At 42.2% G+C, this 251726-nt stretch overlaps 2 protein-coding genes and 2 long non-coding RNA genes across 8 annotated transcripts; all 4 read left to right on the forward strand.

Moving 5' to 3' along the window:
- The first annotated feature begins 80248 nt into the window (after positions 1-80248).
- On the forward strand, positions 80249-88497 carry LOC140251913 (uncharacterized). The gene is made up of 2 exons (XM_072336103.1): positions 80249-80420; positions 85518-88497. The coding sequence occupies exon 2, from the start codon at positions 86021-86023 to the stop codon at positions 87992-87994; it is 1974 nt and encodes a 657-aa protein (XP_072192204.1). The 5' UTR covers positions 80249-80420; positions 85518-86020; the 3' UTR covers positions 87995-88497.
- Positions 88498-88852: 355 nt separating this feature from the next.
- LOC140251683 (uncharacterized) lies at positions 88853-122381 on the forward strand. 2 transcript variants are annotated; one of them, XR_011903447.1, is made up of 5 exons: positions 88853-89007; positions 115897-115959; positions 118428-118608; positions 119679-119798; positions 121137-122381. It is a non-coding gene; the product is annotated as an uncharacterized lncRNA (long non-coding RNA). The 2 variants fall into 2 exon arrangements; XR_011903448.1 differs by having other exon boundaries at positions 121212-122381.
- Positions 122382-123499: 1118 nt separating this feature from the next.
- On the forward strand, positions 123500-222309 carry LOC140252191 (uncharacterized). 3 transcript variants are annotated; one of them, XM_072336561.1, is made up of 10 exons: positions 123500-124046; positions 124304-124399; positions 124961-125133; positions 160815-161070; positions 195038-197007; positions 208383-208551; positions 210629-210748; positions 213597-213785; positions 219130-219249; positions 222098-222309. In XM_072336561.1, the coding sequence occupies exons 5-10, from the start codon at positions 196926-196928 to the stop codon at positions 222288-222290; spliced, it is 873 nt and encodes a 290-aa protein (XP_072192662.1). In that variant the 5' UTR covers positions 123500-124046; positions 124304-124399; positions 124961-125133; positions 160815-161070; positions 195038-196925; the 3' UTR covers positions 222291-222309. The 3 variants fall into 3 exon arrangements, 1 of the variants encoding a protein (XP_072192662.1); XR_011903564.1 differs by lacking the exons at positions 123500-124046; positions 219130-219249; positions 222098-222309 and having other exon boundaries at positions 124270-125133; positions 208383-208590; positions 213671-213806; XR_011903563.1 differs by lacking the exons at positions 123500-124046; positions 219130-219249; positions 222098-222309 and having other exon boundaries at positions 124270-125133; positions 213671-213806.
- A 3200-nt stretch (positions 222310-225509) lies between these two features.
- On the forward strand, positions 225510-230402 carry LOC140250894 (uncharacterized). Of its 2 annotated transcripts, none has more exons than XR_011903319.1 (3): positions 225510-225601; positions 228216-228335; positions 230255-230402. It is a non-coding gene; the product is annotated as an uncharacterized lncRNA (long non-coding RNA). The 2 variants fall into 2 exon arrangements; XR_011903320.1 differs by having other exon boundaries at positions 225550-225640.
- Positions 230403-251726: the final 21324 nt, after the last annotated feature.

Consider the following 251726-nt stretch of genomic DNA (forward strand, 5'->3'; position numbering starts at 1 on the left):
ACATAAGTACTTATTTTATGGAGGGAAAAGTAGTGAAATAAAGGAAATTGTTTCTCTCCATGTTGGAAGAGTTAAAGTATTTGAAATAGCGTGGAAGCATTAAGTAATGTAAAGACAAAACTTATATTTTAATGGCAGAATGTAACTCATATCTCTTGTTTCTGTTGGAAAAAGATGACTGAAAAAAAGTTACTGATTCAGAAAGACAAATCTTACAGCATTTCTGAAGCCTTCTCATTTCTTGAAATTTCTTGTTAAAAAAAAAACAAAAAACAAAAACAAAAAACAAAAAAAACCCCACCAACAACAAAAAATACAACAACAAAAAAAAAAAAAAAACAGAAAAAACCAAGCAGGCAGAAGCAAGGTACAAAACCACCTTGGGGGAAAAAAAAAAAAAAAGTGATGAAACATTTGGAGGAAGATAAAATAAAAATGCCATATAGAAAATTCCATGTTGGCTGAGATTAGATATTGCTTTCAAAAGCTTCATGAAATTGAAGCCATTAGATTATATTTGCATTTAAGCAGTGGAATTGTGAAGCTAGACAGGTATAAAATTGTAAATTATCTCCTGACAGGTAACTACACGTTATAGGAAAATGGCTCAATTTGAACTGAATGTTTGAAGAAACCTTTAAAAAACAACAACAATAACAACAGAGAGTAATAAAGCTGCAGAGATATGTGGGCATTTGTTTCAGAGATTATGCTTGCAACTGGAAGGCAGCCATTTTTTCCTCAGAAATTTACCATCTGGGGTTTCGTAACTTTAGTTCCACTAACATATCGCTGCTTTTCTCTTCATAGAATCTGAGTTTCTTTCATTTGTTAGGTGTTTTTTCCCTGACTGCTTTTTACCGAGCAATCAAGATTACATGTAAATGGCTACTAGTGCATGCTCTGAGGAAAAGTCTCTTTTTTTTCTGAAGAAGTATTATTGTGAGAACAGTGGATAAATGAAAACTTTCAGCATGTGCTTCTTCTAATGTGATGGGGCTTTTAAATTAGCATTTAAGTGATGTGAACTGCTAGAGAACTGCTTTCAGGGACCGTAGGAATATCACTGCCAATGGCAGCAGCACTGCCAGCACTGATGAAGTGAGGGAGGACAGATCTGTGACAGCTGTAGGCTGAAGGATTTTTTGAAGTTGGATATACTTCTTTAGGTTGTCCAGAGTGGTTTAGGAGAGGGTTCGGTTTTTGCCATCTAAGTATGACGTGGGTACGGAATGCTTGCATTGGTATTCTACTGAACCTGCAAATATAATCATACGTTGCAATTTTCTTTCCTGCAGCGAGGGTCAGCAGGGACAAGTGCCAGATACAGGGAGAGAGGGAGTCATTTGGACAGGTAAGGGAAAAGAAGCACGTTTGAGCTTTATGAAGATAAGAATGATTGTAGTTTATTGCACTAAGAGAGCCTGAAAAAGTGTTTTATCCCTTCTGGTGCCAGAAAAATACTGATGAAATTATCTTGAAGTTCATCACAGTGAACAGTGAAACAGTCCTATATTAGCTACCATCAACTGAAATATCCTTTTTGCTAATGATTGGAGTAATATCACCCAAGATAACAAAGTAGTGAAAGAGTTATCATATTCCTATTGAAAAAACAGTGTTATAGTCTTCCACTTCTCAAAAGTTCACACTGAATACTGATCTCTGAACCACTACACTTGTTTTCAAATTAAAAAAATACTACACAAAGCCAGGAAGTACTAAAATATGAATCTTGAAGTCTTATTCTGATACGTTATACACTTTAGAACTGATGGGCCTATTAAACTGAAATATCAACACTTCAACAGCAAACATCAGTCAGAAGTTGAACTGTTACTGTTTCAGAAACTGTAAACATAATAAAAATCCTTGTGATGAAAAGTTAATTTGATGAAACTCATGCAACACGCACAGAATGGAAAAGCATGAATAATGCTACATTACTGATGAGAGAGAACTGATTTTATATATTTTCCCAAGCAAAGAGAGCAGGCCATGTTTTGCTATGGAAGCAACAACACAAAATAAAAACCCAGAAAAATATTAAGGTCACTGTAACTGAAGTTTCTTATAAGTCATAAAAATGCCTCTAAACTGGAAGTATTTTGAAGGGCGTTCTTTAAGACTGTATTTGTTCTTGTGGAAATACAAGAGGTGGGCCTGGGGTATTTTGGAAAAGGATCAGCTTATGACTTCAAGTTATCGGGATTTATGCTTCAGCCTGACAAGGAAGACACTTGGGACTTATGGATAGCTCCACAATCTCAGATGAGGAACAGGAATAATCTCAATGTTGCAATTTTAACCCAATTTGAATTGTTTTGGCTATAACAGATAAGCATTTTGACCTCTCTTAAAGGAAGAAAAATATGTAACCATTTCCCAAAAACATCAATGAAAAAAGGTGGCTATTTACTGAAGAAATACTGAAGTTGTGTTTGTAATTCAAAGAATAAAGCTTTCTTTCCCACTGTGGGGCACTTAAGTGTGGAAAAAATATAGTCATAGCAGAAGCATATGTTGGCACAAAGGTGCAAAATAGTTTCACTGCTTTGGATAATCCTCCATGCAAATGTGGATTTTGTGCAGTAAGTAGGAGTAATATAATAAAACCTTTTCTTAGCAACATAAGGTTAGTGAATGAAGCAGATTTATTGCAAACAATTCAGTTCTTCTTAACTACATTAGCATCAATTTTTGACGTACTGCTGCAGTCCACCCAGATGGCTGAAGCAGGCTTGATTTTCTTGTTGTTGTTGTTTAGAAGTTGTGCCAAGATTCTCATAAAGTAAATCCTGGAGAAGTTCCAGAGTGCAATCAAAGTTTGGCTATGTGACTGTCAGCAACTATGGTGGTGACTATAGAGTGAGTTAATTTACAGGGTGGGAAGGAAATGTTTACTTGAAAATAGTTCTAATCTTGTTCTGTAAAATCTAAAAACAAACACAAAAAACCCTCATAGTGGTTTAGTACACATCAGGTATATTCCTTGTACTCATCTTCTGGCTTCATTTCATCCAAATGGAATCTGGGTTAGATCATTTGCAGATGATACACTGCGATCATTTCAAGATGTAAACCATTGTGTATCCTGTAGTGGGAACGATCAAGGAGGCATGCTCCTTGTCATCGAGATGGAAACATGGACACAGTAGTAAACACAACACACTGATATCTGTGGTGCCCCAGACACCTCTTTCCGTGGTTAAAAGCATCTGTGGAAAATACAGTTGTTAAGTTATGCCAGTACAAATCTGTGTTAACAGTTTGGATAATTTAACACTGGATGTTAGCCAATTGTTCTAAAATGCTCAACCTGTTATGTTAGCAGTTTAAGTAAAAGCAATGCTTGTTCTGGATATGCTTGTTTTGATTTAGAAACAAATAATATTGACTTTTTTTCCAAAGTGATCTTGCCCAAATGAGCACAGTTTAATCCAGCTCTGCGTGGCAATCATGCCCAGATAACTCACATTTCTGAAAACATTCCAGTGAATTGATTCTCTGTGCTTGGGAGCTATTTTGTTAGTGTATTTAGCTTGTTATGAGGTTACTTGCTTTTTTGTTGGAAGAAGGTTACTTAATGGGTCCTGTGGAGCTCTATGGAGCTGATCTGGTCATAGATGCTTAATGACATTTTAGTACAAAAATAAATGCATTTTTTAAGCAACTGTTATTTGTTTGGTACAGTTTGTCCTTCTTGGGACAGTGTGGAGGTTTCTCAAACAGTCAGAGTTGTGCAATGATACCAGAGGAAGAACGTGCTCTCTGGTGATATGGATGCATTTCGTATTTCTGATACTCATTCAAGAATTTGCACTGGAGAAACCCTTGAGGAAAGTAATTTGTTCAATTAGAGCATATTGGACTAGTTTTAATAAGTATAAAATTTATTATTCACCTTATTTTCTGTTTATTATGTAGATGATAATTACTCCTTAGCTAGTCATTCTATCTATCTATCTATGTAAAAAAACAAACAAACAAAAAACCAACCTGACAAAGAAACAACTTGTCTTTGGATGGCATTGTTAGTCCTGTCTGCCACGCAGAATCCTGTATTGAAAACAAAGCTTGAAATGTTTATCTCTTGGAAACAGAAAATATTCTTTTGATGTGGTTATATTCTCATTAACATCTGCAATATATAGCATGATCATATTTTAGTGGTATTACTTTATACTCACATAATGCTGCGTATTCGACTCAGTGTTAATCTCTACTAGTCTATACCATAGTCAAATTATCATCTCTCTCCACCTCTTGACCTCTTTGGTTAGGTCGTTCATGTCTGACAACCTGGTTTGGTATTTCAAATAGTAAAACTGGACTTCTGTACAAAACTACAATGAAGTATCTGTTATTTAAACAGAATGAAATTAACAATTCAGATCTGTTTTTAGAAAAAAATTACGTTTAGTTTTATTGTTTTGAAGGAGAATGGTTATTGTTGTCTAAAAATAGTAGCATGACATCTGAAGATAAGTTGCTGCGTTTTTTGTATGAAAATGTATTTTATTTCAATACACTTAATGTGTTATGGCATGCACAGAAGGTAGAAACTGCTACTTTTTGATCTGCTTTTTACTAAGTCAATACTGAGGATGCAGAATCTGACTTTAAGAACTTATTTGCTTAGTAAACAAGATATTTTCACTCAAGAGCCTCAGCTTAGACTGCAAAGAACCTGTCAGTAATTATAGCAGTAAGAGATTTCTGCCCAAGGTAAACCTAACTGAAAATGAGGATGTGAGAGACTGTTGCCTCAGCAATGTGGGTTTTCTGTAGAAATTTCTTACATGATGGATTAGATTTAATTCTGAGGAGCTTGAAAAACTAGTAAGTTTGCTATTACTAGCAATCCTGTTGACAGCAAGCTGGGGTAGAACTGGATGAGCACTGACACTGTCATTAGGTGCCTGATAATGTAGTGGGGGACAGGGTCACAGGAACATGTGTGGTGCTGGGGGACAGGGATGGGTGCAAGTAAAGAAGTGAAAGTAATCAGGAGATGGAGCAGTTGCTTTGAGGACTCTGCAGATTTTAGCGCTATTTGCATACATTTGACTTCTTTCATTTCAGAATATGAACAGAATATGATTATAGAGATTTGTAGTGTGTTCCTACTGTGGGGCATGGAGCAAGGTCAAAAAGCAGAGTGATTTGAATTGTGCAAATTATACAATAATTTTGAGAAACGTACCATGACATAGAGCTATCAAAAAACAGTAATTGAAGAAAAGAGACCAGGGAAAAGGTCATAACTGTATTCTTAACTGTATGAAGTTGTCAAACAGTAGAATAACTTAATTTTAATGAAGCAATAGGACTTCACAGAGGGTGATGAACAGTTGAGTAAATAACATCAATGCAGTAAAGTTGGAAAGGATGCAGAGCTTGTTGTAAAGTTTGATTTTGCTTATCACTTTGTAGCACATAATGTGCATTAGTAATAATGTCGTTTCCCGAGTATACTAATGATGTAATGTAATTACAGAATAGGAATCCAATCCTACATGAAAGCAGCTGTGATACCTACATTTTGTATCTTTTGCCTACAATGTGATCTAGCAAAAACAAAGGCAAAATGTAAATTGAACTGTAAATTGAAGGAAGAACACACCACAGGTTTCTACTCAGTGGAAGGATGGGGTCCTCTATTCAGCATGTTTGTGGCACTGTCAGAATACTGTGTTGTTTAAGGTGAGGAGAGGCCTTCAGGATTTGAAGTTTTTTCGAAGTAGCATGATGATGTGACAGGAAAACTGCATGAAACATTAGTAAACGTGTATGTTTGTTTCCTCTTTAACTTATATTTTCTGCCAATGCTTGAATGTGTCTATGTATGCACTATGTTCCCATTCTAATATGTGTTCTGGCTTTGTTACTCTGTATAAAAATACAAACTCCTGTTAGAAGGTGGAAGAGCTTTAACTTCAAATTGTTCACATTTTTGGCATAGGCAGCACTTTAGAATCATAGAATCATAGAATTACCCAGGTTGGAAATGACCTTGAAGATCATCAAGTCCAACCGCAGCCTAACCTTTAGCCTAGAACTAGTATTGCCCTGTTGGTAGTTCGTGATACAGTTTCGTTCACTTCTTTCTTTCAAGTGATATTTCATTTCTAACTTGCTGTACCACCTCTAATGTTTTGGCTTCTTTTCCCTTGGAAAAGGGAATGTATTTGCTTAGTGTGACTTCAGAGATTCTACATAAAAGACCACAACAAACTCTCCAGTGTTGTCTTCATGTTTAAATGCAATTACATGTTTTGGGATTTAGTTAGCTCTTATCTGCTGTTGATAACATTTGTTCTTGCTGTGCCTTTAAGTACTACAGTGTACTTTCATATGAAAATGTTTTTTTTTTTTTTCTCTTGATGAGTAATTCAGGTGATTTCTATTTTCTGCATCATGGATGTCCTGCATTTGTTGTGCAGAAGGAAGGGAGGTGGTACGCGCTATATTTGCATGTTAGAGAGGAAAAAGACGAAAGACATAGTTTTATAGGAGCATACATTAGAACAGCTTCATAACGCGTTAGTCTGCAGTTTAATCAGATGTCATCTACCAGTTTGGAGGGGTGAGAATTGAAAAAGGAGACACAGGAAATATATTTTTGCTCCTAATTTTCCCCCTCGAAAGGAAAGGAAAAAAAAAAATCACCATCCATTTTACCTTGGAAAAATCAGTGTGATAGAGAAGTGTTGGATCTCCAATACCTTCTTTTTTAAAAAAAATCCAAATGGTTGCAGCTGTACTGAGAAGGAACAAATGTTTTGCTGTCTTTGCTGCCAGAGAGAAGGTTATATTTGGAACCAGAAGACTAATGTGAAAAAATAAAGCTCAGAAACTCAGTGATTGCAAACCTTCAGGCATAAGAAAGGAAACTTAGTTTGCTTTCCTTACAAGGCAGATTGGACTCTAAAAATATGTGTTTTTTTGTTTTTTGTTTGTTTCTTAATAGTGTGTTAATTAACATATTATACTGTTTCCTGACTATTCAATTTTTCACCATGGCGGCGATCCCAATATCCATGCTTTCTGCTGGCTGTAATTTATCTATTTAACAGTTGTAACCATCTGCTTAGAAAATCATTCCCTCAAACCGGGCAGTAGGGTAGTCAGTCAGGTTGGAGTACTGACCATGGTGGTAGGGATAGCAGGTGCAGTGCTTCTGACGCTGCTCTGTGTGTTTAATGCTGGTGAGCAACACTTATTTATTTATTTATTTTAATAGAGACATGAAAGTGAATGTTTACTGACGCACTGCCATGCAACTGACCCAGATAGGGCATGAGAGTCTGAAATACATCAGGATTCTGGTAGCTCAAATACCGTGTTCTTCATTAACAGTTTTTCTCCCTGCCGCAGCTTGCATGATTTTCAGCAAACCTATTTGGCTGAAATGGTAGGTTTTAACAAATTCCAAGATGAAACTTACTGAAGTTCACTATGACAGGGCAGAGGTATCAGTATTTAGTCTTTGTGAGGGCACTGACAGGCACACTGGTTTAGGTGAGAGTTCGGGTTTTAGAATCTTGCTGGAAATATCTAAAATAAAATTGAGGTCAGTTTCATGCAGTAGTTACCATATTAAGTGGACTTCACTCATGTGCTCTCAGCTGACTTAAATGTCACAGGATTTGCAGAAACCTGGAGCTGCAGAATTGGCTTTTTAGGTATATCTGTAAGAGGACTTGCCAGATGAATGCATAGACCTGGCATTTAGATGTACAGATGGTGTGGATTAAGAAAAGTTTGCAGAGCACATAGCACAGGCAGTGTGGGCAGCCGGAAGAGAAGAAAGATGGGTGTGGACTGCACAGAACAGAGTAATGCTGCCCTAGTCTGTCACCAAGGCGATTCCTGTAGATAAGAAGAAAACAATGAATATAAACAGAAAAAGCTTAGGAAAATGTGATTGTAAAAGCCTCTAGCTCAGGCACTGGTTTCACTGCCTGTGTTCTTTATGCACAGCTACCATGAGTCTGATTCTTCCGTTAATAAATGTAAAGAGTCTGGTAATAAATTTAATCATATTCTAAGTATATTTAGGGAAGACATTGGGGGACTTTTTTGAGGAGAAGTGAACATCAATAATTTCAAGTATATATTAAAATCTAGGGCTTTCTAACCACTAACCTACCTTATTTAATTGTCCAGTTGATTAGAATCATAGAATCATAGAATCATAGAATTACTCAGGTTGGAAAAGACCTTGAAGATCATCAAGTCCAACCGCAGCCTAACCAGTAGCCTATCTCTTAAAAAACAACCACAAAACAATACCACAACAACAAACCTCTGCTAAATCATATCCCTGAGTACCACATCCAAGCGGCTCTTAAACACATCCAGGGATGGTGATTCAACCACCTCCTTGGGGAGCCCATTCCAGTACCTAACCACCCTTTCTGTAAAGAAGTTCTTTCTAATATCCAACCTAAACTTGCCCTGGCGCAACTTGAGGCCATTTCCCCTCGTCCTGTCACATGTCACTAATGAGAAGAGACCTGCCCCACTCTCACTGTAAGAACCTTTCAGGTACTGGAAGACAGCAATAAGGTCTCCCCTCAGCCTCCTCTTCCTCATACTAAACAGCCCCAGCTTCCTTAGTCTCTCCTCGTAGGGCTGATTCTCCAAGCCCTTAACGAGCCTCGTTGCCCTTCTCTGGACCTGCTCCAGTACCTCCATGTCCTTCTTGTGCTGAGGTGCCCAAAACTGGACACAGTACTCGAGGTGAGGCCTCACCAATGCCGAGTACAGGGGCAGGATGACTTCCTTAGTCCTGCTCACCACACCATTCCTGATACAAGCCAGGATGCCATTGGCCTTCTTGGCCACCTGGGCACACTGCTGGCTCATATTCAGCCGACTGTCCATCAGCACACCAAGGTCCCTTTCCGTCTGGGAGCTTTCCAGCCACACCTCCCCAAGCCTGTAGGGTTGCCTGGGGTTGTTATGACCATGCCTGGGGTTGTTATGACCAACAATGATTAGTGTTTTGCTTCTGAAATGAGCATACCTGTATGCCTTCTCTGGAAATGTTATACTCTGCTACAGTCTTACTGGTAATAAATTTTATTCTATCTTCATTTTGATCTTTGTCTTCTGGCATTTCCTAATGTATTTCAGAATTTCTTTGAAATTATTTATATATCTTCCACATTGTCTTCACTTCTGGCTGCTTGGAGCTGATCATGCAGGTCCAGGTAACTTGTAATTTGTCAGTACTTTCCCTACGTGATTGCTTTTTCTCTCTTCTCCCTGTTTTTTACCTTGACTTCTGTTGAGTTATTTGGCTATCCAACCTGGGCTTACAATGCCATTGAAAAGGGACATTTAACTGATGATATCTTGGGTAGAGAGGACAGTTATTTCTGGTTTCTTTGACACTTAATCTGAAGTTGAAAAGAGGTTGGCATCACTCAAAAATGACGTTATCTGCAAGTGAACAGGTTGCGGCTCACCAGGTGATGTCAGCTCCTCTCCACTGCAGGGATTTCAGCCGGCTATTCCTTTGCAGTGTGGAACACACCTGGCTCTGGCTTAGCTGAGTACCAGCAACCCTTCTGTAACTGTGGTGATGATACCAAAGTTGATCACAAGGGCTCAGTAATCTGATTCCTATTTATGCTGTTGAGTGAATCATAAAATATCTGTGCAACAAGCAGAAACTGATTTTACGGTACGTGATCACCTGATGTGAATGTATAAATTAAAACTATATTACAAAATGGTTGAGTGACAGTTGTGCAAGCATTCTTCTGTATTCCTGGAAGCTGGTAAGATTTTGCTACGAACGCCCTGTAGTTTAGGATTGTGATCTGTTTTTTACACTTATTGGTGAGCAACGTAGGAATGAAAACCCTTCATAAGTAACCATCACACGGGGTTGTGATGGGGTTATCCCTAGACAGCAGTCCATGACCTGAGGGGGGGGTCGTGGGGAGGGGGACGAGCCCGGCAAAAAGAAAAATAAGGAGAGACCAAGGAGCGAGGAGAAAAGAATCAAAGAAGGTGCTTGTTGCGTGACCCGGCCGGGCAGAGAGCGAGCAGATCGCTTTAACAAAGAGAACACACAATGGCAACGGTTTAGGAACAGGAATTTACTAAACGAAACCAAATCAAACAAAAGCAGAGAGACGGGAGCACCCAAAGCAGGAGTCAGACCACGGCAGGGCGAGGGAAGCACGCGCTTTTCTCTGCAGCGACCTCAAACGGCCCGAGGCAGAGCGGCTGGGTCTGGTCCGAGCTCCCACCCCGCTTCCTCTTTGTGCCCTCCGGGGATGCCAGCCCTCCCCTCCGGGAACCCAAAATGCCCCAGATGGCGGTAACACGGAACCAGAACGTGGGCTCTGTAACTGCCGCTGTTCTGCATTGTGTTCTGAGGTGGAATGCTGACACCGCAGCACATTTGCAACGAGTAGACTGCTGATGCCTCCTGTAGTGGCTGCAACTTTCTGTTGGCTGTAAACCAAGAACAACACCATGCCAATGCAGTGTCTGCAGACAAGCTGAACCGTGTGTGACAGCATGCTTTTAGATGTTAGTTAAAACAAACTGTGCTTCCCTCTGTAGTAATGAAATCCTGTTTTATACCACGCGTTGGATATCAGGAATTGTTTGTTTCCCGACATAAAACTGGATTGCCCAAAAGAAAAATGGCGAATAGAATTTGGAGACCTTTTAAACTCTTCTGAGTTACAGGAATTGTGTTTGGTTTTCACTTGGGGCAGAACTTCATACAAGGTGATTCAGGTGTAGAAAACCTGCAGGTAGCAAAGAACTGATTTTATTCAGTGCTTATTCAGTAGGACATTTAGTAGTGAGTTGAATACCAGGTAATGCTCTATTATATGTTCACGCTGATTTGAACTTGCCGAATACTTTTTAATTCTCAACCTGTATCATTGGCCCTGCTACCACAGAGCCTTCAGGTAAACACAGCTGTAAAAATGCAGGTTGTTTAGTTGATGTAATAAAACTACCACAAAAGTGCAGGTGTGTGTAACAGGTTTGTGAGGTGACACTTGTATAGACTGAAACAAGCTATCTTTGTATGAGTTAAGAGGTAATCACTGGAGCTGAGCTTTCTGATTCCCCTTCCTCCATCATTTTCTCTCCAGCTCCAGTGTTTTACCAGAGCATGCGATGACTCACTTCCCCATTTTATTTTCTCTCACAGATGGCATCATTTCATCTCATGCTCTGAAAGTGACAAGTGACACTGTGCCACTGACTTTATTGCATTAGCCTGTGCTGGCTGTGCTGAATTTATAAACCATGTAGGAACTTTCTTTGGCTCTGCTTTGCACAAGGGAAGATGAAGTAAGAAAACACAAGAAAACTAATGTAGGACTTGAGATACTCCTGATGTAACTACTTTGAGTGTGAAGGCAGTGTTAGATCACTGATCACCATGTAGTAGCAGTAAAAACTGTTGTTGTTCTGTGTTTATTTTCTCCCTCCTAGCATGCCAGGGAACACAGAGGCCTATGGCTGACTCACTGGCTGATGTTGTCATATTGGCACACAGTAGGTACAATGCTGCCAGTTCTGTCTTACTGCGTAGGATCTGTTTGCCCGGAGCTTTTAAATCCTTTCCAGAGCTGACAATTTTAGTGCAAAGGTAACCTATACATCCCAAAACACTTGACTTTAAAACTGTGAAGCACAGATTATTTAATCTCTCAACAGAGAGAAAAATATTCCAAAAACCCCGTACAGAAGGTTTGTTCATCTTGGTTTTGTTAGAGTTTATTTTTCCCGTTATGATAGGCACTCAGTTTTGTCGAAGAGAAAAAATATGCTGTGAAGGACCTTCCAACACCCCCACGCCCAAACCACGCACACTTTATTTCTGTTTCATCTGTGTTTCTAGATGTGTGAGACATGGGCAGTGTGGTACAGGTTGTAAGGAGAGAAAGCAACATTAGGACTTGCAGTAGATGGCTGATTCAGAAGTGGTTTGATGGTGATGAAACAAATCCACACCTGTTGAGTAGGACCTCAAAATAAAGCTCACAAATGCACAGATATCACTTAGATTTGTTTTAATATCTAAGTGGATCTTTTTGATCCAGGCAAATTTTATTGGCCAATAGTCTCCAAATCTAGAGTAGCTTTTGCAGTATTTTACTGCTCTTTCTACCACTGTCACTTGCAAGTCCTGAGAGCAACGTACCTTTGAGTCAGTATGAGACATCCTGCAAATACAAAGCAATACTAGTATCACTTATTTTTCTAATATTTTTTGTAAAGACTTTACTAAAGCCAATTTCCCATCCCAAGCAGAGTGTTATTTTCATAGCTTATTTTAAGCTGAAGGGGAGATTCTGGAGGAATTCTCTGCAATGAAATGACTTTCCTTGCTGCATTAAGAATTAAGATTTTTTTCTTTTTTCAGTGGCTTTTCAAAAGAATCATCTCTTTAGGTTGATTTTGGAGTGTGTGTGTGGGGGGGGGGAGCCAGGATGACAAATCTCTATTTCAAGTCAATAAGTGTATGTTCTCGCCTGATGATTCCTGTAGTAACTTTTCCTGTACATATAAGTGAAAGACCTGGAGGATGGTTTTTCTCCCTGAAAATGTTAATAGATATTTTCAAGGAAATGACACAATTTTTTAAGCTTTCAGCACTCTATGGTGGTGAGTAATTTATTAAGCAGGTCTCATAGGTCTCATTTAGGGACTAATTTAACATAAAATACAGGGAAATGAGATGCCTTTGATGTCAAGGTCATGCGTATTGGTGAAAGCGTTCTTTCAGATGCCTTCAGCTCTGATGTCGGATTTTGCCGTTCTTTGTTCTCGCTGGTTGTGTCTCAGGATGCATTTCTTCATGCTTATTCCAAGACTGAGCCCTCGTTAACATTGAGACACTAATTGCTGCTGAGAGTGTCTTACTCCCAGTCATTGTTTTCTTTGAGGAATTTTAATTGGAGACCTAGAACAATTTCACATGGCTTTAGTGGAGATGAGAGTGAGAAAACAGAAAAGTATCACGTTTGTGTATCTCCAGGTAGGATCTAACAGCCTTTATTTACTAGTTACCTAGGAATAGTTGGATTTAAATATGCAAGTAGTTTCTTCATGTTGCATTGTTTACTACAGCAGTGGATCTTCCCTATGGCTTAATGCCAGCTTCCAAAATCGGTGGAGATTACTCTGTCATGCCAAAATAAATCTGACCACATCGAATCTTGATGTGCCCATAAAACTTGACTCTTAATACATGCTTGTTGTATACAGAATGAAGACTCAAGTGCAGCAATTCAATTTAATTTGCTTAAGCTTTTTCAGAAAAAAAAAAAAAACAAATACAAAAGTACACCAAAACCCACAAAAAAGGGCTATGTTGTCAGGTAAAATTTGCATGTAAACAGGAATGTTTCTTCAAAATCACAAAACACATTGGAAAATCGTGATTGAATGCATCAACAATTGTTTTCAGTTCTTACATCAGAAGGCTCACGTACATGAGAAGTCCAATTTGTCTGAATGAGCTTCTTTAGGAAAGGATTTTTGAAGTTTTTTAGCTTTTATCCATCTTGCAAGTTATAGGAGGTCTTTTAAAACTCAGTATTTAAATGTATCCTTCTGCAGGGTACATTTGGACGCTAGGACCTGGAATTATCTGTTTTATTCATAGGAACACAGCAAATCCAGAATTGCAGTGACAGGAAGATGCAGTTCAGGCTTTAGAAAGTGTAGATGGGCAAATCACAGTTAATCTTTCCTAGGAGTGTGTGCAAACTGTTGCAAGGCAAATAATCAAGCTTAAATTAGTTTAAGCGGTTGAAAGATGACTTCCATAATGTACTCCATTATCATGAATAATTCTGCCCCCTTTGATTGTAAGGTAGTAGTAAATAATGAAAGAATTTAGATCATGAAAATTAGGCAATACTTCACTTTGTTTAATAACAATGCCTTCGAATTTCATCCTGACCTTTAACAAAGGCTTTGTACGAACAAACAACAGGTTGCAAACGGTGGGAGGGCTGTTTTAAGGGGGAAAAAAAAGAATTGTGAAGAAATGCTGTGGAGAAAACGAGAACCTTTTTGTTACCTGATTATTGAGACTTCCCTGGAACCTTTAAAGTATTCTAAGAAACAGAAGGAAAATACAATTTTAGGGCAAATTTTATGAGAAGCTTTTTAGATAGCTAAATAATTAAATGGATTGGTACATGAATGCTTTTATATATGATTTGATGAGGCAAAAGGCATTGCACAGAGAATTAGAACAGATGTTTTTTGTTATCTTCCATTGATCTCTCAGCATTCTTTCAAAGATGCTTCTGGTTGTACAGTAGAAGAAGAGGCCTATTCCATGAAATCAAGTGCTTGTTACTCATCTGGAATGTGGGTCTGTAATATATGATGTTACTGCTGATGTAAAGGTTCAAGGCTTGTACAGATTAGGTGTATTCTTTTTATCATTAGTTTAACTCTTTGTCTCAGATTCTCCTTGACTAGAGCCTGTACGCATATAAAAATAATAGTCATGGAGATGGAGAAAAAGTAGTTAGGCATTTGGAACTGTGGAATAGACAGTTCCCAGGGGATTCTATGAGAAACGAGAGCTCTTCTTTCTGGAAACAAACCACTGTAGGGTAAATATGCTGACTAGAACATGCTACTGAGGACAGCAACAAACTCTAGTCTAATCAGGAGATTTGTCTCAAAAATGTGTTCCTCACACAAATGAAAATGATTGTCTAATAAACGCAGTTTAGATATGAACAATGTGCATTTTTACTACTGTAAGTTTTTTGTTTGCTTCCACTAATTTTTCAAATCTTTACTTTGCAACTTTGTTACCAATAGGTTCTGTAGGTGACTTCAGAAAATGGTCAGAAGATAAATCAGATCTCTCCTGTACTTTACAGGCAAATACAATTGTCTGCCTGGTCAACACTGAAACAGCCAGAATGTGGCAATAAGAACAACATGAAACAATTTTAGTTAATGTTACCTCGCCTATCAGTAGGTTTATTGTGTTGAATGTTGTGTTATGTGGTCTTAATCAATGTGGATTCTAGTTGATTTGTAGTAGAGACCGCTATAAATGCAGATAAACTACAAAATGCTTTTCAGACATATTCATTGACTTGCCAATAGCAGAGCCACAGGTAAATAATGTTCTTATTGAATGTAAATAGGAGGAGAAAAGGCAGCTGATAGAAGTTAGGAACTCTAGAGAAAAGAAAAAACAGATCCGAGAGGCAATTAGACAAATACTGTAAGAAGATAAGCAATTCCAACTTACATATGTTAAGATACTACATTGATGTATGCTATATCATATTTATATATGTTATTAGAATGCTATTAGTCTTACAGAAAAATGGGTAGATGAGTTCACCACTGAAAATTCTGGAACAGAGCAGTCCATTGTTTCTGAATTATCTTGATAATCAAGTTAGGATTTGTGGAGTATTTGTAATTTTATGGGGGAGGGGGAGTCTTTAAAACTGCATTTATTTGATTTTACTTTGATGTTTTAAACAGTGGTTCAGTACTATCACCAGGCATAGAACTGGTTATACCAGGAGCATCAACTCACCACAATAATCAAATCAAAACTTGTGCACAAAGCAAAGTCATATGGAAAGCTTTTTGAAACAGGAGTTCATGGTGTGCGTCTAGTTGATTCTACCTATGTAACATTTTACTGTTTCCACCATTTTTGAGAAACAAAGTATGTCACATAGATGTTGGCTTCCCAGCTGACATTTAAAGTGAGGAAACAGCAGTGATTCATGAGCTTGGCAGAGATTCTTTCAAGTACGAGATTATTAGAAAATGATACTACATTAGATACTTAATTTCATACTAATATTTTGGAAAACACTAAGAATTAACAGCTTTGTTGGTATAAATATACTGCAGGAAAAACTGAGTTTATTAACATATAAAATGTCCATGTAGAAAACATATTCTTTATGGTCCTCTTTTTTAATATATGTATTAAAAGTTCTTATTTCACTGTTTAATTGCTTTGAGCAATATGTGGAAGATGGTATTTTACATAGCCTAGGCAACTGATTTATGAGTAAGCATTCTCTTAACTGTGGGTATTAAGAAATAGTTAGATGAAAGGGGTAAAATGTGCAAGCCCAACCTTTCTGAGGGCAGAGACCAAACCTAAATGTTATAGATGACACTGATAAAATGTTCTGTTCAACGGGAGCAGTGACAAATGATGGCCGAATAGCAGTCATGGCAATAAATCCAGTAGGACAGCATTCAAAATACATTTTATCAAGTTCTTCAGACTTAGATATAACCCTGAAATAAAGCCAATCTAGATTTGTAAGCATGGATTAGAAACATGAAGATCCTGTTTATTGTCACCATTTAGACTGGGTTGTTTTGACACCGGCAGATGTTGTGTAATTTTGAGATGAACCTGTTCCAGTTATTTCCTTATAGTAAGTTCTTCAAAATCAAAAGTATTTTAAAACAAGAAAACCCAGAATATACACTGAATATCTGTTGAATCACCTAACACTTTAAACATGCTATGTAGGTAACATAGAGCACAACTGGAAAACATACATCTGTGTTCCCCCTGCCTCTTCCACATCCTTTAGGGGCAGGTCCTTTCTCCCAGTTGCAGCTTCACTCACTTATTCTTCATTTTGAACAGCAGCAAAGCACATAGCCAGGCCTAGCTACATTTTCTTATGTTGTTCCGAAAAAGGGGAAGGTAAAGTCCCTTTCTGAGCTGTAGATTCTCAGCGCTGTCCTGTGTCATTCTTTCTCCCTATATCATGTAGTTTTGAGCATTCTTACTGTTTCCCAAGCCTTTCCTCTTTTCATGGTGCACAGTGGAGGCATTCAGGACAAATCAGTGCATAACGGATGACAACAGTGAAATTTTGAAGGTGCATTTTAAATTTCAGAAATGAACTTGAAACCAACTATGGGATGTATTAGGAAAATTAAAAAATGAGATGAATCTGTTTCTCTTCTGCAAACAGAGATGAGATATTGTCTACAGGGAGACCTTGGTCTTGCTTCTTAGTAGATCTGAAACAGAAGGGAGACGAGACAGATTTGTCAGGGAGTGCTTTGGCAGAATCCTGAAATAAAAATAATGTATTGGGTGGGAGTACTTTTTGCATTGCAAATAGTTTGAAACAGTCTAAGTTTTTTGGCCAACTTCATACGTAATTGTGAAGCTAAGATGTTCTTGGCGAAGAACGTGTTTCAGCTTCTGTCTTGTTAGAAGATGCTAGCTCCCTCCAAGCTGCCTTATTTTAGTTTGGTTGCTGTGACAGACACAAGGCAAAACTCAGCTGTTCTGGGAAGAGGGTCAGGTGCTGGCCTGCTGCTATGGAAGTGGAAAGGGTGCGGGAAAATGGTCAAGTAAGATAGAGAGCAGCAGGGGAAAAGGAGAGAGGGAAAAATAGAACAACATAAAAGCTACAGAATGAAACTTCTGCTGTGAACAGAATGAGCACTTGTTGCTGCTTGTAGAGGAGTCTTCTTGCTTCCAGCAGAAGCATCTGCCCCTATGATACCTTGACCTGTCCCTATTAACAGCAGCAGCAGCAGCAGCCTGATACTGCGATGCTGTGATTGAGAAAAGGAGCTCTTTGCTCTTTTGCTATACAGCAGATGTCTATGACCCAGGCACTTAATTTCAGTGCTTTTAACGGAGATGTGTATGGCATAGTGTAGAGAGTACATCTTGGCCTACCAAAGGGTTTGGTTCTGTTTTACACTGTGGGCATTTGCTTTTAACTGCATTTCACCAGTTGTGTTTAAAACTTCAAGTCATTATCGTTAAGATATTAAAAGAAAAATGATAAACCTCTGAGATGAATGGATATAAGAAATTAAATGAGTTCTATGAATTCAGTTAATGAGTGTTTTATCTTTAAATGTAAAAGCTCTTACTGTACTTTTTTTCTAATACTTCATGTTATGTAAGGAAAATATTTGTCATTGGTGTATATTAGGACATATCTTCATTCAGAAGGGAAGATCATATTAACATGTATTGGAAAAATACTCTAAATGCAGACAAACAGAATGATTTCTAAGTTAGCCGTCAAACCCTAATTGAATGTACTTGGTTGTAAAGGAAACTTAAACAGCTTTGATCAATTTGATCAAAAAGTGGCGAGCTTAATTAGGGCCCAGCACATTCGGTACGATGATCTGTGCTTTACATGATGTTATGATGTGCAATACTGATAGCAACATTACAAAACCATGACATTGGGATCGTGTAGTTTCCATCCTGGGAGGCTTTCAAGATCCAAACAGGGAAAGCTCTCAGCTTTATTCATCTTTATCTTTTATGTGGCCAAGGTCAGGTTTTGTAGGTGACCTCACTTTGAGCAGTAGGTTAGACTACATAACCTGATGAGCTCTCTTCCAATCTGTTTTTGTTGTTGTTGTTGTTTTGTAAGGTCCTATGCTTCCTGTGTTAAATCTCTATTTACTAATTCCATGCTGAATAAACTTGCAGTTTACTCTAGGAAGGTTTTCCAAATGTCTGTATGAGCACTTTCTCTTGCAACAGCTTGTACTTGCCACAACCTTGAGTCTTTGTAATAAAGAGCTGACAAGTGTTGATAATGAACCAGGAAACCAGATGTATTTGGTTTAGTTGCTTAACAAGCTTGTGACTAAGGCCAAGACTGTCACTCATTATACAGTTTGTTTAGAAAAAAACACAAAAACAACAAACCCACAAACATTCAACGCTCAAACTTTTCATGTGAGTGAATGGTTTGGAGTGAAACTAAGCCCAGTTGAAAATTTCACATCAGTCCAAAAGAGCTGTTTACCAAGTGTTTTGTTTTGGTTGGTTTTGCAGAACTGTTAAGCATGATTGTTTTGGAAGTCTCTTTGCTTCAGGGCTGAGCTGCAAAGCTCAGGACTTGCAACACTAACTAGGAGAGCGAAATGCAATTACTACAGAGAGGAATCCTCTCTCTCTCCCCAAAAAACCTTGCAGCTTTGTCATTAAGTAGCATGGCAAGAAGAGAGATGCACAATTAAATGAGCAGGTAACCAATTAAAAGTTTTCTTACCATTTCCAGCCTGTTAGCACTACAAAGCTGGATGTTCTGCCTCCTCGGTTCTTCCTGTACTGGATGTCTGTGCACATCCCAGTGTGCCTAGGCATGCTACTGATGGGATGCAATGTGTTTTGCTCCACTGCAGGTGTGTGGTTGGCCACTTGGCATTTGTTTTGTGAGCAGGACAGCAAATACACTTGCACCTTGAGGGTGGTATAATTCAATCTCATAGTAGTTGTTGTTGCTTTTAACATTAAAGAGTGTTGTATATGATGCCTTATAATTGAACATAATAGTGTGAGAAATAACAGATTTGTAAATTAATAATAGTCATGTATTTATTAGCTTGTTAGTTACTAATAGTTGCATTCATTTTTTTTAGTAGCCTGTTGCTTAACAAATATTGTGATCTCTTAAGCTAATTTTGACTTGGGTCTGCAATTCAAGAGGTGAAATAGGGCCATATGTTGCTTGGACTTCAGCTAGGTCCCAGAGGGTGAATCTTTGCAGAGCAATGAAGATCGTAGGTCTCTGTAAGCAAATGGAAGTGTTAGTAAATAAGTAAGATTAAAAACAGCGTGTTTGTTTAACTCTCTGAAGAATTATAAATAATCACGAGCTTACAGTGGTCAGTGGGAACTTGCTTTGGAAAACAGATGTTCCAGTTTCAGAGAATACAGTGTCTCTATGCTGATGTTAACATAGCAACTGTTCCCAAATCACAATTATGAAGAACTGTATTTGCAGTGTATTCCAAGTTTTGCATCAGTATCTTGGCAAATATTTAATGCAAATGTTTTGTATAAAATTAGCTGGTTTCGTTCTGTTATATCTGAGAATAAATGATTTCCATTACCAACAATCCTTGTAAATATTTTGTTTCTAATCAGAAAAATACAGGGCTGAAGGAATCTTGGGAGGTCATCTAATCGGTTTAACTCCATGAATCTTCATCTCTTCTTGGTAGCTTTGGGTGAAATATTTTCAGAATTGCAAAGAGGAGCATGATCCAGACCTTCATTCCTCTCTTGTCTTCTGATTAATTTTGCTGGCAGCCTTGAGAAGTCGCCATTCTTGTTCTATTCAGTGGATGCAGGATTCATGTCTTCCTTTTATATATTTCCAGTATTTTCCAGATTTTCTTACTGTTTATTAACATGCATTTTCAATATCTGGATACCTACAGTAGACAAACAGTGGAGTTTTTGTTTCTTTGTTTTACATTGTCCTCAGCACCTGCTTTCTAAAGCTCTTTATTTTGTTGGTCTGCCTGTGAGGCTGTTACCTTATGCCAATTCTGGCACTGCTCAGAGCAGTGGAAGACTTGCCTGATGTTTTGCATATGGCATCCATATTTATATCTTCTGGAAAATGAATATTTTTCACACTTCATGTTGTCAATTTTGTGTATCTGCATCTCATCACCTTCAAGTTCTCATTTTGAATTAGTTTTTCTGATGATTCTTATTGATTTGTACTGCTCTACCCTGTTTTTTCAATCAGAGTCTACTCCTGCAGCACTTCTCCTGTCTGTGCGGTACAGTGCCAAGCCCTGCCCATCTCTTCCCCCCACCCCCCATTTTTTGTGAGATGGTGCAACATAATACTTGCCTGTTCAATGTAACCACTTCTTTGGAAGTGATGGAAGTAGAGATTGCATGTGTTGTGCCTGAACCAGGAGAAGATGAAAAAGTCTTAAATAGATATAAATACTGTCCACCTTCTTCAGTGAGGAAAGAAGTCTTTGTGAATTAGGCAAACATATTACATGATTATTATCTCATTCAAGGAAGGCTGAGGGACTAGATTAGGAAGCTGATTGACATGTATAAAGCTCCAAGATTTCTGTTTATTCTTTAAGATTGGTACAAGTGAAATTTTGCTGAGTAAGAATCTTTAGAAATAACAGCAATGGGACTGGCAGGAGTGTAACGAGCCTAAACAATAAAAGAACCATCTGTCTTTCTTTGTGGTGTGCGAAGCAATAACCTGTTGTTCAGATTGATTAATAATCGAAGCAGAGCTGAGGCATTTAATTGATCTCTAAAGCACTTTGTTGTGAGTATAATACAAAGTACTAGACATTGGGAATAATAATGATAGTGATATTAACAGAAAAAAAGGAGACTTTCCTTTATGTTGTGAAAAATTTTGAGCTGAGGGGGTTTTTTGTTGTGGTGGTTGTGGTGTTTTGGTCCAGCTTTCTGTTATATGCAGGAGTGTATTTTGTGTTAATTCTTCATGCAGAATTTGAATATGGAGCTGTGCTTCTGTGCATAAAGCATGATTGCAGCTAGTATAAAGGCCACTGGAGAATGTTGATGTTACTTCATCATAAAAGAACAATTTATCTGAATAGCTGTCTTCTAAAGGGGTCTGATTTGTGTATCAGATTGGACGGATTACCTATTCTGTCATAAATGGAACCCAGAGAAGTAAGAGGCAGAATTTCAAGCACTCCAGACATGTATTTATTGACCAGCACTAAGAGACTATTTGGTTCGTGTGCTGCCTTGATTACAGATCCTTACCACTTCATGATATATCGATTAAGTAGTCCGTGTGCTAAACATCAACTTCTGTATGCTACGCTACAGTCAGCCACCACAGGCTGAACAAGACTTGGGAAAAAAAAGAAACATATCTTGACATGTGAAAGCTGTGTTTCCTGTAGAAAGGTTTCTTAAAGCTGGAAGTGTCTTTGAATTAGGGCAATCAGTTCTTCAATAAAAGATCATAGTTCCTCTTTTGTTCTCTAGCATTGTAATTCATCCGAGGATTCTGTCAACACCCCCTTTCAGAAACTGCATAAACCTGCTAAGATTTATTGGATAAAAATCAATATGAGTTGCCTTTACTCATGACTTAAGGTTCACAGCTGAGGCTTCCTCCAAGAAAAGTTACAGTACTAAAAAAAACCACAAAACGTAGACGTCAGTTTCTTTATGGTTCCCAACTCACAGCAATCACTAGTACTGCGAGAAGGGATTATTTTTGGCCTAGATCTTTTGCTCTGGGATTGTTTTGGTTGCCCACTATTTGCAGTAACTGACCAGAATATAAGGATGTGTCCCAACTGGAACAGGACAATAAGACATCAAGGGAGTAAGTGTAGAACTTGAAATGTAGACTAGATGGGAAGCACGTTAAGGTTTCCCAAAAGAGATCTGTCAAGATTCATTGCAGGTTCTATACCTTACTTTACTTCTTTAATTTCCTGCATCATTTACCCAGTGCCTTCTGTGGCAGAACTGCTCTGCACATCAATGCTTCCCTTAATGTTTATTAATAAATTGTGGTTTCACCTGTACAGGATTATTTCCATGTAGTGGTGAATATAATCTATCTGGGTTGCAGATATAAACTCATGTCATCTCCTTCATCGTTTAATAAGAAACCAAAACCTGTGAATAATGCATAGGGAAAAAAAGCTTGTCGTTCAAATGACAGCTTTTCCCCATGGCTAAAATTTTGTTTAAGATTGAACTTTCCATTCTTTATGTTTACATTTTCTGGCTTCTCTCTGGAACTTTCTTTATGCATACCAAGCTTCATCATACCCAAAGTACTTTTGAGACGTGTAGGGTGGGGAAAATGTAAGAGAATATTACCTCAGTTATTCCAACTGCCAACGATTCCTTAATCTAACAGAGGTGATTTTATATTTCCTGTAATACTGAGATTGTTCCTTATTACTAGTTACTGTTTCTTTACTTTCAGGAAATGGGTTGGATTAGTCTTGTTCTGCCTCTCTCCACTCATCTAATGTGAGATTGCAGGCTGTTTTTGCTTCCCAGTGGCTGAGAAGGCTGTTTGACAGCTTTGCTGTTGAAAGTTTTTTTTCTAGAGTTTCTAAACACTCTACATCTAGAGAAGAAATATACCAAATAACTGCAGAAACAAAACAGAAATATCTGCTGCTCTGCAAATTAAGTAGCGCCAAGCATCATTCAAGTAAGGAGAAAGATCTAAATTACTTATCAGTCAGCAATTTGAGCCACCCAGGAACAGACCCTCTTCGAGTCTGTTAGCGAATAGATAAGATCCTAAACCGATTCTGAGCATCTTTGCATTTTTAAATAAAGAGGAGTGTGTTCAACTTTTCTTCTGGTCTTTATTGTCTTCTCTGATATATTCAGTTGTTGGATGTTTAAAACTTCAAGTAAATATAAAACTGCTGTGGGTACTGGCCAGTACATTCTCTTCTGGTATACTGATGAACATCCACCAGAATTGGGAGGAGGGAAGGAGCCCCAAAGAAGATAAAGTCAGAAAGACCGGTCCTCAAGTAACAGCCAAGTAGGAGAAAGTTATGGACTCGGTTTAGAATACAGAAAGAGGTTGTTTATGAACTGTTTGGAAGCTTATATCTATGTTAATGTATCAAAGCTATTTTGAAAGGCATTCACTGCTTAAATCCTGTCTCCCAGAAGAGAGGAAAGCAGAGCTCTGGAGCTGATTCATAAACGTTGCAGAGAGTATTGGACATACAAAAAAGAATTATATTCCACATCAAAATTCAGGAGCTTTGTATATTAAACCTAGGCGTAAAACATGAAATTTTATTATAAAGCTATGAACTGGAACAAGTTTACTGTCTAAATCAGAGGTAAGACGTTTTTTAGGGTGCTCATGAAAATGTATTTATATGCATTGAGCCAGAGAAACTTGTTTGTTGAATGGCTGAATTTCCTTCTTCTTCTGAAGTCCTCCTTATTCATCTAAGAGGAATGTTCAGTTGTTTTTCTTGTCCAATCCAGCTCAGTATCACAACTGTTAATATAATTATTTTAAACTCGGTGCATCATTTACAGAATGCAGCTGTTTGAAATCACTGTAAGCGTGTTGAAGAAAGTCAAATTATGAAAAGACGAGGAAGAAAACAGTTGTAAAATTTAGCAGATTCCTGTAAGACTATTATCGTACTTCAGTTGTGTTGGAAGATAAAATGCAGAATCTAAACGTCCAACTTCAAAAACATCACTTGAAGAAAATATGGGACTGTAGCATGGGTGGAAGAAGATGATGAATGTTACTGTATTAAGGAAAGAAAAAAAAAATCAATCCTTCTGCAGGAAGGACTCATCATTTTCTTTTTTGTTCTACAACCATCTTAATAAGCATTTGATAAATGTCCCTTCAGCAATAGCGGGAAAAAAATCATGCTTAAAGTATTGGTTTAAGGGTCATCTTTCAAAGCATTATATCTTAATAGTTAAAAACTTTATCGGGTTCTGTACAAGTGTTTATGTCTAAGGCATCAAGCAGTTCTCAAAAGAAAGCAGTGAGAAATTTCATTCTGAATGGTAACATGTTGCAAGGAAAGATTAATGCATGTGCATTCATTATCGGCACTGGACCCATTTTATACAAATGCCACTGGAGATGCTGGTCTCAGAGGAGAGAAGTGTTCCTCTGAATATGTGCATTCAGAATAACAATGATACTGTACTGTGAGGGTTTCTGTGATGCATGTACTTTGAAAGTTATTAGAAGTTGGGAAGCAAGGAGAAAATATGGTTAATGTTGAGTCAAGCAGGCTGTAGCCTGTGTATAAAGATGGTTCAGGTGGAGAAAGTAAAGAATGTAACTGCAAATAATAAATAGAGTCTTTTGCAAGTAGGTGCTGATTTCTTTAAAGTACCTTGGGTCCACTTGCAGAATGTTCTTCTGGTCTGTATCTCTTCTGTAATCTCTTCATTCTTTCTCTTCTATAAATCTATGTGTAAACATTATCCAGCAAAATTTCTACATGTTCTTAAGCTGAATTATCACAGCAGATTTCTGCATGCTGAAGGAAGGTGGCAGGAACAGCAGTTCTATTCTTGAGGCAGTTATTTTTTTTTATGAAAGATCTTCACCATTTATTGCATCTGTCCCTTGTGGACAGCAACACCCAGCAACTCTTTGCCTGAATCGTGACAGCTCTTAATTATGTGTGAAAGTAAAAGTTCTATCAGGTTAGTTTTGATCTCCTTTATCCCAGAGAGGCACTTCAGGCTGTTGTGTCAGTATTTTACTGCAGAGTCCACAGTTTCTTTGAAAGTTTGTTCTCAGTTGTATCAACATTGCCAGATAAACTGTTTTCCTTGAAAAACATCTTCCCTGAAGGAAACTTTTCATGTTTTCTAAGAATTATATTGCATTTATCACAGCTTCTCATTTCCTCCCAGTCTCTCCTCATTCAGGATTATTCAATTTTGAATGATCACTCTGATTTTTAATAAGCATTTCTTCATTCACATTTCAGCATGAGACCTGTGATGGGTAGAAATAAGTCTCACTTATTAAAGGTAACCCTGAGAGTACAAGGTAGGTTAAATTAAAAAATCCTATGAGTTTTGGGAAGGAGTTGATCATTAGGCATTGCAGTTGTAACTTGATTTTGTAGATTGACCATCCTTTAATCAATGTGCTACAGTAAACAGCAATATGTGCCACACTAATTTGTCTTTGTTTTCTGTTTCTGCATTTAAGCCATCAATATAACTGTCAATAAAAGAGCTGGCCACTTGTTGGAAAGCTTATATCCATAAATAGTAGAGAAAGTTCCTGTAAAAAGACATTAGTCTTCCAGCAGCTCTGAGAGTTGAGTTTCAGAAAGCCATGTAAGCACTTACGCAGTGCAGTTTTTCTGCTGTAGGGCTAAAAGGGACAAGGTCACACTGGTGACCTCAGTGGAAAGGAGTAGCCCAGCTGCTTGGGGGACTAGAATCATAGGGCTTTTTTTTCATTGCCTAATTAGCAATATTACTTTATATTTTGCATCCTTTTGCATGTGTTAGGAAGAAGTCTGCAGGGAGCTCATTATGTTACCAGCATTGCACTTATAGGCTTGCAAAGAAGTAGCTTGAGGGATGTCAGAGGTGCATTCGCTTGAAGAAATTCCATATCCAGACTGAAACTCTACTGAAAACTTGTAGTAACTCTGCAGGATGTCTCCCGTTGGTTATGCTTTATCCCTTCCTGCAAGTTCTTGCAGAGAAACTGGCCAGCTGAATCTTCCTTGGCATATTTTCACTTTGAACTAATGTCTAAGAGTAGATATTTTGTTCATTGTTAATAAGTCTCCATCCAATGAATGGACTTGTGAAAAAAAAAAGGAGACAGTGAAGCCTTGCGAGTCAGCTTGCAGTGCTTTTTCAGAACTTGTGCTAACTGGTATGACTGACGTATACCACAAGTACAAATTAATGGATGGGTTGGTTTGTTTGTTTATCCCTTTTTGTGTTGAAGGATGACAGAACCATATTCCCAGCACTGTGCTATTCTAACACACTCAAAACTGCGTTGCTGAAAGAAAGACGAGGAAAGACACAAGGGCAAGAATTTCTGACAGTGCTTTGAGGCTGCTAGCAGGAATGTGTCTGAATCCATACTCATTCACTCCTCTTTCAGCTTTCCTCTTTTGAAGAATAGATCCTTAGAAAATAATAATAATAGAAAAAAAAAAAAAAAGACACAACATACCTCATGTTATTATTTTGTATAACTGGCTTAAATAGTTAAAAGTGAAGAATGTCATCATTTTCTTGGTATCGTGTGAGTAGGCTGTCACTATTACCCAGTGAGGAACCTAATATGTGAACTCCCAAATGCTAAAACTGATCAGTATTTTGAGAAGTATTATTTGGATTTTCATTTGAAAAGGAAAAAGTAGGAACTGAATGGTCATGTATTTTCTCCACTTCGTGAGCTGTACCTTTCTTCTTCCTTTTATTCCCACCAGATAAATGATTTTAGATTGGCATAGTCATTTTGGGTCTCTACATCACTTCATTGTCTGCTGGAGAAAGTCAATTTCTAATTTAATTGATCACTAGATATTATGTAGATATAAAATGTTGTTGCCAGTTTACCTTTCATTGAAATACAAGTACACTGAACCCAAAATAACTTCTGTCAAAGGAGTTTCAATTTAATGGAAAATCATTTGAAAAGGGATTTGATTATAACCACATTATGGTGATTATACTTTTATATGTTTATATACTGTGTGCACATACATTATGTAATCTATCCAATTAGTAATGCAAAGCATTATTTGTTTTAACTATAAATAGTTGTGTTTTTTCTCAATTTAAGAGAAAAGTCACACAACAGAGATTGGAGTTGTATGGATAATATCATTTGTAACAGCTTAATAGCAGTAAAAAGAAAAGAAAAGAAAAGAAAAGAAAAGAAAAGAAAAGAAAAGAAAAGAAAAGAAAAGAAAAGAAAAGAAAAGAAAAGAAAAGAAAAGAAAAGAAAAGAAAAGAAAAGAAAAGAAAAGAAAAGAAAAGAAAAGAAAAGAAAAGAAAAGAAAAGAAAAACGTAGCTTTGCTGTCTGATCCTTTGAAAAAAAAAGCAACCAAGTAAAAGTCCATCCTCTTTCCCCAACATATTTGCTGTCACCTCTCTGGCCTTGATTGAATGTGAGTTTTGTCTTAAGACTGTAACTTCAGAGGCAAAATGAAGAAAAGGGAAAGTGTAGCAAAAGTAATATACTAAAGAATTATGACCTTCCGTGCCACCTGCATTTATTTTTACACAAGAAATACAATTCCTGTGCATAGGCACTGTCTGAGCTGTTGAGAATTGACATGTCAAGTGTTGCCAGCTCTCTTTATATTTCCAAAGCAAGTTGTCTCAAATGAGTACTAATGTCAGCGGCACAAATGTATGCATAGTCAATTAAATTGCTTTTTAGTTCTTTAAATATTGTGAATTCAACAGCGTTGTTCTTCAGCTTTTACCTTCTAAAGATGAAAAAGTTACTGAAGGTACCCTTGTGTCAGACAAAGTACAAAATGTCTTCCCATTGTATAGATCAGCTAGTGACACATTGTGGTGACAGCTTCAGTGGCAGCAAAATTTGGAAGAGCTTTAGTAGCAGCATTCACTGTCTGCTGTATGAGATGACTGGGGTCCAAATTACAGGTGTAGAGTGGGTAAATCTTGTTAGCAAAACCTGTGAGCTTCTTCCTGAGCACACTCACTTCATAAAGTGAGAAAGACATCAGACTTGAATTTGATAATGGCTATTTCAATATCATGGTCAGATAATAGCAGTAGATAATTTAATTGCAATCTTGATATTTAATAGAAGGAACAAAAATGTTTGTTTTCTTTGTTAATAACTGTTTGTGAATGGACAGTCTGTTAGTATGAAAATCTTTTGGAGAACTTGGCAGATGTTCTTTTGGAAGGAAGTTTCATCTTACAGCACAACTTAATATTTTCCATGTAGAAAGCAACACAGTACACTCCTGCAAAGTAAACCCCTGTTCTGAGGAATATATCCGATGATGGCGGAAGAGCAGTCTCAATGTCTACAGGTACTTCACTTGTTACCACAGAAGGGCTGGGGTTCTGATGTCATTTTCTCTTCTTTTAGGAGTATAACAACAGCAGAAATGTTGGCAGCCATTTAGTGTGAAACCACATGGTTGATAAGGAAAACATCTTCAGAAGTAGATTAGTGTACCAGTATTAGGGGATGAATATATTTATACTACCTCCATGCCTCATAGCTGAACGATTTACCAGTTAACAGACAATATCGCTCCTTATATAGCTAATTATTGTATTGTAGGAATAAAAAGTGAAAATTTGCTCATATAGAATCATAGAATGGCTTGGGTTGGAGAGGACTCCAAGGATTATCAAGTTCCAGCTCCCCTGCCAGGCAGGGCCACCAACCTCCAGACCTGGTACTAGACAGTGCTGCCCAGGGCTCCATCCATCCAGACCTTGGACACCTCCAGGGATGGAGAATCCACAGCCTCTCTGTGCAGCCTGTGACAGCACCTCACCGCACTCTGTAAAGAACTTCCCCCTGACATCCAATGTAAACCTTCCCTCCTCGAGCTTACAACCATTCCCCCTTGCCCTGTCACTATGTACCCGAGTAAAAAGTTGATTCCCCTCGTGTTTATAGTCACCTTTTAAATACTGGAAGGCTTCAATGAAGTTTCCTCACTTCTCCAGTCTGAAAAAATATAGGGGAAAGAAATGCTACAGCACTGTTTTGTTTGGCCTTACATCAAATTATTTATGATAGAATTTCTAGATTTATCACCAAGCCACCTTGGTATTATTAACCTTAGTATTTCTCGCATTATTCATATGATGGGTTTTTAACTGGTTCTGTGGGACATAGAACAGGTCGAGAAGCTGTTGAGCAATATGCTGTCACTCTCTGTCTGAATTAAGTGGATAAAATGTACCAACTTCCCTCCTCCACCTTTTTGTAAAGATGCATGGAAAATAAATGGCTTTTTCTAGTGAAAGCAAGTGCTACTTCATCTAGAATAAGCATTCTGTCTGGATACGATTTACAGCATTAAACATTCTCAGCTGCAGTTTACAGTTGCTGCGTCTGCTCAGTCCCTTTTGCTTCTTCTCTGCTCCATTTTCATTTTTTGAACTTCTCATTTGCCTTCCTGCTAGCTTTTGCTTTTTTTCAGATAATCTGGAAGTTGAAGAATGACCAGACTAAGCTCAAATGCCATTTTGCTATGCTTAGTAGCTGATGAAAAAGGAGTTGGCCCTTCTCTAGTGTTCATGTGCAAATGTGTGCTCTCAGGCTTTTTAAATTGAGTCATAATTGCCTATGCCAAAGGCTGTCAGTACAACGGGACAGAAATCAGTCAGCTCTTCTGAGTCTTTGTGTTACGTAAAGTTGTTATTTTGGAAGAATGAGCAATGATAAAGAATGATTGCAGTGCTTTTGGTTGATCTCGGTTCTCACAGTAATGGTGAAGTTCATGGTGCGTGTAGTACTGATTGTTTGTCCTGCACAGAAAAAAACTGAAACAACCCAATAGCAGTTTAAGCAAAATATACAGGAAAAACAGGGCAGTACGTAGAAACATTGCCATCAAATATGCCCATTTCTGCATGCAGCATAATAGTTATCAGAAGAGTCAAGATTTTCATGTAAAGCATGAAATGGAGTATATTGTTCACACTGTGGTGTGTGAGCTAGAAATGCCATTGTTTAAACCCACACTGGGAGAAAAATAAATAGAAAACTGTCTGAACTACCTGTTATGGCATAAGAGGCAACCTGCTGTAAGCATGCATCATTTCACGGGTCATTTGTTTGCCATGTTTGAATTCTTCTCAGAGAATGTTACCTCTCTATTTACCGTATTGTCCACTTTCATTGGACATCAGAATTCATGCTGAATTTTGAGACCTCACTTCGTTTCTTTCTTATTGTCATTCAAATGACTTTTAGGCTGCTTATTAGCAAGCTTAGGGGTTCTATCAACTAGCTTCGGAGCCTTTTATTTTTTCTTTCGTTTAAGTAATACTTTATTTTGGCTCTTTGAAAACTACAAGGTAACGCTTTTGAGGATCTGTATTTTGTAACTCTAACTAAAAATCAGCCCCGGGAGTTCCAGGGTCTGTAGTAATATGTGCTCGTGCATTCATTTGCTGAGTCAGAGCTCCACCTTTCTGTTTCACCTCCTTCGCTGAGGTGACAATGGCTTTTGTGAAGCCCTCCTGCAGCAGAACTGGTTTCCGGACTGATGACTCATTGTTTCTGTATATTCTGCTTTAAAACTTTCCAAAGCAATAACTCGTGCCCATGAATAGATGTAACTTCCCTTAGTTGTTCATAGTCTGCCCACATTATTACTTCTTTGTTATCTGAACGCAGCTATCAACTGTATGGACTCTATCAGGAGAAAATAGATCCAGCTGACACACAAGCAGAAATCCAGCTAACTGCAGGCTCTGTATATTTGCCTTATAAATGCTCCACTAGAAATAGTGAAATTATTCTGTGAAGCAAAAAAATGCTAGAGCACAAAAAAATTGTGCTTTAGAGGGAAAAGCACACATTTTCGTAAGCCGAGGCAGTGGTTAGTAACTGACGTAAGAACAGAAAGGCACATGTGTTCTTACACATTATGTAAAATCACAACGAGGAAATTTTATTATGATATGCATGTAATAGTTAGCTATTTATATAAAGCAAGCTGCAGCCAAAGAGACTGATTTGCTTACTGTCCAGCTGTAGGCTCTTTGTTTGTACTTCCCATGAATGTCTAGTAGCAGAAGTGTTATGTAAGTGGTTCAATTTATTCTTTTCCAGATAAGCAAGATGATGAGGTCTGGCAACTGCAACCTGTATATTTGTTTCCGCTTTGTAATATCCAGGTTATCTCCGATCATGGGAAATTTAGACTTGGTGTCTGGACAAGCCACGAGGTTGGAAGCATAAGAGAATGACTTGTGCATGTAATTAACCCTTTTAAATGTAATTAAGAATCCTTATTCACAGTTGGGTCAGACGTCTGTAATTAAGTGTCTCTGGCATTGCAGTTTTGATATACTTCAGTTTGGAAAATAAAATAATGAAAATTCAGAATATTGCTAGCATTGCTGGGCAGTATCTGAGAGAGGATGGATATTACATGATAGCATTAATATGTTTTTTTTATCATTACTTCTAAATATAATGAATTATCACTATGTAGTTTCCTGATGTCAGAATATTGCTGCAACTCAGCACCTGGAATTCTTAGCTCCATTCCTCAGGATTAGTTTTAAGGCAAAAACATTCTTTCTTTGCCCTAGATTTTTGCTGTTTCCTTCAGTAGCTGCCTATAGCCTATTTAATCTGAGACAAAGTTCCTACGGCACCACACTTATCACTCTAAACTTTTGTACCTCTGCAGGTTTCTTTTCTGCAGTCACCTCACAGTAAACTAAGCAAGCAACGCTGGAAGATGCATACATGAATAAATTGTGCACTTCAGCCTTGGCATTTTCCATTGTCTGCCAGCAGCTTTGTATATCACAAAATTCTGTGCTAATTTGCCTCCATTCATCATGGAAATCTTCCTATTTGGGCAAGCTGTCTCATGTCCTGATTCCCATCCTTGAGCTTTTAAAACATAATAAAACAAATAGTGCCACTGTGTCCTCGCCCAGCTTCTTCACTATCTCTTGCATTCACGACACAAGTACTGCTGTGTACATGGTGTCCACATCATCCATGAATATTCTAGGATTAAAGAGTTCAGCTTTGGTGGAAAAAAACGCAGTGAACTGGATGTCCTTTATCACGTGAGTCCTTTATCCTAAAATAGCAGACAAGCTTGAGATTTAAGTGAAATCATCCAAATGTTGCTCTTATCTAAATAAGAACTGCTTCTGAGCATCACACTTATCTACAGACCAATATTTTGTAATACTGTGTTTTGATACTGATTTTCTTGTATGCAAATGAAAGCATAAGGGTGAACACAGAAATAGGGGTAACTATTAGTCTTTGCTTTCGGAAAAGAATCTGAAAAGCTGTGTGTTATTTGTGGGAGAGCTGGGAACAGGCTTTTGGAAGGCCTTTGAACAGAAGTAAGTATTCAGCGTGGAAAGGCATCAGATCAGTTGATACCACAGACTATGTTGTCTTTAAGTATTGTTTTTTATCCCTGTTTGGGAGAGTGTTGTTCCCATATACTTTACATAACAGATAACAAAATAATTGATACCTATTAGAACTCATGACGCGAAATGACTGGAACTCAAAATTACTATAAAAGGTATTTTCTTTCACTCCTTGAGTTTTCAGTCTTTGTGAAGGTCCAATGCTCTGTGCAATACAACTGGCAGTAATAGGGGCTGAGTTGTGGAAAACTCCTTTTCATGTGTAGTATGCTCTTCTCTATTGTAAGGAGAATTACCAGGCAATCATGTAAAATTCCACTGAGTTCAAAGAAATTGGACTGGAGTAGCAAGCACTCAGACCTTCAGAGTGTCCTGACTCAGCGGGATTTCTTTTGGTTAGACAGTTCAGCTCCCAAGAGGCATCTCTGCAAATGTGGCCGTAGCACAGCAGTGTGCACAGGGCACCAGAACTCTTCAATCTATTATTTTGCAGCTCTCTCTTGACTTATAACATGTTCCCCCCTTGCCCATTTCATTCTTTTCTCTGAAGTAAGTTGGAAAAAAAAAGAAAAAAAGTTAACATTTTATTTGTAACTCTGTGTCCTTTGACTTTTGCATCAAAGTAATTTTCCTAATGATAGCATATCATGTGTGTTGAAATTGTTAGGAGACAGTTTTATATGATTTAAAGTGCGATGTTCTGTTAGCGTACCAATACTCAAGACTGCTTACATTTAACAAATATGTCAATCAAGTGCACATTTCCCTAGAAATGCAAATGTCTTTAATGAGAAAAGACAAAATAATTCAAAACAATCAAGAGAACAGAGTGTGGGAAATAGCTCACATGAGAGTGGGAATGAACTGTTGCTCAAGTAAGTGTACTGGAGATACTGGGCTGAAATCCTTTCCATGGGATTGTTTAATCAACTCATCTTGAAGCTGTGACGGATCTGTTATTTCATAGCAGGGAGAGACCTGGGGAAAAATGGCAACCAGACTAAGTTTTCCCTTTAGAAAACATGAAAACATCTGGTTTCCTCTGTGGGCAACCTACAGAGCTGACAGGATTAAGTTAATCTGGCTGAATTCATGGATTGTGGTAGCTTTCTGCTTCAACAAGCTGCCTGATTTCAGTGCATGAGCACAGGGTGGGAATAGCATCATAGTGAACTGAGTGTAAGTAGAGAATAACTTAAAATGTCCTTCAGAGAAGCAGTCAGCGAGGACTTCATGTCTCAGCAGTCCCCTGATTTAGTAAGGACAAGAAATGCCTTTGAGTCATAGTGCTGCAGTTTCTCGAGCTTTTGGTTTCTAGAATATGTGTGTAGTGGGAGTGTCTTTTATTATGGAGTGAATGTGCTGTACTTTATATTTTGCATCACTCAATGAGAACTTTATCTTCTGTTAAAAGCTGAATTCCATTCAGAAGCGCAATTACACAACATTTGCTCACTAAGGAAAGACATCATTTGTTTCAGAGTGGCTTCTGTTTTGAATTTCAATGGCTTGCTGCTAAATATACAAGCTTTCTTTTCTGTGAAATTATTTATGTAACTAAAAATCTGAATTGCTCCAGGATTTCATTTTGCATCGTAACTTCAGCCCCTGGAGTGCTAGCAGGCCTTCTATTTCTCAATGAGCAGACATCTTTTATAGTTTAAAATTGTTTTTAAAAAGATTAGTATAGTAAAAATTATTCTGAGTTCTCCAGACTCCAGGAATTCTTGTTACTGTCTTTGTAACAATGAAGTTAAAGTGTTTTAATCAGCATTCTTAATTAATCTTTTAATTGCATTTGTATGTAACTGCTACTTTCTTCTCTTTTCAGACTTTTAACTAAAGTTTCAGTTTGTGTCTGTTTCACTAAGTGTGTCAGTTTAGTTCCGTTCTGAGATTACACCGTACTCGTCAACTGTCTCATTTATCTCTGTCTTTATGTTATTTCTGACTTATCTCACTTTATCTCTTAATTCTGGCTAAGTTGATGGGTAAGGATCATAACTGGTACTGTGAAAATGTCTTGAGAAATGCAAACCTGATTTTCTCGTGCACTACTTCACTGTAATGCACAGACAGATACTGAAGTACCAGAGAACAAGTTTTCTATGCAAAATTATTTTCTGACAAATCTGTCCTGAGATAATACAGTATCTCCACATCCAAATGTTTATGGAGAGTCTAACAATGACTTATTAGTAGTTTGTGCGTGTGGTGGGAACCTGAGTGTGTGAGGGACTCATTTGGTAACTTTGATTTACGTTAACCCAGCTTCCATCATAAAGGAGAGAAGCCTTGCAGCAAAATTGGCTGACACAGAATCTATTTCTCATCCCATTGCAGTGTTACACTTCCAGCAGTTTTTTACCTTTCCTTCTTGTGGTGAACACCACGTAAGAGCTGCTAGCTTTTGTACTGCTTGAATTCTTAAACCTGGTCTCTGGGTGAGGGAGGGGGCTGTAATTCCTACAGACTTCTGCTACTGATGGTGAAATAAACCTTGATACTCACAAAAACTCTCGGTGGAGGCCGGACTACGCCTTTATTAAATGATACCTCTACTACCACTAATTGACACCTTGGTCTGCACCCAATGAAGCATGAGTTCAGTGGTTTTCTTTACAAGTACTTTCTCCAGATACACATGAAATTGACTGCTAAACAGTCCACAGCTGCTGACGGTTACCATGCCACCAAGAGTTCTGAACTGTCAGGTACCCCCCCGTGTTGTTGATTTGGATGAATGTTTTAAGTACTACCCGAAATTATATGTATGGTGTAGAAAAGTAATCTTTAAATGTAGCTGTAACCTAGAACATGATTTAGAAGCCTGAGACCTGACTTTAAAAAGATCAGTATACCATACTCTGAGTTTATAAGAAAATACAAGAGAAAGACTGCATGAAAAATAGCAGAATCATCAATAGTTTACTTTAGCAAACTTGTCAAAGGAAGAGAGAGCTTTAAGCCAATTGCTGGCTTTTCTTGAGATAGGCAACTTCTTTCAAGACAGTTTTCATGTCAGGAAGTTTTTATTTGTCATATTAAGAATGTTTTACCTTTTGTGTTCTCTTTGTGTTCAAGCTCATTGAAAATAGATGACCAAAATAGAAGATGTGGAATGAAGCATTCAATAAAGCACAGGGAACAGTACTTCATATTGCTTGAAAAATCCTGGCCAACACTTGGCTTTTATTACTTACCACTTAACTGATTTCTTTCTTTACCAGATAGCTGATGTCCTTTGTGCCAGAAGTCAAATGCGAAGTCACACCTTGATGTCCCTCATTCTAAAATACTGTCAGAGTGAGAAATAGATTTTAAAGCTGCTCTTTGCTGGGACTCAGCAGAAGTGATTACTGTGTTCTGTATTCCTGTCTGTTATTTCTGTTTCATCTATATAACATCATTTATTTCCCTTTATTTTAGAATAACTTTGCTTTACTGGCAACTTAAGAATTCCTGCCTTTTCTTTTTTCTTTTCTTTTTTTCTTTTTCTTCTTTTGAATCTCCATAGGCAGGTATTGGATGTGCAACATAATTTAATCCTTCTCAAGGGCAGTGGAAATGATGGACAGAAAAAAGAAGTGTTTTTGTTTTGCTCCCGAGTTTGACATTCTCTTTTTAAAACTAATCTTTTCAACATGGATTTTATTGGCCTTTCAGATTTATAAGTTTTCTGAAAGAGAGTGAAGAAATTTGAGTTAACATGCAATTCAATTTTGATTCCTTATGAAATAACTACGATTTCTTTTTTGAGATACGTTCTACCAAAAGGATTTGAACAGGTGCCTAACAGGGGCAAATGTAAACTCTTTGTGGATTTCATTTAAGGAGGCTTGAAATAAAGACATAAAAGCGACTGAATGAAAACTTGCACATGATGGTTACTTTGAAAATGATGCCAACAATAAGTGGTGAGACAGCTGAGAGACTGGATTTAAATATGTTATTCTGAATTATAATTTGAAGGTTAACGGCTTGCTTTTGCAGTTTAGTTTGTGGTTGTGGTTTGTTATGGTTATGGTATGTCTTTTTCTTTCTCTCCATGCAATGAAAGGATTTAGCTTCACCTCAGCATTTCCTTTCACCTTGACCTTCACTCAGAGTACTTAAGCTTACTGAAAAGTAATTCGTTTGCTAATATCCAAGGCTACTGTCAGGCTGGGTAAGGCAGCTTCACTACAGCTATTTGAATAAGAAGTTGCTGGCAATGTAGACAACAAACCTCTCGCTTGCCTGAGCATCAGTGAGCCAGCAAGTTAAGTAGGGCTGCAGATTTGATCATGGTTCTTTCTTTCCATACAATGAAAGGATTTAGCTTCGCCTCAGCATTTCCTTAAAAAAGGCTATAGCTGACTGTATTTCTTCTGAGCTCTGTAAACTTCCAATCTGTAATTTCTAATTGTAAAATTTCTAATTGTAAATGCTAATTGTAAAACAAAGCAAAACAAAGAAATTAAAAAGAAACCCTATGGCCTCACTTACTCAAAGCTGTATTAAAAGAGGACAAATTAATGCTCTTCTGTGAACAAATGGAAGAGGATGAGAAAACATTCGTTGATTCATTTTCCTTTGTGCCTTGTCCTGGATGTAAGTTTGGTCTCTGCCTATGGATTGTTGCAAATATTTAGAAGTTCCTGCTGTTGTTATCTGTGCATGAAATGTACCTCCTATGCCAGGAAGCATTTCTTCTGCAAAACATAATGCAAAACTTCAATTTTCCCTTTCATTTTCACATTATCTGTCAGTTTGCAGCAGTGCGTTCTGGACTGACAGAGAACTACAAGCAGAATGGTAATGTTCCAAGCAGTGCACAAAGAGACAAATCCTTGAGTTGTACGGGTTACTCATTATGTTGTATTCCAGAAGTTTTACATGACCGTAAAACGTAGTTCTTTTTCAAATAAGGGGTTTTAGGTTTGTAAGTCTGTTGAATTTGAAAGCTGAATTGTAAATCTTCCCAATGTTGAGATGTTTCCAAACTATGAACGTCTCTTTTTTCTTTTAAATGCTCTGTTATCAGTGGATTGTCTTCCACCAGTTAATATATGGATTTAGTTAAGGGATAGAGAACTGGATTATATTGCTGTATCTGACTGCCAGTATCGCTCCTGGTAATGACTGCAGTGCAGAGAAAAAGTGCTGTCCACAGCTTGAGCCCGATTGTATATTGTCTTAGAGAAAGCCAAAGGAAATACAAGCTTTCCTTTGTGAAGCAAACAAAACCAAAAACACTGTATGTATATTTCAGCTCTTCTGGTACAAGAGAAATCATCTCAGGAAATCAAAGAATCAACCTTGACCTCCTATTGTGTATCAGTTCATTTATGCTAGGAACAAGAGTACCATGTAAAGAGTGTGTTCTTTGAAAGATAATCACAACGTACTTATTCCAGCTTATTTCTTATCTTTTTTAATAATTTCATTTTCTTCTCAAAAGAATAAGCTGGTCTATTCCTCTGAGGCTTATGTCTTTAGGAATATTTAGGGTAGTCCCACTGATGAAGATTTTCATATTCATAGAGAATGGAATCATCGTGATATTGCAAAAAGAAAGACATCCTGCCATTCACTGGTTTTGCAGTGAAAATGCAGAATTTACAACTCAAATTTGATGTCTTCTGTCTCTCTGGAGTATATGATGGGTTAGGTTAATCATTCACGAAGCAACTGTTAGCTTACATGACTTACAGCTGAAGAGAAATGAGAAGATAAATACCATGCTGTTTCTTTCCTTTATTCAAAGACATTCCATGGTGTCTCTGTGCAGGAAATATTGGACAAGTGTTTAAGCTGAATGAGTTACTGCTCATTAAGGGTTTTGAGGAAGAACCAGAAAAGAACAGGTCACAAGGCTGAGTTCAGCCTTAATATCTGCTGAACTACTACAGGTTTGCCTAAAAATGCTGAACATAGGCTTTTAATTTTTAGTATATAAGTAAACTTTCTTTTGAGTCCCTTTTGTGATATGGTAACTACAGATCATAGAAAATTATGTCTGAACTTTTCAGAGGTCATTGAGTTTATTCCCCACTTATTAAAAAATAGTAGTAATAATAATAAAAAACAGGATCAGTGGAACCATTTCTAATTAATGCTTGCTCTCTTTTCTAAATATCTTGGATTTGCACTCTTGTGGTAGTTTTAACAGCTTTGTCATTAGGGGGAAAATGGACCAGTTCTACTTAACAGCTACTTTAAGTACTTGCCTGGAAAGGTCAAATTCTGACAAACTTTGCTGGTAGTCTTGGCAGTAAAATGAGGTGGGTTTAGTTTTATCAGTTTAAAATACTGATAGCAATGGTGTTGTAATGATTTCTGTTTATCAGAGGAATTAATCAGCTGGACTATGCAGCTGTAACAGCCATGAAGTCCCAGGTCACTGCAAGTTTGTTACAACATTAAGGAATCTCACGGTGGATACGTTTTTTATGTTGGAGAGAGTTGGTGAGTTAAGTAGGATAGCATGTTACTGTGCTGGGATAATGGAAAATAAATGTCTAACAGCTGTTATTAAGCAATATCAGTACAAAACAGATCCGTTCCCAAGGACACCCTTGTAGCTGAAAAAGGAGAGATTGCAATCCCTTGCTCCTAACTTGTAGCACAGTGGGCTAAGCTTCTCTGCACTTTCTTTCTGAAGAGTTTGGGGATTTTTTTTTCCCATACAAGCTCAGCACTCTGTTCAGACATTGTTACCTTGGTGAAAATTGCAGGTGTTCAATCTTGAATTTTCAGTGCGGATTCATTCAGTTTCTGGAAAATCTGTCCTTGTGGCAAAATCTGGGACTTTCAGGGAACTGGAAGAAAAGAAACCAACTTCTACTAATGAACTATTCTTCTATTTGTAATTCCTACTGCTTCTTAAATCAATGCCTGCATGTGTCAATTTTCAGATGCGGTACTGTTGTATCTGATCCGCTGCCTTTTTCCACTGGTTTCCAGAAGCCACTGCCTATGGACTTGCAGTAAACATTCCAGTGATTCAAGCCTCTTAAAGGACTGTGAATTACTTGTGAAAATTTCTTGTCTGAGTAAGTGGCAATAAGGTAGTAAATATCCAAAATAAGTCTTTCCGTGTAATGCATATGTATCTTTGGGTTTCCATTTCCCATGGGAATATGTCAGAATACAAGCTATGTTACTAAGTTAACCAAACACAAATTGCCTTACAATTTTTCCATGCATTCAAATGGGACATGAATATTTTGCTTTCCAAGCTGCACAATTACCCTGGAGCTGATGTTGCAATGTGTCAGTAAAGTGACAGCTTCCCCTGGATGACAGCTCATAGCTCTAGTGAAAAATTGACATGATCTGTAAAGCCAGGTATTTTAAAGAAAAGACTTGGGTCTGAGTGACTGTTTTGCAATGGCAACACACTTGATCATTACTGCTTTTTAAATGATGTGCAAATAATACTTTAGAAGAGCACACTTAAGTGGAATTGTAATGGTGTCTAACTTTTTATCACAAAACATTCTGTAGCAGCACCTTGGAACTTGGTGGCAATTAGAAATGCCCAAAGGTGGGGTACACATTCTATGTGACTTAGTAAAACAAGTCACTATAACGAGTCTCAGAACTCACCTTAGTGATGGGCTTTTTTATTTTGCCTTTTCTCATCTTTTGGGGGGTTACCATCATTATCCATTTTTCTAATGGCGACCTTATCATTCAGGTACCATAAGCCACTACTTGTCTCCCTGGATATTCACTTGTATTGAACTGTTCTATCTCCTATTTTATCTTACTTATCCTAAAGGTTCTTTAATGCCATCTTGCTTAACAAAAAAGGTGAGATAAGTATTTTACACTTGTTGAGCTGTTGAAACTTGAGTTTTAATCTGAAAGCTAACTAGGAGACTTTCACATGATTTTCATCCCGATGAACGAAGATAAAACTCTGAATATGAATCGCCATAAGCTTCGCAATATATTTTGAATATCAGTTTTGAAAGTTGAATTCATATTTAATGTTCAGTCATATTCTGTGATTCTGTACCTGTACTATGTGCTGACTGGATAGCTTCAGCTCTTGGGACATGGGACTGACTATATCACATGGCAGCTAGAAGGAGCCTCAATTTGTATTTACAGACTAAGGGAGCTGCAAACTGTGTGACTAATTCTACAAATAATGTGATCACTCACAAATGAAGGAAAATAACTCCAAACATTGAAAGCGCTTTCTGAACGCTTTTAAAATGTTTGGAAAGTCTGCAGAATTGTTTTAAGTTGAGGTACAGAGAAGGTAGAAGGTAAATACGCTGAAGATATTAAGAGAATAGTCCTGTTGCCTTGCTGATATCATTTTTCTTCTGCAGTGTAAAAATATAGGGATTATGTAGAAAATATTGGAGGCAATTTGAATTTTTGCATAAAACCTTCCTGATGTGCAGATCATTAGAATACTTTAGCTGCATTGCCCATTTCTGAGTGAGTGTCTACAAGCATCTTCCATTGTATTATACCTTGAAATTGCATCTGAACTTTCTAAAGATACTGTTTATGAAACTTGCTGTTTAAGATTGAAGAAACAGTGTAACTTTTATGGAAGATTTCTGGTGTGAAATTCAAGGACACAATAACACTATAAGACTATAATATATAATAACACTATAACACTATAATAACACTATTAGGTAGAGCCAATTCTCAGTTATAAAACACTGCTTTTCAATATAGTCAGTACCACGAGCTATGTATTTTCATCAAGAACCTTCATGCTGTACGCAAAAAAGCATGCACCAGTGGAGGTAACCCACTGTGGCCACTGCTGAAATGCACCACCCACTGCCTCGCTGTGCTCACATCCACTGTTTGGTTTCCATAAACATCCACTGTTTGGTTTCCATAAGCACTTGACACTCAAAGCGTCACTGATTGCCAATGGGTGCAGTTTTTTTGCATGGAGGAATCCCGTGGCACACTTTGCTCCATCTGCACTTTGCTGTCAGACTCCATGTTGTCAAACCACTCCTTGCTGCCATCTGTCACACAGCAACATGTCATGGAATGCTGGTGGGAAGGGTCAGCCTCTGCTGCCATACCACCAACATCTGCCTCTAATAGAATGGACCTTAATAACAATAAATAATAAAGTAGGAGGTGTGACTCTGTGCAGTCCTCATGTTGATAATGCCACCATTTGTCTGCACTTCCATAGACAAAACATATCTTAAATTCTAAGCTTTTTAGTTTCTCATATTTTTTGTGTTTATGGCTATACAAATTCTTGAGAAATTCCTGTAGTGCTTAAGAAATTATTTCCTAATTAAACATGCCATATATATTCAGTACCCATAAGTAGAGACTTGGCGGTGGTAAGCATTTGGTTTGTCAGTATTTGAAGAGGAAATCTCTGAAAAGGATGACTGTGTTATTTTAAAGCATTTTGAATTCCCAGTAATTAAATGATAGTCAAATCATTTCACAAATAATGAGTCACCCGAACGAATAAATAGGATGTATAATAACAAACAGTGAACAAATATGACAATTAGTTTTCAGCACTTTAATGGCACTTAAAAAAAATCAGTGTGTTACTGCTTTACTGGTTAGATAATATCAGTTAGTGTAGTAATAGGACTTTCTGCTGTACTGCTATTACTTACATGCCTAGATGATTCCTCACAGACATTTAGTGCCAGCCAGTACGGGACAGCTGACTTGACCCAACTGCCATTCTCATGATCAAGTTATTCAATTTACCTCACTTCTGTGTTTTATGTGATTTCCATGATACACTTTATGAAGGCTCTTATTCCAAGGACTCAGTAACCTATTTGGAATAGACCTCATTCAAAGCATCTGGTGGTCACAAAAAGAGTTGCCTGGGCTTTTTACTTAAAGCAAATCTGAATTTGTAATATGAAAAGAATGTACAATATATGGCAAATAATGGTAATGATTTTTCTGTTCTCAATTTTATTTTATTAGTATCATTTTAAACCAGAAACTGAAAATTTCATTTTGTTTCAGTTCGGCTTGTGATCACTGACTCTCATTTTCCCGGTGTCCCAAGATGGCTTGTCTCAAGTGAAAGTATCCACTTGTACTGAGCCTGGTCATTATTAGAACTAGTTTAAATCTGTTTTTTAGAGTTCATGACATGACTGGTATTAGATGATAAAGAACGTAATAAAATACTCTATCTTCTTAAGAAAAATGTAAAGTTAGAGTCATAGAACATTTATTTGATGATAAGTAATCTAATTTAATTGCATGAAATAATTGTCATTTCCTACATGAGGATGAATAGCTTTTCCTGAACTAGCAGTATTTTCCATAAAGAATTCTGCTGTTGCACTAGTTCTCCTTGAACTAGCCAACTGAATGCTCTAATGAGCAGAAATGAAAAGTGTGATATCTCTACTTAAGCATTAAGGCAATAAAGAATAGCACTTATTTTTTTATGTTTGTATTTGATTGAAATCAATGAGTGTTACTTGAAAAATTGTTTTGTAGCAATGTCACTTTAAAGAAATGCAGTTTCTTTCCATTTCTCCCACACGCTGAGAAGTCAGAATGCGTGGAATCAGACACGTGGGTTATCAGAATGTGTCTGACAGGGATTTTATGGCAATGATGCCACCTTTCAACATAAATATTTGAAACTGGGAATCTGCAGCCATTATGTTAGCAGGCTGAGACAAGAGGCCGTCACCTGGTGTGGCAATGTTTGAGTTTGCTTATTCTGCTCTGATAGCAGTGTTAGCAGACCACAAGGATTTGTTGGAAGTGCCCACAACACATTGTTGGTATGAAAGAATAGCCAAACAGTATTAGCTAAAATAATGCGTGCTCTAGAATCTTCATAACAACTTCAATTTTTTTTTTTTTTTTTTTTTTTTTTTTTTTTTTTTGTTACATGTTGGAAAATAACAAAGGACTAACTAATATAGCGAATATGGTTTAACAAGCAACTATTTCATATTATACTTAGTGTGTTTGCTATATAAATTTCTTGTTATTTTTCATAAGAGGCATAGTGGGTATCTGCCCATAACCTGACACTCAGATGCCCCAGTATAGTATATCAGTAAACTACTTTGATAGGCATTCACGCAAGGAATTAGATGACTTCCATGTTATCTATATGCTGCCTATCCAGAACACTGTGGATGTCATCTGGCTCTTGTTACTCCTGTTTTGTTGAGAAGCAGATCCTAACTTGCTTTTCATAGATAACCTTTTTTTCCCCCCTTTTTCTTTTTTTTCCGCTTTTCCTAGAGCAGAGCTCTTTAGTTGGAGCTCTTTCTCCTCAGCATTAGTAGAACTATCATGTTACCAGATTTGGTATCAGAAATATTTATGTTTCCAGAAACTCAGCAAGTGCTTCAATAGTAAGGCTGCTCCTGACATAGACACGTATGGTGTCCAGAGGGCTGGAGCACCTCCCCTACCAGGAGAGGCTGAGAGAGTTGAGAGAGTTGTGACTCTTCCACCTGGAGCAGAGAAGGCACTGAAGAGACCTTAAAGCAGCCTTCCAGTACCTGAAGGGGGCCTACAGGAAAGCTGGGGAGGGACTTTCTAGAAGGGCAGGCAGTGACAGCATGAAGGGAAATAGTTCTAACCTGGAAGAGGGGAGGTTTAGACTAGATATCAGGAAACAATTCTTTACTGTGAGAGTGGTGAGACACTGGAACAGGTTGCCCAGCAAGGTTGTGAATGCCTCATCTCTGGAAGCATTCAAGGCCAGGCTGGGTGGGACTTTGAGAGACCTGGTCTAGATGGAGGCGTCCCTGCTTATATCAGGTTGGATGGAACTAGATGATTTTAAAGGTCCCTTCCAGCCCGAAACATTCTGTGATTCTATGTTCTTCACTTTCCTATCTTTCTTTCTTCTTAGCTTTTGCTTTAACAAGCAGTCATCCTAAATAACATAAGAAGTCATACAAAATAAGTAGGAGTTCCCAGTTTACTGCTGATACTGAAAACTAATTATCTCCCCATGAACACCAGGAAAAACACATTAGCTTTCTTATTAGCATTGTAGTAAAGTAGAATCTGAATGTTTGGGTGTGGGACACCCTGTGTTCAGCAGTCACAGGAGTGGGCCCAGAACTAGGGGCAGCAAACATTCCTAACTTGTTTCATTAGAAGAAACAATGCAATTATTGTTGATACACTAACTAGAAAAATAACAGCTGCACGTTATTTGCTCCACGCTGTTATGTGTATTGTTCCATGTGGGTGTGGTAGAAAAGCTTCATTGGCAGTTGTTTAGGATGTCTTCAATAGCCAGGACTGGCAAGTCCTCAAGTCAGTTATGGAGGTCACTTCCAATGAGTTACTTGTATTTCTTCACATCGGCCTCTGCCAAAATCTCAAGTGGATAGATGGCATCTTCTGGGAAGCTTCCTCTTGCTGCATACCAGTGACTGTCTTGTATACAAGTCTGCAGTAAGTGCTGTGTCATGAAGACAATGTCATAGAATCAGAGAATCATAGAATTACCCAGGTTGGAAAAGACCTTGAAGATCATCAAGTTCAACCACAGCCTAACCAGTACCCTATCTCTAAAAACCCTCTGCTAAATCATATCCCTGAGCACCACATCCAAACGGCTCTTAAACACATCCAGGGATGGCAATTCAACCACCTCCCTGTTTATCCCATTCCAGTACCTAACCACCCTTTCTGTAAAGAAGTTCTTTCTAATATCCAACCTAAACTTGCCCTGGCGCAACTTGAGGCCATTTCCCCTCGTCCTGTCACTTGTCACTAGTGAGAAGAGACCTGCCCCACTCTCACTGTAAGAACCTTTCAGGTACTGGAAGACGGCAATAAGGTCTCCCCTCAGCCTCCTTTTCCTCAGACTAAACAGCCCCAGCTTCCTTAGCCTCTCCTCGTAGGGCTGATTCTCCAAGCCCTTCACGAGCCTCATTGCCCTTCTCTGGACCTGCTCAAGTTGCCCTCAGAATCCAACAGGGCATGGAGATTTTCCCTAGCCTTCCTCTTGCTGTTGATGTGTTTATAAAAATATTTACAATTAATTTGGCTGAAGCTGCACATGTATTTTAATTTTCTCCTAAGAAGATATACATGAATGTTTTTTCACTCATCTCATTGGATTATTGCTTGAATAGCATTTCAATACTTGTGTCAGTTTTGTCTGAAAGTGTCATCATCGAAGTACTGGCCTAGCAAGCACAATGGTTAATGACGCATAGCTTTCTGGCTTGACTGGAAAGAGATTTCTCTATTCCTGTGTGAGTACTGCTCAATTGAGTTTTTGCGACTGGTTGATACTAAGTAGAACACTGCCACCTCTTGGTGATAAAGAAGTATGGTTAAAGAAGCGGCATTATGCAAGTCGGGGATGCTGCAGCAAGACTGTTTAACAGTATATTCATTTGTAACGTAGCTGCTCGGTAATGGTAGCCCAGTTCTGTGGAGGTTGTAGGCATCGTTTGTTTTGATTGTGTGTATTTCATACCATGGTGATGTGTTTAGAGAGAATATATTATGCTACATACTAATTATGTTTTCCTGAGAACTGAATTACATATGGATTGTGAAGATAGTATGAAGGCTACCATGGTTACCATTGTGCACCCAGCAACTCATTTTACACAGTGCCAATTAATCTGAGGTAATGCTTGAGAGAGGAGAATGTTGAATAAGGAATGCTAATGTCTCAGCTGAAAGAGGGAAAATAGATAGAAAAGCACAACTTTTATTGAAGATTGTATGTCAGGGTCAGCATTTATAGATAAATCTAGCTAAGACTAAATCCAATACTTCTCTGTCGTACATTAAAAAAAAAATAAAAATAAAAAAAAATCATATTGCTATCTAGGCCTTACAAGCCTTACAAGTTAGCAAGGCATTGCTTATTTCATATAAGATACTCTCTGAACAGGAGGCTTTTCCCTTCACCAGCTTTTCATTCTGTATTCATGTGGTGCAGTTTGCAACTGGAGATTATTGCTATTTCAGAAAGAGGGGATGGTTTCTTGATGCAAAGACATCTAAGCTCAATGATGGCTGCAACCAATAGGGACGAATCTTACACTTCTAGCCAAAGGCTTCCAAATGGAGAAGACATTATAATACAGTTCCATCTCCATCCTGTTCCTCATAGCTTCTCATTTGTTTTGTTTTGGTTTGTTTGTTTTTCCACAGGACTTCTTAGTCAATGTATCACATCATCACGAGATCGATGTCAAAACTGATGTGCAAGCTGTGCATAAAGTATAGTTCTAATTCTTATGTTCCCATATCCGCTTGTCTGTTTTGCACTGGGATCCAAATTCTTCATCACTTCTGAATACAAAACAATTATGTTGCAGTTTCTAGGTGGAAGCTTTGAGGAAAGGTCAAGTGAAGACATAGAATAAGCTCCTGACAGAATTGTCGTTTTTCTGCTTGGACATTTTTGTTAGATTCTCCGTGCCTATTTCTATCAACACAGCATAAAAGCATTAATGATTAGCTGCAGAAAAATGCTGTGTAGTCTTATGGCCACTCCTGATGGTTTTTTTCTGCTGCCATGGGAGTCTTATCGAGTTTTGCTCTTGATTCTCACTGCTGCAGCTCATCATACCTGGCAACAAAGATCTAACTTAGCTCTAATTAAGCAAATCACTTAAAGACTGATAATACCAACATTTTGGGGCTGCTTCAGGACAGAAAGGTTCAGGCAAACATCAAGATGAGTTTAGAATTCCTACGGGCTTTGTGCTCAATTCTTAACATTTTGCAAAATATAATTAACACTGAAGTGAGTCTTCAGCCGAAATTCTACCACTCCATTCTACAAAATGCATGATGGGTAGAATTTCAATTAACAAGCTAACTTTGTACTGAAAGAGATGAGGCAGGGAATGCCCATGTGATCCATTCTGCTGGCTAAGCTACACCACCTGCTATGGGGATAGCAAGTTTTGGCAAAAGAGTAACGGTAACAAACAGTTGGGGGTCAGTAACTTCAGTTTACACAGTTGTTCCGACATTAAATAGTTGCCCAAAGAAGTTTCACTGTTTGTGTCATGGAATATTTATCTTAATATATATATATATATATATATATATATATATAAGTAAGCTACTAAAATGCAAAGACACATTTTGCAAGTCTTATTCACCAACAGCCTTCATTGGCTTCTGTGACTTGCAACTATAATATTTCTGTTTATCATTAAAATTGACTCTGCATAGTAAAGTACTTTTCTGAAATCTGAGGAATTTTCAGCAAGATTCCTGGGTAAAAGAAAGTAGCAAATTTCAGAACTATTGGCTCATTAGTGATAGGCATTCTTAAAACAAATCCATCATTTTCTTAGCATTCGGGTAGTTGGACTGAAAATGTTAACTATTTGCAGAATTAATCGTGGGATTCTTAACTCTGCTACATATCAAACTGTTCTCTTGCACTAATTGAAGAAGTAATACAGTGAGGAGTGCAGTTCTGCTAGATGGAAACCAGAAGTATTTTTTTCCTGATTACTTTGTATGTTAGCAGGACACAGTTTAGATTATTTAGATTCCTTTACTTCTAAAGCAGCTTCATGAAGATGTTTTTTCTAAGCTGGGCAGAGTTCCTGCTCTGTTTAGCATCGATACGTCAGCTTCTCATTCTGATGACATCTGCACACTGCCTGCACTTCGACCTTGGTGAAATGGTTTCTTTCTATGAGTTTTTATTATTAATGCTCCCACTTACTGATTTCATTTTCTCGGTTAAAAAAAAAAAAAAAAAAAAAGTCTTGAAAATGTTTTGCAGTTGAGAGCTCCAGATAGGTCAATAGCTGGCTTTGCTTGTAGGGCTGAAAACTGCAGTGATGGTAGCAACATATTTGAGATAGGGATACATCAGGAGAGGTGGACAAAGTGTTTTTCAGAGCATCTGGTTCTTTGGATGGATGGACGCACAGATGGAGAAGTTCTGATTGGCTGAACATTACGGAGGTTATTCAGCAAGCTGGCACAAATTAGTTTCTCCATCAGGAGGCCGCAGTAGTGCTGTGGGCCATTCCAAGTGAAAACCTGGAACTAAAAGGACAGAAGGTAACTGGAGAATACAAGGAAAACTACATTAATTAATATTATTTTTAGGTGATTAACTTTTGAATTAAAATTCCAGTTCAAGTAGTTATAGAGGAAGTTTAGGCATCAAGGAAAATTAGGAAGTAATATTAAAGCAACTCAGTCCATTTGCAATCCAAATGAAAATCTTTTATTTTATTTTCTTTTAGTGTTTTATTTGGTGGTGTATGATGTCTTTAGAAATTAGGGCTCTTATCCTACAAGCACAAAGCATTGCAGTGAGACCTAATTGCAGTTTTCTTGACAATAGTTTTTGGAAGCTAGTGCATGCTAAATGGTATTGAAATGAAAAATGTTGGATTATTTACCTGTTGAAAAACTCATTGATTATCTGTTTGAAGAAGGATGGCTGTTTTGAGTGATGTTAGCTTATCCCTCCCATTCCTTCTGCATTACCAATCCATTAATTCCCTTGCCTGTGGCAACATTTTTCCGTGTACTTGAGGCATAAAATTTTTTGTAGCAAAGAGCTGAGACTGGTAAGCAGTGTGTAGTTAATAATAATATATCCAGGAAAGCTTTGATATTTTATGCTTTGGAGTAAGTGTAAGCATGGAATAAAACGGATTGTTACAGCACACATTGCAGTAATCAAATCAGCTGGTTGAAACTCTAGGTTTTGTCTGTAGTTGTAGAGGATGGTACTCTGTACTGATTAATTGCTTGTGAGGATGGAAGGAGCCAAGACCTGCTGCAATTACAGCTGTAGAGGATTGCAGTTAATCTGGTCTGTAGCATACTGTGTGAGTACTGAAAAAAAGAACTGGATTTGTATGTTGCACACATGCTCATCACTTGACCGTTGAGTATTTTAGTCATCATTCTACGGTGACGATGTTTCTTGTCATATTTGATTGTTAGACTTCCTATTTTAAGGTGTAACTCCATTTGAAATAACTATAAGGTTATTCTGTCCTTAAGGCAGAAGTAGTAAGACACACTTCTGTTTTCACTGGAGCATATGTAATGTAGAGGCAGACAGTGTTTCCAGTGCACTGAATTCTTTAGTGTGGAAGAAAAAGAGTCCCAGTGAACAGACTTCTGCTCATTTACTCCCTGCAGAGAAATGACATTTGTTCTCAACAGCATTTTCTCTTGAGAGGACCAGTTATTGGGTTATGTCACAAGTAGTCTATCGTTCTTCAGTGATACATTCCTTAAGGCATACATGGATCACTTTCAATACTCAGTGATCCAAATTCAACTCTTATTGATTGTATGGATGTGCTGTGCTTATGAGAAAAGAAATGGTTCTTGTGTATGTGTTAAAGTTCACTTGGCATTCTGTCTGATGCGGTGTTGATATATGCTTCTCCCTATCTATCTAGTCTAGTGTGTGTGCATATACACAAACATGCATACATTCTGATATGTTTAAAAAAAAAAAAAAAAAAAGTTGATTGTCCTTTTCTATTTGGCTGGTTTTATTGTTTTATTTCTACCCCCAGCCATGAATATGGGTTTGCAGATCGTCTCTAGGGAATCAGAGTAGAAGCAGCTCCTGTTCTCCCATACCCATCATTGCTGGTTTGAGGGTAAGAAGTAGACATTATTACTATTTTTTGTAAGTCTAAGGATGATGAAAGCAATCAAATTCAAGATATGTGGAGGGGAGGAAAAATTACAGTGACAAAGGACAGTAAAATTATGAAAATGATACAAGTATCTCCCTGCATCTTTAGAAGGAACCATGGCAATATAATTAAATGTTCCAGTAAACTCTGGTGTGAACAGGCCTCATTAATTTGGCTCGATCTGTGCAGCTAAACATCAAGAATACACACAGTAGGATACAGTCAGCAAGAACTCAGCACTGACTGGAGCTAGCACTTTTGTTTTTCAGGTACTTCTGTACTGTAATGCAGTTGCACCAGGAATGAGGAGGAAAAAAACACTGTCTCTTCTCAAATAATTGGGGAAACAATCCACTTAAGAGCTTAGTGCAGCCTGGACTCGGGGTTTTTTTTAGCTTTCCTGGTTAAATATATTGAGCCAACTGTTCTGGTGGTTTACACAGTACATTAAACAACTTAATCATGCTGTTCTGTCTTGCATTAATAATTTAGCATTTGCATTCTTGAAGCAGATATGTTTTCTTCTTTTGCTCTGTTTTAGTTCTTCTTCAGAATGCAGATTCTGACTCATTTCCATTTTCTCCAGACCTGACACGATAAGATTTTTGTTTTCCTATTTATTTTATGAGATTCTAGTTGAAAACTTGAGTGTTTTGGGCATCATTGCTGTGTTTTTCCAGTGCATATTCCTCTCATTGAATATTTCCCACAATTCTAGAGCATCCTTCAGGACGGGGGATGTTCTGGAACAATATCTTTGAGGCAGAAGAACTTGCTCTTCTTTTTGAGTTTTCTCACAACTAGTTGCTTTCAAAAGCCATATTTTCCCAGGTAAGTATTAATTCTGGATGCACACATTAAAGGAATATAGCCTACAAGGATGTAGATGTAAGGTTTAAGATGGAAATGTAATGTAATTCAATTAAAATTGGATCTGTAAACAAATACTACTATTGAGTTAAAATTATTGGGCTGCCACTTTGCTGTGCTCACCAGCTGTATTAGGTCTTAGGAAACAGGAAACAAAAGCAGACCTGGGACTTCTCCATGTCTTGTTTTGTTCAGCTTCTTTATTAAGTATTTCAACAGCTGATGCAGGAGTTCCCTGGGTTGGAATTTCATGTAGTTCCTATAGATTTTCCCCAAGCGGCTTTTGCTGTACCCAGTTTGAATGAGTCGATTAATGTCTGGGTCATCTGGCCCATTCAGAGACTCTTTCAGATGGCTCCTGCCACAGAAATGGCCAAGTTGTACCTGAATAAAATAGCTGTAAATAAAAGAAATCCTTGCAGATACAGAAGTGGTGACAATAATGACATGATTTCAGTAGTTAGATGATGTAAATGGATGTACTACATTGGTCTGGGAAGGAACTGATTTTCTTTATGGCAGCCCATAAAGTGCTGGGCTATGAGTTTGTGACCAAGGAAATGCTGATAACAGACTAATGCTGATGATACAGCTCATGTTTCTAGCTGCTGCTGAGCAATGTTTACACAGATCTTTTCTGTTTGCATTCCCAAGTAACCATTAAGGCTCATGCTTTCCTGGAAGTGGCCAAACATCTGCCTGCTTGTAGGAATTAGTGAATTAATTCCTCGTTCTGCTTTGTGTGTACAGCTTTTGCTTTACCTATCAAACTGCTTTTATCTGTCAACCTCTGTCTTTTCTCACTTTCACCCTTCAAATTCTCTTTGCCATCCCTGTGGGGGAATGTGAGTGAGCAGAGTTGCCTACTGGGCCCCATCCACAACGATGGAATGTGAACTAATCAGTAGCAGTGGTTAATGTATGTGCTGGAGTGCTCTCATAGGGCTACTGGCCAACTGGATGTAAAAATTCAGTACAGTGGTATCTTGGGAAAGTGTTCTCTGATCCATCTGAAAATGCCATTGCAAGGATTCTTGTGAGAGAATGTCAAGATCTGCCAAGATAACGATCCTTATTATTATTTGTCTGTTTAAACAGCCTCTCTGTGCAGCAAGAAGTTAGCAGAAGATGAAGCTGGGAGCCAAGGAGAGCAGATTTGACGTTCATTTTGCTGTGCTGCTTTGCCGTAAGGTACTGTACATGTAGACTGCTGAGTATCTCTTACAATTATGCAGATCTTACATGCATACTAAACTGACTGTTATGTGGTAATGTTTGAAAGTGGTATCTCTTAAAACAGGAGGATTTCAAATTAGAAGGAGTTTCTTGTAGCTTTTTGTGTTTAATCACAACCTTCTTGGGAGCTTTGCATACTTTTGTCGGGCCAAAACATCAGGAAATTGCAAACATCATAGGAATTAATACAGCACGATCCACAAAGACGTAAGGAAACTGTCTGAAGTTCTAACATTAGAATTGCTTGAGAAAAACTTCTGCAAACACTGCAGGATACTGCAAATTGCAGCTCTGGAATCTATTATATTTTCCTTTAGCTGACAGTACTATCTAGTGCTCTACTGTTATTTTTCCTCAGATCCTGTCTTTGTGTGCTACACAAAGGAAAGCATATGTTTGTGTTTTATTGCCTTCACTGCGCCAGCAAACATGCAGAATAAGAATGACGAATGTTCTGTGAGATTTCCTATCTTTCAGGGTATAATTTCTTTAACAGCCATTCTTCTGCTAACAAGTTTTTGGTGCTTAATGCAATTCATCATTTCACATCTTCTTTTCTTATTGACATTCTCCATGTCTTTTACTTTTGCTGGCTTAAAGAACAGTGAAGTTGTAAAAATAGTTGTTAAGAAAAGGAAAAGAAAATCTTTAATTGTCGCTAATACAGAACTGTTTTATCACAGCATATAATAGCAAATAATAATAATTAAAAAAAGGTAATTTAAATCAATTTTCAGAAATCAAGAAAGCAACTTGTGTTAATTATACTGCTCTGAGGTTCTGCAGAGAACACCTGGAAGTTTTAGACAGAGTTGCAAGTGTCTCAGGTTTTGTAACTCAAAAATTACACAGGCTTACTAAAATAGCTTTAAAAACATCAGTTAAAAGTATTGTTACCTTTTACAAGTTACGGCACCTTGTCTAAAGCACAATAGATAGAAAAGCTTTCATCACATGCATTTACTTGGGGAAGAAGATCTGACAGACTGGATAGATTCATGCTCTAATACCAAATGTGGAAAAGCTTGTCTACATCTCATTAATGCCATCTTCTTACTTAGTCTCTATTCTTCCCTGAAGGCCGATCTGAAAGTATGTATGACTTGAAAGTAATTTGCAGCTGGCTGAGAGTCTATAGAGAATTGTCCCGTCCATCTGCAGTGTATATGGAACAAATGATTTTAACATCACTTGTTATACCGGCAAGGTCAAAGGACACTTCACGAACAGTCTTCAGGGTAATAATCAGAGCTTAGATTACTCAAAAATGATGTCTTTCTTAACTGACATTGAGTGGCATAATTTTGCATCACATGACCCATATATGAATCTTGTTTAAGAAAAAAAGCAACAACAAAAAAAAAAGAGCTTTCTGGGATTATAGTTTTGATGGGTACACTGGATAGATGGGATAATGCCCAACCCTCCCCCCCCCCCCCCCCATGAAGAAGCTTTTTCTAATACCCATCTGAACCCTCTCCTGATGCAGCTCCATGCTGTTCTCTTGGGTGACCAGTGACAAGAGACCGGTTTCTATTCCTCAGCTCTCCTCATGAGGAAGCTGTAGGCCACCATGAGGCCAGAACCCGCAGAGCTGACCACTGTCTCTGTGATGTCAGAGTACAGTAGGAGAGGATCATATTCAAAGACACTTCTTGCCACGTGAAAAGAAATTAAACAGACCAGAGGTCTGCCAAGTAACTGGTCAAGTAAATACACAGCAAGCAAGGCTGGGTTCAACTATTGTGAAGGCAAGGTGAAAGTAACATACGGCCTGTGGTTACTAGACTACAATGAACAGAGATGGCAAATTTTGTGTATCTGCTCTGAAAATTTGGATTGCCTACTAAGAGCAGAAAATGTACTAATATCTAATTAATGATGGTGAATGTTATTTCTTGCTTAGTGCTTGTTTTGTCTAGAGCTCCTAAATCATTTTGGTTAAAAAGGAGGCTCAGAAAAAAGCCTACTGCTGAAAATAAAACTAGGACTCCAGAAAAAGAAGGGTAGATCAGATGTGGGTGTGGAATCTTTCTTTCCTGTGCTCACCCTAAAACGAAAGTTAATGGCGAACCTTTGCAATTATAGTTGGCCAGGAATTTTTTACAAGGTGATTTTCATCAGATTGTGACAATTTATTAAAAGGCATCAAGAAAAGGTCAGGTTTTGATAGAGCTTCAGGAAGAAAGTTATTTCAAGGCTATCATGAAGAGCTGATAATGAGAGACCTAGCAGGGCCATTCTCATTCGTTAGGGGGTGAGAGGAGCAAGGTCTTGGGTACAGTTAAGTGGCTATTCCTGTCTTTTCCCTCAGGAAACATCAAGTTGGTAGCAGTGTAGAAAATTAGTAAGAAAAAGTTCTGCATAACGTTCAGCAGCAATATATCTAACTCCAGTTCTTTCATAAGCATAACCCCTCTGAACTGGATTGGATCACCCTCACTTTTCATTACTCCCTCAGTTATTGATGTTATAGCAGTTTTATTTTCAAAATTGATCATTATCAGTGAAAATGATCATTTTACGAATGAATAGGGAAGTACCAGTGAGGAGAAAGAGCACAGAAACCTGAAATGACCACACACATAAAGTCTACTTGTTGTAGTCTACTTTTATATTGACTGTAAAATGCATTCCCCTTCCGTAAACTCATTTCTCTCTCCAAGCAGATTTTCATGAACATTCCAAAGTTTTGATTTCTGAATGCTCTCAAGTTTTTCTTGTGGAATCAAAAGTCAATTCCATTACCTTTGTGTCTTACTATAAAACTCATATTTGTGACTGGGGAGAGCTCAACTCTTTCATTAAGAATGCAGTCAAAGTTGAGTGCCAGCACAGATTGGCTCATTAGACCACAGCAGCAATGAGCTTTTCTCTTGTTTTAGGCAAGAGACAAATAATAGATTCAGATATAGATTTTTCTCTTATTTCATCTTTCTTAGATATCTCTATTTTCAGAGGGAATTGTAATGCCTTTACACTGATAAAAGTCAAAGTAAAAAATTCTGGCAAAAGATCTTAGTTGTTGCTTGAAAGCACCTACGGTTCGCCAGCTTCTGGATTTTTGTCAGATGTCTCTATATATTTTATTTCTGCCTTTAGCAGCTGTTTTAAGTTGAAAGCCCGGCCTTCACATGTATAAATTAGTACCGATTCACTACTCAGTAGCTGGGATATGTTTGTGTTCAAATTAAAAAAAACCCAATTCGTATGTCATAATTACGCCGTGCTTAGCTTTTCAATTACAGAACTGCAACTCATTTGTATGCATTATGCTTAACGGTACTCCATCTATTTTTCTATAGACAACAAAATGTGTTCTTATGTATCTTAAAAAACAAACAAACAAAAACCAAGCAATAACAGAAATACCTTGCAAAAGAAGCAACAAATTAAACCATCCAGCTTTCCATCACAGCAATTAGATAGCCTTTCTGTTAAAAAGACAAAATGTTGATAGGAAACACTTTCAAAGAGCTCTTAGAATATTTCTAATTTAATAATAACAGAAAATCAAACGAGCAAAATAGATGCAGGTGGTGAAAAACATCAAGGTACACTGTAGTTACTAGAGAATGGAAATAGCATGGTGCCACGGGGGCCATAACAATGTATATTTCTTCTTCAATGAAGAGAGAAATAAATGCCATTGTAAAAGCAGACCCAGGAGCATGCATTATTGGCCCTTTTTTGCTATTTTCATAATTAGTTAATAAAATGCAGATCTATAACTAAAAAATATGTGCTGGAACAGCTATAAAACTCTGTGAAAGAAGGTATAAGAATTAAAACTCTGGCAGGTTCCTATCCATGGTGTGAATAAATAGGAATTTGTAACATTTTCTACCAGTGCTAAAGCTCCAATGTTGAATAGCTGTACATGTTTCTTGGCAAAGACAATCAAAACATGTTGGGTATCTCTCAGATTTTAAAGATGCCCACAGGCAATACAACTGATGGATTGATTTAACTGATTTTAAGATCAATTTAGAAACTTCTTTAATCCTCTGTTGATGCTTTTTCATCCTTTCTCTCTGTTATATACACTGTGGGAAGTCCCGTACAAAAAAACAGTGTATACGAAATAAAGTTTTATATCCATGTAGGTGAGCAGCTTTAAATGAGTTTACTGACCTAAAGCCTTTTTTGTGGCTCCAATCTTTACTCTTTGGAATATTCAGCTAACGAAGAAGACGTGATTAATTAAGTCAGACTTCATATCCTTTGTGAGGTTTTGCAAGTGTTCCTGGCTGCCACAACACATTTACTGCTAGAGACAGTGTAAGCTCTCTAAACATCCAAGCATAGCTGGGTTTTTCTTGATGTTTGTAAATTAATCTTGCTCCTCTCTCATAGAAATCCGTGTAGCAGAAACAAGTATTCAGCAGTTCTGTGACAGGAGAGACTATTGTTTCAGAAGCAGAATTTTTTTTTCTTCCAATGATCTTGTTGACAAGAGAAAAGCAGCGCTAGACTCACTCAGTGTTTACTGCTACACGCCACAAAATCCTTTATCCCCTGCAATTTTAATGCGCTATGTTTCCATAGAGGAAAAGAATTTCTAACCTGTCATCTCCATCCCAGCTTCTATTTTTAACTTCTCAAAAACGTTCAGCTCTGGGTCAGTCCTTGCAGGCAATTCTAGATCAGCTGAAAGGCTCAAAAAATTGATTTTGTCCTTACTTTGAGTATTCATTGGACTAACAACCATTCCTAGTTTAAAAGTTTAAAACTGTTGTTACAAGTTTTCCATTACAACAGAGGATAAAAATAAAGATCACCATATGTGTTGTTGGAAGATTTTAGCTGAATCCTTCTGACTTAGATTGCCCCCAAAATAGATTGACATTATTAATTTAAAGTATTCAGATCATGGAGTCATGTTATGAAGAATTACAATTTAAGACCAGAAAAGAACACTTCATCTGCTTTCAGAAAAAAAATTTAAAAAAAAATTAAAAAAAAAATTAAAAAAACAAACAACACAACAGTGGATTGAGAGCAGTAGAATGGTTTTAAGTTGAATTTGTACGACATGTTTAACCTTTATGCAAGTGTTTCACCGTTAGCACTGATCTAAAATAGCACTGGAAATGCAGGTAGTGATCTCACCCCTCTAGTCCTTCCCCAAGCACGTAGCCGGCAGTCCTACCAGCACGGAGCATAAAGAAATGCCTATGGTTCCAAAGATAGCAAAAACGTCCTCCAAGCAGGCTGCGGTGCCCACTCCCAGATCCCACATATCTACACAGTACAGCTCCAAACCCACAGCCCAGCTGCAACAATCACAGTCTCACAAAGATGTATGGAGAAGAGAGAGGGAGATGAAGTGCATCTTTATTTAGCTCTGAAGTGCAAGACCTTGGGTAAAAGGTTAGGCTTTCTGCAGTTCCCTTCTTTTTCGCATTATTTTAAATGTAGTGTTACTTACTGATGCTCAAAAGGAAAACCATTTTTTAAGCAATGCACTTTCCATGGAAAATACTGCAGTAATGCTCTCGAGTATGGATTCTGATTGCTTACAGAGCTGGGAGACTTGCTGTCAGTTGCCTGCTTGCTACCCTCTCTTCAAAGGCAAACAGGGATTCTGAATCTATACTTTCCTCTAAAAGCAGTTAGTGACAGATGAAGAGATTTGATTTGTAAATGTCTGAGGCAATAGACTTTATCTTTGAAGTGCACAGAGAAAGGAAGCATGAAGCAGTTAATGGCACGGCTGTCTAGAGAAGAACCACGTTCTTCTCCAAGATCACTTATCAGACAGATGAAACAGCAATACTTCTGTAAGAGCTGTCTCAAGAAGAGTATAGAATATACACTACTATGTGCTTTTCAGGCATGTGCAGTCTTAATGAGTTTTCACCTGCCAATGAAATGTAAAGCTTTGCAGACTCTCTTGCCACCTCCTCTGCCCCCTTTTATTTCCACATTTTAAAAATCTCCTATTCAAACAATCTGCTCTAAGTTTGTATGGTGGATCGAATATATAAAGAATCGGTAATTGCCTTTTGTTTTCAGTACCTGGACATCTCAAAATCTGAATATGTAAGGTTTTCTGTGTCAGGAAGTGAGTCATAAAGAATCGCCTTCAAGATAATAAATGTGCATATCTGGACGCAGGTAATGTGTAATGCTGTCACCAGAGTTACACAGCTATGAATTCTTAAATGCAATCTTTAGGTTGAATTTTTAAGGCATCAAGATGTTCTTCCAGCTCTCTACAAATGTCCAGCACAAAGCAATAAGGAAGTAGGCGCTATTCTTACAATGCTAAAAATTTGTTCACTTTGGGGTGAGTTGGAACTCTTTATAGAAAGGGCTTCAGAAGCAAAGGGCTTCAGTGTAAATTTCAAACCTCTCAGTTACTTTCATCTTGTACCAAAATCAGTTTTAAAAAATAGTAAAGGAAATAAAATTATAGACAAAGAGCTAATATTTGAAAACATTTTGTCAGTGAGTAATACTGAAAAATGGGTAAAGCTGTAACCAGATCTAGACAAAGTAGTCAACACTTTCCTTTAATAAATCCCTCTTAGCTATTGACTGCTATTTCTCTTAGAAGAATTTTGCAAGATATCTTCCAGAAAACGTCCTTTGAGCATAAAACCAGTAGAGACCAATTAAGACACGGAACGTTTTCCAGCAACTTACATTCAACAGTCGCAATTAAAATATTTTTAGTGCGTCTTCGGAAACCAGACCATTCTGCGAACTGCACAGTCTGTTTCATGGTTTCACACATAAGTGGGCAGAAGGCTGAGAAGAGCTAGCTTTTATTTGTTCAATTGCTTTTTATATCCAATAATAAAATATGCAAATATATAAATTTTTTCCTTTCCCATGTTTAAGCTATTTGAAAAAACCTCCCCACTTATTTTTTTAGATGTTAAGCCACTTTTAGTTAAGTCTGTTTCACTTATGAAATCAAGAGACCTCTCAAATCACCACTCAAGTATTTGAAAATAAATTTCATGGAAATACAGAAGTTAAACTTATGTAAGTTAATATTTCTTTTAACTAAATCAAAAGTACTTCAAATTACTCTGAATATGTAACAAGTGAACTTAGACTGTGACACCACACACACAACCAACATTCTTTTTCAGAGTCACCCGGTAAGGTGGTCAGAGTCAGGAGCATTTCTTTTTCAAAGCACCCTTCATATGTTTTGAAAAATTGCATTGAGGAAGAAAAATACCTTGTTTGAACAAAGATTGAAAAGAAGTTTTTAAAAAGCATATTGCACGTCCCACTGCAGCAGCAAAATGGTAAAACAGATCATAATCTCTTGGGTATGGACACAGTGAGCAGTCTGACACTTTGAACGGCTAATTTGTCTGCTGCATTTGTCTAGCCCTAAATCCACACTCTGGAAGAGAATGTGGATATATTCTTTTCCCGTTCCCTAAACTAGATGCCTTTTACTGCGTTCCTCGCTGAACTTTATTCTGTCCCTCCTAATCTTTATTCTGTCAATGCCAGCCCAAGTCTCTTGGGTCCCCCACTTCCCCTCCTAAAACTTCAGCCTCCTCTCAGCCCTTTTTACTCACCTGCGAATCTGCAGTCCTCTTGAATTCTCAACCTTTAACTTCCATTCCTAACATTTCTGCTGTTACTTTTTTCCACTCCACCCCATTTCTCAAGAGCACGGTCAACTGCCGGTGTTAAAAAAAGGAAGTGTGTTTTTTCTACACTGCTAAAAAGTCTGAAGCTATCTCTAACACAAAATACAAAGTGCTTTATCTCACCACGTCTGTTTTGTCAGCAAATGCCATAAAAGCAAAGCAATCTAAACAAGCTTTGTTTCTCCATTGGGCAACTGCTTCCTGTCCTTTTCTGCTACTCAGCCCCAAAACTAATGTTCCCAGACCAAGGCCACACCAGTGATTCCTTTGATACACTTATTTCCCTTCCACATAGATCCTGCATTATTCCCATTTTCATTTTAATGTATAAATTATTATTATTTTTTTCCCAGTATGTCAGCAGGAGATTACAGAGAGCATGAGCTCCCAGTTCTAACCAGGAGCCATTTTTTTGCACCCCTCCTTCTAGCTCTAAGCACCACAAAACAGCTGTTACGCTGCAGGATGGCATATTTCCAGTCCTTTCACTTTCCAAAGCTGTGGCCATTGGTGCATGCTCAGTTAGTCTGAAGAGATTGTTCATTAATAGTCTGAGCATGTAGATGCTGTGTGAGAACAGAAAATATAGAGCTAGCTCGGGGAAAAAAGTTGGTAAAGGCTTGATTGCAGTAACAGTGTGGCTTTCTGAGGACTGACCAAAATTCTGTCACCTGGATCGGTTTTCACAGAGGAAGCAAAAGCATAATAGTGCTAAAGACCATCACGTTAAGCTTCTGCACCAAAGTCTAATATTTTTTTAAAAGAAAAGGTTCAGGAGAATAAGAGAAAAATAAAACGCAGACTTAAAAAATAATAACAACAATCCAGAAATATACTGCTTCCCTAGGTTAACTCTGGGAGACATCTGCAACTGCTTTGGATGAAATTATGAATAAAACGATAAGGGGAATAGGAATGTATATCAGCCTAGGAAAGCCATTCAGAATGGAGAATTGCACATAGCTGCTTGGCAAAGCGAGGAGCTGCTGAGAACGGGACGTTACTAAAAAAGTGTCAGGAAGTCCTAATGATAGCGATGCTGACATCCCCACCTAAAATGTGCGCGCTATCACGGCAGCCAGCAAAAAATCTCTTCCTAATGGGATTTTCAGCTTTTGTAAAATGAAGTCTATTATCATTCCCATATGCTTTTTTACTGGGAGAAAAAAAAACAAACCCACAGACTACACCATCTCTTGTGTGTTTCCATGACAAGCAGCCTTTATTTGTATTACCTTTTCACAGTAGGCTTTCTTCAGCAGAATCATAATGACCCCCAGGGAAATGTATCAGTTATTCTGTCCCAATAGAATACATTTATGCCATATCATTCCTACTTTAAAAGAGGTTACTTATTGTCCTCAGGAGAACATTTCAGTTGCATTACCCTGACAGTGTCTCCTTCCAGATGGATTTTCATCCTCAGGAAAAGCTGATGACAGTGCACTGTTGACGAGAAAACCAGAATTGTTTCCACAAAACATTTAAATTCTGCTGTCCTGGAAATTACTCTGCATGTATCTGTTCAAGTGCCCGCAAAAAATAGAGCTACTTTCTGTGTTCAGAGATTTTAGTGGAAGGAGAAAAAACTGAAAGGTGCTCACAAAAGTTTTAGTTAAAAAGAGCAAGATCAAACTGGGCCTCCTAGAGCATTACTATATCCGTGCCACTCTGAAGTAAGAAATCCTAAGAATAATTTCAGCTTTAGTCTTTATTATTATTTTTTTAATCACTGCCAACTACTTCTGAGAGTGAGGTAACTCAGTAAATAGGGCAACCTGAATGTTTTGTATTGGAAGACCATTGGACAAGGAAGGATGGAAGTTGGATCCCTCACAGTTTCACTGCAGACTTTTAGGACTACATTCCTTTTTTTTTTTTTTTTTTTTTTTTTTTTACATTCACTGTTTTCATCAACTGTCAGAAAATTGGGATTAGCAACTTCAGAAAAGTCAGCGACCCCAAATGTTCTCATTTTAAAATGTTTGAGAAGTATTTAGAGGGAGATGGGCTCACATGCAAAGCACTGTATAAATCATTGCAGTAAAACAAAAATCTCTTTCCACTTTTGTTATTTTGGCAGAAAAGTAAAGCAAACGGGAACGGCTCAGTAACCATAGTAACATACGCCCGTATTTCTTCCCAACAATTTCCGAGGCACTGCAATTTGGATTCTGCATTCTGAGGATGGAGTTTGTGTCAAAGAAAGGAACAGAACAACAATTTTGTTGCACTGCCTTATGACAACTTTTTTAAAGGTGATTTTTTTTTCTATCAAATCACCGCTGATTTAATAACCATCGATCAGGTGCAGATGGCTGTACCAAAATACTAAGTTGTTAACTGACACGATTCACTACCAGTAGAAAAGCCACCTACAGTCCTTAGGTGACCTGCCATGAAATATGCAAACAGGGCTCTGCACTGACACGGCAGAACCTAAAGGAGGTAAGGAGGAATGATATACCAGGTAGCATGTTTCTAATGATGGAATACTGCAGTTTCTTTCTGAACCCGGCTGAAACATTAACGACTCTGTAACAAGTAGAGGCAACAAGCTATTAGGTCTCCTGAGCTGATCATCTGCTAATTTAAAGGCAATAGGCCCAAAGTAAGTCTCCATGCTCAAGTTGCTAAGACTTTCTCTGTCAATAGTTTGCATATAATGAAGTCTCCAATTACACCTCATTGCAAACTGTAATGACTACAAATTACAGCAGTAATTGTATTATACAGCAAAGTGATTTGAATCATTGCTTACAAGGCATATTTAATAAGCTGAAGTAAGATTATTTCTGTATTTCATCTCCAGAATCTATTTTTCTAAAGAAGAGCTTTCCGGGACATCTTCCACCCGACATCTCACTGCTCAGACTGACAAAGATATTTCATGTTTTTACTGTGGTAAGTCTGGGAAGGTAAGACTAAGGAAGCAGCACAACCATCAGGAGATAAAATGCGGGGACGAATAGAGATAAATAGACAGCCCTGTATAGCAGAGAGCTCTTTATATGTATCTGTTGATGAGCATGGGCAGGCAACTGACTAAACAGTTCACCTGAGTGTTTCTGTTAGGTTACAATTTATTTTAATAGCAGTTTATTTTAGCCATAAATGCTACATAATGAATTTATTGTCATCTTACAGTCAAAGGAAAGAAATCTATGAAATGCATTATTTGTTGGAAAGATAAGGCTCAGAGAAACCAAAAATGTCAGTTTTCTTCATTTACTGCTTTGCTTGCTGTTTGTGTATTAACAGAACAATCTTTTTAATCAAAATGCAGATTCCGCTTGTTCCTTAGTAGTTTATTATATCAAAGACTATGAAAATTAGGGAATAAGCCAAGACAGCAACTGACTGTTTTGGAATGAGCTGAAGAACACTTGAGAGCTTGACCAGGTTGTCCTTTGGCATGATCTAGAAAAACAGTGTTCAGCATCTACGGATGAGAATATTGACAGCCATAGTAGTCTACTTCTCTTTATCTTTAATGTGTGTTTTGATAATGTTAACAATACCATTTTAAAATGTTAATATGAATTCCCATTGAAAAGCCCGAATTGCTGAATGCCTCTGTTTTTCCTTAACCATCTCTGCAGTTGCAATTAAAGGGGGAGAATAATCTGGATGTCATACTTGACATTCTTGTTATACTTTGAAAAGAAGCACATAACTGTGCAGCCAGGAAGCATTTTGAATAATTGAAAGAACTTCATATTCATGTAAGTTGCACATAAGAAACATATATTTTAGAATGCTTTTCATCCCAAGAATGAGGTCAATAAATTCTTAATTTAAGAAGGATTCTTTTTTTTCCCCCTACACAATCATATTTAAAACATATTACAGCTTCAGGTCATATTTTTATGCAAATGAAAGTTGGGGCTTTATTTTAAAAATTATTTTAAATAAAAATATTTCATTTTTAGAGATGTGGCGCCATTAATTATGGCTTAATTGATCTGTCTGACTAGAGCGCCATATGCATCTGCAGTTCAGGAAAAAAATCTTTGCTTGTTGAATTTTGATTCTAGCCATGCATTAGCAGGAGAGATGCATGTTCTCATAGTAGTTGTTTGTTTATTTCAAAAATAATGACTAAAAAATTAGCTAGAGGATTTATTATTTAGAGCTATTGTTGCAAATCTCCTACTTGCATCCCAAGACACATAGCTTTTTCTTTCTAATCAGTACGTAAAAACATGACATGCACGTAACAAGAGAAGGTAAAGACAAAAATTCTCATTAAAAAAGCAGGCATTTGAAGCCATGAAAATCAGCATTACCATAGTAGTTGACATTAGAAGGCAGCATATGAGTCATTTCATATATATTCAAAACTCATTGAACCTAGGCTTTATTTTATCATGTATATGGAAAGAATACCCTTCAGTTTTTATACCTGAAAATCTACACCAAGCATTTGATATCACTGGGTTTGAAACTGTTCATTTATTTTTGCAAACACGCAAGTCCATGTTATCTTCCAGACCCAAATCACAAAAGATAGAAAATATGCAATTGCTTGAACATCTGACACATGTTGATGTTGAAGAGTAAGTCCCATAAATTTACAGTCACTTAGACACCATAAAAGAGCTTGTAAGGTCAGAAAACTTATGAATGTGAAATTGTTTTATGGCTTATTAAAATTATCAATAATACAAGTGTCAGGGAAATGGAACGCGCTCTTAGCATGAAAACCACACCACAAATGTCTGTTAGTACTAAGGCAATGCAAAACCATAAAGCAATACATCTGTAATCAGGGACAAGTAGTTCATCTCATTTGAACAATCCTAAACCTATTTATATGGAGACAGCAGTAAATACGTAGCCGTGCCTTGTCAGGGAATATATTTTGCTTACTCCAGAAAGCACAGATTTATTTATTTTTAATTCACTGCACGCAGTTTGCTTTTAGAACAAGGTATATCTCAAAATTTAAGTTGGTGGCACAGAAGAATTTTGTGTGCTGTCTATGCAGAGTTTTTATTCACTCACTTAAAAGCAGCAGCACCCTGGCTTTTGTAGGACTGCATTCAAATGTATAGGCTGAAATCAAGTGAAAAAGTTTCTTTTTTCTTCTATTCTGCTACATATTAATTTTGACAGCAATGTAAGAAAGTGTTTTCAGCAGTTGAAAGCATATAGATTTTGGCAATTTTCTACATGCTTTTGTACCGATCAGTATTATAATAATAACTATTGCCAACAAACAAGTACAGTCTGCTCGTAATTCAGTGGTCTTAGATAAAAGTTTCTGGCATTAAAATAAGTGAAACATAAAGCCAAGATGCATGAAAACAGAAGAAAAAAATCAACAAAAAACAACCCTGCAAGTGTGGAGATCAATCGATGAAAAGAAAACAGATGAACAAAAATGAAAACTGAAGGCCCTGCCCTGCAACATAAATCGTCTCTTCATCTCAACAGCTCAGCTTAATACTAATTGGCATAGGGATCATTCTCCCAGTTAAAAGTTTCTTCCTTCTTAACACAGAAATGAGAATCTCCCTGAACATAATTCAAGTAATTGTCAATCTTCATCTATTTTTGTTGTTAAATGTCACCACTGTGGGACTAACAAAGCTGTTAGCTAAAGCAATTTTATGCTAGCAAAAACAGCCATCCAAAACATTACAGTACATTGAAAACTTGCTTTTAAGGTCATGTTAGCAAAAGATATTTTCTTCTATTTGAACTCACAAAGTACAATGCACAAAACAAAACCCACCTGCAGGGCAGGATTTTGAACACCTTGACGTACAGCAAGCTACCAATAGCAAACGTACCTCACTTCTCACAGTGGAATCACTGTGTTGCGGATGCTCGAGTGCTGATGATTATCTCTGCCTTTTGCCAGATTTTTTCCTCCCTCATGTTCTTCACTGAAGTAATAGAAACTGAAAAGACTAAACAAAAGCTATGCAAAAACATGAAACTAGAGCTAAACGCTGGTCATCTGGTTGCTCTGACAAATTGATTCAACTGAATTTGAATTTCAATGGCAATTCAAAATACAAGTGAATGGAGATACATGCCTTAATTTCACTTGTTTGGAAAAGAAATCTCCATAACTTTACTAAACATTATAAACATTTCGCTGCTGACAACCCTCTTCAGAAACCAACAGCTATAATTTTACATACATCTACATAATTAAGTTGTCAGAAATTTAATTGCTGCTTGCTTCAGAAATCAAAACTAAAAACAGAGCATCCACCTCACGTAGGATTTTGACACTAGAGCACAAGAAACAGTTAAATGGCCAACCTGAAATATGTGCTACCATGAGAACATAGCCCTCCCAAATGTTACTTCAATAAGATGCCATGCCCCTTCAGTCTACCAGATACACCCATTTGAAGGATATTGACATTTATCACAGATGCATAAGGAAAGGTATAAGGTGTCACAGAACACAGCGGGATCTTTATACAAATTCCCGCAGAACTGCCACTACTTCTTGTAGATTTGTAGTGCAGTTTCCTCTCAAAATAACACATTTTGTTTAACAGCTTATAATTACATTGTATTATTTGTATAACTTCTACAGTAAGACCAAGTTTTGGAGTTGAAAGGGAGTTCTGCTGAGAACTACTACTAATACAGAACATCCATAAAGCTAAAGAGTAAAAGAGTAGTTTGAATTCCTTTCCTTTCTACTGAAAGGAACATGTATGAAAAGTGCTGGAGGACAGTTTTTAAAGGAAAACTTTAGAATATCACAGAAAGATGAAAGAGATCCATCAACTCCCTATGAAATGATCGTGTCCAGTTTAAGTTCACAGTAAATTAATCCACGCCAAATAAAAAAACACATATACCAGCTGAACACTATTCCAATCCACATCTAATCCACCATAATCGCCATGAAAACAGCAGCACCAAAGCTTCTAAAGCCAAAAGAACTTATTCCTATGAACTGGTCTTCCTGACACCAGCTACCAGATTAAGGAGGCATAAATCAGCTTTTGAAAGGCAATTCTAAAATAAGAACAAAGAAAAGTTGTCTGGTATGATTTTATAATCACAGTGAGAATTCTGACATTCTTTTCTCTTTAAAAGAGCAGCTTAAATTGCCTGAGAACTGCCATTTTAGAAGATTTGATTTCTCTGTTATCATCTTCATGCTCATTTACAGTAATTGTCATGGTTCAGAAAAAAATATGTGATAAACAAGAATATGGATTTTCTTCATGAAAAAAAAAAAGGTACTGCATAGTCAACTGAATGCTAATATAGTGGTGTCTCCACCCTGCTTTGCTATGAATTTGCTTCCCTCATTGAAAGCTGTCTTTGTAGGGTAGGCTGACTTTTCACAAGGAGAATTAATGATGCTCTTATTAAGCTTATTATGAGTCTCCATGTAATGTAAAGGAAGAGATATTTTTGTAACGTAGTGCTCTTTAAGGACTTTATCTTCATCAAAGCCATATCTCTTTCTTCCCTTACACTTCAGCTGTCTATTCTAATAGCCAAAAATGGCTGATATGTTTCTTTTTATTCTTTATAGATTTAATGTAAAGGCACTGAAATGGACGCAAAACCTCAACTTCCATTTAAAATCTAAGACTATATGCTGTTATTGCCTACGTGCAGGTCATATTACCTCTACTTCTATATTTGGGAAAGACAGCCTGTTTCATTTGAGTTTTTTAGTTCTTTTTATGATTATGTTAGTGGCAGAGATTAGAGGACTGAAGCTGGGAAGAAGGTGGGGATCATATTGGTCATCTAGTGAATGCAGCTCTATCAGTTATTCATAAAGCTGCGTTGTCATGAATTTGAACTAAACAAGTATGTAAATAAGTGAATTTCTGAAGGTTTTTATAAGGAACATATTGCTTTTCATTATCCAGATGGCTCAGCCACTGCATAGCTTTTCTTCAGGCACAGTAAAATTCCAATATCAGAGTTATTAGTAGAAAGGCTTCAGAAATGTGAGGAAATAGAAAGATTCTGAGAAGGTAGAAGGATGCTTCTTTGAAGGGCATCAAAACCAGTTTGGTTAAGTAAGGGCTACACTGCAGAAGTTTCTTTGCTTCATATAGGAATAAGGACACCTCATGCTGAGGAGTGCTTTTGAAGAAGAGAGAACAATTTGAAAGATGAACATTAGATTTTATTTACAGTTTGTGTATAGCAATTCTACGATCACTTTGAAAATATCCAGTTTTAATGTTTTGTGCCCTATTTGAGATGGTACAAAGAACTCACTGTGCATTCCTGTGTGAAGTTGTGGTACAACTTGAACCTCTGGAGCAATGATGCACGCTAAAAGAGATGACTACACTGACATAATGCAAATACAGTTGGTAGCAAGGAGCATAACTTTTATCAGTTTAAACAGTCAGCAAACTCTCTCCAGCCAGATCTGCAAAAACACTGAAAGATTTCTTTGTATCTGAGGACATATTAACGTGCCCAGTTCTTGCTTCATTTGCTTCTAGATGTTAAGTTTTTCCAAGTTCTAAAGGACTAAAGTATCTACTGGAACAGCTAAGAGGTTTATCTCATTAGCACTACACAGATTATACTTAGATGAAAGCTTGTGAAAGAGCAAAATGGGTATAGAAAGGGAATGCTGCAGAGTGATTCTTGGCATGCTTTTGACCCTGAAAATATTATAGAGAAAAAAAATAATTCAGTTCTGAAAAATTTACTTCTTGCTACAGCAAGATTAACTGTGATGGGATGAGAGGGGAGGCTCAAAATGCATTCATATTATTACAGACATCAAGGTATCTATTAGAGTATAACTTTGATGAATTGCTTCTAAAAATAGGATTGATCCAGGTAATCAATCTTACAGTTTTGTCAAAAAGTGGCTCCCCCCAACAAATATTGATTCTGATTGTCTACACTAAGGCTGCGTTTAAGGATGAGAAAAGGCATTTCACTCAGTACAAACTGTGGCCACTGATATCCTGAGCTACATGCAAAATAAAAGGAGTTTTTAAATGTATTTCTTACTTCCCCTCTTCCATTAAGTGCCGCCTGTTGCTCAGTAATTGTTGCTCTACTTATTTCTCTGATGATAGTTTACAATTATATTTTGAAATAACAAATAAATGGTAATTTTTGCAACAGCAGCAGCTCCCAAGTGAGTCACGTAGATAAAAAAAGTGGGAGAAAATGTAGAATGATAGAATTATCACCATTAGAATCATAGAATGATGTGCATTCTATGAAATAATTAATTTTTCTACTAGTTGTAATGTTGATGCAGTAAATATAGGACGTAATGTTCTCCCATGTTAATTACACGCTGTTGTTTAAAAAAGTTAAGTAACATTTCAAATGACCAGATGACTTCTCCAGTATTCCCAGAAAATGGCAGCAATATTGTGTGAAAACCCTGACAAAAATTGATGGTAGCAGTTTTGAGCTCTGACTGAGAAGCTGAAAATTACAACTGGTAAAATTAAACCTGTACTGAAGACAGTTGTGGCCTCACTGCCAGAGAAGTCCAGAAACTCAAAGAACCTCCGTCTTATTCAACCCAAATTTGTATTAAAGTAGAGGCATCAAAGTCTACAAAATGCAGTGTATTTTCTCTTTACAGGAAGAACGTTTGTAGATTTCACATATATGCTTTTCTTCATAGTCCCACAAGTTCCTTCATTCCTATCTAAAAAGGAAAAAAAACCAAGACCAACCAACAAACAGAAAGAAATAAAGAAATCTCTGTGAGGCAGGTTTGCTGCACAAGGATACATACATGAGATAAGAAAGAGCTTTAAATTCCAGTATCACGCAGTCAATTTGGTTTTGATACCTATTTACTGGAGACAAGACGTGACATACTAACATCCTATTGAGCAAATCTCTCATTTGAAGACTTGGAATCTCTGGTTTATTCAGTACCAAACTCTTCCCGTTGGACTTAATGTACGATATACCTCTATCCTGGAATCTGTTTAATTTGCATGTGAAATTGCTTGTTCACAGCATCTCAGGCCTTGGAAAAAGTACTACTTAAAAGTTGCTCAGAGACTCAGATGTTAGAAACAATGGAAAAGCTATCAGAGTATTATTAGCAGTATAACTGTGAGCCATCAACAGGGTACTAATTTCAATTTCAAATAATGGGAAAAAAAAAAAAAAAGGTTTTGAAAGGGACAGGGCAATTCAGAATTAGATCATTATTTTTCTTAGAACATCATTTTATCTTATTCAAAAATTTTAAGGTATGTAAAAATATGGACATCTTGTTATAAAAAAAAAAGATGTTGTTCCCATGCTGTAATACATTCAGTGTCAATGTTAAGAGATGGGTACAGATAGGTATTGTCCCAGACAACATAGAGAACTCCCATTCTCATTTCACAGAATCCAGGCTTCCATCTGAAGCCAGGCCTGAGCTGCACATTCCTTCAGATCACTTGCAAGTCTTTCAAGCGCTTCAGCCCTGTGAATGGTGATTTCTGGAATCTCATTATCATAGATTATGCACATTTTCTATGTTGCCTTAGAGAACCGCATATTTTAATATGAACACATCTCATCAAGAAATACTCGATCTGCCAGTTTTACTTTATCTACCCTTCATAGATCATTTCCCTGCTGAACAGAACTGAGAAGAGATTTTAAGTGATTCTAATACAGGAAGAAATCCAGCAGCTGGAGCCAACTGTTAAAAAATGTGAAGTCCTATTAATTTTTTATCACATATCTGAAAGGATACTGCTCTGTGTAGATTATACAGGCGTATTCAAATAAATTTAGGAAAAAAGCTTCAGACATTCTTCTCAGAATAATGTTAAGTAATGGATAATGATGCCTGTGGAAAGTTGAGCGAGAAAAGAATTGCTAAGAAAAATCTATTTTGATCACCCGACTAACTACACAACTGTGTAAAACACATGCATTTTCATTTCTCTAAGAACGGGTTCAACGAAGCATTAAAGAACATATTACCACTGAGACAGCTGTATTCTAGCATACCAAAGCAGGAGCCATACAGGTTACTTTCCTGATTTATGTATCCCATAGCATCTTTCCGCCAAGGCTGAGTCCCTTGGCGGAGGAAGCAGACTAATTCCAGAGACATACGCTATGCTTCATCTTTTCTCAAAATCTCAGGCCATTGTGACTGTGGGAGAATCTGACACAGAAACTGAAAGATTTATAGTGTTAAGTCCTGCACAGCTAACCAAGATCTGCAATGAACAAAGCAGCAGTTATTTCATACAGTTACTAATTGGATCTCAAAAGCCAAATCAGTCTGTTTACAGTGATGAAACCCCACAAAAATTCAATGGCAAAAGATCTCTGTTCTAGATTTCTGACCTTTCTCGTTAACTTCTCAGCACACGGAATATAGGACATAAAATTTTTATGTTCTGCAGCTGGGATCTTCTTTTCCTCTTTCAAAGGTTTCCCTGACAAAGAACTGATACTGCTCACTGTCTGCACGCATCTATTCAGCCTTCACCAAAATTTGAACTGCACCTCAGAAAACATTGTGGCTAAATAGCAAAAGTTGTGGAATCACTCCCTAGCATCGTGTTAAAAAACAAACAAACAAAAACCACCTTGAAGTGACAAATGAAAGATCTAGATCCCTTGGTACATGAACAAAAATGCACAGCTGGTATAGAAATGAATGAAAGCAAAGTCGCATTAAAAAAAATAGCAACAGAAATCACAGTCAAGCTAGCAAGTTAGTTTTTCAATTTCTAGTCTCCAACTGGAGATCAATACAAGCCTAGACACAAGAGCAATGGGCTGCAGCTGACACTGAAAATATTTAGAGGTGCATCCCCTCACAAACAAAAACATTTTCCAGTCCTCAGCACACATAGAAAGAAAAGACGTGGCCCACTTCAGTCCCAAAGTGCACTGATGGCCCCACATAAGGCTCAGACGGACCGCAAAAGTGGGGATGGTGTCCTAGACTTGTTCATTGGTGAAAATCTTGTGTATGCTCTCATATGTAATTTATGTCATTTAGGGGACAGAAATCAAGTTATAAGCCTTAGCACGGACTCACGTTAGGCTCAATATGGTGATGTCGTGCCCAATGCTGGCCAAATCAAGGCAGAGCAATAGATATAGGCAGTACCCTAGAGGTTCCATGTTTCCTGCTGTTCCTCAGTATCACTTTGTTGCTACACACAGGAACTGAGCTTCTTTTCCCTCTATGCAGCAGTTCTGAGGTAGCCCCTCAATTACTCAGAGAAGAATTTGGGTCCCTGCAGGACAAGAGTCTGGCTGAAGTGGGCTGTTCGGTGTAGTGCCATTGTCGGTAGGGGGCTGAGGCACACTGGGCATGGAGGGAAGCTAACGGGTGAAATTTGACAGCAAACAAACAGCCCTCTGCAACCTGATTTAGCCGTCACGGTAACCCCGCTTTGAGCAGAGGGTTTGACTAGGCGGTGTTCAGAAGGCCTCCCCATTCTGAACTGACTGCTCACTGTACTGAGGCTAGTTCTGAGCACTGAAGGATTTTCAAAATGTCATGCAATGCATAGGGCAAGCTGATCTCAGTTCCAGAAGTATCTGAAATTCAGATCAAATAAACTGAAAAGAGTTTTGAAGCTTTGCTAAGAAAAGAAAATAAAAATATGGACTGTGATGATCAGCAGATTGGATTCTCTTTCAGACAGTGCTCTGTGCTTCCTTACTAGAGATATCTTCCAATAAATCCTAAATATGAAATTAGCAATGACAAGCAAATTGTTGCCCGTTCCGTTTATATATAAATATCGTGGTATAGACAGAAGTCATTCATTTGAAAATCCATCTCGAAGTGTTTTGCAAGACAAGCAAATAGTACGATTGATTTTGGGAAGGTTCAGATTCTTAAATAGATTTTACTTAAATAGAAGTAAAGCAATACCACACATTGCATGATAAATGTCACAGGAATCCCTCAGAGAAAAAGGGGAATGGACCAGAATATCACTCTTTTTTTGGCCACCCTGTTTTCTGATATTCCTGATTACTTTCCTACAGAAGAGCGTTACAGCCTCCCACTGATCCATCGCACAGGAACTTCTCACCCACAGTGCACACCTTGGAGAAGGATTTGATTAGAAAAGGCTTCAACCAAATATAAAGTAACACAACAGACTGTGAATTATAAAAAGCAGTGAAGAAGAATTGATCAGGTGTACGGACTGTTTGCTGACTTAAATACTATTTATTTTAGAATGATAGGATCATTTGAGTTGGAAGGGACCCTTCAAGGTTATCTAGTCCAACTGCCCTCCAGTGAACAGGGACATCCACAGCTGGATCAGATTGCTAAGAGCCCAGTCCAGCTTGATCCTGAATGTCTTCAAGGATCGGGCTTACACTGTCTCTCTGGGCAACCTGTTCCAGTGCCTCACCTCTCTTATTGCAAAAGATTTCTTCCTTGTGTGCACTGCAGAAATTTCTTCCACACGGAACTGCTTCTAGTAACACATCCATCCTGTAAAATGCAGACTAAGCAAACACTTTTAGAGCATTCCCTGTCCATCTCAGGGCAAAAGCAAACTCAGTATATAAGTCTCATGCAACAGGAGTATCAGTTTAGAGAGAAAACAATAACAACAACAACAAAAGTCATTCAGTGCTTTGTCATGTTAACAGTCTTCAGCTGGAATTCTCACAAATTCAAGGATAAAGCCAAGCAGCCAATTATAAGGTGAAAGAAGCATTTAGCAGATAAAAGGGATAAGCAGTGCGTTAAACAAAACAGGCAGTGCAGCAGAACCCCACTGAAGGCTGGTCTATGTAACTGTGTATTACTGTAACAGGTATCTTACCCACACAAGTAAGGCCCCTTAGGATGATGCTTTTAAAAATAAACTTCCAATAGGAGGTGCACATTGTCAAAAGCATTTCATTATTAGCACTCCCTCAGACTGTCATTTTTTTCACTTGCAGGCAAATGATATTCAAAACAGGCTCTGAAATACTTTCCTATGTTCAGAAGTGGCTTATTGCCACTCTGATCCCCGTGAGTCCGCCCTTCATTAAGGACAAACAACAACTGCCTTTGGACCTGTACATAGGAGGCAATGAATCAGGAATCAAAAATGAAACAAAAGAGAAAAAGAAAATATCCCAAAGAAACACAACTAGTCTGGCACTGTGTGTGCTGAAATTTACTCATGCTGAAGAAAGCCTAGAAGAAAGAGAGAACCAGCCGTAGGATTTGCAGTCACTTACAGCCATCTCAGTGATTGCATTGGGTGCTCCCTGCATTGGTTACCTAATGGCTCCCAGCAGCAGCCTGAAAAAGCAGAGCCTCAGAAAGATTTCAGACACACAACATTGAATGACGAGAAGGCTGTGTATGGTAGCCTGTGAGTTACTAAAATAAATAATCCCTGAATAAAGCTGTACCGGTCTCTCAAGACAACAATTACAAGAAAAACCCTTTTAAGTAGCTGTTACAGAAATCTCTGCAAGGCTCCTCTGCACACACACAAATGTTTAATCCATCATCCAGATGCATGAAAACCGGAATTAAAAAATGAACTGATTTACTCCTGAAGAAAAGCTTTCTTTTCTGGTGAAAAGTTACTTTATTCTTAGTCAAAGAATGAGCTTGCAGACAGAGATTGCATCTACTTGAATTCTGTAACACTGAGACAATGTAGACAAATGGACCAGTTAGAAATTTCTTCTGGAATTCTGGAAATGAAATCACTTTCTTAGTGTGCAAAAAGGCTTGGATGAGCTGAGGACGACTTTGGAACAAAACGGTACAACTTCCATGGTGCAGTTCAACAGATTTTCAGCTACACAAAAAATGTCACCTGGAAAAGAAGAATGTTGTGTTCATTTCTATACCTGTATTTCATCTGGATCATCCTCAGCTATTAGACGTTCCAGTTTTCGATGGATCTCCTGTTCCAGTCTAACATTTAAAAAAATGAATTTCGTGTTTAAAATCCTCCCACAAGGCTTAAGTGCTTGTGAAATACATTTGATTGCTTTACTTTCTTGCCTTCGAGAGGTTAATTTTAGTCTTTGCTATCTACTGCTATTTACAATCCATACTTTTTTTTCCTATTGATGGGAAACAAATACAATTGGCAGAATTGTTCCAGTAAAATGCTTTAGACGTCACCAATATTACCTGATGGAGAACATCCTGGAAGAGATCAGGGAAACAAATTAGAAGAAGATAGGAGCCCTTGTGCTTCAAAGCCTACAATGGCTGCAGGATTATGAAGTTTACCAGTGCTGAGTTTGGACATATTCTCTTATCTGATCTCAAGCTCCTTTGACAAAGCTAGGAAGATCCAGAAATGAGGTCAATGTGCCGCGTGTCAGCCATAAAGAATCCCATCAGGAAGCACAGTAAGCAGAGATGCCATTGGCAATGCAGGCATTTGGATGATACAGCCCACACCCATGTCTGCCTCAAAGAAAAGCTGCAATTATTTCTGGCCTTTTAATATGGCACAATGACACAAAAGATGCATACGCAGATATAAGGACAGGTCTGGTACAATATAGCAGATTGTGGAGGAGGAAGAACTAAGGGTTTATTTAAAGATACGCCTGGAGTATCTCTATGAAAGATGCAATTATATTTAAGAAACAGCATTTCCTTTAGTTACTGAAAGTAACAAAAAGAGGCAGTAATAAAGCACAGTAATACAGAAGTACTCTGAATAATACATACTTCATATCCTAGTCGTTTCCATATATTTAGGTTTCTGTACCTATACCTAGCACACATGCAATCTTATCTTCATGATATTCTTTATTGGAGTCTTGTTTAAAAAGAATCTGTTAGTGCATAGCTCACTCATGCACTATTTTAGTGGAGTAGGACAGTCTTCATTTCTAACTTGTATTTTCATTAACCTTCAGTGTCAAACACTGAAAAGCTTTTTTTGTCAGCTTTACCAGACAAGTTTACTTGAGGTATCGCTTTTGTTACAGCCAATGAGCTTAAATCTCCACCAGAGTTCTTGGCCTTGCTTCTGTTCTGTAAAGCGCTCCTTGACTATTGAACGGAATCCTTAGTTGAATATACAATAACTACTATTAGGATCATTCTGATCTCGAATAGCTGGCAGCTGTCCCGTGCACACTCAGCTCAGAGAAATATAGGATAATGTAGATTTTTCCCATGCTTTGATTAGGGGATAATGGAGTGATTTTCAGTGATGCTATGGAATACAAGCTATTGAACCCCACTGTTATGTGCACAGAGAAAAGTACTTCAGAAGAGCCCTTTGGCTTTCACAATATCATTTAATGGCTGAACTGATTTATGTTAAAGAGTTTGTGCCTAAGAATAAAATACATCAGCTGCCATATACTTAGTTCTGAGCTACCTCTGTTTGTAGGAAAAAGCTTCTAATAATGAGCATCTTTAAAAGCACATACATTAGATTGTTTTACTTATTAATTCTATTAATATATCTTATATCAGCTAATATCCTACATTTTGTCTGCAACTGATAGAAGTATATTTTTGCACCATCTTTCCAGAGCTGGTGTTAGTATTATAAAATATGTGTATTTCATAGATACTGTCATCTTGTTCTTCTGAATTTAAACATGATGTAAGTTTTCAGCTGGCAGCAGTAAAGCTGCAGTGTCAATCATGTGCGCTGAGACGACAAATCCAGACTAAATTTGTGCCTCTGTGAGCCTTCCTTCACTCAGAGATTAGACAAATGCAAACCTTGATTCTTCCAGCAGCTCAGACTTCCATATCCACGTTCAGTGGGGATGCAGTGTGAGAACATCAGATGACTCAGTGCTCTTGGAGTCATCAAATGTGAAGGAAAACCTGCCTTGAGTTTTGGAGTTGGACCAATGCAGAGAAAAAACCCTTCAGTAGCAAACTGAAGAGCAGCTGTGAAATCACTTTGCTCCCTTCCACAATTTACTTCAGTTTATGTAAAATAAGCAGTATCGATATTGCTTTCCATCATCAGTGTTAAACAACTGCCTCCACTTGAGCACACACTTCCCCTTCCTGACGTCCCTTTGAGATTCTCAGTGACAGAGTGAAACATTATTTCAGCCAATGACTGCAGATCAGAAGATGAAGAATGCTGCAAGTCCCAAGTGACAATGAATTGTGTGGAAAAGCTCACGCTGTGCCCTTCCCATAATGCAGTCCCCACATTTCATGTGAAACTGTAGCTAGGTTGATCGGTCTTTATTTGAAGAGACTATGATAGGAGTTACTGAAACAGTCAAGCACTAAGAAAATAGTGAGAGGTAACTCTAACTAAATACTAGTTCTGTCTATTACTTTATTAATTGCAAACTAATGGCTGGATCAATCTCATGCATTTGTTTCCATAAATATTTTAATATCCCCACAATATCACGTATAAAGCACCTCTGAACTTAATGCTCAGCCTCCTTACTCCACTAAATCCACTAGCTGCACTAAAATGGAGTTAGAACTGTAAGAATTTCTGTTAGGAGGGCTGCTCCAAAAGAAATGCCTCTTATTTTATTTTATTTTTATTTCTAATGCCTCCCGTGATGTCAGAGGCAGATGGTGGTGGTATGGCAGTAGAGGCTGAACCTTCCTACCAGTATTCCATTCCGTTTTGTTGCTACATGGCAGATGGCAGCAAAGGGGAAGCCTGACAAAATGGTGTCTGACATGGAAGTGAATATAAAAGTGTGACACTGAATTCCTCCATGAGGGAAAAATGGCACCCACTGACATTCACTGACGCCTGCTGAACCTTTATGGAGACCAAACAGTGGATGTATTATATTAGTCATAACCAGACAAGCCAAAACGAGCTTGAAAGGTCTTCTTGCTTTTACCTCAAGCCTTCCTTACTGATTCATAGGCTTATACGAACCTCACCTCATGCATAACCAGACCGCTACTTTTCCACTATATTTAATTTGTAGCCCTAGTCTGTCTTTAGAATGCTGTGATGCCTTTTATGTTCAGGTCTTAACACATGCAATGTCGGTCTTCATGGTGCAGTTATTCTGAAAACCTGAATTAAAAAAAAAAAAAAAAAAAAAAAAAAAAAAAAAAAAAAAAAAAAAAAAAAAAGCTGTAAACTCTGATTTTCTCAGATGGTGTTTCTGCAAATTGCTCCCACTGACACCATAGATTGTATGTTGTTTCAGATGATTCTTTCTTTCTGCTCAGATTTTCTTATAGCGCTTCATGACTTTGCTACAGCCATCCTCCCCTAAGCTACAGCTGCTATCAGGACTTCTGGTGATGTCAGGAGATGCCGTGGTATTGCTCAGGAAAATTAGAGAGAAACGAAAGAACTGGTTGTGCTTTGGTCAGCTATTGTAAGCAGCTGGACAGAAGGTTTGGTTGGTCTCTGCAGGGACGTTTCCTTTCATTCACAAAATGTTTGTGTCATTTTCAAATCCTTGTTGAGCAAGAAGCATCACAGAACTGCAGGGTCAGAAGGGACCTCTGGAGACCATCTTGTCCAGCCCTCACCAGGCATAGGAGGAGTAGAAAAGAACTGCTCTTCCCAGGCAGGTTTTGTCTTACCAAAAGGGAACTGTCAGGTTTTACAAGTTTCCCTTTTGTTTCTCTTTCAGTGTTATCTCTGCCCAACCTTCTGTTTCTCCTCGGGAGAAGTCTCCTAAAGTCACTGGCTGCACTCACTAGGAAAAAAAAACAATCATGGAGGGAATATTTGAAGCATCCTTCACATTCTCTTTCACTACTGAAAGTTCTGCAAATGGTTTTACTAACGAGCAATAAAAGCAACTGCATCACTTCAGTTAAAAACAACAACAAAAAACCATGACGCAGTTTAGTTTAAAAATGCAGAAGGTGTTTTCCTAATGAAAAAACATTTTCCTTTTTCAATTTCATGTGTGTAAACATCAGAACTTGTTTCCGTGCAATTTCTTTTACTCCCTTTTAACAAAAAATGTCAACAAACAATCCATCATTTGTAACTACCAGCAATAACTTCTCAAGTCATGGCTGGGTGGGAATCAAATGTTGTTTCTGCATTTAGAACAAAATATGAATATATAAGTGAAGCAATTTGTAGTTATTAGGTAGAAATCATAGTTACAAAGACTGCAGCCCCTGTCTGTCCAGCTATCTGAAATAAAACTATTGATTTTTGGTACTGGGCAAATAGGACCTGAGTGATAAAAGATCCAAAGAGGAGAAGTTAAAATAACAATATACCTGTATAAACTAGCAACAGTGTGTGTTTTAATGTTTTGTTGTATACGCTGTAAAAATATACGAGTCGTGACATACCTAAGGATGTGCCTGAAGAGATATTGGGAAGGACTGGAATCAACCCCCCCCCCCGCAACTTTGTTTAGCAAAGGCCTCTGGGACAGAATGGAAGAAGCTTTGGAGGGAATCAACATATCAATACGATAAGAGCACCGAGGCATCTTGGAAACACAAACAGCAGGATGGCGACTGAATGGCACAAGATAGTACTTAAATTAACAAATTTCAGAATGTAATTAACAAATACAAACCTCGGGTAAAATTGTAACCTGGAATACCCAACCAAAGGGGAAACGGGAGGGGAAGACATATGGGAGACAAGGTATAAAAACTGTAACATCGTGTCCGTAGGTGCGCTTCTGCTATCAGGGCACCCGCCATTGCAATCGCGAATACAAACTGCTTTGATCAGAGATACCGTCCTGAGCAAAAATTATTGAGGATATTTCCAACAACAGGAGCAGGCTCAGTGAGCAAGGACTGAACAGAGTGCCACCTTCTATGGAAACATGGAAACTGCTCCTGATTTGGGAAACGCTGTACACGTCTTGTGGCATTTTCACACTACATGTAAAATTAGAAGCAGTGCCATCTGAACACTACTGAAATGTGGGAATCAAATGTTGTTTCTGCATTTATATGAATATATAAGTGAAGAAATTTGTAGTTATTAGGTAGAAATCATAGTTACCAAGACTGCAGACCCTGTCTGTCCAGCTATCTGAAATAAAACTATTGATTTTTGTTACTGGGCAAATAGGACCTGAGTAATAAAAGATCCGAAGAGGAGAAGTTAAAATAACAATATACCTGTATAAACTAGCAACAATATATGTTTTAAAAGTTTTGTTGTATACGCTGTAAAAATATACGAGTTGTGACATACCTAAGGATGTACCTGAAGAGATATGGGAAGGACTGGAATCCCCCCCGGGCTCTTTGTTTAACAAAGGTCTCTGAGACAGAATGGATGAAGCTAACAAATGCAAATCTCGGGTAAAATTGTAACCTCGAATACACAACCGAAGGGGAAACGGGAGGGAAAAATGTATGGGAGACAAGGTATAAATGCTGTAACATCGTGTCCTTAGTTGCGCTTCTGCTATCAGGGCGCCCGCCATTGCAATCGCGAATAAAAACTGCTTTTATCAGAGATACCGTCCTGAGCAAAAATTATTGAGGATATTTCCAACAATTTGGGGGCTCGTCCGGGATCATTATCGCTTCTTGGGGTGTCCCCACTGCACTGGACAGGATAAGTGCACTCCGCTGATTTTAGCGGTCCTGTCTGGGCGGTGAGGTGACTCCTCGGGACAGCAGATAAGAAACCGAGATTGTTACACAAAGGACGGACTCTGTGAAAGCCAAGGGGCTAGGCAGGCACAGGTGTTAACCCTTGCAGACCCGGAAACTTCGTGCACGGATCAAGGTAAGGGAATTTAATTCTTACTTTGGGTTGAGGCTCTTGAATGTGTGTGACTGAGACGCACTTTTAGTGCGAAGTGAGTGCGGAGTCCCAATCCGCGGTTCCGTTGTCCCGCGAGGGGCGCGGCCGGAGACGGACGAAGCGGCTGTGGTGCTGAAAGCAAGAGTCTCGGGAGGGAGCTGTTGGTGTACGGTACCCTGCGCACTTGACGAAGTTGCCAGCAGTACACCCCTATTTAATCCGAGAGTCGGAGCGGGTGCTCCGCAGGGATTGGGCCCAAAAATCCGAGAATCGGAGTGTGGTAACTTGTGAGCTGGGTAGTTCATAGTAGCACTCCGGAGGGATGGGTAATAGGAGCTCCACAGAACAGGGTAAAAGGGTCCCTAACACTGTGCCCAAAGATAGCCCCTTGGGGAAGATGCTTCAGAATTGGAAAAAGGATCCCAAAACCAGGGATAAGGATAGGAAAAAGATGTTTAAATATTGTGTACAGATATGGCCTAGAGAGCCACTACAAGGAAAATCAATATTTTGGCCAAAATATGGATCTGATGAGGATTGGGTTTGTCAGATCTTGAATTTATATGTGAAGAACAAAACCCCCTTTTCAAAGGAGGAATCAGACTATGCTGCCTGTTGGGTACAAGAAGTCAGCCTGCTACTAGTAAAAAAAGGTCTGGACCAGGAAGGAGAGGAAATAGGAAAGAAAACTAATCAATGGGACCCTCTAGAGAATCTCCCCCCCCCATATAACCCCAATGTAGCACAAGGGGAGACTGGCACTGCCCCAGTGAGAGAAAATGGTACAACACATAGGGACATTTCACAGGAAGGGGGGCATGCTGGGCTCAGAAGAGAATTAAAGCAATGTAAAAAGGATATTGAAAACTTTCCTTTCCCAGACACTAGCTGTGCTAGCACTTCAATGTACCCCTTACGGGAGGTCCCACTGGGACAAGGAGAAATAGGCTATGTAAATTCCCCACTTACTAGTGGAGAAGTTAGAAATTTTAAGAAGGAAATGAAATCCTTGATTGAAGATCCTCTAAGAGTAGCAGAACAATTAGATCAATTTCTGGGGCCAAATTTCTACTCATGGATGGAAATAATGTCTATTATGGATATGCTGTTTACTGGAGAAGAAAGAGGCATGATTAGGCGGGCAGCTATGAAAGAGTGGGAAAAGAATAACCCTCCTGGGCGTCCTGGAGTGGTACCAGCAGAGCAAAAATACCCAGTGGAAGACCCTAACTGGGATAATAATAATCCACAACATCGGCAAAATATGAAAGATCTGCGAGAAATAATAATTGCTGGGATTAGGGAGGCAGTACCCAAGTCCCAGAATCTTACCAAGGCATTTGAGATTCAGCAGGATAAGGAAGAATCCCCAAGTGATTTTCTTGAAAGGCTTAGAGATAGAATGAGAAAATACTCAGGAATGAATCCTGAGGATCCTATAGCCCAAGGGCTTCTAAAAGTTAACTTTGTAACCAAGGCGTGGCCAGATGTGCAAAAGAGGCTACAGAAGATAGAAGGATGGAGTGAGAGATCCCTGGAGGAGCTCCTAAGAGAGGCTCAGAAAGTGTATGTTAGAAGGGAAGGTGAGAAAGAAAAACAAAAGGTGAAGTTAATGGTTTCCACAGTGGAACAGGTAGTGGAACAAAGAATGAGTCATGAGGAAAAGAGAGCAGGAGGAAGATTGGGCCCTGGAGGGAGGCAGGGAGGGGACAGATCCCAAAGATATCAAGTGAGGCCCCAGTTGCAACAAGGCATAGGGAAATGCTTTAAGTGTGGTAAGCCAGGACACATAAAGAGAAACTGCCCAAAATGGAAGAAAGAAGAAAAGTTACTGGCTGCTTTGAATTCAGAATAGGGGGGTCTGGGGCTTTCAAAAATTTGGTCCCACCAGGAGCCCCTGGTAAATGTAAGAGTGGGACCTGAAGGGGAAGAAGTGGTGTTCTTAGTTGATACAGGAGCAGCTCGTTCATCGCTGGCCCATAAGGTGTCAGGGCTCAAATTAACAGATAAAACTTTAAAGATAACAGGGGTAGAGGGAACTGGGATGACAGTGCCACTTTTTGAGAATACTGAATTAAAGCTAGGGGATAAAACAATAACAGGACAATTATTATATGTACCTGATGCAGGGACTAGCCTGCTGGGGAGAGATCTTATGATGAAATTAGGAATACAAATAACAACATGTCAAGATGGAATTACTGTATCAATGAATGTATTAACTGAGGTAGATGAGAAAGAGATAGACCCTGAGGTTTGGGTCAGAGAAGGGAATAGAGGGGGATTGAAAATAAACCCTTTAAAAATAAAGATGCAAGAAAAGTATGAAAACATAAGACAGAGACAATATCCAATTCCATTTGAGGGACGTATTGGCCTAAAATCTGTAATACAAGGATTAATAAAGGATGGGTTGCTGGAACCCTGTATGTCACCTTTCAATACCCCCATTTTGCCAGTAAAAAAACCTGATGGTTCCTACCGATTAGTGCAAGATTTGAGAAAAATTAATGAAATAGTACAAAAACGGCACCCAGTGGTCCCAAACCCATATACCTTGATGAGTAAAATCCCAAATGAAAACAAGTGGTTCAGTGTTATAGATTTAAAGGATGCCTTTTGGTCTTGTCCATTGGATCCTGAAAGTAGAGACATATTTGCCTTTGAATGGGAAGATCCTGAGAGTGGGCGGAAACAGCAGTATCGGTGGACAGTTCTACCCCAGGGGTTCACAGAGTCTCCCAATTTGTTCAGTCAAATCTTGGAACAAATATTAGAACATTTTCAGCCACCAGAAGGAGTATTACTCCTACAGTATGTAGATGACCTCTTGCTGTCAGGGTCAGAAAAGGCAGGAGTTAAAAGAGCCACAAATGAGCTGCTAAACTTCCTAGGGAAACAAGGACTGAGAGTATCAAAGAATAAGCTACAGTACGTGGAAAGAGAAGTCAAATATTTGGGGCACCTGATCTCTGAGGGAAAGCGTAAAATAACCCCAGAGAGGATTCAGGGAATTACCGAGCTACCCTTGCCCAGGACAAAGAGGGAATTGAGAAAATTCCTGGGGGTAGTAGGATATTGCAGACTCTGGATAGAGGCATATGCTCAGAAAACCAAGGATTTATATCTTAAATTATTAGATGAAAAACCCAACATCCTTGAATGGACTTATGAAGAGAAGGAATTAATAAAAGAATTAAAGCAAAGCCTAATTACAGCCCCAGTCCTAGCCCTCCCTGCCTTAAATAAACCCTTCCAGCTTTTTGTTACTGTAGATCAAGGAGCAGCTCTGGGAGTGCTAACCCAGGAATGGGGAGATAAGCGTCAACCAGTGGCATACCTATCTAAATTGCTAGATCCTGTATCACGAGGGTGGCCAGAGTGCATCCAAGCTGTAGCAGCAACTGCACTTCTGGTAGAAGAGAGCAGAAAATTGACCTTTGGAAGGCAATTGGTAGTCACAACTCCACACCAGGTTAAAACTATTTTAACTCAAAAAGCTGGAAGGTGGTTAACAGATTCCAGGATTCTGAAGTATGAAATAATCTTGATTGAAAAGGATGACTTGGTATTTACCACTGAATCTTGCTTAAATCCAGCCACTTTCTTGTGGAAGGGGGAAAAGAAAGAGGAGAATATAGAACATGATTGCCTGGATTTAATTGAATATCAGACAAAAATAAGATCTGACTTACAAGATACTCCTCTTGGAGAGGGAAAGCTTTTGTTTATTGATGGATCCTCAAGAGTGGTGCAGGGGAAAAGATACAATGGGTATGCGGTAGTGGAGGGGGCAGAGGGGGAGATAAGAGAAATGGGCCAGCTGCCTAATAATTGGTCAGCTCAAGCATGTGAATTATATGCCTTAAATCGAGCACTCCACCTCCTTAAAGGGGGGGAGGGAACTATATTTACAGATTCAAGGTATGCATATGGAGTGGTACATACCTTTGGAAAAATTTGGGAGGAACGAGGATTAATCAATAGTAAAGGAAAGGAGTTGGTTCATGAAGCACTAATCAAGCAAATTCTAGAAAATTTACTACTACCTTCTGAAATTGCAATAGTACATGTAAAAGGGCATCAGAAAGGAAATTCAATTATTGCTCAGGGAAATCGAATAGCAGATAAAACTGCTCGTGAGGCTGCTTTACAATCAAAAATTATCATGAACTATCTTGTGCCCGAAGTACCTCCTCCTCCCCCAAGACAAATATTCAGTGAAAAGGAAAAGGAAACTTTTAAGAATTTGGGGGCCATAGAATCTGAAGGAAGATGGATCCTTCCGGATGGGAGAGAGTTGTTAAACAAGGCAGTGACAAGGGAAATTTTAACCATCCTGCATCAAGGGAGTCACTGGGGAATACAAGCTATGTGTGATGCTGTACTGCGGAGATATGTAAATGCAGGGATATATACTCTGGCTAAACAGGTTTGTAGAGGGTGTGCAGTATGTCAGAAAGTAAATAACAAAGCCATTCGTAGTCGACTTGCAGGGGGAAGAGATCCAGGAATTCGGCCCTTTCAGAGTATCCAAGCTGATTTTACAGAGCTTCCCAGAGTGGGCAGAATCAAATACTTACTAGTTTTAGTAGACCATTTAACTGGATGGGTGGAAGCATTTCCATCAGTATCTTGCACTGCAAATACTGTAGCCAAAGTAATTCTGGAACAAATAATCCCCAGATATGGGGTGGTGGAGCGCATTGATTCTGATCAAGGTAGTCATTTTACTTCACAAATTCTACGAAAATTAATGCATACCCTAGAGATTAAATGGGAGTTTCATACCCCTTGGCATCCCTCATCATCAGGAAAAGTGGAACGGATGAATCAGACAATAAAGAAACACCTGACTAAGTTAGTCTTGGAGACTCGACTGCCTTGGACGAAATGTTTACCCTTGGCACTTCTCCGAATTCGGACAGCACCAAGGAAAGATGTGGGGGTTTCCCCATATGAAATGTTATTTGGATTGCCATATCTAGGAAAGAAAAATGAGATACCTCAGTTTGAATCCAAGGATGCATTCCTCAAAAACTATATACTCGGGTTATCCTCCTCTTTATCATCTCTCAGGATCCAAGGACTGTTAGCACAAACACCACCTTTGGAATTTCCAGTTCACCCATTTCAAGCCGGAGACTGGATCCTGATCCAGACGTGGAAAGAGGCAAAGCTGCAACCTGACTGGGAAGGACCGTTCCAAGTACTTCTAACAACTGAAACAGCTGTGAGGACGGCTGAGAAAGGATGGACTCACTACACTCGGGTAAAGACATCCACTAAACCTGAGGCATGGGAAGCTGTTGCCACAGAAGAACCTTTAAAGATAAAAATTAGGAGGAAATTATGAAAAGTTTTTTTTATATATATATGCATACATATTTTTTTTTATTATTTTAACTAACCTTTAACCTCTCCTTGAATAGATAGATGAGTTATATATGTAAGTGAGAGAGTATTATAACCTATATAGAATTAATGCTCACAAAGTTTTCCATGCTGTAACAAAAAGTTTTTTTTTCTTTACTGCTTTAACAGAGTGTATCCCATTTGATATCCTGATAATTATTTGGAAAATGAAAAATTTGACAATAATGCAGGGGAAGAACCAACTGGTAGTTTTGATCTTAATAACAATTAATTACAGTGAAACCCTTGGTCAGTTGATGACTTGGAAGAGAGATGACTTTCAGAGGGGATTAGGGGGATACCCTGTTAAGATATGGGTGAATGTAACACGAAAGGAAGTGCCCCAGACTGTTACATTCGATGCCTGTCAAGTAATATCCTGTGGTAGTTTAAGTACTCAAAGACAATTGAGTAATGAAAATAAATATCTCTGTCCAGAACTGGATATGAATAAGGGATTCCCCTGTAGTGGATGGAATAATGTATGGTGGACAACCGCCTATCGAGGCTGGACATATACACCTGGAATATTTGATGCTTCATGGGCACATACACTAAAAGATCGAATTCGTATGTTTAAGGGAGTTGTCCAGCCAGATTGCCAACCATTACAATGTAACCCAGTAACAATAACGATTAACAAAGCTGATAACCTTGTTAATACCACTTTTGGTCTTGGGATAGATATGCGTGGAAAGGATCCAACAGCTAGATTCCGGATAGCCGTGTGGGATACACTCCCTGAAAATACCCAGAATGTCCAGGAGAATGGAGGGCTTATAAAGGGGGTAGAAAGTCTTCCTAAAAACCCCACAGTGGTGACAGTTAAGGAAATAAAGGATCTTAGACAAACATTTGAAATTGAAACAGGATATGGGGATGTTAATGCCTGGGTAGAATGGATTAAGTATACTGTCCAGAGTCTCAACCATAGCAACTGCTATGCTTGTGCATCGGGACGACCCATAGCTCAGGTGGTACCCTTTCCACTGGGATGGACCAAGGACCCCAAGGGAATGCGATGCATGATTGCACTATACCAAGAGAAAACTGCCTGGGGAAATAGAGACTGCAGATCTCTCTCTCTGTTATTTCCTCCAATGCCTGATACAGATGTCAAGATCCCTCCTGCATTCTCTACAGCTGTAGGTAACCACACAGCTTGCCTCTCACGGCAGGGTGTGAAGGCTACCAGGCCTATGGGAAACTTTTCCTTATGCAGTGAGGTCTTGAATGTTACGGAGGATTCCACAGGAAATTATTCAAGATTGGGAATCTCCAGGGCAGATCTCTGGTGGTACTGTGGGGGAAAGATTTTATGGTCCACCCTACCATCTAATTGGGGAGGCACCTGTGCACTTGTTCAATTAGTTATACCATTCACCCTGGCATTTGAAAAAGGAATATCCAAAAATTCTGGAAGAACCAAAAGGAGTTTAGGGGTATCATTTGATGATGCAATATATATAGATTCAATCGGGGTACCTAGAGGTGTCCCTGATGAATTTAAGGCAAGAAATCAAATTGCCGCGGGATTTGAGTCACTGTTTTGGTGGGTAACAATCAACAAGAATGTAGACTGGATTAACTACATCTATTATAATCAACAGAGATTTATAAATTATACAAAAAGTGCAATTAAGGGAATTGCAGAACAGCTAGATGCCACAAGTAGGATGGCCTGGGAAAATAGGATTGCTCTAGATATGATGCTAGCTGAAAAGGGGGGTGTGTGTGTAATGTTGGGAACCCACTGTTGCACCTTCATCCCCAATAACACAGCTCCAGATGGCACAATAACAAAGGCACTGCAGGGACTTACTACCCTTGCCAATGAATTGGCAGAAAATTCTGGAATAGATACCTCTATCACTGGGTGGTTGGAGTCGTGGTTTGGTAAATGGAAAGGGATGATTGTTTCTATATTTACTTCTTTGATTACAGTAGCAGGAGCCCTGGCGGCCATAGGATGCTGTATTATCCCCTGTGTAAGGGGACTGGTACAGAGATTAATTGAGACAGCATTATTAAAACAAACACCAGTGGAACCACCACCATACTCAGATAAAATGATGATATTAGAGGAGATGGGGAATGAAGAAAGTGATGAAGAAGAAGAAGTCTATAAGATAATGTCTTAAAGAGAAAGCAAAACTTGCAGAAATCAACAGTGTATAAAGAAGAAAAGGGGGGAATTGTGGGAATCAAATGTTGTTTCTGCATTTATATGAATATATAAGTGAAGAAATTTGTAGTTATTAGGTAGAAATCATAGTTACCAAGACTGCAGACCCTGTCTGTCCAGCTATCTGAAATAAAACTATTGATTTTTGTTACTGGGCAAATAGGACCTGAGTAATAAAAGATCCGAAGAGGAGAAGTTAAAATAACAATATACCTGTATAAACTAGCAACAATATATGTTTTAAAAGTTTTGTTGTATACGCTGTAAAAATATACGAGTTGTGACATACCTAAGGATGTACCTGAAGAGATATGGGAAGGACTGGAATCCCCCCCGGGCTCTTTGTTTAACAAAGGTCTCTGAGACAGAATGGATGAAGCTAACAAATGCAAATCTCGGGTAAAATTGTAACCTCGAATACACAACCGAAGGGGAAACGGGAGGGAAAAATGTATGGGAGACAAGGTATAAATGCTGTAACATCGTGTCCTTAGTTGCGCTTCTGCTATCAGGGCGCCCGCCATTGCAATCGCGAATAAAAACTGCTTTTATCAGAGATACCGTCCTGAGCAAAAATTATTGAGGATATTTCCAACATGAAACAATCCCTTCATCTTGGAGAACAGTGCAAGCTGCCAGAAACACATCTGGTTTGGCTTGGTTTTGTTCTTCAGTTTGAATCCTTCCCCCAGTACCAGCACTCTGCAGCCACAGGTGAAAGCACTTGGAGCTTAGGACCCTTCCCAATGCCTGCACACAGCCGAGGCTTTTAAAAGGCACGGCTGTGGCCCCCCTTTCCCTCCGGGGCCTCGCAGCACACTGAGCACGTGCGGATTGCAGCATCACTGAGCACGTGCAGAAGTTCTGGAGCACTGAGGAAGGCAGCAGTGCTCTGTGCCTGGTGCACGCTGAGCCTCCCAAGTGCCGCCTTGCTCTTCAGACATCTGCAGAGCGCCCTGCAAGCTGCACGTGAGTATGCTTCGTGTTTTCTGGTTAGGGTGTTTTGTTTGCAGAAGCGGCTGTGTGTTGCTGCAGCGCCTTGTGTTTGCTGCGGTTGGAGTTGTGCTGAAGTTGCCCAGCGCTGGTGCTGTGCTGGAGCCGGGCGCTGCCTTTGCTGCTGGCCGAGGAGCGGCTGTGCCTCACGCAGGGTTTGATGCCGACGAAAGAAGCTTCCCTCAGGTTGCTGCCTTGAAAGGAATTCTGAGAATGAATGATAAAAGCTGCTTTGTTCATGGTCTGTGTGGTGGAGACGTAGCTAAAATAATGCAAAACTGTGGCGCTTTTAATGTAGCTTTTCAGAAGAGGCCTCTGTTCCCTCTCTTGTCGTCCTGCCTGTTTGATCATCTCCTCTCCCTCCTTCAATACTGCAGTGCTACTCCAGTGCTTTCCGTACAGACATTACATGCTTCTGTTTAATGAGGAACCTTTACAGGTGTGAGGGAGCTTTCTGTTTGTCAGCACTTGCCCTGAGCACGTGCTTGCCCATTGCTACTGTTTAAGCCCACACTTAGAATTCATTCCTGACGCTCTCTTAGATCGGAGTTTGGGAGCGGCAGATCTGAGGCTGCCTCCCAGTGTGTTGGTTTTTGTCAAGCATTCTCGATTTCATTGTATTTCCTTCAAATCCATAATGCATCAAAATGACTTGGCAATAAAATGTTTGGGGTAGAAGCTGTGCTGGAAGGTAACTCCCCTTGAAGAAGTGCTGTGCCTACCATGTGCTCAGTCTTCCCCACATGGAAAATGTGCAGAGTTGCCCTTGCTGCCGTAACTTTTTTGTTTCAATTTGTAGCCGTGATGCTGGCAAGCTTTTCAAATATTGCTTCAAAAACATTTTTGTTTGCTTGATTTGATTTCCTTTATAGCTGAGCCACCTTCTTCCCCCTTACCTCCATACTGCAGGAAATGTAAGCAAACATGTGCACATCATGCTCATCAAATCACACACTAAATTGCCATTATCCATATCTGAACAAATCCTATCTAGCTGCATAAATAATAAGAGTTTTCTGCCAGCTGTTTGGGATGAGTTGCCATCCAGAATTTATTCTGAAGTTGAGTGTAGAGAAAGAGTGTGTTACACCTGCAATGAAAACTAAAGTATTTTGAGCACTGCAATATGTGGCTTGGAACAAAGCATTAAAACTGCGAGTTATTGACCAGACTTCGTTGTTCAGACAGAGCTGTAGCTCTCATTTTGAAATAGGGCTATTCTGCTTGAGCTTTGAGTATTTCTTGCTTGACTAATGAGCAGCAGCAAAAGCAGACTAATGGCTTTTTTTGAGTGGTAGCACATCATACTTGCTACTAGACAGAGGAATTTGGAATTCTGTGCAGAGTGAAGGAGGATGAAATGTTTTGTAGTGTTACATCAAGTAGGTCTGTGTCCGTGCTCGAATATAGGAAGTTAGTACTTCCTGATGAGCACTTAACACCCTGCAGCATTTATTCTTTTCTTGGCAGTCACTTGTTTGCATTTCCATCAGTGCAAAGCGAGCAAGAATGAGGGGCTGCCACGCGGCATTCCTGAGGATGTGCTTGTTTTCTGTGCTTGTTTGCTGAGCACACACCGCTACCTTACCAACGGTCTGCAAAGTCTTTGTAATTCAAGAACTGGTAACGTCAGCTGGCAATTGTAGAGTGCTGAGGGAGTAAACCAGACACTTTATAATACCAGTTTAGTCGGAGTAACCGTATGCAGTCCCATAATTGGATTACAAAAACATAAATCAACAGCTCTTTCTGTAACTGAATGAGAAAGAAACCATCTTTGCTTTCCGAAGGTTTGCACAAGCTTTTAATAATAATGATTACTGTACTATTCTAGGAAGGGCAATTGGATGCTGGTGATCAATCTGCTGTCCTCAGGAAGGCTGCGAGTCGCAGAAAGACCAGACAGACTTCCGCAGTTCATTCGGACAAGTGCCTGAGGTTGTAACGCTGTTGTGTAGCAAGAAACAAGCTTGCTTTTCCTTTTTTTTTTTTTTTTTTGGTGCCTGTCAGTCAGTCCTAAATTGAAAGTGAACTTTGGAAATTCTGAATACGTATCAGGCCGCAGTTAGGTTGGGTTTCTGAATCCTTATGTCGCAAATATAAATACATGCAGTTTTAAATAGACATGGTCCTAAAATGTTTGAAAGCACAATAAGTGTGTTTGTTTGTTTGTCAACCTTTCCTCCTTGTTTGTTCATCTGAAATGTATGCTGTAGCTGAGGTAGGATCTGTTGTTTGTAAGAAGATGTTTGCTGACCGCTGGTAACATCAGGTGTTGTTGAAAGCACCTTCCGAGGTTGTGTCTGCTTTGCTTCACTGCGAGCAAAACCACGACAAGTTTGGTCTGTAACTTTGTGTCCTGGGGCAGCAAGAAATCAGGTGCCTTTTACAACAAACGGGAGGAGTGAGATCCCCACTGGGAAATGCTTGCAATTAGTATTCTTTCCTTTGGAGTTCTATTTCTAATGGCACAGGAGTCTTGCTTATAACAAGACATATATAACAAGGTGAATTACATATGTGAGCCTATATTTGAATATGTACTTATTAATTCTGACAACCATTTCTGCTCTCGGTGCTGTTATTTCCTTTTTATTGCAAGTTCTGCAATCAGCTCTCACAGTTAGTTTTTAAATGTGTCACTATATGAGATAATGTATGAATAGCGGGGAGAAAATCATGTTATAGAATGTCTTTCCCTAGAACAGTGAAGTCCTGCCTAAGACTGAATTTTTTTGAGCACAGTTAAATGCTGATTGTTCTGTGTTTTGATACGTAAGGCATTAGAAGAGTGCTCATCTGATTGGCCATTAAGTCCCCATTGCTACTGTGCAGTGGAACTAGTGCACAAAATCATCTGTTCTGTTTGTCAGCTGGGTTCAGTCTCAAAATGGCCACGTTCAAAAGTGCTGTTTCCTGCGGGCTGTCTTATGAGGATGCAGCACACCAGTAAAGCAGCTCTCCATTTCTTAGAGTGCTCTTACCTACGTATCTTGTTTTGCTCTGGAAAGGTACTGCATTTTAATTCACATGCTGAATTGCAATGGAACATTCCAAGCCATTGATGTTGAGCTGAGCAGCAGAGAAATAAAAAGGAAAATGCAATGTGGTCACATGTGAACTTTCATAAAGTGGGGAGAAGGATTTCCTGGATTTGATTGGCAGCTTCTTTCCCAGCTGATGCCTTCAATAAATGCTTCTTCCCAAAAAGAAGTAGTGAATATTTTTCTCACCAAAAATAATAGCTAGTGCAGATGCTCAGTCTGTTTTGATTTGTAATTTCAAAGTCTTAATGCACTCGCTCAGAAATGCCCCCTACTTTTGTCGTGTCCTGTCTTTGTTCTGAGCTCTAATGATTTGGATCAGGCTTGCTACTCAAGTCTTTACCAGGTGATAGTTGGTCCCAATTTGCACCAAGCCATGCTCTATTTCAGCTTGTTTTCAGTTTGTGTGTTAAACAACTAAAACTACTGCTACTGCAAGCAGAGAGGCAGGGGCTGGGAGCTGCTTCATGATGAGTGAAGGTCAGAATCGGGTATAGAACTGAGGAGGAGCAACGTGCAGGTCCATTTGTGAAACATCACAGTTCGTTCCCTTTCTCAGCTCTGCTGTCATTGGAGCAGTGTGTGCAATTGGCTTTAGAAATGGATGATACCAATCGACTGAGCTTCCTCTTGCTCTCCATAAAGCTAACTGGAGAACTTGGTTACGATACAGGAATGCCGCTGCTGTGTGCTCCCTGCAGCACCCAGCTTGCTCCGAACACCTATTCCTGGCTCTGAGTGCATTAACCACAGCATGCAGCTTGCCAGCTATGAGTTAGTGAGTGCAAGTAAATGTTCCATGTGAGTAGATTGCAAAGCTAAAGCTCTTGTGCAGAATTATATTATGCTTCATGCCTAAGATAGTTAGTTGCACTGCAGTATCTACAAAGCTAACTCCAGGCAAAACTGATTTGCATTGGCATACCTGGAGTGTTTTCCATTGAAAGCCAATTGGCTAAAGAATGCCAAAGCTGCAACAGTGCACAGGAGCGAGGGCTGAACCCCCACAGAAAGGGGCTTTGCTGCAGTTTGGTGCACAGCCACATTAACACACGTGTGTTCTGGTGAGCAAGGGCAATGGTAGCTGTTACCAATGCTGGGCAATTCCTTTCTTCTCATAAGCTGAGGTAAAACAAACAAAATCACTCTGCACTTTATTGGGTGTGTTGCTTTAGGTCTTTTGGCAGAATAAGGGACTTTTGGGCTGGTTTTGTTTTGTTTTTTGTTTTTTTTTTTTATTATTATTTTATTTACTAGCCTTTGCATTGAATACCTGATCAAAAGCATTAATCTGCCTACTTCAGCCATAATGCAAGAGGACGTGAAGAATCATGATTAATTGAACACTTCTGTGCTTTATCAACATGTTAAAACTTGCATTCAGCTTTTGATCTGACCTATCAAGATCTGCTTGTGAGCATGTCGGTATACGTATAGTTTGGATTAGAGCTCAGAGCTCGCACTGTAGGTGAGTGTAACATGTAGTTAGTGGGTTCCCTGCTTTGCTTTTCAGTTTGTGACCATCTGTCATTAAGTGCAGGGTGAAAATCCAGCCCTAGGTTACTTACCCAGCCTCTATGCCAAAGAACAGCATAAGCTGAATGTAATTTAAATTACAGTGAATTTAATTGAATGTAAAGCAGTTTCAAACTTGTGGCTGCTGTGAATGTAGCTCCAGAATACTGTCCCATACTTGTAACTTTTTACCTCCTTCGGAGATGTGATGCTGAGGAAGATAGATTGTATTTCTTGTCATCCGAGTTCCGCAGCTCCTCTGAGCTGCGTGGTGAAATCCAGGCAACTGCCTGGAGAGCATTTTAATAGGCAAAATCTACTCTTTTGTCTGTATAGGTGGGAATTAAAACAAAACGACGAAAGGTCAGCCATTGTATTTGCCAATTAAAGTCTGCTCCAGCATGATATACTTTAGAGTTTACAGGGAATTGTAGTTATTCAGCCATAATTGTACACTTTTTCTTCATAGCAGCTCAGCTCCGGTAAGGTTATTCTTTTTAATTTCCAAGCAACATAATGGGAGAACCACGGGTGATCGTTTATGCAGAACTTCATGCACAGCAGCACACGTGTCATTTCTAAGGGTGTATCCTAATGCACTGTACAGCACAATGCAGGTTTAAAACGTGAATGGAATTATCTGAGTGAACTTGGTTTTAACTTTACTTTTAAATGAAGTTGCCACTGGATGCAAATAATCTTCATCTGTCTTTAACTGAGGTAGAAACTAAAGGTATACTTAGAACCAGCTGAGATAGTCCAGAGCCAATTTAGCCACCAAGTAGCAGCAGCAATGTAATTACATTTTCACCTGCAGGCCGACTCACACCGTTTCAGATTTTAATGAGTTTGGGCTTTCTCTGTCTTTCTGTAAAGACTCATTAAATAGGAGGGGGGTGAAAAAAAAAGAGGTAAGATTTGAGCCTTACAAACAACGTGTTCTTAAAAGCGTAACACCAGTTGGGTACGTAGGGAAGATGAACTCTGTTGTAGTGACAGGGCGTTCGCATCAAAGGTCTTTAACTGCAGCTTTCCAGAGTCGAGGTCATGAATGCGATTCAAAAAGTTTACATTTATGTTCTTTTAGATGAGGTATTTTCCCTTATTTTTTCTTAATTATTTTGAGAAACCTAATGACAATTTTAAAGCTCTGATAGGGGAGGAATGCCTTCGGCTGTCAACTGTATAGGTTTCCACAACCATGAGCTGCGTTTTGAGAGGCTGCATCTTCTGCTTGTCCTCAGATGAAATCAAGGAGTATCGTGTTGAAAGCACTGACACATTAGCAGATGAAGGTTCAGAATATGGAAGTAGGACTGAAATTGATCTACTAATGCTATTGATACTGCTCAGAGTTCTGGTCAAATTCTGTAAATGTTGCTGTGGAACCAAATCAAAATGAGTAAGTGAGCAAAGAAAGTAAGGAAGTCATCAACAGAGGGAACTGTTGCTCCAGAGAAAGTCTTCCTTCTGTCTTTTCCCATTATATTACCTCTTTAAATGAGATGATGCATTTCTGTGGATGAATGTGGTGAAGTGTTTCTAGTTGTTAATAAAATAAGAAAGGAAGTCAGTCCATTTCTCAGCAAGGCTCCCGTGTTCTGTATTCCTCTGTATTCCTCAGTATTCTGCTGTGTTGGTCTTCCAGTTTTATTTGTGTAATATTGCATTGCTAAATCTACATTTTCTATCTCTTTCCCATCTTTTAATAAGGCGAGATGGGGTGTGGTTATCAGGAGCCTATACTTGTGGAATAGAGTAAGAAAGGAGGTCTTAATGGGAACACTGGTGATTTATGGCTTTCCCCATCACTCACTGTACATACACGTCAATGTGTAGCATACCATAAATTATATTACATGCTGTAAAGTGCTATAAATTGTCATCTTTAGTGTGAGTTATGATCATTAAAGACTTCTATTGCTTGCTGCTAGTGCGAGTTTCTGCAGCTTCCTCACCAGTTCACTGACTAATGATTTCAGCAAGTGCAGGAAGGAGCCGGGAGATGCAGTGGCTGATTAGGGAACGCAATTGCATTAAACCTGTGAAGCCAGAGGTTAAACTGCACTAAAGTGAAAATAAGACCTACTCACCTGATAGCATCCACAGTGTTGAGCATTTCCAAATATTGCTCAGATCAACTCCATATGATTAGCTGACGTTAATATGTTCCCACTGAAAACTGGAAATGCTTCTAGTTTGCAGTAGCATCATGTGTGTTGCGTTTCGCATCAGCTGCAGTAGAATGAAGATGAGCCAGATCCCATGGAGCGATTCAGCACCTCCCAAAGCTCTGCCCATCACCAACATCTGCAGCAGGACCTCAAAGGAGATAGTGCTATTATTGCTGTAAGTGTAAGAAATAGTGCAGCAAAGTAGTAGACTGTATTATTCATAAGTGAGGAGCATTTAGGGTACTGGGTTATGTGTCATAGTGCATGTTGAGTTAACTGAAATGAGGAAGGGGAGGGAACTGCAGACTGTACTGCTCTTGTTTTGTGCAACACTACTGTGACACTTAGCCTTGGTAACTGGTTGTGGTTCTCATTGGCACTGCTGTGCGCTCTGTGCTCGTGCAGGAGGATGACAAGCTGCGGGTATTCACTTACATTCATTTGGACACGTGTTGGGGTGTTTGTGTTTGAAATACTGGTGCTGCCTTTGAGGCTTTTCAGGTGTCAGCACGAGAAGTACATGATGCAGACTGCAACCAAATAGGAAACCTATGATGACTGATTTGGGGTTTTGTAAGAAATTCCTCAAAACGAGTCCATTCCTTCCTCTCATACAGCTGGGTTTACCACTATTTTAGAGGGATTTGTTTTTCACACCTCCATTAAACCCGAGTTTAGTGTCATCCAACCTCTTCGCAGCGTTTTGGAGAGAGAAACATCTAAAATACATCTTGGTGATCTTATTGCTTGATGCATGATGAAAGGGAGCGTTATCATTAAAAATCCATGTCAACGTTTTTTGCTGGATGCCTCCGTTGCATTTTAAAGAGGTTTTTATCTGCTGGGTCCTCCCCCCGTCCTGCCGGCTGGATCCCATTTGTGGCTGAAGCGTGCCCTCTAGTGGTGCACTGAAGCAGGATTCGGGTATTGTTGCTCTTCTTGCTCATGTAGCTCGAAGAATTCATCAGGCACAGTTCATAAAAATAAGCGATTATTCTTTTGTGTGTGGAGATAAAGAAGTCAGTATCTCAGTATTTCAAATGTATTCCTAAAGCTGCTGCTCTTGCCATCTGTTTTGCCCTATTCTCAGCCGTGTATTTCTACTTTTCCTTCTACTTTTCCTTCTACCTTTCCCCAGCTTTTCCTTTTCCTTCCCAAGATTTTTGTACATGCAAGAGGCAGTTTGTGGCTCTTGGTTTTTTGCTGTTGTTTCTCTTTTTTCCCCAAGGAGACTGAAGTGCATAGTTGTGAAATGAAATGTCCCTGTGCCATTGCTCAGCTTTTATTTGATTTTTTTGACCTCTCTTCACCAAGTCTTTAGAATCCTGCAGCAGTTGCTCCTTTGTGTCGTGCAAACTTCACAGCTGGTGGGCAATAGGCACTCAGTTTATAAGGCCGTCGGTAAGGACTAAATGTGTGAGGACTGAAAGAGCCGTGCTGCTAATGTGTGCTGATAACTTCAAATGAGTACTAGGCCAAACTTATGAGCCAAAAGAATATGCTTTTTGCACATCATACGTGCTTATACATTTGGTACATAGGTAGTTTGAAATACATGCAAAGGACAGAACTGTAAATCAGTGTATTTTGAGTGCTGGCTTCTGTGCAATGTCCTCAAGGGACGTCATTATACTGTCCTCAGCAGAACATCTTCCTTTGCTGCTCTCTGCTCCAGCGCTGTCTGCGGATCCAGGTCTGTCCTTCAGTAACAGATGTCTTCTACTTTTACACAGAGCAGATGCAGCTGATACTTAATCACAAGTATCACTAAGAGGATATTTTTAGATTAAAGGGATACAAATTACTTAAAATTATTGCATGCTTAAAATCTGCGCACTGCATTTATTTATTTTGAATTGGCAGATTGTTTAAGGAGCACATACATAAATACATATTTTTTATTCCAAAATTAATGAGCAGAAAAATTGGAAAACACTGACTGACAAAGTTCTTTCCCTTTCTAGCAACCCTTCCCCTACTTATTAGTCAGCTGTGCACGTAAAAGCACTGTCTGAATGAAAACCAATTTGTGCCTTTATTCAGAACAGTGTTAAAACTTGCCTCGTTCTTGCCTTCTACTTTCAAGGCCGTTTCAGAGCTTCTGTTTCTTCCACTGGATAAAAACACCATTCTAATAACTAGCCCAAATTGATTGATGGCCAATTGCTGCCTGACTTACGGCCTCCAGAGGTCTGCAATTGAAACACCAAATACGAAGTGCAGTATCATACACAGAACTCTATTTGCTACCTAGAAGCATTTTAAGAGACCACTGAGAAGTCACCTGTGACACCAAGTTGGAAAGGAGGACCTCTGTTTGGATAAAACAACTCCATTCTTTCTCTTCCCTTTGGAGTCACATGTTTAATATGTTTAATTTCCAGTCCAGAAGTGGTTGGTTTGTTTGTTGGTGCATTTTTGTGTTATCCAGTATTTCAGGAAAGTCATGTGTGACGGTGACATTATGTGCCGGTGTTAGAACGCTGCTGATCCACAGGTGCAAATGCTACATTGCATGAATAATAGCTACTTTGGGAGACTTTTTAAATGAAGAAGCCTGTGTAGTTTATATACAAAATGGTCTTCTGAATGTATCACAGCCTCCTTAACTGGAATTTTTAGAACCTGTAATAGTATCTGCTTCTCAAGGCTTAAGATAAAATTATCATGGAAGACAAGAGCGTGTTTTATGGAGTTAATGAGGTTATTTTTCTTGTGCTCTTAAAAAATTGCTGCCCTGTTGGTTGTTAAAACACTCAACTTATGTAAGTCTCCTCGAACTCAGACACTGCCAAGTAAAACTTCTTACTGTAAATATTGTAAGTCCAAATTCTTTGCTGATAAATGTAGTTGGGTCAAAATAATGCTTGATCCAAAAAGGTTCCTTCATCTGGACCAGATCTGTTGTCACATACTACAGATTCCATTATAGGGTAGGTATGTGCAATAATCTGTTGTGAAAGTAGGCAGTATGTAGTGGGAAAGTGGAAGAGGAAATACCACATTCAGCCAGTTACAGGTAAGTATTTAATGTGGTTCTGGCTTCGTCTTTGGCAGCTGGCTTTAGTATGCACCTGTATGAACAGTAGTTGGTACCAGCTTTTCCATCTCAATTTCTGTCCATTTTAAATGTATGCAATGAAGGTCTGGATCTCCTTTCACATTTAAACTTCACTCTCATTCTGCTTCTGGGTTAAATATGCTTTCAGAGGTTGAATATGAGAACAGTTCTTCTCCTTGAGGACTTTTCAGAAAAGCTCTGCAGCAGGCTGAGGAATTTTTTGTTATCTGAGAATTTCCAGTTGTCATTCTTCTGCAGGAAAACTGCACGGAGGGCAGTGTGTCATTACTGCTTGCTGTGGAACAAGTATTTTCATCAGGTATCTCAGTGGAAACTAGAAGCTGATGACCTTGTGCAGGCGTGGATTTCTTTGGTTACATGACAAAAAAATACAGCTTGGTGTGAAAACTTAGCTGCAAAGTTCATGAAACATTTACTGAAGTCCCCAAGGGTCTCTGGAAGCTGTTAGCATTGAACGCTATCAAAGCTGCCTGAAATAACACCTCACTGGAGAGTCTTGAGATTTCTCTGGCTTCCTAACAGGAAGTAGGAGTTAAAAACAACAACCTCCTAGTGTGAGTTCATTCCTACTACTGCGTGCAGCAAAATGTTGTATGGAGTAAATGAGTGAGCTTTCAAAAGCGTGAGGAGAATGTTGCTGATTTCTAAGGAAGCCCTTTAAAAAAGCATACTGAGGAGGAGTGGGGAAGTGATATTGCTTTCAGCTTTTCCTCTTTACTGTCTAACAATGGACATGTGAAATCAAGTAGACAATTAAGAGAATATAGTCAGTTGTCACTTGTGCTTTGCCCTATGCCCTTTATCAGACCACTGCTTGTTGCTCCTGGTCTTCTTTTCTTCCTCCCAGACCCTAACATGGGCTGGAAGTCGCTGTCCTTCTGCACGTCCAGCTGTTAAATCCACCTACACCCCCACGCTGCTTTGTGAACAGGAAGGAACCATGCTGATAGTGGTGAGAAAGTGGAGGGAAGTGGTGGTGCCAGAAAAAGACTGTTTGTAACAGGCACCTCTCGTCCGAGCTTCACAGTTAGCTTCCTGGAGAGCAGAGTTGAAATGCCATGGGGCTGTAACTGGAATTAAATAGGTACACATCTTATCAACCAGTGCGCGCAAACTTGACATGAAATGCAGTGGAGGAAACTCACTGTTGCCATGTCCTTCCAAAAGCAGCTGCACTAAAACTGTAAAATTAAAAGTCCAAAACAACAACAAAAACCCCAAACCCTAAACAGAGCATTTCCATCAGCCAGCGTATCCTGAACAGACAGACAGTGTAGGGTGTAGATCATGAAAATGAGGATCTCACTAATGTGTAAACATGTAAAATTTATCTCATTGGCAAATTGATGGCAAAACATTTTTATCAGTCTCGTTTCTGCGGACTGTAATGTGTAAAGCAGTCTCTATCTAGAAAATAGATTGAATCTTTTTCCTCTCCTTTTATGTTATGTGTGCATATTCTTTATCATTGCTTCCTCATGTAAAGTGCCTTTCCTCTGAGCATCAGGATGGCTGTTTACTATTGCACTGAAAAGCTGCTTTGTTTGCCTTTAACCATCCAGATCTGAATCTAATAGTTACGTCTTAGGTCTCCTGTACACAGAACTGATTCTTAACACTCCAGTGCTTCCCTGTGCTGCTGCAGGATACAAATGGAAGTGATGCTTAAAGTAAAGTAGATACGCTTTTACAAATGGTACTGAGAATAATAGAAGGTAAATGGCAGATGATTATAATGTCTTGTATATGATAGTTCCTGCTGCTGATCATGTTTACAGGTCTGTGTGTGTATGTGTGTATACACATGAGGGCTACTCCGAAAGTAATGCCTCCTATGTTATTATGCGGGCCCACCATGTCATGATGTTGGTGGTATGGCAGTGGAAGCTGAACCTTCCCAACAATATCCCATTCCATTTTGTTGACTTGTCACAGATGACAGCAAAGGGGCAGTCGGACAGAATGGTGTCTGAAATGGAAGTTTGTATGAAGCAAAAGTGTGGAACTGAATTCCTTTGTACAGAACAAATGTTCCCACTGACATTCATCAGTACTCACTGAATCACGTGTATGGAGAGCAAACTGCCTGTGAGCACTGTGAGGTGGCAGCTGATGAGTTTCAATGGGGCTATGGCAGCATTGGTCAGCTCTGCTGGGTACAGGTTTTTGCCAGTGTGGCATGCAGGGTCTTGTTCACTGCTGGTGAAAATGTAGAGCTGATGGTGGAGGCTGCACTGAGAAGTAGTGCTTCATAGCTGAGAATTTGCTCTATCAAAGAGTGCTGTTGGCTCCTTGTATCTCGTACAGTTTCCACAGCAATAAATAGCAAGCACTACTATATTCCTCATCTCTTATTTTTCTCACTTGTTATGTCTGCATCGTCTACAGTTTCTCATAACAAAGCAGTCTTATTAGAGCCAATTTGTAATAAATAATGCTTACAGTACTTGTTGAACATCTGGTTGCTGTGGAGCCAAACACCGTTTTAGCGTTAGAAGGTGATGGTTAATACGTACAGCTGTAGCACTGGAAATGTAGAACGGCAAAGGGTTGTGGGACTTTTGGCTAACTGAAAAGCAAACGGAGGTAGCCATGGCTCTGGCTGTCTGTGCTGGTAAGCACTGCTGTGGCCAGGTGGAGTATTTGAGGACATAACAGTTTGCTTTTGATAAGAAATTGACAGAACGTATATGTATAAAACTGAGAATATTGTTATTAAAATAACAAACAGCCCGAAGAAATGAACAATCCTGAATGCACATAAGCTGTTAAGCATAATGTACTTTCTCTGCCTTTGGTTTTCTTGATTGAGCCTGGCCATGCTAATAAACAGGTTATATATATTTTTTTGCCTTTTCACTGCATGTTTTAAGTCAGACCATATCAGCTTATGCTGAAGCCAGTCGAAGCAGCTTCTGATGTCAGGATCAGGATAACTGAAAAAGTACGAGTGCAGCAGAATGACACAACGATTCTGTGGGTACAACTATGTGACAGTTTACATTCCAGATTTTTCTTGCGTCTTCCTAGAAACATTTAAAGGATCAACTTAATGTTTTCCCTCAGCCTGAGTTCAAAACTTCATGTTTACAGTAGAAAACATCAAATTCTAGAGCAGTTTTTACTTTGATGAGGGTCGGTGACCTAAAGGCTTAGACTCCCAGTAGAGGACAGAATACTGGAAGTTTTATAGCTAGCGCAGCATTCCCGCCATGTATGACAGCATCCATCTTAAGCCATAGCTTTGATAAGCACTTCACGTGATATTTATACTAGTTTCAATCTAAACCCTGGACTTCATTAAACAATTGAATTTGTGAAGTAATGTATGGAATACGAGCAAGTTACAGGTGGAATACTGAGTTACAGCCTAGCGTTTGTTTCTTCTGTCAGATAGAAAAAAGGGTAATATGCAGTTCCATGAAGTCTTGAAATAACCGAAGATCAATGATTTCCTCTGCTGTAAAGCCGAAAAGAAGAAGTCTATCATCTGTCAGGGTAAAAATATAGCTGTCCTAAACAGCTCAGGGGGGAGGAGGGACTGAACTTCTTTCTGGGCAGTGATGCTGAGGGAATAGCTGTCAAAATAGACGGATGGTTTCCGTACAGCAGTCTCAAAAGGTGGCTGATCCAGAAAACTGGTAACAAATGCCCATCAGTTTTATGGAATTGATTTTTGTGTTTCATATTTAAAAAACTTTAAGTAAAAAGTATTCTCAAATTAGCCTTCTGCATTTCTAAATGATAGGAGTACGTGGAAACCTACAGTCTCTTTCTCTAGGAAAATGCCACCTTATTCAGTCTTATCTGCTTATCGCATTCAGTTTTCTGAATTCAGGATGTTACTGCATTCAGTGTTTGCTAATTAGTTCAGTTAGTATTTTATCGCTTCTTCATCTCTTGTGGCTTTTTTGTTCATTAATGTTTAGCTGCACTTTAAGGTACTGAGTTAATATGTAGCAAATTGATACATTTTGTACTGGTTTTCAGTAATTAAAATGAATTCAATTGAGCTGATCTAGTGTTTGCTCTAAGTACAATAGTGTAGTTGCACTGAAGATTCTCCACTCAGTTTCATGATGAGCTCTAATAGGACTTTCACATGGATAACTATTTCTCTCATTACTGCTTTCAGTAACCTAAAATTTCAGCAGTATTTTTGGTTGAGTACATTTTTGCCTGCTCCCTTTCACTCATTCATGGCCCACAAGCAAAATTTGTATTTCCTTTATTCATATGAAATCATGATGCTTTCTCTCTGTTAAGTACTCCTCCTTGGCTGTCTCCTTCACGTACAGCTTTTCCAGTAAGAAGGAGCTTAGTGAGATCTGCAGCTTTAATTCAGCATGACAATTTGGTTAATAATTTTTTTTTTCAGGATTCCTTTTCCATCTTTGTTGCCCTATTACTTAATTAGAGCTTTACTTCTTGTAGCTTGTGTTCATTGCCTCTCCTTGCAGTGTGCTGCACACCTACCAGAAGTCTGGCTCTATCTTCTGTCTGCTCTCCTGTTTGACAGGAGTGGACAAGCATAAAACATTCTCCCTGTTTGCTTTTCAATCTTATACTTAAACTGAAGAAGTTCCCTTTGCCTCTTCTCATGGATCATGTATTTTGTTTCCCTGGCCATCCTTGTGTTCTATAGTGGGCACGTGGTGTATCAGTGTCTGCCTCAGACTGCGGTGTTCTCAAACAGGCCGTTATTCCATTGTGTTGTCAGATCCTGAGCAGGAGGCAGTAACTATCCCACCGGTTCTTGATTGCCAGTAGGATGTTACTGTGCAGATCACGGCCCTTTGCTTCCACCAGTTGGCCATGCTTTCCACTCGCATCATAGTGAGGTACAAACTGGATCAGAGGACTAATTTGGCTATAGGGATACTCCGCATAATTCTACCAGAGACCTTTCATGTGATTATCAAAATGATGTGACAATGTGCTCTCCTGTTTAGGGAAAAATAATTATATTTTGAGAACTACCTCCAATTTTCCAATAGATTATTTTTTATTTTCTAGAAAAGAAAGCAAAAGTTCTGGTGTAGAAAGCTGGACTTTCTCAGTAAAGAAAAAGTTGTGGGTTTTGTTTTCAGATAATTGTATCTCTGTGGGGGGTGAGGAAACAGTCTTTGAAATGTCTGCAGGAATCAATCTCCATGAAAAATAGATCAGGAGACCACCTTGCTGTTTTAATTGAGAAGGATCAAACAAAACTACAGAATGCTTCGTGTAGCTCAACAAGTTTCAATGTACATCTTCCTGGACTTCTGATCTTCTTCAAGCTGTTTATCAGACTCTGAGGCAAAGATGAAAAGCTGAATGTTTTTGAGGATTTGCCTATGGTTTGTGAGGCATTTCTGACCTTTTAAACTGAATATGTAAGAGAAACATCAGGCCAATTTCTGGAACTGTTAAATAGAGCACTGACGTGACTAGCTTTATGTCCAGACTGTGGGCACAGGTAAACAAAATGCACACTGTTTATATCTTTTGCTTACTTTAACAGGAAAGCCATGAGCAGTAAAGTGCCAGCTGGTCAGTGTCAGCTCCCTCCATTGTTTGCCTGAAGTACTGCAACATCATCGTACTCTTCTGCACGTGCTACCTGCTGTTGTGCATTCGGTGTTCATACATGACTGCTGGAGTCATGGGTTCTATGAACAAAAAGATTGATGAGTAAACCGAAACGGGGAAATGAAAATAGGCAGAGAGAAGTAGAAAAATCTTCCTGAGAAACTGCTTGCAATAAGATTCTTAGTATTCTTTTCATCACAGCGTGGGGCTGAGTTTCTAATGTGAAAGAGCAGAGAATACAATGCTCCAAAGCATCTTTCCTTTACTCGGAATTCTTTGAGGAAGGTAGTCTTCTTCAGCTTACCATGCCATCTCGGTGTTATTTGTCTTTCTTCTCTGTGATGAATCAGATCCGTTGCTTTTAAGAAATATCCCAGCAGTAACTTATGGGAGATTTGAGAACACACAATGTCTTTTCACCTTGTACTGTGCACTGCAGCATTACTGCACTGATCACTGCGAGCCTCCTGCCTGATCGTGGAGGAAGACAGGCGTTCATCTGCTCTAATGACCGACCAAAGGACTGTCTGGACATTTGTGCCACCTGAAGAATATTTCCCATTCTGTTACTGCACGCTTTTTAAAATCAAAATCATTGCATGATTTACAGCTCTACAAAAGTGGGGGACAAAACTTGTGCATACAGTAATTGCTCACAAAGTTCCATTAGTGGTCTGTTGCTGTCTTCTTTATGGAATGGCATAAATATGTGTATATAATATATATATATATACTTGTTCATGATATATATAGTTGAAAATTAAGTGAGTCTTACCATGTGAAGGGTTAATCATTTGCATCTTTACCTGCTTGATCTTCCAGTTACAGAAGGTTATTTTCAGCTCAGCGTTTGTAAAACTTCCAACCTCTTTCTGTCCAGACAATAAGAAAAAAGAGAGATTACAGCTATTGATCTGATTTTTCCAAAGCTCATTGACAGAAACCAGATAAAAATGGGAGGGCATGTACAAGTCATGCTTTAGTGCATGAAAAGTACTTCTGAAGCTGACTTACGGTGAGAGGTTTTCTATTGATTAGAGACAGAAGCACAAATTAATGTGTGCATACACTTGAGCGTGCAGCGCACTGACTGTGCGTGTTGTGACACTGCTGGGTCTCAGCTATAAACAAGCAGGCTGTACACGATACCACAGATGAATTTCTTTACTGTGTGTCCCACGCGCAGGATTTGCAAGACATGACGACTACCTGAGGGGTTCAAAACTAATGTAACAGGCCTTTTTTATTATTATTATTATTTTATTTTTGGGTTTTCTTTTGCACATGAACATTAGTGCTGATCAAAACTTTGGCCAAGAAATACCTTGCAGAGAGTGCAGTAAAAATAAAGTGCATTTGCACATAGGGTGTGAAAGGCAGCGATACAAAGATAATACAGGCTTTTCTATTTATCTTTCAGATAGATGAAATAAAGCAAAACTAAAGACAATGTAATCTTTCCATATGCAGAAGGCAGATGTTATTTCTGTTGCTTTGAGTGCTGGTTGCCATGGTAATAAAAATGGTTGCCCAGTTGAATTTCAGTAGTTTTACTACCTCGCTGCTTATGAAACTGTACACCATGAGACTGCAGAACAGCAGGAGCATTTCTTTCTGTTAATACTTGTCAGCTTTGTGTGCACTATTAACATCTTTCATCCCTGATTTCCAATGGCTGAGATGTCAATAAGTTCTTTATCCTGCAGTCTCCTTCAATGTCAGATTTCCATTTCCACTGATCAGCTCTGCAAATTGTTTTCTTTCTCCTCTAGGAACCAAGTATGAAACTTGGTGAAGTTTTTGTTAGTGAAGAAGTATTTGTCCAAATAGGCATTAAAAGGCAGCGTGAGACAGAATTTCCAACCCATCCTTCACTAGTAGCTACAATGGGGGTCTCTTTGTTGAAACAGGGATATGTGAAAAATGTTTGATACAGGCCCACCCTGTACAGCTGTACGTGATATTGTGGAGGAGTGACTGGTTAGGTTAGTAGGTCATGTTTATTTCATGTGCTTTTGTGTTTTGTGTGTGACTTGAATCTGTATTTTTTAAAGTGAAATTTACCTGCGTTTATCTGTTAAAACAGAGTATATTGACACAGTGCAGCTACTTCATGAGATGCTTTAGTGTATTGTAACCATGCAGCTTAAAAGCAATGGCATTCATGTTGGGGTTAGGATGATTGTGAGCCTGTCAGCTCTGTACTTAAGGCCAATGTTTCCTTGGGCTGTGCAGATGTAATTCTGGCTTAGCTTGGCAGGTACGCTCACGCTTCCCAAGTCAGCCGCCTTGCCTGCAATATCCGCCTCTCTGTCCCAAAGCCGGGACAGATTCTGTAGCTGTAATTTCATCTCCACAGCCGGTCTTAAAATGATGTCAGAAACGAAGATCACAGGATTGTCCGCTAGATTGAAATTCTAAAAGGATAGATATTACATTTGGGGCTCACTTCATTCACTTTCTCATTTTTGAACTCTTTAGTTTCTTTATGTAACGCTTCCAAAGTTTCTGTTTTGTGAACACGAGCAAAGCTATCCTTGTCTGTGTTTTCTCATCCAGTCTTCTGATAGTGGGATGTGGGCTTTAAGAAAGGAAATCACAAGGCTCAATCTTGGTGTTATTTCGTGCAGCTGTGGAAGGTAACGCATCTGTTCCACAAGCATTTGGTTGTTGCTTTTCTGTCTCTTTTGTAATAGATCAAAGCTGGCTGAAAGAAATGTAGAAAGATAATTCAAGTATCACATATAGTTTTAGATCTCAGAGGTGCGCTTTATTATTTTAAGGTGAGTTGTGATTGTTCTGGTATGAATTAAAACTGTTTTGTACTCATAAGCTTACTAAAGAAACGCACAGCCAATACTAATAATGTCAGCTTCTGCTGGAAATGGAGACCTAGGCCTACACTGCTGTCTTTTGAACTTGTCGGTCTGAAGGAGAAGGTAAAATTGCTCTGTTATTGGCGTGGGTTTACTTTGTTAGCGCTGAGCTTTATTGCCTGTGAGAAGATAGAAGCTCATTCCCAAATCAAACCTATTAGGTTGACTACAGTTGTTCAGTCTCTTGCACAAGAAAGGCAAAAGCAAACATCACCTATTGAATGAATTAAGTAAAATACCATCATGAAAGATGCTGGCTTTCTTCCTGCATTGCCAGCGTGGCTGAGAGTGCAGACAGCTCCAGCGGCGTAACTCAGCATGGCTGCGGTGGGCTGTCACAGGCATCCCCTCCTCTCTGGGAAGAAACTCAGCGCAGCTCACACTGAAATTCAGAAATAGCCCCGTATGTATTCACATACATAGAGTAGGATGGTGTCTGAAGGAGAGCAAAGCATGTGTGCTGTACATACAAGGATCTGCCATCCCTATCACAGAAGTATTTCTTGTTTTTTGTGCTTTAAAACTTGCTCTGTTGGAATCATCAGAACAGCACAAGGGGAAATCAGATGGAGTATCATCATTTAACCTTGCACTCCATTAAAAGGAATCTAACATAAAAGGGACATAAATTATTCTCCACAGCAGAGCTCTGCTTAAACTTTCTGGTCCCTGGACAGTGAACCTCTGGAGTGAGGTTGTCACTTCATTTGATTTCATGTGCGCAGTGTTCATTATTGCCATAGATTCTATACAATTAATATGTCCACTTTTGAAATGCTGCAGCACTGCACGTAGTTACAATCATACTTTTGGGAGGGCTCATTATGGCAGCTTCCTGTGCCTGACAGCACAGTGTTTTCTGAAGTCGCAATGCATTCTTAATGCAGTGATAAATACCCGATGGTTTCATTTTTGCAGTAGCAGGAGGTTTGTGTGATGGCTGCAGTTCACAGCATGGAGGAATCTCTTGGGATGGCAGGAATTTTCTCACTGGAATGCTTTTTTAAAACAAAAACAAAACCCAAAAAACCAAACCCACCAACCCACCCTACGCTGAGAACATTGATTTAAAAACAAATGAACAGGTACGATGTTCTTTCATTTGGAAATAGTGATGGATGGAGAACTGTGCCTAATAATTATTATTGGTGCCTAATAATGAGCTATTAGTTGTTAGCTCACTCTTACATCTTTGCTTGCAGCTACATGCTTGTGCAGGAGTGAATAATAAGGGCTTCTTAACTTACTTTTTTTGACAGACATAGGTGTGTTTTATGTAGTTTTCCGTTGCCATGGCAGATAACCCTCCTAAATCACAATATTGTTGACAGGTCTTTCCCAGCTATTTTGTCAGCTGTGTTCTGTTAGCTTTTCAGATTTTATCTATTTTTTTTTCCTATTTTATTGTAATAATAATTGTGCATTTTATGAAAATATTGATATATTTTATATAAATATAAAAACGTATCTATTTTGCACACATCCATGTGTAATGGGAACTGTGAAATAGGTGTTATTTTCTGTTCCCCTTGTTCTTAATCAACATGGCATTGCCCGGTCTGGCTCATGTAGGTTTTTCTCTGGCTGTTTCCCTGCTGCGTTGAGGCAAGCTGCCGATAGTGCTCTTCATGTTGCCACAGCAAAGAGTCTGCCTGTTGTCCTTGCTCTTCTGAGCCTCTTTTCTGCAGAAATGTTTTGGTTTCCATCTTTTGGTTTTTGTTTTTACTTTTGTTGTTGTTTTTCTTCCCAGTCGTGGTGACTATTTACTGGAATTCATTTCTTGATGTGTTGAATCTGCCCAAACCTCATATCTGACTGTTTGTAAATACTTACGTCAGCAGCCCTCAGCTACTTATAAGCTGCCTGTGAACAAGAGAAGAAATGAGGATATCTTAAGTCATTCTTTTCATCCTATTGCCTCTTTCTAACTCCGCAATGGCTAACAGCTATTCCAGTTTGTGGCTGTGAGACAAGCTGTTAACACAGCCTTTGTCCTTTCAGCTTTTCACACTTCTTTTTCCCCTTTGTAACAGCCTTTGCCATTTCAGATTTTTGCACTTTTGTGTGTGCTTGTCTTTATACGGTACATGTGCTGTAAATCACTGAAGACTTATGTTGGCAGGCAGCTGCCATGGGCCACTCATTTGTAAGAACACATCAGTTCAAAAAATGTCAAACAAAATGAAACAGCCCCTCAGCTCGGGGGGAAAAAAGGAAGAAAAGGAACAAGAAAAGAAAGGCAACAAAAGCTGTCTGTAGTCAGTGCTGTACTTCGGTCTTATGCAGTATGAAGTTGTTGCCGTTCATCAGCCTGACTGAAGCTGGGAACATTGCTTCTCTGTGCTGCTTCACTGGGATCACCGAGTGAAAGGCTGCTTGTGCTGCCTGTTAAAGAGTAAGAATTACAGCAGGGAACTCTGAGCGTCTTCGAAGGAGTTACAGGAGGGAGGAAGGACACATAGAAAACGTAACAGAAAGAAGGTGCTGGAGGTGCACAGGTTTACACAAATCTCTTAGTGTTTATTGCACCAGCTGTCATCATTTGTAGATGGCAGAATGGCCGCAGAATAGCTGACAGGGGAAGTGACAGGCACTAGTGAGAGTGATATGGTTGTGAGTGCAGATCTCAGAATCAACCTTAAGGCTCACTGCTTGTAGTAGTGAACAGTGTGCTGTAGGCATACACATCTTACTGCTTGTAGTAGTGAACAGTGTGCTGTAGGCATACACATCTTACTGCTTGTAGTAGTGAACAGTGTGCTGTAGGCATACACATCTTACTGTGGACTTTGAGAGGTTTCTCACAGATGTGTCCATAGCAGTTAGCAGTGTCAGATGTCTGATGTGTATGGTTTTCCCAGTTGTTGAGAGGAGCAACCAACTTCTACCTCTGCTATTTTCTGCAGCGCCGGCTGGTTCTCTCCCCTCCCCTTCCCTAGTAGCAGGCATCATTTGCCACCTTCTTCACCCACCAAGCCCTGTCTTAGACCGCTGTTTAACTCCGGTGATTGTAGCATGTTCTTTACTGCTTTGAACTATGAAGATAAGGTCTCCAGCCACCAGAGAATGGCTGAAATGTAAATAATGGCTAATGTAAGTGAGTTAATACTTGACTTTTTTATTCACAGAATCACAGAATTTTTCAGGTTGGAAAAGACCTCGAAGATCATCTAGTCCAACCATTACCAATACTTCCCAGCTAAACCATATTCCTCAACGCAACATCCAAACGTTTCTTGAACACTCCCATGGTCGGTGACTCTACCACCTCCCTGGGCAGTGCATTCCAATGCCTGACTATCCTTTCTGAGAAGAAATACTTCCTAATGTCCAGCCTGAACCTCCCCTGTCGCAGCTTGAAACCATTCCCTCTCGTTCTATCACTGTCTACACGAGAGAAGAGGTCAACCCCCAGCTCACCACAACCTCCCTTCAGGAAGTTATAGAGAGCTATAAGCTCTCCCCTGAACCTCCTCTTCTCCAGGCTGAACAATCCCAGTTCCCTCAGCTGCTCCTCATAAGGCCTGTGCTCCAGACCCCTCACCAGCTTTGTTGCCCCCCTCTGAACACATTCCAGGGCCTCAATGTCTTTCTTGCAGAGAGGGGCCCAAAACTGAACACAGTACTCAAGGTGTGGCCGAGTAGTGCCCTTTCCTTGATGAAACCCTGTATGATGGTGTTTAATAATGAACATTTTTGCGTATCTTCAAGTGTTTCTTAGATGTAAGATGTAACGTATTGGAATTTGTGAGGAACAACATTTCAGCTTAGTTTCCCAGAGTCATTTGAGAGCTACGAGAACATGAAGGATCAAATAGTGAAAATGCAGTCAATGTGCCATCGCTTTCACCATGTTTATCCAGAGAAATATGCAGATAAACTAAAAACAAACCAAAAAAGGATGCTGCTGGTTTCCTTGGAGCTTCAGAACTTGAGAGTGAATATAAATGAGCTGGGTTTTCTGCACTGTCCTGTAAGTTCATCTGACTTGTTTGTTGTACAAGATAACAGCAGTCTGAATGTGTATGTAGGTTACAAGTGTCCTGTTGTGTTCCTAGGCTGTTCTCTTAGGAAGGCTCTTTACTTCTGTATTTTTACCTAAAAACATGCTTGAAGGTACAGATTACTAAATGCTGGTATTGAGCATAACAGGCGAGTTGTTTGCCTTGTTCCAACCTAAGCATAATGGTTTTACTCTGAAAAAGATGAGAATGGCACTTAGCAATATTCAGGACGGAGGTGAAGTCAGCCCTGTAGTCTTGGTGTGCTGCTGGCTTTCCAATGAGCCATCTTTATTTTATCTGGTTCTTTAATTTCTGACAGATTTCTGATGTGTTTCTGAAATTAATTATACTGCAGAAATGTGCTCAATGGGTGGAAGTGAGTGCCAAGAGACACTGCTAAATAAATAAAACAGCACCTGTTGAAGCCTTGAGGGTTTGCACCTCTTACGTTATAATAAAGCCTTCGTTCTACTGCTCAGTTCACAGGATTGTGAAATCCTGTGCTGCCATCTGGTGGATAAACTAAAACTATATGTATAAAGTGACAAATTGGAAATGGATCTAATAGTACCGATGCAGAACAACAGCATCAGCAAAAAAATATGAGAGTATGCAGAAAAACAAAAGAAAGCAACAAAAACCCCTTAGGTTTTGATAGGGCCATTTCAGACAAACCTGTGGAGGACTTTTTGATAAGGGCGATGGAGGCCTGGAGCAGATTGCACAGGGAAGTTCGGGGATCTCTTTCCATGGAGATAATGAAGATATTCAGTACCCATCCTGGTGCCCATCTGCATGACCTGCTGTGGGAATCCTCCTTAGAAGGGGGTTTGGTTCCGGTGATCTCTTGAGGTCCCTTCCAACACTTCAATTCTGTGACTGTACAGTCTGACAGCACAGCTTGTGTAGAGTGCTCCCCTTGTACTTAGTTTTGGTCAATTGCTTGGAAATCAGTTTTATGTTACTTCTAAAGGCTTGAGGATTTTCTGCCTTGACAACATCTTCCTTCTGAGCTAAGTTTGTATTTCCTCACCTTTACGGGAATAACATCAGTCATTTCATGTTCCCTCCTGCAGAGATTTGATGTTCAGTGTTTGTATCTCATTTACTTTATCGTCTGGCAGCACTGCACACAGAACTAAATACCTTCATGACAATTTAAATGGTAAGCCCAGGGCTGAGGCCACCAAACTGTGCAGTAATTGTGTTGTAGGCCATAAAGTGACTGACAGCTGAGTTCAGAAAACAAAATACTGTCAGTGAACTGTTCCTAGAAAATACATGATGCACTTCTTAACGTTTAGTACTGTTTGCTGGAGCTCAACTTTTTTGTTGCTGTTTCCACGCTTATTTTTCTACATCTGTGGTGGTGTTCTTTCTTTCTTTCTTTTTAAATTCCAGTCTCAGAAGTTCTACTCATAAAACAATTTCAGGCCAGAAATAGGTGCTGTGGATGTCTGTGTGATGTCTGTATGGCTTGTAGCGTCTGCAGAATTGTGCTCGGCGGGGCAATAGCTGTATTGGTAAAGAACAAGGTTTTACTTGGTATGACCAGCACGTCCTCCAGAACTTCACTTTAAAAATGGCCTGCCCCTCTTTGTCCATGCTGCTAGTGCTGGTCACTATTCAGTGTGAATTGTTTCTAAGGAAGGTGGTGCTCCCGAGCTGGCCTGCTGCTCTGCTCTCCTTTTCAGGGTTGTGATCATAAATAATTGCTTTCCATTTTGGTTTTACTTAATCATAATACATATGACTAAAATGCTTTTCTGCTGCTAAAAAAATGGTAGAATAGAAGAAGGCAACTGTCATAACGTTGTTTTCCTTTCTGCACTTTATTCTCAGAGTTTTCAGTAATGATTTGAGGTCGATGTTTGTATTCAAGGAGCTAAATATGAAAATCGGTCCATTAATCTCCCGTGTGAAAGCTCAAGTAACAAACAAAGGATCCTCATTTGTGAGTAGTTAATTAAGCTTCTATGCCTTAAGCATGTAGTTACATCTAATTTAAATACTAACTGTGCTAATACCAAAAGCTGTTATTTGGCTGATGGTCAGTAGATCCGTTCATCTGAGAAAAATATAGATATATCTACGTTACAGATGGAAATGGGAAGTGCATTAGCATACTGCTTCCATACAGTGAGCCATCTCTGAGATGTGAACTGGTACCTTTTCTACTAACTTGAGGAGGAAAAAGGCCATTACTCAGCTTATAAGGGAGAGCAATTGTAATTGCCAGTATTGTGAGGCAAGTGTTAGTACAGCCTCCCAGGGATTTGCATTGAGTTCTGATACTAACTCTTTTAACTATTCCCAAGCATTTAGTGTGACTCACAAGCTTTTTAGGATCAAAGGATTTTCAAAAGAGTCTTAAATATTCCATGGAAATATCAGGGAACCCGAATGATCTGTGCTGATGCAGTTGATGAAACGTGTGCTGTGTGTTCCTTTAGTAGGATGAGTCCAGCCAGGGGAGAGATGGTGGGTCACTGCGGGTTTGATATAGCATGAAACGGCACCTATTTGTCACATAAGTTCATCTTGGTGATATTTTTAGGGTACTTTTTTGCCACGTACTGTAGTCTGATTTCTGTAATGTAATTTTAGGCCGAATCACAATATTTTTACCTATTGTTTTCCGTCTTTGTTCCTCTTTGAAATCTAGGCATGTAAACGTACACGCTCTATGTACATCTTACATACTTCATGAGCTAATTGAAGAGAGCTGTCATTTTGGATTTCCAGCTATCATAGGTGTTTGCGATTAGCCTTTTCTGCTTGGCTAGGCTATAAGGAACATAAAACTTTTGTTTTTGAATTACCTACCCATAGAAAATCTAACCCGTTTGAATGACTGTATGCTATGCATAAAGGTGCATAAAGAGTGTGATGGAAGTTAGTCTGTAGGGTTGAGCGGCTGCTCCCTTGAGTCAGACTGGTCCTGTCTGCTCAGGGAAGAGAGTTAGTAGAGTTTGTTATGATGCTTCATCTGTCATCATAATACATGAAATCTGAAGGAAGGTTTATTGTGACGAAGTACAGAATGCTAACTAACTACAAAGGAACAGGCTTCTGTGCGGCACCGCTGTGCTCTGCTGGGACCAACCGTGAGTGTTTTATTGACGAGCTCACCCCGGGTGTAACCACATACAGCCCATTTTTAGGGATGATCTCGTGAGAAGGAGCCCAGGCTCGGCTGGAAGCGCTGTTTGTGTGTGGGTAGCAATTCCTGCTGAGCGGAATGAGAACTTTGGAGCGAAGGTAGCAGGTGTGAGCCGCTCTGTTACAAGACCTGTCTGCAGAATGAGCGCCATCAGGAAGCATTCCCAGACTGTCTGTCACCTCCATGCTCTTTAACTGATTGCTCTGAAAACTAATGAAGATTTCTGTTGTTACGATTAAATAGACATGAATGATCAGAATTACTGGAAAGAGCCAAGAAACCTATTTGTTTTGCAGAATGTCTTTTAATGCCTTACAGTAAAAGTTTGACACAACACAGAGCAAGTTACTCTTGCAGTTTATTTCAAATTTATCTCCACTTGATTTTCAATAGCTATTGTTAGAGGATAAAAATTAGTTCTCGGTGTTTATCTCATTCCACCTGATCTTTAATAGAGTTTGTGACAGTCAAAAGGAAGTTAGCTCATGCATTTTCTCCGTTATCAAGAACTGCCGACAAGTTATAAACAAGAAGATGATCATTAATTTTAATTCTCTGAACAGTTCAGTGAGGTGAGTATATCCCTGTTTGCATTTCTCTCATTTAAACACTGACAGTTTCCCTCAAAGAAGCCGCAGATTGCCCATCAGATTCTGTGTTCAGAGGATTGATAACACCAGCGGGTCCCGTTTTTTTCAGCTTTGTTGGCACGAGTGTTGCAGTTTTGTCAGTAACTTGCATCTAAAGAACTGAACTCCTTGCCTCCTTTCCCTTCTGTCCTTGAACTGATAAATCTGCTTAGTCAGCGTGGAGAACTCAGCAGAGCTCATGCTTTTTGATCTCCTGTCATCATCTTCTCCTTTCCGCTGATCAAATGTAAACTGCAATCTCAGTCCTAAGGTACTTAATATATAGAACTGATGGCAGCGTTTTACTGGGAATTATGTATTTACTTATTTGCTTATTGCATTAAGTGTAGCGTTTTGGACTTCACGCAACTGCAGAGTTAATTGTATGCATCCCTGAATGTCGTCTTGCCTGTGGAGTAAAGAGGCGTTGTAATTTTCATGGAGAAATGGAGTAACTAGTAGATTGTCAAATATATTATGCCAACTAAAAAAATTGTGGGGCATTTTATTGCTGTTTTCCGAGTTGCTTTTTTTCCCCACCAATGACATGAAAATTACAACAAAAAATTGCTTAATTTTTTTTTATTTTTTTTTTTTTGTGGAGCTTTGTGTGTGTGTGTTTTATTCTAGAATACCCAACTGAAGCTGCTTCTAAAGTGAGGAAAAACATTGTTTTTTTAGGGGGGAAAAAAAAGTAAAACTTTTCCATGGTTTTAAGCTCTCTGTGTGACATACGACATTCTTTTAAGCTTTAAGTGACACACTACAACCCACACTGTGTCAAATTGCACCTGTTGGGTTGCACAGGATAACGTGACAGAGCACCGTACAGTGGAGCAGCACGACGGGATGTGTCAAGTGTGTATATCGGTGCGTGTGTGTATATCGGTGCGTGTGTGTACATCTGTGCGTATATATCTGTGCGTGCGTACATCTGCGTGTGTATATCTGTGTATCTGGGTGCACGGGTATCTGGGCGCGCGTCTCTGCGTGCGCGTCTCTGCGCATGTCTCGGTGTGTGTCTCGGTGTGGGGGTGTGTCTGTGTGTGGGGGTGTGTATATTTGTGAAAAGTGGTTTAATGGGGATAGGGGGCAAGAAAAAGTGGTTTAATATGGGTGGGGGGCAAGAAAAGGGGGTGTTTAATATGGGTGGGGGGCAAGGAATGAGGGTTTATTATGGGTGGGGGGCAAGAAAAGTGGGTTTAATGGGGGTGGGGGGCAAGAAAAGGGGGTTTAATGGGGGTGGGGGGCAATAAAAAGGGGTTTAATATGGTTGGGGGTCAAGAAAAAGGGGTTTAATATGGATGGGGGGCAAGAATAGGGGGTTTAATGGGGGTGGGGTCAAGAAATGTGGGTTTAATATGGGTGGGGGGCAAGAAAAGGGTGTTTAATGGGGGTTGGAGCCAAGAAAAAGGAGTTTAATATGTGTTGGGGGCAAGAAAAGGGGGTTTAATGGGGGTGGGGGGCAAGAAAAATGGGTTTAATGGGGGTGGGAGGCAAGAAAAAGGGGTTTAATGGGGGTGGGAGGCAAGAAAAAGGGGTTTCATATGGGTGGCGGGCAAGAAAAGGGGGTTTAATATGGTTGGGGGGCAAGAAAAGGGGTTGAATATGGGTGGGGGGCAAGAAAAAGGGGTTTAATGGGGGTGGGAGGCAAGAAAAAGGAGTTTAATAGGGGTGGGAGAAAAGAAAATGGGTTTAATAGGGGTGGGGTCAAGAGAAGGGGGTTTAATGGGGGTGGGGAGCAAGAATAAGGGGTTTAATGGGTGTGGGGGGCAAGAAAAATGGGTTTAATTGGGGTGGGGTCAAGAAAAAGGGGTTTAATGGGGGTGGGGGGCTAGAAAAGGGGGTTTAATATGGCTTGAGTTCAAGAAAAGGGGGTTTAATGGCAGTGGGGGGCAAGAAAAAGGGGTTTAATGAGGTTGGGGGGCAAGAAAAAAGGGATTAATGGGGTGAGGGGCAAGAAATGTGGGTTTACTATGGTTGGGGGGCAAGAAAAGTGGTTTTAATATGTGTGGGGGGCAAGAAAGGGGGTTTAATATGGGTGGGGGGCAAGTAAAGTGGGTTTAATGGGGGTGGGGGGCAAGAAAAGGGGGTTTAATGAGGGTGGGGGGCAATAAAAAGGGGTTTAATATGGGTGGGGGGCAATAAAAAGGGGTTTAATATGGATGGGGAGCAAGAATAGGGGGTTTAATGGGGGTGGGGTTAAGAAATGTGGGTTTAATATGGGTGGGGGGCAAGAAAAGGGGGTTTAATGGGGGTGGGGGGCAAGAAAAAGGGGTTTTAATGGGGGTTGGGGGCAAGAAAAGGGGGTTTAATATGGGTGGGGGGCAAGAAAAGGGGGTTTAATATGGGTGGGGGGGCAAGAAAAGGGGGTTTAATATGGGTGGGTGGCAAGAAAAGTGGGATTAATGGGAGTGGGAGGCAAGAAAATGGGGTTTAATGAGGTTGGGGGGCAAGAAAAAAGGGATTAATGGGGGTGAGGGGCAAGAAATGTGGGTTTAATATGGGTGGGAGGCAAGAAAAGTAGGTTTAATATGGGTGGGGGGCATGAAAAGTGGGTTTAATATGGGTGGGGGGCAAGAAAGGGGGTTTAATGGGGGTGGGGGGCAAGAAAAAGGGGTTTAATATGGTTGGGGGGCAATAAAAAGGGTTTAATATGGATGTGGGGCAAGAATAGGGGGTTTAATGGGGGGGCGGTCAAGCAATGTGGGTTTAATATGGGTGGGGGGCAAGAAGAGTACGTTTAATATGGGTGGGGGGCAAGAAAAAGGGGTTGAATGGGGGTGGGGGGCAATAAAAATGGGTTAAATGAAGGTGGGGGGCAAGAAAAGGGGGTTTAATGGGGATGGGTGGCAAGAAATGGGATTTAATGGGGGTGGGGTGCAAGAAAAAGGGGTTTAATATGGTTGGGGGGCAAGAAAAGTGGGTTTAATAATTTTGGGGGTAAGAAAAGGGGGTTTAATGGGGTTGGGGGGCAAGAAAATGGGTTTAATGGGGGTGGGGGGCAAGAAAAAGGGGTTTAATTGGGGTTCGGGGCAAGAAAATGGGTTGAATATGGGTGGGGGGGCAAGGAAATGGGGTTTAATGGGGGTGAGGGGCAAGGAAATGGGGTTTAATGGGGGTGGGGGGCAAGAAAAAGGGGTTTAATATGGGTGGGGAGCAAGAAAAGGGGGGTGTAATGGGCGTGGGGGGAAGAAAAAGGGGTTTAATGGGGGTGGGGGGCAAGAAAAAGGGGTTTAATATGGGTGAGGGGCAAGAAAAGGTTGTGTGTGTATATCTGTGTGTATATATCTGTGTGTATAATTATACACCCCTCACACCCCATACCCATCCTGTAGTTCCTATTGCAGTGCTGAAGCCTTTATTAATCCACCCTGCACGTTGGATTCCTCTTCTGAGTCCAGATTGTTGCCGCTCCGCATCCATGTGTGTCAGCTCAGCATCTGTGTGCACAATGAAACACCAGTCACCGATTGGCTGCAGGATCATCTTATTGCCTGCAGGACCCCATTGTGTGCGGTAGGATCATCCCATGCCTGAAGAACCCCTTTGTATGCGGTAGGATCATCTATCTCCATCATCATCACCTCCATCATCATCACCTCCATCATAATAATAATGGTCAATTGCTAATTAATAATGCTCCGTCATATACTAATTCCGCTTTAGAGCTAATAAAGTTCCACTGGTAATAATAAGACTCCGTTGCCAATAAATAAGAGTCCATTGCCAATAAATTAAACTCCATTGTTAATAAGTAAGAGTCTATTTCCAATAAATAAGAATCCACTGCTAATTAGACTCCTTAGCTAATTACTATGACTCCATTGCCAATAACTAAGACTCCACTGCCAATAAATAAGACTCCATTGCAAAGGAAGACTATATTGCTAATAAATAAGACTTCATTGCTAATAAATAAGACTCCATTGACAATAAATAAGATTCAATTCCTAATCAATAAATCTCCATTGGTAATAATGAGATTCCATTGTGAATAAGTAAGGCTCCAGTGCCAATTAATGAGTCTCCATTGCCAAGAAATTGAACTCCATTGCCAATAAATAGAACTCCAAGGCCAATAAATAAGACTCCATTGCTAATTAATAAGACTCCATTGCCAACAATTAAGACTCCATTCCTTATTAGACTCCGTTGCCAATAAATACGACTGCATTGCTTATAATTAAGACTCCATTGCTGATAAATAAGAGTTCATTGCTAATATGTAAGTCTGCATTGCAAATAAATAAGATTCCATTCCTAATAAATAAGACTCGTTTGCTAATAAATAAGACTCCATTGTTAATAATTAAGACTCATTTGCTAATAAATTACAATCTATTGCCAATAAATAAGACTCCACGGCTAATAAATAGGACTCCATTGCCAATAAATAAGACTCCATTGCTAATTAGATTCCATTGCTAATAATGCAGACTCCATTGCCAATCAATCAGCCTCCATCCATGTTACTCACTCAGTGCCTGCTTGTGTTCCCAGCCCTATTGCTGCAGGTAACAGCATTGTTCACAGTGTGGTACCTGCAGATGTGGGCAGCGCCTTCATTGCCGTGTCGTGTCCAACAGGTGCCAGCAGAGCCCCGAGAGATGCGCGGCTCCCGATGAGAACAGCGAGGAACAGAAACCTGCATTGCCTGGAACGCCTCGGAACTCAACTTTGCTGAGCGGGAATTGCCTGCCCTGCAGGTAAGAGCAGCACACACTGACTGTGTTGGATCTGTTCCTTAGTGGGACTTGAGCTCATGAGCCAGAGCTCATTGCTGCACTGCAGTGCTGAATGCTGAGTGCAGTGCCCTTCTTGCTGCCCCCAATGGCAGCCATTGCCTTTTGCCACCCAAGTGCTGCCATCACGTTCTGCCCCCCAAGTGCAGCCTATGCGTTGCGCCCCATAAGTGCCGCCATCACATTCTGCCCCCCAAGTTCGTTTCTGTTCCCCCATGGCTCCATTCAGTTCTTTATTGCTGCTGTTGCTCCTCCGTTGCAGTTCTGCGTTGTGTCCACAAGGCGGCGCTGTTGTAGCTCCCATTGCTGTTAATAGGGCTGCAATGCAAAGGGAGATTCAGACTGCTGCTATTAATGTCCTCTATGGTCACTATGGGGTTTAATGGGCGCTATGGGGTTTTATGGGATCATTTGGGGCCTTTATGGGGTCTCTATGGGGTTTAATGGGGCCTTTGGGTGTCCGATGGGGTTTAATGGGGTCTTATGGGATCCCTATGAGGGTTTAATAAGGGCCTATGGGATGTTATGGGGCCCTTATGGGGTTTAATGGGGTCTTCTGGGATATTTATGGGCCATGATGTGTGTGTGTATATGTGTGTGTATATATGTGTGCATATACCCCATAAGACCTCACTGGCCCCTGTTAAACCCCATAGAGACCCAAAAGGACTCCATAGAGACCCCATAGGACCCATTTGAACCCCATAGCAACCCCATAGGCCCCATTTGGACCCCATAGGACCCCATAAGACCCTTTTGAACTCCATAGGACTCCATAGACACCCCATAAGACCCCATAGGCCTCCATTAAACCCCATAGAGACCTGATGTGTGGTGTGTGTCTGTGTGTGTCTGTGTGTGTCTGTGTGTGTCTGTGTGTGTCTGTGTGTGTCTGTGTGTGTCTGTGTGTGTCTGTGTGTGTCTGTGTGTGTCTGTGTGTGTCTGTGTGTGTCTGTGTGTGTCTGTGTGTGTCTGTGTGTGTCTGTGTGTGTCTGTGTGTGTCTGTGTGTGTCTGTGTGTGTCTGTGTGTGTCTGTGTGTGTCTGTGTGTGTCTGTATAATGGCCTTATATCCCATAGCTGGATGGCGTTTTGTCCCTATGCTGTTCCTGTTGTGTGTTGGTGCCTTTATGAGCCATCCCTGCCTTATACCCCATATCCATCCTGTTGTTCCTATTGCAGTGCTGATGCCTTTATTAACCATCCCTTATACCCCATATCCATCCTGTTGTTCCTATTGCAGTGCTGATGCCTTTATTAACCATCCCTTATACCCCATATCCATCCTGTTGTTCCTATTGCAGTGCTGATCCCTTTATTTAATCCTCCCTGCTTTCCATCCTCACATGCTGCACGTTGGATTCCTCCACTGAGTCCAGATTGTTGCCGCTCCGCATCCATGTGTGTCAGCTCAGCATCTGTGTGCACAATGAAACACCAGTCACCGATTGGCTGCAGGATCATCCCATTGGCTGCTGGACCCCACTGTGCACCACAGACCCCACTGTGTGCTGTAGGATCATCCCATTGGGTGTAAGATCATCCCATGGGCTGTAGGATCGTCCCATTGTGTGCTGTAGGATCGTCCCATTGTGTGCTGTAGGATCGTCCCATTGTGTGCTGTAGGACCATCTATCTCCATCGTCATCACCTTCATCACCATAATAATGGCCTATTGCTAATTAATAATGCTCCATCACTAATACTACTCCATTGCTAATTAATATTATTCCATCACTAATAATTTGCCATTGGCAATTAATCATTCTCCATTGAGAATTAATAATAGTCCATCGATATTAATACTAAATCAATAACTAATAATGCTCCATCATTACTTAATAACATTCCATTGCTAATTACTAATAGTCCATTGCTAATAATGCTGAAATTCAATAATAATGCTGTAGTGCTTTAATAATGTTACATCGCTCATTAAGAATGCTCCATCAAATACTAATACTGCTCTATAGCTAATAAAGTTCCACTGGTGTTAATAAGACTCCATTGCCAATAGATAAGACTCGACTGATAATAAATGTAACTCCACAGCTAATTAGTAAGACCCAATTACTAATAAATAAGACTCCATTGCCAATATCTAAGACACCACTGCCAATAAATATAACTCCATTGCCAATAAATAAGGCTCCATTGCCAATCAGTAGGACTCCATTGTCAATAAATAAGACTCAATTGCTAATTAGTAAGACTATATTGCGAATAAATAAGATTCCACTCCTAATAAATAAGACTCCATTGCTTATAATTATGACTCCTTTTCTTGAAGAGTCCATTGCCAATAAGTAAGACTCCATTGCTAATTAAACATTCCTAATAAATAAGACTTCATTGTCAATAAATAAGACTCTATTGCCAACAGACAAGACTACAATGCTAATTAGTAAGACTCTATAGCTAATAAATGAGACTCCATTGCTAATAAATATAACTCCATTAAGACTTAAGAGTCCATTGCCATTAAATAAGAGTCCATTGCCAATAAGTAAGAGTGTATTGATTGTAAGGCTCCATTGCCCATAAATGAGACTCCATTGCCAATCAAAAAGATTAATTGAAATAAAACTATATTTCCGGAAATATAAACTAATAAACTAACAACTAATAAGACTATATTGCCGGAAGGGACGCTACTGCGCATGTCCAAAATGGCGTCGGAGAAGCGCTACTGCGCATGTCCAAAATGGCGTCCTCCAATTTTGGCGGGATATCCCACAATGCACCGCGGCAGAAGGGACGCTACTGCGCATGTCCAAAATGGCGGCGAATACAGCGCTACTGCGCATGTCCAAAATGGCGTCCTCCAATTTTGGCGGGATATCCCACAATGCACCGCGGCAGAAGGGACGCTACTGCGCATGTCCAAAATGGCGGCGAATACAGCGCTACTGCGCATGTCCAAAATGGCGCCCTCCAATTTTGGCGGGATATCCCACAATGCACCGCGGCAGAAGGTACGCTACTGCGCATGTCCAAAATGGCGGCGAATACAGCGCTACTGCGCATGTCCAAAATGGCGCCCTCCAATTTTGGCGGGATATCCCACAATGCACCGCGGCAGAAGGGACGCTACTGCGCATGTCCAAAATGGCGGCGAATACAGCGCTACTGCGCATGTCCAAAATGGCCTCCTCCAATTTTGGCGGGATACCCCACAATGCACCGCGGCAGAAGGGACGCTACTGCGCATGTCCAAAATGGCGTCGGAGAAGCGCTACTGCGCATGTCCATAATGGCGTCCTCCAATTTTGGCGGGATATCCCACAATGCACCACGGCGGAAGGTACGCTACTGCGCATGTCCAAAATGGCGGCGGAAAAACTCTACTGCGCATGTCCAAAATGGCCTCCTCCAATTTTGGCGGGATATCCCACAATGCACCGCGGCAGAAGGGCCGCTACTGCGCATGTCCAAAATGGCGTCGGAGAAGCGCTACTGCGCATGTCCAAAATGGCGACCTCCAATTTTGGCGGGATATCCCACAATGCACCGCGGCAGAAGGGACGCTACTGCGCATGTCCACAATGGCGGCGGAAAAGCGCTACTGCGCTTGTCCAAAATGCCGACCTCCTCCTGCCGCGTTATATCCCACAATGCACCGCGCTGGAAGGGACGCTACTGCGCATGTCCAAAACGGCGGCGGAAAAGCGCTACTGCGCATGTCCAAAATGGCGACCTCCTATTTTAGCGGCGTTCTCTCCCGCCTTTGCCGCGCCCCGCGGTTTCTCGTTCGTTCTCCCTCAGCCGAACCCCGCGGGAGCCGACAAGGAGCCTCCATCGGCGGAGCGGTTTGTGCGTGGGATCAGGGCAGCCCGTCAGCCGGACGGAGCCGTCCTACGCGGGGTAGAAGCGCAGCGATCGTCGCTGCCCCCGGCCGGGTGAGCTCCCGGGTCCGGTTGGTTCCGGCTGGGGTAGAAAAGCTGCCGGCAGTTCCTGCCCGGGGAACAACAGTCGGACCGTGGAACAGCGTTTGGACGCAGGGAAAAGTCCGGGAGCGTCGCAGCAGGAGCTGCAGGTTGTTGCCTCGTTGCTGTTCTCAGCCATGGCAACGATAACGGGGTGTTCGTGCTGCTGTTCCCATCTATTGCTTATGGCCAGGTACCGTGTATTGCAGTCAGTGCTATCAAAGCGCTTGAAAGAAGGCCTGCAGCTCTGACTCAGTGCAGTGTGAAGCCGGCAGTGTGTGTGACTGAGTATGAAATAGATGGTCGTCTATTGTTGGTTTACTTATGATATATAAAATTGCTGCTAATGTCCCCCTATAGCCCCCCATCATCCCATTGCCCCCTATAGCCCTCCATTGCTTAGGAGTGTGGGGGTGAGCCATGGAGTGGGGTGAGTGTTCCCTTCCTTGTGGGGTGGGGTGAGTGTTCCCTTCCTTATGGGGTGAGCCATGGAGTGGGGTGAGCGATCCTTTCCTTATTTTAAGGCTGTGTTTTTCTCTTTTTAGTGGATCCTGACCCCATTTCAGGGCTGGCAGCGGCAGGAGCAGCATCTGTACCTGATTGCTTCCTTGGGAGTGTGGGCTGTTTGTCTCTGGAATGAGGTGAGTGATTCCTTTATTTTGGGGCTGGGAGCTCTGTTTTTCTCAGGGGGTTGTGACCATATTTAAGGGGTGCCACCTGCAAGGGACACATATCTCCTTGCAGACTGTTTTCTGTGGGGTGAGCCCCGCTCCTCGGGAAGGGGTGAGTGATTCCTGCCTTATTGCAGGGCTGTGATCTGCCCCTGTTGGGGCTCATAGCTGCATTGGAAGGCTGGCAGCCATGAGGGCAGTATCTCTCCTTGGGGACTGCTTCCTTTGGAGTGTGGGGTGAGCTCTGGGCCTTGGATTGGGGTGAGGGGTTCTTTATGTCAGGGCTGTGCTGCCCTCATTTCTGGGGCAGCCTGACCACATTGAAGTGTCAGCAGCTGTACGGGTGGTGTTTCTCCCTGGAGTTTGCCTCCTGCGGGCTGTGGGTGAGTGTTTGTCTTTGGTTTCTGCTTTGTTTCAGGGCTGTGAGCTCTGCCATTTTTAGGTATCCCGACCACTGCAGTGCCTGCTTGTGCAAAAGGTGCTGCCCTGCACATGTGGGTAGTGCCTTCATTGTTGCATTGTGTCCAACAGGTGCCAGCAGAGCCCTGAGAGATGTGCAGCTCCTGATGAGAACAGCGAGGAACAGAAACCTGCATTGCCTGGAACGCCTCGGAACTCAACTTTGCTGGCCGGGAATTGCCTGCCCAGCAGATAAGAGCAGCACACACTGACTGTGTTGGATCTGTTCCATACTGAGACCCAAGGTAACGTTCCAGAGCTCATTTCTGCACTTCAGTGCTTAATTCTTATTGCAGTGCCCTTCTTGCTGCCCCCAAATGCAGCCATTGCCTTTTGCTGCCCCCAAATGCAGCCATCTCTTTCTGCCCCCCAAGTCCAGCCTGTGTGTCGTGCCCCATAAGTGCCGCCATCACGTTCTGCCCCCCAAGTCCAGCCATCGTATTCTGCCCCCCAAGTTCGTTTCTGTTCCCCCATGGCTCCATTCAGTTCTTTATTGCTGCTGTTGCTCCTCCGTTGCAGTTCTGCGTTGTGTCCACAAGGCGGCGCTGTTGTAGCTCCCATTGCTGTTAATAGGGCTGCAATGCAAAGGGAGATTCAGACTGCTGCTATTAATGTCCTCTATGGTCACTATGGGGTTTAATGGGCGCTATGGGGTTTTATGGGATCGTTTGGGGCCTTTATGGGGTCTCTATGGGGTTTAATGGGGCCTTAGGGTGTCCGATGGGGTTTAATGGGGTCTTATGGGATCTCTATGGGGGTTTAATAAGGGCCTATGGGATGTTATGGGGTCCTTATGGGGCTTAATGGGATCTTCTGGGATATTTATGGGGCATGATGTGTGTGTGTACGTGTGTGTGTGTGTACGTGTGTGTGTGTGTACGTGTGTGTGTGTGTACGTGTGTGTGTGTGTACGTGTGTGTGTGTGTACGTGTGTGTGTGTGTACGTGTGTGTGTGTGTACGTGTGTGTGTGTGTACGTGTGTGTGTGTGTACGTGTGTGTGTGTGTACGTGTGTGTGTGTGTACGTGTGTGTGTGTGTACGTGTGTGTGTGTGTACGTGTGTGTGTACGTGTGTGTGTACGTGTGTGTGTGTGTACGTGTGTGTGCATATACCCCATAAGACCTCACTGGCCCCCATAGAGACCCCATAGGCCCCATTTGAACCCCATAGGACCCCATAGAGACCCGATAGGCCGTAATTGGAACCCATAGGTCCCATTTGAACCCCATAGGACCCCATAAGACCCATTTGAACTCCATAGGACCCCATAGAGACCCCATAAGACCCCATAGGCCTCCATTAAACCCAATAGAGAACTGATGTGAGGTGTGTGTCTGTGTGTGTGTCTGTGTGTGTGTCTGTATAATGGCCTTATATCCCATAGCTGGATGGCGTTTTGTCCCTATGCTGTTCCTGTTGTGTGTTGGTGCCTTTATGAGCCATCCCTGCCTTATACCCCATATTCATCCTGTTGTTCCTATTGCAGTGCTGATGCCTTTATTAACCATCCCTTATACCCCATATCCATCCTGTTGTTCCTATTGCAGTGCTGATGCCTTTATTAACCATCCCTTATACCCCATATCCATCCTGTTGTTCCTATTGCAGTGCTGATCCCTTTATTTAATCCTCCCTGCTTTCCATCCTCACATGCTGCACGTTGGATTCCTCCACTGAGTCCAGATTGTTGCCGCTCCGCATCCATGTGTGTCAGCTCAGCATCTGTGTGCACAATGAAACACCAGTCACCGATTGGCTGCAGGATCATCCCATTGGCTGCTGGACCCCATTGTGCACCACTGACCCCACTGTGTGCTGTAGGATCATCCCATGGGCTGTAGGATCATCCCATGGGCTGTAGGATCATCCCATGGGCTGTAGGATCATCCCATGGGCTGTAGGATCATCCCATGGGCTGTAGGATCATCCCATGGGCTGTAGGATCATCCCATGGGCTGCAGGACCCCATTGTGTGCTGTAGGATTGTCCCATTGTGTGCTGTAGGATCGTCCCATTGTGTGCTGTAGGACCATCTATCTTCATCGTCATCACCTTCATCACCATAATAATGGCCTATTGCTAATTAATAATGCTCCATCACTAATACTACTCCATTGCTAATTAATATTATTCCATCACTAATAATTTGCCATTGGCAATTAATCATTCTCCATTGAGAATTAATAGTAGTCCATCGATATTAATACTAAATCAATAACTAATAATGCTCCATCATTACTTAATAACATTCCGTTGCTAATTACTAATAGTCCATTGCTAATAATGCTGAATTTCAATAATAATGCTGTAGTGCTTTAATAATGTTACATCGCTCATTAAGAATGCTCCATCAAATACTAATACTGCTCTATAGCTAATAAAGTTCCACTGGTGTTAATAAGACTCCATTGCCAATAAATAAGACTCGACTGATAATAAATATAACTCCACAGCTAATTAGTAAGACCCAATTGCTAATAAATAAGACTGCATTGCCAATATCTAAGGCACCACTGCCAATAAATATAACTCCATTGCCAATAAATAAGGCTCCATTGCCAATCAGTAGGACTCCATTGTCAATAAATAAGACTCAATTGCTAATTAGTAAGACTATATTGCGAATAAATAAGATTCCACTCCTAATAAATAAGACTCCATTGCTTATAATTATGACTCCTTTTCTTGAAAAGAAGATTCCATTGCCACTAAGTAAGACTCCATTGCTAATTAAACATTCCTAATAAATAAGACTTCATTGTCAATAAATAAGACTCTATAAATAATATACCCTATGGGCCCCATTAAACCCTATGGGCTCCATTATAGCGCCGCCTTGTGGCTGTTAATGGTATTGCAGCCCCCATTATACCCTATGGGCCCCATTATACCCTATGGGCCCCATTATACCCTATGGGCTCCATTATAGCGCCGCCTTGTGGCTGTTAATGGTATTGCAGCCCCCATTAAACCCTATGGGCTCCATTAAACCCTATGGTGTCCCATATAGCTTATGTTAGAGCGCCACCTGGTGGCCGCTATTGGTATTGCAGGCCCCATTAATCCCTATGGTCCCCATTAAACCCTATGGACCCCATTAAACCCTATGGGCTCCATTATAGCGCCGCCTTGTGGCTGGTAATGGTATTGCAGGCCCCCATTATACCCTATGGGCCCCATTAAACCCTATGGGCTCTATTATAGCGCCACCTTGTGGCCGCTGAGGATATTGCAGCTCCCATTAAACCCTATGGTCCCGATTAAACCCTATGGGCTCCATTATAGCGCCGCCTTGTGGCAGTTAATAGTATTGCAGCCCCCATTATACCCTATGGGCCCCATTAAACCCTATGGGCCCCATTATACCCTATGGGCCCCATTATACCCTATGGGCTCCATTATAGCGCCGCCTTGTGGCTGTTAATGGTATTGCAGGCCCCCATTAAACCCTATGGGCTCCATTAAACCCTATGGACCCCATTAAACACTATGGGCTCCGTTATAGCGCCGCCTTGTGGCTGTTAATGGTATAGCAGGCCCCCATTATACCCTATGGGCCCCATTATACCCTATGGGCTCCATTATACCCTATGGGCTCCATTATAGCGCCGCCTTGTGGCTGTTAATGGTATTGCAGCCCCCATTAAACCCTATGGGCTCCATTAAACCCTATGGGGTCCCATATAGCTTATGTTAGAGCGCCACCTGGTGGCCGCTTTTGGTATTGCAGGCCCCATTAATCCCTATGGTCCCCATTAAACCCTATGGACCCCATTAAACACTATGGGCTCCGTTATAGCGCCGCCTTGTGGCTGTTAATGGTATAGCAGGCCCCCATTATACCCTATGGGCCCCATTATACCCTATGGGCTCCATTATAGCGCCGCCTTGTGGCTGTTAATGGTATTGCAGGCCCCCATTATATCCTATGGGCCCCATTAAACCCTATGGGCTCTATTATAGCGCCACCTTGTGGCCGCTGAGGGTATTGCAGCTCCCATTAAACCCTATGGTCCCGATTATACCCTATGGGCCCCATTAAACCCTATGGGCTCCATTATAGCGCCGCCTTGTGGCTGTTAATGGTATTGCAGGCCCCCATTATAAGTATAGGGAGGGGCGTGGCTTAGTGCCTCATTAGCATACGAGGCCCCGCCCCTTTGGACTCCAGCCTATTGGGGGCGTGGCTTCATGGTTCATTAGCATATGAGACTGAGGCTCCGCCCCTTTGGATTCAAGCCTATTGGGGGCGTGGCTTCAAGCCTCATTAGCATATGAGGCCCCGCCCACTAATTATACCTGTATCTAGATGGGGCGGAGCTTCATGCCTCATTTGCATACGATTCTGAGGCCCCGCCCCATTGGACTTAAGCCTATTGGGGGCGTGGCTTTGTGTCTCATTAGCATACGAGGCCCCGCCCACGTACGAGACTTGAAGGGGGCGGAGCTTCATGCCTCATTAGCCTAGAGCAGTCAAGCTCCGGCCCTTTGGGGGTGTGGCTTCAGTCCTCATTAGCATACGACACTGAGGCCCCGCCCCTTTGGACTCGAGCCTATTGTGGGCGTGGATTCCTAGCTCATTAGCATATAGTAAGTAGGCGTGGCTTCGAGCCTCATTAGCATGCGATACTGAGGCTCCGCCCCTTTAGGCACAAGCCCATTGGGGGCGTGGCTTCATGCCTCATTAGCATACAGTAGTGAGGCTCCGCCTATTTGGGGGCGTGGCTTCACACCTCATTAGCATACGGTGATAAGGCCCCGCCCCTTTCTTCTTGAGGGGGCGTGGCTCAAGCCTGGAAGGGGCGGGGCTTCAGTCCTCATTAGCATATAATAACTAGGTCCCGCCCCCTTGGATAAGCTCATTAGCATACGGCAATGAGGCTCCGCCCCTTTGGACTCCAGCCTACCGGGGGTGTGGCTTCATGGCTCATTAGCATATGGGGCTCTGCCCCTTTAGACTGGAGACTGCAGACCCCATTAAACCCTATGGGCCCCATTAAACCCTATGGGCCCCATTAAACCCTATGAGCTCTATTATAGCGCCGCCTTGTGGCTGTTAATGGTATTGCAGGCCCCCATTATATCCTATGGGCCCCATTAAACCCTATGGGCTCTATTATAGCGCCACCTTGTGGCCGCTGAGGGTATTGCAGCTCCCATTAAACCCTATGGTCCCGATTAAACCCTATGGGCTCCATTATAGCGCCGCCTTGTGGCTGTTAATGGTATTGCAGGCCCCCATTAAACCCTATGGGCCCCATTAAACCTATGGGCTCCATTATAGCGCCGCCTTGTGGCTGTTAATGGTATTGCAGCCTCCATTAATCCCTATCGTCCCCATTAAACCCTATGGACCCCATTAAACCCTATGGGCTCCGTTAAGCGCCGCCTTGTGGCTGTTAATGGTATTGCAGCCCCCATTATATCCTATGGGCCCCATTAAAACCTATGGACCCCATTAAACCCTATGGGCTCCGTTAAGCGCCGCCTTGTGGCTGTTAATGGTATTGCAGGCCCCCATTATATCCTATGGGCCCCATTAAACCCTATGGGCTCTATTATAGCGCCACCTTGTGGCCGCTGAGGGTATTGCAGCTCCCATTAAACCCTATGGTCCCGATTATACCCTATGGGCCCCATTAAACCCTATGGGCTCCATTATAGCGCCGCCTTGTGGCTGTTAATGGTATTGCAGGCCCCCATTATAAGTATAGGGAGGGGCGTGGCTTAGTGCCTCATTAGCATACGAGGCCCCGCCCCTTTGGACTCCAGCCTATTGGGGGCGTGGCTTCATGGTTCATTAGCATATGAGACTGAGGCTCCGCCCCTTTGGATTCAAGCCTATTGGGGGCGTGGCTTCAAGCCTCATTAGCATATGAGGCCCCGCCCACTAATTATACCTGTATCTAGATGGGGCGGAGCTTCATGCCTCATTTGCATACGATTCTGAGGCCCCGCCCCATTGGACTTAAGCCTATTGGGGGCGTGGCTTTGTGTCTCATTAGCATACGAGGCCCCGCCCACGTACGAGACTTGAAGGGGGCGGAGCTTCATGCCTCATTAGCCTAGAGCAGTCAAGCTCCGGCCCTTTGGGGGTGTGGCTTCAGTCCTCATTAGCATACGACACTGAGGCCCCGCCCCTTTGGACTCGAGCCTATTGTGGGCGTGGATTCCTAGCTCATTAGCATATAGTAAGTAGGCGTGGCTTCGAGCCTCATTAGCATGCGATACTGAGGCTCCGCCCCTTTAGGCACAAGCCCATTGGGGGCGTGGCTTCATGCCTCATTAGCATACAGTAGTGAGGCTCCGCCTATTTGGGGGCGTGGCTTCACACCTCATTAGCATACGGTGATAAGGCCCCGCCCCTTTCTTCTTGAGGGGGCGTGGCTCAAGCCTGGAAGGGGCGGGGCTTCAGTCCTCATTAGCATATAATAACTAGGTCCCGCCCCCTTGGATAAGCTCATTAGCATACGGCAATGAGGCTCCGCCCCTTTGGACTCCAGCCTACCGGGGGTGTGGCTTCATGGCTCATTAGCATATGGGGCTCTGCCCCTTTAGACTGGAGACTGCAGACCCCATTAAACCCTATGGGCCCCATTAAACCCTATGGGCCCCATTAAACCCTATGAGCTCTATTATAGCGCCGCCTTGTGGCTGTTAATGGTATTGCAGGCCCCCATTATATCCTATGGGCCCCATTAAACCCTATGGGCTCTATTATAGCGCCACCTTGTGGCCGCTGAGGGTATTGCAGCTCCCATTAAACCCTATGGTCCCGATTAAACCCTATGGGCTCCATTATAGCGCCGCCTTGTGGCTGTTAATGGTATTGCAGCCTCCATTAATCCCTATCGTCCCCATTAAACCCTATGGACCCCATTAAACCCTATGGGCTCCGTTAAGCGCCGCCTTGTGGCTGTTAATGGTATTGCAGCCCCCATTATATCCTATGGGCCCCATTAAAACCTATGGGCCCCATTAAACCCTATGGACTCCATTATAGCGCCGCCTTGTGGCTGTTAATGGTATTGCAGGCCCCCATTATATCCTATGGGCCCCATTAAACCCTATGGGCTCTATTATAGCGCCACCTTGTGGCCGCTGAGGGTATTGCAGCTCCCATTAAGCCCTATGGTCCCGATTATACCCTATGGGCCCCATTATACCCTATGGGCTCCATTATAGCGCCGCCTTGTGGCTGTTAATGGTATTGCAGGCCCCCATTATACCCTATGGGCCCCATTAAACCCTATGGGCTCTATTATAGCGCCACCTTGTGGCCGCTGAGGGTATTGCAGCTCCCATTAAACCCTATGGGCCCCATTATACCCTATGGGCTCCATTATAGCGCCGCCTTGTGGCTGTTAATGGTATTGCAGGCCCCCATTATACCCTATGGGCCCCATTAAACCCTATGGGCTCTATTATAGCGCCGCCTTGTGGCCGCTGAGGGTATTGCATCTCCCATTAAACCTTAAGGGCCCCATTAAACCCTATGGGCTCCATTATAGCGCCGCCTTGTGGCTGTTAATGGTATTGCAGGCCCCCATTATACCCTATGGGCTCCATTAAACCCTATGGGCTCCATTATAGCGCCGCCTTGTGGCTGTTAATGGTATTGCAGGCCCCCATTATAAGTATAGGGAGGGGCGTGGCTTAGTGCCTCATTAGCATACGAGGCCCCGCCCCTTTGGACTCCAGCCTATTGGGGGCGTGGCTTCATGGTTCATTAGCATATGAGACTGAGGCTCCGCCCCTTTGGATTCAAGCCTATTGGGGGCGTGGCTTCAAGCCTCATTAGCATATGAGGCCCCGCCCACTAATGATACTTGTATCTAGATGGGGCGGAGCTTCATGCCTCATTTGCATACGATTCTGAGGCCCCGCCCCATTGGACTTAAGCCTATTGGGGGCGTGGCTTTGTGTCTCATTAGCATACAGTAGTGAGGCTCCGCCCCTTTGGGGGCGTGGCTTCATAACTCATTAGCATACGATGATAAGGCCCCGCCCCTTTAGGCTCGAGGGGGCGTGGCTTCACACCTCATTAGCATACGGTGATAAGGCCCCGCCCCTTTCTACTTGAGGGGGCGTGGCTCAAGCCTGGAAGGGGCGGGGCTTCAGTCCTCATTAGCATATAATAACTAGGTCCCGCCCCCTTGGATAAGCTCATTAGCATACGGCAATGAGGCTCCGCCCCTTTGGACTCCAGCCTACCGGGGGTGTGGCTTCATGGCTCATTAGCATATGGGGCTCTGCCCCTTTAGACTGGAGACTGCAGACCCCATTAAACCCTATGGGCCCCATTAAACCCTATGGGCCCCATTAAACCCTATGGACTCCATTATAGCGCCGCCTTGTGGCTGTTAATGGTATTGCAGGCCCCCATTATATCCTATGGGCCCCATTAAACCCTATGGGCTCTATTATAGCGCCACCTTGTGGCCGCTGAGGGTATTGCAGCTCCCATTAAACCCTATGGTCCCGATTATACCCTATGGGCCCCATTATACCCAATGGGCTCCATTATAGCGCCGCCTTGTGGCTGTTAATGGTATTGCAGGCCCCCATTATAAGTATAGGGAGGGGAATGGCTTAGTGCCTCATTAGCATACGAGGCCCCGCCCCTTTGGACTCCAGCCTATTGGGGGCGTGGCTTCATGGTTCATTAGCATATGAGACTGAGGCTCCGCCCCTTTGGATTCAAGCCTATTGGGGGCGTGGCTTCAAGCCTCATTAGCATATGAGGCCCCGCCCACTAATGATACTTGTATCTAGATGGGGCGGAGCTTCATGCCTCATTTGCATACGATTCTGAGGCCCCGCCCCATTGGACTTAAGCCTATTGGGGGCGTGGCTTTGTGTCTCATTAGCATACGAGGCCCCGCCCACGTACGAGACTTGAAGGGGGCGGAGCTTCATGCCTCATTAGCCTAGAGCAGTCAAGCTCCGGCCCTTTGGGGGTGTGGCTTCAGTCCTCATTAGCATACGACACTGAGGCCCCGCCCCTTTGGACTCGAGCCTATTGTGGGCGTGGATTCCTAGCTCATTAGCATATAGTAAGTAGGCGTGGCTTCGAGCCTCATTAGCATGCGATACTGAGGCTCCGCCCCTTTAGGCACAAGCCCATTGGGGGCGTGGCTTCATGCCTCATTAGCATACAGCAGTGAGGCTCCGCCTATTTGGGGGCGTGGCTTCACACCTCATTAGCATACGGTGATAAGGCCACGCCCCTTTCTACTTGAGGGGGCGTGGCTCAAGCCTGGAAGGGGCGGGGCTTCAGTCCTCATTAGCATATAATAACTAGGTCCCGCCCCCTTGGATAAGCTCATTAGCATACGGCAATGAGGCTCCGCCCCTTTGGACTCCAGCCTACCGGGGGTGTGGCTTCATGGCTCATTAGCATATGGGGCTCTGCCCCTTTAGACTGGAGACTGCAGACCCCATTAAACCCTATGGGCCCCATTAAACCCTATGGGCCCCATTAAACCCTATGAGCTCTATTATAGCGCCGCCTTGTGGCTGTTAATGGTATTGCAGGCCCCCATTATATCCTATGGGCCCCATTAAACCCTATGGGCTCCTTTATAGCGCCGCCTTGTGGCTGTTTATGGTATTGCAGCCTCCATTAATCCCTATCGTCCCCATTAAACCCTATGGACCCCATTAAACCCTATGGGCTCCGTTAAGCGCCGCCTTGTGGCTGTTAATGGTATTGCAGCCCCCATTATATCCTATGGGCCCCATTAAAACCTATGGGCCCCATTAAACCCTATGGACTCCATTATAGCGCCGCCTTGTGGCTGTTAATGGTATTGCAGGCCCCCATTATATCCTATGGGCCCCATTAAACCCTATGGGCTCTATTATAGCGCCACCTTGTGGCCGCTGAGGGTATTGCAGCTCCCATTATACCCTATGGTCCCGATAAAACCCTATGGGCTCCATTATAGCGCCGCCTTGTGGCTGTTAATGGTATTGCAGGCCCCCATTATACCCTATGGGCTCCATTAAACCCTATGGGCTCCATTATAGCGCCGCCTTGTGGCTGTTAATGGTATTGCAGGCCCCCATTATAAGTATAGGGAGGGGCGTGGCTTAGTGCCTCATTAGCATACGAGGCCCCGCCCCTTTGGACTCCAGCCTATTGGGGGCGTGGCTTCATGGTTCATTAGCATATGAGACTGAGGCTCCGCCCCTTTGGATTCAAGCCTATTGGGGGCGTGGCTTCAAGCCTCATTAGCATATGAGGCCCCGCCCACTAATGATGCTTGTATCTAGATGGGGCGGAGCTTCATGCCTCATTTGCATACGATTCTGAGGCCCCGCCCCATTGGACTTAAGCCTATTGGGGGCGTGGCTTTGTGTCTCATTAGCATACAGTAGTGAGGCTCCGCCCTTTGGGGGCGTGGCTTCATAACTCATTAGCATACGATGATAAGGCCCCGCCCCTTTAGGCTCGAGGGGGCGTGGCTTCACACCTCATTAGCATACGGTGATAAGGCCCCGCCCCTTTCTACTTGAGGGAGCGTGGCTCAAGCCTGGAAGGGGCGGGGCTTCAGTCCTCATTAGCATATAATAACTAGGTCCCGCCCCCTTGGATAAGCTCATTAGCATACGGCAATGAGGCTCCGCCCCTTTGGACTCCAGCCTACCGGGGGTGTGGCTTCATGGCTCATTAGCATATGGGGCTCTGCCCCTTTAGACTGGAGACTGCAGACCCCATTAAACCCTATGGGCCCCATTAAACCCTATGGGCCCCATTAAACCCTATGAGCTCTATTATAGCGCCACCTTGTGGCTGTTAATGGTATTGCAGCTCCCAAAACCCTATGGTCCCGATTAAACCCTATGGGCTCCATTATTGCGCCGCCTTGTGGCTGTTAATGGTATTGCAGGCCCCCATTATACCCTATGGGCCCCATTAAACCCTATGGTCCCGATTAAACCCTATGGGCTCCATTATAGCGCCGCCTTGTCGCTGTTAATGGTATTGCAGCCCCCATTATATCCTATGGGCCCCATTAAACCCTATGGGCTCCATTATAGCGCCGCCTTGTCGCTGTTAATGGTATTGCAGGCCCCCATTATACCCTATGGGCCCCATTAAACCCTATGGGCTCCATTATAGCGCCACCTTTTGGCTATTGATGGTATTGCAGGTCCCCATTAAACCCTATGGTCCCCATTAAACCCTATGGGCCCCATTAAACTCTATGGGCTCTATTATAGCGCCACCTTGTGGCCGCTGAGGGTATTGCAGCTCCCATTAAGCCCTATGGTCCCGATTATACCCTATGGGCCCCATTATACCCTATGGGCTCCATTATAGCGCCGCCTTGTGGCTGTTAATGGTATTGCAGGCCCCATTAATCCCTATGGTCCCCATTAAACCCTATGGACCCCATTAAACCCTATGGGCTCCATTATAGCGCCGCCTTGTGGCTGTTAATGGTATTGCAGGCCCCCATTATATCCTATGGGCCCCATTAAACCCTATGGGCTCTATTATAGCGCCACCTTGTGGCCGCTGAGGGTATTGCAGCTCCCATTAAGCCCTATGGTCCCGATTATACCCTATGGGCCCCATTATACCCTATGGGCTCCATTATAGCGCCGCCTTGTGGCTGTTAATGGTATTGCAGGCCCCCATTATACCCTATGGGCCCCATTAAACCCTATGGGCTCTATTATAGCGCCACCTTGTGGCCGCTGAGGGTATTGCAGCTCCCATTAAACCCTATGGGCCCCATTATACCCTATGGGCTCCATTATAGCGCCGCCTTGTGGCTGTTAATGGTATTGCAGGCCCCCATTATACCCTATGGGCCCCATTAAACCCTATGGGCTCTATTATAGCGCCACCTTGTGGCCGCTGAGGGTATTGCAGCTCCCATTAAACCCTATGGGCCCCATTATACCCTATGGGCTCCATTATAGCGCCGCCTTGTGGCTGTTAATGGTATTGCAGGCCCCCATTATACCCTATGGGCCCCATTAAACCCTATGGGCTCTATTATAGCGCCGCCTTGTGGCCGCTGAGGGTATTGCATCTCCCATTAAACCTTAAGGGCCCCATTAAACCCTATGGGCTCCATTATAGCGCCGCCTTGTGGCTGTTAATGGTATTGCAGGCCCCCATTATACCCTATGGGCTCCATTAAACCCTATGGGCTCCATTATAGCGCCGCCTTGTGGCTGTTAATGGTATTGCAGGCCCCCATTATAAGTATAGGGAGGGGCGTGGCTTAGTGCCTCATTAGCATACGAGGCCCCGCCCCTTTGGACTCCAGCCTATTGGGGGCGTGGCTTCATGGTTCATTAGCATATGAGACTGAGGCTCCGCCCCTTTGGATTCAAGCCTATTGGGGGCGTGGCTTCAAGCCTCATTAGCATATGAGGCCCCGCCCACTAATGATACTTGTATCTAGATGGGGCGGAGCTTCATGCCTCATTTGCATACGATTCTGAGGCCCCGCCCCATTGGACTTAAGCCTATTGGGGGCGTGGCTTTGTGTCTCATTAGCATACAGTAGTGAGGCTCCGCCCCTTTGGGGGCGTGGCTTCATAACTCATTAGCATACGATGATAAGGCCCCGCCCCTTTAGGCTCGAGGGGGCGTGGCTTCACACCTCATTAGCATACGGTGATAAGGCCCCGCCCCTTTCTACTTGAGGGGGCGTGGCTCAAGCCTGGAAGGGGCGGGGCTTCAGTCCTCATTAGCATATAATAACTAGGTCCCGCCCCCTTGGATAAGCTCATTAGCATACGGCAATGAGGCTCCGCCCCTTTGGACTCCAGCCTACCGGGGGTGTGGCTTCATGGCTCATTAGCATATGGGGCTCTGCCCCTTTAGACTGGAGACTGCAGACCCCATTAAACCCTATGGGCCCCATTAAACCCTATGGGCCCCATTAAACCCTATGGACTCCATTATAGCGCCGCCTTGTGGCTGTTAATGGTATTGCAGGCCCCCATTATATCCTATGGGCCCCATTAAACCCTATGGGCTCTATTATAGCGCCACCTTGTGGCCGCTGAGGGTATTGCAGCTCCCATTAAACCCTATGGTCCCGATTATACCCTATGGGCCCCATTATACCCAATGGGCTCCATTATAGCGCCGCCTTGTGGCTGTTAATGGTATTGCAGGCCCCCATTATAAGTATAGGGAGGGGAATGGCTTAGTGCCTCATTAGCATACGAGGCCCCGCCCCTTTGGACTCCAGCCTATTGGGGGCGTGGCTTCATGGTTCATTAGCATATGAGACTGAGGCTCCGCCCCTTTGGATTCAAGCCTATTGGGGGCGTGGCTTCAAGCCTCATTAGCATATGAGGCCCCGCCCACTAATGATACTTGTATCTAGATGGGGCGGAGCTTCATGCCTCATTTGCATACGATTCTGAGGCCCCGCCCCATTGGACTTAAGCCTATTGGGGGCGTGGCTTTGTGTCTCATTAGCATACGAGGCCCCGCCCACGTACGAGACTTGAAGGGGGCGGAGCTTCATGCCTCATTAGCCTAGAGCAGTCAAGCTCCGGCCCTTTGGGGGTGTGGCTTCAGTCCTCATTAGCATACGACACTGAGGCCCCGCCCCTTTGGACTCGAGCCTATTGTGGGCGTGGATTCCTAGCTCATTAGCATATAGTAAGTAGGCGTGGCTTCGAGCCTCATTAGCATGCGATACTGAGGCTCCGCCCCTTTAGGCACAAGCCCATTGGGGGCGTGGCTTCATGCCTCATTAGCATACAGCAGTGAGGCTCCGCCTATTTGGGGGCGTGGCTTCACACCTCATTAGCATACGGTGATAAGGCCACGCCCCTTTCTACTTGAGGGGGCGTGGCTCAAGCCTGGAAGGGGCGGGGCTTCAGTCCTCATTAGCATATAATAACTAGGTCCCGCCCCCTTGGATAAGCTCATTAGCATACGGCAATGAGGCTCCGCCCCTTTGGACTCCAGCCTACCGGGGGTGTGGCTTCATGGCTCATTAGCATATGGGGCTCTGCCCCTTTAGACTGGAGACTGCAGACCCCATTAAACCCTATGGGCCCCATTAAACCCTATGGGCCCCATTAAACCCTATGAGCTCTATTATAGCGCCGCCTTGTGGCTGTTAATGGTATTGCAGGCCCCCATTATATCCTATGGGCCCCATTAAACCCTATGGGCTCCTTTATAGCGCCGCCTTGTGGCTGTTTATGGTATTGCAGCCTCCATTAATCCCTATCGTCCCCATTAAACCCTATGGACCCCATTAAACCCTATGGGCTCCGTTAAGCGCCGCCTTGTGGCTGTTAATGGTATTGCAGCCCCCATTATATCCTATGGGCCCCATTAAAACCTATGGGCCCCATTAAACCCTATGGACTCCATTATAGCGCCGCCTTGTGGCTGTTAATGGTATTGCAGGCCCCCATTATATCCTATGGGCCCCATTAAACCCTATGGGCTCTATTATAGCGCCACCTTGTGGCCGCTGAGGGTATTGCAGCTCCCATTATACCCTATGGTCCCGATAAAACCCTATGGGCTCCATTATAGCGCCGCCTTGTGGCTGTTAATGGTATTGCAGGCCCCCATTATACCCTATGGGCTCCATTAAACCCTATGGGCTCCATTATAGCGCCGCCTTGTGGCTGTTAATGGTATTGCAGGCCCCCATTATAAGTATAGGGAGGGGCGTGGCTTAGTGCCTCATTAGCATACGAGGCCCCGCCCCTTTGGACTCCAGCCTATTGGGGGCGTGGCTTCATGGTTCATTAGCATATGAGACTGAGGCTCCGCCCCTTTGGATTCAAGCCTATTGGGGGCGTGGCTTCAAGCCTCATTAGCATATGAGGCCCCGCCCACTAATGATGCTTGTATCTAGATGGGGCGGAGCTTCATGCCTCATTTGCATACGATTCTGAGGCCCCGCCCCATTGGACTTAAGCCTATTGGGGGCGTGGCTTTGTGTCTCATTAGCATACAGTAGTGAGGCTCCGCCCTTTGGGGGCGTGGCTTCATAACTCATTAGCATACGATGATAAGGCCCCGCCCCTTTAGGCTCGAGGGGGCGTGGCTTCACACCTCATTAGCATACGGTGATAAGGCCCCGCCCCTTTCTACTTGAGGGAGCGTGGCTCAAGCCTGGAAGGGGCGGGGCTTCAGTCCTCATTAGCATATAATAACTAGGTCCCGCCCCCTTGGATAAGCTCATTAGCATACGGCAATGAGGCTCCGCCCCTTTGGACTCCAGCCTACCGGGGGTGTGGCTTCATGGCTCATTAGCATATGGGGCTCTGCCCCTTTAGACTGGAGACTGCAGACCCCATTAAACCCTATGGGCCCCATTAAACCCTATGGGCCCCATTAAACCCTATGAGCTCTATTATAGCGCCACCTTGTGGCTGTTAATGGTATTGCAGCTCCCAAAACCCTATGGTCCCGATTAAACCCTATGGGCTCCATTATTGCGCCGCCTTGTGGCTGTTAATGGTATTGCAGGCCCCCATTATACCCTATGGGCCCCATTAAACCCTATGGTCCCGATTAAACCCTATGGGCTCCATTATAGCGCCGCCTTGTCGCTGTTAATGGTATTGCAGCCCCCATTATATCCTATGGGCCCCATTAAACCCTATGGGCTCCATTATAGCGCCGCCTTGTCGCTGTTAATGGTATTGCAGGCCCCCATTATACCCTATGGGCCCCATTAAACCCTATGGGCTCCATTATAGCGCCACCTTTTGGCTATTGATGGTATTGCAGGTCCCCATTAAACCCTATGGTCCCCATTAAACCCTATGGGCCCCATTAAACTCTATGGGCTCTATTATAGCGCCACCTTGTGGCCGCTGAGGGTATTGCAGCTCCCATTAAGCCCTATGGTCCCGATTATACCCTATGGGCCCCATTATACCCTATGGGCTCCATTATAGCGCCGCCTTGTGGCTGTTAATGGTATTGCAGGCCCCATTAATCCCTATGGTCCCCATTAAACCCTATGGACCCCATTAAACCCTATGGGCTCCATTATAGCGCCGCCTTGTGGCTGTTAATGGTATTGCAGGCCCCCATTATATCCTATGGGCCCCATTAAACCCTATGGGCTCTATTATAGCGCCACCTTGTGGCCGCTGAGGGTATTGCAGCTCCCATTAAGCCCTATGGTCCCGATTATACCCTATGGGCCCCATTATACCCTATGGGCTCCATTATAGCGCCGCCTTGTGGCTGTTAATGGTATTGCAGGCCCCCATTATACCCTATGGGCCCCATTAAACCCTATGGGCTCTATTATAGCGCCACCTTGTGGCCGCTGAGGGTATTGCAGCTCCCATTAAACCCTATGGGCCCCATTATACCCTATGGGCTCCATTATAGCGCCGCCTTGTGGCTGTTAATGGTATTGCAGGCCCCCATTATACCCTATGGGCCCCATTAAACCCTATGGGCTCTATTATAGCGCCGCCTTGTGGCCGCTGAGGGTATTGCATCTCCCATTAAACCTTAAGGGCCCCATTAAACCCTATGGGCTCCATTATAGCGCCGCCTTGTGGCTGTTAATGGTATTGCAGGCCCCCATTATACCCTATGGGCTCCATTAAACCCTATGGGCTCCATTATAGCGCCGCCTTGTGGCTGTTAATGGTATTGCAGGCCCCCATTATAAGTATAGGGAGGGGCGTGGCTTAGTGCCTCATTAGCATACGAGGCCCCGCCCCTTTGGACTCCAGCCTATTGGGGGCGTGGCTTCATGGTTCATTAGCATATGAGACTGAGGCTCCGCCCCTTTGGATTCAAGCCTATTGGGGGCGTGGCTTCAAGCCTCATTAGCATATGAGGCCCCGCCCACTAATGATACTTGTATCTAGATGGGGCGGAGCTTCATGCCTCATTTGCATACGATTCTGAGGCCCCGCCCCATTGGACTTAAGCCTATTGGGGGCGTGGCTTTGTGTCTCATTAGCATACAGTAGTGAGGCTCCGCCCTTTGGGGGCGTGGCTTCATAACTCATTAGCATACGCTGATAAGGGCCCGCCCCTTTAGGCTCGAGGGGGCGTGGCTTCACACCTCATTATCATACGGTGATAAGGCCCCGCCCCTTTCTACTTGAGGGAGCGTGGCTCAAGCCTGGAAGGGGCGGGGCTTCAGTCCTCATTAGCATATAATAACTAGGTCCCGCCCCCTTGGATAAGCTCATTAGCATACGGCAATGAGGCTCCGCCCCTTTGGACTCCAGCCTACCGGGGGTGTGGCTTCATGGCTCATTAGCATATGGGGCTCTGCCCCTTTAGACTGGAGACTGCAGACCCCATTAAACCCTATGGGCCCCATTAAACCCTATGGGCCCCATTAAACCCTATGGACTCCATTATAGCGCCGCCTTGTGGCTGTTAATGGTATTGCAGGCCCCCATTATATCCTATGGGCCCCATTAAACCCTATGGGCTCTATTATAGCGCCACCTTGTGGCCGCTGAGGGTATTGCAGCTCCCATTAAACCCTATGGTCCCGATTATACCCTATGGGCCCCATTATACCCTATGGGCTCCATTATAGCGCCGCCTTGTGGCTGTTAATGGTATTGCAGGCCCCCATTATACCCTATGGGCCCCATTAAACCCTATGGGCTCTATTATAGCGCCGCCTTGTGGCCGCTGAGGGTATTGCAGCTCCCATTAAACCTTAAGGGCCCCATTAAACCCTATGGGCTCCATTATAGCGCCGCCTTGTGGCTGTTAATGGTATTGCAGGCCCCCATTATACCCTATGGGCTCCATTAAACCCTATGGGCTCCATTATAGCGCCGCCTTGTGGCTGTTAATGGTATTGCAGGCCCCCATTATAAGTATAGGGAGGGGCGTGGCTTAGTGCCTCATTAGCATACGAGGCCCCGCCCTTTTGGACTCCAGCCTATTGGGGGCGTGGCTTCATGGTTCATTAGCATATGAGACTGAGGCTCCGCCCCTTTGGATTCAAGCCTATTGGGGGCGTGGCTTCAAGCCTCATTAGCATATGAGGCCCCGCCCACTAATGATGCTTGTATCTAGATGGGGCGGAGCTTCATGCCTCATTTGCATACGATTCTGAGGCCCCGCCCCATTGGACTTAAGCCTATTGGGGGCGTGGCTTTGTGTCTCATTAGCATACAGTAGTGAGGCTCCGCCCTTTGGGGGCGTGGCTTCATAACTCATTAGCATACGATGATAAGGCCCCGCCCCTTTAGGCTCGAGGGGGCGTGGCTTCACACCTCATTAGCATACGGTGATAAGGCCCCGCCCCTTTCTACTTGAGGGAGCGTGGCTCAAGCCTGGAAGGGGCGGGGCTTCAGTCCTCATTAGCATATAATAACTAGGTCCCGCCCCCTTGGATAAGCTCATTAGCATACGGCAATGAGGCTCCGCCCCTTTGGACTCCAGCCTACCGGGGGTGTGGCTTCATGGCTCATTAGCATATGGGGCTCTGCCCCTTTAGACTGGAGACTGCAGACCCCATTAAACCCTATGGGCCCCATTAAACCCTATGGGCCCCATTAAACCCTATGGACTCCATTATAGCGCCGCCTTGTGGCTGTTAATGGTATTGCAGGCCCCCATTATATCCTATGGGCCCCATTAAACCCTATGGGCTCTATTATAGCGCCACCTTGTGGCCGCTGAGGGTATTGCAGCTCCCATTAAACCCTATGGTCCCGATTATACCCTATGGGCCCCATTATACCCTATGGGCTCCATTATAGCGCCGCCTTGTGGCTGTTAATGGTATTGCAGGCCCCCATTATAAGTATAGGGAGGGGCGTGGCTTAGTGCCTCATTAGCATACGAGGCCCCGCCCCTTTGGACTCCAGCCTATTGGGGGCGTGGCTTCATGGCTCATTAGCATATGGGGCTCTGCCCCTTTAGACTGGAGACTGCAGACCCCATTAAACCCTATGGGCCCCATTAAACCCTATGGGCCCCATTAAACCCTATGGACTCCATTATAGCGCCGCCTTGTGGCTGTTAATGGTATTGCAGGCCCCCATTATATCCTATGGGCCCCATTAAACCCTATGGGCTCTATTATAGCGCCACCTTGTGGCCGCTGAGGGTATTGCAGCTCCCATTAAACCCTATGGTCCCGATTATACCCTATGGGCCCCATTATACCCTATGGGCTCCATTATATCGCCGCCTTGTGGCTGTTAATGGTATTGCAGGCCCCCATTATACCCTATGGGCCCCATTAAACCCTATGGGCTCTATTATAGCGCCGCCTTGTGGCCGCTGAGGGTATTGCAGCTCCCATTAAACCTTAAGGGCCCCATTAAACCCTATGGGCTCCATTATAGCGCCGCCTTGTGGCTGTTAATGGTATTGCAGGCCCCCATTATACCCTATGGGCTCCATTAAACCCTATGGGCTCCATTATAGCGCCGCCTTGTGGCTGTTAATGGTATTGCAGGCCCCCATTATAAGTATAGGGAGGGGCGTGGCTTAGTGCCTCATTAGCATACGAGGCCCCGCCCCTTTGGACTCCAGCCTATTGGGGGCGTGGCTTCATGGTTCATTAGCATATGAGACTGAGGCTCCGCCCCTTTGGATTCAAGCCTATTGGGGGCGTGGCTTCAAGCCTCATTAGCATATGAGGCCCCGCCCACTAATGATACCTGTATCTAGATGGGGCGGAGCTTCATGCCTCATTTGCATACGATTCTGAGGCCCCGCCCCATTGGACTTAAGCCTATTGGGGGCGTGGCTTTGTGTCTCATTAGCATACAGTAGTGAGGCTCCGCCCCTTTGGGGGCGTGGCTTCATAACTCATTAGCATACGATGATAAGGCCCCGCCCCTTTAGGCTCGAGGGGGCGTGACTTCACACCTCATTAGCATACGGTGATAAGGCCCCGCCCCTTTCTTCTTGAGGGGGCGTGGCTCAAGCCTGGAAGGGGCGGGGCTTCAGTCCTCATTAGCATATAATAACTAGGTCCCGCCCCCTTGGATAAGCTCATTAGCATACGGCAATGAGGCTCCGCCCCTTTGGACTCCAGCCTACCGGGGGTGTGGCTTCATGGCTCATTAGCATATGGGGCTCTGCCCCTTTAGACTGGAGACTGCAGACCCCATTAAACCCTATGGGCCCCATTAAACCCTATGGGCCCCATTAAACCCTATGGGCTCCATTATAGCGCCGCCTTGTGGCTGTTAATGGTATTGCAGGCCCCCATTATACCCTATGGGCCCCATTAAACCCTATGGGCTCTATTATAGCGCCGCCTTGTGGCCGCTGAGGGTATTGAAGCTCCCATTAAACCCTATGGGCCCCATTAAACCCTATGGGCTCCATTATAGCGCCGCCTTGTGGCTGTTAATGGTATTGCAGGCCCCCATTATACCCTATGGGCTCCATTAAACCCTATGGGCTCCATTATAGCGCCGCCTTGTGGCTGTTAATGGTATTGCAGGCCCCCATTATAAGTATAGGGAGGGGCGTGGCTTAGTGCCTCATTAGCATACGAGGCCCCGCCCCTTTGGACTCCAGCCTATTGGGGGCGTGGCTTCATGGTTCATTAGCATATGAGACTGAGGCTCCGCCCCTTTGGACTCCAGCCTACCGGGGGTGTGGCTTCATGGCTCATTAGCATATGGGGCTCTGCCCCTTTAGACTGGAGACTGCAGACCCCATTAAACCCTATGGGCCCCATTAAACCCTATGGGCCCCATTAAACCCTATGAGCTCTATTATAGCGCCACCTTGTGGCTGTTAATGGTATTGCAGCTCCCAAAACCCTATGGTCCCGATTAAACCCTATGGGCTCCATTATTGCGCCGCCTTGTGGCTGTTAATGGTATTGCAGGCCCCCATTATACCCTATGGGCCCCATTAAACCCTATGGTCCCGATTAAACCCTATGGGCTCCATTATTGCGCCGCCTTGTCGCTGTTAATGGTATTGCAGCCCCCATTATATACTATGGGCCCCATTAAACCCTATGGGCTCCATTATAGCGCCGCCTTGTCGCTGTTAATGGTATTGCAGGCCCCCATTATACCCTATGGGCCCCATTAAACCCTATGGGCTCCATTATAGCGCCACCTTTTGGCTATTGATGGTATTGCAGGTCCCCATTAAACCCTATGGTCCCCATTAAACCCTATGGGCCCCATTAAACTCTATGGGCCCCATTAAACCCTATGGGCTCCATTATAGCGCCGCCTTGTGGCTGTTAATGGTATTGCAGGCCCCCATTATAAGTATAGGGAGGGGCGTGGCTTAGTGCCTCATTAGCATACGAGGCCCCGCCCCTTTGGACTCCAGCCTATTGGGGGCGTGGCTTCATGGTTCATTAGCATATGAGACTGAGGCTCCGCCCCTTTGGATTCAAGCCTATTGGGGGCGTGGCTTCATGCCTCATTAGCATATGAGGCCCCGCCCACTAATGATACTTGTATCTAGATGGGGCGGAGCTTCATGCCTCATTTGCATACGATTCTGAGGCCCCGCCCCATTGGACTTAAGCCTATTGGGGGCGTGGCTTTGTGTCTCATTAGCATACGAGGCCCCGCCCACGTATGAGACTTGAAGGGGGCGGAGCTTCATGCCTCATTAGCCTAGAGCAGTCAAGCTCCGGCCCTTTGGGGGTGTGGCTTCAGTCCTCATTAGCATACGACACTGAGGCCCCGCCCCTTTGGACTCGAGCCTATTGTGGGCGTGGATTCCTAGCTCATTAGCATATAGTAAGTAGGCGTGGCTTCGTGCCTCATTAGCATACGATACTGAGGCTCCGCCCCTTTAGGCACAAGCCCATTGGGGGCGTAGCTTCATGCCTCATTAGCATACAGTAGTGAGGCTCCGCCCCTTTGGGGGCGTGGCTTCATAACTCATTAGCATACGATGATAAGGCCCCGCCCCTTTAGGCTCGGGGGGGCGTGGCTTCACACCTCATTAGCATACGGTGATAAGGCCCCGCCCCTTTCTACTTGAGGGAGCGTGGCTCAAGCCTGGAAGGGGCGGGGCTTCAGTCCTCATTAGCATATAATAACTAGGTCCCGCCCCCTTGGATAAGCTCATTAGCATACGGCAATGAGGCTCCGCCCCTTTGGACTCCAGCCTACCGGGGGTGTGGCTTCATGGCTCATTAGCATATGGGGCTCTGCCCCTTTAGACTGGAGACTGCAGACCCCATTAAACCCTATGGGCCCCATTAAACCCTATGGGCCCCATTAAACCCTATGAGCTCTATTATAGCGCCGCCTTGTGGCTGTTAATGGTATTGCAGGCCCCCATTATATCCTATGGGCCCCATTAAACCCTATGGGCTCCTTTATAGCGCCGCCTTGTGGCTGTTTATGGTATTGCAGCCTCCATTAATCCCTATCGTCCCCATTAAACCCTATGGGCTCCATTATAGCGCCGCCTTGTGGCTGTTAATGGTATTGCAGGCCCCCATTATAAGTATAGGGAGGGGCGTGGATTAGTGCCTCATTAGCATACGAGGCCCCGCCCCTTTGGACTCCAGCCTATTGGGGGCGTGGCTTCATGGTTCATTAGCATATGAGACTGAGGCTCCGCCCCTTTGGATTCAAGCCTATTGGGGGCGTGGCTTCAAGCCTCATTAGCATATGAGGCCCCGCCCACTAATGATACTTGTATCTAGATGGGGCGGAGCTTCATGCCTCATTTGCATACGATTCTGAGGCCCCGCCCCATTGGACTTAAGCCTATTGGGGGCGTGGCTTTGTGTCTCATTAGCATACAGTAGTGAGGCTCCGCCCCTTTGGGGGCGTGGCTTCATAACTCATTAGCATGCGATGATAAGGGCCCGCCCATTTAGGCTCGAGGGGGCGTGGCTTCACACCTCATTAGCATACGGTGATAAGGCCCCGCCCCTTTCTTCTTGAGGGGGCGTGGCTCAAGCCTGGAAGGGGCGGGGCTTCAGTCCTCATTAGCATATAATAACTAGGTCCCGCCCCCTTGGATAAGCTCATTAGCATACGGCAATGAGGCTCCGCCCCTTTGGACTCCAGCCTACCGGGGGTGTGGCTTCATGGCTCATTAGCATATGGGGCTCTGCCCCTTTAGACTGGAGACTGCAGACCCCATTAAACCCTATGGGCCCCATTAAACCCTATGGGCCCCATTAAACCCTATGAGCTCTATTATAGCGCCACCTTGTGGCTGTTAATGGTATTGCAGGCCCCCATTATACCCTATGGGCCCCATTAAACCCTATGGGCTCCATTATAGCGCCGCCTTGTGGCTATTGAGAGTATTGCAGGCCCCCATTATACCCTATGGGCTCCATTAAACCCTATGGGCTCCATTATAGCGCCACCTTGTGGCTATTGAGGGTATTGCAGGTCCCCATTAAACCCTATTGTCCCCATTAAATCCTATGGGCCCCATTAAACTCTATGGGCCCCATTAAACCCTATGGGCTCCATACGATGCTGAGGCCCCGCCCCATTGGACTCTAGCCTATTGGGGGCGTGGCTTTGTGTCTCATTAGCATACGAGGCCCCGCCCACGTATGAGACTTGAAGGGGGCGGAGCTTCATGCCCATTAAACCTATAGTGGCTTCCTATAGCTCCCCTATAGCCCCCCATCACCCTATAGCCCCCCATAGCCCCCTATTGCCCCCCATCACTCCATTATCCCCTATAGCCCCCTATTGTCCCCCATAGTCCACCATTGCCCCCTATAGCCCCCCATAGCCCCCCATTACTTTCTATAGCCCCCCATAGCCCCCTATAGCCCCCATTGCCCTCCATAGCCCGCCATCATCCCACTATCCCCTATAGCCCCTCATAGCCCTTCATAGCCCCCCATCACCCCATTATCCCCTATAGCTCCCTATAGACCTTCATTGCCCCCTATAGGTCCCCTTGCCCCTATAGCCCCCTATAGCCTCGCATATGCCCCCCATTATCCCCTATAGCCCCCTATAGCTCCCCATTACTTTCTATAGCCCCCCATAGACCCCCATAGACCCCTATAGCCCCCCATACCCCCCCATAGCCCTTTATAGCCCCCCATAGCCCCCTATAGCCCTCTATAGCCCCCCATAGCCCCCATTACCCCCCATAGCCCCCAGCCACCCATTGCTTCCTATAGGGCCCTATTGCTCCCTATAGCCCCCTATAGCCCCTATTATCCCCCATTGCCCCCTATAGCCCTCTATAGACCCCCATAGCCCCCCATATACCCCCATTGCCCCACATAGCCCTCATAGCCCCCCATAGCCCCCTATATCCCCCCATCACCCCATTATCCCCTATAGCCCCCTATAGCCCCCCATTACTTTCTATAGCCCCCATAGGCCCATTATCCCCCATAGCCCCCCATTGCCCCCTATAGCCCCCCATCACCCCATTATCCCCTATAGCCCCCTATACCCTTCTATACCCCCCATAGCCCCCCATAGCCTCCCATAGCCCCCTATAGCCCCCCATTATTCCCTATAGCCCCCCATCACCCCATTATCCCCTATTGCCCCCTATATCCCCCTATAGCTCCCCATTGCCCCCCATACCCCCCATAGTCCCCCATAGCCCCCCATTGCCCCTCATAGCCCCCCATTACTTTCTATAGTTCCCCATAGCCCCCCATTATGCCCTATAGCCTCCCATAGCCCCTTATAACCCCCCATAGCTTTCCATAGCCCCTTATAACCCCCCATTACTTTCTATAGCCCCCCATTACCCCCCATAGCTCCCTATAGCCCCCCATTACTTTCTATAGCCCCCCATAGCCCCCCATAGCCCCCTATAGCCTCCCATTGCCCCCCATTACTTTCTATAGCCCCCTATCACCCCATTATCCCCTATAGCCCCCCATAGCCCCCCATTACTTTCTATAGCCCCCCATAGCCCCCCATTGCCCCCCATCACCCCATAGCCCCCCATTATCCCCCATAGCCCCCTATAGCACCCCGATAGCCCCCCATATCCCCCCATATCCCCCCATAGACCCCTATAGCCCCCCATTGCTTCCTATGGGCCCCTATTGCCCCCCATAGCCGCCCATTACTTTCTATAGCCCCCATTACTTTCTATAGCCCCCCATAGCCCCCTATACCCCCCATAGCCCCCATTACCCCCTATACCCCCCATAGCCCCCATTACCCCCTATACCCCCCATAGCCCCCATTACCCCCCATTACTTTCTATAGCCCCCCATTACCCCCCATAGCCCCCTATAGCCCCATAGCCCCCCATTATTCCCTATAGCCCCCCATTACCCCCTATAGCCCCCCCATAGCCCCCCATAGCCCCCCATTGCCTTCTATAGCCCCCATAGCCCCCCATAGCTTTCTATTGCCCCCTATTGCCCCCTATTGCCCCCTATTGCCCCCTATTGCCCCCCATTGCCCCCCATAGTCCCCTACAGCCCCCCATAGCCCCCTATAGCCCCCCATAGCCCCCCATCACCCCATTATCCCCTATAGCCCCCCATAGCCCCCCATAGCCCCACATTAAGCCCTATAGCCTCCCATAGCCCCCTATAGCCCCCCATCACCCCATAGCCTTCTATAGCCCCCCATTGCTTTCTATAGCCCCCCATTGCCCCCCATAGCCCCCATCACCCTATAGCCTCCCATAGCCCCCCATAGCCCCCTATAGCCCCCCATTGCTCTCTATAGACCCCTATAGACCCCTATTGCCCCCTGTAGCACCCCATAGCCCCCTATAGCCCCCTATAGCCTCCCATCACCCCATTGCCCCCTATAGCCCCCCATAGCCTTCCATAGCCCCCTATAGGCCGCCATAGCCCCCCATTACTTTCTATAGCCCCCCATTGCCCCCATAGCCCCGCTATAGCCCCCCATCACCCCATAGCCCCCCATTATCCCCCATAGTCCCCTATAGTCCCCTATAGCCCCCCATCACCCCATTATCCCTATAGTCCCCCATAGCCCCCCAAAGCCTCCCGTTACATTCTATAGCCCCCTATAACCCCCCATTACTTTCTATAGCCTTCCATAGCCCCCTATAGCCCCCCATCACCCCATTATCCCCCATAGCCCCCCATTACTTTCTATAGCCCCCCATTACCCCCCATAGCCTCGCTATAGCCCCCCATTGCCCCCCATTGCTCCCTATACCCCCCATAGCCTCCATAGCCCCCCATTACATTTTCTAGCCCCCCATAGCCCTCCATTACATTCTATAGCCCCCCATACCCCCCATTACTTTCTATAGCCCCCCATTACCCCCCATAGCCCCCCATAGCCCCCCATTACTTTCTATAGCCCCCCATTACCCCCCATAGCCCCCTATAGCCCTCCATAGCCCCCTATAGCTCCCCATCACCCCATAGCCCCCCATAGCCCCCTATGGCTTCCCATTGCACCCCATAGCCCCCCATAGACCCCCATAGCTCCCCATTATTCCCCATAGCCCCTTATAGCCTTCCATAACCCCATTATCCCCTATAGCCCCCATAGCCCCCCATTATCCCCCATAGCCCCCCATTACCTTCTATAGCCCCCCATTACTTTCTATAGCCCCCATCGGCCCCCATTACTTTCTATAGCCTTCTATAGCCCCCCACCACCCCATTATCCCCTATAGCCCCCCATAGACCGCTATAGCCCCCCATTGCCCCCCATAGCCCCCCATTACTCTCTATACCCCCCATTACTGTCTATACCCCCATACCCCCTATACCCGCTGTCCATCCCAGCTGGCCTCAATTCCCAGCAGCAGCTGAGGCTGATCCCGGCTCCACCCCAACCTGGGAGCATTAAAATGGGCTGGAAGGGAGAGAGGGGGAGACATGGGGACCCATAGGGATACATAGGGACCCCATAGGACCCCAATAGAGCCCCATAGAAACCCCACAGGCCCCATTTGAACCCCATAGGACCCCATAGGCCCCATTTGAACCCCATAGAGACCCCATAGGGACCCATAGAGACCCTATAGGCTTCAATTGGACCCCATAGAGACCCCATTTAAACCCCATAGGACCCCATAGGACCCATTTGAACCCCATAGGACCCCATAGAGACCCCATAGGACCCCGTAGGCCACACTTGAACCCCATAGGACCCCATAGACACCCCATAGAGCCCCATAGGACCCCATAGGTACCCCATAGGACCCCATAGAGACCCCATAGATGCCCCATAGGCCCCAATTGGACCCCATACCGACCCCATAGAGACCCCATAGGCCCCATTTGAATCCCATAGGCCCCAATTGGACCCCATAGAGACACCATAGGCCCCAATTGGACCCCATAGGGACCCCATAGAGACCCCATAGGACCCTATAGGGACCCCATTTAAGCCCCATAGGACCCCATAGGGACCCATTTGAACCCCATAGAGACCCCATAGGCCACATTTGAACCCCATAGGACCCCATAGAGACCCCATAAGCCTCAATTGGACCCCATAGAGACCCCATTTAAACCCCATAGGATCCCATAGGCCCCAATTGGACCCCATAGGGACCCCATAGGGACCCATTTGAACCCCATAGCACCCCATAGAGACCCCATTTGAACCCCATAGGCCCCATTTGAACCCCATAGGACCCATAGGGACCCCATAGGACCCATAGGGACCCATTTGAAACCCATAGAGACCCCATAGGACCCCATTTGAACCCCATAGGATCCCATAGAGACCCCATAGGCCACATTTGAACCCCATAGGACCCCATAGAGACCCCATAGAGACCCCATAAGCCTCAATTGGACCCCATAGAGACCCCATAGGACCCTATAGAGACCCCATTTAAACCCCATAGGATCCCATAGGCCCCAATTGGACCCCATAGGGACCCCATAGGGACCCCATAGGACCCATTTGAACCCCATGGGACCCCATAGGCTTCAATTGGACCCCATAGAGACCCAATAGGACCCAATAGGACCCCATAGAGACCCCATAGGAACCCATAGACACCCTATAGGACCCCATAGGCCCCAATAGGACCCCATAGGACCCCATAGAGCCCCCACTTAAACCCCATAGGAACCCATAGGAACCCACAGAGACCCCTGGAGACCTATAGAGACCCCATAGAGAACATAGAGACCCCATAGGCCCCATAAGACCCATTTGAACCCCATAGGACCCCATAGGACCCTATAGGGACCCCATTTAAACCACATAGGACCCCATAGGCCCCAATTGGACCCCATAGAGCCCCATAGGGACCCCATAGGACCCATAGAGACCCATTTGAAACCCATAGAGACCCCATAGGCCCCAATTGGACCCCATAGGGACCATAGAGCCCCATAGGGACCCCATAGAGACCCATTTGAACCCCATAGGGACCCCATAGAGACCCATTTGAACCCCATAGGGACCTCATAGTGACCCCATAGGACCCATAGAGACCCATTTGAAACCCATAGAGACCCCATAGGACCACATAGGGATCCCATAGAGACCCATTTGAACCCCATAGGACCCCATAGAGACCCCATAGACGCCCTATAGGACCCATTTAAACCCCATAGGCCCCAATTGGACCCCATAGAGACCCCATAGGACCCCATAGATACCCCATAAGCCTCAATTGGACCCCATAGAGACCCCATAGACGCCATATAGGACCCATTTGAACCCCATAGGACCCCATAGGCCCCCATTGGCCCCCATAGAGCCCCATAGGGACCCCATAGGGACCCATTTGAACCCGAAAGGACCCCATAGGGACCCCATAAGACCCATTGGAACCCCATAGGACCCCATAGAGACCCCATAGAGCCCCATAGGACCCCATTTGAACCCGATAGGACCCCATAGATGCCCCATAGGCCCCAATTGGACCCCATAGGACCCATAGAGACCCCATAGAGACCATAGAGCCCCATAAGACCCATTTGAACCCCATAGGACCCTATAGAGACCCCATTTAAACCCCATAGGATCCCATAGGACCCATTTGAACCCCATGGGACCCCATAGGCTTCAATTGGACCCCATAGAGACCCAATAGAGACCCCATAGACGCCCTATAGGAACCCATAGACGCCCTATACGACCCCATAGGACCCTATAGAGACCACATAGGACCCATAGAGCCCCCACTTAAACCCCATAGGAACCCACAGAGACCCCTGGAGACCTATAGAGACCCCATAGAGAACATAGAGCCCCATAGAGACCCCATAGGCCCCATAAGACCCATTTGAACCCCATAGGACCCTATAGAGACCCCATAGGGACCCATAGAGACCCTATAGGCTTCAATTGGACCCCATAGAGACCCCATTTAAACCCCATAGGACCCCATAGGACCCATTTGAACCCCATAGGACCCCATAGAGACCCCATAGAGCCCCATAGGACCCCATAGGGACCCCATAGGACCCCATAGAGACCCCATAGATGCCCCATAGGCCCCAATTGGACCCCATACCGACCCCATAGAGACCCCATAGGCCCCATTTGAATCCCATAGGCCCCAATTGGACCCCATAGAGACCCCATAGGCCCCAATTGGACCCCATAGGGACCCCATAGAGACCCCATAGGACCCTATAGGGACCCCATTTAAGCCCCATAGGACCCCATAGGGACCCATTTGAACCCCATAGAGACCCCATAGGCCACATTTGAACCCCATAGGACCCCATAGAGACCCCATAAGCCTCAATTGGACCCCATAGAGACCCCATTTAAACCCCATAGGATCCCATAGGCCCCAATTGGACCCCATAGGGACCCCATAGGGACCCATTTGAACCCCATAGCACCCCATAGAGACCCCATTTGAACCCCATAGGCCCCATTTGAACCCCATAGGACCCATAGGGACCCCATAGGACCCATAGGGACCCATTTGAAACCCATAGAGACCCCATAGGACCCCATTTGAACCCCATAGGATCCCATAGAGACCCCATAGGCCACATTTGAACCCCATAGGACCCCATAGAGACCCCATAGAGACCCCATAGAGACCCCATAAGCCTCAATTGGACCCCATAGAGACCCCATAGGACCCTATAGAGACCCCATTTAAACCCCATAGGATCCCATAGGCCCCAATTGGACCCCATAGGGACCCCATAGGGACCCATTTGAACCCGATAGGACCCCATAGATGCCCCATAGGCCCCAATTGGAGCCCATAGAGACCCCATAGGGACCCCATAGACGCCCTATAGGACCCCATAGGCCCCAATAGGACCCCATAGGACCCCATAGAGCCCCCACTTAAACCCCATAGGAACCCATAGGAACCCACAGAGACCCCTGGAGACCTATAGAGACCCCATAGAGAACATAGAGACCCCATAGGCCCCATAAGACCCATTTGAACCCCATAGGACCCCATAGGGACCCCATTTAAACCACATAGGACCCCATAGGCCCCAATTGGACCCCATAGGGACCCCATAGAGCCCCATAGGGACCCCATAGGACCCATAGAGACCCATTTGAAACCCATAGAGACCCCATAGGCCCCAATTGGACCCCATAGGGACCATAGAGCCCCATAGGGACCCCATAGAGACCCATTTGAACCCCATAGGGACCCCATAGAGACCCATTTGAACCCCATAGGGACCTCATAGTGACCCCATAGGACCCATAGAGACCCATTTGAAACCCATAGAGACCCCATAGGACCACATAGGGATCCCATAGAGACCCATTTGAACCCCATAGGACCCCATAGAGACCCCATAGACGCCCTATAGGACCCATTTAAACCCCATAGGCCCCAATTGGACCCCATAGAGACCCCATAGGACCCCATAGATACCCCATAAGCCTCAATTGGACCCCATAGAGACCCCATAGAGACCCCATAGACGCCATATAGGACCCATTTGAACCCCATAGGACCCCATAGGCCCCCATTGGCCCCCATAGAGCCCCATAGGGACCCCATAGGGACCCATTTGAACCCGAAAGGACCCCATAGGGACCCCATAAGACCCATTGGAACCCCATAGGACCCCATAGAGACCCCATAGAGCCCCATAGGACCCCATTTGAACCCGATAGGACCCCATAGATGCCCCATAGGCCCCAATTGGACCCCATAGGACCCATAGAGACCCCATAGAGACCATAGAGCCCCATAAGACCCATTTGAACCCCATAGGACCCTATAGAGACCCCATTTAAACCCCATAGGATCCCATAGGACCCATTTGAACCCCATGGGACCCCATAGGCTTCAATTGGACCCCATAGAGACCCAATAGAGACCCCATAGACGCCCTATAGGAACCCATAGACGCCCTATACGACCCCATAGGACCCTATAGAGACCACATAGGACCCATAGAGCCACCACTTAAACCCCATAGGAACCCACAGAGACCCCTGGAGACCTATAGAGACCCCATAGAGAACATAGAGCCCCATAGAGACCCCATAGGCCCCATAAGACCCATTTGAACCCCATAGGACCCTATAGAGACCCCATAGGGACCCATAGAGACCCTATAGGCTTCAATTGGACCCCATAGAGACCCCATTTAAACCCCATAGGACCCCATAGAGACCCCATTTAAACCCCATAGGACCCCATAGGACCCATTTGAACCCCATAGGACCCCATAGAGACCCCATAGGACCCCGTAGGCCACACTTGAACCCCATAGGACCCCATAGACACCCCATAGAGCCCCATAGGACCCCATAGGGACCCCATAGGACTCCATAGAGACCCCATAGATGCCCCATAGGCCCCAATTGGACCCCATACAGACCCCATAGAGACCCCATAGGCCCCATTTGAATCCCATAGGCCCCAATTGGACCCCATAGAGACACCATAGGCCCCAATTGGACCCCATAGGGACCCCATAGAAATTCATTTAAACCCCATAGAGACCCCATAGACGCCCTATTGGACCCATTTGATCCCCATTAGGACCCCATAGGCCACATTTGAACCCCATAGGACCCCATAGGCCCCATTTGAACCCCATAGGACCCCATAGAGACCCCATAGGCCCCATTTGAACCCCATAGGACCCCATAGAGACCCATTTGAACCCCATATGACCCCATAGACAACCCATAGAGCCCCATAGGACCCCATAGGGACCCATTTGAACCCGATAGGACCCCATAGAGACCCCATAGGACCCATTTGAACCCCATAGGCCCCATGTGAACCCCATAGCCCCCTATAGGCCCCCATAGCCACCCATTATTGCCTATGGAGTCTTATGTATTGGCTATGGAGTCTTATTGATTGGCATTATTGACCCCATAGAGAACCCATAGGACCCATAGAGACCATAGAGCCCCATAGGCCCCATAGAGACCCATTTGAACCCCATAGGACCCCATAGGCCCCAATTGGACCCCATAGGACCCCATAGAGACCCCATAGGCCCCAATTGGACCCCATAGAGACCCCATAGGACCCTATAGAGACCCCATTTGAACCCCATGGGACCCCATAGGCTTCAATTGGACCCCATAGAGACCCCATAGGCCCCAATTGGACCCCATAGAGACCCATAGGACCCTATAGGGACCCCATAGGGACCCCATAGGACCCCAAAGGGACCCATTTGAACCCCATAGGACCCCATAGAGACCATAGAGCCCCATAGAGGCCCCATAGAGACCCATAGGGACCCATTTGAACCCCATAGGACCCCATAGGGACCCCATAAGACCCATAGAGACCCCATAGGACCCCATAAGTCCCATTTGAACCACATAGGACCCCATAGGCTCCGTTTGAACCCCACAGGACCCCATAGAGACCCCATAGGCCCCATTTGAACCCCATAGAGACACCATAGCGACCCATTTGAACCCCATATGACCCCATAGACACCCCATAGATCCCCATAGGACCCCATAGGGACCCATTTGAACCCCATAGAACCCCATAGAGACCCCATAAGCCTCAATTGGACCCCATAGAGACCCCATAGAGACCCATTTGAAACCCATAGAGACCCCATAGGCCCCAATTGGACCCCATAGACACCCCATAGAGCCCCATAGGGACCCCATAGGACCCATAGAGACCCATTTGAAACCCATAGAGACCCCATAGGCCCCAATTGGACCCCATGGGGACCATAGAGCCCCATAGAGACCCCATAGGCCCCAACTGGACCCCATAGAGACCCCATAGGACCCTATAGGACCCTATAGGACCCATTTGAACCCCATAGAGACCCCATAGGCCCCAATTGGACCCCATAGGGACCCCATAGGACCCTATAGAGACCCCATTTAAACCCCATAGGATCCCATAGAGACACCCTAGGGACCCCATAGAGACTCCATAAGCCTCAATTGGACCCCATAGAGACCCCATAGGCCCGAATTGGCCCCCATAGAGACCCATAGGACCCCATTTGAACCCCATAGGACCCCATAGGGACCCATTTGAACCCCATAGGACCCCATAGAGACCATAGAGCCCCATAGAGGCCCCATAGAGACCCATAGGGACCCATTTGAACCCCATAGAGACCCCATAGGGACCCATTTGAACCCCATAGAGACCCATTTGAACCCCATATGACCCCATAGACACCCCATAGAGCCCCATAGGACCCCATTTGAACCCGATAGGACCCCATAGATGCCCCATAGGCCCCAATTGGACCCCATAGAGACCCCATAGGACCCCATAGAGACCCATTTGAACCCCATAGGACCCCATAGAGACCATAGAGCCCCATAGAGACCCATAGGGACCCATTTGAACCCCATAGAACCCCATAGAGACCCCATAGGACCCCATAGGGACCCCATAGAGCCCCATAGGGACCCATTGGAACCCCATAGGACCCCATAAGTCCCATTTGAACCACATAGGCCCCCATAGGCTCCGTTTGAACCCCACAGGACCCCATAGGCCCCATTTGAACCCCATAGGACCCCATAGAGACCCCATAGAGACCCATTTGAACCCCATATGACCCCATAGACACCCCATAGAGCCCCATAGGACCCCATTTGAACCTGATAGGACCCCATAGATGCCCCATAGGCCCCAATTGGACCCCATAGAGACCCTATAGGATCCATAGAGACCCCATAGAGACCATAGAGCCCCATAGAGACCCCATAGGCCCCATTTGAACCCCATAAGGACCCCATAGAGACCCCATAGAGACCCCATAGGCCCCATTTGAACCCCATAGGGACCCCATAGAGACCATAGAGCCCCATTTGAACCCCATAGAGACCCCATAGAGCCCCATAGAGACCCCATAGGGACCCATTTGAACCCGATAGGACCCCATAGAGACCCCATAGGACCTATTTGAACCCCATAGGCCCCATGTGAACCCCATAGCCCCCCCATTATCCCCCATAGCCCCCTATAGGCCCCCATAGCCACCCATTATTGGCAATGGAGTCTTATTTATAGGCAATGGAGTCTTATATATTGGCATTATTGACCCCATAGAGACCCCATAGGACCCATAGAGACCCCATAGAGACCCCATAAGCCTCAATTTGACCCCATAGAGACCCCATAGGCCCCATTTGAACCCCATAGAGACCCCATAGGACCCCATTTGAACCCCATAGGACCCCATAGAGACCCCATAGAGACCCCATAGGCCCCAATTGGACCCCATAGAGACCCCATAGGCCCCATTTGAACCCCATAGGACCGCACTGACACCCCATAGAACCCAGTTGGACCCCATAGAGACCATAGAGCCCCATAGAGAACCCAATTAGACCCCATAGAGACCCCATAGAGACCCATAGGGACCCCATAGATACCTATTTGAACCCCATAGGACCCCATAGACACCCCATAGGACCCCATAAGCCTCAATTGGACCCCATAGAGACCCCATAGGACCCCACAGAGACCCCATAGAAACCTTATAAGCCTCAATTGGACCCCATAGGGACCCCATAGAGACCCCATAAACACCCTATAGGCCCCAATTGGACCCCATGGAGACCTATAGAGACCTATAGAGACCTATAGAGACCTATAGAGACCTATAGAGACCTATAGAGACCCCATAGAACCCATTTGAACCCCATAGGACCCCATAGGACCCCATAGAGACCCCATAGAGACCCCATAGAGACCCCATAGACGCCCTATAGGACCCATTTGAATTCCATAGGACCCCATAGGCCCCAATAGGACCCCATAGAGACCCCATAAGTCTCAATTGGACCCCATAGGGACCCATAAAGACCCCATAGAGACCCCATAGGCCCCAATTGGACCCCATAGAGTCCCCATAGGCCCCAATTGGACCCCATAGAGTCCCCATAGGACCCCATAGAGACCCCATAGGGACCCCATTTAAACCCCATAGGACCCCATTTAAACCCCATAGGACCCCATAGGCCCCAATTAGACCCCATAGAGACCCCATAGAGACTCATAGGGACTCATTTAAACCCCATAGAGACCCCATAGGCCCCAATTGAACCCCATAGAGACCCCATAGAGACCCCATAGACGCCCTATAGGACCCATTTGAACCCCATAGGACCCCATAGGACCCCATAGAGACCCCATAGGCCCCATTTGAACCCTATAGGACCCCATAGAGACCCCATAGGGACTCATTTAAACCCCATAGAGACCCCATAGGCCCCAATTGGACCCCATAGAGACCCCATAGAGACCCCATAGGAACCCATAGAGACCCCTAGGACCCTATAGAGACCCCATAGAGCCCCATAGGACCCCATAGGAACCCATAGACACCCTATAGGACCCATTTGAACCCCAATAGGACCCCATAGGCCCCAATTGGACCCCAATTGGACCCCATAGGGACCCCACAGGGACCCCATAGAGACCCCATAAGCCTCAATTGGACCCCATAGAGACCCCATAGAGACCCCATAGAGACCCCATAGAGACCCCATAGGCCCCAATTGGACCCCATAGGAACTCATTTGAACCCCATAGGACCCCATAGAGACCCCATAGGCCCCAATTGGACCCCATAGGACCCCTATAGAGACCCCATATAACCCCATATCCATCCTGTTGTTCCTATTGCAGGATCATCCCATTGGCTGCTGGACCGTCCCATTGGCTGCTGGACCGTCCCATTGGCTGCTGGACCGTCCCATTGGCTGCCGGACCGTCCCATTGGCTGCCGGACCGTCCCATTGGCTGCCGGACCGTCCCATTGGCCGCCGGACCGTCCCATTGGCCGCCGGATCGTCCCATTGGCTGAAGGACCGTCCCATTGGCTGCTGGACCGTCCCATTGGCTGCTGGACCGTCCCATTGGCTGCTGGACCCCATTGTGTGAGGTAGGATCATCTATCTCCATCATCACAATGGCCTATTGCTACTTAATAATGCTCCATTAACACTAATAGTCCAGGGTACATTAATGCTATTAAGCACTAATAACTTGCCATTGGGAATTAATCAATTATTAGCCAATAATTAAGGCTCCATTGACAATAATTAAGGCTCCATTGACAATAATTAAGGCTCCATTCATAAAAACTAAGGCCAATAACTAAGGCTCCATTGATAAAAACTAAGGCTCCATTGATAAAAACTAAGGCTCCATTGATAAAAACTAAGGCTCCATTGATAAAAACTAAGGCTCCATTGATAAAAACTAAGGCTCCATTGATAAAAACTAAGGCTCCATTGATAGAAACTAAGGCTCCAGTGACTGAAACTAAGGCTCCATTGCCTATCAATGGGAGTCCATTGCCCAATAATGGGAGTCCATTGCCCAATAATGGGAGTCCATTGCCCAATAATGGGACTCCATTGCCCAATAATGGGAGTCCATTGCCCAATAATGGGAGTCCATTGCCCAATAATGGGACTCCATTGCCCAATAATGGGACTCCATTGCCCAATAATGGGACTCCATTATTAATTAGACTTCCTTACCAATAAATCAGACTCCATGGCCTATATATATAATATTCCATTGCTAAATAGACTCTATTAAAAGATTAATAGATTAATAGACCAATCAATAGGACTCCACTGCTAATAATTAAGACTGCATTACTGATAAATAAGACTCCATTACTAATAAGTAGGACTGCATAGCAAATAACTAAGACTCCATTGCCAATAACTAAGACTCCATTGACAATAAATCAGACTCCATGTGTAATAAATAAGGCTGCATTGCCAATTAATAATAGTCCATGGCTAATTAGACTCCATTGCTAATAACTAAGACTCCATTGCTAATAACTAAGACTCCATTGCTAATAACTAAGACTCCATTGACAATCAATCAGACCCTGTTGCTTATTAGACTCCATTGCTACTAAATTAGACTTGATTGCCAAAAATTAAGACTCCATTAATAACAAATAAGACTCTATCGAAAATAACTAAGACTCCATTACTAATACTTAGGAATATATTGCCAATAATTAAGACTACAATGTTAATAAATATGTCTCCTCTGCTAATTAATAAGACTCCATTGCCAATAATTAACACTCCATTGCTAATAATATGCCACTGCCAATAAATGAGAATCCATTCCTAATTAGTAAGAATCCATTGATTATTAATAAGACTCCATTGCTAATAAATAAGTCTCTGTTGATAATATATAAGACTCCATTGCCAATAAATAGGACTCATTGTCCAATAAATAAGACTCCCTGGCCAATTAATAGGACCTCATTGATAATAAATAATACAAGAATCCATTGCTAATAAATAAGACTCCATTGCCAATAATTAAGACTCCATTGATAATACATAAGAATCCATTGCCAATAAATAAGACTCTATTGCTCATAAATAAGACTCTACTGCCAGTAACTAAGACTCCATTGACAATAAATAAAAGTCTGTTGCTAATTAATAAGACTCCATTGCTAATAAATGAAACACCATTGCTAATAACTAAGACTCCATTGCCAATAACTAAGACTCCATTGCCAATAACTAAGACTCCATTGCCAATAACTAAGACTCCATTGACAATAACTAAGACTCCATTGACAATAACTAAGACTCCATTGACAATAAATAGGACTCGACTGCTAATTAGACTCTACTACCAATAAATAAGATAATATTGCTAATAAATCAGACTCCATTGCTATTAAATAACTCAATTGCCTATAAATAAGACTCCATTGCTAATAACTAAGACTACATTGTTAAGAAATAAGACTCCACTGCCAACCAATAAGACACCACTGCCAATACATAAGACTCCATTGCTGATAAATAAGACTCCATTGCTAATAAATTAGAATCCATGCCTAATAAATAAGACTCCATTGCTAATAAATAAGACTCCATTGCTAATAAATAAGACTCCATTGCTAATAAATAAGACTCCATTGCTAATAAATAAGACTCCATTGCTAATAAATAAGACTCCATTGCTAAGTAGGCTCCAATACTAACAATTAAGAAGACACTGGTAATACATAAGAATCTATTGGTAATAACTAAGAACCCAGTGCTAATAAATAAGAATCCATTGCCAATAAATAGGACTCCATTACCCGTAAGTAAGAGTACACTGCTATTTAGACTCCAGTCCTAGTACATAATACTATATTGCTAATCATTAAGGCTCCATTGCCAATTATTAAGACTCCATGGCCAGTAATAAGACTCCATTGCCAATTAATAAGACTCCATTGCCACTAAATAAGACTCCATTGCTAATACTTAAGAATATATTGGCAATAATTAATTCTACATTGATAATAAATATATCTTCTCTGCTAATAACTAAGACTCCATTGCCAACAAATAAGATTCCATTGCCAATAATATGTAAGGCTCCATTGACAATAAATGGAACTCCATTACCAATAATATGCCATTGCCAATAAATAAGACTCCATTCTTAATTAATAAGACACCATTGCTAATTAGATTCCATTGCCAAGAATGGAGACTCCATTGGCAATAAATAGGACTCCTTTTCCAATAAATTGGACTCCTTTGCCAATTAATAGGACCCCATTGATAATGCATTAGAATCCATTCCTAATTAATAAGACTCCATTGCTAAGTAATAAAACTCCATTGCCAATCAATAAGATTACATTGCCAATTAGACTTAATTGCTAATAGATAAGACCCCACTGCTCATTAGACTCCATTGCCAATAAATCAGACTCCATTGCTATAAAATAAACCTCCATTGCTAATAAATAGGACTCCACTGCTTATTAGACTCCATTGCCAATATATAAACTCCATTGCCAATAAGTAAGAGTCCATTGCTAATAAGACTCCATTGCCAATCAATAAGCCTCCATTCCAAATTAATATGACTCCATTGCCAATACATTAGATTGCATTGCTAGTAATTAAGACTCCAGTGATAATAAATAAGACTCCAGTGATAATAAATAAGACTCCAGTGATAATAAATAAGACTCCAGTGATAATAAATAAGACTCCAGTGATAATAAATAAGACTCCATTGCCAATAACTAAGACTCCATTGCCAATAACTAAGACTCCATTGCCAATAACTAAGACTCCATTGCCAATAACTAAGACTCCATTGCCAATCAATCAGACTCCATTGCCAATCAATCAGACTCTATTCCTTATTAGACTCCATTGCTACTAAATTAGACTCCATTGCCAAAAATTAAGACTCCATTAATAACAAATAAGACTCTATCGAAAATAAATATATGACTCCGTCTACAAAAAATAAGACTCCATTGCCAATAAATAAGACTCCATTGCTAATTAGAATGCATCGCTAATAATTAAGACTCCATTCCTAATTAATAAGACTCCATTGCCGATAAATAAGACTCTATTGCTAATTAGACGCCACTGCTAATAAATAGGACACCATTGCCTATAATTGAGTCTCCATAGCCAATATCTAAGTCAGACTCCGTGGCCAATCAGAAGTCAGACTCCGTGGCCAATCATAAGTCAGACTCCGTGGCCAATCATAAGTCAGACTCCGTGGCCAATCATAAGTCAGACTCCGTGGCCAATCAGAAGTCAGACTCCGTGGCCAATCAGAAGTCAGACTCCGTGGCCAATCAGAAGTCAGACTCCGTGGCCAATCAGAAGTCAGACTCCGTGGCCAATCAGAAGTCAGACTCCGTGGCCAATCAGAAGTCAGACTCCGTGGCCAATCAGAAGTCAGACTCCGTGGCCAATCAGAAGTCAGACTCCGTGGCCAATCAGAAGTCAGACTCCGTGGCCAATCAGAAGTCAGACTCCGTGGCCAATCAGAAGTCAGACTCCGTGGCCAATCAGAAGTCAGACTCCGTGGCCAATCAGAAGTCAGACTCCGTGGCCAATCAGAAGTCAGACTCCGTGGCCAATCAGAAGTCAGACTCCGTGGCCAATCAGAAGTCAGACTCCGTGGCCAATCAGAAGTCAGACTCCGTGGCCAATCAGAAGTCAGACTCCGTGGCCAATCAGAAGTCAGACTCCGTGGCCAATCAGAAGTCAGACTCCGTGGCCAATCAGAAGTCAGACTCCGTGGCCAATCAGAAGTCAGACTCCGTGGCCAATAAATAGGACCCCATTGATAATACATAAGACTCCATTGCCAATAAATAGGACCCCATTGATAATACATAAGACTCCATTGCCAATAACTAAGACTCCATTGCCAATAACTAAGACTCCATTGCCAATAACTAAGACTCCATTGCCAATATATGTCTCCACTGACAATAATTAAGACTCCATTGCCAATAAATAGAATTACATTAATAATGAATACTCCGTTGCTAATAAATACGACTCCATTGCTAGTACATAAGAATCCAGTGCTAATTAGTAAGACTGCATTGCCAATAAATAATCAGCCATTGCCAGTAAAAGAGTATCCATATCCATTAAACAAAACTCTATATTCAGTAAATATGAATATATTGCTAATAAATAAGACTCCATTGCCACTAAATAAGACTCCAATTCCTTTGCCAATAAATAGAACTCCATTGCCAGTAAATAACAATCCATTGCTAATTAGTAAGACCCCATTGATAATTAATAAGACTCCATTGCCACTAATTAAGACTCCATTGCCAATAATATGCCATTGCCAATAAATAAGACTCCATTCCTAATTAGTAAGACTCCATTGCCTACAAATAAGACTCCATTGCCAATTAATAGGAGCCCATTGATAATACATATGAGTCCATTTATAATAAGTCTTCATTGCCAATAAATAAGACACCAGTGCCCATAAATAAAACTCAATTGCTAATAAATAAGAGTCTATATCCAGTAAATAAGAGTAAATTGCTAATAAATAAGGCTCTACATGTAGTACATTAGACTCCATTGCCAATAATTAACACTCCATTGCTAATAATATGCCACTGCCAATAAATGAGAATCCATTCCTAATTAGTAAGAATCCATTGATTATTAATAAGACTCCATTGCTAATAAATAAGTCTCTGTTGATAATATATAAGACTCCATTGCCAATAAATAGGACTCATTGTCCAATAAATAAGACTCCCTGGCCAATTAATAGGACCTCATTGATAATAAATAATACAAGAATCCATTGCTAATAAATAAGACTCCATTGCCAATAATTAAGACTCCATTGATAATACATAAGAATCCATTGCCAATAAATAAGACTCTATTGCTCATAAATAAGACTCTACTGCCAGTAACTAAGACTCCATTGACAATAAATAAAAGTCTGTTGCTAATTAATAAGACTCCATTGCTAATAAATGAAACACCATTGCTAATAAATGAAACACCATTGCCAATAACTAAGACTCCATTGCCAATAACTAAGACTCCATTGCCAATAACTAAGACTCCATTGCCAATAACTAAGACTCCATTGCCAATAACTAAGACTCCATTGCCAATAACTAAGACTCCATTGCCAATAACTAAGACTCCATTGCCAATAACTAAGACTCCATTGCCAATAACTAAGACTCCATTGACAATAACTAAGACTCCATTGACAATAACTAAGACTCCATTGACAATAACTAAGACTCCATTGACAATAACTAAGACTCCATTGACAATAACTAAGACTCCATTGACAATAAATAGGACTCGACTGCTAATTAGACTCTACTACCAATAAATAAGATAATATTGCTAATAAATCAGACTCCATTGCTATTAAATAACTCAATTGCCTATAAATAAGACTCCATTGCTAATAACTAAGACTACATTGTTAAGAAATAAGACTCCACTGCCAACCAATAAGACACCACTGCCAATACATAAGACTCCATTGCTGATAAATAAGACTCCATTGCTAATAAATTAGAATCCATGCCTAATAAATAAGACTCCATTGCTAATAAATAAGACTCCATTGCTAATAAATAAGACTCCATTGCTAAGTAGGCTCCAATACTAACAATTAAGAAGACACTGGTAATACATAAGAATCTATTGGTAATAACTAAGAACCCAGTGCTAATAAATAAGAATCCATTGCCAATAAATAGGACTCCATTACCCGTAAGTAAGAGTACACTGCTATTTAGACTCCAGTCCTAGTACATAATACTATATTGCTAATCATTAAGGCTCCATTGCCAATTATTAAGACTCCATGGCCAGTAATAAGACTCCATTGCCAATTAATAAGACTCCATTGCCACTAAATAAGACTCCATTGCTAATACTTAAGAATATATTGGCAATAATTAATTCTACATTGATAATAAATATATCTTCTCTGCTAATAACTAAGACTCCATTGCCAACAAATAAGATTCCATTGCCAATAATATGTAAGGCTCCATTGACAATAAATGGAACTCCATTACCAATAATATGCCATTGCCAATAAATAAGACTCCATTCTTAATTAATAAGACACCATTGCTAATTAGATTCCATTGCCAAGAATGGAGACTCCATTGGCAATAAATAGGACTCCTTTTCCAATAAATTGGACTCCTTTGCCAATTAATAGGACCCCATTGATAATGCATTAGAATCCATTCCTAATTAATAAGACTCCATTGCTAAGTAATAAAACTCCATTGCCAATCAATAAGATTACATTGCCAATTAGACTTAATTGCTAATAGATAAGACCCCACTGCTCATTAGACTCCATTGCCAATAAATCAGACTCCATTGCTATAAAATAAACCTCCATTGCTAATAAATAGGACTCCACTGCTTATTAGACTCCATTGCCAATATATAAACTCCATTGCCAATAAGTAAGAGTCCATTGCTAATAAGACTCCATTGCCAATCAATAAGCCTCCATTCCAAATTAATATGACTCCATTGCCAATACATTAGATTGCATTGCTAGTAATTAAGACTCCAGTGATAATAAATAAGACTCCAGTGATAATAAATAAGACTCCAGTGATAATAAATAAGACTCCAGTGATAATAAATAAGACTCCAGTGATAATAACTAAGACTCCATTGCCAATAACTAAGACTCCATTGCCAATCAATCAGACTCCATTGCCAATCAATCAGACTCTATTCCTTATTAGACTCCATTGCTACTAAATTAGACTCCATTGCCAAAAATTAAGACTCCATTAATAACAAATAAGACTCTATCGAAAATAAATATATGACTCCGTCTACAAAAAATAAGACTCCATTGCCAATAAATAAGACTCCATTGCTAATTAGAATGCATTCCTAATTAATAAGACTCCATTCCTAATTAATAAGACTCTATTGCTAATTAGACGCCACTGCTAATAAATAGGACACCATTGCCTATAATTGAGTCTCCATAGCCAATATCTAAGTCAGACTCCGTGGCCAATCAGAAGTCAGACTCCGTGGCCAATCAGAAGTCAGACTCCGTGGCCAATCAGAAGTCAGACTCCGTGGCCAATCAGAAGTCAGACTCCGTGGCCAATCAGAAGTCAGACTCCGTGGCCAATCAGAAGTCAGACTCCGTGGCCAATCAGAAGTCAGACTCCGTGGCCAATCAGAAGTCAGACTCCGTGGCCAATCAGAAGTCAGACTCCGTGGCCAATCAGAAGTCAGACTCCGTGGCCAATCAGAAGTCAGACTCCGTGGCCAATCAGAAGTCAGACTCCGTGGCCAATCAGAAGTCAGACTCCGTGGCCAATCAGAAGTCAGACTCCGTGGCCAATCAGAAGTCAGACTCCGTGGCCAATCAGAAGTCAGACTCCGTGGCCAATCAGAAGTCAGACTCCGTGGCCAATCAGAAGTCAGACTCCGTGGCCAATCAGAAGTCAGACTCCGTGGCCAATCAGAAGTCAGACTCCGTGGCCAATCAGAAGTCAGACTCCGTGGCCAATCAGAAGTCAGACTCCGTGGCCAATCAGAAGTCAGACTCCGTGGCCAATCAGAAGTCAGACTCCGTGGCCAATCAGAAGTCAGACTCCGTGGCCAATCAGAAGTCAGACTCCGTGGCCAATCAGAAGTCAGACTCCGTGGCCAATCAGAAGTCAGACTCCGTGGCCAATCAGAAGTCAGACTCCGTGGCCAATCAGAAGTCAGACTCCGTGGCCAATCAGAAGTCAGACTCCGTGGCCAATCAGAAGTCAGACTCCGTGGCCAATCAGAAGTCAGACTCCGTGGCCAATAAATAGGACCCCATTGATAATACATAAGACTCCATTGCCAATAAATAGGACCCCATTGATAATACATAAGACTCCATTGCCAATAACTAAGACTCCATTGCCAATAACTAAGACTCCATTGCCAATAACTAAGACTCCATTGCCAATAACTAAGACTCCATTGCCAATAACTAAGACTCCATTGCCAATAACTAAGACTCCATTGCCAATAACTAAGACTCCATTGCCAATAACTAAGACTCCATTGCCAATATATGTCTCCACTGACAATAATTAAGACTCCATTGCCAATAAATAGAATTACATTAATAATGAATACTCCGTTGCTAATAAATACGACTCCATTGCTAGTACATAAGAATCCAGTGCTAATTAGTAAGACTGCATTGCCAATAAATAATCAGCCATTGCCAGTAAAAGAGTATCCATATCCATTAAACAAAACTCTATATTCAGTAAATATGAATATATTGCTAATAAATAAGACTCCATTGCCACTAAATAAGACTCCAATTCCTTTGCCATTAAATAGAACTCCATTGCCAGTAAATAACAATCCATTGCTAATTAGTAAGACCCCATTGATAATTAATAAGACTCCATTGCCACTAATTAAGACTCCATTGCCAATAATATGCCATTGCCAATAAATAAGACTCCATTCCTAATTAGTAAGACTCCATTGCCTACAAATAAGACTCCATTGCCAATTAATAGGAGCCCATTGATAATACATATGAGTCCATTTATAATAAGTCTTCATTGCCAATAAATAAGACACCAGTGCCCATAAATAAAACTCAATTGCTAATAAATAAGAGTCTATATCCAGTAAATAAGAGTAAATTGCTAATAAATAAGGCTCTACATGTAGTACATTAGACTCCATTGCCAATAATTAACACTCCATTGCTAATAATATGCCACTGCCAATAAATGAGAATCCATTCCTAATTAGTAAGAATCCATTGATTATTAATAAGACTCCATTGCTAATAAATAAGTCTCTGTTGATAATATATAAGACTCCATTGCCAATAAATAGGACTCATTGTCCAATAAATAAGACTCCCTGGCCAATTAATAGGACCTCATTGATAATAAATAATACAAGAATCCATTGCTAATAAATAAGACTCCATTGCCAATAATTAAGACTCCATTGATAATACATAAGAATCCATTGCCAATAAATAAGACTCTATTGCTCATAAATAAGACTCTACTGCCAGTAACTAAGACTCCATTGACAATAAATAAAAGTCTGTTGCTAATTAATAAGACTCCATTGCTAATAAATGAAACACCATTGCTAATAAATGAAACACCATTGCCAATAACTAAGACTCCATTGCCAATAACTAAGACTCCATTGCCAATAACTAAGACTCCATTGCCAATAACTAAGACTCCATTGCCAATAACTAAGACTCCATTGCCAATAACTAAGACTCCATTGCCAATAACTAAGACTCCATTGCCAATAACTAAGACTCCATTGACAATAACTAAGACTCCATTGACAATAACTAAGACTCCATTGACAATAACTAAGACTCCATTGACAATAACTAAGACTCCATTGACAATAACTAAGACTCCATTGACAATAACTAAGACTCCATTGACAATAAATAGGACTCGACTGCTAATTAGACTCTACTACCAATAAATAAGATAATATTGCTAATAAATCAGACTCCATTGCTATTAAATAACTCAATTGCCTATAAATAAGACTCCATTGCTAATAACTAAGACTACATTGTTAAGAAATAAGACTCCACTGCCAACCAATAAGACACCACTGCCAATACATAAGACTCCATTGCTGATAAATAAGACTCCATTGCTAATAAATAAGAATCCATGCCTAATAAATAAGACTCCATTGCTAATAAATAAGACTCCATTGCTAATAAATAAGACTCCATTGCCAATAAATAAGACTCCATTGCTAATAAATAAGACTCCATTGCTAAGTAGGCTCCAATACTAACAATTAAGAAGACACTGGTAATACATAAGAATCTATTGGTAATAACTAAGAACCCAGTGCTAATAAATAAGAATCCATTGCCAATAAATAGGACTCCATTACCCGTAAGTAAGAGTACACTGCTATTTAGACTCCAGTCCTAGTACATAATACTATATTGCTAATCATTAAGGCTCCATTGCCAATTATTAAGACTCCATGGCCAGTAATAAGACTCCATTGCCAATTAATAAGACTCCATTGCCACTAAATAAGACTCCATTGCTAATACTTAAGAATATATTGGCAATAATTAATTCTACATTGATAATAAATATATCTTCTCTGCTAATAACTAAGACTCCATTGCCAACAAATAAGATTCCATTGCCAATAATATGTAAGGCTCCATTGACAATAAATGGAACTCCATTACCAATAATATGCCATTGCCAATAAATAAGACTCCATTCTTAATTAATAAGACACCATTGCTAATTAGATTCCATTGCCAAGAATGGAGACTCCATTGGCAATAAATAGGACTCCTTTTCCAATAAATTGGACTCCTTTGCCAATTAATAGGACCCCATTGATAATGCATTAGAATCCATTCCTAATTAATAAGACTCCATTGCTAAGTAATAAAACTCCATTGCCAATCAATAAGATTACATTGCCAATTAGACTTAATTGCTAATAGATAAGACCCCACTGCTCATTAGACTCCATTGCCAATAAATCAGACTCCATTGCTATAAAATAAACCTCCATTGCTAATAAATAGGACTCCACTGCTTATTAGACTCCATTGCCAATATATAAACTCCATTGCCAATAAGTAAGAGTCCATTGCTAATAAGACTCCATTGCCAATCAATAAGCCTCCATTCCAAATTAATATGACTCCATTGCCAATACATTAGATTGCATTGCTAGTAATTAAGACTCCAGTGATAATAAATAAGACTCCAGTGATAATAAATAAGACTCCAGTGATAATAAATAAGACTCCAGTGATAATAACTAAGACTCCATTGCCAATAACTAAGACTCCATTGCCAATCAATCAGACTCCATTGCCAATCAATCAGACTCTATTCCTTATTAGACTCCATTGCTACTAAATTAGACTCCATTGCCAAAAATTAAGACTCCATTAATAACAAATAAGACTCTATCGAAAATAAATATATGACTCCGTCTACAAAAAATAAGACTCCATTGCCAATAAATAAGACTCCATTGCTAATTAGAATGCATTCCTAATTAATAAGACTCCATTCCTAATTAATAAGACTCTATTGCTAATTAGACGCCACTGCTAATAAATAGGACACCATTGCCTATAATTGAGTCTCCATAGCCAATATCTAAGTCAGACTCCGTGGCCAATCAGAAGTCAGACTCCGTGGCCAATCAGAAGTCAGACTCCGTGGCCAATCAGAAGTCAGACTCCGTGGCCAATCAGAAGTCAGACTCCGTGGCCAATCAGAAGTCAGACTCCGTGGCCAATCAGAAGTCAGACTCCGTGGCCAATCAGAAGTCAGACTCCGTGGCCAATCAGAAGTCAGACTCCGTGGCCAATCAGAAGTCAGACTCCGTGGCCAATCAGAAGTCAGACTCCGTGGCCAATCAGAAGTCAGACTCCGTGGCCAATCAGAAGTCAGACTCCGTGGCCAATCAGAAGTCAGACTCCGTGGCCAATCAGAAGTCAGACTCCGTGGCCAATCAGAAGTCAGACTCCGTGGCCAATCAGAAGTCAGACTCCGTGGCCAATCAGAAGTCAGACTCCGTGGCCAATCAGAAGTCAGACTCCGTGGCCAATCAGAAGTCAGACTCCGTGGCCAATCAGAAGTCAGACTCCGTGGCCAATCAGAAGTCAGACTCCGTGGCCAATCAGAAGTCAGACTCCGTGGCCAATCAGAAGTCAGACTCCGTGGCCAATCAGAAGTCAGACTCCGTGGCCAATCAGAAGTCAGACTCCGTGGCCAATCAGAAGTCAGACTCCGTGGCCAATCAGAAGTCAGACTCCGTGGCCAATCAGAAGTCAGACTCCGTGGCCAATCAGAAGTCAGACTCCGTGGCCAATCAGAAGTCAGACTCCGTGGCCAATCAGAAGTCAGACTCCGTGGCCAATCAGAAGTCAGACTCCGTGGCCAATCAGAAGTCAGACTCCGTGGCCAATCAGAAGTCAGACTCCGTGGCCAATCAGAAGTCAGACTCCGTGGCCAATCAGAAGTCAGACTCCGTGGCCAATCAGAAGTCAGACTCCGTGGCCAATCAGAAGTCAGACTCCGTGGCCAATCAGAAGTCAGACTCCGTGGCCAATCAGAAGTCAGACTCCGTGGCCAATCAGAAGTCAGACTCCGTGGCCAATCAGAAGTCAGACTCCGTGGCCAATCAGAAGTCAGACTCCGTGGCCAATCAGAAGTCAGACTCCGTGGCCAATCAGAAGTCAGACTCCGTGGCCAATCAGAAGTCAGACTCCGTGGCCAATCAGAAGTCAGACTCCGTGGCCAATCAGAAGTCAGACTCCGTGGCCAATCAGAAGTCAGACTCCGTGGCCAATCAGAAGTCAGACTCCGTGGCCAATAAATAGGACCCCATTGATAATACATAAGACTCCATTGCCAATAAATAGGACCCCATTGATAATACATAAGACTCCATTGCCAATAACTAAGACTCCATTGCCAATAACTAAGACTCCATTGCCAATAACTAAGACTCCATTGCCAATATATGTCTCCACTGACAATAATTAAGACTCCATTGCCAATAAATAGAATTACATTAATAATGAATACTCCGTTGCTAATAAATACGACTCCATTGCTAGTACATAAGAATCCAGTGCTAATTAGTAAGACTGCATTGCCAATAAATAATCAGCCATTGCCAGTAAAAGAGTATCCATATCCATTAAACAAAACTCTATATTCAGTAAATATGAATATATTGCTAATAAATAAGACTCCATTGCCACTAAATAAGACTCCAATTCCTTTGCCAATAAATAGAACTCCATTGCCAGTAAATAACAATCCATTGCTAATTAGTAAGACCCCATTGATAATTAATAAGACTCCATTGCCACTAATTAAGACTCCATTGCCAATAATATGCCATTGCCAATAAATAAGACTCCATTCCTAATTAGTAAGACTCCATTGCCTACAAATAAGACTCCATTGCCAATTAATAGGAGCCCATTGATAATACATATGAGTCCATTTATAATAAGTCTTCATTGCCAATAAATAAGACACCAGTGCCCATAAATAAAACTCAATTGCTAATAAATAAGAGTCTATATCCAGTAAATAAGAGTAAATTGCTAATAAATAAGGCTCTACATGTAGTACATTAGACTCCATTGCCAATAATTAACACTCCATTGCTAATAATATGCCACTGCCAATAAATGAGAATCCATTCCTAATTAGTAAGAATCCATTGATTATTAATAAGACTCCATTGCTAATAAATAAGTCTCTGTTGATAATATATAAGACTCCATTGCCAATAAATAGGACTCATTGTCCAATAAATAAGACTCCCTGGCCAATTAATAGGACCTCATTGATAATAAATAATACAAGAATCCATTGCTAATAAATAAGACTCCATTGCCAATAATTAAGACTCCATTGATAATACATAAGAATCCATTGCCAATAAATAAGACTCTATTGCTCATAAATAAGACTCTACTGCCAGTAACTAAGACTCCATTGACAATAAATAAAAGTCTGTTGCTAATTAATAAGACTCCATTGCTAATAAATGAAACACCATTGCCAATAACTAAGACTCCATTGCCAATAACTAAGACTCCATTGCCAATAACTAAGACTCCATTGCCAATAACTAAGACTCCATTGACAATAACTAAGACTCCATTGACAATAACTAAGACTCCATTGACAATAAATAGGACTCGACTGCTAATTAGACTCTACTACCAATAAATAAGATAATATTGCTAATAAATCAGACTCCATTGCTATTAAATAACTCAATTGCCTATAAATAAGACTCCATTGCTAATAACTAAGACTACATTGTTAAGAAATAAGACTCCACTGCCAACCAATAAGACACCACTGCCAATACATAAGACTCCATTGCTGATAAATAAGACTCCATTGCTAATAAATAAGAATCCATGCCTAATAAATAAGACTCCATTGCTAATAAATAAGACTCCATTGCTAATAAATAAGACTCCATTGCTAAGTAGGCTCCAATACTAACAATTAAGAAGACACTGGTAATACATAAGAATCTATTGGTAATAACTAAGAACCCAGTGCTAATAAATAAGAATCCATTGCCAATAAATAGGACTCCATTACCCGTAAGTAAGAGTACACTGCTATTTAGACTCCAGTCCTAGTACATAATACTATATTGCTAATCATTAAGGCTCCATTGCCAATTATTAAGACTCCATGGCCAGTAATAAGACTCCATTGCCAATTAATAAGACTCCATTGCCACTAAATAAGACTCCATTGCTAATACTTAAGAATATATTGGCAATAATTAATTCTACATTGATAATAAATATATCTTCTCTGCTAATAACTAAGACTCCATTGCCAACAAATAAGATTCCATTGCCAATAATATGTAAGGCTCCATTGACAATAAATGGAACTCCATTACCAATAATATGCCATTGCCAATAAATAAGACTCCATTCTTAATTAATAAGACACCATTGCTAATTAGATTCCATTGCCAAGAATGGAGACTCCATTGGCAATAAATAGGACTCCTTTTCCAATAAATTGGACTCCTTTGCCAATTAATAGGACCCCATTGATAATGCATTAGAATCCATTCCTAATTAATAAGACTCCATTGCTAAGTAATAAAACTCCATTGCCAATCAATAAGATTACATTGCCAATTAGACTTAATTGCTAATAGATAAGACCCCACTGCTCATTAGACTCCATTGCCAATAAATCAGACTCCATTGCTATAAAATAAACCTCCATTGCTAATAAATAGGACTCCACTGCTTATTAGACTCCATTGCCAATATATAAACTCCATTGCCAATAAGTAAGAGTCCATTGCTAATAAGACTCCATTGCCAATCAATAAGCCTCCATTCCAAATTAATATGACTCCATTGCCAATACATTAGATTGCATTGCTAGTAATTAAGACTCCAGTGATAATAAATAAGACTCCAGTGATAATAAATAAGACTCCAGTGATAATAAATAAGACTCCAGTGATAATAAATAAGACTCCAGTGATAATAACTAAGACTCCATTGCCAATCAATCAGACTCCATTGCCAATCAATCAGACTCCATTGCCAATCAATCAGACTCCATTGCCAATCAATCAGACTCCATTGCCAATCAATCAGACTCTATTCCTTATTAGACTCCATTGCTACTAAATTAGACTCCATTGCCAAAAATTAAGACTCCATTAATAACAAATAAGACTCTATCGAAAATAAATATATGACTCCGTCTACAAAAAATAAGACTCCATTGCCAATAAATAAGACTCCATTGCTAATTAGAATGCATTCCTAATTAATAAGACTCCATTCCTAATTAATAAGACTCCATTGCCGATAAATAAGACTCTATTGCTAATTAGACGCCACTGCTAATAAATAGGACACCATTGCCTATAATTGAGTCTCCATAGCCAATATCGAAGTCAGACTCCGTGGCCAATCAGAAGTCAGACTCCGTGGCCAATCAGAAGTCAGACTCCGTGGCCAATCAGAAGTCAGACTCCGTGGCCAATCAGAAGTCAGACTCCGTGGCCAATCAGAAGTCAGACTCCGTGGCCAATCAGAAGTCAGACTCCGTGGCCAATCAGAAGTCAGACTCCGTGGCCAATCAGAAGTCAGACTCCGTGGCCAATCAGAAGTCAGACTCCGTGGCCAATCAGAAGTCAGACTCCGTGGCCAATCAGAAGTCAGACTCCGTGGCCAATCAGAAGTCAGACTCCGTGGCCAATCAGAAGTCAGACTCCGTGGCCAATCAGAAGTCAGACTCCGTGGCCAATCAGAAGTCAGACTCCGTGGCCAATCAGAAGTCAGACTCCGTGGCCAATCAGAAGTCAGACTCCGTGGCCAATCAGAAGTCAGACTCCGTGGCCAATCAGAAGTCAGACTCCGTGGCCAATCAGAAGTCAGACTCCGTGGCCAATCAGAAGTCAGACTCCGTGGCCAATCAGAAGTCAGACTCCGTGGCCAATCAGAAGTCAGACTCCGTGGCCAATCAGAAGTCAGACTCCGTGGCCAATCAGAAGTCAGACTCCGTGGCCAATCAGAAGTCAGACTCCGTGGCCAATCAGAAGTCAGACTCCGTGGCCAATCAGAAGTCAGACTCCGTGGCCAATCAGAAGTCAGACTCCGTGGCCAATCAGAAGTCAGACTCCGTGGCCAATCAGAAGTCAGACTCCGTGGCCAATCAGAAGTCAGACTCCGTGGCCAATCAGAAGTCAGACTCCGTGGCCAATCAGAAGTCAGACTCCGTGGCCAATCAGAAGTCAGACTCCGTGGCCAATCAGAAGTCAGACTCCGTGGCCAATCAGAAGTCAGACTCCGTGGCCAATCAGAAGTCAGACTCCGTGGCCAATCAGAAGTCAGACTCCGTGGCCAATCAGAAGTCAGACTCCGTGGCCAATCAGAAGTCAGACTCCGTGGCCAATCAGAAGTCAGACTCCGTGGCCAATAAATAGGACCCCATTGATAATACATAAGACTCCATTGCCAATAAATAGGACCCCATTGATAATACATAAGACTCCATTGCCAATAACTAAGACTCCATTGCCAATAACTAAGACTCCATTGCCAATAACTAAGACTCCATTGCCAATATATGTCTCCACTGACAATAATTAAGACTCCATTGCCAATAAATAGAATTACATTAATAATGAATACTCCGTTGCTAATAAATACGACTCCATTGCTAGTACATAAGAATCCAGTGCTAATTAGTAAGACTGCATTGCCAATAAATAATCAGCCATTGCCAGTAAAAGAGTATCCATATCCATTAAACAAAACTCTATATTCAGTAAATATGAATATATTGCTAATAAATAAGACTCCATTGCCACTAAATAAGACTCCAATTCCTTTGCCAATAAATAGAACTCCATTGCCAGTAAATAACAATCCATTGCTAATTAGTAAGACCCCATTGATAATTAATAAGACTCCATTGCCACTAATTAAGACTCCATTGCCAATAATATGCCATTGCCAATAAATAAGACTCCATTCCTAATTAGTAAGACTCCATTGCCTACAAATAAGACTCCATTGCCAATTAATAGGAGCCCATTGATAATACATATGAGTCCATTTATAATAAGTCTTCATTGCCAATAAATAAGACACCAGTGCCCATAAATAAAACTCAATTGCTAATAAATAAGAGTCTATATCCAGTAAATAAGAGTAAATTGCTAATAAATAAGGCTCTACATGTAGTACATTAGACTCCATTGCCAATACATTAGACTCCATTGCCAATACATTAGACTCCATTGCCAATACATTAGACTCCATTGCCAATACATTAGACTCCATTGCCAATACATTAGACTCCATTGCCAATACATTAGACTCCATTGCCAATACATTAGACTCCATTGCCAATACATTAGACTCCATTGCCAATACATTAGACTCCATTGCCAATACATTAGACTCCATTGCCAATACATTAGACTCCATTGCCAATACATTAGACTCCATTGCCAATACATTAGACTCCATTGCCAATACATTAGACTCCATTGCCAATACATTAGACTCCATTGCCAATACATTAGACTCCATTGCCAATACATTAGACTCCATTGCCAATACATTAGACTCCATTGCCAATACATTAGACTCCATTGCCAATACATTAGACTCCATTGCCAATACATTAGACTCCATTGCCAATACATTAGACTCCATTGCCAATACATTAGACTCCATTGCCAATACATTAGACTCCATTGCCAATACATTAGACTCCATTGCCAATACATTAGACTCCATTGCCAATACATTAGACTCCATTGCCAATACATTAGACTCCATTGCCAATACATTAGACTCCATTGCCAATACATTAGACTCCATTGCCAATACATTAGACTCCATTGCCAATACATTAGACTCCATTGCCAATACATTAGACTCCATTGCCAATACATTAGACTCCATTGCCAATACATTAGACTCCATTGCCAATACATTAGACTCCATTGCCAATACATTAGACTCCATTGCCAATACATTAGACTCCATTGCCAATACATTAGACTCCATTGCCAATACATTAGACTCCATTGCCAATACATTAGACTCCATTGCCAATACATTAGACTCCATTGCCAATACATTAGACTCCATTGCCAATACATTAGACTCCATTGCCAATACATTAGACTCCATTGCCAATACATTAGACTCCATTGCCAATACATTAGACTCCATTGCCAATACATTAGACTCCATTGCCAATACATTAGACTCCATTGCCAATACATTAGACTCCATTGCCAATACATTAGACTCCATTGCCAATACGACGCCACTGCCAATAAATAAGACTCAAGTCCTAATTAATAAGACTCCTGTGACAAGAAAGAAGACTCCATTGCTATAAAATGAAACACCATTGCTAATAACTAAGACTGCACTGCCAATAAGTAAGACTCCATTGACAATAAATTACAATCCATTGCTAATAATATGCCATTGCGAATACATGAGAATCCATTCCTAATTAACTATACTCCATTGCCAATCAATAAGTCGGAATTGCCATTAGATAGAACTCCATTGGTAATTAATAAGACTCCACTACTAATACATAAGAAACCATTGCCAATAAATAAGACCCCACTTCTCATTAGACTCCTTTGCCAATAAATAAGACTCCTTTGCCAATAAATAAGACTCCATTGCCAATAAATAAGACTCCATTGCCAATAAATAAGACTCCATTGCCAATAAATAAGACTCCATTGCCAATAAATAAGACTCCATTGCCAATAAATAAGACTCCATTGCCAATAAATAAGACTCCATTGCCAATAAATAAGACTCCATTGCCAATAAATAAGACTCCATTGCCAATAAATAAGACTCCATTGCCAATAAATAAGACTCCATTGCCAATAAATAAGACTCCATTGCCAATAAATAAGACTCCATTGCCAATAAATAAGACTCCATTGCCAATAAATAAGACTCCATTGCCAATAAATAAGACTCCATTGCCAATAAATAAGACTCCATTGCCAATAAATAAGACTCCATTGCCAATAAATAAGACTCCATTGCCAATAAATAAGACTCCATTGCCAATAAATAAGACTCCATTGCCAATAAATAAGACTCCATTGCCAATAAATAAGACTGTATGTCTAATAAATAACACTGCATTGCCAATTAATGAGTCCATTGCTAATGACGCCATTGCTAATAACTAAGACTCCATTGCCAATAACTAAGACTCCATTGGCAATAACTAAGACTCCATTGGCAATCAATCAGACTCTATTGCTTATTAGACTCCATTGCTACTAAATTAGACTCCATTGACAAAATTAATACTCTCTAATAACAAATAAGACTCTATCGAAAATAAATATATGACTCCATTGCCAATAAATCAGACTCCATTGCTAAGAAGACTCTATTAAAAGATTAATAGATTAATAGACCAATCAATAGGACTCCACTGCTAATAATTAAGACTACATTGCTGATAAATAGGAATCTATTACTAATAATTAGGACTGCATTGCAAATAAATCAGACTGCATTGCTAATTAGATCTTACTGCCAATAAATAAGACTCCATTGCAAATAAATTAGACACGATCTCATATTTAACTCTCTTGTTAATATATTAGATTCCATCACTAAATAATAAGACTCCATTGCCAATAATTAAGACTCCATTGCCAATAATTAAGACTCCATTGCCAATAATTAAGACTCCATTGCCAATAATTAAGACTCCATTGCCAATAATTAAGACTCCATTGCCAATAATTAAGACTCCATTGCCAATAATTAAGACTCCATTGCCAATAATTAAGACTCCATTGCCAATAATTAAGACTCCATTGCCAATAATTAAGACTCCATTGCCAATAATTAAGACTCCATTGCCAATAATTAAGACTCCATTGCCAATAATTAAGACTCCATTGCCAATAATTAAGACTCCATTGCCAATAATTAAGACTCCATTGCCAATAATTAAGACTCCATTGCCAATAATTAAGACTCCATTGCCAATAATTAAGACTCCATTGCCAATAATTAAGACTCCATTGCCAATAATTAAGACTCCATTGCCAATAATTAAGACTCCATTGCCAATAATTAAGACTCCATTGCCAATAATTAAGACTCCATTGCCAATAATTAAGACTCCATTGCCAATAATTAAGACTCCATTGCCAATAATTAAGACTCCATTGCCAATAATTAAGACTCCATTGCCAATAATTAAGACTCCATTGCCAATAATTAAGACTCCATTGCCAATAATTAAGACTCCATTGCCAATAATTAAGACTCCATTGCCAATAATTAAGACTCCATTGCCAATAATTAAGACTCCATTGCCAATAATTAAGACTCCATTGCCAATAATTAAGACTCCATTGCCAATAATTAAGACTCCATTGCCAATAATTAAGACTCCATTGCCAATAAATAAGACTCCATTGCCAATAAATAAGACTCCATTGCCAATAAATAAGACTCCATTGCCAATAAATAAGACTCCATTGCCAATAATTAAGACTCCATTGCCAATAAATAAGACTCCATTGCCAATAAATAAGACTCCATTGCCAATAAATAAGACTCCATTGCTAATCAGACTCCATTGTTAATAAATAGGACTCCTTTTCCAATAAATAGGACTCCATCGCCAATCAATAGGACCCATTGATAATGCATAAGAATCCATTTCTAATAAATGAGACTCCGTTGCAAATAAATAAGACTCCATTGCCTATTAATCAGACTCCATTGCTATAAAATAAAATTCCATTGCTAATAAGATTCCTTTGCCAATAAATAAAACACCATTGCTAATAACTAAGACTAAGACTCCATTGCCAATAAATAATCCTCCATTCCAAATAAATAAGACTCCTTGTCCAATGTTAAAGACTCCTTGTCCAATGTTAAAGACTCCTTGTCCAATGTTAAAGACTCCTTGTCCAATGTTAAAGACTCCTTGTCCAATGTTAAAGACTCCTTGTCCAATGTTAAAGACTCCTTGTCCAATGTTAAAGACTCCTTGTCCAATGTTAAAGACGCCATTGCCAATGTTAAAGATGCCATTGCCAATATGTAAGACGCCATTGCCAATATGTAAGACGCCATTGCCAATATGTAAGACGCCATTGCCAATATGTAAGACTCCATTGCCAATACTGAAGAATATATTGCCAATAATTAAGACTACAATGTTAATAACTATGTCTCCTCTGCTAATAAATAAGACTCCATTGCCAATAATTAACAATTCATTGCGAATAATATGCCATTGCCAATAAATGAGAATCCATTCCTAATTAGTAAGACTCCATTGATTATTAATAAGACTCCATTGCTAATAAATAAGTCTCTGTTGATAATATATAAGACTCCATTGCCAATAAATAGGACTCCTTGTCCAATAAATCAGACTCCTTGGCCAATTAATAGCACCCCATTGATAATACATAGTACAAGAATCCATTGCTAATAAATAAGACTCCATTGCTAATAACTGAGACTGCACTGACAATAAATAAGAGTCCACTGACAATAACATGCCATTGCCAATAAATGAGAATCTATTCCTAATTAATAAGACTCCATTGACAATAAATAAGACACCACTGCCAATATATAAGACTCCATTGACATTAAATAAGATTCCATTTCCAATAAATAAGACTCCATTGCCAATAAATTGGACCTCATTGATAACACATAAGAATCCATTTCTAATACTTAAGACTCCATTGCCAATAAAGAAGACTCCATTGCTAATTAGAATGCATTGCTAATAATTAAGACTCCATTCCTAATTAATAAGACTCCATTGCCGATAAATAAGACTCTATTCTTAATTAGACGCCACTGCTAATAAATAGGACACCATTGCCTATAAATGAGACTCCATAGACAATAAATAAGACTCCACTGCCAATAAATGAGAATCCATTCCTAATTAATAAGAAATCATTGCCCATAAATAAGACTCCATTGCCCATAAATAAGTCTCCATATCCAGTAAATAAGACTCCATTGCTAATAAATACGACTCCATTGCCAACAAATATAAAAGACTCCATTGACAATAACTGCAACTCCATTGCCAGTAATATGCCATTCCCAACAAGTAATACTCCTTTCTTAATTAATAAGACTCCATTGCTAATTAGACTTCATTGCCAAGAAATAAGACGCCATTGCCGATAAATAGACTGAATTGCCAACAAGCAAGAGTCCATTGCCAGCAATAATACTATATTACCAATATATAAGGCTCCATTTCTAATAAATAAGACTCCATTGACTAAAAGTAAGACTCCATTGCCACTAAATTAGTCTCCATTGCCAAGAATTAATTCAGACTCCATTGCCAAGAAGTAAGTCAGACTCCATTGCTAATAAATAAAACTCCATTAATAACTAAGACTCCATTGCTAATAAGTAACACTCCATTGCCAACAAATAAGACTCCATTGCTAATTAGACTTTCTTACCGATAAATCAGACTCCATTGCCAATAAATAACAGTCCATTGACTATAATATGGCATTGCCAATAAATGAGAATCCATTCCTAATTAATAAGACTCCACTGCTAATAAATAAGACTCCATTGCCAATAAGTAAGACTCCGTTGCCAATAATAATTAAGACTCCATTGACAATAAATGGAACTCCATTGCCGATAATATGCCATTGCCAATAAATAAGACTCCATTCCTAATTAATAAGACTCCATTGCCAACAAATAGGTAGGACTCCATTGCCTCTAAATAAGACTCCACTGCCAATGAATAAGACTCCATTGCTTATTAGACTGTATTGCCAAGAAGTAAGACTCCATTCCCACTAAATAGGACTCCATTGCTGATAAATAACACTCCATTTTCTCTAAATAAGACTCCATAGGCAATAAATCAGACTCCATTGCCAATAAATAACAGTCCATTGCTAATAATACGCCATTGCCAATAAATAAGACTTCATTCTTAATTAAGAGGACTCCACTGCTAATTAGACTCCATTGCCAATAAATAAGACTCCATCGCCAATTAATAGGACCCCATTGATAATACATAGTACAAGAATCCATTGCTAATAATTAAGACTCCATTGATAATACATAAGAATCCATTGCCAATAATTAAGACTCCATTGCTAATTAGTAATATTCCATTGCTAATAAATAGGAGTCCATTGCCTATAAATGGGATCTCACTGCCAATAATGGGATCCCATTGCCAATAATGGGACCCCATTGCCAATAATGGGACCCCATTGCCCATAATGGGACCCCATTGCCCATAATGGGACCCCATTGCCCATAATGGGACCCCATTGCCCATAATGGGACCCCATTGCCCATAATGGGACCCCATTGCCCATAATTAAGGCTCCATTGCCCATAATTAAGGCTCCATTGCCCATAATTAAGGCTCCATTGCCCATAATTAAGGCTCCATTGCCCATAATTAAGGCTCCATATTAGGCTCCATTGCTCATTAGGCTGCATTGCTCATAAATTAGACACGCTCTCATATTAAACTCTATTGTTAATATATTAGATTCCATTGCTAAATAATAAGACTCCGTAGCCAATCAGAAGTCAGACTCCGTAGCCAATCAGAAGTCAGACTCCGTAGCCAATCAGAAGTCAGACTCCGTAGCCAATCAGAAGTCAGACTCCGTAGCCAATCAGAAGTCAGACTCCGTAGCCAATCAGAAGTCAGACTCCGTAGCCAATCAGAAGTCAGACTCCGTAGCCAATCAGAAGTCAGACTCCGTAGCCAATCAGACGTCAGACTCCGTAGCCAATCAGACGTCAGACTCCGTAGCCAATCAGACGTCAGACTCCGTGGCCAATCAGACGTCAGACTCCGTGGCCAATCAGACGTCAGACTCCGTGGCCAATCAGACGTCAGACTCCGTGGCCAATCAGACGTCAGACTCCGTGGCCAATCAGACGTCAGACTCCGTGGCCAATAATATGCCATTGCCAATAAATAAGACTCCATTCCTAATTAATAAGACATCATTGCCAATAATTAAGACTCCATTGCCAATAAATGAGAATCCATTCCTAATTAGTAAGACTCCATTGATTATTAATAAGACTCCATTGCTAATAAATAAGTCTCTGTTGATAATATATAAGACTCCATTGCCTATAAATAGGACTCCTTGTCCAATAAATAAGACTCCTTGGGCAATTAATAGGACCCCATTGATAATAAATAATACAAGAATCCATTGCTAATAAATAAGACTCCATAGCCAATAAATAGGACTCCATTACTGATCAATCTCCATTGCTAATTAGACTCTATTGTCAATAAATAAGACTCCATTGCCAACAAGTAACACTCCAACACAATCAGACTCCATTGCCAGTAGATAAGACACCATTCCTAATAAATAAGACTCCGTTGCCAATAAGTCTCCATTGCTAATAAATAAGACACCATTGCTAATAAGACTGCATTGGCAATAAATAAGACTCTATTGCCAATCAATAGGACTCTATTGCTAATAATTAAGAATCCGTTGCTGAGAAATAAGAATCCATTAATGATAAGTAGTTCTGCATTGCCAATAATTAAGACTCCATTGCCAATAATTAAGACTCCATTGCCAATAATTAAGACTCCTTTGCCAATAATTAAGACTCCTTTGCCAATAATTAAGACTCCTTTGCCAATAATTAAGACTCCTTTGCCAATAATTAAGACTCCTTTGCCAATAATTAAGACTCCTTTGCCAATAATTAAGACTCCTTTGCCAATAATTAAGACTCCTTTGCCAATAATTAAGACTCCTTTGCCAATAATTAAGACTCCTTTGCCAATAATTAAGACTCCTTTGCCAATAATTAAGACTCCTTTGCCAATAATTAAGACTCCTTTGCCAATAATTAAGACTCCTTTGCCTATAATTAAGACTCCTTTGCCTATAATTAAGACTCCTTTGCCTATAATTAAGACTCCTTTGCCTATAATTAAGACTCCTTTGCCTATAATTAAGACTCCATTGCCAATAACTAAGACTCCATTGCCAATAACTAAGACTCCATTGCCAATAATTAAGACTCCATTGCCAATAATTAAGACTCCATTGCCAATAATTAAGACTCCATTGCCAATAATTAAGACTCCATTGCCTATAATTAAGACTCCATTGCCTATAATTAAGACTCCATTGCCAGAAATAGAATTACATAATAATGAATACTCCGTTGCTAATAAATACGACTCCATTGCTAGTACATAAGAATCCATTGCTAATTAGTAAGACTTCATTGCCAATAAACAATACTCCAATGCCAGTAAATAAGAATCCATATCCATTAAATAAAACTCCATATTCAGTGAATAAGAATATAATGCTAATAAATAAGATTCCATTGCCAATAATTAAGACTGTATTACCAATAATAATACTATATTGCCAATCAATAAGACTCCATTGCTAATAATTAAGACACCACTGTCAATACTTAAGACTCCACTGGCAATAAATAGACTAAATTGCCAACAAGCAAGAGTCCATTGCCAGCAATAATAATATATTGCCATTATATTAGACTCCATTGCCAATAAATAAGACTCCATTGCCAATAAATAAGACTCCATTGCCAATAAATAAGACTCCATTGCCAATAAATAAGACTCCATTGCCAATAAATAAGACTCCATTGCCAATAAATAAGACTCCATTGCCAATAAATAAGACTCCATTGCCAATAAATACCTAAGACTCCATTGCCAATAAGTAAGACTCCATTACCAATAATAACTAAGATGCCATTGACAATAATAAGTAAGACTCCATTGCTAATAATATGCCATTGCCAATAAATAAGACTCCATTCTTAATTAATAGGACTTCATTGCTAATTAGACTCCATTGCCAATAAATGACACTCCATTGCTAATAACTAAGGCTCCATTGCTATTTAGAATCTATTATCAATAAATAACATTACTAATGCATTAGAATCCATTGCTATTTAATAAGACACCATTGCTAATAAATAAGACACCATTGCCAATAATTAAGTCAGACTCCATTGCCAATAAAGAAGACTCCATTGCTAATTAGAATGCATTCCTAATTAATAAGACTCCATTCCTAATTAAGAAGACTCCATTGCTGATAAATAAGACTCCATTCCTAATTAGACGCCACTGCTAATAAATAGGACACCATTGCCTATAAATGAGACTCCATTGCCAATATCTACAACTCCATAGCCAATAAGTTAGACTCCACTGGTAATAAATAAGACTCCACTGGTAATAAATAGTACTCCACTGGTAATAAATAAGACTCCACTGGTAATAAATAAGACTCCACTGGTAATAAATAAGTCTATATTGATAATATTTGAGACTTGACTGCTAATAAATAAGACTCCATTGCCTTTAAGTCTCCATTGCCATTAAGTACGACTCCATTGCCAATAAATCAGACTCCATTAATAATTAAGACTCCATTGCTAATAAAAAACACTCCATTGCTAATACATAATATTTCATTGCCAGTAATTAAGACTCCATTGCCTATAATTAAATCTCTATAGCCTATAATTAAGACTCCATTGCCAATAAATAGAATTACATTAATAATGCATACTCCGTTGCTAATAAATAAGACTCCATTGCTAGTACATAGGAATCCAATGCTAATTAGTAAGACTCCATTGCCAATAAATAATCATCCATTGCCAGTAAATAAGAATCCACATCCATTAAATAAAACTCCATATCCAGTAAATAAGAATGTATCGCTAATAAATAACACTGAATTTCCAGCAAATAAGACTCACTTGCTAATTAGACTCCATTGCCTATAACTAAGACTGTATTACCAATAATAATAGTATATTGCCAATCAATAAGACTCCATTGCTAATAATTAAGACACCACTGTCAATACTTAAGACTCCACTGGCAATATATAGATTAAATTGCCAACAAGCAAGAGTCCATTGCCAGTAATAATAATATATTGCCAATACATTAGACTCCATTGCCAATACATTAGACTCCATTGCCAATACATTAGACTCCATTGCCAATACATTAGACTCCATTGCCAATACATTAGACTCCATTGCCAATATATAAGACTCCATTGCCAATATATAAGACTCCATTGCTAATTAGACTGCAATACTAACCATTAAGAAGACATTGTTAATAACTAAGAATGCAGTGCTAATAAGTAAGATTCCAGTGCTAATAAATAAGACTCCATTGCCAATAAAAGAGACTAAACTGCCAATAAATAAAACCCCATTGCTAATAATTAAATCTCCATTTGCAATAAATCAGATGATAATGCCAAGAATTGAGATTCCGGTGCTGATAAATAAGACCTTATCACTAATAAGACTCCATTGCGAATTAGACTTATATGAACTAAATACGAATCCATCTGCAATCAATAGGAGTCCATAGCCAATAAATAAGACTCTATTGCTAATAAATTACAATCCATTGCCAATTAATAGGAGTCCATTGCTAATAAATAGGACTGCGTTGCTAATTGATAAGGCTCCATTGCCAATAATAAAACTGCGTTGCCAATAAATAAGACTCCAATGCCAATAAATAAGAATCCATTGCCCATAAATAAGACTCCATTACCCGTAAGTAAGAGTACACTGCTATTTAGACTCCAGTCCTAGTAAATAATACTATATTGCTAATCATTAAGGCACCATTGCCAATTATTAAGACTCCATGGCCAGTAATAAGACTCCATTGCTAATAAATAAATGTCCATTGCCAATAAATCAGACTCCATTGATATAAATTAAAATGCTATTGCTAATAAGACACCTTTGCCAATAAATAAGACTCCATTGCCAATAAACAAGACTCCATTGCCAATAAACAAGACTCCATTGCCAATAAACAAGACTCCATTGCCAATAAACAAGACTCCATTGCCAATAAACAAGACTCCATTGCCAATAAACAAGACTCCATTGCCAATAAACAAGACTCCATTGCCAATAAACAAGACTCCATTGCCAATAAACAAGACTCCATTGCCAATAAACAAGACTCCATTGCCAATAAACAAGACTCCATTGCCAATAAACAAGACTCCATTGCTAATACTTAAGAATATATTGGCAATAATTAATTCTACATTGATAATAAATATATCTCCTCTGCTATTAAATAAGACTCCACTGCTAATTAGTAAGACTCCATTGCCAACAACTAAGACTCCATTGCCAATAAATAGAATTACATTAGTAATTAAAACTCCGTTGCTAATAAACAATACTCCATTGCCAGTAAATAAGAATCCATATCCAATAAATAAAACTCCATATTCAGTAAATATAAATATATTGCTAATAAATAAGACTCTATTGCTAATAAATAAGACTCTATTGCTAATAAATAAGACTCTATTGCTAATAAATAAGACTCTATTGCTAATAAATAAGACTCTATTGCTAATAAATAAGACTCTATTGCTAATAAATAAGACTCATGTGCCAATAGATAGAACACCATTGCCAATAAATAAGAATCCATTCTTAAGTAATAGGACTCCATTGCTAATTAGACTCCATTGCCAATAAATATGACTCCATTGCCCGTAAGACTCCATTGCTATTTAGACTCCATTCCTAATAAATAATACTATATTGCTAATAAATAAGGCTAATTTACTAATAAGTAAGACTCCATTGCCAATAAAATACAATCCATTGCCAATAATATGCCATTGCCAATAAATAAGACTCCATTGCCAATAAATAAGACTCCATTGCCAATAAATAAGACTCCATTGCCAATAAATAAGACTCCATTGCCAATAAATAAGACTCCATTGCCAATAAATAAGACTCCATTGCCAATAAATAAGACTCCATTGCCAATAAATAAGACTCCATTGCCAATAAATAAGACTCCATTGCCAATAAATAAGACTCCATTGCCAATTAGACTCCAGTGTTAATAAATAAGACTCCATTGCTAAGAAATAAAACTCCATTACCAATAAATAAGACTCCATTGCCAATAATTAAGACTCCATTGCCAATAATTAAGACTCCATTGCCAATAATTAAGACTCCATTGCCAATAATTAAGACTCCATTGCCAATAATTAAGACTCCATTGCCAATAATTAAGACTCCATTGCCAATAATTAAGACTCCATTGCCAATAATTAAGACTCCATTGCCAATAATTAAGACTCCATTGCCAATAATTAAGACTCCATTGCCAATAATTAAGACTCCATTGCCAATAATTAAGACTCCATTGCCAATAATTAAGACTCCATTGCCAATAATTAAGACTCCATTGCCAATAATTAAGACTCCATTGCCAATAATTAAGACTCCATTGCCAATAATTAAGACTCCATTGCCAATAATTAAGACTCCATTGCCAATAATTAAGACTCCATTGCCAATAATTAAGACTCCATTGCCAATAATTAAGACTCCATTGCCAATAATTAAGACTCCATTGCCAATAATTAAGACTCCATTGCCAATAATTAAGACTCCATTGCCAATAATTAAGACTCCATTGCCAATAATTAAGACTCCATTGCCAATAATTAAGACTCCATTGCCAATAATTAAGACTCCATTGCCAATAATTAAGACTCCATTGCCAATAATTAAGACTCCATTGCCAATAATTAAGACTCCATTGCCAATAATTAAGACTCCATTGCCAATAATTAAGACTCCATTGCCAATAATTAAGACTCCATTGCCAATAATTAAGACTCCATTGCCAATAATTAAGACTCCATTGCCAATAATTAAGACTCCATTGCCAATAATTAAGACTCCATTGCCAATAATTAAGACTCCATTGCCAATAATTAAGACTCCATTGCCAATAATTAAGACTCCATTGCCAATAATTAAGACTCCATTGCCAATAATTAAGACTCCATTGCCAATAATTAAGACTCCATTGCCAATAATTAAGACTCCATTGCCAATAATTAAGACTCCATTGCCAATAATTAAGACTCCATTGCCAATAATTAAGACTCCATTGCCAATAATTAAGACTCCATTGCCAATAATTAAGACACCACTGTCAATACTTAAGACTCCACTGCCAATACTTAAGACTCCACTGCCAATAAATAGACTAAATTGCCAACAAGCAAGAGTCCATTGCCAACAATAATAATATATTGCCATTATATTAGACTCCATTGCTAATAACTAAGACTCCATTGCTAATAACTAAGACTCCATTGCTAATAACTAAGACTCCATTGCTAATAACTAAGACTCCATTGCTAATAACTAAGACTCCATTGCTAATAACTAAGACTCCATTGCTAATAACTAAGACTCCATTGCTAATAACTAAGACTCCATTGCTAATAACTAAGACTCCATTGCTAATAACTAAGACTCCATTGCTAATAACTAAGACTCCATTGCTAATAACTAAGACTCCATTGCTAATAACTAAGACTCTGTTGCTTATTAGACTCCATTGCTACTAAATTAGACTCGATTGCCAAAAACTAAGACTCCATTAATAACAAATAAGACTCTATCTACAATAAATAAGACTCCATTGCCAATATTTAAAACTCCATTGCCAATATTTAAGACTATATTGCCGTTAAGACACCACTGCCAATAAGACTCTATTCCTAATTAATAAGACTACACTGACAAGAAATAAGACTCCATTGCCAACAAATAAGACTCCATTGCTTATTAGACTCAATTGTCTATATAGAAGACTCCATTGCTATTAAGAAACACTCCATTGCCAATATATCTCTATTTCTAATAAATAAGACTCCACTGTTAATAAATAAGACTCCATTGCCCATAAATTGGACCCCATTTATAAGACATAACAATCCATTTCTAATAAATACGACTCCAATGCCAATAAATACGACTCCATTGACAACAAATAAATAAGACTCCATTGCTAATTAGTAACACTGCATTGCTAATAAATAATATTCCATTGCTAATAAAAAAGACTACATTGCCAATTAATAAAACTCCATGGCTAATACTTAAGAATATATTGCCAGTAATTACGACTGTTATTAATAAATATGTGTTATTAATAAATATGTGCCTCTGCTAATAATTAAGACTCCGTTGCCAATAATTAAGACCCCCCTGCCAATAAATAAGACTCAATTCCAAATTAATAAGAGTCCACTGACAAGAAATAAGACTCCATTGCTTATTAGAATCGATTGTCTATAGATAAGACTCCATTGCTATTAAAAAAGGACTCCATTGACAATAACTAAGACTCCATTGGCAATAAATAGGACCTCTTTTCCAATAAATAAGACTCCTTTGCCAATTAATTGGACCCCATTGATAATACATAGTACAAGACTCCATTGCTAATAAATTAGACTCCATTGCTAATAAATTAGACTCCATAGCCAATAAATTAGACTCCATAGCCAATAAATTAGACTCCATAGCCAATAAATTAGACTCCATAGCCAATAAATTAGACTCCATAGCCAATAAATTAGACTCCATAGCCAATAAATTAGACTCCATAGCCAATAAATTAGACTCCATAGCCAATAAATTAGACTCCATAGCCAATAAATTAGACTCCATCTATTTAAATAAATAAGTGAATGCTTGTGTTAGCCTTCACTGCCAATCATTGTTCAATCGTGGTGTGTTTCTCATTCTTTAACCCTTCGTTTCCAATTAGTGTCCAGTCTGTCTGTGTTTCCTGGTCTACCCATTAACTGCCACTCACTGTCCAGTCTTTCTCTGTATCCTATGTATTTATTAATCTCTGTATCTCTATTTACTGCTACTCAATGTCCAATGGTTCTGTGTCTCAGTCATGTTTCACTGCCCCTCGTTGTGCAATCTCTCTCTGTCTCTCATTCTCTACCCATTAACTGTCATTCACTGTCCAGTCATTCACCATGTCTCATTCTGTACTGATAGGGAACATGGTCAAGTTCTCAGCCAATATGCTCCTCATTTATGGGAACATGGTCAAGTTCTCAGCCAATATGCTCCTCATTTATGGGAACATGGTCAAGTTCTCAGCCAATATGCTCCTCATTTATGGGAACATGGTCAACTTCTCAGCCAATATGCTCCTCATTTATGGGAACATGGTAAAGATCTCAGCCAATATGCTCCTCATTTATCCCCTGTATAGCACCGAACCATGACCCATGTAGGTCATGTTAGACTATTAGAACCATGACCCATGTAGGGGTGTTAGACTGTTGTGAAATCATCAACAGTAGAGTTAGACAAAAATAGTGCTGATGTTGTCATTTAGTAGTTAATAAGTTGGTGATCATGAGACAGATGGAATGGACCGGTCTAGCTTGGAGAGCTCGGATGAAAGAAGACCATAAGACAGATGGAATGGACTGGTTTCGACTGGATACCTTAGATGAAAGACAAATACCACGTGAAGCATGACCCCTCCTCTGGGTCAGTCCTTGCTGGCCTTCCAACACTAAGTCAACGTCACTCCACCGTCTCAATCTCCCTCATTGCCCCACAGCGTCACTCACTCACATCACCCCCCACATTGTCTCTGCCCCACATTCTCACCCCACACCATCAGTGCAGTCTCAGAGCAAGGCCTTGCCTGCTGTAATGCAGTAATAGAACAGGCAATGCAGCAGCGCTGGCGGAGAAGCGCAGTCCTGGACCACAGCACGGCAGGTAACGGTCACACACAGCAGCAATGAAGGCAGAACAGAGAAGAGGAGCTCCTCAATGTGGGCAGAGCTTCCGGCAGAAGGAGCTGCAGTAAAAACCTCCTCCCTTCCACTGGCAGCCCTTATATGAGGATTGGGAGGGGGCGGAGCCAGGGTCCACCAATCAGGTGCATTGCAATGCAGCCAATCGGGTGCATTGCCTGCAGCTGTGCTGTGCTGCCCCCAATCATGGCTTCCTGCGTGACTACCAGTGAGCACAGGTGGGAGCAGTTCAGGGCTGGAAGCTGATTGGGTCCAGCCTGGCTCCACCCCCCTCCTTGAGCCACATTTAAGGGCTGTGCTTGAAGAGCCTTTCCTTTGGGCTGCACAGTGAGTGTTGGGCTTTGCAGTGTGGTAAGAAATTCCTTCTTTATTACTGGGTTTTAGATTTCCACTTTTTGTGGTTCTTGGCTGCGTTTAAGGATGGGAAGAAAGAGCAGCATTTGTGTCTGGAATCTGCTTCCTTTGGAGAGGTGGGTGAGCCATTTCCCATCCTTTCTTTATTTCAGGGCTTTGGGGGTGAAGGAAGCGGGGTGGAACAGGGGGCACAAGTTGGTCTGTCCCATCCTTGGAGCCGTTTAGGCTGCGTGTAGCCTGCTGTGGTGCTTGGTTATTTTAGCCATAGCAGGGGGGTTGGAAGGCGATGATAGTTAATGATCCTTCTCAGCGCAGGCCATCATATGATTCTATGATCATGTATTGCAGAGTATCTCCTACAGCTGTGATTGCTGTGGCACACCGCTCGTCGCTGCAGTTGTCATCATTGTCATCATCTCCATCATCACCATCTTCATCATCTCCATCTGGACGTGGAGCCTTTGGCCGCCGTTGTCTGGACTTGGTTGTACAGCGAGTTGGTCATGCATCCAAAGTCCACCCATCCAGTTGGTGTCTTCCTCATTTGGAGCCGAGGATGCTGTGGGCTCCCACGTCAGAGGCCTTGCTGAGTTCCAGCTGGATGATATCAGCAGCTCTTTCTTCCCCTTCCATCCCTGCACCGACACCGTCACAGAAGGCCACCAGGTCGGTCAAGCAGGATTTGCCCTCGGTGAAGCCACGCCGGTTCTCCCACATCACATCCAGCTTCCACGTGCCCTGGCTCTCTTCTAGGAGGATCTGCTTGGTGGTCGTTCCCAGCACAGCAGCGAGACTGGTGGGTCAGCAGTTCCCATCATCATCCCTTCTACGCTTCCTAAACAGGAGTGCGATGTTGGCCGTGTTTCTGCTCACCAGGACTGCACCTGACTGCCACCACTTCTCACACAGCACTGAGAGCAGCTCGGTGACTGCAGCACTGAATTACCTCCTCACTCTGTGATGCGTCTCATCGGGATCCACAGAGTCCTGGTTTTCAGGTCCTTAGGACATCTAAAGGTGGATGTCACTCACAGCGCGGGACAAGGAGGGAACCAGCAGGGCTGGCGTCGCTTCCTCCATCCCTCCCTCCCAAAGCAAAGGCGAGGGCTGTGTATAATGAGCAGCGATCAGAGAACACAGAGGTAAAAATGTGGTTGAGTACCTCAGCCTTCTACTTGTGTGTTCCCAGCCCTATTGCTGCAGGTAAGCAGCATTCTGCCCCCCCAAGCCCAGCCCGCCTTCGCCTTCTGCCCCCCAAAGAGACCCCTTAAGACGCCATAAGAACCCCATTAGACCCCAAAGAGACCCCATAGGAGGTCTATGCCCCCCCAAATCCATTCATTCTCTTCTGCCCCCCAATTCAACCCCATAAGACCCCATAGGCCCCCATTAAAACCCCATAAAAGCCCATAGGACCCCATTAGACCCCATTGGAGCCCATACGGCCCCCATAACACCTTATAGGACCCCATTAGACCCCATAAGGACTCCATAGGACCGTATTGGGTCTCACAGAACCGCATAAGACCCCATAGTACCCCATAAAGACCCCATAAGATCCCATAGCCCCGAAGTACAGCCTATGCGTTGCGCCCCCCAAGTGCCGCCATCCTCTTCTGCCCCCCCAAGTGCCGCCATCCTCTTCTGCCCCCCCAAGTGCCGCCATCCTCTTCTGCCCCCCCAAGTGCCGCCATCCTCTTCTGCCCCCCAAGTGCCGCCATCCTCTTCTGCCCCCCAAGTGCCGCCATCCTCTTCTGCCCCCCAAGTGCCGCCATCCTCTTCTGCCCCCCAAGTGCCGCCATCCTCTTCTGCCCCCCAAGTGCCGCCATCCTCTTCTGCCCCCCAAGTGCCGCCATCCTCTTCTGCCCCCCAAGTGCCGCCATCCTCTTCTGCCCCCCAAGTGCCGCCATCCTCTTCTGCCCCCCAAGTGCCGCCATCCTCTTCTGCCCCCCAAGTGCCACCATCATATTCTGCCCCCCAAGTGCCACCATCATATTCTGCCCCCCAAGTGCCACCATCATATTCTGCCCCCCAAGTGCCACCATCATATTCTGCCCCCAGGTAGAGCCTATGCGTCGCGCCCCCTAAGTCCAGCCATATAGGACATGAATAGCAGCAATGTAAAACTCCCTTTGCTTTGCAGCCCAAGTAACAGCAATGGGAGCAACAATAGCGCTGCCTGGTGGACACAGCGCAGAACTGCAATGGAGGAGCAACAGCAGCAATAAAGAACTGAATGGTGCCACGGGGGAACAGAAACGAACTTGGGGGGCAGAATATGACTCCACTACCAATAAATAAGACTCCATTGCCAATAAGTAAGCCTATACTGATTATCAGACACCATTGTTAACAATAAAGGCTCCATTGCCAATAAATGAAACCATTGCCAATATATAAAATGGAATTGCCAATAAAGACTCCAATCTGTGTGTGCGGCCGAGTGTGTGCGTCCCTGTGTGTCTCTCTCTGAGCTTGTCTCTCTGTGTGCCTGTATCGGTCGTGTGCATCTGTGTGCCTGTATCTGTGGGTGTGTGTCTATAAATGTGGGGTGGTGTCTATAAATGTGGGGTGGTGTCTATAAATGTGGGGTGGTGTCTATAAATGTGGGGTGGTGTCTATAAATGTGGGGGTGTGCGTCTATAAATGTGGGGGTGTGCGTCTATAAATGTGGGGGTGTGCGTCTCTAAGTGTGTGTGTGAGTCTCTAAGTGTGTGTGTGAGTCTCTAAGTGTGTGTGTGCGTCTCTAAGTGTGTGTGTGCGTCTCTAAGTGTGTGTGTGCGTCTCTAAGTGTGTGTGTGCGTCTCTAAGTGTGTGTTTGCGTCTGTGTGTGTGTGTGCGTCTGTGTGTGTGTGCGTCTGTGTGTGTGTGCGTCTGTGTGTGTGTGCGTCTGTGTGTGTGTGTGCGTCTGTGTGTGTGTGTGCGTCTGTGTGTGTGTGTGCGTCTGTGTGTGTGTGTGCGTCTGTGTGTGTGTGTGCGTCTGTGTGTGTGTGTGCGTCTGTGTGTGTGTGTGCGTCTGTGTGTGTGTGTGCGTCTGTGTGTGTGTGTGCGTCTGTGTGTGTGTGTGCGTCTGTGTGTGTGTGTGCGTCTGTGTGTGTGTGTGCGTCTGTGTGTGTGTGTGCGTCTGTGTGTGTGTGTGCGTCTGTGTGTGTGTGTGCGTCTGTGTGTGTGTGTGCGTCTGTGTGTGTGTGTGCGTCTGTGTGTGTGTGTGCGTCTGTGTGTGTGTGTGCGTCTGTGTGTGTGTGTGCGTCTCTGTGTGTGTGTGCGTCTGTGTGTGTGTGTGCGTCTCTGTGTGTGTGTGCGCGCGTCTCTGTGTGTGTGTGCGCGCGTCTCTGTGTGTGTGTGCGCGCGTCTCTGTGTGTGTGTGCGCGCGTCTCTGTGTGTGTGTGCGCGCGTCTCTGTGTGTGTGTGCGCGCGTCTCTGTGTGTGTGTGCGCGTCTCTGTGTGTGTGTGCGCGTCTCTGTGTGTGTGTGCGCGTCTCTGTGTGTGTGTGTGTGCGTCTCTGTGTGTGTGTGCGTCTCTGTGTGTGTGTGTGCGTCTGTGTGTGTGTGTGCGTCTCTGTGTGTGCGTGCGTGCGTCTCTGTGTGTGCGTGCGTCTCTGTGTGTGCGTGCGTGCGTCTCTGTGTGTGCGTGCGTGCGTCTCTGTGTGTGCGTGCGTGCGTCTCTCTCTAAGCGTGCGTGCGTCTCTAAGCGTGCGGGCGGGCGTCTCTAAGCGTGCGGGCGTGCGTCTCTCTCTAAGTGTGCGTGCGTGCGTCTCTCTCTAAGTGTGCGTGCGTGCGTCTCTCTCTAAGTGTGCGTGCGTGCGTCTCTCTCTAAGTGTGCGTGCGTGCGTCTCTCTCTAAGTGTGCGTGCGTGCGTCTCTCTCTAAGTGTGCGTGCGTGCGTCTGTCTCTAAGTGTGCGTGCGTGCGTCTATAAGAGTGTGCGTGCGTCTATAAATGTGGGGGTGTGCGTCTATAAGTGTTTGTGTGTTTCTATAAGTGTGTGAGTGCGTCTATAAATGTGGGTGTGTGCGTCTATAAATGTGTGTGTGCGTCTATAAGTGTTTGTGTGTTTCTATAAGTGTGTGAGTGCGTCTATAAATGTGTGTGTGTCTATAAGTGTGTGTGTGTGTCTATAAATGTGGGTGTGTCTATAAATGTGGGTGTGTCTATAAATGTGGGGTTGCGTCTATAAATGTGGGTGTGTCTATAAACGTGGGGGTGCGTATATCTGTGTGTGCGTATATCTGTGTGTGCGTATATCTGTGTGTGCGTATATCTGTGTGTGCGTATATCTGTGTGTGCGTATATCTGTGTGTGCGTATATCTGTGTGTGCGTATATCTGTGTGTGCGTATATCTGTGTGTGCGTATATCTGTGTGTGTGTGTGCGTCTCTGTGTGTGTGTGTGCGTCTCTGTGTGTGTGTGTGCGTCTCTGTGTGTGCGTGCGTGCGTCTCTGTGTGTGCGTGCGTCTCTGTGTGTGCGTGCGTGCGTCTCTGTGTGTGCGTGCGTGCGTCTCTGTGTGTGCGTGCGTGCGTCTCTCTCTAAGCGTGCGTGCGTCTCTAAGCGTGCGGGCGTCTCTAAGCGTGCGGGCGTCTCTAAGTGTGCGTGCGTGCGTCTCTCTCTAAGTGTGCGTGCGTGCGTCTCTCTCTAAGTGTGCGTGCGTGCGTCTCTCTCTAAGTGTGCGTGCGTGCGTCTCTCTCTAAGTGTGCGTGCGTGCGTCTGTCTCTAAGTGTGCGTGCGTGCGTCTATAAGAGTGTGCGTGCGTCTATAAATGTGGGGGTGTGCGTCTATAAGTGTTTGTGTGTTTCTATAAGTGTGTGAGTGCGTCTATAAATGTGGGTGTGTGCGTCTATAAATGTGTGTGTGCGTCTATAAGTGTTTGTGTGTTTCTATAAGTGTGTGAGTGCGTCTATAAATGTGTGTGTGTCTATAAGTGTGTGTGTGTGTCTATAAATGTGGGTGTGTCTATAAATGTGGGTGTGTCTATAAATGTGGGTGTGTCTATAAATGTGGGTGTGTCTATAAATGTGGGGTTGCGTCTATAAATGTGGGTGTGTCTATAAACGTGGGGGTGCGTATATCTGTGTGTGCGTATATCTGTGTGTGCGTATATCTGTGTGTATATATCTGTGTGTGTATCTGTGTGTGTGTATCTGTGTGTGTGTATCTGTGTGTGTGTATCTGTGTGTGTGTATCTGTGTGTGTGTATCTGTGTGTGTGTATCTGTGTGTGTATCTGTGTGTGTGTATCTGTGTGTGTATCTGTGTGTGTGTATCTGTGTGTGTGTATCTGTGTGTGTGTATCTGTGTGTGTGTATCTGTGTGCGTGTATCTGTGTGCGTGTATCTGTGTGCGTGTATCTGTGTGCGTGTATCTGTGTGCGTGTATCTGTGTGCGTGTATCTGTGTGCGTGTATCTGTGTGCGTGTATCTGTGTGCGCGTGTATCTGTGTGCGCGTGTATCTGTGTGCGCGTGTATCTGTGTGCGCGTGTATCTGTGTGCGCGTGTATCTGTGCGTTTGTGTATCTGTGTGCGTGCGTCTATAAATGTGGGGGCGTGTCTATAAATGTGGGGGCGTGTCTATAAATGTGGGGGTGTCTATAAACGTGGGGGTGTGTATGTCTGTGTGCGTGTATATCTGTGTGCGTGTATATCTGTGTGCGTGTATATCTCTGTGCGTGTATATCTCTGTGCGTGTATATCTCTGTGCGTGTATATCTCTGTGCGTGTATAACTGTGTGTGAGTATATCTGTGTGTGTGCCTGTAAATGGGGGCGTGTCTGTAAATGGGGGCGTGTCTGTAAATGGGGGCGTGTCTGTAAATGGGGGCGTGTCTGTAAATGTGGGGGCGTGACTATAAACGTGGGGGCGTGTCTATAAACGTGGGGGCGTGTCTATAAACGTGGGGGCGTGTCTGTAAATGGGGACGTGTCTGTAAATGGCGGCGTGTCTGTAAATGTGGGGGCGTGTCTGTAAATGTGGGCGTGTCTGTAAATGTGGGCGTGTCTGTAAATGTGGGGGCGTGTCTGTAAATGTGGGCGTGTCTATAAACGTGGGGGCGTGTCTATAAACGTGGGGGCGTGTCTGTAAATGGGGGCGTGTCTGTAAATGGGGGCGTGTCTAAAAATGTGGGGGCGTGTCTAAAAATGTGGGGGCGTGTCTATAAACGTGTGGGCGTGTCTATAAACGTGGGGGTGTCTATAAATGAGGGCGTGTCTATAAATGGGGGCGTGTCAGTAAATGTGGGGGCGTGTCTGTAAATGTGGGCGTGTCTGTAAATGTGGGCGTGTCTGTAAATGTGGGCGTGTCTGTAAATGGGGGCGTGTCTGTAAATGGGGGCGTATCTATAAATGTGGGGGGGTGTCTATAAGTGTGCGTGTGTGTCTATAAGTGTGCGTGTGTGTCTATAAGTGCGTGTGTGTCTATAAATGTGTGTGTGTCCATAAGTGCGTGTGTGTCCATAAGTGCGTGTGTGTCCATAAATGCGTGTGTGTCTACAAGTGTGTGTGTGTGTCTACAAGTGTGTGTGTGTGTCTACAAGTGTGTGTGTGTCTATAAATGTGTGTTTGTCTACAAGTGTGTGTGTGTGTCTATGTGTGTGTGTGTCTATGTGTGTGTGTGTCTATGTGTGTGTGCGTCTATAAGTGTGTGTGTGTGCGTCTATAAGTGTGTGTGCGTCTATAAGTGTGTGTGCGTCTATAAGTGTGTGTGCGTCTATAAGTGTGTGTGTTTGTCTATAAGTGTGTGTGTCTATAAGTGTGTGGGTGTGTCTATAAATGTGGGTGTGTCTATAAATGTGGGGGTGTCTATAAATGTGGGGGTGCGTCCATAAATGTGTGTGTGTGTCTATACGTGTTTGTGTGTTTCTATAAGTGTGTGTGTGTCTGTAAATGTGTGTGTGTGTCTATAAGTGTGTGTGTGTGTCTATAAGTGTGTGTGTGTGTCTATAAGTGTGTGTGTGTGTCTATAAGTGTGTGTGTGTCTATATGTGTGTGTGTGTGTCTATATGTGTGTGTGTGTGTCTATATGTGTGTGTGTGTGTCTATAAATGTGGGGGTGTGTCTATAAATGTGGGGGTGTGTCTATAAATGTGGGGGTGTGTCAATAAATGTGGGGGTGTCTATAAATGTGGGGGTGTCTATAAATGTGGGGGCGTGTCTATAAATGTGGGGGTGTCTATAAATGCGTGTGTGTGTCTATAAGTGTGTGTGTGTCTATAAATGCGTGTGTGTGTCTATAAATGCGTGTGTGTGTCTATAAATGCATGTGTGTGTCTATAAGTGTGTGTGTGTCTACAAAAATGTGTGTGTGTCTACAAGTGTGTGTGTTTCTACAAGTGTGTGTGTGTCTATAAGTGTGTGTTTGTGTCTATAACTGTGATTGTGTCTATAAATGTGGGTGTGTCTATAAATGTGGGTGTGTCTATAAATCATAGTATCATAGTATCATAGTATCGTGCGAGTTGGAAGGGACCTTAGAGATCATCGAGTCCAACTCCCGGGTTTCGAGCCCTCTGTGTAGCGAAGTGGCACTTCTACCCCTGCGCCACAGGGGGGATTCGAACCCGGGCCCTCCTGTGCCGCAGGCAGCAGCTTAAACCACAGCGCCACTGGGGGCACACAAATGTGGGCGTGTCTATAAATGTGGGCGTGTCTATAAGTGTGTGTGTGTGTCTATAAATGTGTGTGTGTGTCTATAAGTGTGTGTGTGTGTCTATAAATGTGTGTGTGTGTCTATAAATGTGTGTGTGTGTCTATAAATGTGTGTGTGTGTCTATAAATGTGTGTGTGTGTCTATAAGTGTGTGTGTGTGTCTATAAATGTGTGTGTGTGTCTATAAATGTGTGTGTGTGTCTATAAATGTGTGGGCGTGTCTATAAATGTGGGGGTGTGTCTATAAGTGTGTGGGTGTGTCTATAAATGTGGGGTGTGTCTATAAATGTGGGGGTGTGTCTATAAGTGTGTGGGTGTGTCTATAAATGTGGGGGTGTGTCTATAAATGTGGGGGTGTCTATAAACGTGGGGGTGTGTATGTCTGTGTGTGTGTATATCTGTGTGTGTATATCTGTGTGCTTATGTATCTGTGTGCGTATATAACTGTGTGTGTGTATATCTGTGTGTCTATAAATGTGTGTGTGTGTCTGTAAATGTGGGGGCGTGTCTGTAAATGTGGGGGTGTCATTAAATGTGTGGGTGTCTATAAAAGTGGGGGTGTCTATAAATGTGGGGGTGTGTATATCTGTGTGCGTGTATATCTGTGTGCGTATATATCTGTGTGCGTATATATCTGTGTGCGTATATATCTGTGTGCGTATATATCTGTGTGCGTATATATCTGTGTGCGTATATATTTTTGTGCGTATATATTTGTGCGTTTATCTGTGTGTGTATATCTGTGTGTGTATATCTGTGTGTGTATATCTGTGTGTGTATATCTGTGTGTGTATATCTGTGTGCCTATATATCTGTGTGTGTATATTTGTGTGCGTGTATTTCTGTGCGCGTGCATTTCTGTGCGCGTGCATTTCTGTGCGTGTATATCTCTGTGTGTATATATTTGTGTGTGTATCAGTGTGCGTGTGTCTATAAATGGGGGCGTGTCTATGAATGTGGGGGTGTGTCTATAAATGTGGGTGTGTCTATAAGTGTGTGTGTGTGTGTCTATAAGTGCGTGTGTGTGTCTATAAGTGCATGTGTGTGTCTATAAGTGTGTGTGCGTCTACAAATGTGTGTGCGTCTATAAGTGTGTGTGTGCGTCTATAAGTGTGTGTGTGCGTCTATAAGTGTGTGTGTGCGTCTATAAATGTGTGTGCGTCTATAAATGTGTGTGCGTCTATAAGTGCGTGTGTGTGTCTATAAGTGCGTGTGTGTGTCTATAAGTGCGTGTGTGTGTCTATAAGTGCGTGTGTGTGTCTGTAAGTGTTTGTGTGTTTCTATAAGTGTGTGTGTGTCTATAAGTGTGTTTGTGTCTATAAGTGCGTGTGCGTCTATAAGTGTGTGTGTGCGTCTATAAATGTGTGTGTGTCTATAAGAGTGTGTGTGTGTCTATAAGTGTGTGTGTGTGTGTCTGTAAATGTGTGTGTGTGTCTATAAATGTGGGGGTGTCTATAAATGTGTGTGTGTCTATAAGTGTGTGTGTGTGTCTATAAGTGTGTGTGCGTCTACAAATGTGTGTGCGTCTATAAGTGTGTGTGTGCGTCTATAAGTGTGTGTATGTGTCTATAAGTGTGTGTGCGTCTATAATTGTGTGTGTGCGTCTATAAATGTGTGTGTGTCTGTAAGTGTGTGTGTGTGTCTCTAAGTGTGTGTGTGTCTATAAATGGGAGTGTGTCTATAAATTTGGGGGTGTGTGTATATCTGTGCATGCGTATCTGTGCGTGCGTATCTGTGCGTGCATATCTGTGCGTGCATATCTGTGCGTGCATATCTGTGCGTGTATATCTGTGCGTGTATATCTGTGCGTGTATATCTTCGTGTGTGTATATCTGTGTGTGTATATCTGTGTGTTTATCTGTGTGTGTGAGTATCTGTGTGTGTTTGTATCAGTGTGTGTGTATCTGTGTGTCTGTATCTGTGTGTGTATGTATCTGTGTGTGTGTATATCTGTGCGTATATATCTGTGTGTGTATTTATCTGTGTGTGTATATCTGTGTGTGTGTGTCTATAAATGTGGGGGTGTGTCTATAAATGTGTGTGTGCGTCTATAAGTGTATGTGTGTCTATAAGAGCGTGTGTGTGTCCATAAGTGTGTGTGTGTCTATAGGTGTGGGGGGGTGTCTATAAATGTGGGTGTGTCTATAAATGTGGGTGTGTCTATAAATGTGGGTGTGTCTATAAATGTGGGTGTGTCTATAAATGTGGGGGTGTCTGTAAATGTGGGTGTGTCTGTAAATGTGGAAGTGTGTCTATAAATGTGGGGGTGTCTATAAATGCGGGGGTGTCTATAAATGGGGGCGTGTCTATAAATGTGGGGGTGTGTCTATAAATGTGGGGGTGTCTATAAATGTGGGGGTGTCTATAAATGTGGGGGTGTGTCTATAAATGTGGGGGTGTCTATAAATGTGGGGGTGTCTATAAATGTGGGTGTATCTCTGTGGGTGTATATCTCTGTGTGTGTATATCTCTGTGTGTATATCTGTGTGAGTACATATCTGTGTGAGTACATATCTGTGTGTGTACATATCTGTGTGTGTACATATCTGTGTGTGTACATATCTGTGTGTGTGTATATCTGTGTGTGTGTATATCTGTGTGTGTGTATATCTGTGTGTGTGTATATCTGTGTGTGTGTATATCTGTGTGTGTATATCTGTGTGCGTATATATCTGTGTGTGTATATCTGTGTGCGTATATATCTGTGTGTGTATATCTGTGTGTGTATATCTGTGTGTGTATATCTGTGTGTGTGTATATCTGTGTGTGTGTATATCTGTGTGTGTGTATATCTGTGTGTGTGTATATCTGTGTGTATATCTGTGTGTGTATATCTGTGTGTGTATATCTGTGTGTGTGTATCTGTGTGTGTGTATCTGTGTGTGTGTATCTGTGTGTGTGTATATCTGTGTGTGTGTATATCTGTGTGTGTGTATAGCTGTGCTCGTATATATTTGTGTGCGTGTATTTCTGTGCGCGTGTGTATCTGTGTGTGTATATCTGTGTGTTTATGTATCTGTGTGTGTATTTGTATGTGTGTGTGTATATTTGTGTGTGTGTCTATAAATGGGGGCGTGTCTGTAAATGTGGGGGTGTGTCTATAAATGTGGGCGTGTCTATAAATGTGGGTGTGTCTATAAATGTGGGTGTGTCTATAAATGTGGGTGTGTCTATAAATGTGGGGGCGCGTCTATAAATGTGGGGTTGCGTCCATAAATGTGGGTGTGTCTATAAACGTGGGGGTGTGTATATCTGTGTGCGTATATCTGTGTGTGCGTATATCTGTGCGTATATCTGTGCGTATATCTGTGTGTGTGTATCTGTGTGTGTGTATCTGTGTGTGTGTATCTGTGTGTGTGTATCTGTGTGTGTGTATATATCTGTGTGCGTATATCTGTGCGCGTGTATATCTGTGCGCATATATCTGTGTGTGAGTATATCTGTGTGTGAGTATATCTGTGGGCGTGTCTGTAAATGGGGACGTGTCTGTAAATGGGGACGTGTCTATAAACGGGGGCGTGTCTATAAACGGGGGCGTGTCTATAAATGTGGGGGCGTGTCTATAAATGTGGGGGCGTGTCTATAAATGAGGGCGTGTCTATAAATGTGGTGGTGTCTTTAAACGTGGGGGTGTGTCTATAAACGTGGGGGTGTGTCTATAAACGTGGGGGTGTGTCTATAAATGTGGGCGTGTCTATAAATGTGGGCGTGTCTATAAATGTGGGGGTGTCTGTAAATGTGGGGGTGTGTCTATAAATGTGGGGGTGTCTATAAATGTGGGGGGGTGTCTATAAGTGTGTGTGTGTGTGTCTATAAGTGTGTGTGTGTCTATAAGTGTGTGTGTGTGTCTGTAAGTGTTTGTGTGTTTCTATAAGTGTGTGTGTGTCTATAAGTTTGTGTGTGTGTCTATAAATGTGTGTGTGTCTATAAGTGTGTGTGTGTCTATAAGTGTGTGTGTGTCTATAAGTGTGTGTGTGTGTGTCTATAAGTGTGTGTGTGTGTCTATAAGTGTGTGTGTGTATAAATGTGTGTTTGTGTCTATAAGTGTGTGTGTGTGTCTATAAGTGTGTGTGTGTCTGTGTGTGTGTCTATAAATGTGTGTGTGTGTCTATAAATGTGGGCGTGTCTATAAATGGGGGCGTGTCTATAAATGTGGGGGCGTGTATATAAATGTGTGTAAATCTGTGTGTGTATATCTGTGTGTGTATGTCTCTGTGTGTGTGTATCTGTGTGTGTATATATCTGTGTGTGTATATATCTGTGTGTGTATATATCTGTGTGTGTATATATCTGTGTGTGTATATATCTGTGTGTGTATATCTGTTTCTGTATATCTGTGTGTGTGTGTATATCAGTGTGTGTATATCAGTGTGTGTATATCTGTGTGTGTGTGTATATCTGTGTGTGTGTATATCTGTGTGTGTGTATATCTGTGTGTGTGTATATCTGTGTGTGTGTATATCTGTGTGTGTGTATATCTGTGTGTGTGTATATCTGTGTGTGTGTGTATATCAGTGTGTGTATATCTGTGTGTGTATATCTGTGTGCGTGTATATCTGTGTGCGTGTATATCTGTGTGCGTGTATATCTGTGCGCGTGTATATTTGTGCGCATGAATATCTGTGTGCGTATATCTGTGTGTGTATATATTTGTGTGTGTATCTGTGTGCGTGTGTCTATAAATGGGGGCGTCTATGAATGTGGGTGTGTCTATAAATGTGGGTGTGTGTCTATAAATGTGTTTGTGCGTCTATAAGTGTGTGTGTGTGTCTATAAATATTTGTGTGTTTCTATAAGTGTGTGTGTGTCTATAAGTGTGTTTGTGCATCTATAAATGTGGAGGTGTGTCTATAAATGTGTGTGTGTGTCTATAAATGTGTGTGTGTGCGTCTATAAGTGCGTGTGCGTCTATTAGTGCGTGTGTGTCTATAAGTGTGTGTGTGTGTCTATAAATGTTTGTGTGTTTCTATAAGTGTGTGTGTGTCTATAAGTGTGTTTGTGCATCTATAAATGTGGAGGTGTGTCTATAAATGTGTGTGTCTATAAATGTGTGTGTGTGTGTCTATAAGTGTGTGTGTGTGTCTATAAGTGTGTGTTTGTGTCTATAAGTGTGGTTGTGTGTCTTTAAGTGTGTGTGTGTGTCTATAAATGTGGGGGTGTCTATAAATGTGGGGATGTGTGTCTATAAGTGTGTGTGTGCGTCTATACGTGTGTGTGTGCGTCTATAAGTGCTTGTTTGTCTATAAGTGTGTGTGTGTCTATAAATATGGGTGTGTGTCTCTAAATGTGTGTGTGCGTCTATAAAAGTGTGTGTTTGTCTATAAGTGTGTGTGTGTCTATAAATATGTGTGTGTCTACAAGTGTGTGTATGTGTCTATAAGTGTGTGTGTGCGTCTATAAATTTGTGTGTGTGTCTATAAGAGTGTGTGTGTGTCTATAAGTGTGGGGGGGTGTCTATAAGTGTGGGGGGGTGTCTATAAGTGTGGGGGGGTGTCTATAAGTGTGGGGGGGTGTCTATAAATGTGGGTGTGTCTATAAATGTGGGTGTGTCTATAAATGTGGGGGTGTCTATAATTGTGGGTGTGTCTATAAATGTGGGGGAGTGTCTATAAATGTGGGGGTATGTCTATAAATTTGGGTGTGTATATCTGTGTGTGTATATCTGTGAGTGTGTGTATCTGTGTGTGTGTATCTGTGTGTATATATCTGCGTGAGTCTATATCTGTGTGTGTATATCTGTTTGCGTATATATCTGTGTGTTTATATATCTGTGTGTGTGTATATCTGTGTGTGTATATCTGTGTGTGTATATCTGTGTGCGTATTTATCTGTGTGCGTATTTATCTGTGTGCGTATTTATCTGTGTGCGTATATATCTGTTTGTGTATATCTGTGTGTGTATATATCTGTGTGTGTATATATCTGTGTGTGTATATATCTGTGTGTGTATATATCTGTGTGTGTATATATCTGTGTGTGTATATCTGTGTGTGTATCTGTGTGTGTGTATAATAATACACCCCTCACACCGCATACTCACCCTGTTGTTCCTCTTGCAGTGCTGAAGCCTTTATTAATCCGCCCTGTACGTTGGATTCCTCCACTGAGTCCAGATTGTTGCCGCTCCGCATCCATGTGTGTCAGCTCAGCATCTGTGTGCACAATGAAACACCAGTCACCGATTGGCTGCAGGATCATCTTATTGCCTGCAGGACCCCATTGTGTGCGGTAGGATCATCCCGTGCCTGAAGGACCCCATTGTGTGCGGTAGGATCATCTATCTCCATCATCATCACCTCCATCGTAATAATAATGGCCAATTGCTAATTAATAATGCTCCGTCAAATACTAATTCCGCTTTAGAGCTAGTAAAGTTCCAGTGTTAATAATAAGACTCCATTGCCAATAAATAAGAGTCCATTCCCAATAAATAAGACTCCATTGCTAATTATTATCCATTGCCAGTAACTTAAACTCCATTGCTAATAAGTAAGACTCTATTTCCAATAAATAAGACTCCACTGCCAATAAATAAGACTCCATTGCAAAGGAAGACTATATTGCTAATAAATAAGACTCCAATTCTAATAAATAAGACTCCATTGCTAATAACTAAGACTGCATTGACAAGAATTAAGATTCACTTCCTAATAAATAAGTCTCCATTGGTAATAATGAGATTCCATTGTGAATAAGTAAGGCTCCACTGCAAATTAATGAATCTCCATTGCCAATAAATAGAACTCCAAGGCCAATAAATAAGACTCCATTGCTAATTAATAAGACTCCTTTGCCAATAAATAAGACTCCATTGCTAATAAATAGACTCCATTGCCAATAAATAATGCTCCATTGCCAATAATAATACTATATTGCCAATGAAAAAGACTACATTGTGAATAATTAAGACACCATTCCCAATAATTAAGACCCTATTGACAATTAATAAGACTCCATTGCTAATTAGACTCCATTGCTAATAAATAAGAATCCATTGCATATAAATAAGTCTCCACTGCCAATGAATAAGACTCCATTGCTAATAAAGAAGTATCCATTGCCTATAAATGAGACTCAATTACCAGTAAATAAGAGTCCATTGTTAATAAATAAGATTCCATTGCCAATAATTAAGACTATATTGCTAATAAATAATACTCCATTGCTAATTATACTCCTTTGTTACTAAGATTCCATTGCTAATTAATAATGCTGCGTAGCTAATAATAAGACTCCACTGCCCATAAATATAACTCCATATTCAATAAATAAGACTCCATATCCAGTAAATAAGACAACATTTCTAATAAATAAGACTCCATAGTTCATAAATAAGACTCCTTTGCTAATTAGAATCCATTGCCAATAAATAACACTTCACTGCTAATAAATAAGACTCCACTGCCAATGTCCGAGACTCCACTGCTAATACGTAAGACTCCATAGCCAATAAATAAGACTCCATAGCCAATAAATAAGACTCCATTGCCAATAAATAAGACTCCATAGCCAATAAATAAGACTCCATAGCCAATAAATGAAACTCCATAGCCAATAAATGAAACTCCATAGCCAATAAATGAAACTCCACTGCCAATAATAAAGACTCCATTGCTAATTAGACTCTACTGTCAATAAATAAGACTCCATTGCTAATAATAATACTATATTGCCAATTAATAAGACTCCATTGATAATAAATAACATTCCATTCCTAATAATTAAGACACCATTGCCAATAATTAAGACTCCATTGCCAATTAATCGGACCCCATTGATAATACATAAGACTCCATTTCTAATAAATAAGACTCCATTGCCAATAAATAAGACTCTACTGCCAGTAACTAAGACTCCATTGACAATAAATAAAAGTCTGTTGCTAATTAATAAGACACCATTGCTAATAACTAAGTCTCCATTGCCAATAAGTAAGACTCCATTGACAATAAATAAGACTCCATTGCTAATTAGACTCCACTGCCAATTAATAAGACTCAATTGCTAATTTGCCTGCATTGGTAATAAATAAGACTCCATTGCCAATAAATAAGAATCTATTGCCATTAAATAAGACTCCATTGCCAATAAATAAGACTCCATTGCCAATAAATAAGACTCCATTGCTAATTAGATTCCATTGCTAATAATGCAGACTCCATTGCCAATCAATCAGCCTCCATCCATGTTACTCACTCAGTGCCTGCTTGTGTTCCCAGCCCTATTCCTGCAGGTAACAGCATTGTTCACAGTGTGGTACCTGCAGATGTGGGCAGCGCCTTCATTGCCGTGTCGTGTCCAACAGGTGCCAGCAGAGCCCCGAGAGATGCGCGGCTCCCGATGAGAACAGCGAGGAACAGAAACCTGCATTGCCTGGAACGCCTCGGAACTCAACTTTGCTGAGCGGGAATTGCCTGCCCTGCAGGTAAGAGCAGCACACACTGACTGTGTTGGATCTGTTCCTTAGTGGGACTTGAGCTCATGAGCCAGAGCTCATTGCTGCACTGCAGTGCTGAATGCTGAGTGCAGTGCCCTTCTTGCTGCCCCCAATGGCAGCCATTGCCTTCTGCCCCCCAACTACAGCCTATGCATTGCGCCCCCCAAGTACAGCCGAAGCGTTGCACCCCCTAAGTGCCACCTTCCTCTTCTGCTGCCCAAGTCCAGCCATCCTCTTCTGCCCCCCAAGTACAGCCTAAGCGTCGCACCTCTAAAAGCCGCCATCCTCTTCTACCCCCCAAGTACAGCCTATGCATTGAGCCCCCCAGTTACAGCCTATGCATCGTGCCCCGCAATTACAGCCTATGCATCGAGCCCCCCAAGTACAGCCTATACGTCGCGCCCCCTAATTGCTGCCATCCTCTTCTTCCCCCAAAGTACAGCCTAAGCGTTGAGACCCCTAATTGTTGCCATCCTCTTCTGCCCCCCAAGTACAGCCTAAGCGTTGAGACCCCTAAGTGCAGCCATCCTCTTCTGCCCCCCAAGTACAGCCTAAGCGTCGCACCTCTAAAAGCCGCCATCCTCTTCTGCCCCCCAAGTACAGCCTAAGCTTCGCACCTCTATAAGCCGCCATCCTCTTCTGCCCCCCAAGTACAGCCTATGCGTTGAGACCTCTAAGTGCTGCCATTCTCTTCTGCCCCCCAAGTACAGCCTATGCATCGAGCCCCCCAAGTACAGCCTAACCATCGCGCCCCATAATTGCTGCCATCCTCTTCTGCCTTCCAAGTACAGCCTATGCATCGAGCCCCCCAAGTGCAGCCTATGTATCGCACCCCCCAAGTACAGCCTATGCATTGAGACCCCTAAGTGCTGCCATTCTCTTCTGCCCCCCAATTACAGCCTATGCATCGAGCCCCCCAAGTACAGCCTATGCATCGCGCCCCCTAATTGCTGCCATCCTCTTCTTCCCCCCAAGTACAGCCTAAGCGTTGAGACCCCTAAGCGCTGCCATCCTCTTCTGCCCCCCAAGTACAGCCTATGCGTCGCACCTCTAAAAGCCGCCATCCTCTTTTGCCCCCCAAGTACAGCCTAAGCATTGCGCCCCCCAAGTGCCACCATCCTCTTCTGCCCCCCAAGTACAGCCTAAGCGTTGAGACCCCTAAGTGCAGCCATCCTCTTCTGCCCCCCAAGTACAGCCTAAGCGTCGCACCTCTAAAAGCCGCCATCCTCTTCTGCACCCCAAGTACAGCCTATGCATAGCGCCCCCCAAGTACAGCCTATGCATCTCGCCCCCCAATTACAGCCTATGCATCGCGCCCTGCAATTACAGCCTATGCATCGAGCCCCCCCCCAAGTACAGCCTATACGTCGCGCCCCCTAATTGCTGCCACCCTCTTCTTCCCACCAAGTACAGCCTAAGCGTTGAGACCCCTAAGTGCTGCCATCCTCTTCTGCCCCCCAAGTACAGCCTAAGCGTTGAGACCCCTAAGTGCCACCATCCTCTTCTTCCCACCAAGTACAGCCTAAGCGTTGAGACCCCTAAGTGCAGCCATCCTCTTCTGCCCCCCAAGTACAGCCTAAGCGTCGCACCTCTAAAAGCCGCCATCCTCTTCTGCCCCCCAAGTACAGCCTAAGCGTCGCACCTCTAAAAGCCGCCATCCTCTTCTGCCCCCCAAGTACAGCCTAAGCGTTGCACCTCTATAAGCCGCCATCCTCTTCTGCCCCCCAAGTACAGCCTATGCCTTGAGACCCCTAAGTGCTGCCATTCTCTTCTGCCCCCCAAGTACAGCCTATGCATCGTGCCCCCCAAGTACAGCCTATGCATTGCGCCCCCCAAGTACAGCCTAAGCATCGCGCCCCGCAATTACAGCCTATGCATCGAGCCCCCAAGTACAGCCTAAGCATCGCGCCCCCTAATTGCTGCCATCCTATTCTGCCCCCCAAGTACAGCCTATGCGTTGAGACCCCTAATTGCTGCCATCCTCTTCTTCCCTCCAAGTACAGCCTAATTGTTGAGACCCCTAAGTGCTGCCATCCTCTTCTGCCCCCCAAGTACAGCCTATGCATTGAGACCCCTAAGTGCTGCCATTCTCTTCAGTCCCCCAAGTACAGCCTATGCATTGCGCCCCCCAAGTACAGCCTAAGCGTTGAGACCCCTAAGTGCCGCCTTCCTCTTCTGCTGCCCAAGTCCAGCCATCGTATTCTGCCCCCCAAGTTCGTTTCTTTTCCCCCGTGGCTCCATTCAGTTCTTCAGTGCTGTTGCTCCTCCGTTGCAGATCTGCGTTGTGTCCACCAGGCGGCGCTGTTGTCGCTCCCATTGCTGTTAATAGGGCTGCAAAGCAAAGGGAGATTCAGATTGCTGCTGTGAATGTCCTATATGGTCTCTATAAGGTTCATTGAGGCTTATGGAGTCTTATGGGATCCTATGGGGCCTATGTGGGGTATCTATGGGGTCTAATGTGGGCGTATGGGGTCTTATGATATCATTTGGGGCTTCTATGGGCTCTCTATGGGGTTTAATGGGGCCCTATAGGGTCTTAGGGGATCCTATGGGGCCTATATTAGGTCTCTATGGTGCTTAATGAGGACCTATGGGGTCTAACGGGGTCATATGGGGCATCTATGGGCTTTAATGAGGACCTCTGGGGTCTAAGGGGGTCCTATGGGGTTTATTGGGGATCCGTATGGGGGGTACATAGAGACTATGGGAATTGATGGGGTCCGTAAGGGGTGTAATGGGTAGTTATGGGGTATTAATGGGGTTTGATGTGTGTATATCTGTGTGTATATATATATATCCCTTATACCCCATATCCATCCTGTTGTTCCTATTGCAGTGCTGATGCCTTTATTAATCCTCCCTGCTTTCCATCCTCACATGCTGCACGTTGGATTCCTCCACTGAGTCCAGATTGTTGCCGCTCCGCATCCGTGTGTGTCAGCTCAGCATCTGTGTGCACAATGAAACACCAGTCACCGATTGGCTGCAGGATCATCTTATTGCCTGCAGGACCCCATTGTGTGCGGTAGGATCATCCCGTGCCTGAAGGACCCCATTGTGTGCGGTAGGATCATCTATCTCCATCATCATCACCTCCATCGTAATAATAATGGCCAATTGCTAATTAATAATGCTCCGTCAAATACTAATTCCGCTTTAGAGCTAGTAAAGTTCCAGTGCTAATAATAAGACTCCATTGCCAATAAATAAGAGTCCATTCCCAATAAATAAGACTCCATTGCTAATTAGTATCCATTGCCAATAAATTAAACTCCATTGCTAATAAGTAAGTCTATTTCCAATAAATAAGACTCCACTGCCAATAAATAAGACTCCATTGCAAATGAAGACTATATTGCTAATAAATAAGACTCCAATTCTAATAAATAAGACTCCATTGCTAATTAATAAGACTCCATTGCCAACAATTTAGACTCCTTTGACAACAATTAAGACTCCATTCCTTATTAGACTCCGCTGCCAATAAATAAGACTGCATTGCTTATAATTAAGACTGCGTTGCTGATAAATAAGAGTTCATTGCTAATATGTAAGTCTGCATTGCAAATAAATAAGATTCCATTCCTAATAAGACTCCATTGTTAATAATTAAGACTCATTTGCTAATAAATTAAGACCCTATTGCCAATAAATAAGACTCCACTGCTAATAAATGAGACTCCACTGCTAATAAATAAGACTCCATTGCCAATAAATAGACTCCATTGCCAATAAATAATGCTCCATTGCCAATAATAATACTATATTGCCAATGAAAAAGACTACATTGTGAATAATTAAGACACCATTCCCAATAATTAAGACCCTATTACCAATTAATAAGACTCCATTGCCAATAAATAAGACTCCTTTGGTAATAAATAAGACTCCATTGCTATGTGCGTATATATTTGTGCGTATATATCTGTGTGCATGTATATATGTGTGTGTGTATATATGTGTGTGTGTATATATGTGTGTGTGTATATATGTGTGTGTGTATATATGTGTGTGTGTATATCTGTGTGTGTATATCTGTGTGTGTATATCTGTGTGTGTATATCTGTGTGTCTATATCTCTATGTGTGTATATCTCTATGTGTGTATATCTCTATGTGTGTATATCTGTGTGTGTGTTTATATATGTGTGCGTTTATATCTGTGTGTGTATATGTCTGTTTGTATATGTCTGTGTGTGTATATATCTGTGTGTGTATATCTGTGTTTGTATATCTGTGCCTGTATATATCTGTGCCTGTATATATCTGTGCCTATATATCAGTTTGTGTATATCTCTGTGTGTGTATATCTCTGTGTGTGTATATCTCTGTGTGTGTATATCTGCGTGTGTGTATATCTGCGTGTGTATATCTGTGTGTGTGTATATCTGTGTGTGTATATCTCTATGTGTGTATATCTGTGTGTGTTTATATCTGTGTGTGTATATATTCGTTTGTATATATCTGTGTGTGTATATCTGTGTGTATATATCTGTGTGTATATATCTGCGTGTATATATCTGCGTGTGTATATCTGCGTGTGTATATCTGTGTGTGTATATCTGTGTCCAGGTGTGGAGCCCTCAGTACAAAAAAGATATGGAGATTTTGGAAAGGGTCCAGAGGAGGGCCACGAAGATGATCAGGGGGCTGGAGCACCTCCCCTATGAGGACAGGCTGAGGGAGTTGGGTTTGTTCAGCCTGGAGAAGAGAAGGTTGCGGGGTGACCTCATTGCAGCCTTTCAATACCTGAAGGGAACTTACTCCCAGGAGGGGAGCAAACTCTTCGAAAGGGCTGATAATAGCAGGACTAGGGGAAATGGTTTTAAGTTAAAAGAGGGAAGATTTAGGTTGGATGTTAGGGGGAAGTTCTTTACTAGGAGAGTGGTTAGGTCCTGGAACAGGCTGCCCAGGGAGGTTGTGGATGCCCCGTCCTTGGAGGTGTTCAAGACCAGGTTGGACGGGGCTCTGGGCAACCTGATCTAGTAAAGATGTATGTTTGGTGGCCCTGCTAGGCAGGGGGGTTGGAACTACATGATCCTTGAGGTCCCTTCCAACCCGGGTCATTCTGTGATTCTGTGATTCTGTGATCTGTTTGTATATATCTTTTTGTATATATGTGTTTGTATATATCTGTGAGTGTTTATATCTGTGTGTATATATCTGCGTGCGTATATATCTGCGTGCGTATATATCTGCGTGCGTATATATCTGCGTGTGTATATCTGCGTGTGTATATCTGCGTGTGTATATCTGCGTGTGTATATCTGCGTGTGTGTATATCCGTGTGTGTATATCCGTGTGTGTATATCCGTGTGTGTATATATCTGTGTGCGTATATATCTGTGTGTGTGTATATCTGTTTGTATATATTATTGTGTGTATATGTCTGTGTTTGTATATGTCTGTGTGTGTATATATCTGTGTGTGTATATCTGTGTTTGTATATCTGTGTGTGTGTATATCTGTGCCTGTATATATCTGTGCCTGTATATATCTGTGTGTATATATCTGTGTGTATATATCTGTGTGTATATATCTGTGTGTATATATCTGTGTGTATATATCTGTGTGTATATATCTGTGTTTGTGTATATCTGTGTGCGCGTATATCTCTGTGTGTGTATATCTGTGTGTGTATATCTGTGTGTGTGTATATCTGTGTGTGTGTATATCTGTGTGTGTGTATATCTGTGTGTGTATCTCTGTGTGTGTATCTCTGTGTGTGTATATCTCTGTGTGTGTATATCTCTGTGTGTGTATATATCTGTGTGTGTATATATCTGTGTGTGTGTATATCTGTGTGCGTGTATATCTGTTTGTATATGTTATTGTGTGTATATGTCTGTGTTTGTATATGTCTGTGTGTGTATATATCTGTGTGTGTATATCTGTATTTGTATATCTGTGTGTGTGTGTATATCTGTGTGTGTGTATATCTGTGTGTGTGTATATCTGTGCCTGTATATATCTGTGCTTGTATATATCTGTGTGTGTATATCTGTGTGTGTGTATCTCTCTGTGTGTGTATATATCTGTGTGTGTATATCTGTGTGTGTATCTGTGTGTGTGTATAATAATACACCCCTCACACCGCATACTCACCGTGTTGTTCCTCTTGCAGTGCTGAAGCCTTTATTAATCCGCCCTGTACGTTGGATTCCTCCACTGAGTCCAGATTGTTGTCGCTCCGCATCCATGTGTGTCAGCTCAGCATCTGTGTGCACAATGAAACACCAGTCACCGATTGGCTGCAGGATCATCTTATTGCCTGCAGGACCCCATTGTGTGCGGTAGGATCATCCCGTGCCTGAAGGACCCCATTGTGTGCGGTAGGATCATCTATCTCCATCATCATCACCTCCATCGTAATAATAATGGCCAATTGCTAATTAATAATGCTCCGTCAAATACTAATTCCGCTTTAGAGCTAGTAAAGCTCCAGTGTTAATAATAAGACTCCATTGCCAATAAATAAGAGTCCATTCCCAATAAATAAGACTCTATTGCTAATTAGTATCCATTGCCAATAAATTAAACTCCATTGCTAATAAGTAAGAGTCTATTTCCAATAAATAAGACTCCACTGCCAATAAATAAGACTCCATTGCAAAGGAAGACTATATTGCTAATAAATAAGACTCCAATTCTAATAAATAAGACTCCATTGCTAATAAATAAGACTGCATTGACAAGAATTAAGATTCACTTCCTAATAAATAAGTCTCCATTGGTAATAATGAGATTCCATTGTGAATAAGTAAGGCTCCACTGCAAATTAATGAATCTCCATTGCCAATAAATAGAACTCCAAGGCCAATAAATAAGACTCCATTGCTAATTAATAAGACTCCTTTGCCAATAAATAAGACTCCATTGCTAATAAATAGACTCCATTGCCAATAAATAATGCTCCATTGCCAATAATAATACTATATTGCCAATGAAAAAGACTACATTGTGAATAATTAAGACACCATTCCCAATAATTAAGACCCTATTGACAATTAATAAGACTCCATTGCTAATTAGACTCCATTGCTAATAAATAAGAATCCATTGCATATAAATAAGTCTCCACTGCCAATGAATAAGACTCCATTGCTAATAAAGAAGTATCCATTGCCTATAAATGAGACTCAATTACCAGTAAATAAGAGTCCATTGTTAATAAATAAGATTCCATTGCCAATAATTAATACTATATTGCTAATAAATAATACTCCATTGCTAATTATACTCCTTTGTTACTAAGATTCCATTGCTAATTAATAATGCTGCGTAGCTAATAATAATACTCCACTGCCCTTAAATATAACTCCATATTCAATAAATAAGACTCCATATCCAGTAAATAAGACAACATTTCTAATAAATAAGACTCCATAGTTCATAAATAAGACTCCTTTGCTAATTAGAATCCATTGCCAATAAATAACACTTCACTGCTAATAAATAAGACTCCACTGCCAATGTCCGAGACTCCACTGCTAATACGTAAGACTCCATAGCCAATAAATAAGACTCCATAGCCAATAAATAAGACTCCATTGCCAATAAATAAGACTCCATTGCCAATAAATAAGACTCCATAGCCAATAAATAAGACTCCATAGCCAATAAATGAAACTCCATAGCCAATAAATGAAACTCCACTGCCAATAATAAAGACTCCATTGCTAATTAGACTCTACTGTCAATAAATAAGACTCCATTGCTAATAATAATACTATATTGCCAATTAATAAGACTCCATTGATAATAAATAACATTCCATTCCTAATAATTAAGACACCATTGCCAATAATTAAGACTCCATTGCCAATTAATCGGACCCCATTGATAATACATAAGACTCCATTTCTAATAAATAAGACTCCATTGCCAATAAATAAGACTCTACTGCCAGTAACTAAGACTCCATTGACAATAAATAAAAGTCTGTTGCTAATTAATAAGACACCATTGCTAATAACTAAGTCTCCATTGCCAATAAGTAAGACTCCATTGACAATAAATAAGACTCCATTGCTAATTAGACTCCACTGCCAATTAATAAGACTCAATTGCTAATTTGCCTGCATTGGTAATAAATAAGACTCCATTGCCAATAAATAAGAATCTATTGCCATTAAATAAGACTCCATTGCCAATAAATAAGACTCCATTGCCAATAAATAAGACTCCATTGCTAATTAGATTCCATTGCTAATAATGCAGACTCCATTGCCAATCAATCAGCCTCCATCCATGTTACTCACTCAGTGCCTGCTTGTGTTCCCAGCCCTATTCCTGCAGGTAACAGCATTGTTCACAGTGTGGTACCTGCAGATGTGGGCAGCGCCTTCATTGCCGTGTCGTGTCCAACAGGTGCCAGCAGAGCCCCGAGAGATGCGCGGCTCCCGATGAGAACAGCGAGGAACAGAAACCTGCATTGCCTGGAACGCCTCGGAACTCAACTTTGCTGAGCAGGAATTGCCTGCCCTGCAGGTAAGAGCAGCACACACTGACTGTGTTGGATCTGTTCCTTAGTGGGACTTGAGCTCATGAGCCAGAGCTCATTGCTGCACTGCAGTGCTGAATGCTGAGTGCAGTGCCCTTCTTGCTGCCCCCAATGGCAGCCATTGCCTTCTGCCCCCCAACTACAGCCTATGCATTGCGCCCCCCAAGTACAGCCGAAGCGTTGCACCCCCTAAGTGCCACCTTCCTCTTCTGCTGCCCAAGTCCAGCCATCCTCTTCTGCCCCCCAAGTACAGCCTAAGCGTCGCACCTCTAAAAGCCGCCATCCTCTTCTACCCCCCAAGTACAGCCTATGCATTGAGCCCCCCAGTTACAGCCTATGCATCGTGCCCCGCAATTACAGCCTATGCATCGAGCCCCCCAAGTACAGCCTATACGTCGCGCCCCCTAATTGCTGCCATCCTCTTCTTCCCCCAAAGTACAGCCTAAGCGTTGAGACCCCTAATTGTTGCCATCCTCTTCTGCCCCCCAAGTACAGCCTAAGCGTTGAGACCCCTAAGTGCAGCCATCCTCTTCTGCCCCCCAAGTACAGCCTAAGCGTCGCACCTCTAAAAGCCGCCATCCTCTTCTGCCCCCCAAGTACAGCCTAAGCTTCGCACCTCTATAAGCCGCCATCCTCTTCTGCCCCCCAAGTACAGCCTATGCGTTGAGACCTCTAAGTGCTGCCATTCTCTTCTGCCCCCCAAGTACAGCCTATGCATCGAGCCCCCCAAGTACAGCCTAACCATCGCGCCCCATAATTGCTGCCATCCTCTTCTGCCTTCCAAGTACAGCCTATGCATCGAGCCCCCCAAGTGCAGCCTATGTATCGCACCCCCCAAGTACAGCCTATGCATTGAGACCCCTAAGTGCTGCCATTCTCTTCTGCCCCCCAATTACAGCCTATGCATCGAGCCCCCCAAGTACAGCCTATGCATCGCGCCCCCTAATTGCTGCCATCCTCTTCTTCCCCCCAAGTACAGCCTAAGCGTTGAGACCCCTAAGCGCTGCCATCCTCTTCTGCCCCCCAAGTACAGCCTATGCGTCGCACCTCTAAAAGCCGCCATCCTCTTTTGCCCCCCAAGTACAGCCTAAGCATTGCGCCCCCCAAGTGCCACCATCCTCTTCTGCCCCCCAAGTACAGCCTAAGCGTTGAGACCCCTAAGTGCAGCCATCCTCTTCTGCCCCCCAAGTACAGCCTAAGCGTCGCACCTCTAAAAGCCGCCATCCTCTTCTGCACCCCAAGTACAGCCTATGCATAGCGCCCCCCAAGTACAGCCTATGCATCTCGCCCCCCAATTACAGCCTATGCATCGCGCCCTGCAATTACAGCCTATGCATCGAGCCCCCCCCCAAGTACAGCCTATACGTCGCGCCCCCTAATTGCTGCCACCCTCTTCTTCCCACCAAGTACAGCCTAAGCGTTGAGACCCCTAAGTGCTGCCATCCTCTTCTGCCCCCCAAGTACAGCCTAAGCGTTGAGACCCCTAAGTGCCACCATCCTCTTCTTCCCACCAAGTACAGCCTAAGCGTTGAGACCCCTAAGTGCAGCCATCCTCTTCTGCCCCCCAAGTACAGCCTAAGCGTCGCACCTCTAAAAGCCGCCATCCTCTTCTGCCCCCCAAGTACAGCCTAAGCGTCGCACCTCTAAAAGCCGCCATCCTCTTCTGCCCCCCAAGTACAGCCTAAGCGTTGCACCTCTATAAGCCGCCATCCTCTTCTGCCCCCCAAGTACAGCCTATGCCTTGAGACCCCTAAGTGCTGCCATTCTCTTCTGCCCCCCAAGTACAGCCTATGCATCGTGCCCCCCAAGTACAGCCTATGCATTGCGCCCCCCAAGTACAGCCTAAGCATCGCGCCCCGCAATTACAGCCTATGCATCGAGCCCCCAAGTACAGCCTAAGCATCGCGCCCCCTAATTGCTGCCATCCTATTCTGCCCCCCAAGTACAGCCTATGCGTTGAGACCCCTAATTGCTGCCATCCTCTTCTTCCCTCCAAGTACAGCCTAATTGTTGAGACCCCTAAGTGCTGCCATCCTCTTCTGCCCCCCAAGTACAGCCTATGCATTGAGACCCCTAAGTGCTGCCATTCTCTTCAGTCCCCCAAGTACAGCCTATGCATTGCGCCCCCCAAGTACAGCCTAAGCGTTGAGACCCCTAAGTGCCGCCTTCCTCTTCTGCTGCCCAAGTCCAGCCATCGTATTCTGCCCCCCAAGTTCGTTTCTTTTCCCCCGTGGCTCCATTCAGTTCTTCAGTGCTGTTGCTCCTCCGTTGCAGATCTGCGTTGTGTCCACCAGGCGGCGCTGTTGTCGCTCCCATTGCTGTTAATAGGGCTGCAAAGCAAAGGGAGATTCAGATTGCTGCTGTGAATGTCCTATATGGTCTCTATAAGGTTCATTGAGGCTTATGGAGTCTTATGGGATCCTATGGGGCCTATGTGGGGTATCTATGGGGTCTAATGTGGGCGTATGGGGTCTTATGATATCATTTGGGGCTTCTATGGGCTCTCTATGGGGTTTAATGGGGCCCTATAGGGTCTTAGGGGATCCTATGGGGCCTATATTAGGTCTCTATGGTGCTTAATGAGGACCTATGGGGTCTAACGGGGTCATATGGGGCATCTATGGGCTTTAATGAGGACCTCTGGGGTCTAAGGGGGTCCTATGGGGTTTATTGGGGATCCGTATGGGGGGTACATAGAGACTATGGGAATTGATGGGGTCCGTAAGGGGTGTAATGGGTAGTTATGGGGTATTAATGGGGTTTGATGTGTGTATATCTGTGTGTATATATATATATCCCTTATACCCCATATCCATCCTGTTGTTCCTATTGCAGTGCTGATGCCTTTATTAATCCTCCCTGCTTTCCATCCTCACATGCTGCACGTTGGATTCCTCCACTGAGTCCAGATTGTTGCCGCTCCGCATCCGTGTGTGTCAGCTCAGCATCTGTGTGCACAATGAAACACCAGTCACCGATTGGCTGCAGGATCATCTTATTGCCTGCAGGACCCCATTGTGTGCGGTAGGATCATCCCGTGCCTGAAGGACCCCATTGTGTGCGGTAGGATCATCTATCTCCATCATCATCACCTCCATCGTAATAATAATGGCCAATTGCTAATTAATAATGCTCCGTCAAATACTAATTCCGCTTTAGAGCTAGTAAAGTTCCAGTGCTAATAATAAGACTCCATTGCCAATAAATAAGAGTCCATTCCCAATAAATAAGACTCCATTGCTAATTAGTATCCATTGCCAATAAATTAAACTCCATTGCTAATAAGTAAGAGTCTATTTCCAATAAATAAGACTCCACTGCCAATAAATAAGACTCCATTGCAAATGAAGACTATATTGCTAATAAATAAGACTCCAATTCTAATAAATAAGACTCCATTGCTAATTAATAAGACTCCATTGCCAACAATTTAGACTCCTTTGACAACAATTAAGACTCCATTCCTTATTAGACTCCGCTGCCAATAAATAAGACTGCATTGCTTATAATTAAGACTGCGTTGCTGATAAATAAGAGTTCATTGCTAATATGTAAGTCTGCATTGCAAATAAATAAGATTCCATTCCTAATAAGACTCCATTGTTAATAATTAAGACTCATTTGCTAATAAATTAAGACCCTATTGCCAATAAATAAGACTCCACTGCTAATAAATGAGACTCCACTGCTAATAAATAAGACTCCATTGCCAATAAATAGACTCCATTGCCAATAAATAATGCTCCATTGCCAATAATAATACTATATTGCCAATGAAAAAGACTACATTGTGAATAATTAAGACACCATTCCCAATAATTAAGACCCTATTACCAATTAATAAGACTCCATTGCCAATAAATAAGACTCCTTTGGTAATAAATAAGACTCCATTGCTATGTGCGTATATATTTGTGCGTATATATCTGTGTGCATGTATATATGTGTGTGTGTATATATGTGTGTGTGTATATATGTGTGTGTGTATATATGTGTGTGTGTATATATGTGTGTGTGTATATCTGTGTGTGTATATCTGTGTGTGTATATCTGTGTGTGTATATCTGTGTGTCTATATCTCTATGTGTGTATATCTCTATGTGTGTATATCTCTATGTGTGTATATCTGTGTGTGTGTTTATATCTGTGTGCGTTTATATCTGTGTGTGTATATGTCTGTTTGTATATGTCTGTGTGTGTATATATCTGTGTGTGTATATCTGTGTTTGTATATCTGTGCCTGTATATATCTGTGCCTGTATATATCTGTGCCTATATATCAGTTTGTGTATATCTCTGTGTGTGTATATCTCTGTGTGTGTATATCTCTGTGTGTGTATATCTCTGTGTGTGTATATCTGCGTGTGTGTATATCTGCGTGTGTATATCTGTGTGTGTGTATATCTGTGTGTGTATATCTCTATGTGTGTATATCTGTGTGTGTTTATATCTGTGTGTGTATATATTCGTTTGTATATATCTGTGTGTGTATATCTGTGTGTATATATCTGTGTGTATATATCTGCGTGTATATATCTGCGTGTGTATATCTGCGTGTGTATATCTGTGTGTGTATATCTGTGTCCAGGTGTGGAGCCCTCAGTACAAAAAAGATATGGAGATTTTGGAAAGGGTCCAGAGGAGGGCCACGAAGATGATCAGGGGGCTGGAGCACCTCCCCTATGAGGACAGGCTGAGGGAGTTGGGTTTGTTCAGCCTGGAGAAGAGAAGGTTGCGGGGTGACCTCATTGCAGCCTTTCAATACCTGAAGGGAACTTACTCCCAGGAGGGGAGCAAACTCTTCGAAAGGGCTGATAATAGCAGGACTAGGGGAAATGGTTTTAAGTTAAAAGAGGGAAGATTTAGGTTGGATGTTAGGGGGAAGTTCTTTACTAGGAGAGTGGTTAGGTCCTGGAACAGGCTGCCCAGGGAGGTTGTGGATGCCCCGTCCTTGGAGGTGTTCAAGACCAGGTTGGACGGGGCTCTGGGCAACCTGATCTAGTAAAGATGTATGTTTGGTGGCCCTGCTAGGCAGGGGGGTTGGAACTACATGATCCTTGAGGTCCCTTCCAACCCGGGTCATTCTGTGATTCTGTGATTCTGTGATCTGTTTGTATATATCTTTTTGTATATATGTGTTTGTATATATCTGTGAGTGTTTATATCTGTGTGTATATATCTGCGTGCGTATATATCTGCGTGCGTATATATCTGCGTGCGTATATATCTGCGTGTGTATATCTGCGTGTGTATATCTGCGTGTGTATATCTGCGTGTGTATATCTGCGTGTGTGTATATCCGTGTGTGTATATCCGTGTGTGTATATCCGTGTGTGTATATATCTGTGTGCGTATATATCTGTGTGTGTGTATATCTGTTTGTATATATTATTGTGTGTATATGTCTGTGTTTGTATATGTCTGTGTGTGTATATATCTGTGTGTGTATATCTGTGTTTGTATATCTGTGTGTGTGTATATCTGTGCCTGTATATATCTGTGCCTGTATATATCTGTGTGTATATATCTGTGTGTATATATCTGTGTGTATATATCTGTGTGTATATATCTGTGTGTATATATCTGTGTGTATATATCTGTGTTTGTGTATATCTGTGTGCGCGTATATCTCTGTGTGTGTATATCTGTGTGTGTATATCTGTGTGTGTGTATATCTGTGTGTGTGTATATCTGTGTGTGTATCTCTGTGTGTGTATCTCTGTGTGTGTATCTCTGTGTGTGTATATCTCTGTGTGTGTATATCTCTGTGTGTGTATATCTCTGTGTGTGTATATATCTGTGTGTGTATATATCTGTGTGTGTGTATATCTGTGTGCGTGTATATCTGTTTGTATATGTTATTGTGTGTATATGTCTGTGTTTGTATATGTCTGTGTGTGTATATATCTGTGTGTGTATATCTGTATTTGTATATCTGTGTGTGTGTGTATATCTGTGTGTGTGTATATCTGTGTGTGTGTATATCTGTGCCTGTATATATCTGTGCTTGTATATATCTGTGTGTGTATATCTGTGTGTGTGTATATCTGTGTGTGTGTATCTCTCTGTGTGTGTATATATCTGTGTGTGTATATCTGTGTGTGTATCTGTGTGTGTGTATAATAATACACCCCTCACACCGCATACTCACCGTGTTGTTCCTCTTGCAGTGCTGAAGCCTTTATTAATCCGCCCTGTACGTTGGATTCCTCCACTGAGTCCAGATTGTTGTCGCTCCGCATCCATGTGTGTCAGCTCAGCATCTGTGTGCACAATGAAACACCAGTCACCGATTGGCTGCAGGATCATCTTATTGCCTGCAGGACCCCATTGTGTGCGGTAGGATCATCCCGTGCCTGAAGGACCCCATTGTGTGCGGTAGGATCATCTATCTCCATCATCATCACCTCCATCGTAATAATAATGGCCAATTGCTAATTAATAATGCTCCGTCAAATACTAATTCCGCTTTAGAGCTAGTAAAGCTCCAGTGTTAATAATAAGACTCCATTGCCAATAAATAAGAGTCCATTCCCAATAAATAAGACTCTATTGCTAATTAGTATCCATTGCCAATAAATTAAACTCCATTGCTAATAAGTAAGAGTCTATTTCCAATAAATAAGACTCCACTGCCAATAAATAAGACTCCATTGCAAAGGAAGACTATATTGCTAATAAATAAGACTCCAATTCTAATAAATAAGACTCCATTGCTAATAAATAAGACTCCATTGACAATAATTAAGATTCACTTCCTAATAAATAAGTCTCCAATGGTAATAATGAGATTCCATTGTGAATAAGTAAGGCTCCAGTGCCAATTAATGAGTCTCCATTGCCAAGAAATTGAACTCCATTGCCAATAAATAGAACTCCAAGGCCAATAAATAAGAATCCATTGCTAATTAATAAGACTCCATTGCCAACAATTAAGACTCCATTGCCAATAATAATACTATATTGCCAGTGAAAAAGACTCCATTGTGAATAATTAAGACACCATTCCCAATAATTAAGACCCTATGACCAATAAATAAGATTCCATTGCTAATTAAAAAAATACCATTGCAAATATCGAAGACTCCATTGCCAATAAATAACAATCCATTCCTAAAAAGACTCCATTCCTAATAATTAAGACACCATTGCCAATAAATAAGACACCATTGCCAATAAATAAGACTCCATTGCAAAGGAAGACTATATTGCTAATAAATAAGACTCCAATTCTAATAAATAAGACTCCATTGCTAATAACTAAGACTGCATTGACAAGAATTAAGATTCACTTCCTAATAAATAAGTCTCCATTGGTAATAATGAGATTCCATTGTGAATAAGTAAGGCTCCACTGCAAATTAATGAATCTCCATTGCCAATAAATAGAACTCCAAGGCCAATAAATAAGACTCCATTGCTAATTAATAAGACTCCTTTGCCAATAAATAAGACTCCATTGCTAATAAATAGACTCCATTGCCAATAAATAATGCTCCATTGCCAATAATAATACTATATTGCCAATGAAAAAGACTACATTGTGAATAATTAAGACACCATTCCCAATAATTAAGACCCTATTGACAATTAATAAGACTCCATTGCTAATTAGACTCCATTGCTAATAAATAAGAATCCATTGCATATAAATAAGTCTCCACTGCCAATGAATAAGACTCCATTGCTAATAAAGAAGTATCCATTGCCTATAAATGAGACTCAATTACCAGTAAATAAGAGTCCATTGTTAATAAATAAGATTCCATTGCCAATAATTAAGACTATATTGCTAATAAATAATACTCCATTGCTAATTATACTCCTTTGTTACTAAGATTCCATTGCTAATTAATAATGCTGCGTAGCTAATAATAAGACTCCACTGCCCATAAATATAACTCCATATTCAATAAATAAGACTCCATATCCAGTAAATAAGACAACATTTCTAATAAATAAGACTCCATAGTTCATAAATAAGACTCCTTTGCTAATTAGAATCCATTGCCAATAAATAACACTTCACTGCTAATAAATAAGACTCCACTGCCAATGTCCGAGACTCCACTGCTAATACGTAAGACTCCATAGCCAATAAATAAGACTCCATAGCCAATAAATAAGACTCCATTGCCAATAAATAAGACTCCATTGCCAATAAATAAGACTCCATAGCCAATAAATAAGACTCCATAGCCAATAAATGAAACTCCATAGCCAATAAATGAAACTCCACTGCCAATAATAAAGACTCCATTGCTAATTAGACTCTACTGTCAATAAATAAGACTCCATTGCTAATAATAATACTATATTGCCAATTAATAAGACTCCATTGATAATAAATAACATTCCATTCCTAATAATTAAGACACCATTGCCAATAATTAAGACTCCATTGCCAATTAATCGGACCCCATTGATAATACATAAGACTCCATTTCTAATAAATAAGACTCCATTGCCAATAAATAAGACTCTACTGCCAGTAACTAAGACTCCATTGACAATAAATAAAAGTCTGTTGCTAATTAATAAGACACCATTGCTAATAACTAAGTCTCCATTGCCAATAAGTAAGACTCCATTGACAATAAATAAGACTCCATTGCTAATTAGACTCCACTGCCAATTAATAAGACTCAATTGCTAATTTGCCTGCATTGGTAATAAATAAGACTCCATTGCCAATAAATAAGAATCTATTGCCATTAAATAAGACTCCATTGCCAATAAATAAGACTCCATTGCCAATAAATAAGACTCCATTGCTAATTAGATTCCATTGCTAATAATGCAGACTCCATTGCCAATCAATCAGCCTCCATCCATGTTACTCACTCAGTGCCTGCTTGTGTTCCCAGCCCTATTCCTGCAGGTAACAGCATTGTTCACAGTGTGGTACCTGCAGATGTGGGCAGCGCCTTCATTGCCGTGTCGTGTCCAACAGGTGCCAGCAGAGCCCCGAGAGATGCGCGGCTCCCGATGAGAACAGCGAGGAACAGAAACCTGCATTGCCTGGAACGCCTCGGAACTCAACTTTGCTGAGCGGGAATTGCCTGCCCTGCAGGTAAGAGCAGCACACACTGACTGTGTTGGATCTGTTCCTTAGAGGGACTTGAGCTCATGAGCCAGAGCTCATTGCTGCACTGCAGTGCTGAATGCTGAGTGCAGTGCCCTTCTTGCTGCCCCCAATGGCAGCCATTGCCTTCTGCCCCACAACTACAGACTATGCATTGTGCCCCCCAAGTACAGCCTAAGGATTGCACCCCCTAAGTGCCACCTTCCTCTTCTGCTGCCTAAGTCCAGCCATCCTCTTCTACCCCCAAGTACAGCCTATGCATCGCGCCCCCCAACTACAGCCTATGCATTGCGCCCCCCAAGTACAGCCTAAGCATTGCACCCCCTAAGTGCCACCTTCCTCCTCTGCTGCCCAAGTCCAGCCATCCTCTTCTGCCCCCCAAGTACAGCCTAAGCGTTGAGACCCCTAAGTGCAGCCATCCTCTTCTTCCCCCCAAGTACAGCCTATACGTTGCGCCCCCCAAGTGCCACCATCCTCTTCTGCCCCCCAAGTACAGCCTATACGTTGAGACCCCTAAGTGCTGCCATTCTCTTCTGCCCCCCAAGTACAGCCTATGCATCGCGCCCCCTAATTGCTGCCATCCTCTTCTTCCCCCCAAGTACAGCCTAAGCGTTGAGACCCCTAAGTGCTGCCATCCTCTTCTGCCCCCCAAGTACAGCCTAAGCGTCGCACCTCTAAAAGCCGCCATCCTCTTCTGCCCCCCAAGTACAGCCTAAGCGTCGCACCTCTAAAAGCCGCCATCCTCTTCTGCCCCCCAAGTACAGCCTAAGCGTTGAGACCCCTAAGTGCTGCCATTCTCTTCTGCCCCCCAAGTACAGCCTATGCATAGCGCCCCCCAAGTACAGCCTATGCATCGCGCCCCCCAAGTACAGCCTAAGCATCGCGCCCCGCAATTACAGCCTATGCATCACACCCCCCAAGTACAGCCTAAGCATCGCGCCCCCTAATTGCTGCCATCCTATTCTGCCCCCCAAGTACAGCCTATGCGTTGAGACCCCTAATTGCTGCCATCCTCTTCTTCCCTCCAAGTACAGCCTATGCATTGAGACCCCTAAGTGCCGCCATTCTCTTCTGCCCCCCAAGTACAGCCTATGCATCGAGCCCCCAAGTACAGCCTAAGCATCGCGCCCCCCAAGTCCAGCCTATATGTTGCGCCCCATAAGTGCCGCCATCACATTCTGCCCCCAGGTCCATCCATCATATTTTGCCCCCCAAGTTCGTTTCTGTTCCCCCGTGGTTCCATTCAGTTCTTTATTGCTGCTGTTGCTCCTCCATTGCAGTTCTGCGTTGTGTCCCCCAGGTTGTTGCTCCCATTGCTGTTAATAGGGCTGCAAAGCAAAGGGAGATTCAGATTGCTGCTGTCAATGTCCTATATGATACCTATAAGGTTTAATGGGGCTTACGGAGTCTTATGGAATCCTATGGGGCCTATGTGGGTTATCTATGGGGTCTAAAGTGGGCGTATGGGGTCTTATGATATCATTTGGGGCTTCTATGGGCTCTCTATGGGGTTTAATGGGGCCCTATAGGGTCTTAGGGGATCCTATGGGGCGTATATTAGGTCTCTATGGTGCTTAATGAGGACCTATGGGGTCTAACGGGGTCATATGGGGCATCTATGGGCTTTAATGAGGACCTCTGGGGTCTAAGGGGGTCCTATGGGGTTTATTGGGGATCCGTATGGGGGGTACATAGAGACTATGGGAATTGATGGGGTCCGTAAGGGGTGTAATGGGGAGTTATGGGGTATTAATGGGGTTTGATGTGTGTATATCTGTGTGTATATATATATATCCCTTATACCCCATATCCATCCTGTTGTTCCTATTGTAGTGCTGATGCCTTTATTAATCCTCCCTGCTTTTCATCCTCACATGCTGCACGTTGGATTCCTCCACTGAGTCCAGATTGTTGCCGCTCCGCATCCATGTGTGTCAGCTCAGCATCTGTGTGCACAATGAAACACCAGTCACCGATTGGCTGCAGGATCATCTTATTGCCTGCAGGACCCCATTGTGTGCAGTAGGATCATCCCGTGCCTGAAGGACCCCATTGTGTGCGGTAGGATCATCTATCTCCATCATCATCACCTCCATCGTAATAATAATGGCCAATTGCTAATTAATAATGCTCTGTCAAATACTAATTCCGCTTTAGAGCTAGTAAAGTTCCAGTGTAAATAATAAGACTCCATTGCTAATAAATAAGACTCTCCACTGCTAATAAATGAGACTCCACTGCTAATTAATAAGACTACATTGCCAATAAATAGACTCCATTGCCAATAAATAATGCTCCATTGCCAATAATAATACTATATTGCCAATGAAAAAGACTACATTGTGAATAATTAAGACACCATTCCCAATAATTAAGACCCTATTACCAATTAATAAGACTCCATTGCCAATAAATAAGACTCCTTTGGAAATAAATAAGACTCCATTGCTATGTACGTATATATTTGTGCGTATATATCTGTGTGCATGTATATATCTGTGTGTGTATATCTGTGTGCATGTATATATCTGTGTGTGTATATCTGTGTGTGTATATCTGTGTGTGTATATCTGTGTGTGTATATCTGTGTGCGTATATCCGTGTGTGCGTATATCCGTGTGTGCGTATATCCATGTGTGCGTATATCCGTGTGTGCGTATATCTGTGTGTGTGTATATCTGTGTGTGTGTATATCTGTGTGTGTGTATATCTGTGTGCGTGTGTATCTGTGTGTGTGTATATATCTGTGTGTGTATCTGTGCGTGTGTATCTGTGTGTGTGTGTATCTGTGTGCGTGTGTCTATAAATGGGGGTGTGTGTCTATAAATGTGGGGGTGTGTCGATAAATGTGGGGTTGTGTGTATTTGTGTGTGTGTATTTGTGTGTGTGTATCTGTGTGAGTATATATCTGTGTGTGTATATCTGTGTGTGTATATATGTGTGTATATCTGTGTGTGTGTATATCTGTGTGTGTGTATATCTGTGTGTTTATATCTGTGTGTTTATATCTGTGTGTGTATATCTGTGTGTGTATATCTCTGTGTGTATATATCTGTGTGTGTATATATCTGTGTGTGTATATATCTGGGTGTGTATATATCTGTGTGTATATATCTCTGTGTGTATATATCTCTGTGTGTATATATCTGTGTGTGTATATATCTGTGTGTGTATATATCTGTGTGTGTATATCTCTGTGTGTGTATATATCTCTGTGTGTATATCTGTGCGTGTATATCTGTGCGTGTATATATCTCTGTGCGTCTATATCTCTGTGCGTCTATATCTGTGTGCGTCTATATCTGTGTGCGTCTATATCTATGTGCATGTATATCTCTGTGTGTGTATATCTCTGTGTGTGTATATCTGTGTGTGTGTGTATATCTGTGTGTGTATATCTGTGTGTGTATATCTGTGTGTGTATATCTGTGTGTGTATATCTGTGTGTGTGTATATTTCTGTGTGTGTTTATATTTCTGTGTGTGTATATATTCGTTTGTATATATCTGTGTGTGTATATCTGTGTGTGTATATCTGTGTGTGTATATCTGTGTGTGTATATCTGTGTGTGTGTATATTTCTGTGTGTGTATATATTCGTTTGTATATATCTGTGTGTGTGTATTTGTGTGTATATTTCTGTGTGTGTATATCTGTGTGTGTGTATATCTTTTTGTATATATCTGTTTGTATATATCTGTGAGTGTTTATTTCTGTGTGTATATATCTGTGTGTGTATATCTGTTTGCGTATATATCTGTGTGCGTATATATCTGTGTGCGTATATATCTGCGTGCGTATATCTGTTTGTATATATCTTTTTGTATATATCTGTGTGCGTATATATCTGTGTGCGTATATATCTGTGTGCGTATATATCTGTGTGCGTATATATCTGTGTGCATATATATCTGTTTGTGTATATGTCTGTGTTTGTATATGTCTGTGTGTGTATATATCTGTGTGTGTATATCTGTGTTTGTATATCTGTGTTTGTGTGTATATCTCTGTGTGTATATCTGTGTGTGTGAATATCTGTGCCTGTATATATCTGTGCTTGTATATATCTGTGTGTATATATCTGTGTGTATATATCTGTGTGTATATATCTGTGTGTATATATCTGTTTGTGTATATATCTGTGTGTATATCTGTTTGTGTGTATATCTGTGCGCGTATATATCTGTGCGTGGATATATCTGTGCGTGGATATATCTGTGCGTGGATATATCTGTGCGTGGATATATCTGTGCGTGGATATATCTGTGCGCGTATATATCTGTGCGTGTATATATCTGTGTGCGTATATATCTGTGCGCGTATATATTTGTGCGCGTATATCTCTGTGCGTGTATATCTGTGTGTGTGTATATCTGTGTGTGTATATATCTGTGCGCGTATATATCTGTGCGCGTATATATCTGTGCGCGTATATATCTGTGTGTGTATATATCTGTGTGTGTATATATCTGTGTGTGTATATATCTGTGTGTGTATATATCTGTGTGTGTGTATAATAATACACCCCTCACACTGCATACTCACCCTGTTGTTCCTCTTGCAGTGCTGAAGCCCTTATTAATCCGCCCTGTACGTTGGATTCCTCCACTGAGTCCAGATTGTTGCCGCTCCGCATCCATGTGTGTCAGCTCAGCATCTGTGTGCACAATGAAACACCAGTCACCGATTGGCTGCAGGATCATCTTATTGCCTGCAGGACCCCATTGTGTGCGGTGGGATCATCCCGTGCCTGAAGGACCCCATTGTGTGCGGTAGGATCATCTATCTCCATCATCATCACCTCCATCGTAATAATAATGGCCAATTGCTCATTAATAATGCTCCATCAAATACTAATTCCGCTTTAGAGCTAGTAAAGTTCCAGTGTTAATAATAAGACTCCATTCCCAATAAATAAGACTCCATTGCTAATTAGTATCCATTGCCAGTAACTTAAACTCCATTGCTAATAAGTAAGAGTCTATTTCCAATAAATAAGACTCCACTGCCAATAAATAAGACTCCATTGCAAAGGAAGACTATATTGCTAATAAATAAGACTCCATTGCTAATTATACTCCTTTGTTACTACGATTCCATTGCTACTTAATAATGCTGCCTAGCTAATAATAAGACTCCACTGCCCATAAATATAACTCCATATTCAATAAATAAGACTCCATATCCAGTAAATAAGACAACATTTCTAATAAATAAGACTCCATAGCTCATAAATAAGACTCCTTTGCTAATTAGAATCCATTGCCAATAAATAACACTTCACTGCTAATAAATAAGACTCCACTGCCAATGTCCGAGACTCCATAGCCAATAAATAAGACTCCATAGCCAATAAATAAGACTCCATTGCCAATAAATAAGACTCCATTGCCAATAAATGAAACTCCACTGCCAATAATAAAGACTCCATTGCTAATTAGACTCTACTGTCAATAAATAAGACTCCATTGCTAATAATAATACTATATTGCCAATTAATAAGACTCCATTGATAATAAATAACATTCCATTCCTAATAATTAAGACACCATTGCCAATAATTAAGACTCCATTGCCAATTAATCGGACCCCATTGATAATACATAAGACTCCATTTCTAATAAATAAGACTCCACTGCCAATAAATAAGACTCTACTGCCAGTAACTAAGACTCCATTGACAATAAATAAAAGTCTGTTGCTAATTAATAAGACACCACTGCTAATAACTAAGACTCCATTGCCAATAAGTAAGACTCCATTGACAATAAATAAGACTCCATTGCTAATTAGACTCCACTGCCAATTAATAACACTCAATTTCTAATTTGCCTGCATTGCCAATAAATAAGAATCTATTGCCATTAAATAAGACGCCATTGCCAATCAATAAGACTCCATTGCCAATAAATAAGACTCCATTGCCAATAAATAAGACTCCATTGCCAATAAATAAGACTCCATTGCCAATAAATAAGACTCCATTGCTAATTAGATTCCATTGCTAATAATGCAGACTCCATTGCCAATCAATCAGCCTCCATCCATGTTACTCACTCAGTGCCTGCTTGTGTTCCCAGCCCTATTCCTGCAGGTAACAGCATTGTTCACAGTGTGGTACCTGCAGATGTGGGCAGCGCCTTCATTGCCGTGTCGTGTCCAACAGGTGCCAGCAGAGCCCCGAGAGATGCGCGGCTCCCGATGAGAACAGCGAGGAACAGAAACCTGCATTGCCTGGAACGCCTCGGAACTCAACTTTGCTGAGCGGGAATTGCCTGCCCTGCAGGTAAGAGCAGCACACACTGACTGTGTTGGATCTGTTCCTTAGTGGGACTTGAGCTCATGAGCCAGAGCTCATTGCTGCACTGCAGTGCTGAATGCTGAGTGCAGTGCCCTTCTTGCTGCCCCCAATGGCAGCCATTGCCTTCTGCCCCCCAACTACAGCCTATGCATTGCGCCCCCCAAGTACAGCCTAAGGATTGCACCCCCTAAGTGCCACCTTCCTCTTCTGCTGCCCAAGTCCATCCATCCTCTTCTGCCCCCCAAGTACAGCCTAAGCGTTGAGACCCCTAAGTGCAGCCATCCTCTTCTGCCCCCCAAGTACAGCCTAAGCGTCACACCTCTAAAAGCCGCCATCCTCTTCTGCCCCCCAAGTACAGCCTATACGTTGCGCCCCCCAAGTGCCACCATCCTCTTCTGCCCCCAAGTACAGCCTATGCGTTGAGACCCCTAAGTGCTGCCATTCTCTTCTGCCCCCCAAGTACAGCCTATGCATCAAGCCCCCCAAGTACAGCCTATGTATCGAGCCCCCCAAGTACAGCCTATGCATTGAGACCCCTAAGTGCTGCCATTCTCTTCTTCCCCCCAATTACAGCCTATGCATTGCGCCCCCCAAGTACAGCCTATGCATCAAGCCCCGAAAGTACAGCCTATGCATCGCACCCCCTAATTGCTGCCATCCTCATCTTCTTCCCAAGTACAGCCTAAGCGTCGCACCTCTAAAAGCCGCCATCCTCTTCTGCCCCCCAAGTACAGCCTAAGCGTCGCACCTCTAAAAGCCGCCATCCTCTTCTGCCCCCCAAGTACAGCCTATGCCTTGAGACCCCTAAGTGCTGCCATTCTCTTCTGCCCCCCAATTACAGCCTAAGCATCGCGCCCCGTAATTGCTGCCATCCTCTTCTGCCCCCCAAGTACAACCTATGCATCGAGCCCCCCAAGTACAGCCTATGTATCGAGCCCCCCAAGTACAGCCTATGCATTGAAACCCCTAAGTGCTGCCATTCTCTTCTGCCCCCCAATTACAGCCTATGCATTGCGCCCCCCAAGTACAGCCTATGCATCGAGCCCCCCAAGTACAGCCTATGCATCGCGCCCCCTAATTGCTGCCATCCTCTTCTTCCCCCCATGTATAGCCTAAGCGTTGAGACCCCTAAGTGCTGCCATCCTCTTCTGCCCCCCAAGTACAGCCTAAGCGTCGCACCTCTAAAAGCCGCCATCCTCTTCTGCCTTCCAAGTACAGCCTAAGCGTTGAGACCCCTAAGTGCTGCCATCCTCTTCTGCCCCCCAAGTACAGCCTAAGCGTCGCACCTCTAAAAGCCGCCATCCTCTTCTGCCCCCCAAGTACAGCCTAAGCGTTGAGACCCCTAAGTGCAGCCATCCTCTTCTGCCCCCCAAGTACAGCCTAAGCGTCGCACCTCTAAAAGCCGCCATCCTCTTCTGCCCCCCAAGTACGGCCTATGCATCGAGCCCCCCAAGTACAGCCTATGTATCGCACCGCCCAAGTACAGCCTATGCATTGAGACCCCTAAGTGCTGCCATTCTCTTCTGCCCCCCAATTACAGCCTATGCATTGAGCCACCCAAGTACAGCCTATGCATCGCGCCCCCTAATTGCTGCCATCCTCTTCTTCCCCCCAAGTACAGCCTAAGCGTTGAGACCCCTAAGCGCTGCCATCCTCTTCTGCCCCCCAAGTACAGCCTAAGCGTCGCACCTCTAAAAGCCGCCATCCTCTTCTGCCCCCCAAGTACAGCCTAAGCGCTGAGACCCCTAAGTGCAGTCATCCTCTTCTGCCCCCCAAGTACAGCCTAAGCGTCGCACCTCTAAAAGCCGCCATCCTCTTCTGCCCCCCAAGTACAGCCTATACGTTGAGACCCCTAAGTGCTGCCATTCTCTTCTGCCCCCCAAGTACAGCCTATGCATAGCACCCCCGAAGTACAGCCTATGCATCGCGCCCCCCAATTACAGCCTATGCATCGCGCCCCGCAATTACAGCCTATGCATCAAGCCCCCCAAGTACATCCTATACGTCGCGCCCCCTAATTGCTGCCACCCTCTTCTTCCCCCCAAGTACAGCCTAAGCGTTGAGGCCCCTAATTGCTGCCATCCTCTTCTTCCCCCCAAGTACAGCCTAAGCGTCGCGCCTCCCAAGTGCCACCATCCTCTTTTGCCCCCCAATTACAGCCTATGCGTTGAGACCCCTAAGTGCTGCCATTCTCTTCTGCCCCCCAAGTACAGCCTATGCATTGCGCCCCCCAAGTACAGCCTAAGCATCGCGCCCCGCAATTACAGCCTAAGCATCACACCCCCCAAGTACAGCCTAAGCATCGCGCCCCCTAATTGCTGCCATCCTATTCTGCCCCCCAAGTACAGCCTATGCGTTGAGACCCCTAAGTGCTGCCATCCTCTTCTGCCCCCTAAGTACAGCCTATGCATTGCGCCCCCCAAGTACAGCCTATGCATCGAGCCCCCAAGTACAGCCTAAGCATCGCGCCCCCCAAGTCCAGCCTATATTTTGCACCCCATAAGTGCCGCCATCACATTCTGCCCCCAGGTCCATCCATCATATTCTGCCCCTCAAGTTCGTTTCTGTTCCCCCGTGGTTCCATTCAGTTCTTTATTGCTGCTGTTGCTCCTCCATTGCAGTTCTGCGTTGTGTCCCCCAGGTTGTTGCTCCCATTGCTGTTAATAGGGCTGCAAAGCAAAGGGAGATTCAGATTGCTGCTGTCAATGTCCTATATGATACCTATAAGGTTTAATGGGGCTTACGGAGTCTTATGGAATCCTATGGGGCCTATGTGGGTTATCTATGGGGTCTAATGTGGGCGTATGGGGTCTTATGATATCATTTGGGGCTTCTATGGGCTCTCTATGGGGTTTAATGGGGCCCTATGGGGTCTTAGGGGATTTTATGGGGTTTATGAATGTCCTATATGGTCTCTATGAGGTTTAATGGGGCCCTATGTGGTCTTAGGGGATCCTAGAGGGATCTTGGTGTGCTGATGGGACCTTGGTGTGCTGATGGACAGTCGGCTGAATATGAGCCAGCAGTGTTTCCAGGTGGCCAAGAAGGCCAATGGCATCCTGGCTTGTATCAGGAATGGTGTGGTGAGCAGGACTAAGGAAGTCATCCTGCCCCTGTACTCAGCATTGGTGAGGCCTCACCTCGAGTACTGTGTCCAGTTTTGGGCACCTCAGCACAAGAAGGACATAGAGGTACTGGAGCAGGTCCAGAGAAGGGCAACGAGGCTCGTGAAGGGCTTGGAGAATCAGCCCTACGAGGAGAGACTAAGGAAGCTGGGGCTGTTTAGTCTGAGGAAGAGGAGGCTGAGGGGAGACCTTATTGCCGTCTGCCAGTACCTGAAAGGTTCTTACAGTGAGAGTGGGGCAGGTCTCTTCTCACTAGTGACAAGTGACAGGATGAGGGGAAATGGCCTCAAGTTGCGCCAGGGCAAGTTCAGGTTGGATATTAGGAAGAACTTCTTTACAGAAAGGGTGGTTAGGGACAGGAATGGGATACACATGGTTAGGGACTGGAATGGGCTCCCCAAGGAGGTGGTTGAATCGCCATCCCTGGATGTGTTTAAGAGCCGCTTGGATGTGGTACTCAGGGATATGATTTAGCAGAGGTTTGTTGTTGTGGTATTGTTTGTGGTTGTTTTTTAAGAGATAGGCTACTGGTTAGGCTGCGGTTGGACTTGATGATCTTCAAGGTCTTTTCCAACCTGAGTAATTCTATGATTCTATGATTCTATGGGCGTATATTAGGTCTCTATGGTGCTTAATGAGGACCTATGGGGTCTAACAGGGTCATATGGGGCATCTATGGGCTTTAATGAGGACCTCTGGGGTCTAAGGGGGTCCTATGGGGTTTATTGGGGATCCGTATGGGGGGTACATAGAGACTATGGGAATTGATGGGGTCCGTAAGGGGTGTAATGGGGAGTTATGAGGTATTAATGGGGTTTGATGTGTGTATATGTGTGTGTATATTTATATATCCCTTATACCCCATATCCATCCTGTTGTTCCTATTGCAGTGCTGATGCCTTTATTAATCCTCCCTGCTTTCCATCCTCACATGCTGCACGTTGGATTCCTCCACTGAGTCCAGATTGTTGCCGCTCCGCATCCATGTGTGTCAGCTCAGCATCTGTGTGCACAATGAAACACCAGTCACCGATTGGCTGCAGGATCATCTTATTGCCTGCAGGACCCCATTGTGTGCGGTAGGATCATCCCGTGCCTGAAGGACCCCATTGTGTGCGGTAGGATCATCTATCTCCATCATCATCACCTCCATCGTAATAATAATGGCCAATTGCTAATTAATAATGCTCCGTCAAATACTAATTCCGCTTTAGAGCTAGTAAAGTTCCAGTGTTAATAATAAGACTCCATTGCCAATAAATAAGACTCCATTGCCAATAAATAAGACTCCATTGCTAATTAGTATCCATTGCCAATAAATTAAACTCCATTGCTAATAAGTAAGAGTCTATTTCCAATAAATAAGAATCCCCTCACTGTCCAAGCATTTTCCGTGTCTCATTCTCTCCCCATTCAGTGCCACTCATTGTCCAGTCGTTCTGTCTCATTCTCTCCCCGTTCATTCCACTCAGTGTCCAACCATTCTGTCTGTCCATCCCTGGGCACCCCTCACTGCCCAGCATTTTCTATCAGCGCTCTGCCCCCAAATGTCGTAGCTCTCTGCCTCTCATTGTGTACTAATTAGCTGCCTCTTGTTGTAATGACTGTCTGCCTCTTATTCTGGCATCCCTGGTTGCTTCTCGTTGTGTTACCATTCTTTCCTCTCCTTGTCCAACCATTCCTTGCCACCAGGGGCAGTTGTTCTCCCTCACTCATTCTAGCAATTCTCTGCCTCGTTTCTCTTCTATTTTGCTGCCTCTCATTGTCATCATTCTCTGCCTCTGATCCTAATCATTCCCTTGTTCTAATTCTCTACTAACTCTGTACCCCTTCAGTCCTTGCTGGCCTTCCAACACTAAGTCAACATCACTCCACCGTCTCACTCTCCCTCATTGCCCCACAGTGTCACTCACTCCCATCAACTCTCACATTGTCTCTGCCCCACATTCTCACCCCACACCATCAGTGCAGTCTTAGAGCAAGGCCTTACCTGCTGTAGTGCAGTAATAGAACAGGCAATGCAGCAGTGCCGGCGGAGAAGCGCAGTCCTGGAGCACAGCACGGCAGGTAACAGTCACACACAGCAGCAATGAAGGTAGAACAGAGAAGAGGAGCTCCTCAATGTGGGCAGAGCTTCCGGCAGAAGGAGCTGCAACAAAAACATTCTCCCTTCCACTGGCAGCCCTTATATGAGGATTGGGAGGGGGCGGAGCCAGGGTCCGCCCTGCAGCCAATCAGGTGCATTGCCTGCAGCTGTGCTCTGCTGCCATGTCTGCCCCCAATCATGGCTTCCTGCATGACTCAGCATTTCTATTGCAGCACCCCAACGTCCCCCCCGGCATCGCCCCCCGCATCACCCCCTGCATCACCCGCATGTCACCCCCCTGACGGAATCCACGTGCCGTCATTTCTCATCTACTGATGCACCCCCCTTTCTTTACAGGTAGATGTGATTGTTGGCTGGTTATGACTTTAGTATTGTCTATAGTATTGTCTAGTATTGTCTATAGTATTGTCTATACTATAGTATATGTCTTTAGTATTGATTGCAGCTGTTACGTAACAGCCTGATTGTTTACCTGCTGGGGGGCGTGGGCAGCCAGTGAGCACAGGTGGGAGCAGTTCAGGGCTGGAAGCTGATTGGGCCCAGCCTGGCTCCACCCCCCTCCTTGAGCCACATTTAAGGGCTGTGCAGGGCAGGGGGCAGCATCAGCTCCGTGCGGTGCCTCCAAGAGAGCATTCCAATGAGTGTTTGCTCTTTCTTGCTGGATGCGGTATGGGCCTTGTCTCTGCTCGGAGAGCCTTTCCTTTGGGCTGCACAGTGAGTGTTGGGCTTTGCAGTGCGGTAAGAAATTCCTTCTTTATTACTGGGTTTTAGATTTCCACTTTTTGTGGTTCTTGGCTGCGTTTAAGGATGGGAAGAAGGAGCAGCATTTGTGTCTGGAAACCGCTTCCTTTGGAGAGGTGGGTGAGCCATTTCCCATCCTTTCTTTATTTCAGGGCTTTGGGGGTGAAGGAAGCGGGGTGGAACAGGGGGCACAAGTTGGTCTGTCCCATCCTTGGAGCCGTTTAGGCTGCGTGTAGCCTGCTGTGGTGCTTGGTTATTTTAGCCATAGCAGGGGGGTTGGAAGGAGATGATAGTTAATGATCCTTCTTAGCGCAGGCCATCATATGATTCTATGATTATGTATTGCAGAGTATCTCCTACAGCTGTGATTGCTGTGGCACACCGCTCGTCGCTGCAGTTGTCATCATCGTCATCATCTCCATCATCACCATCTTCATCATCTCCATCTGGACGTGGAGCCTTTGGCCGCCGTTGTCTGGACTTGGTTGTACAGCGAGTTGGTCATGCATCCTAAGTCCACCCATCCAGTTGGTGTCTTCCTTATTTGGAGCCGAGGATGCTGTGGGCTCCCACGTCAGAGGCCTTGCTGAGTTCCAGCTGGGTGATATCAGCAGCTCTTTCTTCCCCTTCCATCCCTGCTCTGACACTGTCACAGAAGGCCACCAGGTCGGTCGGATTTGCCCTCGGTGAAGCCACGCCGGTTCTCCCACATCACATCCAGCTTCCACGTGCCCTGGCTCTCTTCTAGGAGGATCTGCTCGGTGGTCGTTCCCAGCACAGCAGCGAGACTGGCGGGTCAGCAGTTCCCATCATCATCCCTTCTACGCTTCCTAAACAGGAGTGCGATGTTGGCTGTGTTTCTGCTCACCAGGACCGCACTTGACTGCCACCACTTCTCACACAGCACTGAGAGCAGCTCGGTGACTGCAGCACTGAATTACCTCCTCGCTCTGTGACGCGTCTCATCAGGATCCACAGAGTCCTGGTTTTCAGGTCCTTAGGACATCTAAAGGTGGATGTCACTCACAGCGCGGGACAAGGAGGGAACCAGCAGGGCTGGCGTCGCTTCCTCCATCCCTCCCTCCCAAAGCAAAGGCGAGGGCTGTGTATAATGAGCAGCGATCAGAGAACACAGAGGTACAAATGTGGTTGAGTACCTCAGCCTTCTACTTTTGTGTTCCCAGCCCTATTGCTGCAGGTAAGAAGCATTATGAACAAGTGTGGTACCTGCAGATCTGGGCAGTGCCTTCATTGCAGTATTGTGCTCAACAGGTGCCAGCAGAGCCCCGAGAGATGCGCGGCTCCCGATGAGAACAGCGAGGAACAGAAATCCGCATTGCCTGGAACCCCGCAGAACCAGCTTTGCTGAGGGGTAACTCTCAGCACAGCAGGTAAGAGCAGCACACACTGACTGTGTTTTATCTGTTCTATATTGTGACTTAAGGTAGAGTTCCAGAGCTCCTTTCTGCACTTTTGGGGTGCCCTACAGGCTGTCTGCTCTCATCCTTCTGCATTCTGTTTGCCTTTGCACTCTGTCACTGCTCATGTATTTCCTGCAGTGTTCTCTTTGTTTTCAGTTTTGCTGTTCTTTTCAGCATTCTGTTAGGTTTGTTTTCTGTTTTGGTGTTCTCTCCTGTATTCTCTTGAGTCTTCCCTTCCCTATCAGAGTCCCTTGCAGCTTTCTTTAGTGCCTTATATCCCATTCTTTTGTTCACTGCAGCCTTGGAGGCCATGCTCTCCATCTCAGTGGTTCTTGCAGTGCCCTTTTGGGCCTTGTCCCCACATTTATGCTTCTTGCAGTGCCCTTTTGGGCCTTGTGCTCTGTTTTAGTGTTCTTTGCAGTGCCCTTTTGGGCCTTGTGCTTTGTTTTAGTGTTCTTTGCAGTGCCCTTTTGGGCCTTGTCCCCACATTTATGCTTCTTGCAGTGCCCTTTTGGGCCTTGTGCTCTGTTTTAGTGTTCTTTGCAGTGCCCTTTTGGGCCTTGTGCTTTGTTTTAGTGTTCTTTGCAGTGCCCTTTTGGGCCTTGTCCCCACATTTATGCTTCTTGCAGTGCCCTTTTGGGCCTTGACCTGTTTTACTGTTCCTTGCTGTGCCCTTTTGGGCTTTGCCTCCTATCTTGATGTTCCCTGCTGTGCCCTTTTGGGCCTTGCATTCCATCTTGATGTTCCCTGCAATGTTCTCTTGCACCGTGCCCCCCTGTTTAGTGTTCCTGCAGTGTTCTTTTGGTGTTTCCATTTGGCCTCCTGCGCTGCCTTCCCTTTGGCCTCTGTTCTTAGTGTTTCATACCACTCTCTCTTTGCCCTGACTTTCCCTTGTGCTTTCCCTTTGCTGTTCTCTTGTTTTTGCCCTTGTGTTACTGTTGGCTGCTTGCTTTGCTTTTCTTTTCTGGGGGCTTTCTGTGGGCGTTCTGCTTCCATTTGCCTTTGGCTCTCTGGGATTTGTTGGGAGGCGGCGTTCATGTTAATGTTGACCTGAAGCTGCACCTTAGTGGGAGCTCTAGTGATAATTGCATTTGTCTGCAGAGTATGTGTAAGTAGAACCCTTTGTTTTTGTTTAAGTAACCTTAATTCTAATCCTAGTGCAAAATACCACTTGTAAAGTAACTGCACTTTTAACCTTAGAAATAGCATTACTTCTATCCCTAATAGCATTAATTCTACTGCTCCCTTCCATCACAGTTAGTGTAATGTTCACAGTGTGGTACCTGCAGATGTGGGCAGCGCCTTCATTGCCGTGTCGTGTCCAACAGGTGCCAGCAGAGCCCTGAGAGATGCGCGGCTCCTGATGAGAACAGCGAGGAACAGAAACCTGCATTGCCCGGGACACCGCAGTACCAGCTTTGCTGAGCGGTAACTCTCAGTCCAGCAGGTAAGAGCAGCACACACTGACTGTGTTTTTAATCTGTTCCATATTGTGACTTAAGGTAGAGTTCCAGAGCTTATTTTTGCAGTTTTGGGTGTCTTATGGGCTGCGTGCTTTTCTCCTTTTGCCTTTTTTCTTGCCTTTGCTCTTTGCTGTTGTTTTGGGTTTTGATGCAGTGTTTTCTTTGCTCTCACTTTTGCTGTTCTGTTCAGCATTCTATGGACTTTGTTGTTCATTTTGGTGCTCATACACACGCAGCATTTCCTCCAGCCTTTCATTCCATATTGGAGTTCCAAGTAATTTCCTCTGCTGCCTTGCCCTCCATCTTGATGATCTTTGCAATGTTCTCTCGGGCCATGCCTTGCGTTTCAATGTTCCCTTCAGTGCCCTTTTGGGCCTTGCCCCCCACGTTAATGTTCCTCGCAGCGCCCTTTTGGGCCTTACCATCCATCTTGATGTTCCCTGCGCTGTTCTCTTGGACCTCACCTTCCATGTCAGCGTTCATTGCAGCATTGTCTTGGGCCTTGCCCTCCATCTTGATGTTCCCTGCAGCGTTCTTTTGGACTTTGCCATCCATCTTTATGTTCCTTGCAGCATTTTCTTGGGCGTTGCCATGTATCTCGATGTTCCCTGCAGCGCCCTTTTGGGCCTCGCCCTTTGTTTTGCAGTTTTCTGCAGCGTTCATTAGGGCTTTGCCCTCTGTTTTAGCGTTCCCTTTGTTCTTGTCTTGGCCTCCTACGCTGCCTTTCCTTTGGACTTTGTTTTTTCTATGACCTACCACAGTCTCTTTGCCCTTGCTTTTGCTTTGGCTTTCTCTTGCCTTTTCTCTTGTTTTTGCCTTACTGTTGGCTGCTTGCTCTGTTTTGCTTTTTTGGGGTTTTTTTGTCTGCTTCTTGCTTGAATTTGCCTTTGTCTCTCTGGGATTTCCTGGCTTATGGCATTCAAGTTAATTTTTATCCGTTTCCCTATTTTAATGGGGGCTCTAGTGGTAATTATAGTAACCTGTAGCGTTTCTGTAAATATAATTGTTAACGCAATATTAAAGATGTCTGTTAAGCTAAATGTAGCCATAAAAATTGATGCCTTGTGTTGTATGTGAATGTTACTTTCATTGTAATCATAGCGTGGAATGAAATTGTTAAACTTAGTGCAAATTTAAACATATAAATAGCATTAATTTTTTCCCTAATGGCGTTCATTGTTTCCCTAATTAGAGCCTTGAGAGATGTGCGGCTCCCAATGAGAACAGCGAGGAACAGAAACCCGCATCGTCCGGAACACCGCAGAACCAGCTTTGCAGACCGGTAACTATCAGCGCAGCAGGTAAGGGCAGCACACACTGCCTGTTTTTTATCTGTTCCATATTGCGACTTAAGGTAGAGTTTCAGAGCTTATTTCTGCACTTCGGGGTGTTTTACGGTCTGTCTGTTTTTGTCGTGCTGTGTTGTTTTTGTGTTTGATCTGTGCTGTTTCCCAGCTGTTTCTTGCAGTGTTGTCCTCGCTCTCCATTTTGCCATTGCCCACATCATTCTCTTGTGCCTTGCCTTTCATTTTGGCATCGTTTGCATCGTTTTCTCGCGTTCTATTTCGGCGTTCGCGGCATCATTCTCTCGGGCTTTGCCCTGCATTTTGGCGTTTCCGCGTCGTGCTCTTTGCCTCGCCCTCCATTTTAGCGTTCTCTTCATCATTCTGTTGGGCCTCTCCCTCCATTATGGCGTTCCTTGCATCATTCTGTAGGGCCTTGCCATGCCTTTTGGTATTCATTAAGTCATTCTCTTGGGCTTTGCCCTCCTTTTCAGCGTTCGCCGCATCATTTTGTAGGGCCTTGTTCTGCATTTTGGCATTTTTTGCATCGTTCTCTTTGGTGCAGGCCTCCATTTTGGAGTTGCCTGCATCATTTTGTAGGGTCTTGTCCTTCATTTTGGCATTTGCTGCCTCGTTCTCTCATCCTTTTAGCTCCTTTTTGGAGTTCTATTCAGCCTTTTTTGGGCTTTGCCCTCTACGTTACCCTTCCTTGCTTTGTTCTGTTTGGTCTCTCGGTGTTGCCTGCAGCCTCGTCTCAGGTCTGATCTGTGCGTCAGCTTCCCCTTGGGTTTTGTGCACGCCTTTGTCTCATGTTTGCCTTTGATGTTTTCTTCTGTCAGGCTTTTGCCTTTTCTTTTGTCTTTGCTTTTTGTTTTGCTAATTGTGAATATAAGGGTAATAAACGTGACCTTATATTTGTTTTAAATGTAGAGATTAACTCTGAATCTACTTTGCAATGTGGCACTAAAGTTACATCTTAATGTATTGCTAATAGTTTGTTCCATTGGCTTCAGCCCACGATCTAACTTTGCCATTTTCTTCCTTAGGGCCCTTCTGTTCCCCGGTTGTCGGATGCTTCCTCGTGACGCAGCACTCCATTGCTGCTATGTTGGCGTTTAATAAAGTTTTTCGAGGCCCGATGAGCCATTACGATACTACATCAGCTGCACACAGTAGGATTTACAGTCCTATTTTAGCTTTACACTGACTTAACCTAATTAGTATTAGCTTAGGAATCAATTCACTTCACCCACATTGGCTTTAGCTTTGCATTCAGTCACTTTAATTTAATTAGGTTTACGTTAGGAATCAATTCACTTTACCCACATTAGGTTTTGCTTAGTAGTCACGTAACCACAAGTAAATTGGTTTTTTGCTTTGCAATCTGTTAACCTTATAGTAATTGCTTGTAGTTTTACATTTATTTAACTTTAACCAAATTGGCTTTAGCTTTGCAATCATTTAATCTAAAACTAATCGGTTTTAGCTTTGCAATTATTTAACCTTAATCAAATTGGCTTTAGCTTTGTAATCGTTTAACCTTAATCAAATTGACTTTAGCTTTACAGTTATTTAACTTTAACCAAATTGGCTTTAGCTTTGCTGTCATTTAATCTTAAAGTAATTGGCTTTAGCTTTACAGTTATTTAACTTTAACCAAATTGGCTTTAGCTTTGCTATCATTTAATCTTGAAGTAATTGGCTTTAGCTTTACAGTTATTTAACTTTAACCAAATTGGCTTTAGTTTTGCAATCATTTAATCTAAAACTAATTGGCTTTAAATGACTCCAAAGCTAATCTTAAACTAATTGGCTTTAGCTTTGCTGTCATTCAATCTTAAACTAATTGGCTTTAGCTTTGCTATCATTTAACCTTAACCAAATTGGATTAAGGTTTGCTTTCAATTAATATCAGCCAAATTGGCTTTAAATTGGTCTTGCTTCCGGGGCTGGGCGAGCCCATTTGTTTGTTAGTTAGGGCGGACCCAGCCCCGGAACCAACGCCCACGGCCTGGAGGAGCCTAGTTGCTTCCCGGCCACTTTGAGACTTGTGCCCATTTGCGGCCACTCTGAGACTTGCGCTGGTTTTAGCGCCGTGCAGCAATTTTGACTCAGCCACATTGGCTTTAGCTTTGCAATCAAATAACTTCAATCAAATTGGCTTTAGCTTTGCAATCAATTTAATTCAACCAAATTGGCTTTAGCTTTTCAATCAATTTAATTCAACCTAATTGGCTTTAACTTTGATATCAAATTAATTTAACTAAATTGGCTTTAGCTTTCCAAATTATATCAGCCAAATTGGCTTTAAATTGGTCTTGCTTCCGGGGCTGGGCGAGCCCATTTGTTTGTTAGTTAGGGCGGACCCAGCCCCGGAACCAACGCCCACGGCCTGGAGGAGCCTAGTTGCTTCCCGGCCACTTTGAGACTTGTGCCCATTTGCGGCCACTCTGAGACTTGCGCTGGTTTTAGCGCCGTGCAGCGATTTTGACTGAGCCACATTGGTTTCAGCTTTGTTGTCCATTCATCTCAAACCAATTGGCTTTAGCTTTGCAATCAAATAACTTCAATCAAATTGGCTTTAGCTTTGCAATCAATTTAATTCAACCAAATTGGCTTTAGCTTTTCAATCAATTTAATTCAACCTAATTGGCTTTAACTTTGATATCAAATTAATTTAACTAAATTGGCTTTAGCTTTCCAAATTATATCAGCCAAATTGGCTTTAAATTGGTCTTGCTTCCGGGGCTGGGCGAGCCCATTTGTTTGTTAGTTAGGGCGGACCCAGCCCCGGAACCAACGCCCACGGCCTGGAGGAGCCTAGTTGCTTCCCGGCCACTTTGAGACTTGTGCCCATTTGCGGCCACTCTGAGACTTGCGCTGGTTTTAGCGCCGTGCAGCGATTTTGACTGAGCCACATTGGTTTCAGCTTTGTTGTCCATTCATCTCAAACCAATTGGCTTTAGCTTTGCAATCAAATAACTTCAATCAAATTGGCTTTAGCTTTGCAATCAATTTAATTCAACCAAATTGGCTTTAGCTTTTCAATCAATTTAATTCAACCTAATTGGCTTTAACTTTGATATCAAATTAATTTAACTAAATTGGCTTTAGCTTTCCAAATTATATCAGCCAAATTGGCTTTAAATTGGTCTTGCTTCCGGGGCTGGGCGAGCCCATTTGTTTGTTAGTTAGGGCGGACCCAGCCCCGGAACCAACGCCCACGGCCTGGAGGAGCCTAGTTGCTTCCCGGCCACTTTGAGACTTGTGCCCATTTGCGGCCACTCTGAGACTTGCGCTGGTTTTAGCGCCGTGCAGCGATTTTGACTGAGCCACATTGGTTTCAGCTTTGTTGTCCATTCATCTCAAACCAATTGGCTTTAGCTTTGCAATCAAATAACTTCAATCAAATTGGCTTTAGCTTTGCAATCAATTTAATTCAACCAAATTGGCTTTAGCTTTTCAATCAATTTAATTCAACCTAATTGGCTTTAACTTTGATATCAAATTAATTTAACTAAATTGGCTTTAGCTTTCCAAATTATATCAGCCAAATTGGCTTTAAATTGGTCTTGCTTCCGGGGCTGGGCGAGCCCATTTGTTTGTTAGTTAGGGCGCACCCAGCCCCGGAACCAACGCCCACGGCCTGGAGGAGCCTAGTTGCTTCCCGGCCACTTTGAGACTTGTGCCCATTTGCGGCCACTCTGAGACTTGCGCTGGTTTTAGCGCCGTGCAGCGATTTTGACTGAGCCACATTGGTTTCAGCTTTGTTGTCCATTCATCTCAAACCAATTGGCTTTAGCTTTGCAATCAATTTAATTCAATCAAATTGGCTTTAGCTTTGCAATCAATTTAATTCAACCAAATTGGCTTTAGCTTTGATATCAAATTAATTCAACCTAATTGGCTTTAACTTTGATATCAAATTAATTCAACCAAATTGGCTTTAGCTTTCCAAATTATATCAGCCAAATTGGCTTTAAATTGGTCTTGCTTCCGGGGCTGGGCGAGCCCATTTGTTTGTTAGTTAGGGCGGACCCAGCCCCGGAACCAACGCCCACGGCCTGGAGGAGCCTAGTTGCTTCCCGGCCACTTTGAGACTCGTGCCCATTTGCGGCCACTCTGAGACTTGCGCCCCCTTGCGGCCATTATGAGTGTTGCGCTGGTTTTAGCGCTGTGCAGTGATTTTGATTCAATCAAATTGGCTTTTGGTTTGAAATCAATTAACCTCAATCAAATTGGCTTTGATAAAAAATTAATTTAATTCAACCAAATTGGCTTTAGCTTTCCAAATTATATCAGCCAAATTGACTTTAAATTGGTCTTGCTTCCGGGGCTGGGCGAGCCCATTTGTTTGTATGTTAGGGCGGACCCAGCCCCGGAACCAACGCCCACAGCCTGGAGGAGCCTAGTTGCTTCCCGGCCACTTTGAGACTCGTGCCCATTTGCGGCCACTCTGAGACTCGTGCCCATTTGCGGCCACTCTGAGACTCGTGCCCATTTGCGGCCACTCTGAGACTTGCGCCCCCTTGCGGCCATTATGAGAGTTACGCTGGTTTCAGCGTTGTGCTGTTATTTTGTATCAACCAAATTGTGTGTAGCTTTGCTTTGCTTATAGCTGTACTCCACGCACTGTATGGAATATGTGGATGCCCCACCTGTAAACTGTGCTGTGCAACGTACCAACATGAGGATGCTGCGCCTGTGAACCGGGTCGGTCACTGTACTGTATATATGGATGTTGTGATTGTGAATTCCATTGTGCCGTGTACTGAATATGTAGATGTTGCGTCTGAGCTGTGTCGGTCACTGTACTGTATATATGGATGTTGTGATTGTAAGCTGTGTTGTGCCATGTATTAAATATCTGTATGCACACTGTGCTTGTCAACACACAGTTGTTGCTGTACTGCGATTGTACGGTTGTATGAGCTGCGTCTTGTGGAAATAGAGCTGTAATGAACAGACATTAAAAGAAATAAACAAACATTGCACTGTGTGCTGTGTCTTGCATTGTCACCACCGAATATTGGAGCACGCTCTAAGGTAGGTGTGACAGGTAAGTGTGTGGGATGCTAGAATTAGAAGGGCTGTAAGCAAAGTAGATCAGGTTGTTGTTGAGTTCAGGTTGTAATTAGAAGTTGTTAGTGAACTTAGGCTGCTGTTAGTGTATTTGGTCAGGTAGCGAGTCCAGTCACTGTGTTGGCAGAGTCGGTAAGGCTCTTATATATTTAGGGTTATACTTATATATTTAGGGTTATACTTATATATTTAGGGTTATACTTATATATTTAGGGTTATACTTATATATTTAGGGTTATACTTATATATTTAGGGTTATACTTATATATTTAGGGTTATACTTATATATTTAGGGTTATACTTATATATTTAGGGTTATACTTATATATTTAGGGTTATACTTATATATTTAGGGTTATACTTATATATTTAGGGTTATACTTATATATTTAGGGTTATACTTATATATTTAGGGTTATACTTATATATTTAGGGTTATACTTATATATTTAGGGTTATACTTATATATTTAGGGTTATACTTATATATTTAGGGTTATACTTATATATTTAGGGTTATACTTATATATTTAGGGTTATACTTATATATTTAGGGTTATACTTATATATTTAGGGTTATACTTATATATTTAGGGTTATACTTATATATTTAGGGTTATACTTATATATTTAGGGTTATACTTATATATTTAGGGTTATACTTATATATTTAGGGTTATACTTATATATTTAGGGTTATACTTATATATTTAGGGTTATACTTATATATTTAGGGTTATACTTATATATTTAGGGTTATACTTATATATTTAGGGTTATACTTATATATTTAGGGTTATACTTATATATTTAGGGTTATACTTATATATTTAGGGTTATACTTATATATTTAGGGTTATACTTATATATTTAGGGTTATACTTATATATTTAGGGTTATACTTATATATTTAGGGTTATACTTATATATTTAGGGTTATACTTATATATTTAGGGTTATACTTATATATTTAGGGTTATACTTATATATTTAGGGTTATACTTATATATTTAGGGTTATACTTATATATTTAGGGTTATACTTATATATTTAGGGTTATACTTATATATTTAGGGTTATACTTATATATTTAGGGTTATACTTATATATTTAGGGTTATACTTATATATTTAGGGTTATACTTATATATTTAGGGTTATACTTATATATTTAGGGTTATACTTATATATTTAGGGTTATACTTATATATTTAGGGTTATACTTATATATTTAGGGTTATACTTATATATTTAGGGTTATATACTTATATATTTAGGGTTATACTTATATATTTAGGGTTATACTTATATATTTAGGGTTATACTTATATATTTAGGGTTATACTTATATATTTAGGGTTATACTTATATATTTAGGGTTATACTTATATATTTAGGGTTATACTTATATATTTAGGGTTATACTTATATATTTAGGGTTATACTTATATATTTAGGGTTATACTTATATATTTAGGGTTATACTTATATATTTAGGGTTATACTTATATATTTAGGGTTATACTTATATATTTAGGGTTATACTTATATATTTAGGGTTATACTTATATATTTAGGGTTATACTTATATATTTAGGGTTATACTTATATATTTAGGGTTATACTTATATATTTAGGGTTATACTTATATATTTAGGGTTATACTTATATATTTAGGGTTATACTTATATATTTAGGGTTATACTTATATATTTAGGGTTATACTTATATATTTAGGGTTATACTTATATATTTAGGGTTATACTTATATATTTAGGGTTATACTTATATATTTAGGGTTATACTTATATATTTAGGGTTATACTTATATATTTAGGGTTATACTTATATATTTAGGA

This window comes from Excalfactoria chinensis, chromosome 4, assembly GCF_039878825.1.
Source record: "Excalfactoria chinensis isolate bCotChi1 chromosome 4, bCotChi1.hap2, whole genome shotgun sequence".
NCBI classification, from domain to species: domain Eukaryota; kingdom Metazoa; phylum Chordata; class Aves; order Galliformes; family Phasianidae; genus Excalfactoria; species Excalfactoria chinensis.

What these genes read in the sequence shown, in the direction of transcription:
- LOC140251913 (XM_072336103.1), top strand. Translation starts at nt 86,021, where the DNA reads ATGAAAAATTTGACAATAATGCAGGGGAAGAACCAACTGGTAGTTTTG.
- LOC140252191 (XM_072336561.1), top strand. Translation starts at nt 196,926, where the DNA reads ATGGTGCCACGGGGGAACAGAAACGAACTTGGGGGGCAGAATATGACT. An exon ending in GCAGGACCCCATTGTGTGCG is followed by an intron (nt 208,552 to 210,628) that starts GTAGGATCATCC and finishes CGTGTCCAACAG; the next exon opens with GTGCCAGCAGAGCCCCGAGA. An exon ending in GCAGGACCCCATTGTGTGCG is followed by an intron (nt 213,786 to 219,129) that starts GTAGGATCATCC and finishes CGTGTCCAACAG; the next exon opens with GTGCCAGCAGAGCCCCGAGA.